Genomic DNA, 285,032 nt, shown 5'->3' on the forward strand with positions numbered 1-285,032 from the left:
CACAAACACGACACAGAAACTACTCATGCAGCCAAACCCTACACTCACAAAAGTCATGGAGGGAACAGCTTGTTTAATGCTCCAATTTCCTCTCATCCTGCACAGGATCTGTAAACAGCAGGACGCTGGGTATGAAAAGACACGAGGAACACCAGCTATTTTTGGCGCCTCTGCATCTATCTTCCATTTCAATCTTTAGAAAGACATATAGATGAAATCCCAAACCAGGCTGCAGGCCGAGCATACAGAACCAAACACCTACTGTACCTCCATATCTGCCAAAGGGGGCCCGGTTATTTTCACCATTCCTTATGGCGTCACATGGGTGGTGGTGGTGGTCTCCATGAATCATAACAGATGTGGCTCAGTGTAGTTCTCATGCCTGGAGGCTGCGTTTGTTCTCATTCATGAGTGAACTACAAACCAAACGGTGCAGAAGGTGACGGTGTTGCCTGGACTGCTGCAGCTTTGGTATCAACTGATCAGGATCTTTATGTGAGTGATGCAACGCACACAGTTTAAAAAAAATATAAACATGTCTGAAATAAGTAAACTACAGGAGGGATGGGGAGAGGAGGGGAGGGGAGGGGAGAGGAGAGCGGGCTCTCTCCTCCTCCCCGCCCGGCTGCTTCCTCCACCCGGAGGCAGACAATTAGAGCAGCCGGTCTCCAAGAAGAAGGTCCTGCGCTCTTTTTTTTTTTTTTTATTTCTATTATTTTAATTCTATTTGTTTTTTGCTGGGGAGATGAAGTAGTTGTCATTCACTGTCTGCAGGGAGGAGGAGATGGGGGGGGGGGGGGGGGGGGGGGGGGGGGGGGGGGGTGTATGTAGGTATATGGAGTCACGACGTATCCAACGACGCAACCCAGTTCGTCATGAGCTGAAGTGAATCACGACGGGATTTCTTCAGTGACGTGAAATTTAGGTTGGATGCAATTAGACATGGCCGAGCCTGAGTGCTGCATATTTACCAGCAGCTGCAGCTCATAGCTGCTTTCTTTAAATATATATATATATTTTTTTAAAAAAAAAAGGTCTCTTGTTTTCTCTGCGCTTCTCTTGTAGCTTTAATTTGAAATGTAGCGTGTTTTTTTTTTTTTTTTAAGCCAGATTTTTTTAATTTATTTATCTTTTTCTTTTTTTTTTTTATTGCATCCCGAACTTGCTCCGATTCACCTCCTTTTTCTTTATTTTCTTATTTTTGTTTTGGCTCCTATGAGGTGCGGACAGCGGCTGCTGCACTGAGTGCGCCGGCGAAGTGGAGCGTTTGGGGATTTTTTGTGCCAGAGACGTCGCTTCATGCTTTTGGTGCACCTGTGGACGTCTGCACGCGAAACACACACACACACACACACACACAAGGAGACGCTTGTTTTACCCCCCCCCCCCCCAAAAAAAAAATCTTCCTGCTTTTCTTTTTTGTTTTTTTTTTTATTCTTCACACGACAGCCGTTTTACTTTTAGGGGCTTTCCAGCTGCGTAACGTCGTTACGCGTGTTGTCGGATGCTCGGCTGGATTTTCAGCAGTCTGCTCCGAACAGCCGCCGCTCGACGCGTGTGGATGGGCTCCGTCGGTCTGCCTGTCTCCTGCAGCTCCTAACTACCGGCAACAATGGCATCACAGGGATTTTGGTCTCTCAGCGGAGATAATACCGGGGCCAACACCGGGAGTCAGAGCCCCAGTACGCGTGAGTGTTTTTTTTTTTTTAAATATGATTTTTTTTTTTTTTATTCCCGTCTCCAGCTGCTTTTTGTTTTTTTTTTTTTTTTATCTTTACTCTTTATTCTTTTGCTGTTGAAGCCCAAACCAAAGCGGGCCCGCTGTGCTCACAGTCTGCTGGTTCATCCAAGTTGCATGTTTTCCGCCTTTAAAGTTGGACCGTCCTCCTCTCATCCGTCCTCTCTGTCTTGCAGCCCGGGCTTGGTGCCAAGCGGCGGCCCAGAAATTATCCGGAGGAATTGGATCCAAATTATGTGGTATGTTGGTTGACAGAGGAGGAAGGGGGGGGGGGGGGGGTGAAACGGGGCTTGGAGGGATTTTCATTTGTATTAATTCATTGCAATCATTGTGTTTACTGCCCTGGCCTTATCGATAGACTCAATAATAATAATGATGATGATAACAATAATAATATTAATAACAATAATGATAATAATAATAATAACAATGCTGTGTTGTGGCTGTCGAAAGCGCTGCTCAGTGTCGGGGAGGGGGACAAACCGGCCGAATCGGCCGCCAAGCAGCCGCCGCAGACGACTGCCGGCGACTGCGGCTGCAACAAATCCTGCAACTGCACCAAAGCTGCCGCTGTCGCCTTCTCCGACCTCTATTCAACAGGTACACAAAGACAAAACACAGTCAGTCTGTGGCCTAGCATTGGCTTCATTTAATCAATGTCAAAAATAATAATAATAATGATAATAATAAAATGCGCACAAACAAGCCATTTCTTGCAGGATCTTTTTTTATGGAAGTGGGAAAACACCCAGTAGAAGCAGTGTGCATTTTTTTTTTCTGTCATTGATATTCATTTGAAATTAAATGGCCTCAGAGGAGAGGTTTGTTCGTTTTGGAAGCATTAAAATGCGTTTTAAATGGAAAAGGGTGTTTTTCTGTAGATTCACAACAGTCAGTGATGTTATGGTGAACATTTTTTATATGAGGTCACCTTCAGCTAAAAAAAAAAAAAAAAAAAAGGAGGCCTATCTGTTGAGCTGCACTGAAGAAAAATTCTATCATTATATCAACAGGGGTATCAAAATAAGAAATATAGTCTCCTTCTGGGGGAAATTATTCCATGCAGGCCTGTTTCACAAATCTGCTGTTTTTTATTCTCACTGATGCACAATATTTATATATGTATATATATGTGTGTGTGTGTGTTGTTTTTTTGTTTGTTTGTTTATTTTTTTTTTTTTCTTAGACCTGTTACCTGCCATGGACGGTGACACCAAAACAATGACCTTCCTGCAGGAGGTTGTGGATATTTTACTGGCCTACATCGTGGAGTCTTTCGACCGGGAAACCAAAGTGATTGATTTTCACTATCCAAACGAGCTGCTGCAGATGAACAACTGGGAGCTGCAGGACGAGCCTGCGACTCTGGATGATATCTTGATCAGCTGTCGAGCCACTCTGAAATACGCCATCAAGACAGGTAGGCCTGCTTTTTACTTTCAGCTGCAGGTTGCATAGCTTTGTCATTTTTCATTTTTATTTTGGTTCATTAGGGGAAACATCCTCATCTCCTCCATCCTCTTTATTTCAAATCTTTCTTTTTGGATCAGGCCCAGACTCTGGCCTGCTGTGTGAAATCTGTCTGAACTGTAAAAGCTAGAAGCTTCAAATCTTCCAAAGTAGAATTTAAAGAAAATATGACTGGTTGAAACATATTAATGGGATAAAATAATAATAATAAATCAAATGACATAAGCAGTAATAAAATCTATTAAAGTTGTGATAAGAGGAAAAAAAACTGCAAACTGTTTAAATACATTATTATTATTTTTTATGTTTGAGGTGACATTTTTATTGAGGCACATCCTCCAAAAACTGAAAGGCCGACATGCTGAGGACAGAATAAAACAGAGAAACTGAGAGGAAATAATCTTTTTTTTTTTTTTAGAAAGGATAGTAAAACAAAGATGATAAATGATGCCCATTGGGATAAAAAAAAAATCTGACTGGTAGTTGTCCTTGTTTTGCTCCTCCTGACCATCAGACCAATAAACGCGGTGACGCAGTAAATCTGGTTCACCAAGTGGGAGATAATAGCCTAATAACCTGCCTTCATGGGTCCATTATTCTCTTCTGACTGACACAGGCGGGAGGAGATTTACAGCTGCAGCACAAGAAAGATGTAAACCCACCCCCCCCCCCAAAAAAAAAAAACCCAAAACAACAAAAACAAATAAACAAATTAAACAAAGACACAGAAATGATTTGTCCTGTATAAGCAGTTGGATAAACGGTTTACTCACTACAGATTAGTCAGCAGACATTTGTAAGTTCTCAGATGAAAAATATTTTCTGTACCATTATGTTGTGTTTCACCGCATTGTCGTTGTGTGTTAACGCACCAGCAGAAGTTGTGCAGTCGTATTTGGAATGTTTTATCATTTTTGTATGTGTAGAGCAGATGGTGTGATAATGTTTACATGCAGTTGCACTGAAAAAATAGACAGCCATCATGAATCAGACTTCTCTTCTTTTTTTTAAGAAAATCTGTTTTCTTTTTTACTCATTTCAGGAGCTCCTCCGCTTCTGCTGTAAGACAAACGTGTGTTTAGCCTCCTCTGAATTCCTACATTACCCACGTCACACCAGCTCATTGCATCATTTCTCCAGATGATTTCAGACGTCACTGCAGCTGCATTTCTATCCTTCAATTAAAGTGTTTCCTTCATGAGTCCTTTTTTTTTTAAACACCAAAACCACTTTTTAATTTTTCCTTCCCAGATAAAAAATAAATAAATAAATAAAACAAGCAAAAAAAATGTTCATACCTTTCTGCTCCCCTCTTTTTCTCTTTGTCACTCAGCCCACCCCAGATACTTCAATCAGCTCTCCACAGGATTGGACATGGTTGGGCTGGCAGCCGATTGGCTAACGTCCACCGCCAACACCAATATGTAAGTACGCCGCCTGCTTCATCGTGATGTTAAATGATAATGACAATGAATTCCATTTCCGGTCCGTCCGCCTGCTCTCTGCTCTGCGTCTGCACCGGCTGATAGCGGCCTGCCATTTATTTATTTATTTTTTCCACTCAATCATGACAAATGAAAAGAGCGAAATGAAAGAGAGAGTGACCCCCCCCCCCCCACACACACACACACACACACACACACACCATTTCCCTTTGACTCCCCAACACTGCACCCCTCCCACCTCTGCCTTTTATCCCCCTCGCTCCCCCTTACCTCTGTTCTCCCATGGGGGGATTCAAGGGGGAGAAAATTAGCCCTGAAATTAAATTCAGACTAATCTGAGCTAATTTCAATGTGTGTGTGTGTTTTCAGTGTGATAAACTCAGAGTGTCTCAGCTTTGGCAACTGTCAGACATAAAGCTCTTTGTTGACACTTGGTTTTTTAAATGTGCTGCAGCTAATATTCTATATACCAGTATAAAGTGTGTGTGTGTGTGTGTGTGTGTGTGTGTGTGTGTGTATGTATATATATCAGGGCACACATACTGGAAAGTTTTAGTGCAGCAGGGATAATAAAAATATATAATACAAGGAGCAAGCAGGTTTAAATTAATATAAATCTTAAGAAAGCTCTTACTACCTTGTCTTAAATTTCTCTCTGCATGTTGGTGCATTTTCTGCAGAAGCTCTTTCGATCGGAAACCAACAATTCCACATTTTCATCACAGAAAAACAAACATCAACCTTCCAGGATTTGTGATACTTCATCTTTTTGTGCTTGTCTGTCATCAATGTCAACTCTGAATGTGTCCTGAGACTGGAATGGGTGGTGAGGGGGGGGCGGGCTGTTTTTCAGTGATGAGTCATGGTGCATTTTTGTGTAACCGCCCCCCGTCTGATGTCCCTTGTGTAACGCAGGTTCACATATGAGGTGGCTCCCGTCTTTGTGCTGCTGGAATACGTCACCCTGAAGAAGATGAGGGAGATCATTGGCTGGTCTGATGGCCGGGGAGATGGCATTTTCTCCCCTGGTATGTATGTTCGTATGTGAAGACACCCCCCCTCCATACACACACACACACACACACACACACACACACACACACTGAAAATGGAGCTGTGTGTATGTGTTGTAATGTGCCAATTTGCATTTTGATGATATAAATGGTGCTCATTTCAAAGTCAATTAGCATAAAATCATTTTCTTTCTCCCACTTATAAGCCCCCCTCCCCCACCCAACATCAACCACCACCAGCTTTCATTTTGCATTTCTGGCTGTCACATGACGGTGAGGAGGAGCAGTGATTGGAGAATTTATTGACTGACTGTGATTGGCTGTGACATTGCCAGATCATCTCTTTCTCTGATGTAAAACAAAAGATTTTACAGTCGTTGCTGTTTCTTCATTTAAAAAAAAAAAAACACTGAGACATTTGAAAAAATCTGTTCCACATTGTTCCCAGATCAAAAATCATCCATCACCCCCCATGAGATTTGACACTTTGATGTGGGTTTAACTCACTTGGGCCCATCTGTCCGCCAGGTGGTGCTATTTCTAACATGTACGCCATGCTGCTGGCCCGCTTCAAGATGTTCCCTGAAGTGAAGGAGAAAGGAATGTCATCCGTTCCCAGACTGGTGGCCTTCACATCTGAACACGTAGGCATCTGCACATCAGTATTTCCATCCTGCACCGCCTTTAACGCTTTAACACTGAATGAACACTGACCACCGTTTGACCAAAGCCGACGTCAAAGTTCTTCTTTTCAAGTGATATAATAAGAGAAAAATGTCAAACAGCTCCGGTAACTGCCGCTCTGCTTGATGTGGGACTGTCACAGCAGCAGCGCTGATATGAAGCAGACATTATGTGTGTCAGACCCAGAAGGACACGAGGTGACGGGTGTGTCACCCGCTGTGAAAACACACACAAACATGCCATCGTGATGATTACAATTACAAAAGATATTTCTAATATCAAGTCTTTCTCTTTCAAAAACATTTCAGAGTCATTTTTCAATCAAAAAAGGAGCAGCAGCTCTCGGCATCGGAACTGAAAGTGTCATCTGTATCAAAGCAGACGAAAGGTAAACTCGGAGTACTCAGTACTTCCATGTGTTGCTTATTCCACCTCTGAAGGAAATATTGTACTATTTATTCCATTACCTTAATACGACAGCTGTAGTTGCTCATGTGCAGATTTCACATTTGATAAACAACATGCACGATGAGCTCATGCATAATAGTTTCTGTTTCCAGCCTTTTTGGCTTGAGTATCTTTTTGGGCCCGTCAACTTTGAGATGTCTTTGCGAAACAGTGAAATGCTGCCGATGCACTGATGCCTCCATGTGAACGATCTTGCGCTCACTCAGTTTTGTCATTGCTTTGATTTTCACAAAATATTTCTGTTTTTCAGATTGCTGCTTTGGTATCTTTAACCATAAATAAATCCTCCTCATGTATTGATCTGTTTAATGCAGTGGTAAGCTGATCCCAGCCGACCTTGAGAGGAGGATACTGGAGGCCAAACAGAAGGTAATGTCATAACATCTGTAACATTGCTCCAGATAACCAGATATTCAGGCATTCAGGAGAGCGATCGGGGGATTGGGAAACATATTGGCATTGCTATACTTCTGTATGTGCACTCATGTTTTCATGAATTTATTCCCTGCAGGGATTCGTACCTTTCTTTGTGAGTGCAACCGCTGGAACGACAGTATACGGAGCCTTCGACCCGCTCATCGCCATTTCTGACATCTGCAGAAAGTACAACATCTGGATGCATGTGGATGTAAGTGAAGACCTCAGAAAATATTTTCCGTTTCATGCTTTAAAATGTCATCATCGCCTCACACGCAGTATCTCACCGCAGGAGGGATTTTTAGTGAAGAAATACAGAGCTCGCCAGTGAGTTTGACAAATCTATTATGTCTGTTTCGCCTTTAACTGCTTTCAGTTGACCCAGATAGGAGCCGGCCATTTTCTATCTAACACGGGAGATTAGAAAAACTGGAGCAGAGGCTCTAAATCATCTCCTCCCCTGACTTAGCCATCATGGCCCCTCTCAGTGAATGAGCTCTATCTTTTAATGAAGGTGATTTAGTCCTGACAGGAGGACACATCTATTAAGACGCATAGATGGCCTTGTCTGCCATTCCTCCACGAGCTGAGATGGAGGAAAAAACACGTCCCGCCTTTAGAGTATTTCTGGCACCTGCTGCTTTTGTTGGTTTATGTGAGTACGCAGCTTATTGTGAAACATTTCTGATTTGGCGCCCTTTTTTTTTTTTTTTTTATCTACAACTATGTTGCAACAGAACTGTTCATGCAAGCTGTTAATTTTTTTTTTTTTTTTTTTTTCAGACAATGGCATCTATGGTTAGAATGAAAACACTTCACATTAGCCGGTCTTTTTAATTCATTCCAACATTTTAATGTTTGAGGAGCAAGCAAGAGACAGTCATAAGAATCATCCTTGAACAATCTGTAGTTATTGGATCATCATCAATAATGTTACCAAAGAATGACTGATTATTTCTCCACAGCCTCAATATGGAAAAGTAAAATGTTTCTGGCGTCAAAAAAAGTTTTATTGCAGGTTATAAAGAGAGCATCCATCACTTTTGAGATAGACAAATGGCAGGATGTGTAATCTCTAAGGATTAATAAATATTAATTATTTCAGCTGGTATCATTATGTAGTTTGTCCACTAGAGAGTGCTGTCAATTTTATTTTTCTCCGAAAAAAAGAAGGGACTGAATTGTAAATTTTACTTAAAAATGATCAAAAGCTAACGGCTTCAATAAAAACTGATGCAGTCGGTGCACAAGGCTAAACATGAGCACACTGACACGCATGCAGGGCCTTTCAACCGTATTTACAGTGTCCGTCTGTCTGTCCTGTCAGGGTGCATGGGGAGGAAGTCTCCTCATGTCCAGGAGACACAGGTGGAAGCTGGACGGAGTTGAAAGGCAAGTTGCTTTTTCGGAAGCTGTGTAGGCAGCTAAAGAGGGTTTGAACCAGTGACCCAACGACGCATTACTGTTTTTCTGTTTGTTTTGTTTGGTTTAACTGCAGAGCTAATTCAGTAACATGGAACCCACACAAAATGATGTCCGTCCCTCTCCAGTGTTCTGCCCTGCTGGTCAGAGAGGAGGTAGGCCGTTAAACCAGGCTCATAATGGCAGACGGTGCACGCAGTGAATTTACAGAGCTAATTTACCGTCTGAATCTCGTCCTCCCTTCTCAGGACCTGATGCACAACTGCAACCAGATGCACGCCTGCTACCTGTTCCAGCAGGACAAACACTACGACCTCTCCTACGACACCGGAGACAAAGCGCTGCAGTGTGGCCGGCATGTGGACATCTTCAAGCTTTGGCTCATGTGGAGGGCCAAGGTGAGGAAAAGCTTCTCTGGCATTAGTCACACTTTTACGAGCGAGTGATTTTTTTTTTTTTTTTTTTTTTTTCCCTCTTTCCTCTTTTATCATTTTGCAATTTAAAACATGATTCTTTGAAGTTTAATAATTTAGCGCCTCCCCAAATACGGATATGAAGTTGAATGAATATGATATTTATTTGGCTGACCACACGGTTTTTTCTAACAGGGCACCATTGGCTTCGAGGCACAGATCGATAAGTGTCTGGAGCTGTCAGAGTACCTCTACAACAAGATCAAGGACAGAGAAGGATACGAGATGGTCTTTGATGGGAAAGTACGTTCATATTCAACTTTTGCTCCCCCCCCCCCACCAGGGTAATTCATCTACGGCCACATAATCGTAGAAAAGTGGCTGGCATTAGTCCGTGTTTCTCCTTTCACTTCATTGTACTCGGTGTCATTATGGCTGACTTGATTGGCACGCATGGTGCTCTTGCTTTGTGTTGGATGAATGCCATTTTTACTTCTAGCTGCCAGTATAATGTGCTGCTATTATGATTAATGAATAGCATAACGGCCTGTAATTGCTTATCTGCATATGAATAGCATGACATCTGAAATATCCTCCACCAAGCAGAACCACAACAACAAAAACATGTGCAGGCATGATTGGGTTATTAAGCTAAAAACTCTCTTATAAAAAGGAGTGCTTGGACACCCAGAGATATTTATTGTGAGTCCCCTTCAATGATTCAAGGCCTCTTGTTTTCCTGCTGAGCTACAAAAGGCTAAGAATATCATAACCCAGTGGGTGATGGGGAAGAAGTCCTTTGGGCCTCAGTCCAGGTGTTCCCTTGTCTGTGCCGCCCATTAAGCTTTTTTCATCAATGCGGTGTTGAATATACTGCGACCGAACCGGCCCGGCTGTATAAAAGAGGCTGATGTGCAGCTAGGGAGCTGTTGGTCATGAATGCTCCTCCAGTTCGGCAGTTCGGCTGCAGCTTGGCTTCACATGCCTGAAAATAAATAACTGAATAAAAAGTGCTTTGCGTGAGGATTGAGCAGGCTACCTGTCTGATTCTGGATTTTTCTTTTTGGAGAAGTGAATTGCCATTTTCGATCAAAAGCTGCTCTTGCTTGGCGAAATGGATGGGCTACTGTCACGAATAGTACTTTGTGTTTTGGAGGAATCTGTAGGATTTCAGGCAAGGATGGATATAAATCTCTGAGTACAGGTATGTGTTTTTGTAATTAATGTGTGAGTGACAGGCTGGCTGGGATGCTTTGATGGTCTCTATCAAAATATACAGCGAAAAAGACATTTAAGGTGTGTTCAAAATGATCCAAGTGAATTCAATTGATGTTAAAATCAGGTAGCTTGCTCTTCTTTCATGGATTACATAGAAAATAAATACATGATTTAAAGAAATATTTACAACCTTCTCCTGTTTAATGTTTTTAAGTGGACTGTATAAGGTTAATAAGTATATCCTAAATTAGTCAGCTGAACGTGACCCCTGTGACCTTTTTTTACGTTGCACCTCATCATTGGATGCTTCGGTAGTAAATGCATATTGATGAAAGCAGTTTTCAACATACAATTAGTTTTTTTTGTTTTTTTTTGGGGGGGGGGTTTATTACAGAGTGCTTGAAATGAGGTTCTCTCAACTTTTCGTGTGATTGCTGAAATGATTCTTCCATTTCGTTTATGTAGTTAAAAAATGTTAATGAGTAATTCTGGACTACCACTGGGAGGCACCAGGCTCCACACTGAGCAGCTTTCATGTTTAAATGTGTTTCTAATTAAAAATCGGATCGACGACAATGTGAACTTTCTAGCCTCACTTGTGCATGTTTTTTTGTTTATATTTTGGCTTTTGCCAGTTCATTCCCGTCGTCTGTTGTCGCCTGTGTGTCTCCGCAGCCTCAGCACACTAACGTCTGCTTCTGGTACCTCCCTCCTGGGATCCGCTACATGGAGGACAAAGAGGAGAGAAAGAAACACTTGCACAAGGTGGGCAAGTGCAGATAAGAAGCTCGGCTGCGGTATCTACCAAAAACACCTTTCATTCCTATTCAGCTTGACCGTTACACGTCCTCCTCATTAGGGACAACACGCGTCCACTTACACTCAGGATTTAGGAAAAACTTACAACAGGATCGACTGAGAGAGGACGGATACCATGTGCCAGACTTTGGTGGGGAGGGCTACTTAGTCAGCTTAAGTGACGGCCATTCAGAGGAGCCCACAGCAGCAGGGGCCTACTAATTGACAATTAGGACAAACAGATGGTGTGTGTGCCTGCCACACAAAGTACTCTGTCCTCTCATGCCCCGCCCCCTCCCCCGTATAAAACCATCAACCTGTAAATCGGTACCATCGTTGTCATGTTTATCAGTTTTCCTTTTGTTTTTCCGAGGCTGATGGAGAGAGCCCGCTCTTTTCCGCAGGCCCCTTACATGGAGCGTGAGGAGTGATGTAATGCTGCCGCAGATTAGCACTTTGATGGAGAAGTCCAAATTTAAGGAGCTTTCCGCAGTTTCCTCGCAGTTTCCGAAAGAGACGAGAAGAACCGGAAAAGACAGATTTGATGAGGGGAAAAAAATCTGCAGATGCTGACTGATTGTTTCGCAGAACCTGCAGAGCTTTCAGCTGCAGGCGGACACCTGCAAGAGATTTAGAAGAAATGACTGATGATGTGATGAGAACTATAGAGCGCCACAGCCAGGGCGCTGCCACATTTATATAAGCCTCTATACGTGACTAACTACTTCAGCAGACTGTAATTGTACAACTGATATGGGAGCCAGCTTCTGTGCCTCAAGGAGTTTTCAAAGTTCCTTCTGTTTTTCAGTTTAATATACTCACATTTATTAAAATTCCTTCTAGATTATGCTGGACCTCGAGATTATAAATTAAGCCTTTAAGCCAAAACTGCAGTCAAGTGTCGTCTTAAATGACAGAATCTTCTGCATAAAGTTGATTATGGGCCGCAACAAGAACGACTTCTAACTGGCTCCTCACACGTCCTACAAGATTCACCAAAATAATAGCCACAAGAGACATTTATTTTGAAAGGACTTATCTTCACAAAATGTCTTCATAGGTCGGCTTTGGTCCAGACAGGGAGTGTGCGAGTCTGTGACAGCTCATCACAGCACAGATTCCACAGCCGAGCACAAAATAAATGACTGTCACCGCTTCGCTCGTAGACGATAACCTCTCAGCTCAATCAGGACGGTGTGTGTCCGAAGTACAGCTTCACAGTAACAATCTGAAGTTGAGGATGGGTCAGAAGGAGGAAACCAACTTTTGGACTGAGTTACGATGCGTCACCAGGAGTTGGTGTTTTACCAGCCAGTCATTTAGAATCAAGCAGAAGCTTTTTCCACATCTTTCTATTCCGTTTATTCAGGTTCACATCGCTGACCTCCACGTTATTTTGTGTTTGCAGCATCACGTCACATGAACCGTTATGAAAGGAGCTTAAAAACAAATGAAACTATGTGGTGTCATGTTAATAGATATGAGAGTGATGTTCATAATGAGGCGAAGGCATCAGCAGCATTGGCTCTTCAGGTCTCAGTCAGTCCACGTGCACTCAAACTTCTCCCAGTTTTGAAGGTTGCAACACAAAGCAAAGACTTTTTCTCATTAAAATCTGGCGTCATTATAACTGACGTATCGGATCTTTTCAGGTGGCCCCAGTGATTAAAGCCAGGATGATGGAGTACGGGACGACCATGGTCAGCTACCAACCGCAGGGGGACAAGGTCAACTTTTTCCGCATGGTGATCTCAAACCCGGCCGCTACCTTCGAGGACATCGACTTTCTTATTGAGGAGATCGAACGACTCGGCCAAGATCTATAAGACTCGTCGCAGCAGGCCCTCCCGTACTTTTCCCCCCCTTGACGGATGAATTGTTTGTGGTGAATGTACTGGTAAACTCTTTCTTTTCTCTCTCTTTCCTCCAAAATCACATATTTGAGAAAAAAAAAAGATCTACAGATATATCCATATATTATGTATTGTAGCTTTGCCGTGGACTGACTTGGTCCAAAGCTAATGTAAAAGCGCTTCTGTCTGCTTTTCCTATAGTGCAGTAGATCCCAGAGTAGTGTAAGTGATGTAACTTTATCTGTACTTTTTGTGATATGAAATGCTCGTGCAATAGGTCGATTAAGGACGAGGAGGAGTTTATTTTTCAATCATTTCTCATCATTTGCTGGGGATGTTGTTAAGTGCCAAACGTGGTTGTGTTTTATTGTAACTTAAAATTTTAAAAACTTCTGATTTAAATCAAAACAAAACAAAAAACAAAACAAAAAAAAAGAGAAGCACTTCACCTTACCTCAGCTTAATCAACTGCCTCTACATCTGCACATCGTCCATCTAGCAGTGATTTCAGGCAAATGCTCATTCAGAATACCAGCACACGGATTTGGAAATGTTTAAGAGAAAGATAAGGCAGGAAAAAGATTTCCATCAAGAAACAACAGCAGAATTAAGTCAAAGACTTCATGAAGGCGTGTTGGTCCATCGTGCGTCCCTTTGACAGGCTTATCCAATGAATTTGGTTTGTTGTCACTGTATCAAAATGGGCTCCATTTCTGACCAGACTGTGTAATTGTCTGTGCTGAATGTGCTTTATGTGTGATAATCAGAATAATTAGCTCTTCAAAGGTAATGCAAAGTTACAATCCTTAAGATTTTCTTTATTTCAACCCCCGTTTTTATAACACCAAGCCACCAAAGTATTTGGAGGGTGTCACTTTTAAGTTCCCACACTCAAAGACAAAGGGGGGTAAAAAAAAAAGCACTTTGAATGCTGATTACAGTTTGACCTTGAGGGCAACATAATTTCAAGCGACTTGAATGACCACCTTCTTCATTGCTGTCCCCGGTGGTCTAAAACCTGGAAATAAACTTAGTTTTTTCTTTACTAAAGAAAAATCTTAGAGGTTATTTGTGCAGATTGTCTTATTTTCTGCAAAGATCTGAAAAAAGAAATTTGCTTTTTTTTTTTTTTGTAAAGGAAACCAGGGTGATGCTAACTTTCTAGGTCAAACATGTCCTGCAGCACAAGAACAGTGCTGAAGACTGTGCTCCGAAATGGCCTCATGTCCATATTATTTTTGCTGATATGCCTTCTCATTTTGGACCAATTTGGTCAAATTCACTTGTTGGTGGCCTTCAGGAAAGGCAGAATAGCAGACATCACAAAGCCTGCAGTACTGACTGTGGCCACAGGCGCTGCTGAAACCATCCAGGAGTGATATCTTAAGGATTTTAACTTAAAATCACAAACCTTTCATTTGTAGTGCACCCTTAGAGACGTCGTGTTTTTGGATGAGCACTTACTGAAAGATCGAGGATCTCGAGGAACTGGGAGCGGGGCAATATTGTTTTGTTTGGATAGAAGAAGTTCACCAGATTTGCAGCTATTGTATACCTGACATCATTTGCACTAAATCATCCAGGAGAGAGAGGAGGAGGAGCATCTCTTAGCATTACAACTGAGATATCTTCTTTAATTCATTCACAAGCAATATGCCACCATGGGTCCAATCTGTATACCCAGAAAAATATCAAAAGGAACGATGAATTCAAGTGCACAATAATTAACGGTAATCAAGTCTCCAGAACCCAATGCACACCAAAAAAAACAAAAAAAAACACGCTTTCTGCAGGCAGTCAATAGAACATGAACTGTAGCATTTTCATTAGAACAAGTTAGAAAAGCACAATTTGCTCCACGTGGTCGGTCAGTGTACAATCACTTTTGATCATAGACTGTAAATAGTATTTCAAGATGTCCTAAGTACATATCTTTGTGTATACATACGTGTATATAAGACATATAACCAGAGACTATTTGTGAGGTAAAAGTATTCATATTTTCTCTATCTCTGATATAGATTACTTGTATTTTCATCCTGTTAGTCTAAAAGGCTTTTTTCTTTGTGTGTATGGTTGTATGGGTGTGTGTGTGTGCGTGCGCACGTGTGTGTGTGTGTGTCACACTCTGGTGGTGACTCTTCTAGCTATTTCAAAGAAAATTGTGTTTCAGGGACTGGCTTTAAAGAAACTGACAGATTTCACCTTGAAGCACCTCAGAGTCTTACCCGCAGAGACAAACAGTGAGACTCGGGTGTTCGAGATTTTAAACGAATATGCAAAGCCATTTCGACTCTGAAGCCCTGTGTGTGTTTTTTGTGCACAAGTGATACTTGACAGTATGTGCCAACGTGTACCTTAGTGTGTTTGTAACTGTGTTGCCTTAGTATAAATTTGCCAGTATTGTCTAGTTTTCCTCCAAAGGGGAGGTCATGCACTTTAGAGTATTAACACATGACCTAACAATGTGCAATGTCTGATGGTCGTTCATAAGTTGATGTTTAAGAAAATTTTAGTCTAAAAACAAAACAAAAAAAAATGGAAATTTAAGCGCTCTTGGCCTGAATGTGAACTGGAGCTCTGTTGGAAGATGAACGTGTTCGATTTATTCATTTAGCAGTTTGGTAAGATGAAGCTTCCTCTTTAACCGTCTAACATCCCAACGGAGAGTAACTGAAATCTTTTTTACCTTTTTCTGTTCCCCTAAATGAAACTGGCGAGCCCACTGTGACACAGACAACATCAGATTAATAACAGCGACAAATGAATCCCACTGCGGTAGTCTTGGAAAGCCAGATTTTTTTCTATCTCTTGCTGCTGCTGCTAGACTTGCTTCCTTTGCACGTGCATGCGATGCCTTGCCTGTCCTGCTTGTTTGACATACGGTGTCCTCTATATCTATTTATATATACATATATACAGTCCGTGTAGCACCTGTAATTAGCTTTAGTGTCCAATGTATAGCTTAGCCTGTAGAATAGTGCACTGTCGCTCTGGCCTTTACGTGTGATCTCTGTCTCTTGGGCTTCCTGTAAAGTTTCTCCGTGCTGCCAGCATGCTGACCTCGCCTAGCACTGTATACCTCTCCGCGCTTGATCTGACTATCTCTATCCTCTGTCTTTCTCTTCTGCTTGAAGACTGTCGCTGCTCAGAACGTAGACTATTATATCTATATGTGTGTAGTCCCTCAGCATGTCTATCTCAAAGCTCTTCTCCGCTTCTGCACCTGTGCGACCTTTTTCTCTCTTTCTCTTCCGCTTTTTTCGCCCTCTGGTAGCAGTGACAATGTTTTCCTCGAGCGCTTTCCTCAAAATGTTTCTCGGGCTACCCGCTGTTGTTCTGTTTGTGTGTCTGAGCCCGTATGTTGGCTTGTGTCATGGTGTCATGGCGCCATGGCGGCGACGTTGTTTGGATTTAGTTTGACCACGGCCCCTGGACTCTGTGGGATGTAGGAGAGCAAAGAAAGTTTGGGAAGGTTTGCCTTTTGATTGTGCAGGTGTTGTTAGCCTTTTAACCCAGATATTAAGAAGAAATGTGCCCTGGTTTCTTGCTTACAGCAAATATTGTTTGTTTATGAGAACGGTTAAAATCCCTAGTACTGAAAGAGCAGCTCATTCTCACTAAATATGGTACGATTTTGAAGAATATATTCTGCAGACTGCTGTGCTAGCTTCTCTCAAACATTCATTTGTCCTGGACTATATGTTATCTTGGGAAAATAGAAATAAATATTGTCAAAACAAAGATTAATGGAATGTGTTTATGTCTTTTTCTTCTTCTTGCTTTATACTGCAGCTCGTATTTCGTGGGATGAAGCGTGGTGATATGTGAACAGAAATAAAGTTCAACTGGTTACATAAAATAGTGATGAAGTCCTTAAAGAGAAAAAGTGGGACATGAAAGTGGCCCTCTGAGAGCGCACTGCAGGGTGAAGGACGTATGAGTGCCGCCAGCAGTGCAATGTTCATATTTATGTAATATTCACTTCAGCATTGTTTTCAAACAAATGCAGCGGATCCAAACTGCAAACTACGCAGAATTCAGGTCCAAACATATTTCTGTCTATCTTATAATCTCTTCACATTTGGTTTGCTCTAGAGAAAGAATTTACTTCCTTTGAAAGTAGCACATTATTTCTACAGAAATGATAGAAGTTGGTCACCGTAAAGATTGACAAATAATCACATGACAAATGTAAAAGATGCAGTTTTTGCCACTCCAGTGAAACTTTTGATGCGTTTATTTCCACAGCCTCATTGTTGGGTTGCTACCTTCTCTCTAGGTGGCGCTGCTACCTCAGTTTTGTTTTTAAGGCACAACATGGAGTCTTATTTTTCTACCCTCCTTGACAGCAAATGTGGATGGAATTTTTGGCAAATAAAAATAATTTTCCATTATTGTCCCACTGAGTTTGTTTTTTTTGTTGTTTTTTTTTTTTTTTTTTCTTTGCACATTTTCCTCTTAATCATCTCTGATTGCAGCTTCCTTTTAAGTCCGAATGAAATACAGGAAGATGAAAAAAGATCCTCAGAAAACACGAAAGGCTCCCAGATGGTTCATCTCATCTTTCCCCACAGTAGATAAAGAGTGAACCATCACGCGGGAGTAACAGCTATCTCTCTGGCCAAAGACTTGACCCACGACCAGTCGGGGGTTTATTTGTTTACTTAAGTGACACGAAGGCTCCAATAAGAAAATAAAATGCATGTTTGAAACGAAACATCTGGGCCGCACACCATTAGCTGGTTCTGAATGAAGGCCCTCAGAGGAAACGGCTGGTTTTGGCAATGCAAATATGACATGTAATCACTGTTGGTTAAATGTTTCCACACGGCTGTTAGACTGTTTGCATGATGAGCTCCGATGCAGCCACTGATCAGTTTCCAACACCTGATCAATCCACGACATATTGTGCACATTGAGAGGAAAAGCAGCTCTGCTTGTTTAGAGCTTCAGACGTCAGAGCTGTCTCACTGTTGAGCCTGGTGGAGCTATTACTCCAGCATGTCTGTACCTAATGTCCTCCCCGTGTAGATATACTGGTTTTGGGTTCTGGCTTCCATGGTACAACTGCTAAATGGATATTTGCACATCTGGGACATGTTTTATACTGTTTTTTACATTAAAATATAAATTTATAATCTAAGTTCCCTCTCACCTGTTTACCTGATAAATGGATGAGGTGTCTCTATATATAATTTTATCATCGGCTCTAGTAGGCTGCAGTGTTCATCAACTTTAACGCAGCACGTCTCCCCGAACTATACCGACTATTGGGACCACCTGTTTTTTTTTTTTTTGTTGTTTTTTTTTTTATTCACTGTCCTTGCTGCAGAGCTACACAGAGGGAAAATGGCTTGTCAGCTCAGCCTCCATTAATTATCATCAAGGAATTACCTCTGTGCACTCTTGACATCACTTTTTAGATTCTTCTGTCATGAGATTTCCAAATTAATTTGAATCAACCTTGACACTCGGCCTCTGCGGGCTCTCTGCTGCCATTATCTTCCTGACAAGCCAATCGGTCTTCTGCACAGTCTAAATATTTTCATCACTGCCCTTACAGATTAAGAGTGAACTCAGAGATGACTACGCATAATGATTAAACGGCCGGATCTGGCATTTCTCTGAGGTTTGCCAGGCGAGGTTTCGTCCTCTTAGCGATTTGGAGATGTTCCCCGTGTGAGCAGTTTATCAGCGGCGTCACCTGGATGATCTGCTCTGTGTCTGCGGCGAACACAGGCCATGTGGAGCGCATCACAGGCCTTGTAAAGCCCCGGCACTTTAATCCTACACGTGATTACACAAGGAAGAGAAAAGCTGCTCTATCCAAACACGTAGGAGAAATGTAGCAAACACGCCGTAAAGTTTAGGACGGCGAGGTGACTCCTCTCTCCGGCTTGGTGATGATTTATGAGCGAGCCAGCAGATGGTAAAATCAGAGCGGCTGGCTTGAGAGAAGTTCACCAAAGCAGTTTGACAGAAAGGCCAAAAGGATTCTCATGCTCCTTTCGTGAAAACAGACCTTTGTGTGAGTCAGTGTGTGTGTGGCGAATAAGCCAAGCCAGATGTGTGGTGTCTGTAGGAACTGGTGGCTTTCACCTCGTAGTCCTCTGAGTCATCCTCCATCTGAACCCTGCCTCGGCCCCCGGTGCCAAACCAGGAGCCGGCGGGTCATCCGTTAGCGTTGGGTTTCACTCTGACACCCCCCAGCTGGAGGATGAAAGCCCGCTCACCTTTTGGGGAGAGCCTGCATGCTTGGTTGACAGCACAAGTTGCACTGACCCAGTTTTTTTTTTGTGATTCATCAGCTGTGGAAACTAACTTTGGATTTGTTGGTCCAGTGGTCCGAAGGCTTCTTCGTTTAAAGGCTCCTGGTGTCATATGACAATCATTTGTAATTCCAAAACAAACAACGTACAAAAACATGTTATTTGCTAAAAGCAAATCTTTTAGTTGTTGTTGTTGTTGTTGTTGGGTTTTTTTTGTTTTTTTTTTAAACCGCGCAAAAAGCAAGAATAACTCAAATTGGAAAACCAGCAAATTTTTTTTTTTGCAAATTCACTTTTTCATTTTTGCAGAGACAGAAAATTTATAGACAGACAGGAAAAAAGAAGTAAAGCGTAGATAGTGTTTTTTCATTTGAAACAAATAACAGATGTGTTGTTTTGTCATTTCTAAATCGCAAATGAACTCGGAGTATCCGGAGTATCGGATGACTCCCCGCTGCTTATTTAACAACAACCAAATAAATACAACAAACAAAAAAACTGAGAATAATCACTGGTCACAGCTCTGTGAAGCATTTTAGTTTGTGTCAGTTCATCATTCTGGCTTTACGGCTCATAACTCCCTGGTTTTTCATTCGCTCTGACTCACGCTGCTGTTATTGTGTTATCATCTGTAGACACAGCAGGCTGCTCGTTCTAATAAAAAGGCTCTGACATGGAAACGACATGTAAGTTTAAACCAATGACACCATGAGATTATCGTGACAGCGACTTTTACCAATTTTTGTTATTCTGTAGTCAGTTTGAAGCACATTCAGCCTTGAGATTCAGTTCCTGCCTTGTTTTTGCACTTTCTTCGTCAAAGTTAGTCTCATATTAGGTCTTCTGACTTTGACTTTGTCTCCCTGCCTGCTGAACATACACCACGTTCAGTTTCAAACACACACACACACACACACACACACAGGACTCTGCTAAACTTTGTATTTGTATGGATGCATTCAGTGAGATAGTTAATCTGTAAGCGCCTGCTGGAGAAAGCAATTAACCTCATGGACCACCAGGGAGTTGATATGAGTGAGAGAGCATCTCTCCGCCGTTTAAATATACACCAGAGGGACCTGCTCTCTCTCCGTCAGCCAACCTATTATTCATCAGCAGCACTTTAAATGGCCTCTGCATGAAAACAGCAAGACAGGTCTCACTCCCTGTTACATATGCATGTGTGTATAGTACACAGAAACACACACACACACACATGCAGGTATTTATTTCCACACCCAGACTGACTGATCCCATGGCTCGGGAGTTTCAGGCTGCCCTTGACGCAGAAATGATTAAAGTCAGCTAAAGAACAAGAAAATTAAATGCTGCATTCCGGGTGATCAGGGAATTTACCAGACACTGGAGGGAACTATGCAGAGCTGGTGCCAAATCTGGAAGAAGGGACATAGAGCATGTCCGGCATGATTATTTTCATTGCCAGTGCATGTTTCACTTAGCCAACATGTCCCACAGGAAGCAAGTTTGGCTTAAGAGTCGCTTTGCTTTTTACAGTTTTTCTCTTTTCCTGTCCAATGATATAGAAAATCTGAGCATTTGGCGTTTCGACTCATTTCAGTTTGTCGGACGGAGAAACTTTTCACATGCGGTTCGATATGAATCGCACTTGTGTTTGTGGCTGCTGACCTGCCAGCTCATTCCCTCATGCATCAGTAACCTCTCTAATGAGGAGAGAAACACCAAAGAGGGGAGGAGGCTGCGACAGATGAGGGGATGATGGAGATAGTTACAGACTGTGGTGGTCAGATCCTGTTAGAGATGTGACGGACTGGACAACTGCAGCAGAGATCATCTCTCTGAGTCAAACCATATCAGCTCCGAAGGTGGAAAAGTTCCGGATCAGTTCAGGTGGATGGGTTGCCGTTCAATTTTGTTAAAACCTTGATGGTCCACAGACAATAAACCCTCCTGACTTTCAGTTTTATTCTCGCCTGACTGTGAGTTTGTGGCGTTGAGTCAAACCCATTGATGGATTTTTATGAAATCCAGAACAAAAAAATTAGTTTTCCCTTCAGACTTTACTGTTGCTTATTGAATTATCATGCCAAACTTTTAAAGTCTCCTTTGCTTTAATTTGAAACACTGTCATGCTAAACTAAGAATCCCAGACATCCTTACTTAACCGTCAAACTGAAGCTTTCACAATGGGACCTCAGCATGCTGATGTTGCCATTTAGCCAAAAACATAAATCCTCACAGAGCCAGTAAAATAACTGTAATTAATATCTGAGGAAGAATACTGCACTGATAAATGAATTACTTACTTGGTCCAGTAAGTAATCCACTCGTGGTCGTATCCTTCGTGATCATGGGAAACGCTTCACTTACCGGCAATTAGACTTGAAATGAAAAGTTGGAAAGTGTCACAGCTAAGTGGGGAAATAGACACAGTGCATATAAACTGCCGATTCCCCCAACATTAAGACTTTAATTCGAAGACATCTCCGAGGAAAAATCACCTGGAATCTGACCAAGTCGGTGATTGCTTTCCTGTCTGCAGTCATTCAATGAGTTAATGTTCATGATGTACAAGTGTTTGGACTCACAACGATGAGAGAAAAAAACAAAAAAACAAAGATGAAAACTTTTATTAAATTGTAGCTTGACCTAGTGATGAGTCAGGGTCTGTTCATCATTTAGTAAGGACAGTCAGATTTGTACCAGACTTCAACAGAAGTAGTTTCCAATTATTCGACTGAGTTCAGTGAAGACCATGCGTTTAATTTCCCTGCGTACAATGTGACGTGTGATTTATTCTCTGAAGAAACCATCAATCTGGATTTAAGAAATCACCAGAATCGTAACCAGTGTTCTTCGCACTCCTTACAGTACCACTGTAACACACAGTGTGGAGATTTACAGCATCAAATCTGACTACATGGCCTAAACATTTCCCCGTACACAGGAGGCCTTGGCTCTCACTGGAACATCCGCTTCTGATTAAAGCCAGCCCGTCTCCAGCTTTGTCCTGTTTAAGTCAACACTGGCAGAGGAAGGTGTTCACCTCATCCACAAGTCAGCGCAACAAATGTGTCTTCTAACATGACACCGTGTTGCTTTTTTTTTTTTTTAAATGAATGCCAAAAAGAGGAGACAGACAATCATTCAGACAAAGATGAAAAAGTTGTAATATCATACGTGTTGAATAAATTACATCGTGCTTTTGGATTTCTGTTCTGCTCAAAGAGCTTCCTCGCATGCCATCGACTGTTTGAGTGAACTCAACACAAAAAGCCCTCGGAAAGCAAATAAATTCACAACAGATGACTTGCGGTGATGAGTGACGTCTCTCTGTTTAGCCACACATGCACTGGCAAACAAATCTGCAGCCCATCAAACTCCACGGCACCTTTTTGTGTTGTGACATCACAACATTTCTGAGTTGAATTTCTCTAATCTCAGAGTGTTTGGTCGATGTGAGAGATGAAAGCTGCACGATAACATGTCCAATAAGTCTGCTCCTATTTCGATGCTGCTTTAATCAATATCTTCATGGATTACACGAGGAGGTTTTTTATAATGAGCACATAAGACTCTATGAAATGACCAACAGCGGCTTGAGTCCAAAAACAGATCTTTGGAGAGAGTGGAAAATTGGTTTTACATTCACCAGGTGCCCAGAAACACAAACACAAAAGGAAAGAGTGACTATTAGCCAACGAGTTTTCCCGATGACAAAATCACTTCAAAGGTGTTGTGTTTACAGCTGGTTTCCGCTGCTCCTGAGGGTCCAAAGAAAAGAGAAAAACCTTTTGGTGTGTGCTACATTAAAAGACTTTTTGGATAGTAGATAGTAACAGAGCCCTACAAAAACACACCACTGCCTCATGAAGTTATTTCAGCTAATGTGCTTTGTCGCTTGTTTGGATTGAATGAGAGTGAATGGGGTCAGTCTGTTTTGTGTGTTCCTTTCTGTTTTATTTTGAAAGTCCATGTCCTGTGTGGTGCCTTCCCCACTTCCTGTCAAGTTTCCCACCTGTGTGATTACTGTTCCCTGGCCTAATGTCTTCTACCTGTGTCCTGATGTCCCCCCTCCTGTCCCGGGTCGTCTTCACCCCGCTGTGAGCGCTCCAGCCTTCGTCCTTGTCCTGTCCTTTGGTCCGGTGAGTTTAATCCAGTGATTTTTGCAACTGTTGCTTGAATGTTTGTCCTCCTGTCAAGCTCAAGTCAAGTCAAACTTTATTTATACAGCAGATTTAAAACAACAGGAGTTGGCCAAAGTGCTTCACAAAGTCAAAGGTACGAGCAGACAGCAATACACAAAACATCACGAGAACAATAAGGAAAGGAATAACAAAACAACAAAGCATTAGCATGATCTGGAGTCAGAAGGCAGGCGGGCCTGCAGACTGAATTCAGGGACACTGGGTTGTCGTGTTTGTGAGTCCATTCTGTTTGTGTGCCTGACAGATGGCTGCAATGTAACCTACCCAAGTGAGAGTAGTATCTGTTTTTCATTGTTTCTTGTGTTGATCGATGTGTGCTGCTTCCTCCAGCACACGAAAGTCACTGAGGAAGGCCTGCCGGACTGTTAGTGCTTTTAATCAGTGTTTTTAAAAAGTGTGCCATCTTCCAGAGTCCAGATATGTTTCTTGTCAACTAATGAATGTGGTTCTGGCTTCCAGCAGCAAATCTGTCTTTGTAGCTGCTGTTTGACTTTACAGTTTCATCAGCATATTGCCAACTTGGTTTGTTATTTAGGGCGAGGCAGGTAGCGTAAATTCATTGTATTTTTCTTTCTGCTGGAACCAGCTGGCGGCCGCTGAAAGGCGAAGTTGACTAAGATGGAATTTGTCAGAAGTACAACCAAAACCAAAAGAAGCCAGCGAAGCCAAAGGGGGGATGATGGAGTGTGCTGGTAAGTCTCTGTGGCTTCATCACTACAAGTGAACATTTCCACATTACATAAAGTTATTTTTTTCAGTGAAGTGTTGTTAATATATATTTTTTTTGTTTTTAATACTACACAACCCCCCTCCTGTACTTTTTTTTTTTTTGGTTTCTGTTCTGTTCGTCTGTCCCCGTTTCTCTCTCTGATGTCTGAACTTCTTCATGTGCTGTGGGTCTCATTTGATCTACAGCGTCAGACATCTGGAGCGCTGCTCCGCTGAAACACCTGTTTTTAATTCAGCCAACCGACAGAAACATTTGATTGTTTCTCACAAGCCAACCTTTTTTTTTTTATTTTTTCCTCCTCCTCCCTCTCTCTTTGCTGTCTCCCTCTCATTGACTCGCAGGCTATTTGTTATGTTTAAGCCGAAGAAGGACCCTCCTATTGGTAATAGATGGAAGAATAATTTGAACTTGATTAAGACCAATTGAGAGGAAAATACGGTATATGATTTTTCCAGGTATTATGTCTGCAATTTTGGCACCTTCGCCGCTGTACAGGGTTGCTGTTAAATAGGTTCAGTGTGTTTGAGATTAAATGGAATGAGTAACGTCTGAAGGTTAAACTTTTGCCCTTTAACTTAATGGAAAATAACGGACATTCAGCATGAAATGTTGATTGTCATGATGCATTAGTCCAATGTAGAATATAAAATGGCCAATGTGTTTGGATGGAATGCACAAGAAGGATCGGGTGATTTGGCTTCATAGGAATGCTTCACATGAAATACATACTGTAACTCACATTAACATTTAACAACGTTGTATATCTCCGATTGTTGCATGCTTTTTTTTTTAATGTGGGACGTTTTTTTTGGAGTAAAACCAACAAGTTAGTGTGACATTTGTTTTCTGGCAAATAATATGTACATTTTATTTGGTGTTGAACGAGCGTACATGCAATGACGACCCACAGGACACGTGCAGGAAACCCACCCAACCACACACACACACACAGAAAATCATTAAACATAATGAAGTGAGAGTAAAGCTAAAGAGTTTCACTGCCAACTTCCTGAAACACTTAATTATAATTGTTTAGAGGACAGAACCCACACAGAGGCAATTAGTAATGATACGCATGGGCAGCTCTTCACAGGAAAGTAGTATTCAGGTGAAAGAATAACAAATGTTTGCACATTCCACAATACTATGTTATACATGTGCAAAAAAATGGCTATCGCTGCATGGGTTGGAATATCAACGCTTCCTACGTAGCGTTTTAGCATTGACTTTACATTTTGTTCCCGAATCGGCCCATGTCTGACAAATATACGCATTCCATGGCATAAATACAAAAAATCCTGTTGTGTAAAAAGGCAAATAAATATCATAAAAAAACAAACAAACATCAAGTACAAAACTCCTCATTGAAAGTTTACTACATTGCATTAGTTTATTGGTCTTCGAAATGAAAGGAATAGTTGGACATTTTTGGAAACTTTGCTTATTTTAGCCGAAAGTGTGTCAAGAAGATTCCTGTGTGGTTCATCTGAAGCTGTCACAAGCAGTATTTTTGCTTTGGACGAAGAGGGAGGGTGGAAATAAACAGCTATCCTGACTGTCAGGAAGCAGCTCATCGTGGGCACCTGTTTAAAAAAAGAAAAGTACAAAAACAACTCTGCCACTTTTGGAGGGTTTGTTTCTTGACTCTGAACATTTTCCAGGGGGGAACGTCATAGACTCCCAGTCTCTGCCAAGAAACCCCCAGCTAAAATCAGCTCCCTGCAGGCATGCAGCTGCTCGTGTTGGTTCAATGTTGGCTTTTGTTGTCAACCCGATTTTTCATTTTCAACTTAAATTTTAAAGTCTGCCTAGTTTTGTTTGAGTTTTACGTCTTTCCTGATGGCCTGCTGCCAGGCTAGCGGTTTCCCTTTGTTTCTAATCTTCATGCTAACCTCATCTAACAGAGAGTGGCGTCTCCTCATCCAACTCTCTGCAAGGAAAAATAAGCTCAATTCCTGAAATGTGAAACTACTGCTCCCAAGGCCTAATGGTGAAAAACAAAAAGGTGTGTTACATACAGGATGCACGTTAAATATATGAAGGGATGGAGGGATATACACATATATAAAAAAAAAAAAAATAGGCATGCCAATATGATGTGTGTATACACGCACACACATACATACATGTATTAGCACCAATGGACACATAAGTACACACAGACATACAGTACACACGCACACACTTAGACATTCAATGTAGAATTGGTCACTGCTCAACCAGCCGAAGTACTTTAAGCGAACGCAGTACTTATAATCTTCGTCTTACTCAAAAGAGATTTCACAATAAAAGTCTAGACAGGTGATGAAATATACATTTAAAACAATAATGAAAAAATATGTTGATTAGATGAATAAGTTTCTCATCAACCAGTACTCTTCCATGATTTGGTAAATTGTTGAATCTGCTCTGCAATTCAATGTTGTGCAAAACTGTCCTTTTTATTATTATTATTATTATTATTATTTTACTTATTAACGGCATTCAGGTTCCATCCTTTCTTGGATCACACTGCAACCCAGAGGATAGAAATATTCGTGCCTCCCTCATGTGTTATCTGGTTAACTCGTCCACGGATACAGTCCAGAGTCACATACACAGCTGTGCCGTTCTGGACCTGAAAGGAGGCCCTCAGCCCGATACTGGCCCACTCGCTCCCTTCAGGCATGTATCCAGTCACCTGCTGGGCCACAGGACCTCCCTGCGTGCTCTGGCCTGGACCCCCCGCTCTCTGCAAAGTGAGTTTCACTATATTACAGGAGTGGATCAGCTTCAGATTAAGGGCTATGTTTGCTGTCCCTTTCTCGTGGAATATAAAGTTCTTCCGGCTGTTTGGTTCGCCCGAACGGGCCAAATGAACCTGCGTGGCGTCTGAGCTGATCTGCTGGAACAACAGCGGTTTATTCCTGACCGCTCCAAAAGGAAGGCCGGTCCTGGAAATGGTCGCAGTCAAGGCCGACGACACAGCCGAAGGGATCCAGATGAGGCTGAGCATGCTGATCCCAGTGCTGTCGCCGAAATAACGGATGTTGCACTGTGACGGAGACGTGACCTCGAAGCTGAGCGTGTCCCCACTGTCCACGCTCACTGCGCCGGACAGCGTGATGGAGGTGTCCCTGTAGTTGACGCCCGCTTTGAAGGCCTGCATCGCCTCATGGCCAGTTCCGTTGTGGTTGGTGTACGCAATCAGGGAGAAGCCCTCTCGGATGCAGGAGTGGCCCATGGAGTACAGTGCCTGCTGGAGGACGAACTTCACCACGCCGGTCTCTGTGAAGCGGACGCCGCGGTTGTCATGGGTCAGGCCGATCATATACGGGTCAGACACTGAGGTCAGACGGAAGGTTGGGCGGTAGCTGGTCTGGTAGTGCACCAAGAGAGACATCTGAGCGGTCATGGCAACAGCGCCAGTGTCATGAGACAACCAGAACAAACTTAAGGAGGGAGCGGTGACGTCGTACACCTGGAGGTCCTTGCTCTGGTTGCAGTGCTGATTGGGGCTCTTTAGCAGCAAAGTGATGGTGTGATTGGGTTCGATCTCCACCCCACTGCTGACGCTGACTCCCTGAAAGTACTTCCCATCCGGCTGCTCAATACGAACGCCGCTGAGGTCGTAACCCTCCTCTTCCTGGCTCCCGTTGAGCCTCATCCCCACCTGGAGGAAGTTCCTGCAGCTGTGCTTTATTGCAAAGTTATGATCCAACCACACCAGGCCATGCTGCAGGAAGGTCACCTTCCCCGCCTCGTTGGACAGAAGATCGCTGGCCTCCTTCCCGCGGACGTTTAGCTGAAGCCCGGGGAAGATGTGGGCGCCGGGCGTCCGAGCGGAGGGAACTGCCACGTTTGCTGCCCAGGACTGGGAGAGTCTGCTCTCTGAGATCTGCCCACAGACGGCGTCACCGAGGGCCGTGCAGGGAACGCTGACGGGCTCCCCGTCACAGTCTGAACAGGCCTGACACTCCTGCAGCTCCTGGTTGTAGAAGTAGTCGTGACCACACAAACCCATCCCTGCGTCTTTCTCCGAGACTCCCAGACACCTGAACCCTCCTGTGTAGTTCAAGAACAGAGACACTGAGGTGGAAAAACAGCTCTGAAGAAATATGATACGTTATTGGGACAAAAATGCTTTCATTCTTTCTGTTTTAGATTACCAGCTGGCAAGGAGTTCCTGAAATTACAATAACTTCGACATAATGTGTCATCTGTCCGTAATTACAGAGTTTCTGTTTGCTTACACACACCTGGAGTGTTGAGGCACTTCACTCGCTCTCCACAAATGTTTGGGACCTCGAGGCATTCGTCTCTGTCCTGTAATTCAGAGAGATTAATATTATCGACGTGGATATGTTTCGAATATTAATGTCTGAGTTCAATTGACTATGACTGTATTTTGGAAAGCTGATACTTACAACACTGACAGGAATATTAATATATTACTATAACATTTTCTTCTGGAGTTCATTACTTCAAGGATAAGCTTTGTAATAAAAAAGGAATCTAGGGGGGAGTTATTCCAATCAGAGATGAGTTTATTCACCGTTTAAACCACAAACCAGCCGTTGGTATCTTTTTGGGCTTTGCTGGAATGGACTCAAAAACCACTGACTGATATCACCGATTGGCACGACAACTACCAGATGAAACCTGTTCACACTTTTGTTTGCAAACTGTTGTTAGTTTTCGCACAAAGAGTAAGTCATTAGCTCCACATCTGTGAAAACAGCACAAAGCTGTGAACGTTTCAATCAAAAAGACAGAATCTGCTCCAGTACCTGGCACATTCGGTCTGCAGTTGGAGAGCACTGTGAGATCAGGAAGAAGCCTGGTGGACACATGGTGCACTTTTCACACTGAGGAGGGCTCCTCTGAAAATCACAGAACTCCTCTGAGCCACAGGGCGAAGGACATCCCAGCAGAGGCTGAGGGAAGTTGGCCTCCCCAACGACGTCCATCACCTTGGAGTCCATGTCCATCTTGTGGACGGCGTAGGACTTCTGCAGGTGGCTGCGGGCTTGGCTCTGCAGACCGGCCAAGTGGCTCTCAAAGTAGCTCTGCAGCTCACCCTGCAGGCCCTGGAAGGAAACCTGTTTGACGGTGTCGGACAGGAGGCCGTACTGGGCCTTCACCACGTCCATCTGCTCGTACATACGCCGCTGCTGCTCCAGGATTTCGTGCTGCTGGGAAAGCAGGGCCTCCTGTTGGTCAGCGAGCTTCTGCTGCAGCTCGCGGATGACCAGCTGCTGGGCTCGCAGGGCCTCCACCAGCTTCTCCTGCCCCTTGGCCAGCTGGAGGTGCAGGATGAGGGCGTCTTCTGAGGGAACTTCATTCTCACCTAAGATCAAGATAATGCAAAGTGACGGATGGTATCAGACTTACCGTTAAACACCGCAGTGGAGGAAGTGATTAAACGAGATTAAGTCAGATTCAGAGGTCAGATTTCAGCAGACTGCCGGCGCAGAGTGTGAACACGCAGCTGTGCCCTGAAAGTTTCCTTTATGGATCAACATCAAAGCTCTCTGCATTTTCTGAACAATTGAGTCTGAGACATTCTTCCAGCTCAGCTACTCTAACTGCCCTGCAGATCATATTTTTGGTCTGAAGGTCAACAAAGCCCCCCCACACCCTCCCTGCTTTTCGACCATAATCCCATTTTTCTGGTCTCAGGTGGGAATAAAATCCTGATGTGCATGTGGCGCGCAATTGTGCACAAAGTGCTTCCTTTCCTTGCACGCTACATGTGGCATTTATGAGAAGCTGTAAATACAATTGTTCTCTTCTTTTTATGATTTTATTTTATTTTATTTTATTTTTTTGATGACACTGATGAAGACAGCAGACCTGGCTTGATGTCACATGTGAGCTGCACACCCAGAGGCGCGCCGCCAAGTTCCGGTGAAGGATATCCAAACTCCGGAAAATCTCCCAGAAACTGCGCGGCTCTGTCGGACAGATGGACCGGAGGAAGCTGGCTCTCCTCTGGACCGGCCAGACAGCCCTCACCCACACAGGACTTCGCTCGGGCTTTTGGCCGTACCCTCGGGGGCAGTCTGCACTCGATCCCCCGGCAGTCTCGGGTGTCGTTTGTGGGCTGAAACTGTTTCACAAGAGCCGCGCAGTCCGCGTCGGTGCAGCCTGCGGGGAAAACTTCAGGTGCCCTGATCCGGGAGCCCCCCCCGCCGCCGCCCCCGCCGCCGCCGCCGCCGCCGTCGCTGCCGTGCCGGCCGCGGAGCTGCTGGACGGCCGGGAAGGCTTCCGACGCGGCTCTTGGAGAGCTCGGGTACGCGTAGTGCTGGCTGCCGGCCGCCTGCGCCGCTCTGCCCTGCGCGCTGGGGCTGAACTGCCGCGGCGGTCTGGAGGATCTGCCCCCCGGACAGTGCGCTCCGGTGCACGGCCTGGGATCGCCGGTTTCCCCGCCGTAGCAGTGCGTCCCCCGGCAGATCTCTGCTGCAGCCTGCGCGGCGTTGCGCAGCGAGACGGAGGAGAGAAGCAGCAACAGCACGGATGACGGCAAAACCATCCTGGCATCAGTTTTTTATCCCTCTCGACCTGCAAAAGAGCAGAATGCGAGTTCAGCTTGAGATTCCCACAAATGGGAAAATCTGGGAGGGGGGAAAAAAAAAAAATCTTTGAAGATTCCCCCTCCAGGAAAAAAAATAAAAAATAAAAATTCAAGTTGGAAAAAACATACTGAGAACAAAGTTTATTCCAGTGACAGAGCAGTGAGGAATAAAAACATCAGACACACGCTCTGCTGCTGACTCTCTCCATGCCTGACCCGCTCTGAGGGCTCCAGCTCTACAATGTCAGTCTGTGGCATTCCTCAGACTTAATTAGCATCAGGTTTCCCTGGCCACAAATTAACCCTTCACCCTCCCTGTCCTCAACACAGGAATTCCCCAGTGAAGGACAGACAAGAAAGCATTCAGCGGATAAATCACAGAAATAAAAAGGAGAAATTTTGACACTGCGTTACTAAATGATGTGCTGCACACTTTTCCATCACACTCACTGCTGACTTTCCTTCGACCCAAGTTGCAGAAAGTTGTTGTTGTTGTTGTTGTTTGGTGCAGTCTGAATGCTGAGACAGCTGCCTGTTCTCAGCCCCGGCCCTCCTCGTGTTATAGTGGTCTTGTCGACACTAAGCGGCCGTTTTTTATAGACAAAGCCTGCAGAGGTCAAAGTGTTGTTGAAGAGAGCCATGGTGGAAGTGAGGAATGCGAAACCCACAGCTGGTTTCTGGGCCCTTTCATATACTCTCATTTTAGTGCTCCTGCATAAGCACACTTCCAGTGGGAGGTCATCTGAGGCTGATGCACGGCGGGCTGTTTTGTAGTTTCTCAGATTCTGGTGTAATTTTCCTCTTTGATTATTTCAAGGTCAGGCAGGTATGGAAGTCAAATACTGCCAAGTCAAAAAAGAAAAAAGGAACAGATGGGAAATTTAAAATGGTGAAAATATAAAAACAACAATTTTGTAACTTGTAAGACATCATTTTCATTTATCATCTTATTTTTTTGTATATTAAAGTATACATACATCTCACAGCTTTTAGTCGTACATTTAGGTCGAAATTCATCATTATTTATGTGTTTGACTTTGAATCTTGTTTGTTCATCATTTGTTATTTCCATTTGGGACCAGTCCTTCTTTTTCTTATCAGTTTTCATCCAAATATTTTTCTTTTCCTGGCACAAATGATCTTCTGCATATAGAGCCAAGTTTGACTCGTATTAATAAAAACACAAACTTCGGTCTCCTTGTTTGTCAGATCGGGGGAAGAGCAGGGAGACTCACAGGAACCCAAATCAGTCACATGCGTGCAAAAACATCCAGCTAATTGCTAGTTATCCTACTGGCATAAACTTGCAGCGTGGTTTACGGCACCACAGAGAAATAAGCAACGCAGGCTGGTAGCATAAACTGCTCCACACCACCCACAAAGTTCAGTCACATGGCATGTTACAGTACAGCAGAGCACAAACAGAGGGCACTGCAACACCCTCCACTTCATCACAGTGGCAGCTTGTCCTCCCAGTTTCACGTTTAGCTAATGTGCTATATCATTTTGCAAGGTGTCCACTGGTTTTATCATTATCACCCCATTTTCTTTTCGAGCCAAAACCCAAGAAAGGCATTTAGAGGTGCGCTGGAGCGCTCCGACTCAACACGGTAGAGAGTAATGGTTTTAAAATATGCCCTTTGTTATGGCTTACACCTTACCATCTGGGGTTTTGTACAGACTTCTCTTTGTCACTTTGTCTCTGTTTCGCTCACTAGTTTTCCCTTGATTTGTCATGTGCAAAATTTGATGAGCTTACTAAAAATAGCAGCGTCATTGCTCCGTCGCTTGACTCGACTTGTGTTCCGTATTGTATGAGCTGTGACATAAAATGGCAGAAAACCAAAAAAAAAAAACCCAAAACATTATCAACATCCCCTCCACCAGACCACCCTCAGTGGCTGAAGAATGACTACAGAGACACAACAAAGAGAAAAATCATCCCGCTCTCCGCTGCCGAGCTCCAAAATTGTTAATCGGTGTATTTATTTGAGAAATGTTCTTCGAGGCACCAGATCCCCCGCATGTAGGAGATACTTGGAGCTAATGGGAGGCTGCGTTTGGTGTCCATCTGTTTGTCAACCCTTGAGAGAGGGAGGAAATGAGGGTTGGTTGGGACACATGCCTGTAGCCCTGAATGTTTGCTTAATACATCACCAGTCATGAAAGGCTCCTAAGTGTGCTCAAGGTTATTTGGTTTCCTCCCATGGTGCTCGGCTTCAGTCTCTGATGACAGGATTTTGCCACAGAGATGGTGGTCTGCTGTTCCCATCGGAGCCGAGGCAAGTCTGGAGGGAAAATAGGACACAGACGTACTAAGAACAGTAAAATGATGCTGCTAAAATGAGAAATTCTTCTTTTAAGGAGAATTTTGCTTTATGGTTTTCATCCTTTGCTACTTTCTGATCCTAGTTTACTAACATCTTGATACATTTTGACAGGAGCTAAAGAGATTACTGAAAGATGGGAAATCTTGTCTTTTGGCCTCCCAGGTTGACTGAAGGAGAAATGAAAATAAATAGCTATCTGTGTCTGCGCGGACAGATTGAGCTGCTGGCTATTCATACCTAAACAGCTTCATTCTTCTCAGCTTCCCCTAAAGATAAATGACCTCACACCAGCGTCTTAACATTTTTCATCCTGATTTTAAGGGTTTAAAATTTAAAAGAGGAAGGTTGAACATACATGAGAGTAATTTCTGAATGCTCGACTTGCTTAGACAGTGTGTACTTAAACTTTTACTCTGGTCTGGGATTCTCAGCCACTGTGACGAGCCACATTACCACTCCCGTCTAAAGACCTGCTTTAAATCAGCTTCACTGATGTGAATTATTAACCGAGACACCTCACATTCCTTGCGCAGATTCAGCCGTTCTTCCAATCCCACCAAAGCTTTTATTGTTTTTCTGTTGTTGGGTTTGTTTTTGTTTTTTTTTTTCCATCTCCATGAGCTTCATCATCCACTCAAGTGGTTTTAAGTCACCACCATGACTGAAAGTCATTGCATGACTTTGACTGTGCTCGAGTTTTCCCCTGGTGTGTCACTGTTTGAGGCTCTGAAACAGATAAGGAGCACTGTCAGACCGTCGGGGGGGCGGCTGGCCCAGCGCTGCCTTAACAAGACTGTTGTGAAAGTGTTGAGCTCAGAGTAGGAATGCTGTGACAGGTCTAGACCTGAACTTCCGCATTAAGCAGGAAGAAGTGAACAGTCAGGAGGGCCAGATGCAGTCCACACCAGCAAGTGACTGATTATTGGTGCTTAACTTCAGCAGAGAATAATTTTTACCGGGGGGGGGGAAACTGATGTCTATGTGACGTTTATCTTGAAACTAACTGCGGCAACGAGGATTAAAACATTTAGAAAGGTGAGTCTCAGCTCTGTTACATTGGATGTTGTACCTCAAGTTAACGGTCAACACCCATAGCTGTTTTTTTTTTCTGCGTACACACGACTTTGACTGTCTTATGCTGCCTTTAGCTGATGGATGATGATGTTTTTCCTGATTCAGTTGAACCTGAACCTGACGGATCTGATAGAGAATATTCACGATGCAGAGGGAGCATTTTAGACATCCTGTCAGATTTTGTGATATAAAAACCTTTTTTCATGATACAGTCATTTAAAAAAGTGTCGCTGCCCCTGAAGATCTTTGTGCTCTCATGCGATAAAGTTCAATCAGGTTGGTGTGTGGGAATAAGAAGGGGAGTGAATCTTTTTTTATATGAATCAATATGAATGTTAGTGTGTGTTATGAGTGTTCGCTGTCTGCTTTCCAACTGGGTGGACCTGGCTTTAGTGTCAGACACCGTATGACTCAATCCCCACACAGATAAGAGGGTTGGCCTCTCATTTCTAAAGGTAATGGTGCTGTCAGTTTGTCACTGATTATCAGAACACTTTTCGCACTTGGCTTTGGAGGTGAAGTTAAAACACATTAACAGACTTGATTACGTTTGTGAAACATTATCGAACATTAGCGTTTGAAACCATGGAGACAATTTTGGTGTCGTCAAGGCAGAAAACACTAGAATATATCTTTCTTCTTTTTTTTTGTCAACAATGTACGCTGCCTATACACAAAACCTCCTTAAAACTGTGGTTTTGATATCACTTCAGTCTTGATTCCTAGTCTGGTCCTTAATCTGCCTATCTCACAGTTGAGCATATTGGCATCAAACCAAAGAACGGATATCTAATTGGAATAAGAAAGAGAACATTTTCTTCAAAATGAGAACTCAGAGTTTGGTCTGGTTTCCATTTTCCTGCCTGAAGCTTGAGTTACACATGTGCAGACTTATAAAAAAGGCTGAGACGTATATTTGAGATCATTTAAAGGGGGTAGGGAGAGTTTCTAGAGGAATGCAAAAGTCACTTGCATGCTGTATTTTTAGTGTTTTATTTCAATGAATACCAGTGAAGCTGTATTGGTATAGAGAAGCACAGCTATGTGTTTTTCTTTTTATCGGAGTTTGGAGGGCTGCCGTGTTTCATGCCCAAGTGTTCTCAATAATATATATGAGTGCTGACGGCTACATATTCTCAGAGTGGTTTCTGAAGAAGAAACAGAGACGGCGTCAGAAGGCAGTGGCATTCCTTTATGATAGTAATCCCCCATCCAAAGTAACGGGACTGTGACTCTTCGGTTTACGAAGTAGTTGTGCAAAAAATGCACTTATAGACGGAAACATGAGTGTTGAAAATGGAAAGCTGACCTTACGAGATACTGAACTTAAGAAACAGTCTTTCAAACAGCATTAGTCATGTTGCCTTTTTCACTTTCTAATGCAAAGGTCCTCCAAAGTTGTTGCTAAAAACATCTTTGGCAAGGTTTCAGAATGGTCCGCGTCCGCTCCATTATCCAGTGTTGTACTATCTTCATAGATTTGGTTGTGCATTTTCCGGAGAGATGATATTGATTTCTCTGTCATGTTAACAGGCAAAATCAAAAGCTACGGCGAACCAGCTTGTTAAAAAACACAACAAAACTATGTGACTTGCTGGCACGGAGCTACATTAGCTGAAGCTAAACCAGCCGCCTCCTCCTTTATATCTCCGAAGGTTTTCACAAAATGTCAAACTAGTCTAAACTTTAAGTACTCGGCAGTCTGTGCTGTTGGATTGTGGGTACAGAAGATGACACCATCTTCATGCCATCTGCTCTTCTGGGTTTTTCTGCTCCACTTTCTTATGTCACGCTACAAAGAAATAATCAGGGGCTGGTGATGCTCTATTAATTTTGCCTCCATTAGCAGATTCCTGTTTGTTTTTAAGCTCTGACCAAACGTAAGACCTTTTTTTAAATATAGTTTTGTTGTCAATGGCCGTTGCATCATATGTAGAAAACACAAATCAATCCAAATTTGATCAAAATGATGGTTTTGAGGCAGTTCTGTGTCAGTAATAGTAAATCGTCACATCTGGGTTGTGGGTGGATCGTGTCACAATTTCCTTCACAATTTCAACACAGCATTTGGCAGGAAGTTTGCTCGTTACCACTTCCTTAAACCAAATGAAGGGGTGCACTTAGAACAGTTAGAAAGTATCACACGTGTATGTCACTTGGAAATTACGGCTGGAGAAACAAAAATCGGTCAGGATGCGGACTGATTGTGTAATATCATCAATCCCACAGATATTTTGCAAGTTTTCATCTCGTAATTGATCTGTGGGATCAGAGGGTTGCCTGTACAGTTTCTCATTAACTTCCAACCATCTGTCAGAGGTTGGAACAATATTGATCCATCTCAGAGTCAAATGAGAAACATCATGTCACAGGACTGTATGAACTCTCGCCTGGAACCTAATCAGTCACACTTGTCTCTTCAACAGTGTGATTTAAAGTGTGCCTCGGGTTTCTTTTGATTAAATTCGTGCAAGCGTTTTTTACTTTCCTAAAGTTTCTAAACCGTACGTTACACTTTGTTGAGGATAATATTTTTCATATGTACCATGGCGGAAAGGAAAGGTGGAGACTGGAGGCTGGGTCGTGCAAACATTTTAATTAGCCTGAGAAAATTGTAAATGGTTGAGTTGAATCGATGAGACTGAGAGCTGGGTGGAGCTAAATGACAAATATAGACCAGCGGTTGGTGGCTAACAGTTGACTGTAATCAGTGTGTAGCCATTGTGAAATGGTCACAGTCTTAACCTGTCCACACCAAACCATTGCTTAACCAGAGCAATGTCAGATGGTAACTTCAACACAGCTGCGTTCAACATGAGTTTGCTCTATCAGTGCCTTCCAGTTTTACATTCAGAGCTGCTGGTGTTTTTACATATCGCCTCTGAGCTGTTAGAGCCCAAAGAAAGATGACCTTTCACTGAAAGGCAGAGCTTTGACTGGACTCATGAAATCTTCGCTGTTCATCACACACAAATGCAAAGTCAATGACGCCGTCAATGTTGATAAATTAATAATACAAGCAACAACCAGTCGTTTTCAGTGGGGCGTTTCGAAATGATAAAAACCATCGAGATTAAACAAACCTTTCTCATGAATAAAAAGCTGTGAAAAGACTCAGTATTTAAACATGCATTTAATGAATGGATGGCCTTATGATGATTGTATATCTGTCAAACAAAATATCAATGGCTTTACAAGATGTCTAAGATCTAGATATGATAACTCATTCAATCACTCATCTGCTGGAAAACCAGAGAAGTCATTGAAGATGTTAACATGTAGGAGAAAGGAAAGTTTTAGTGGAGCAACTCAAATTGCTGCTCAACATCAAGTAAAACTTAATGGAAAATCTCCACCTGCCTGCTCTGGTTACAAAACCTCAGAGCTATCCATCCACTTCCAAATCTAACTGTAGACATGGTGCTTCAGCAGGAAAAGCGGGGCCTTCTTCAGCATCGTCAATCATCAAACATGAAACATAAAACTGTAAAAGCTAAAAGTCACCAAAGTTCATTAACAGCCATAAAACGTGGTACAGAAGTTGCAGCTTCCCCTTGGCGAGTGTTTGGTTAGAAAACGGCTTTACTTTGTGTTCAGAATATTTCGAACTAACCTGCAGCGGAGCACAGTCTATAAACCGGCTGGAAGAGACTACTTTATCATATATGTCTGCCATTATTGATGTTAATAACTCATGCATGCGCTGCTGTGGCTGAATGAACTCTCACACACACACACAATCACTGAAATGCTGTTTCTGACTGCTGGTTATGTTCCACAGAAAGAAAACAGGGACTCTGTTTTGACTGCACATTTGAGCTCACAATAACATTTGCTTTGAGAAATGAGGCTTCAAATGATACATGAGAGAGAGCTTACTGTATATAATTACAGATGGAAATCTCAAGTGAATCTTCTGGAGTTGTTTTCACAGTTAGCGCTGTCGTCCCTCAGGCTGTTGTGCTACTGAACTGAAACAGTGAACCTTGATGACTCTGACATTTTGCTCCATATGTCAGGGTTAAACTACTGAACATAAAACTGTAAGAGGTGATAATTAATGAGATTGGAAACTCTGTATGCAAGCGCACGTATTTTAAACAATCGGTGCGCGATTCAGGTCACTTATAGCAGTTTAGTTTTGGTATTGTTGTATATTATGAGCGGAATAAATGCTGTGTGCTGCAGCTGCGTGCTATGAATGTGCGCTTTCAACACATTGCGATCTTAAAGACATTGTAGTGAATACCTGAAATTAAAATGAGGTACAACCTGTGTGAGCGTCTTCGAGAGATAGTTTAGAAGATGCTAAAATTAGAATAATCCAATGTGATTAACGTAACCTGTGCCTGATGTCCATCCATAATAAATTTAATATTATGTCTGAAGCTGACAGAAAATGTGAAAATACTGCACCTTCCAGTTCAAGATGTGAAACATGATACAACAAGTTTGGGCCAAAAAGAAAAAAAGAATACTTGGAAGTTAAACGTACATAGTTTTCTTTCTTCAGTCTGGGTTGGAGATGTTTTGCAAGATAGCATGGCCTCAGGCTACGACCACAGAGATTTCAAAATAGCAGCACTGAGTCTCACCGCGGCCTGTGGAACATCTATATGTATGTAACATTTGTGTCTCCATGCAAATGGATTTACCTTTTCATTCCACACATTCCTCGGCTCTCATCGTCAGGACGAGCCGTATCCAAATGCTGTAAAACTCCTCACCAATCACTACAGCAGGTTACTCTGATTTCCGGAAATCATTTCATTTTTTTTGAGTGTTTACTGCATCTGACGTCTCTGTTTGCTTCAACCAGATGGAAGACATCGATGCCATGTTCAGCGACCTGCTGGGGGAGATGGACCTCCTCACTCAGGTAAGCTCATCCAGTTGTCTTTTTCTGCCCGAAAGGACACACGCATCATGACGCACATACCCAACTGTCATTCTTTTCCAGACTTTCAAGGGTTAATTTTCCCTCTACTTAAATAGACATCTCTCCCTGAAAGACAGATGACAAACTCACTAAAACCCTCCATCGATCACAGAGACACTCTAGACTGGCAAGCACAACAGACACAGCAGGGGGGAAACACTCCTTGTGGTCATCCAGCAACCATAAATTACACGTTTTTTTTTTGAGGGGAGGTCAAATGGCAAACTCATGAGCTAGCCAGAGATTAGACTTTTTTTTTTTTTTTTTTCTTGAAGTGAAAAGTCCCGCTGATCACTTTGATGTTGTTTTCCAGCCCACCAGTCATTTTAAATCACTTCCATTCCCTCGGGGTCAAAGGGGTGGGGGGGGGCTTAATACGACACATAGAAGTCCTGTTAGGTGTGCTGCCTGAAAACAGATGTAACGTTAAATGTGTAAACACTATACTTTCTTGCATAATGTTTGGGGACAGTTTATGTTTCAGTGCACTCAGGGTATGTTGTGGATTAACTCGGTGTGCCTCCGGGCCTTCTGCGGCTGTACAGATATTGTATTCACAATCCTATAAACACACCGCCTTGTTTATTCTTTTTCTTGCAGAGCCTCGGACAGGAAACGGTACCACCTGAAGCTCTCCCCCCGACCAACCAGGAAGTCAATTACTCCATCGGCTTCACCGACCTGAATGGTGACTTAACTTTTTGACATGCTGCAAAGAGCAGGGTGTTGAACTTCTGCTCTGATGCTGTATATCACATTTTCAATCGGTTATTTAGAAAATTATCCAATCCAGCATTCAGTTGCTCTGCAATATCTGTGGCTTCAGTGGAAGACGTGACTTCAGATGAAGACTGAGGTCACTGTATGTGCTAATCACTCGGTGTTTGCCTGCAGCACTTTCAGGCTGTAAAACAAGCAGTAATAATGTTAAAGCAAGGTCACAGCATCTGTTATTAACACTCCACTGTAAGTCCTCCTTTCCTTGTTTTCTTTTAAATAGTGTGTCATTAACTACGTCTGTCTCGCTGAACCAGATTTATTTACACTGTGTCACAAAGGACTTGGACACAAACCCACCATGACAGCTAAATCATGAAATATGGTTCCATTTAATAACAAAAGTAAAACTCTCCACCCATGCAAGACGTTGTGTCAGACTATATTCAGGCACTGAGGTGCTTCCAGTCAAAAGCTAATGTCAGCATGCAAACACAATAAATCACATAATAACTATGCTAACATGCTGACGTCCGTGTCGGGGGAGAGTAGCTGTCTTAATCAATAAGAAAAACAAATTTCCACATTTCTTTACATTTCTTTTTTTTTTTTTTTTTTTTTTGCTACTTTTATGGTTGGTGTTACTGTAAAAATTATTTGTATGGTTGCTAATTCTGCAGAATTGGACATCAGTGTTAAAAATGCCATGTTTAGGATTAGAGTTAGCATATAGCATTATGGCTCTAAAGTGTTTAATTACACTGACTGACATTTAAATTGGAAAAACTTTAACATTAGTATGAATGCTGTTAATTGATCATATGGTGAACTTTTAGCACAGCACAAAGGGGTGAATGATGTGAAAAAGTTGCATTGTTTAATAAAAATACAAATAAGGAACTTGAAAAGTTTAGACAAACGTTTGAGGAGGAAATTAGATTTTTTTAAAAAAAGGACTTTTAAATTTAACGACCATTTTTACTGACTGAGCCGCTTTTTTCACAGCAGAGTAGACTCTTACTGCAACTGTAAAAATGCCCTTGGTATGTAAATACAAAGACTTGAATGATTGTGATTCAACCACCAGAGTCCCTGCACGAACTGGAAGACAATGACTTGGATGCGCTGATGGCTGATTTGGTGGCTGACCTCAATGCGACTGAAGAGAAGCTTGCAGCAGAGATCAAAGGCCTGAAGACGCCATCACCGACTACGTCAGACCTGCCGCCTCCGCCTAAAGGCCTCAGCCTCCACCCTCCGTCTCCCCACCCTTTACCAGCATCCCCAGCCAGCAGTACGAGCAGCAGCGTTAGCACCCCGGCCTCTTCTGCTGCCTCCTCTTTACCACCACCGCCTCCTCAGAATGCAAAGCCTACAAAGGTGTGTCGCCTCTGCACAGTTTGTAGGCCTGACAAGAGAGCAGTGGTCTGAAATATAAGAAGTGAGACTTTGAGGCTTTTCAGGCAAGAGTGTTTAAGTGCGTTGTCAGGGATGGCAGTTGTTCTGGTGGGTGTGTCCTGGTCTACCATGAATAACAAAACAATACTGCCAGCACCAAGATCACCAGTTTCCAAGGTGTATAAATATATATTACCGGTCAGTCTTTGCGGAGCTGCTCTTATAACAGCTGGACTGTGAGATCATGGTGAAGTCTCTCTTGGATTGAGGCATCTGTTACAGTTACAGAGACCTGTGTGAGTCTGTCTGGAATAGATCAAACACGTACAGCCATGAGGCAGGAAAGAGTAACAGGATCAATACCAAAGGTTGGAGCAGGAGAGGTGAGGGGGGGGGGGGGGGGCAGACAGGAGCTTATTGCTTTAGCAGAGCTTGTTACCTCATCCCTCTGAGGTAGAAAGTCCAGCTGTGCTGAGGCAGAGAATTTGTGATTGTTAGACAGAGGTGCACAACCTCATTAAAACTGCACTGTCGGCAGGAATTTTATGTATCGCATCCCTGCTAATTGAGATCCAGTAGATTAGATTTAATTTCACAAATTAAATTCTTTAAAAACACTACCCCCACCCACGGGAAGTTATGCAATTAAAACTAAATCAAAACAAAGTACTGCACCCCCTGAACAGAAATTAGATGCCACAGACAGAAATGGAGGGGGAATTGGATTTTCCCCCTGATTTACCTCTAACACAGTTTTCATCTGAGCGGTGGCTCAGGATTTGGAGGAGTTGGACGAGCTGATTTAGATCGGCATCTGTCAAAATATTAAGCTACTGGAAGCAGTCAATTAGCTTTGCTTAGCAAAAAGTGTGGAAACAGCCAGCCAAAGGTAACACCGTAGGGGAATATGTGAAATCTAACAACTACTGTACTATTTAATGACGTCAAAGACGATTTCTCACCACAGCGTATTTTCCAGGTTTAGTTTTAATGCAATTTTATTATAATGATTGTGTATATCTCACTTGTGCTGTTTTAGAACTAACGGCAGATGCAGATCTGTATTTTGTTTAAATTCAGCCTCATTTCATTCTATCGTGTTTCTTATTCAGGAAGAAATTGAGGCACAGATGAAAGCTGACAAAATCAAGCTTGCGCTTGAAAAGCTGAAGGAGGCCAAAGTGAAAAAGGTAAGACGGACAAACTCCTCTGATTCCTACGTCCACTGGAAACAGTAAACATAAAAGGCATGGTGAATTATGGCTACACGGGTTTCATTGGAAAACACGTCACCTCTTTTCCATCCATCACAGTAAAGAATGGCTACTTGGTCATGCAGGATAGCACGGCTTCTGCTTTGGGTGATATGTGGTGACTTTCTCAGTTTCAAAGCAGCTCACTGACGTGCAGACAAGCCTTGCCTACAAGATTTGTTTCCCTGCTCAGATAACTGTGCATTCGTAGAAGGCTTAAGGAAATCAGACTGAGTGTTGAGGAAAACAGTCACTTTCACAGGAACATCTGTCTCTGAGTTAAGCAGAGAAGAGCAAGGTGCACTCAGCGGTTTCAGCAGAATGTGGTGTGAGGTTTCAGATAAACCATCTAGTTTTGACACGTCATACTTTGAGGGTTTCCCCCCTCCCCCCTCCCCCCTCCTTCCTCCTACTTCCAGGAGGAAGTACTGTCAGAGGAAAAATAATTTCATTCATCCATGCGCCAAAACAATATTGTTGTCCGGGGAAGGTCGAGACTGAGGAACATGTGATCTATCACTCTAAAGTCTCTTGTGATAACATCTCTGAAACCCACATTTCTATGACACCAGGCGAGCGACTGGCTGACCTTGGTTTTGCAAAACTCCAAACTCCAATTTCCAAAGCTGGATTTGTTTCCAGATGAGAGGAAGCGTGAAGCCATATGAGCCCAGGAAGAAAGTGCTGCTCTGCTCCGGAGCAAAATTAGTCTCGGCCAACTTGGTCAGAGCCACTGAGAGGACAAAAAGAGATAACAACCATTTATACATTAAATGCCTGTAATTAAACTGACAAACAAATCTGCATGAGCTTCAAGGCTGGATTTGATATCACCCTCCAAAAACTCCTGCAGCTGTCCACGCACTATACCTTTTATATATATAGCTATTTTTTTTCTTTTCTATGAAAAACACAGTAATGCAAAGTAAAATAAAGTCAAATCTTTCCTGACAGCTGGTGGTGAAGGTGTTAATGAACGACGGCAGCTCCAAGACCCTGATGGTCGACGAGAGGCAGAACGTCAGGGAGGTTTTGGACAACCTGTTTGAGAAGACTCACTGCGACTGCAATGTGGACTGGAGCTTGTGTGAGACCAACCCAGAACTGCAGCTTGGTGAGTTGCAACGTTAAATTTTAATTTAACATGCCGGAGCGTGTGGTGGATTCATTCATTCATTCATTCATTCATGCATGGAGGTAACAGCAGCGCACGCTGTGGGGCCAGAGGTTCAGTCTGTGCACAGAGAGTCTTTAACATTTCCAGCACGAGCTTGGAATAAATCAGCACCAACATTTCCACGGCAGACAATACAAATATAAAGATGTCATGTTACTGCTGAAGCTGCTCTGTTGGCAAGTGATTCTGGGTAATGTAGTGCAAGAACACCACAGAGATAAGCATACAAACTGAGCAGCAACTATATCAGCAAAACCAGAAAAACACAGCAGCAGGAGAATATCACTTCAGCATCGTAAACCTTCAGAGTGTTTTTACATCAACTGTCAACTATAAGCACACACAAACACAAACACACACATTGTACAGTGTGGGCTATTTCACCCTGGGCGAGATGATGGACTGTGTTTTTATTGGCACAGTGGCGGCCACACTGCAGCAAGCCCACAATGAAACATTGATCTTACTCCCATTCATTCTTTCATCGTCGTCCTCCTCTTTTCTATCATCCCTCCATCCCTCTCGCTCTCTTAGACAAACACACCACAGACAGGTGTGTTTAATTTGTTGTATTGGACACTGTCAGTCATCCTCCCTGTCATGCGGAAATCGGAGCCTTATGATCTCAATCCCCCGTCTGAGCAGTGTGTGTTATATTTACTTCAGCTGCCGGACTGTGTCGCCATCAGTTTCTCCAGCCGTCCATTACCATCTGTTTTCTCTGTTTTCTTACAACTTCATCAGATCGTTCCAGAGATCACTTATATTTCTAAAGAGCCAATGTTATATATACTACGAACGGCGAGCTGCTGTACTCCATCCTGAGCACTTAAGGAAATACTGGTGGTAAAATCATTAAGCTTTGCAAGCAATAAAATCTAAATCAATAGTGTTTTGCTTGAATTATATTATATTCCAGTAATTTTATATCCAGCTAGTTAAGCTGGGACGCCCTAAATGAAAGGAGTGTCTGCAGCATTCACTCCCAAGGCCATTCATTGTTTTTGAAGACTGAAATCTCAATTTTCCTGCCACACGTTTAAAAAAGCTCTTCACCTACACTGTGTAGTTTTTGTCAAACTTCACTAAAATAGGAGGAAATTGTGCGTTTAGTTGGGGATGATCAGAAACGTATTTGATTGTTTACACTTGAATTAGCAGAACACAGTATGTGGAACATGGTGGCCTAGTTCCTCATTCACGTTTTGTCTATCCAGATTTTGGATTACAATAGATGTCCACAGAATTAGATACATAAAGTTTTCCCGACAGAATCTTAAAAATAAATGGATTAATTCGTTACATTCTTTCTTTCACGCTGTATGTAGAATATGATCTGCTGGTAAGGGTGAATTACCTCTGCTGGAAAAAAAAAAAAAGAGGAATTATGTATTTCCTTTTGGTCACTGTGGGTTATTTTTGACCAAATGTTTAAATTAGCTGTCTGAGATACACACAGCGACTCAAAAATTCTTTTGTGACAGAGACTTGACTCATGAGGCACGGGAGTCTTGTCATTGCCAACCAATTGGACAGCATGCGATGTCGACAATAGAAACTATTTGACTTAATTCATTTTTTTAAATGTGCATTAACTCCAAAGTGTGCTATAATAATAATAATAATAATGATAATGACATTTATTTATAGCGCACTTTTCAAAAGAAACGTTACAAACATTACACCCAATCACTATAACATGCCAACCTACATTTAATCTTTATCAATAAAAATGGAGAGCTGTTATGGGCTCAAAAGCAGCAACGTTTTATTCACCCAAGTGCAGCCGCAGTCGTGAAACACATCATGTAGTTTATGTACTTCAACTGGATTTTTTACTTGTGATAATTCACTCCAGCAGCACAGTCACACCATCCATTTGATGATTGTGAGAGTCAAACTGTAGATTGGAACCTTGGCAGCAGTTTATTTAATGTCTACCTCTGCCTCGGTGGGTAACCTGTAATTGGGGGAATATGGCTAAACTCCAGTCAGATGCCCCGGCGCATGATGGAGATCTGTGGCAGCGACTGTGTGGGTGGGCGGAAAACAGGAGGAGGGAGATGGTGGAAAATGCTCCTAATGCGTTTTCGAGCATTAGCGCCCATTTAAAGTTCTTTCAGCAAATGGGCAGGGTTGTATTTTGTCAAGGCCTTTCTTAATTCAGCCCATTTGAAATAGACAATTGCACAGCTGTGAAGCCAACTTTTAAGCAAAGATGTCGTGAGAGAGTGGACTACTGTTCATATGGTAAATGGTTTGCTTTGGCAGGTTTTATAGTACAAAAGTAAAACACTGGTGACATGGGAAACATCAACTGGGATTAAAGAGTAGTAGGCTTTGGTTTTAAATAGTAATGTACTGTAGAGAGTAAACTGGAGGCATTTTACAACTTTTGGCAGGAGTGTTTCATTGTGCCGAGAAATAATTTTCATGGCTAATATAAGAAGGACAGTAAGCAAGCTTCAATTTAAAATATTTTTACTGCTACTGTACAATTTCTGGATTGCTTCTTGCCCAAAAAACAAAACTTTAATCGTTTTTCTGTTTTTGTTTCAACATGGCCTTTTTGATTTTCATTGTTATTCCGCTTACATTTATGCAAATAAAAAATTGTTACCCTTTTTGAGGCTAAACGAAAGCAGAACTTTGATTGCAGAGATGACATTTCCCCAATCCGACCCAAACCAGACAGCTTTAGAAATAAACAATTCAAATCAAGCTCAATAATCTTTGTACTACCCCAGTTGTTTATCCGCACTGCTTACTTCAGTCATTTTTGATATGCACATATCGTCAATATTGACATTAGCTTCAATATTAAAATGAAACTTACACTTTGACGCATTAACAAACAATTTAATACAAATTCTATTCCAGTACTTTTATTCTGAAACTTAAAAAATAGCCTGCTGCCAACGATTAAGTGTTTTTATGCCAATAAAACTTTCAATGTAGGAGTTTTATGGGGGTATTCAAGCCAATGGACCTCTTGGCTCGTAGTCATAAAAGGCCTCATCCTCTGCCTGCCAGCAGCATTATGAATGGAAAAAATGAACAAAACTGGAGTAAAAATAAATATCAGATTGAACACATTTTGCCCAGTAAGGCCTCATTTCTCTACAAACCAAAACGTATACAATGGTAACTTGAAAAATGCTACAATCACAAGAAACTAACACACAATGTGGTTCCAAGTTAATGATCTAACAGGAGTTTGCTGACATTTAAGTTTGATTTTGTTTTGCAGATCGGACATTCGAAGACCATGAGAACCTTGTGGAGCCTCTCTCAGCGTGGATGAGGGACAGCGAGAACCAAGTTCTGTTTCAAGAGCGGGGAGAAAAATACGAGGTTTTCAAAAACCCACAGGTTAGTTCCCCTCCCTGTGCCCAGAACACACACATTAGCTTTACTTTCTAAATATAGTAGCTTTTACACTGAGCAATTAGAGGCGATGTGCATGTGATATCTCAAAAATCTAAATCTGGCTAGTTCATTATTCTTGGCCTTGGATTGTGCAAATCTATCTCCACAATGTTTCAGCTCAGCGCCGTCTGGATATTTTCACTGCCGAATTGTTTTCTGAGTTATGGGATGTCTTTGCTCTGTGCAGGACAACCTCTTACATTAATGTCTTCGCTGTAATATATCAGACAAAACAGCTTCAGGCAAAAGACAGCGAGATCTTGGCCTGTTTGTTGATATAATGGAACCCTTTATAATCTCAGACTATTTAATGGATTCAGTCTGTTGGCGGAGACAAATAGACCAGTCAGAAAACTAACGAGATATTCTTATTTTTAAAGTACTCCATCATGTCTTCCATGTCCCACAACAAAAGACAGATCTTATTTGTCCAGTGTGTCTGTATCAATTTCCAATTTGAAGTTTTGAAAGCAGCTACCAGAATAGAAATCCCCTTTGGGCGTTCCTGTACCACAATGCAAACATTCAGGCCCAGACAATGATAAGGAACTAGCCTGGTCACGTGGGGACGCAGAGTTTGATTTGGTGTTTGTGTTGATAATCACTGTGTCTAAATCTCTATAGAAATCCTAAAATTCAAATATTCAGTGTTTTATTCTTGACATGATAAAACTACTTCAGGGGCTGATCCCTAACTCTATCCTGATGGGAATATGAATCAGGTTTTAATTGTAAATATTTTGGGAAATATCTGGACAAGTTGAACTTGTCATCATGAATGCACTTTGTTTTATTCTGGCAGAACTTTTATCTGTGGAAAAAGGATAAGAGGGCTCTCAAAGACATTAAAGACAAAGACAAAGAGATATTAATACAGGTAAACAAACTTTGACACACACACACACACACAAAAACAACAACAACAACAACAACAAAGCCCTGCAGGTGAAGTGGCAGTTTTCCCAGTTGGAGCTCTTCTTAGGGACCCCATTCATCCCTTTTTCACCTCTGCAGGAGAACTTCTGCGGGACTTCCATCATCGTGCCAGACCTCGAGGGGGTGCTTCACCTCAAAGAAGATGGCAAGAAGTCGTGGAAGCAGCGGCTCTTCCAGCTGAGGGCCTCAGGAATTTATTATGTGCCCAAAGGGAAGACCAAGGTCAGGGTTCAAAAGAAGGGATGTTGTTTGTAATCTGGGTTACACTCAGTTGTGCTCGAGCACATCGGACAGCGGCGGCGAGGATGTGAAATCCTGCAGATTTACAGATATTTTTGTAATGTCAACCGGCCCCCTAATGAAATGTAAGGTCTATTATTTCATTTTTCATTGGGACTACAAAGTTCAGGTTTGTTGCATTTTTGCGTTATCACCTCTACTCTTGTTTCATGGATTGTTGGATATAACGCGAGCTCTTGCTCCCTGCTGGATGGCTACAGTATATTCACTTACGGTATATCTTAGATCTCTTGGCAGCTCCTGCTCCCAAACATACTTTTTATACAGCACATTAGCAGCTGCTACTGCATTTTTAGGGAAGATCTTCAATTCGACCCCAAAGAAACTAAACTTGTAATGTAGGAAAATAATCCCCTTTTATTTCTTTTCAGTCGTCCCGTGACCTTGTGTGCTTCCTCCAGTTCGACAATGTAAATGTCTACTATGGCAAAGACTTTAAGACCAAATACAAAGCACCCACTGACTTCTGCTTCGTTCTGAAGGTAAGCTTAAAATACATTTATTACCTAAGACAGTTTTATCAGTAGAGTGCTAAAAACTACGCCCATTTGCGGAATTAAATTAAAAAGTTGTTGCAACTTTAATGTGTAACATCTAGCACATAGAGGGACAGAGTTTTAGTCAGGCCTTTTTCCGTTTATGGTGCAAAAGATGTTTATGCATAGCATTGTGGTTTGTTTGGGGTTTTTTTTTTTTTTGGTTGTGTTTTGTTTCAGCTCTTTTACAGTGGTCAGCCAGACAGCTGCTTGCTTTCCTGGAAAAGTGAAATGCAATAAATAGTTGAGTTTGAAGAAGTGAAAGGACAGTTTTAGCCAATTTGGTGAAAAAGTAAGTTAACAAAAAGAACGTTTTGAACGCATTTCCAAGCATTTTATTTTTCTAGAAGGAATTACTGTAACAGCACTTTGCATTTAATTAAGAGTGCTTTAAAAGTAGCGTAGATTAAAAGTGCCCACAGTACTCATTTAACAGTGAGAAATGCTGATGTGGAAATAGAGAATTAGATGGGTTGATGGTCAAGTCTTAAAGGGATGTGAAAGCCTGCGCTTTCTTTTCCCCTATCTTCTGTGTGAAACACTGGAATCAGCAGATACCATTAGAATAGATGGGGAGGATCAAAGTGAAAAAGGCTTAGAGAGGCAAAGAAACTGAATTGCCAACCAGTGAAAGACAGTGTCCTCAAGGTTTGAGTTGAATGGGGGAAAATAAGGTGTTTGTTCAAGGGCAAAGGAAAATGGCCTGTCAGACTGGACGAGGTCTAGCCTGTTTCACATGGGGAATCACAGAAAAACTTGTGTTAAACTGCTCCTACTTTTATAGATGACATAAAAATAGCACCATGATACGTAGCTGAGAAGTGTTAAATTAGGGTGCGGGTTTGAGACATTTGCCAAGGGGGTGTGTAAATGTTGCAACAAAGTGCAGCACTTAAAGGAAGATTAAGCGTTGTGCTGTGGCCGGAGGTGATCTCTAATGCCATCCTCATTATGTACAACTGATATGACATTATCTGCAAATTTGACTTTTCCTCTTCAGGGAAAACAATTGAGTCTATAGTGGAAAACAAAGCCAATATTAGTGTCATTAGAGAGATTGGACAAGATCAGATCTCAACAAAGATGTATCGGAGCAAAAATTTTAAACATCTTGTTTGTCCCCATTTAAGATAAGAATGAAGTTGAAATCCAGATATCTGCTCTCTGTGAATGTTAACAAATGGCTAATCTAAAATTTAGTTAATACTCCTGACTCACTCTGCCCCCTTGTGGCACTCAGAGATATCCTCGAGATGACCTTTCCTCGAGTTGGTTACTGTCCATAAGCAGAGGGGGTTAAAAACTGTCACTATATTATTTTTAATATTCTACAATACAATTAAATTTAGACAACTGGAAAGGAGGTGGTCGTAGTGACAGAATATGCCCCCTTCAGATGCTACTTTTATGATAAAAATCCATGTTAGAAAGTCTTAATCAGCTGATCCTATGTGAGGGCAGGTCTAACCATAGCTCTAATGTGGATTTGTCTCCATAGCACCCTCAGATCCAGAAGGAGTCTCAGTACATCAAGTACCTGTGCTGTGATGATGCCAGGACCATGAATCTTTGGGTGACAGGAATACGCATTGCAAAGGTCAATTTGAACAACCATGTTTTTATTGAAAAAAAAAAAACCACACGCACATATAATCTCCCTTAGGTCAGACACTGTGAAGTCACCCTCTGTGGTTTGTTTCTTACACTTCCAGTACGGTGTGTCGCTGTATGAAAACTATAAAACTGCAGAGAAGAAGGCAGCTGTCAACTCTGTGTGGATGAACCGCAGCACTCCGTCAAGCTCCAACCCTTCAACGCCCTCGCCCACCATCAAAGGTAGCACGACACACAATTGGTCTTTTACTGAGTGCTCCGTTGACGTGAAACAACCCAGACGAAGTTGTATTAGTACGGCTCTTTTCCTCATACTGTACGTTCAGTACTGTTGTTTCTGTTCTTCCAGCCAAAACACCAAACCAGGCGAATGGCCACGCTCCAAAGCCCCAACCCACCGCCCCTGACTCTATGGTAAAGACTCCTTATTATCGCTGAATCTCAATGTTAAATGTCAAATCACACACTGCTACCTTTGAAATTTAATTTACAAATAAATAACGTGGAAAATTGCAACAAATTCCGTTAGACTTCAAGTGAAGGATCCACCTTGATTCAATAATTTTGTAGAAGGGAACTAGATCCACAGGACTGTCCCTGGAAATTATGAAATTCTTTAATAATTATAGGAAAAAAACAGAAACTGCCAATTTGGTTCACTTCCATGTAATAAATCAGTGTTTTGATCATTTCATATTCTCCTTTTTCCTCCCAGGACTTTGGAAACTTCCCACCTCCACCATCAGCTGATATTCTCCCCCCACCGCCTCCAGATCCAGCGTTCCCCCCTCCACCCCCTTCTTTGCCTGCCAAGAGTTCCTCAAGACCTGTCGCCCCACAGCACAAGCTGCCAGCCAACTTTCCTCCACCTCCAATGGCAATGGACAACCTACCTCCTCCACCCCTGCCTCCACCCATCGATGACTCCCCAGAGGCCCCCCCGGATTTCCTTCCACCTCCTCCTCCAGCTGCTGGCTTTGGTTCACTGCCACCACCTCCCCTGTCTATGAACTCTTTACCACCACCGCCTCATTTTGGAGGTATGGACCAGTCTCTGCCCCCTCCACCTCCAGATCCAGAGTTTTTACCACCTCCTCCACCTGAGCCAGTGTTCACAGGGGCTGGAGCACCACCGCCTCCTCCTCCTCCTCCTCCTCCACCGCCTGCCCAAGCTGCTGCTGTCCCAAGAGCACCAGTTCGACCCTCTGGATCAGTGAGGAAAGTACCCCCTGCTCCGCCAAAGAGGACTACACCATCGCTGCAAGTAGGAGGAGGTGGAGGAGGTGGAGACTTCATGTCAGAACTGATGGTAGCCATGCAGAAGAAACGTGGTGATCATTAGTCTGAATTGTAGAGTAAAAGTTTAGCGTGAACTTGCTGGTGGTGGGCGATGTGACTTTCATTCAATCCCTTTTATCCAGATGGCCCGAGCAAAGAGTTGGGCCTGTGTGGAAGGGAATGAGAAGCACACGTGCCCACTAGCATCCTTAGCATATTTAGGCATCTTGCTTGATTGAGGAGGAAGGTTGATTTGAGACAATCTACAAAATGTGTCTTTAGAACAAAGGTCACAGTTCACAGACACTGGTGTGTATTTCTTTAGTATGACATTAAATATTAATGTTGTCATATTTCAAGATTTTTTTTTATTCTATTTTAGTCCTATTGTACATATTGTCATGATTGCATGTAGGGGTGTAAATACTGTCAAGCAGTTAACAGTTACCAAAATAAAACCTCCTTGAGAGTTCTTTAAAATCCAGCTGAACATTATTTCTTACTGTATTGACTGATTGGATGTTCCTCCCTTCGCTGCTGCCATTGGCTGTACAAAAACACGATATAACATACAGTGTCTCCCTAAAAGAAACAACCTCCATGGATTAAATTTTATAATAAATCAATTTAATAAGCCAAACATGATATGAAATTAGAAATTATATGATATGAAATTAGTATGTATTAGTATGTAGCTGCCAAAAAAGGCATGAAACATTTTTATGAGCAAACATTACTGGTGATCCTAATAGAAATGAACATTTAAGAGTCATGACCTTGACATCAAGAGAAAATATATTCCACTAACATGGCAGCACCAAAATGTACAACAAAATACCACCTGATCTGTTATTCTAACTTATTTTGTTGATCAACCCGTAACGCGTCACTCACGAGGAACAGCTGACCTTTAACCTCTGAGCCCACAGTGGAGGTCTTGCTGCATAGCCCGCCTCCTCTGCAGTCTCTTGTGTAACAAAAGGAAAGGACAGGATGCGGTGCAGCATCTCCACCTAGTGGGAGGAAAATGTCAAAGCTTGTCATGAAGAAGAAAATGGGTCATGGAGGAAACGCTCAAAAACTTTCCAACACATTTCAACAGATACGCACCTCAGTAAAATCATTCATCTCAGCTTTTCTGATCGCTGACTCTGCCATCCAGTTCCTCAGCACATATCTTGGATTTACCTCTGTAAAATATTTTATACAATTAGACAAAGATATCCCTGCTTTTCTGAAGTTTCACCATCACATAACCAAAACTTGTGAATTCCTTACTTCTAGTTTTGGTTGTTATTAATACTTCACTGAAAATATCTAGATTTTGTGGCTTACGTTTCATTCGGGCTTGACGATCCAAGTCAGTATAATTTTTTTGTCTATACAGAAAGAGAAAAACCTTTCAGAGGAACTTCAGTTACCAAACTCCCTCATGGTCTGACATCACATATTTTTGCTTACCTGCTGAGCCGGAGGAGGTACATATTGAGCCAATCAGAGAAGTGGGAGTGCAATGATAAGTCATCAAGAGCCCACATCTAACAGAGACAAAAAAATATTTAAAAACATGCCTTCAAATAAACAGGCCTCTAAATACATTGGCTTTGGGTGGTTTATGCATTTCCAATTACCCTGTAATTTACAGTTTGTCATTTGAACCCTACCTCTGTGAAGTTCCTGTTGTGAAGCTGTAGGTCTGAAACTTCACTGAGCTGTCTGAAGGTCATGGTGAAGTCTGGCTGTGTGTCCTCCATCATCTGGGCAGATAACCACACATTACACAAAACCAACAATATACACAATGTCAGGAAATGGGCAGTGAGGTTAAACTGATGTAGAAGAAGCATGCAACTCAATCAAAGATGATTTGCCTTAAAAAAGATGGCAATAAGAGAGCTGTCTCCTTCCTCTTCACCAAGAAGACCCAGTTTTGCTTTAAATATTTGGTGAATTCTGAAATAAGACCAGAAAATAAAACTGTATTTTCTTCATGGTTTAGGGATAGCATGAGGCAGCTCAGAGGAAAAGACAGATTCAGATGTGCTCACCTCGTCTGGTAAACAGTACCATATCCTTTTAAGATAGTTTTAGCCCTGTAAAAGTGAAATAAATTAATGATTCCACTTTATTAGTGTCTTAAATTCAAAGGGTCAAAAAACTGTGGTGCATCAGCTTTGGTTTGAAAAGGTCCATGACCAGTGTTACTTCACCAGAAATTATTTTCTTCAACAAGGAGGTCATGTTTTTATACATGCTCATTGTTGATTTGTTTGTCAGCCTTAAACAAACAAAAATTATTTATCACTTCATATGGTGCAGAGAGGTTTGATAAAAGTTAACTTTTATTTCTCTAAATACTAAGATATTACTTTAAGCCTCCCCAATACAAATATATATAGGTTTTCTTACTCTTTCTGCTGTTTTTGTGTTAGCACTGGACTGAGAGCCCCCAGAAGCTTCTCCAGGTTGAACAGCCCAACATTGGCCTGAGCTCCTATGCTGTATCTGCCCTCATCATCAGATGTGTTTGGAATGAAGTCTACAACATTATAGGTCTGTTTGAGTTTCCTGACAGAAACAGGGCAGTGAGACACTGAAGAGATACAGACATACATTATAGTTACATACTGGGGTTATAGGACTCCATGAACCCAAATGGTCCATAGTCGATGGTGATAGACAGGAGGCTGAAATTGTCCGTGTTGCACACTCCTGCCACAATTACACACAATAAATACAAGAATATGTTGGTACAAACTGTGCAATATCAACTGGAACAGGTTCTTACCATGTGCAAACCCAACAGACATCCACTGAGCGATCAGATGAGCCGTTTCATTTACAAGTGTGGAAAAGAATACCTAAAATACAAAGAATTCAACAACAATGCACAACATACAAAAACCTTTGGGTGTGTGCAACAAAAAGCACGAGGTCTTTTTGGTTGACTCACCAAATATTTTTCTGAGTCACCTGAATGGATTGAAGGAAAATGTTCATTGGTCACAAAGTCCAACAGTTTTCTAAAATCAGCAGGGCAGTAAAGTTACGTTGAGTTACAGGATGCTCTATTGAAAAGGAAATTATAAAATGAAAAGTGTTGCTAATGTGACCAGCCTCACCTCAGGAGGTCTATCTCACCACTTTGAGCCAAGATTTCTAACGATCCAATTCGAAACCATGACTTTGCTAAGCGCAAAACAACAGCTCCTGTAGTCAAAAACAAAATGTTAAAGTTGAGTAAACTATGGTAACTATGGTTCAAATTACATCAAGAGAAACACCGAAGTCTTCTGTACCTCTCTCTTTTTTCACATTCCCATTGTAGAATTGATCCCTCAATACCGGCTCCTCACTCACAATTAAACTAAAACAAAGTTTAAAATACATCAAATCCATAACAGAGCATCAAAAGTGTCAAAATGATAAATATCTACTCAGTTTCTTAAAGTAGGTCGGTTGATAACACCTCATGGCTGTAGAACAAAGATGCAGACGTAGACTCTTTAAAGTCTGTTGCCTGTGGTTTCCCATTTCTTGTTTTCATACAACAGTGTTGCTCTTACCTGGCTGCCCTGCTGGTGGGAACACCCAGGAAATGCATCGCCTCACTGCACAGGAACTCCCTGACTGAAGAGCGAATCACAGCTCGCCCATCTCCAGACCTGTGATACGGTGCACATTCAGATCGTTTCTCAGGATAGTTTATCAATAGAGCCTTGACTTTTTTTGCTCATGTTTATATATTGCATGTAAAGTTCAAATAAAACACAGTAGTATGACAAGAAACCCACCTGGAATATGGTGTTTTTCCAGAGCCTTTCAGCTGCAGATCCCATATTTCTCCTTTCCTATGAAATTGAACAAAAAAAGAAAAAAAGTTAAGGCTTTAAATGGCAGTGCACCTTGATTGTCAGTAATAAAAATAAAAAAATTACATGAATTCTGATCACAAAATGCCCTCACCTGTTGGAATATTGACCAAGGAAATGTGCTCGACCATCCCCCAGCTGACCTGCCCAGTAACCAAACTATAGGAGAGGGCAACAGAAAAACCAAACTGTGGTTAGACATACCTATCTGTTTTAAAACAGCACATTTGTAATGTAAGAACCTGTACATTAAAAGTCAAGAACTTTGTGGGGATACATCACCAACAATGCTCTGCTGTGGAGTGAACATATGACTGACTCATTGTGTATGCAGAACCTACTTTTATATGTAAAAAGGAAAAAAACTTTACCTGATGACCTCCATATCTGTGAGCAAGAGGGACTGATCCCAATAGCATTCTGCTGCCGCTGGCATAATGCAGAAAATCCTCTGACTGTGTTACCGTTAGATCTAAATCCAAGATCCCCTCGATGACATCCTGTTCAGATGATTTTGGATATAAATAAAGGTGTCACATATAATGGTGACATGATGTAGCATGATGATATTACATCATCACCTTGGAAACTGCTGCCAGTCTTAATGGTCCTCTCAGTGGGGTTGGAAAAGATTTGGAGAAAACGCAGTTTTTGACAGTGCGAACAAAGTTGCCATCAACCTGATCAATTGGGAATGCTTCTACAGAAAGGAAAAGGCATAAAAAGCAACATTATTTCTGTATTGAACTTTCTTTCCATTTAAGTGTGAAGACAAGAATCCACATTACCGGTTAGTTTTTTGCAGGACACTCTGAACTGGTCCAGGTCCTGTATGAGGTTAGAGACATTCATGTTCCACCTGGATTTGACCATGTGTGAGGAAGGCCGGCTGTTTGATGCCGCGTCATCATGACTGCGACAGTGTGAATCAGTGCTCTGGCAAAAATCCTCAGCATAAACAGGTGTGAAGCTCCATGCTGCTGATAAAGCAAAGACTAGATCTATGTAGATAATCCACATAACCAGAGTGGATCTGAGTCTGTTAGCACGGATGGAACTGTGTATTTTCATGGTTCAGCTGGTCCATATCACAAACATTGGAAATTACAAGTAGCTGAAGTGTATAATTTACCTTAACATCTGCACAATTTTGTGAATTTAAAATTTGTACGTATTAATGCGTTTTTGAATTATACATTTTTATATAATTTACTCTAATGAAATGCCTGATTCACTACTGATGAATTGGAAGCTAAACAAAAATTTGTATTTGCAAAGTAAAGCAAAGTGCAAACGTGATCAAATTCAGTGGTAGTTTAGCCAGATGGGATTAAAACTAGTTTTCAGCCACCAATCAACTCAGTAACTCAAACTGTTAAACATGAAGTTGGCGTCTTCGGGTCAAATAAACCCCGACCAAATATAACCAAAAACAACTTTTATCTAAAGTAGTCCGTGGAATTTAAGAAGATGCTAAATTGTTAGCTCCCTAGCTAATTGTTAGCTAACCAACGAGTAGCCTTTTCTCTCCCCATAAAAAAACTAACGCTTAAATATTTCCTGACAAAAGCAACAATACTTTACTCCTGTCACCGAATTCATGATCAAATGAATGTCACTTTTGGAGAAAAAATATAATATAATATAATATTGTTTTCTTTTCTTTTCTCTGCTCTGCGCTGCCTTCCGTTGCTAACGCTAACAGTTTTTACGAAACGTCATCAGCCGCCGCCGATGACGCACTTCCGGTTCGTCCAGCTATGTAATCCGAAGGTGAGGCGTGTGGCTGCTGAACATGGCGGGCCCCTGGTGGAGGCAGTGCCGGAGGTGGACTACAAACTCCTCTGCTGCTAGTTTATTCGAAACCCTGTGTCGTTTCAGCTCCAGGTCCGCCTCTCTCTCGTCGTCCACTCCAGGCCGGCCTTCGTGGAGCTCAGTTGCGGGGAAGGCGGTGAGTTTTTTTTTGTTGTTTCTACGCTTTTCCGGACACCGGGAAGGGAGTGCTGTCAAACCTAGCTAGAAAGGTCACACACGTCACGGAGCAGTGAACACTGGTCTCGTCCTGCCTTACTCTAGACTGTGTTGTGTTTCTTATGTTTTTTTTTTTGTTTTTTTTTTTTTTGGTCCCAACAGTTCTCAAATGAATGGTGACTTGTTGCAGGGGTGTCGGCTTGTGCCGCTTAAAGGTCAAGACCTGCTCCTGATAGTACAGAGCAGCCACACCAAGCTATGTCCTTTATTTAGCCTGCTGTCCTACACACTGTCATCCGTGTCCAGTTCTTTTAGTTATCTGTAAAAACCCTTGCTTTGATTCATTCATTCATTCATTTGACATTGACTCTCAGGTGCTGTGCCAGACTTGCTTGAGAAAACTCTTGATTTCAGAAAATGAAATTAAGACTAAACTCAGCAAAATCTCCACAATCTTGTCCAAGCAGCCGGGATATTAGGGAAGTTATTTGTGGTAATCATATAGTATCAGAGCAGGGTACTGTCTACTTTCATATAGTAAACTGTTCTGTTTAGTATGTGTAGTTTAATATCCCCCAAATCCATAATAATTACTAAATAAACACAGGACATCAGCTCAGTCAGGTTATGTGTTCATTTTTAAGTGGTAAGTGTGGTCTGATATGCAGCATGTGCCTCAATTAATCCTCTGTCTTTACTTTTGTATTTGACTTTAAGGTACAGACATCATCATGTGCACAGTTTAATCCCAAAAATGTAATTTTTACATCACTTCTAATGCGGTAAGATGTGACGTGATTTATTTATTTTTTCGTCTCTTACACTATATTAAGTAGAAGTTAAGTATAAATTTTCACAGTTAATGTTTTTGCCTCATTCTCTGCAGATACAAGTCACAGTTCCTGTATCCCACACTACAGTCTTGCTGTTGCAGAACGATACACAGCGATGCAAAACCTAAGGACCCCTTCACGTTAGCTCAGAAAGACCTGACAAGTTTATATGACGACATCAAAAAGGTAATTGTCCATAAAATATTTTGCTAGTCTTGTTAACCAAATGAGTTTTTTGACAGTACAAATTCGATTTGTTTCGCTTCACAGGAGCTGTTTGTTTCTAAAGAAGAACTGAAGTCTCTATGTGACTATTACTTTGATGGCAAAGGCAAAGCAATCCGACCGATGATTGTTGTCCTGATGGCCCGAGCCCTCAACATCCACAGCAACAGAGCAGGGTAAGACTTATCCCACTAGACACCTCTTCTACAAGTGACCTATAACACACTGGTGAACACACCCGTGCTATCATGACTGTTTAATTGTTGAGTCATAAGTCAGCATTTTTATTTCATCTCACTTCCCGATATTCTTCATTGTCCTTTTCAGAGATTTGATCCCGGGGCAGAGGTCCATAGCTATGATCTCAGAAATGATCCACACTGCCAGCCTGGTTCATGATGATGTCATAGATGGATCAGATAAGCGTAGAGGGAAGAAAACCATCAATGATGTGTGGGGGGAAAGAAAGGTAACTAAAATGAATTTTCATTATCTTACTTGATAATGTTTTAACTAAGGATGTGTATAATCTCTTTTCTCCTCTTGGTCAGGCCATCTTGGCGGGAGATTTCATTCTCTCGGCCGCCTCCATGGCCTTGGCTCGTATTGGAAACAACACAGTGGTTAAAGTGTTATCCCAGGTGATAGAAGACCTAGTCCGAGGTACACCACAGTAGACTTTCTTTTTCTAGCAGTAAATTACTTAATTTCTGCATTAAGCATCTGTGTGTATGTATGTATATGGTAGTTTAATCAAAACCAACTGTGCTTCCAGGCGAATTCATGCAGCTGGGTTCCAAAGAGAATGAGAATGAGCGATTCAAGCACTACCTCGAGAAAACCTTCAAGAAGACAGCAAGTCTTATTGCAAACAGTTGTAAAGCAGTATGTACGTTCTGTCTCCACACAAATGGCCCAAAGATGGAGAGAAGCATCGGTTTCTACACTAAATATTTTTTTGTTGACTGCCTGTCTTCTTTTATTGAAGGTATCCATTCTGGTAAATTCTGATCCTGAAGTTCATGAAATAGCCTATCAGTATGGGAGGAATGTTGGCATTGCATTCCAGGCAAGTTCTGATCTTGCAGCAATTTTTGTTTCTCTTTCTATCAGATGAGCTCTTATTTAGAACTATGTTTGTCTCGGTCCTGTAGCTAGTGGATGATGTCTTGGACTTTACATCAGGAGCCAATCATCTTGGGAAGCCCTCGGCCGCTGATCTCAAACTGGGATTAGCCACTGGACCAGTCCTATTTGCTTGTCAACAGGTGAGATCAGTGATAAGTTAAAATGGAAACGTAGAAATGGAACATAAGAATCATGTGATGACCTCCTGCAGATGTACAGCATCTGTCACTATGTACAAAATGCTCTTTATCTTTCTTTGCTTTATAGTTTCCTGAACTTCATGCAATGATTATGAGGCGTTTCAGCTCTGATGGGGATGTGGATCGAGCCTGGCAATACGTCCTTCAGGTATGACCAATAACACTGTTCAGAAACATTTGATTAGATTTACATGTAAAGTTATTGAAACAAGATGATGGACTAGGGGTAAGATGTTTCTACCTTAGTTTTTCAGTGACAGACACAATAGCTGTTTGTAACTAACCCCTTCTTGTCTTCTTTTAGAGTGATGGTGTGCAACAGACCAACTACCTGGCCCAACGCTACTGTGAAGAAGCCATCAGACAGGTCAGCATGCTCAGGCCGTCCCCAGAGAGAGACGCTCTCATCAAGCTCACTGAATTGGTGCTTACCAGAGACAAGTGAACGCCCTCCTGCTGGGGCTTCACTTCAGGCAGCTACCTGCTAAAAGGCAACTCACCCAACCCCGCCGTGTGTCTGTACTGGGCAGCACGGAAACAAAGACTAAGAAGAGACAGACGTTTGGCTCTGAGGTACCTCAGGGGCTGGTTTTAGTGCCAACTCTGAACAAGAATAGCAAGAGGCTGTGCTCGAACACTTGATCAAGCAGCACTCAAGGGTCTCTCTCAAGCGATACCTGTTTCATGTCTAAAATATACACGTGGGTGAGTCACATAATGATTTAACATACATAAATTGGTTTTTACTACGTTGTGGTGATTTGGACATCACTTGTATCAGATTATCAAACGCCTCTGAAAACTACAACCCAAACCTTCACTATGTTCAGTACTGTATTTGCAACTGCCTCCCACGCATAAAACTAGCCGACACAGTGAATACTTTACCTGCTAGTCCTGAGCTGTGGCATTGTTGCACAATCTGTAATTCCAAATGATGCATAAAAAAAATGCATAATCGTCATGAGAATGCTTGTCTGGATCTGTGTTACTGTCTTTGAAGATCTGTCCACACCTCAAAGGCCAAACAGTCATGTCTTTTTGACTTGTGAAATGTTATGAGGTTACTTCTTTAATGCAAACTGCCCTGTAACAATGAAAGCCTTAACATCCACAATGACTCTGTGCTCAATAAATCATCAGGTTTTTTTTTTTTATTTAAACTTGTCCGGCACTCAGTCTTTATTTCCTCCAAGTGACCACACATCCATGTTGTACATAGAATTGTTTATTATAAAAGACTGTACATTAATTTTTCAATCAACATTTTATATATACAAATACAGGGCAGAGAGAGAGCTTTCAATACTTCTACCCATGAAATTGAGCCAGAACGCTGTTTTAAAAATTGGAAACACTAAAGCAAATGGGCAAAATGTCAAGGCATTAGCTGCAGTATCCTTAAATGGTACACAGTGACCGCTGCGTGTTAACCTTGCATTAGAGAGCTAAGAACATGTTTGAATATTCAAGGGCTAACAGGAGGGGAAAAAAACAATACATGTTAATAAGATGATGCTAAAGACCTGAGAGTGAAACCTAATATTGATTGGCTGATTTAGATTTTAATGTGGAATATGTACACCTGTGCAGGCCAGAGGATTTCATGTTCGGAGCAGGTCAATGGTGCTTTGAGAAGACTGAGGAGGTATTAGTTGTTTGTCGGTCTACGTTACATCTGAATTGTCGCATGACAGCGTTAGGCACGACCGTTCCGATGTAACCGTCAGTGCGCACCACATGCTGTCTACCGTTATTGCCAGTAACCAATGGATCTTAGTTTGATAGTGTGGATTAGTATATAAGTAATAACAGTGATGTGACATTATCTTGCTAATAAGCATAACAAAATGTGTGTTCTTCTGCATGGAGAACAAACAACTCCATTTAATTCTTAAGGATTTTTAAATTCAAATGCAAATCGGCGTTAAAAAGGTGAGCTCATGGGAAAACCTGAAATTTAAAAAGTCATTACAACAGTGGAATACAAATTCAAACAAACCAAAAAAAGGTGAATATACTTACAACATAATGGAAGCATAATGGCATTAAACTTAAGATTACATTATCTCTTTAAATTTTGCATGCTTTAACGCAAAGACGGACTTTCATAAGTACTTGTCTCTTTGAAATACCATTTTTGAATTTGTGAATTATTGACAGGCCATCCGTTTATTTTCCCTACAAACAGGCCTCACGGTGTTGAGGAGGGCACCTCTAATGAAAACTATCATATAATCGACATTCACTGAATTTACATTACAGAAACCTCAGTGGCTGCAGCTCACATTATGTACAACTGACAGTACAAACACCTCAACCGAAGGTGTGTACATGACATTAACATTTTATTTGTTCCATAAATCCTAATACTCTTGTTCACAAAGGAGCTCAAATATTTATCTAGGCAAGGTGTACATCCTTCAGCTGTGTGACCGTTGTTTTTGAGTTCAACCCATGAGAACACGTGCAGCCCCAATTTTTTTGATTTTTTTTTATTATCATTTTATATATTCCATAAAAGTCCCTCACCTGCCCATTTAACACCAAAATAAACTAAATAGATATTACTTCTCATTTTATTTGCAATCAGTTAGGGGAAGAACTTTCTGTCCTACCAAAAGGGGATCATACAGTTACGCCTACGCGGAGTCAAGATTTCTGCTGTTGGTGTCTTCAGTGGATTATGATATGACTGAATAAATAGACTGTACTGTTACTGCGAGGTCCCTTCAGTCGGCGTAGTGCATGATGGACTCCACGTAGTTGCCGGGGAACAGGCCGGTGACGCCGTTGCACACGCCCTCAAACCAGCCGTCATCATTCTTCTTGATGACGTAGATGATTGCCCCCTCCATGAAACTCAACTCATCATCCTTGTCCTTGCTGTAGTCGTAGATGGCCACCACTGAGAAGGAAAAGGGGGAAGACACAAAGTGAGCATCCAAAGTAAAAGTAAAAGATGATTACAGATTATTTTTTTTTTTTTATATGGTTGGAAAACCTTTCTCAATGTAGCTCTTGGGAGCCCACTGCGGGTCTCCATCTGCGTAGGGGTCGTTGTAGTGCACGACAGCAGCATCCTCCTCCTCGTAATCCACCGGAGGAGGCGGCGGGGGGGGAGGAGAGTCGTCAAACATGGGCAGGTCATCCGGAGGGGGAGGGGGAGGTGGAGTTGGGGTGTCTGCAACTGTTGAATGGAGGCAGAGAAGACAGACAGTTGGGCTCAAAAGGTGGAAGAATCTGCAGTCCATACGAGCCTGACATAGAGTGGACGGCGGCCAAGACGTGCAGAATTAAATGATAGGACATGCAGAACTGTGTGTTGAAGAAAAAATTCATCAAGGAGGCCGCATCGCTGTTAGGACGTCCTGTTGATCGCTTAATAAGATAAACTGTGTTTAAGCCTCTTAAGTGGTTTGTGTTCTTCATGTTGGGGCTCTGAGACTCACTTCAGACATGCACATCCAGAAAAAAGGGAAATTACTAATGATTTATCACTGAACTGATCTGACATGCAGAGTCATGCTATTTTAGTATATTAGAGGTTTCTATGGGGGGGGGCTATAATTAGTTATTATACACGACTTGACAATTGTGTTGATAAACAATTTATCCAATTATGTAATTTTCATGAACTTCATTCATTAATTAAAGTCCATCACTGGCATTTCAGTGGCTTTCAGTCAAGAAATAAAGTACAGAATATTTCAGCTGGAGATACTTGAACATCATGCATGCTCTGGACCAACAGGGGGCAGCAAAGGGTCCTGTTGTCCTGCAGAACATTTTTGGGATTTTTTTACCTAAACAAGATTATTTAGCTCAACTTAACCTGGTGCTTTGAATAAAATATATTTAGTCCTTGAAAAAAAAAACTTCAAACAGGATCTACATCACCTGAATAACTAAATAAAAATCTGTGATGTCTCAATAATTAAAACATGGAGGCAAACATAATTAATTTGCTCTTGTACTTGTCACTTCTGCTGCCAAGGGAAATGATTCCACTGTCTATTTATCAATTTTTGATTTTTTTTAATGAGTTTGTCTCCAACAGTCTTTTCAGGCACATTCTTTGGTGGCACATTGGCACTAGAGGTTGAGAGGACGGAGGATGAACAAGCACAATGCATGCTGGGCGACGTGAAAATGGGAATAGTTAGCAACAGATAAGGAGGAAAGTGTTTTCTTAGCCTCTTCACTTACTGCTCTCCTGCATCCTGGCCACAAAGCCAGTCAGAGGTATCTGTGGAGTCAGCTGGGGCATGGGGGGAGGAGGCGGAGCGATAGACACTGAAAGCCAGCAAAGGAAAGACAGCAAGAAAGAAGAAATAAACAAACAAACAGAGAAAGCCCATCAGTCACCAAGAACTTACAGAGGAGTTAAAGAGTGCACCCCAATCCAAAGCAAACACAACACTGACAGAAACACACTGCAGGGATTGTGAGCTTGTGCACATCTAATAGAAAATCAGAGTGATGCGCAGCAGAAACACTGAAATCCACAGATGGATTGACTGACAGATTTTGCTTCACTTTGGACAATTTGTGGGAATAATTCCCAATAAATGATTGAAATTCATAGACATTTTAAGTAAATTAAATCAAAGTGTAGCAGTGTCGCCACAGACCAGACACAAATGTTCAGCCTGAAAAGTTCAATTACGCCTGTGATGGGATGTCAACTGGGTATCCAGGGATCTGAGGCCCGAAGGAAAAACTGGATTATGTTTGAGTTCTGTCGATCGGACAACAGCCAGAAGGGGGCACTGTTTACCTTGGAGATCTATTAACCTGAATTCAAAGCAAGGCTGCTTAGCTCCCTTTGGACCTGGTGTAGTTATGCACCCTGAATTCTTATTCATATTATCTCAGTCCCTCCCCACAGTGGCAGAGCACATTAGGACCAGCGCTGTGGTGAATGCACCTCCCGGTTGATGATCGTTTTATGGTTATGAGGCACTAAAACCACATTTACACTAACCATTATCATGTGATCTGTATCTGAATACACAACCTGAAAGAATGTGGGGTGTAAATACAAGCTAAACTCCTGATCTGAACGAATTCGCCCACATCTGGAGGTGGTCAGAGTCTCACGGCGACTTGATCTCAGCCAGGTGTAAATATAATTTGTACAGCGTGACCACATTCTTAAGGAAGAGGATCCTCCTGCAAATTGACGGGTCTCTAAACTCTAAATCTTTCTACCACAAATTGAAAGTGTTTCCAGTAGCTAGCACTCTTTGTTTGACTTAACGTCCAAGCACTGAAGCAAATTGCTTTTCTCAGACATGACATGCTCGTTGACGAGTCTCCTGTTCCTGCCTAATATACATAATGAGACATAATGAGACATAATGAGATTTGATCTCAATGCAAGCAAAATTTAGATAATGCTTATTAATGGGAGTGTAAATGTGCCGAACAGAGCCATGAATGTGATGTCACCAGCAGATCAATGTCTCCAGATACTGATCGCAGTTTAATCACAGCTATAAATGAGAGTTTAGCCTGTAGCGTCTCGAGCTTTAAGAAAACAAAGTCAAAAGGTCAGCGTCTATCTCTCTTGGCAGTCATCGCTCATCTGCACTGCATCTTCTGTAGAATTCAAGGACGAGACATTCTGCATCAATATTTAAGACATCCTACTGTCAAAAAAAAATAAATAAAAAAAAGCTTTAACCTGCACTTTAAGAGTTGAAAGATAAGTCAATAATTCTGACAAGAATGCAGGTTTGACCTTCAGAGAGCAGTGACTCCCTCTCAGATATGAAGGACTGGTCTGTAGCTACAAAGGTTAGCTTGTTTTAGTTTCTGACTGTGCAATTAGGAAAAATGTGAGAGTGTTGCGCTTCAGCGACAGTTTTGGATCTATGATGGAGGCTAAGATTGGAGACAGAAGGGCCTTACTTGAGTTCTGGCTGTAGCCAGGGGTGCCTCCATTAATATGAGGCTGCTGCTGCTGCTGTTGCTGCTGCTGCTGTTGCTGCTGTTGCTGCTGCTGCTGTTGTAGTTGTTGCTGCTGCTGCAAGGAGAACTGGGAAGTGACCGAAGGCGCCCGCCGGTAGGTGCCCGTGGCCGACACCATAGAGATAGAGGAGTTGGAGGGGTTGTGGCGCGATATCTGCCGCGAGATGGTTCCAAACTGGGACATTGGAGCGGGGCCCAGACCAGGCCCAGGGGCCACCACTAGAAACACCCAAAGATGGGGGGAAGGAAGAGGAAAGACAGGCAGGATCAACGAGGGAAGGGGGTTAGACAGAAGAGATGGAAAGGGGGAAGGGGGACCACCCACAACATTAATCAACTGCTTAAAAATTAACGTGAGCTTTTAAATACTGACATTAGATTAGAGCCCGACACCTTCTGCAAGAATCAATCAATAACCAATCAGAGGGAGCAGATGAGCTGAACATCCAACATAGATTGTTAATTGATATCACTGTTACACAGACATTTCATGAAGAGAAAATGAAACATGAAAATCTCAGAGGGTCGTCCAAATACATCCATCATTTGAAGGTTCTTTTGAAATAAAACAAAGGGAAACTGGGGCGGGTGGGGGAGTGTCAGCGAGAAAACAGAGGAGCAACTGAGCAGACTAATCCTTCATGGTTTAACTGAACTGGCTGTGAAAATAAACTCTTCAAACCCTTTTCATGGACGTGATTTTAAATAACTACTTGAAGGACGGCAGGAGGAGTTCCTGATTGAGTGCATCCAAGTGTCATTGCCTTGGCCGTCTGAGAAGAACCACATTACCTCCTCGAACTGCTACATCAAAAACTCCAGTATTAAAATATTGTGGAAGCATTGTGAGCGTGTGTGTGGAAAACAAAAACAGAGACGGACAGAATGGAGTGAAATGCCGCTTTGCTTGAGTATTTCCTGTTCATATTTCCAGATAACGTGCTGTCTCTCAGGAGATGCCATTGAGATAGGGACGGGTGGAACCGGAGGAAGCAGAGATTCAGAGGAGCAACAACAACAAACAAACTCGACTCCAGAATGTCACAGGCAGAAGCAATTACGTCTGGATGTGCACGTTGACGTTGTGAGAATAAATCCCCCGTGTTTCTTGTCATGTCATTGAAGAATTTCCATCTGGATGGAGCCGATCAGATATGAGCAGCCACCGTCAAACACACACAGACACACACTAATCATAACAGCTGGATGCTTCTCAATCCTGCAGAGCTCTCAGAGTAAACCAAAAATCACTCAGTGACTCAGAGTCAACACGTGTAAATTAAAGCTGCATTCGACAAAGTTTGCAGCACACCAAAGGCTGTTTGAAGGTTTTAGAGCATCATTAGCCAGAAATCATATTATGCAACATCAGCTGCGGGTCAAACAGTCGCACAATTGAGCATTGACTCACTGTTTTATATTTCAGGCTTCAATGCATCATTTAAAACCCCCCCCCCTCGACCCACACAGATGCTATTTGTATCATTAAACTTAATTGACTGCTCTTACTTACTATTTGCTAGTTTGAAAGTAGTTAATCAACACACCCTGATAATTCATCTAGCGGCTAAACTACTTTAGGCCTTTTCTTTTTTCTTTTTTTTTTTAAACATATGCATCTGGAGAGAAATAAACCTGCTTTAGAGTCATTCTGCAAGCTACTCTCAGACTATTGGCCTGATGTTTCTTATATTTTTTGTTTGTGTGAAATATAATTTGGAACTACTTATGTACTAACTTTGTGTTGTACAACCTGTTTTGATTTAGTCATACATACATTTCCACTTTGTTAAAAAGAGGCCAGTTTTGAATTTAGCCTGTAACAGCAGGTACAGCCCTGAAGCAGCTTTAACCTCAGTCAGCTTGCTGGGAGAAAGCAAAGAAAATCAAATCATACAGTGACATACTCTACCTGCGCCAAAGAAGTCTCATAGCCCTGAAGGTAAATTAATTTGATCTTTGTTTGGAAATACGGCACACATTCTGCTGGTGCAGCATCTCACTTGGAAGGTCTTAAGATTTTATTCTTGAATTTATAGCTTTTTAAAGTTGCCAGTGGGCTTGGAAATTTTTTTTAACAGCTTGAGATCAAATGGAAATGAGCAGGTTTCAAGATCCTGCAGGCACTAATTAACTTTAGCCATGTCTTAGATGATATGAGACTTCTTCATTAGCCAATATCAGAGACCTGAGAAGAATTAGAATTAGTAGTGTACCACCACCACCACCAGGAAAGAAGAAAAAGAAAAATTGTTCCATAAAAAAGCAATGCCATCTTTCCATGAACTGCACGGTCAAAACCGAACTGTGCCTGTTTCTCCAAACAGAAGCACATGTTCACACTGCAAGCAACCACAGAGCTGAACAACCAGGACATTTTGGCTGACTGTGTTTAGGTCAACAAGTTCATTGGCAGAGAAAAATTGGCCAAGCCGGTTTCCCATCCATCCTCATCTACTGAATAATGCGATTGCATTTGATTGATAATGCTTTTCTCCAGGAAGCACAATTTTGGGGGATTTTTCCCCCCCATTCATGAATTAATGAATTTTAGCAAGGTGTGTCTGCTTCACAATTTAAATCGTTCAAAAACATCTTTTCACAGCCTCATTTAATTAAATATATATATGTCTATGAAATATGTTAATAAGCGCCTCGTTACTTGCAGTGTGTACAGAACGGCACCCATCCACACCCACAACAGTCTTGTTTGTGCACGTTAGAAGAAACGAGAAGATCGTGATTGACGAGCCGATCGTCCACCTTCCAGATTGCAGGCAGAACAGTGGCGGCCTCAGGTTTGGAGGAGTCTCACCTATGGGTGGTGGTGGCGGCGGTGGTGGTGGTGTTGGGGGTGCAGGCCCGGCCATGGGGGAAGCAGGTGGAGGTAGAGGAGGAGGAAGGGGTGGGGGAGGCGGAGGAGCTCCCGGGGGAGCAGACATGGGTGGGACTGAAAGGAGCATTTTCATTAGTTCGACACTGAAGCGCCCTCTGCCGCCTCCAGCACCTTTACAGTTACATAACATTGCATCGCTTTACTGGAGAACCCTTTGGGGCCGAGGGAGCATTTCGACTCCGGCAAGGCACACACTTCTTTGTGGTACGATTTGAGTGTTTCCATGGCGACTGCTGCTGGCCTTTTCCCGGTGTCGAGAACGGCTACTGCATAAACCTAAAATACTCCTTTCCTCGGCTCCGACCGCGGGCAGAAGTTCAACAAAGCGCAGTCCCTGGCCTGTTTATGATAACATAATGCATGTGTAGATTGTGCGTGGTGTTATGTGGGTCTGCTGATGTGCTGTAAAGCAGAGCAGGCCTAACGCAGCTTGGCCTATTTACACAGTAGGATAGAGAATCATCTGTGCTTAGAACACAATGGGCCTGTATAATCCCTGTCTGGTAAACAGTCTCCTATCTGCACTGATACTGTTAAATTTACACCTTGTTGAGTGGAGTCCGTTATATAATAGATTGTATCCAGCCATATAAATATTTAAAAAATAAAATTACAAATATTTTTTTGTGCTCCAAATTTAAAACCTTTTTTCGAATATTTGGAATGATGCTTTTAAACTTGATCTAGACATAAATATGTAGTTTGGACTAAAAGCGTACGACAGGCATTTAGTGACTTTGTCTGTGGTCTCATTTTGGCACCAAAGTAAACTCTGCCTGAAGCTGACACAGGTATGTGTGTTGTGCAAACAGGGACCCTGTATTCTCATCACTGCCTGTCAATGTTGACAGAGAGACGTGTCATTTCACTCAGGTCGAACACGCCAGATTTCAACTGGCATGAGTTTCTGAGGGCAAAGACAGATGTTTGGGGACTATAAACTGCAGATATTTGTTCAACTGTACACTCAAAGGAGTTCTTATAAAGCTTGAAAATCCCTTTAGCTGGTGCTTGGAACATGGGAGAGGGGAACTATGGGCTCCAAAAGCAAATTTAATGACATTCTCAGGTGGGCTATCTGCTCAGTCCTGTCGGGAGGGGCGGGTTTTATTGCAGGCTTTTCAAAATGCCTGAAGCCGGATGCCTACAATCCTTCCCCTGCCTTATATCAGCTGGAGAGAAAATGACTGGCCTGCAGGAAATGTTTACTGAAAGCCGCCGTGGCAGCTTGCTGTGCAGTAACAAACACTCACCTGAGCCAGACATGGGGATGGAGGGCGTAGGCACTGCGATGGGAATGCCAATTCCACTGCTGCCACTGTTCTCCCTGCTGCCGCTCCCTCCGCTGCTTCCACTGAAGGAGACGGAAGAGAAAGAGGACAGCGTTATATTCAGGGCGACCTGCTCAGACGGCGCACCAAGTAAAAAAAAAAAAAAAAAAAGCTGCGTCTCAGCTTTCCTCCCATTTAGAAGCACAAAACTTCACTCACATCATGAGACTGAGCTGCAGTGCAACACGTGCCGGAGAGAAAGATATCAGAGTCTCTAATGAAAATCAGAACAGAATAAACAGAAATATGGCCCAGACTTAAAATAGATAATCAAGCGTTTTGCACACCAGCGACACAAAAATACCTCACTGTAGATTCTCTAATTGCGCTGCAATGCTTGAACTAATTCACAGAGATTATCAAACGCACCCGCCCTACTCATGAGGGCTGCTTTCATTTTGAAATAGAATGGGGTTAAAGCTAAATTTACAACACTTTGTTGTGCATGATATAAACCTTTGCCAAACAATTCAAACACTGCTCATTTTAGATGATTCCCTGATGCTACAAGGTGTAAAAATATATACAGCAGGCTCGATAGCTTTATGAGAACATTGTTCAAATGGGTTGTGGAAAAGCCAGACTAAGTCAATATCATTAACACAAGATGATGAACAGGACATTTTAGAAAAATAAGACAACTGTAACGGATGTTACACAAGCGGAAGATTGTGTAGATTTCAACTGTTTCTACTTACAATTAGTTGATTAATAAAAGTCACATATTCATAATCAAGTTCTAAACATTATCAACTACCTATCCTAATTTGATAGACAGGATTGGTTTGGTCCCTGCTGCCTGTATAAGCGCTGTTTCAGCCTGCGTTTGACCCCCGGGTCCTTAGATCAACGGCCTGGCTGACTAAATCCACCCCCACCCCTCCTCCCTCTCACACTCTCTCTGGTGTTGATCCCCAGTTCTGCCCGGCCCCTCTCCTTTTCTTTTTTCCCTGCCTCTTTCATCCCAGCCTTTTGACTGATCCCGCTCCCTTCTTCTCACCCCTAACCTTCCTTCGACCTCTTCATCTTATCTCCTCATCGCTTGGAAAGCGATTCCCCTTTCGTCTCCCACAACCCCCTCACCCCCGTCTCTGCTGATTCCTTCCATCCCACTGAACCCTTGCTCGCGCCTGTCTACCCCCACATCTCTTTATCCCCCTTCCCATCATCTCCCTCTCCTCTCTTATCCATCTCAATCAGGCCCTGGGGCTCTTCAGGCAACCACAACAGGGGTAACCCTCTGAAGTGTGTTGGTGGCAGGAGGAGTGTAGTGGGGACAAAAGCGAAACACTGTTGTATTATGAACATTGTAATTCAGCCCCCCTCCCGTCGGCCTGTTTCAGATTTATCCATTCTCATCCCTCTTTAACTAACTTCTTCCTTCCTTTAATATCTTTACCAGCTTTTGCCTCTTCTTTATTTCAAAACGCAGATAACTAAAAGCACCTCCAGCTCAGTTTCCCCTGCCCAGCTCCCCCCCCCCCCGCACCCTGCCCGATCTGCACAACACAGGGAGTTGTTTATAAATCAGCCGATTCTGTAACACGCAGCCAAGCCTGAAAAAGTTCCGGCTCACTTGCTACCAGCAAACAAAATTCCCTGGAGTCAAAAATACAAAGACATAATGGAAATAAAATGAACAGAAGTTAAAAACAAAATGTGTTAGAAAATAAAAAAGCATGTGTTCAGGCGTTGTGACATGATATGATTTGACATGAAAAACAAGGTTACAAACTGTGTGCAAACCACAATCAGCACACTGGAGCCTTAAATGCATATTTCTGGAAAATTAAGGCAGTTCGCTTCTATTTGCACTTAAAGATTTGCAAAGGTGATCTGCACAGAAAACGCAACTCAAATGCAAAAACAAATATATAACCACACTGATACAGAGCGTGTTAGAGCGAAATGTGGACATTTCAGTCATATTGAACCTCAGTTCAATGTGGATCAGTTCCTCTGTTGCAGATTTAAGAAGCCTCATCAAATTCTTTAAAGTCTAAAAAAAAAAAAAAAATGAACTAGTAAATGTAAATTAATAAAGAGCTACTCAGAAGAAAGCCTAATGGGTCCTGCTTTTGCTTTGGGTATTTCTCAAACAGCTAACAAATCCAATCTCAATACTTTGACTCTCTGTCTGAGACTGCAGCAGAAGAGATGGCAGAGAAGGGACAGAGATGGATCATGACATGCACTAAAGGCCCAGAGACGAAGACGAAGCAGGGGATGCTGTGGTTCATGATCAGTGCCTTAACCCTCCGGCCACCAGGGAACTTCTAATTACTTTCAATTAGATTTAAAATTGAAGGAGAATATAGCAGCAGAAGAGGGCAGGCTTTCTGAGGCTGTACATAATTAAACATTCATACCGTCTTAAGAGTCTTTAGTTTAGTTTGGAAGGTTGAGGCGGGAATCCGACTTCATACCAACAGCGTTAGAACGAATTTCATTAGCACGGCTGAGCATGTTTTCTAAAAATAATGATATGCCTGCATGTGACAGCGTAATCCTCACATGTTGGATAATAACCGGCACTGAATGGTGGGAACACACATATGCCCGATATTGAATTTAGTCCTCAGATGAAGATGGCAGAGACAGATGAGCTGAATAAGCGTGGCCAACTTCCAGCCCGTATAATCAAATAATGATGCCACAGCAATATTTGCTGAAGCCATCGAGGGGTGGGTGGGGAGGAGAGCATCGCTTTGTTAAAGGGACATTAGATGAGTAATAGTGATGCTGAATGTCCAAAAAGATCTGCCTGCTCCACCAGCTGGGAGTTTGGCTTTGAGGGGTAAAGGCTGAGCTTTGTGCAAACATACATGAACAGGAAAGACAAGTTTGGCGACGGAAGGGAAAATAATAATAATTAAAAAAAAAAAAAAAAACTTATGTCATAATTTATGAGCTCCGAAGTCAGCATAATAAGCTTTTTAGCTAATGAGCCAACCTCACTCTCTCGTAACTCAAATTTGATGAAAGCGCTGCCCGCTGCCTTGGCGTGGAGAATTCTGGGGAACAGACCTTGAGAGCTGCATGCGAAGGGGGGTTTTGAGCACCGATGTTGACTTAGGGGTTTTTAAAACATGCATTTTATATATCGGAGGCTTTTACGGATATTAATGACAGGAACCCAGGCTGTGATAAGAAACCCCCCCCTTGGTGTCAGGCAACTGCTGGAGAGGTGCCGAACACACTTACCGAGGAGATGGAATAATAATGCCACCTCTATTTATCCTAAAATAGGGCGAAATGTGGAAACCTCATTAATTTCTGCATTGCAGATTTTAGACACTTTCATCGACGATATTAGTTCTGGAGGAGTTGTCTCTGTATCAGCAGGGGGCAAGAGTGTTTGACTTTCATCAGTCTGATATTATGAGACTCCATACTATCTTTTTTTGCATCACAACACTGCCGTTGCTTTGGCTGAAATGTTTCAACATTTAAAGTTTCCAGAACACGCTACAGTTGCTATTTAACTTTTTTTTTTTTTCCCTCCAAGTTGACTTTCTGCCACTGCTTCCTCGTACTCAGATGCTCTTCCAACAAATGTTTAGGGGTTAAATGCTGCAGATAAACTTGGATTTGCTTGAAGCAGTGTGGTGTTGGTCGAAGCTGAAAAGTGCAATGAAATATGAGCAGAAGATGTCCCAGTGACTCAAAGCCATTTCAACTGTGTAAATGCACGATCATTTAAGTACTACAAGTGTGCTCGGAAGGATTTAATTGGCCAGCGCAGTTCATAACTGGTTGTCGATGTGTCATCCAATTTAAACAAACAGCTGAACCAGGTACAGCTATTTTGCCCAGTGAACTCATGAGATTTTTTTTTTTTTTTTTTGGCAGCGCTGAGCTCATTAAAATGAATGAGGTGTGTGTTTTTCTTCAGTGCTGTTGTCTATTTCTATACAGAGTAAAACTTCAGAAGCTTTTGTGTGTGTGTGTGAATGAAATCTGCATCCACCTGTGTGTGCGTTGCCTCTGGTTGAGCGACGCCGTGCGCCCGGGGCTGTGCTGCTGGCCGTGCTGGCTGCCCAGTCGGGCGGGACTGGTCATGTAGTCATTGGGCACCGTGGGCGGCTTTACTGGCTCCAAGGTCTTGTAGGACGTGTTGCGTCTGCAGCGGTGTGAGGATAGAAAAACAAAACACTAATAATGAGGAAGCGAAAACAAATGTTACCAGAATTCAGCTCAAATCCTGCCAGAGCTATGAAGCCGTGTTCACTTGGGCGAAGAAAATCTTATCAACTGGATGACGCGAGCCACCGGCAGGATGTCAGGACCTCAGTCTACCCCGAGAAGAGCGTCGCCAACTGTTGCTGTGCGTCAGAAGATGACTAGCTTCATCAGGGCAGGACACCTGTCTAACATTATGAGATATGAGTTCCCAGTCTTCTGTTTTTCCTGGATCCCTTTTGTCTTGCATCGATTTTGTCCTGTGCATGTGTGTGTAGGAGCCAAATGCAGACTGATCCATCATGACTGCAGCCGAGTTAAAATATAATGCCCTGCAACAGCTTCATGCTCAGTGGGTTGTGTTTGCTCCCTTAGCTATTTCCTGCTACTTTCCCCCCAAAAAAAAAAAAAAAAAAGAGAGAGAAATGCCCAAGAAATATGTAATAATAATTCAATGTGCTTTAACGGCAGGCTCTTTAATGACCCTCACAGGAGCCTCATGTTTTTGTCATTTGGTGTTTGATAATTAGAGGATTCCTTTTTCCTTTGATGGTGACCAAAATGGAAATCTTACCCGAGCGTACCGCGCCCTGACATGGGAGGGCTCGGAGGCTTCTGCGTCGGCGGATTTGTCCTTGATAGTGTCCCTCCTCTGATGGACTGATTGTTTCCATGTTGCTATGGTGAGCAGAAAAGATCCTTGTTTAACTGAAGGACATTACTTCAAATGCAGTGGTGAGATTATACTTGTTTGACAAAAGTCAAAATGTTACAGGCTGCACAGACAACTCAAGAGCTGAGATGTATGTTTCAGTAGGTAATGTAATCAAACTCCTGCTTGGGCAAAAAAGCAAGCGTGTACCGAGAAAATAAAGTAAATTTGGCGTTAACAGGAGTCTGGATTAGCAGAATTGCAAATTCCAGTGTATTAGCACAATGTGAGTCGTCTGGGAAGCCTATAAAGGTTTTCAATAAACTAGAGAAAAGTTACAGATGGTGTAAATGAGACGACATGTACACGGTTGGCTGACAGAGAGCGTGTTACAGATCCTTCACTAAAAAGGACTACAAGTCGGTTAATGGGGAATAACAGAGGGAATGTCAACAATAATCACATGTAGAGGGGTTTGCTGTGAAAGGGAGTTTGATATATTCTAACAAAATGGGTCATGTGACAAAACTGGACTTACCTTGGCTTTTAACCACTTAGTGTGGGCAAAGGGAGGAAACAAAAAAGAGAGACACAAAGAGGGCATGTCAAAATGACCATGTCTGAACGGATCAGCAGAAGACAAAGCACGAGTGAGCAAGAGAAAAACGATTCCTTATTGTATTTACACTGCGTAAACATTTAGAAAAGCACTTACACCACCACAGGAGAAAACAGTGTTTCTCCTCCTGACTGTTGATCTCTTTTCTCAGACCTACAGCACCACACCCAATGACACAGTCACACTGGAAGGAAATCTATGAGATCTGATGAGTAAGACTGATTGGATATACGTGAAACCAGTTTTATCTAACCGGAGAATATTACAGACTGCCTGTCAGTGGCAATTTTACCTTCTCATATTAATATGCAAGTTTAGAATCTACTGAGCACAATCCTGTTTGTTTGACTTAATTTGATCTACATATACATGGTTTGGATAATTTCAAATAAATTAATTTCTGGCAGCGATGAGAAGCAGCCTGGTACTTGTGTGGGCCAATGTCAAAGAGAATACGGTGCCAATGTAGCAGCGGGGTTAATCTGCAGTTTGACTACTGCAGAGTCAAGTGGCTCATCCATAATGCAACGTCCCCAATGGCCTTTGCAGAAAACGTTGTAGCATCGCAAGGCCACGAGAGAAGGAGACAGAATGAAAAATCAAGCGCAAGATTCACGACTCAGATCGGTGTGTAGCGACCTCTGCCCCTTTAAAAAGCAGAAAACACCTTCAGTGCGACTGAGAAGGGTAAATTTTACTCCCCCGGGTTATCAGAGCTAGACGAGATTCAATTTTCAATCTAGGTCATACTGGAAATGCCAAGTTCGACTACAGCCCTCCCTTATCTTCTTGGCAAATGCTGTATCTTTGTTTTGCTCCACAAACCAAACCGCCAGCGTGGAAATGCTTTAGCAGGGCGAGTCTGATGGGTTAATGCTTTGTAAAGAGGAGACTTTTTCTGAGGTCTGGTTAGTCATCCGAAAAATATGCCTTAAAACATATGACACATAGTGACAAGCTTCAATGATGCAGCATATTTTTATAGTTATTCCTTTCATTTTTATGTCATTGATAAACTGTGAACATCTGAACCTTTCTTAATTCTTTATTACTAAAGCACTCTTCTAAGAATAACCAGTGTACCCAAATTAACCAAGACTGAGTAACACAAGAAACAGTTATTACTTCGTCAAATCAGTAATCATGATTAAAAAATATATCACAATTCTCCCCAAACCCCCAAACTGTTACTTCAAGTTAATCTTAAAGAAAACTTCATAACTCAAAATCCAAGAACTGCTATCTAACTTCAAAGACCTGACTTCACCGTCCGTGGCTTCCTGAAAGCCCCGCTGACTAGATTAAGCATCAGCTGACTGGAAGAATAAATCTCATCTTTCGTATTAATGTTAAAAAGCATCACGTCGCTGTCAGCGCGCCTTGAAAGGACGGAACACCCTGATCCGTCAGCTGTGAGATTCCAGATGTGGCCCAGCTGATTTATTGATATAACGCTGCGGTGTTCAATTCCACAGAATGAATGTCACCTTCTCTTTTCTCTCAGTTCCTCCTCCTTTTTTTTCCCCAAAGAGATCTGAGAAAGCTTCTATTTAATAATGTACATAAAGGTTTCATGTTTTCTCTTCTCTATATTACAGCAGTTTGGTGTATAGAAATACAAACAGTGTGAAAGCCATACAAAACCTATCCAACATTCAGGCCAATGCAGACAGGCAGCGACGTGCACAGTTAACCGAAACCAATATCATTTAAACTCACACTAATATATTGATTTAGGTCAGTAGGTAAAACTTACTGACTTGAATTCTTTCCCAGCCAGGCTTCTGACAGCAGCCATAACAGGATATTGTATGATTACCATCAGGTATTGACGTTTAATATTGATCGGCCGTGTGGCATGCATAGGAGTGTGTAATTCCCATCAAATTCACATGCTAAATGCAGTGCGACTGAAGAAATGCAAAACAGGAAAATTCCCTGAGTGACACCTAATGTTCTTAAAATAGATGCATCAAATAGTCTCAAAGCAGCCATGAATGAAGCGTGACGTTTTCAATAATTTGACTCTTTCGAGCAACCAAAGTCTGGACTATGGGTGATTTACAATGTCTTCTTTTTGCCCTGTGATTCTACCAAGTCTATGTAATACAGGAAAAATGTATTTGGTCTTAATCTTGGAAGGAACATTGACAAAACAAAGTTTTTGGCCATAGCAGGAACATGCTGTCATCGTATACTGATTTAAAACTTCTTTTCAGCTCTTTAAATACCAAGAACCCCCCCCCATCTACCACTACCCCCCAAAAAAATACCCCTGTGTTTACTCCATATGCAGATGAAGATACAGTGATGTAATCAAAAGCTTTAGAAAAGCTTCTAAAACCAAATCACGGTGAGGTAGTTTTGCTGAGCAGAAGAGCAAAGAGCAACGTTACACATATGACTGTGAATATATGTGAATAAATGTGAATAAAATCTTTTTTTTTTTATAATAATTTTTATTGCATGTGATAACATAAGCCTGGTCCCTTTTACTGGGAAACACACCCAATTAAAATGCTTCCCTCGGCATTAGTGATCGGACCCTTTCACCGTGACAGAAGGACCTAATATAATTCCCTACACAATAAAGTGAGAGTGGCACAATGGTCTGTATCACCATGGGCTTGTAATGGCGGGCCTCTAATTCAATCTGCTTGACAGCTGTGATTGATTGGCTGATTGATGGGACAGAGAAAGCTTGAGGGAGAGGATGGAGATCACAAAAATGCCTGCAGCCATCAGGAAATGATGTCATTACCGCCACTGACGGGCCGACCCAGTGACCCTAAATCGAGCCCTAATGGCAGGAGGAAGGGGAAAAAAAATGTCACCCTGGGATCAGCAGAGTACATCACATCACTATCAGCTCCTTTACCGCCTCTCAGATAATACTGATGTGAAAATACATCACAAGCCTAATTGGCGTAACATCATTCCTCTGTAGGAAACTCAAGGAGGAGATTACGAGAGCAGTCAGGGCCTTGGTGCCTTTAAAGACATCTCGGGAATTTCTCTCCACTTGCCATTTTCTCAACCTTCTAAGAATAGAGACGTTTTCTGAAAAACTAAGGTGATGTAATCGCTTTTTTAGCTCATCTCAGCCCCCAATCCGTTCCCACCAACCCACACTTTAACATTTTGCCGGAGGGTCAGAAGAGGGGGCTTTCTAAAGATGAAAGGGAAAGCATGAGAGAAAGAGACAGTATGAGCAAGAAAATGAGTCAAAGTGGGAGAGAACAGGGAAGGAGATAGTTAGGAAGACCTCTGGCAAGAGAGGAAGGAAGGAGAGAAGGAAAAGGGAGGGGAGTAAATTAGATATAGTACAACAAGAGTGATGAAGAGATGTGTTGAGCGAAGAACTGAAAACAAAAACAAGGACAGATCTGGAGCGATCTACTCACCTTTACGCCGTGGCCGACATCGTCCAGCACAGTGTAGTCAATAGGCTTCCTGATGTACCTTACCGGCCGCTCCACATTAGCCGGTGCGATGATCTTATGGGTCCTCGATGTGTTCTTGTTGGTGGTCAGGATCCCGATCTCACGCCTGGCTACCTTCTCTTTGTGGATGTCCACCGTCTGTAAGCGACAGCGAGGACAGAAAGGGGGGAGTCATTGATGCCACAGTGTAAACAGAGACATGGCGTACCACAAGGACCCCTGGGGCTGAATCGACTCATCATACAGCAGCTTAAGACGGTTTAATTAAATCACCAGCTTGTGCTTTTCATCGCCGGGGTCTTAATCTTTTTACAACCTCCAGTGCACACTAATAAAATCGACTGCGGCACAAAGCATGGCCGGGGTGGAATGGTGACCGTGCCGTGTTTATCTGGACATTTCTGGCAGGAGTTAGTTTACTGGCCTCAATATCCAAAAGCAACAAGTCAGTTCAGCAATAAATAATGTAGAATATGCAAGACCAAAAAAGCGTACAGTAAGACAGTGATGAATTGGAATTAAAGTTATGCTGCAAAACCCATTTCCAAAGGATAAATAGAGTGTCTATTATCAGAAAATGTCTCTTTCATCTTCCTTTTGCAAACTCACAGGGACAAATTCTGATGCATTATTTATGCTTCTGCAGACCTAGAGTGATTTCCTACTGAAAGTGCACCAGTCTTACAGTAAAACTAATTACTTTATAACCATTTCAGAAACACGGCTGGCACCAAATGCTGAACGTAGCTCATCCAGTGCATCTCTGATCAGATAGATCAGATGGATAATCTTTGATGAAAAGAATACTGTATCCTGGCTAGAGTTCATAGATAATTTGGACGTTTCAGATTTCTTAAAAAAAAAAAAAAAAAAAAAAAAAAAAAAAAGAGCTGTCTGATTCAGAAAAAGCAGAGAGCATTTTGTGTGCATGTTGATGACCATTTACTTTATTTACAGATTATTTAGTGCTGCAGTTAATTATAACAACTAATAATTTGACCTATATTAGAGTTTTGAGGAAAGTTTAAAAATTGTAACCTATATATTTTGGTACTGATATTTCTTCTTACTTTCTGGCTTCACACTATCCTACTGTAAGGATCAATATCAAAAACAGCTGGCAGTTAATTTTCTGCCAATCGACTGGTTAATGGACTGTTTCTCTCAGTTTCTTTCACCATCACGCACAAACTGTCCGCAGACTGCTGCATTTACATCCCCCTGCTTCGCTTCCTCAGTCCCACCCCACTGGGGTAAGAGGAGCCCAGGAGCAGCTGCCCTTCCTCTGAGAGATGAAAGGCCACAATGTCTGCCGAGGGCAGGGCAGTAAAACGATGGTCTCTCACAGGAGGTGGGGGGAGAGGCGAGGCAGAGACAAGAGCCAACAGAGGATTCCTTTCATACCACAGGGATCTGGAAACTAGACTGAGCTCTGTCTCTTTACGCTGCAGTGTTTCACTGTACGGCCGACTTCGCCTTCAAGTATCACTCATCCCGGAGTCGGGGAAATGAACAACACTCCGGTTGGCTGACATGCAGTCGAGTACCGAGCAGTCGAGCTGACATCTCTCGATAATATCTAGTCTAATTTTAAACTGCGGCTTTAATGAGATACAGATACAGGCCTGGGAGCTGACAACTCCGGCGTCTATTAGGAACCAGGCAAAGCAGCTTCTTACAAGCGTGGACTGTTCAAAGTTAAAGAAAAAAAGAGGAGAAATCAATATTTCATAACAAGCAATGTTGCACATGTATAATTGCTCTCGCAGAGACACCCCCATGAAAGGGAAGCAACCGTTCTGTTCCGGTGCCCCGTTGTGTCTTCTTGAATTAAGAGGGATGGCAGAGCATCGACTACAGTCATCTTTTCTAACCTGAGTCGGGCTGCGTGAAAATGAGAGACTCTTAATATAAAAAGCAGAGTCACGGTGACAAAGTCCTCCCAGTTAGCCGGGCAAAACGACGGCATTTAGCAGCACTTCAACCTCCAGTGAGTAAACGTCTCCACCGGGGTCGGTTGTGAGCTAAAAGAGCTCCACTCCACCGCTCCGAGATAATGCTCACATTTCAAACTGTCATAAATCATGATCATCTGGAAACAGCTGGGCCAAAATCGAATCACTCGATTTGGCTTCCATTTGCGAGGCAGTGATGGGATTCACTAGATGGCTGTGAGAGACCTTAATGGAAGAAGAACTACAAATTGTTTCTAGGTCTCTTTTTTTTTTTTTTTTTTTATATTCCTTCTGAAAAACAGCTTTAACCTTATTTTACCTCACTGAGACTTCTCTGGCTGTAATGAATATAATTGTTGAGTCATGAGCATTGAGCGTCATGTTATGATGAGGAAGTCGGGGTCTACGGCCCAAAAAGAGGTAAACTTTCACAACTAACCACTTGCAGAAATGTTTCCTCAACAAGAAAGCTGCTGTTGAAAGGCGGTAGCTAAACTGAGAAAGCATCTGGCTGTGCTGAAAATACACGTCCTTATCTGAAAGCAGCATGTGGACAAACATCACTGCAGCTGGCAAAGGGTGGAAGTGAGACGGCGATGCGATGTGTGAGCTCATCTCCTTCCTCTATACCAAGAAGACGGTCCCGTTGTGAAGGTGCGGGCTCGTGTTAGGAGAGTTGAGGCGGTGGTGCATTCAAAACTATCTTCTGCAAACTTCCGTTCAACGAGTGGCTGCATCGAGGATGTGCTTAGATATTCTGCCGACCAAAGGAAAATTAAATGGGTCTGACAAAGATAGAAGGGTCTGACTCACCCCATAAGCAATTCCACTTAGTGATGGCCATGACTGAATACGCCGGCTTTTTAAACTGTGCTAAAGGTGTTTAATTTGATCCCAACTGTCCATCTGTTGGGTGGAAAGAGAACAGACTCTGAGCACACTGATGGTTCTAAAGCAGCGTCACCCGTATGCTTGAGCTCTGCAGCAGTTTTCTTTGGGGTTTGGCTTCTCCATCAGCTGCAGGGTTTAAGAGTTTACAGGCTTCTCTTCTTTTGCATCTTTTCTGTTTTTCCCTGCACACCCACACAAGAGTCACCCACCTATATGACTGCACTGAGGATCTAGGTCACACATCGGAGCTGCTGCCAACACTATCATCATCATCCACATGTTCAGCCAGACAGAAAAGTCCAGTGAGAGAGATCGTTTTGGACTTCCCATTTTGGTTTACGGGTGAGTCAGCTCAGTGGTTGCCACGATGAGAGATTCTTGTTGTGTTGTTAGTAGCAACAAGTTCCTAAATATTTGTGATTTATTTATTTCCTTTTAAATCCAGATTTATGTCATTTTGGTTAAGGGCGCACTTTAAAATGTTTGGACCTCAACAGCCAGGAATGCGAAGTAGTGAGCTCAAGTCGAGAGAGAAAACACTGACGTGTTGGACTGGGGTGAAACAGATGGCACGAGATGTAGCACTGTAAAAGTCCTCTTCCTTTCATAGAGAGCGAATCCTGATTCAGAGACAATGTGTGGATGCATTTGGACTCTGCTATTTGCCTCATTCTGTTATGGATGGTGCATGCAGCTGCTTAAGACTTCACCAGGTGGAGGTAGAAATGTATCTCAGTAGAAGAGACATTTCAGTAAAGGACATCTGGATGTGATTAAAGTGAACATTTCAAAACACTTGGACTCTAACCTAATGCTAATTAGGTTGGCTCTTTTTCCCCAAAATAACCATTTACATCAATGTGTTTTGACACAGTGATATAAACCACTAATTTAATCACCACTCACGAAAGACTTGTGCATGTTACGCACTTCTATATTTATATTTCATATATTGTGTTTAGTCAAACAACTAACATCTGAGAGGGAGACACGCCAAAATAAAATGCTAAGCACGCAAGAAAAGCCTTAGTGTATTGCATCATGTCAGATGTGATAATCAATGATGACTCTTCCTCCTCTGTGTATTGTTGAGAGTATCTTTTGTATGCATCGTGCTCCGACAAAGTCTGCTTGACTCAAAGCTGATTAGGTGCAAGTGCTTTGATTTCTTTAGCTGTTTGTTTTGTTTCTTTTGCATCTAGCATAATTTTTGGGAGTTGGGACTGGGAGTCCTTTTTTCCGCAGTGATCCTCTTTGAGCAAGACTTTCTCTCGCATACTGATTCACGCCGCTCAGGCAAGGCGGGGGCGGTTTAGGGAGTCAAGCGGGGCGGGAGCGTTTTTGTGGAAACGGGTCACACATTGACAGAATGCGTCCACACATCATCAGCAAAGGGGGCAGAAAATCTCTCAGTCCAGTGGCGAAGCCAACCAAAGGGCCCGAAATGGAATTTTGAAGTCTTGCGCAAACTTACTGTAGCTCAACAACTTCCCACCAGCAAAAACAAAAACCAACACACACACAAAGTTTTGGAGCGTGAAGTAAACCATGACTGAAAAGAAGTAAGACTTTGATATGGACTTGAGACAGCCGGGTTTCACTTCAGCTGCATGCGGGATGGAGAGAAAAAACAGCCTTGTCAGCACTCAGGCAGGCTGGCTCAGGGATGACATCCTCAAGAAAATGCCAACTACACACAAACTACACACAAAAGCTGCACAGCCTATAGAGCAGGCGGAGTAGGACTGAACTTGCTGCTGAAACGCAACATGGGGAGGAAAAAAAACCAAAACAAAACAAACAAAAAACAATAACTAGACAAACACACCCTGAAATTCCGATGTGACTATGTGCATGTGGGGCAATCCAGGCCAGACAAATGAGCCAATGCTTAATGACAGAGCTCTACTGTAGATGATTACAAGACTGAAACAAAAATGTTTCAGCAAACTGGCGTCGTCATCATACTCCTCTAAGATACCACGCCAGCCAGAAACATAAAGACACAATCTATAACGTAGAACAGAAGTATACATGATCTTGAAACATGACATGGCAGACGGTCTTATTAAAGGATCTTTCTGGCTCGGAGCAAAGATAACTTCCCCCCCCCCCAAGAATTGGACGTCTTTGTTCTGTGGGATTACAAGGAGATAACCATGAAGCACATTTCTGTTAAAATTTCAACCTCAGTTTCAGTATTACTATGCAAAAGGATTAACCACAATACTCCTGAGCAGATAACAGGTGAGGAAGGTCTGATGAGGACATGAACGTCTCATGTTTCAACCGGTTCTCTCTCATTTCCGTTTGAAAAGTCTTGCATTGTGCTCACACTGTAACCCACCATCACACCTGTGAATCTCAACTATTTGCAATGCTCGCTGTGTTCCAGCAGTTGTAATTCTGATGAAGTCCTGGAAGTACTAAAGTGCACTTTTTCTGATGCACCCACTTTCTGTCAACCTTCCCGGTCTGCTTCTACTACAGTTACTGCCTGAAATAACTTCTGCTCCTAAAACATGATGCGTTTGTGGGATCTGGAAACACGGGCCAATAAAATGCATGACATGTGAAGACCAGGCTGTATCATTAAGACATCTTGTGGCTTTTTAGCACCACTGTGGATTGAGGCCTCTCCTTGTTGGGGCAGTTGGCATGTTACTGGCAAATTACACAAACTGAGAGCAAAAGAACACAAAGTAATGCACGACAATTAGATTTTCTGCTGCTAAAGAAAGTTGGGGTGAACTGGGGTTAGTTTTTAAATTTGTGGTCGTTGACATTTTCGACTGGTGACCCTTAAAGATGAAGCAGTGTGTCGGCTGCCTGTGTTTCCCCGTTCGACATACATGTGTTGTCTTAGAATGGGACATGACATTGCACTTTGGTCCCAACTAAAAATTCATGTTTACTTATTTTCTAATCAAATCAAACTGCTATTTTTACACGTTTTACACAGGAATCTGCACTGATTTGGTATCCGATTGGTTTAAGAGAAACTGGGAGGTGGATTTAGTTTGACAGTCTAGCTGTTTGCTTCTATTCTCAGTATTTAACACTAATCTACGCCAACTAGTTGCTGTACTCTGATATCTGAAGGACTTTACTATCTGCAGTTGTATCTACATTCTTAGACATTCTTAGATATTTTCCCAAGACCAAACGATTTTATTTGCTTAAGAGATGTTTTCTCCTTCTTGGCGGTCAAACTCATCCTGTCACATGGATTCCTCAGCTTCTCAACTGCTTTAGCTGCCTGTTGTGACCGTGTCCGGCCTCATGTGTGGGAGCAGTGCAACCGAGCAGTGCAACCCAGCACTGCCGACGCTGCGCTGAACCAAAACGGCTGTTAAAGCGGAGCAAATGCCTCTCTGTCTGGCCTCCCTCTCTTTCTCAGCACGATGAAAGCCAACACATCTGAAGGCCGTCATCTGTGGAGTCAAACAGTTGTCCAAAGGCCCTTCGATGCTGTTGTCAGCGCAACATGGAGCACGTCGGAGCCAAAATGGGAGGTCAGATGCTCCGTGGGGAGTTGTCAGTTTGGCAGCTTGTTGTTAAACATCCCTCAAGAACAGGATTTCTCTGGTAAATCTAACAACCCACGTGTAAAGCTGTGGCGAAATAAGCCAGAAGCGGAGGTTGTGGGGAATCGGGTAAAAGTGGAAACCCTGGAAAGATCGTCTCTCCCACTCTTAGCAGCAGAGAAAAAAACAAAAGCATGCCAAGGTCGACACTTTGTTTGCTAACACAACACATATGGTAACACCTCCGCTGACTTTCACTAATCTAACTTTTGGCTCCGGCATTCTGTCTCAGCCTGAAGTTTACATTTAGAGCAGATTAGCAACAGTGGAGAGAACAAACACCGAAACACTGAATCTCTGCTGCACAATCTGTGCATCCCCTCATCAGCCAGGTTTCAGGGAGCTGTCAGGAGGATCTGCAGAATAGAGGGGTATTGATTATATGAGGGCTGCTAAGTGGGAAATATGGCAATAATGATGATGATGATGATGCTCTGCAGTGGGAAGGGGGGGAAGGAAAGGAAGTAGCTGCATGATGATGATGATTCACTGAATTACCCCCGCCATTTCACATCATTGCTCATTCAAATTAAAATCCATTCATGCACGGACTGAATCACATGAAACACCGCGAGGGAACAAATGCAACAGTCTAATAGGGCAATCGATAAAGTGAAAATCGGCAGACATCAGAAGTGAGAATAATAATCCCACCATCATTTCCAGCTTTGTAGCTGTTTTGTTCTTCTTTTTTTTTTCAAGTCTTGATCGTGATCACAACAGACAGATTAATCAGTAGTGAAAATAATAACCTTGCTGCCATTCCAAAGGAAAGTAGTACACAAGATATTTCACTGCCCTGTGCCAAAAACAGGGCTGTAACGCATTAGCATGGAGCTGAGAGTGTTGTTGATCTACAACTGTTCTCATTTTTCAGGTACTGAGTGTTCTGGTTTGACAAGTGGAAGAATAAAAAAAAAAAAAAAAAAGAAAGAAGCTTCCTTCTCTTTCTGAATTTTTGTATCATCAATCTCCCCCCTACTGACTCTCATTATCTGCTCAGTGATGAGGACAAGATGTTTGAGCTGCAGAAACAAAGAAAGAAAGACAAAAAAGAAAAAACTATACGAAACACACAAGGCACAAAGACACAGGGCTGCAACTAATAAATATTTCCAGTTATCCAATAAAATGTCACGTTATTTCAGTGGATCAATGAATCATTCATCTCCAAATAAGAAATTCTAGACTAAGATAAAAAGAAAAATATACATTATAACAGCAGTATTTCACAGGCATTTGGCATTTTAGTCAATAACTGCTAATTTCTCTCCAAAGACCATCATTTCTCAATAGGATTTTAATTTCTGTTATTAAAATGCTGTTTATTATTTCACATTGTTTAACAAATAGACACATTAATCAACCCTAAAATGGCACAGAGTTTTGGATATTCGAAAACAATGGCTGAGACTGTTAATCAGTCTACAAATAAGTAGAATTCCATTATTTGCAATAATTGTATAAATCCCTGAATCTCTGTATGTAGTCTGTAGTCTGAGTCAGTACATTACTGGATTTCCTACTTTCCCAAACACCTGCCTTTAACCTTTAAACAACCACTGTCTGGAGGTGGTGGAACACACAAAGATGTGGCCACACAAACACACAAACACAAAAATATGTAAATATCCAACAGTGAGAGAGAAAAATCCAGAAATCTGCATTTCACAGCCAGGGAAGTAGGACAGACCCCTAAAACACAGGCAAGCTGTGGGAGCAGCAGGAAACACAAGCTGACACACACACACAAGCATAAGGCTTCATTTCCTGTTTGGATGAGTGCCATTCTTACTCGACAGGAGGTCAAAGAGCCCCCACTGCACCACACAGACACAACCCAAGACAGGCATGTGTGTGCTTTCATCAGACCAAAACACACACACACACACACACACACACACACAGTATTAAGGCATGCATCTGTAGATCCTCGGAATGAGGACTGGAATTTAAAAAAAAAAAACAGGAGAGATCACAATGACAAACGGACTCTTACTTTGAATGTGAGGTGTGGGTTGATTGTTGTGATCTGATAAGAATATTGTGTAATTGCAGTAACCGCTCTTGAGTGAAGCACACAGCTGTGGGAACAAACTGGTCAATGTGTGTGTGTGTGTGCGTCAGCTGCTTTGTGCATGCAGCTTCACCGCGTGCGGTCATTGGCAAAACAATAATTTTTAATCATCCATTCGTGTCCATCACTTGTATCACCTCGTCAACTGTTCCTCTATTTCTAACACGGTCAATATTCCAACTGATTGATTGCCGCTTTAATGAACAATTTGTGGAATAAAACTCGGCCAGTTTACAGTTTCATTTACTTCATCTTGCTAAGACTCCCACTGCTGTTTCCTGCAGTTGTTGCATTCAAGTGAGTCAGCATTTCCTCAGCCACTGACACACTTTCATGGAAAAATTGAACCGTAGTTCCTGCAGATGCTGTAATAAAGAAAAATTTTGTCACAATCAGACAAAAAAAAAAGTGAGGTGGTGTTTTTTTCCAAAAATAGTGGCACTGAAAAGGTCACAGGTCTTCATGTTCATCCAAAAAGAAACTGCTTATATCAGAATTAGAAATACTCGTGCAAAATTGTGATATTACAGGCCTCCTTCACATAGCCCCAGAAAATAACTAATAGTAATATAATGATAATAATAATAATAATAATAATAATGTAACCCTCCACCTTTAAAATACACCACTATTAATAATGTACGACAACATATATTTAATATTTAAATGACATTTTTGCACAAGTGGAAAACTGTCCAGGGATCAATGAGCTGACAGACTGATTCTCAGAGGGAGGCGTTGAACAGACAGGAATGATTTCCTGTGGTGTCCTGAGGTGGAACACGAGTCTCCGGCTGAATGTGCCATCATCAATAAATGTGCATCCTGTAGGTGTATTCATGTATTCTGTAAGTATGAACAGTAGATCAGAATATCAGCTACAGTTTTCTGTTTGTTTTTCTGTCGATGATACAAAAAACCCACATGAAGAGTCATTGAAAATAATCTGCAGATTATTCAGTGTTATCTGGAGCCATCATTTAATTCCCCCAAGACTTAAAAAAAAAAAAAAAAAAAAGTGTTTCATAGTTTTTTCCATCCAAACTTGAAGTGAAGTAGTGACTTTGGTGGTTCATATGTTAGGGAGCTGTGAGCTGAGTGTGTTGTTGTTGAGCTGTGCCTGCTCTTACTTCAGTAATACGACGTGCCTCAGGTTTCTTCCATTTCACTTTTATTCAATTGTCTCCTGCTCCACACTCCCTCGACAAAGCAGCTCCAAAAACTGTGACTTTCTCTGGTAATTCTCACCAAGTTGACTTACAGTTTCTGATTTGAGCCTTTGAGCCTCTGGGTTCAGTTTAAAAACCAAGTTGTACGAGGTGCAGATTAGATATGAATAAGATGAGACTCAGAGATGCGTCGGAGGGGGGAAAATTAAATCTTAATCAGGACACAGGAGCTGCAGAATTAACATCAGCCACACACACAGTATTTTCCCTTTCCTCCCTCTCTATTCGGGGTATCACATAGAGGTCCTCAATGAGAGGCATTTTCTTCCGCCAGACGGACAAAGCGCTCCCTGTTCGCAGACGCTTAGCAGCCACTTCACACGCAGCACAAGGTGGAAGCCCCGCGAGCTGCTCTGTCCTCCCATCAGCCCTCCATCTAGCACACTGCAGAGAGACTCTGGGGCTTTGAACGGCAACACACACGTGCATAACTACACACCGCAAGCATGCACATGGTGTTTTGGCAACTGACTCTGCAGAAAGACTCAGACATCCTCTGAATATCAATCAGCAGCTCAGGTGAAGAAGCTGCAAGCTCCAAACACAGATTGATTATTTTACAGCATCTTGCTTTGAGTCGAAAGAATTCAAGTGTCCCCAACCTGAGGGCTTGGGGCCCCCCATGGGGCCTCAAGATGAATCTAACAGGTCATGAATTATTAACAGGGTAAGAAAGACACAACTGTGGAACGAAATGTGTCCTCTTGATCCTCTTGGTTTGAAATAGTAATTTGATTTGCAAATGTAATCAACAATAGTTAATAAGCTTACTAATTAATAAATTTATAGATGATAATCATTTCCAATTTACAGGTCAATACTTTGAATAGCAACCGTTTGACATTTAAAAATGCCACGTTGGGCTCTTAAGACTGTATGGACTAAAAAAAAAATAAATAAAAAAAAAATAATAACATCAAGCACATAATTGAATAAGAAAAAAATTGCTCCACTGAAACTGTTGTTTTAAATGCTCTTCAACTCTTCAACAAAGAATTGCTCCTCTGCCAGTAAGTTAACCAAAGTCTGCATCATATTTGCTACTAAACGATACCCACAACCCAGTGTCATACCGGCCTCCCAGAATAACACAACAGTCGACATGTTCTATTATTGTACAGCACAATTCAATACACTTGGCATCCAGCTCAAAAGGATTCATCATTTCCAGTGGGAGAAATGTAACCACCCAGCAGACACACCCTGAGCAGAGCGCGCCCACCAAAGGACGGCCCTGACGCCAGGTGGCGTCTTGCCACACTGATTGACACATTAATGTTGCATCCTTAGGCAGGGAGTAAAGAAAGGGACAACAGTCCAAAGACATAAAAGCTAAAAAAAAAACAAACAAACAAACAGAAAAAGTGACTTCTTAAGTGTGTTTACTCATATCAGGACGAGGATTTATCATATTTGAATAGGCACCTGAGAAACCTTCTTTTCTTTCCTTCCGTCTGGAGAAACAACAAAAACCTTACAAGGCCCAGGTTTCCTCTCCATTACATGTTCAGCAGAATGCGACACCGGCCTCAAAGGCCAACGCTAATCTCAAATCCACGAGCAATGAGGGCAGCATGGTAATGATCCACCTCTGAACAGGACAGTGGAGCACAATAAAACACACCCACAGCCTGAAACACTGACAAGTCTGCTTCATTATTAAAACAGAGATACTCTTCTTTACGGCAAATCCATTAGAACATAATCCACACAAAAAAAAAAAAGACAGATATAAGGAAACTGTGAATGAAGGGCACATTTGTAATTCTGTGTTTTCTTCCTCTTGAAGTTATCAAGACCAAGCTTCACATTTCTCAGATAAAAGTAATGCAAATTCAAAAAGATAAGACCGATCCAAAGAGCAGCGTCTCATTCTTAAAACTATGATGATTCTCAGATGGAGGCGACGACGTGTCAGTGTCGCTTTTCCTGCATTTCTTCAAGCCAAATGAAGAGGGAAAACATGTCTCTGTTGACCCACCAGTTGACCTGACGTGACACGGCCTAGTTCACCTTCACCATGGTTACACAAAGCACAAAAGCGTGGGCGTAAAAATAGCGTAGGAAGTATGGGACTTCCCAGATGCGGGACAAGAGGCAACCGTGAGGGTATCGACACAAGTCAAACAATCTGGAGGAGTTCTCTGTATATAAACGGCTCTTCTCACTGATCTAAACCATGTCTAACAGCATTTGGTGGCCATCGCGGTTGTCATGGTGACTGAAGCAGGTGGTGCTGTCACAGTGACCTTGGTATCGCCCGAATGCTATTTGTCAGGATATTGACTCGAAACGTCAGGGAGTGTAAATATGCCTCTTTGGGTCTCTTTGTCTCTCTTTTGTTTGCTCGTAATGATCCATCTTCCATTTCTTTTCTTCTCTGTTTCTGATTTGCTGGATCTCTCCCTCTCCCTCTGTCTTTCAAGCCCTCAAGTCTCACAAGTCCTCTTTCCCTCCATTAGACTGAAAATCTGACCTTCAGTGCAGCCCGAAAGAATTTCTGGCACTCAGACCGTCAAAGGGGAAAAAGAGATAGAGGACATGGGAAAGACAAAACTAAAAGGAAGTACTCTTTCCAGTCCACAGCCAATACCACAAAGACACCACATAGTACAAGTACAATGAAATAAAAAAATGTAAACATTCTGATGATGATTTCACGTTTGCAGCGTCTCATTTGTGATCGAGCTTCGGTGAATGCTTCTGAGCTCTAATCTATGAGATGCCACATCGCCAGAGCTCTTGGTTTGATTTGTCTGAGCTCTTAATGCCTTCATTGGATGAGTGTGTGGATTTACCTGCACATGGCTGAAGCCTCATGCTATAGAGAGGAAAAGGTTAGGACCAGAGAAAGTCCGCAGAATAGTAAAGTTTTTGGTACAGTTTTAGGTCATAGCAAGATTTAAGAAAGTTTCCGCTGCCCTCCATAAACCGATATCTTGAATTGAAATAGAGGCATTTCGGATATATTTGACAAATTCTTTTTATTGCTGAATTTGGTGGATCTGATGTGTGGGGCCATTTCCCTCTAAAATAAAAAAGAATAAATGCAATATGCTTTTTGCATGTCTGAAATGTTTCCATGAATCTTGTAAAACTTTCAGTGGCTGAAAACATAGATATCGTGGTTCATAAGGCTGCTCAGTGATGGCTTGGGCAGAGCTTAACGTGCTCACTCATAGCAGCAAATATAGATGCTCTATAATGCGTTTGTGCGACTCGGAAGAAAAGAGCATAATAGAGAGAACATAAGGAACAACGGCCATTGAGCCAAACACACAGCCAGCCACAGACATTTGGACAAACGCTGATCAACCAATAAAAGGAACCATGAATACGACAGAAGGCCTCGTACTGTTTGAAAATAACCAAGTCAGTGTGAAAGTGAGAGGAGAAGTGGGACATGTGGGGTACCATTCATCACAGCTGTATGGTCTGTGTGTGTGTGTGTGTGTGTTTCTGACCTGGGAGATGTGGTTGATGGAGGACTCCATGCGCCGCAGCTGCGAAGCCTGGATGTCCAGCAGCTGCAGCACATTGTTGGCTAAGGCATTGATCTGGTAGGCTACGCTGGCCAGGGACTGGGTGGTGTAGGCTTTGGTCTCCTCCAGAGCTTTCCTCTTGTCCTGGGCCTGTGCATAAAACAGGAAATGGAAATAATAATAATCATTTTAATATTGTATTTGCATTCATCTTCAGACTCCGTATCCAGGTCAGGCTTGTGGCAGATTCGGGCCAGCAGAGCAGCCGAGGCATCCTTTCCCCACACAAACTCTCACTCCCCTGATACCACGCTGTCTCTGGGGGGATTTTAAATGATGTAACACATCCTGCAGCAGCCATATTGGAGGCTCTGGGAACAGCGTGTGAACAGCTGACTCCATTTAAGACTTCGATCAGTAGAATTTCACAGACTTAAGATCGTCGTCTCTATTTCTCTGTCCTTTTTTAAATGAGACAGTTTAATTTTGTACCATGAAGCAACCGTGAAGAATTGTTTATCCGTTTAGTCCTATTTAGACAAACGGACTGAGTATTTAGACCACACTCATGGACCAATATTGAAAAATTGAATTACTCCTAAAATGTGGTTTGAAAAGTAATTTTAGTTTTTTTAGAAGAATCTTGGGTTAAAAACACATTTTTTTTTTTTTTTTTTTTGGCTGAAGGGCAGAAAAATTAAATATAGGTCACATTATTATAATACTGCTCTACTGTACTCAGTAATATATTGTTCCACCATGTTGTCTTTAAATGACAACACACCGGCAGTGATGCAGATGCTGCGATAATGACATGTTGTTGAGAGCCCCCTCACATCAAACAGCTCAAGACTGGCAGCTGAGGTCCAAAATGAGCCGCCATGTTTGATCTCTGTGGGCTCTTCCCAACACTGCTCACTCATAAAGCTGAGTCCAAAGAGCGCTGCCTCGAGGGGGCCACACCGGTTTTGATAACAGGTTGCTGTTGCGGGTGGGGTGGGGGGGGGGTCAGGGTGAAGAAGATGATTACTGATAATAGTCGTTAGGTGGAGTAAAACGGGAAGTCTAGAGAACATTTGGTCACTTGAAAACTGGAGGAACCACATAACTGCCCGTCTCATCACTGATTTCCCCGTGGAAGCGCATATTTAATCCAGAAGCAATCAATACAGCCGAAAGCTTCTGAGCTGGTTAGCTTCGGTCGGGCCGAGGAGTCAGAGTCAGAGCGGCAGATGTGTTGTGTGATAACAGAGATTCCCCCAGAGGATACAGAGGACACACAATCATTGGTGAGCATTGTCAGACACCTTCTTATGACACAGCAATATGCTCAGTGTGTGAGATGGAGGAGCAGCTGCAGCAAAATCTATGGCACAACAACAAACAAACAAAAATCCCTGACAACCATGATGGCAAGTTCTAAATTGCGAGAGTATGCAATTTCTGCTGTACAGGGACATGAGACCTCAAACAGATTACTGAGCAACATATGCTTGCCCGTGCAGAACTGCTGGCCTACATAAAGTAACAAGCTGCAAGCCGGAGTCGATGGTTATTTTACCCAAAGTACAAGAATTTTTCAGCACTGGAGTTTCACTTTCAAGGGCGAATCTATCGAAGATCCTAAAAATTGGATTTTGTAGAACCCTGGACAAAAATATATTCCTACTCCCCGTGCTTCGTTTCAATTTGCAATTTTTATTTTGATAAACTATGGAATAAAAAAAGGCGTTTTCCACCTATTTCAGTATGATTTTATCAGCTGCATGATTTCTTATGCTGCCCCGTAGCCGTTCTCTCTAGTTTTGCATTAAAATTTCAAGAAGCCTGTGCTTGTGGCGTGTGGATTTTTTTGAAAGATGTGGGTAGTTGTTATCAGGCAGAGAGGCTCACTGAAAAGAAACCATCTGCTGCATTCTGGGACGAGTAGGAGCTGTAGTTTTTGTGTGTGTGTGTGTGTGTGTGTGTGTGTGGGACATACAAAAAGGTTAAGCCTTTTTTAAATTTGGATCTTAGAAGCATCCAAAGTTGCGTGTTCGGTTGCTGCTGTAGGGGCATAATACATTTTGTCATTATGGTGCTGTAGCCACCCAACAACCATGATGTCTTAAAAAAAAATATATATTGCTTATATCCAGAAACTAAACTGTTGCAAGCTGTTTTTGCCAAACTGTTGCAGCATTAAAAGTCACAGATCAACAACATCATTCATGCTCCAGCATTCAAATGCTAAACTGTCAAGAGCAAAACACAAATTTTCATCTTACAAAAACATTAATTCAAGGTAGATAATCCTACTACCCAAAGTACAGCAAATATTTTTGTTAAAATGGCTGCAATTCGTAAGCTTCTGAAATACGTCCAGTCTATTTCTCACAACAGATCCTGTTTTATTTATTCTTGCATAAGAACAGACTTTGTCAGTTACAGATTTAAAGCTGTAAAACCAGACGTTAATATAAGCACACAAGACTGTTGAGTCACCCCTTATACCACAGTGAGATTAATCCGTCAACTGATACATCGAATAGAGAGAGCTGAGGCTGATCTGCCCTGTTCCTTCATTTTCTGCTTTAGAGAGGTTACATCTTTAGCCTCCAGTTAATCACACAATGTAATTCTCCTTCAAATCCTGAACTCATGTCTGCACAATGAGTTGTGCGACATATTTGTGCGACATTTTCCTACACAGGGGAAAAAAATATTCAGATTTTATATTAGCTGATTCTGGTTCATTTTATTATTGTTGCACTTTTGAATAAACTGATGCAAGCAGCTTTAGCTGCTAGAGCTGTAAAGTGAGATCAGCAAATAGGAGCTGGGAGGACAGATGTGACACTTGATTAGATTTCTACTGCAGCATCCGAGACCCTACAATACCCCCCTTCGCTTGTTCACACATCAAATTCTCCTCAAATTAACCAGATTTGTTGTCTGCTCTCTCCTCGGCATCCATCTTCACAGAGAAGATGAGAGCAAACAGTGCCCGAGACATTTGCCCGGGAAAGAAACAAAGTGTTTGCTGGCTCAGTGCAAAAGGTAAATTACGGCACCAGAGAGCTGAGTGTTTCTTTAGTGCAGCTGGAGATGCAGTAAGAATGAGGTGAGCTGCCTTTAGCACTCCTGGGGCAGTTTTATCTCATATTTCTGAGCTGAGTAATGACTTGAGTGAAAAGAGACTACAGAAAATCCAGGCGGTAGCAGACACGCTGTCAGCACCTCAACTGGGATTAGAAAGGGAGTAGAGGAATGCACAGTTGATGTATTCACAATAAACTTGGAGAAGGAAGCCGAGGCGAGCTGCATAATGAACCAAATACACCAATATAAGAATAAACGAAGAGCAAAGAGTATAAATGTTCATCTTCTCAAGAGGAGTGACTGCAGACGTCGTGTGTAAGCAGAAGCTCTGATGGCTTTGGGAGCCATGAGGGTGTGGTGGTCACAAGAATGGATTTGTTTCCAGGGGGAAGTTTTTGAACCTCTGAGGCGCTCAACTGGATAAATACTTCACCCTCGCTCTGCCACCTATCCAGTCCAACAAGATAACAGCCAGCACCCAACGGCAATCATGCTTTTTTTTTTTTTTTTTTTTTTAAGTTAAAAAAAAAAAGAAAAAAAAAAAAAGGTGGTGCACTGCTTTACCAGCAGACACCATGCTGCTTTGGTTAGACAGCGGGAAGGAAATGTCCACGCTTCCTCCCTGTAGACAGACACTGTTCAGGGGTCAGAGTAGGTGAAGCTGGCTCACCACCCCAAAGCCTGAGCAGGAGTAGGAAATGGATAAAATGACTATTTCTCCTGACTTGGATGACTAACAGAAGATGTCGGGAACTGAGAGAAAATATTTAAAAACTCCGGATGACTTCTCTGAGGCATCCAGGCAAAGTTTGGAACATGGCAAAAGTTCCTCACTCGTCTTAAAATACAGAGTTCGACAATAAGTCCAACACAGCACAGTGTTTGTACAGATCGGCCCCTGGATTTGTACAGCTGACGAACACATTTGAGTCTATGTGCTCCCACTTGTCCGCAGGGGGAAATGTACTCAGAACAAAAACTTTCAGGAATGCTCGGCATTCTTCAACATGTCATACTTGTCGATTTTAAACTTTCAAGTGCTGTCGAGGAGCTCTGCCATTGGACAACAAGTATGAGGGGCGAGCTCTGAGGAACAAGAAAACAAACACTCTAATGAAACTGCCATGGGTTTATTTTTCTTCCCTGTAAACTGGTTTGAAAAGTTCACAAAAGCACATCAGCCGGAGTGAATCTTCCAGCAGAAGAGGTGTGATCTGGAGCAGAGATAAATGTGTTGTAAATCCAAAGGGGAAGGTCGTGTAGAGCTCGCGCGGCACTTTGCTGCGTGTGATGTCTATCGACCGCTGATTTACTGAAGACTGACAGGGTGAGATAAGTGCAACGGGAGACGGCAGAGCGCCGGTGTTGTGTGAGGTTGTTGTATCGATGCGGCTGTTCAGCATTCAGTGGCTGATTGAAAGAAAGGCGTGAGATTACAGCATGTAGGAGCTGACTAAGTGATACTCGAGTTATTCCCTGATCATTCAGTTTCTTCTGCAGAAACCTAATGGAAGGTAGAACCCTTTGAAGGCGGGACCCAGACCACCCTTCAAGATGCAGGTCATGGAAAATGCACCTCATTAAATATTAGAGGTCGTGATGTAATTTATAATTCAGTATTTCAGTCTGGACACAACGTGATGCCTTCCTTGTTGCACATTAGTCCTGGATGATACCAAGTAATGCAGCTAAAAAGGCGAAGCTGATTAGTCTGGGAAGAATCTGTCTGCTGATCGTGTCAACCTTAAAATTATGCCAAGGACCTCAAACTGTTGATTCTCTACCACTTGAAAATATGAAACTGTGAGAAAGTGAACATCAACTTGAGGAAGACAAGGCAAGATAGTGAAAGTGACGCTGGGATGTGCGAGGAATAAGGAAAACAACTTCAGTCTTTCCTTGAGCTAGATCTTTAAAAAAAAAAAAAAAAAAAAAAAAAAAACCTCAGCAGCACAATGCTTGAATTCATAATTACTTTTCTTCCATCGGGGCAGATGGAGGCTGACTGAAAGGCCATAAGGTCTACCTGACCTTGAAGAAGTGCCAGCACATGATTGGAAATTCCTCCAGTGTGTCAGGAGGCGATGCAAAAGGGAAGTTTGCTCATGTAGGGAAATTCATTAACCTTCCTTGAGCGTCTCGGTAATTGGTTCACCCTTGGAGGATTCACTGTTTAGTGGCCGACACTACGCACTTCACTAAGAGACCTTAGAGTTGTTTTGTTTTTTTGACTGACAGTTGGTGGCACAGAAAACACATGAGCAGATTATTTTGACTTTTCTGCGTTAGAGAATGAACAGTGTAGATGAGCCTAAACTCCCACGTTCTAACCAGCTTGAAGCAGATCAGGATCAAACCAACTCCAGTCAGCTGAGGGGGGAGGAGTGACAGGTGGTCAAAAGGATGAATGGATGGGCCTGGCTGGTAAGCCGAGAGCCGGCAGGCCTCTCCATGCTGAGAGAGAGAAACCAGGCCACTTCACAGAGCGGGAGAGAGTTGGAAAAAGAGGGACAGGAAACCAGGACTCTGGAGTAACCCAGAGAGATAAAGCTGTGGTTAAAAAAGAAATCTGTATTTGTCACTTCCAGGTAAGTCTGGTTCGCTTCCAGGGGAAAAGCTCACATCAAGGCACCAAGGCACTCCTCCCAAGACGCCACCTTCCCGAGACACAACAGCCCGCATTTCAAAACTGCTGGTTTAAGTACAAGTTGGCATCATGCTGGCTCAGCAGGCAAAGGTCACATGGTCTGCGCTTGCAACACTGCATCTGATCTGATCTTATGACCTCTTGCTTTGCCACGTCTCACTTCCATTTCCCCATTACTGACCAGCAAGCAAAGATGCCACATTGTACAGGGGATTTTACTCAAATTTTTACGATGTCAGTGCAAAAAAAAAAAAAAAAAAAAGTTTCGGTCAACCTTCCTCCTACGATTCCCCATAATGACAGCTCCTCCGATTTCCAAGAAGTCTATTTTGATCAAACTTTGACCACTGGATCTCAATATTACAGAGTAATGTTATTAATAACTGCACAATTAAATCTAAATATAATGGAAATTGCAATGTCCAAATGGCAAATGGAAAAAAAAAAGAAAAAAAAAAAAGAATTGCAGTCTTTTCAACCACAATCTTCTCAAAGAATAAATATGAAAATAAAACTATTAGAGAGATCGATTCTTTTTACGCCTGTTTGTGTTGCAGAAAGAAATTGGAAAAAACATTTAATTAATTTAACAATTTAGATAATTTTTCTCCTAATAGATAAGATATTGAGCTTTTTAAAAAGAATATCTACACAAGCTTTTAATGTTGAATAATTGTTTTTCTGTGATTTTTTTTAAAGAGTTAAATTCCCAGAGCTCTGCAGAGACGTGTGTTATCTTGCTCCTTCACTTATGTTGCACTGTGTTACTGCAACACTGCTGGACTTCACACAGACTTCACAGACTTGTAGTCAGATCCAATCAAATCTAGATTAAACACAGCTATCACATATCAGTCTTTACTCTTCAAGACCTGTAATTGGACTGCAATGTGTATAAAAAAAAAAAATCTTGGATTAATGATAAAGAACAAATCCTCCCATCTGAAAGAGAGAGACCTCAACCAGCTCTCCGATGAAACCTGAATCTATCCAGCAAAGTGATAAACAGCCCTTTCTAGAGCTTTTATCAGAGTGTGCTGCGAACAAGGCCAGGTGGCCCACTTTGCATACAGTATATGTGTCCTTGTCACACAGGTTAAACAAACAGGCTGCAGATCTGCATCAATGAAATAACAAAACGAGAGTGCCTAAATTCCACGGTAGCATCAAGCAACACCTAAAATAACGCTATCGAAAACATCACTGTGGTAAAGATAAAAATAAAACCACAGCCGTTGACTCAGAACTGTCCTCATGTTAAAGGTTGAGTTGTTTGGTGGGTCTATTATAAACGGACTTCCTGCTAAACTGAAAAGGACGCATTTGCAGGGAACCAATGTAGACTCAGCAGGGGCGAACAGGAAACAACTCTGACACACACACAGTTCAAAACACTACCTTGGACACACAAAAGTCACTACCCAGTTAAGAAAGTGATGTGTCCTTGGTTGGACAGAGCTTTCACCATCTGTGCTGTGTTACAGTCCACAATGAACACACACACACACACACACAAAACACCAAAGCCTTCATGACTTTGAGAGACAGAGAGAAACCGAGAGAGAGGAGGGAATGGAAATCTGAGGGAGGAGTGCTGAAAGGACAGGCTGATTCGAGCTGAGGCATGTTGATAAGTGCGCGTTTCAGCCGGGAGTGCACAGATTTTGTGTTTTGTGTGTGTGTGTGTGTGCGTCTATCAGCGGCGCACAGAGAGTGAGTATCTGCAGCAGACAGGGAGTGCTTATGAAAAGTGCAGTTAGTCTGACACTCGCTTCACACAGAGCTCGCAACGTGTGCCCAAAAGCTTAAAATCTGGCTCTTCTCGTCAGCGCTTTAAACGAGGTGCTCAGCTGAAACACAACTACAGACTCACAAATCTGTCAGACGTATGTAACACAACTTATCACCGGCTTGTCAACCACCTCTACTGTACACTCATCCACAGCTACATGAAAACAACATGTGACACCAAAGTGGGTTTTTTTGTGCGTTTCCTTCTTGTTACTAAGAGATGATGATCCCATGATGTAACTTTAACAAGAGCAAAGTTCTGCTGCCAAACACAAAGTTCTTCTTATGTTGGTTGTAAAGATTTACCTTCTCTGGTTGACATCTTGATACAACTCACGCTGCATTTCTTCTGAAAGGTTTTAGACCATTTCTCCAGCACTCTGAATGGACTTTCAGCTATTTGACAGGATCCATTTCCAGTCTGATGAAATCTGTGTTGCTCTTGAATGCAATTTTTGTAATTAATTTTGGACAAAAGTATCTATATTAATAATAATAATAATGATAATCATTTAATAGGTTTAAAAACACCACTCATACTGTGTCTTGCAATTCGAAAGAAAAAAAAAATCATCAATAGTGAAGGCCAAAGGAGGGAATGTAATATTAATTTCAGCACAACATATATAAATAGCCAAGCTTGTGCTATGAGGAATGAAATGATCTCAGTCTCTGCTTGGAGAAATAGATGTCTGACGTTTTGATCTTACAGCTAAAAAAAACTTTTTGTTATCAATTAGTTGTAGTTTCTCAAAAGCCATTTCATCCAAAAGCATGCAAAACAGCTTTCACTGAATAGTAAAATGTCTGAAACCAAATGAGGAACTGAGTAAAGAATAATTATCATTGACACATGGCCATCTGTCCAGTGAAAGCTTTCAGTGCTGATACTCTGTCTGATACAAGGTCCTATAAAATAACTAATTCTCAGATTGAAACAAACCAACCAAATGTGACTAAGAATAAACAACTAGTAGACAAATAAGGCCATAATTTAAAAGTGAACAAAAGCCCCTGCATTGCTTCTGCGATCATGTATAGGTCTTTATATTTGTGGGATCATTGCGGGAAATCACTTCTCATGTTACAGCTGGTTGTACTAAACACACTCGGTATCGAGGAAATCCTCCCATTCAGGTTTCTAGTACTATTGCTATCATAGTGAGATGGCAGATCTCCTGTAGTTCATGTGTGGGCTGTAGCTGCAGAGCCCTGCCTCACTGTGCCAAACCGTCCGAGGACAAGGAAGAGGACTAAATTACAGGGAGTCCTTTAGGAGTACAGCTGGAATGGACACACCCTCTGTAGCTGATACGGTGGGTTGACTTCCTGCTTTTAAAAAAAAAGAAAGACGTTTTCTCACTACCACTGTTTGTCTGTCAATTAGTTCTGTCTCAAAAAAAAAAAAAGAAAAAGAAAAGAAAAACGGTTATGAGTTTTGTTTTAAGGTGCGGCCAGCCATGAATGTTATTGAACTAATATCGCAAAAGCAAAACCATCTGTGGTCTAAAGACTCTGCAGCGAAGTCGTGTTGTGATAATCTTTTCTTTATGCAGCAACACTTAACGTCTGAAATCAAACTTTGAACTGCAAAAAAAAACCATTTCACTACTATGAATTCACGCCCACTGAGATGATTCTTCAAGAGAAAGACGGCCGGGGTGAAGGACACATGTGTACTCTTTTATTGGACAGCAGAGACTAAAGCAGGCTCTGTTCCCATGAAGAAGTTGAGGACTGGAGGAAAAAAAAAAAAAAAAAATCAATACCGCCAACCTTTATTGACTAACTACCAATGGCTTTACATTTCTGCTCGTGTCTCTTACAGCCTGCAAACCCAGCTGAATAATTCTCAATGAGCCTGCCTCTCCATTAAGCAGTAACCTACTGATCTTTGTGTATATATTACATTTTAATGTGGCACTATATTGTTTAAAGGGTTGGGTTTTTGTTTTTTTTTAATCTGTGCAACAATAAAAGTCATGTACTGACATTATTGCATTTGCTGAGTGCTTACAAGTCCATAACAGCCACTATACCTCACTGTAATATTCCTGCAGTATCCCAAAGGACACTGAAACTGTTTTGAGGTATTAAATGGGGAGTCTAACGACCATAGGGAATGTAATGGACTGCTATCTCAGTGTGATATTCATGCAGGCTTACAGTTGTGCTTTATTTTATTGTTAGTCAGCAGCAAAGAAACAGCAACTTTCTTGTTAATATTTCTAAATTTAAAAAAAAAAAAAAAAAAAAATCAAGTTTTTGGATTTTTTTTTTTTTGGGGGGGGGTGGGGGGGGCTTTTCACACAGGCCTCCCTATCAGCAGTGAGAGTAGCAGCAGTTTTGAAGCAGCCCAGTATAATAATTTAACACACACACACACACAAAAGTAGACACACCCTCTGTGTAAACAGAATAAATGTGATCAATGGTGTGAACATGCAGGATGTCCCAAGGCAGCAAACTGCTATTTATTTCAGCTCGGAGCGGTCTGGGCGGAGGGGAGAGAGATCATTTCCTAACCCAGGAGTCCAGTTTCTCTATCCACATTTCCTGTCCCAAACAGCCATTCATTCCCGAGCTTTTTTGTTTGTTTGTTTGTTTGTTTGTTTAGTTTTTTTTTTTTTTTTTTTGTTTTTTGGCGACAAAAGGCTGTGTCCCAAACAGATAAACCCCCCTCTTCTTTCACTTACCTGGACATAATTGTTCTCGCAGTAGTCCGCTACTCTGGTCAGGTTTTGGTAACTCTCTACGAGCGCTCTTTTGCCGGCCGGAATCTCTTCCTCTAACAACATTTGCAGCTCTGCCATCTTACATCTCTCGGCAGAGCAGAGAGCCTCCCTTTCCCTCTGCCTTCCCTTTGATTGAAACAAGCCACCAGCCCCAGATCTGCCTACAAGAAAAAAATCAAAAAAATAAAAATCCTCTGCCTGCTATTGTGGGATTCCTGCCCCTCACTTTGGCGTAGCCTCAAACCGAAGATCGTCTGAGGATGACAGAGTCACTCCTGAGGAAATAACCTGGCCCAAATCCATTTACGTTTTCATTTGTTTTCATCAATGTTCATTTTTTTTTTATCTATTTCAATTACCTTTTTAATTCTCTTTCCCAGACTTTCTGGTTGCATTGAGTTCAATTTACTTTGTAATTCATATTTTTTGACGCTTTGTCTGATATTTTAAATACAATAATATCTTATAAATTAATATTTTATTTAATAGTGAAGAAAAAAAATATCTCTCGCTCAAAGTTTTTAATAGACACCCAAATTAAGATATTCACTTTTACTCCTTAATCTCACAGAACATATACACACAATAAAGAAAAGCAACTTATGTTTTTGTTTGTTATTTTGTTGTTGTTGGTGTTGTTGTTATTGTTGTTATTTTTAAAATAACTGATTGAATTTCTACTGATTTAGCTATTCGATTTGAAGACTACAATTGACTCTCCGAAATTGAGGCAGAGTGGGATTTCTTTATTTACTTTTCCGAAGACATATCACTCTTTCGACTGGAAAAAAACACATGGATCAGGCGAGGGGCATCCTGGGATATGTAGTTTTACCATTAACTGTTGCTGTAAAGGATGTAAGCCTCGAATCCGCGATGAGAGCGAAATGTTACAACGCAACACTTCATACTTTTCCGCTTCTCCATCAGTTATTAGTTAATTTTGTTTGCTCGCTTTTTCGCTTTCACCAAACTTGAAACAACATCTCCTTAATGCGCCGTAGTCAACTAGGAGCATTGTGGCGCTTGTAGGAGACAGAAAACTACAACTCCCAGCTTGCACTTCGCAGTTCATGGTGGCTGGCGGAGGGCTGAAGTCGGGTCTTCCTCTGACAGGCCGGAATATTTCGGTGTGTTTTCCAGCTTTTTTCCCCTCACAGTCTGTAAGTCCGGGCTGTGTTTGACTAAAATGTCGACGCTACTCGATCTTCCGTCGCATTTCGGTGTCATGTGTCCTATTTTTATTTTTAGTAACCGAAGCCCCTCCATACGCTACAGGCTAATGTAAATACAAGTTTAGCTAGTCGCGTAGGCTGCTGCTAAACTGGTGATTTGTGTTACTATAGACGGCTTTGGGGGTCTCGTTTGTTGTATTTCTTTGTCTTGCCCCCACAGCAGTCACTAATTATCTGTCTCCAGGTTTTGTTTCGGCCGTCACCGTGCGACACAATGGAGGTAGAAAGTGTCAAAGCGGAGGACGACAGGCGTCTGACCCAGCTGAGGTTCGAAGCCGCCGTGAAGGTGATCAAGAGTTTACCTCCGGATGGTGAGTGAAGGCTGACCACATCAGACTGGGTTCGTTACCTTCTCAGGTGCAGGGCCACAGCTTGGGTTAAAGAGGTTAATCCACTTTAGTTGCAGTGGACAGTGCAGACACTCTCCTTTCAGCTGTGTGCAACTTCATGTGTTATTAATGTGCTGCAGAAAATAATTGTGTTTGTTTTCCTGTCTACAACTCGATTATCTGTCTTTCAGGTCCCTTTCAGCCATCCAATGACATGATGCTCAAGTTCTACAGCTACTATAAACAAGCAACTGTGGGGGCCTGCAATATTCCCCGACCCAGCTTCTGGGATGCGGTTGGCAAAGCTAAATGGTATTAATAAAAGGAAATGCACAGTCAATCAATACATTATTTTTTTTTAAATACCAAATATTACAGGAAACGTTCTGTCAGGGGCCGGATCAAATGTAGAAGTCGCATCAAACTGCCTATTCATTGTGGATATCGATAACTGTGTTTGACTTCTGCACATTGCATAACATTTTGCTTTTTGCCTACTTTGATATCACAGTGAAAAAAGGTAAAAGACATAAGCAAGACTAAACAAAATAAACTGCCTTTAGCTCCACCTCCATGCGAGCATGACAGTATGTGGGTAGTGACTGATGGTCACATTGTTTGATAAATCTATTTTCATGTGCAAAAGGGAGCATAAAGAGTCTTGAAGTGATCTATCTTAAGACAGGATTGCTGAAGTTGGCCTTGGAATGTGACCTCTCACCCAGTGGGCTGGACAGTTTTTCCTCATGCCTTGGTGTGGCGATTATTTTGTGCTTTAATCATTAAATTGTAAAAGCACTTTGTTTAGGAGGACTTCAACCCCTTTTTTTTTTTTCTTTTTTTTAAACTAAAGAACAGGGAAGGTTCAGCCTGTTTTTAGAACAGGAGCTGACAGATAACACACTGACCTTATTGGCAATTCAAAACAAGACTGTTCAGATCCAGAGTTTTGATTTTCACTGTGAAAAAATAAATACTAATGTATTTTATTACTTTTTATTTACCAGGGATGCATGGGATTCTCTTGGAAACATGTCCAAAGAAGAAGCAATGGCAGCCTATGTTGATGAAATGAAACTGGTGTGTTTTTTTTCCTTAAGGTGTCTTGTTTTTGTAGTTGATATTAATTTTACTTAACATGCTAAAATTTTCCTTTGGGTACATAGATCCTGGAAGGTATGCCCATGACTGATGAGGTCGAAGAGCTCTTGCATGTTCTTGGCCCGTTCTACGAGCTGGTTGATGAGAAGAAGAAGATCACGCAGATATCGGACCTCAGCACAGGTAGGATTCTCTGACCGGCTGGAGCTGCTCCATCTTTCACTGTTGCCTGTTTGTGATGTCAGAAAATAGCACGTTGAGCTTAACCTTTTTATAATTTGCTTCTTGTCATATGCTCAGCCCGTTTGACACAGTTTGCTAGGCAGCTGGAAGGCAAGTACATCACTGTGAATATGTTGAAGCTTAGTTTATTGTTCATGTTGTGTTGTTGCTGAGATGCTTTTTGTGCTTATTAGTAGTCTTTGCGCATGCTTAGCTAGTTGTACAGAACAAGTGGATCAGCACATTTAAAGATTCTTTTGCTGTCAGAAATTTATACTTTTAGAGATTTTTTTTTCAAATCTTTTTCAAACATTTTAAACACAAAGGTTTAAAACTACAAGGAGCTCCTTATGTAAACCCTGACAGGGTTTTGGGGATTTCATCGTTATGAGAGCTAGATAAAGCGCTGATATCCTTAAAGTAAGTTTTCATTTTGATGAACAGGGTTCGGTACAATGCTGAATTCAGTGCCATCGAAGAGTTTCACAAAAAGCATTGTCAGAACCATGGAAATGAATGGGACTCTGGAGACTCAGCCTGCCAGGCTCAAACCAAAGGCAGTGAAGGAAAGGCTGGGGGAAGAAACAGAAGAAGAGGATGAGGATGACGAAGAGGAGGACGAGGAAGAGAAAGAAGTAGCAATGATGGAGGCCAAAAAAGGTAATACAGCTCCGAACAATAAACAGCCTAATTTTGAAGTGTATATGAGAGCCAAGAGTGAAATTTAGACCCCCCCTCTCTTTTCCTCTTTTGGGTGGGCTTGCTGATGAATTCAGACAAAAATTCGTCAGCTTCACAGCCAAAGAAGAAGAGTGCAGCCAGGAGACACAAAGTGCCCCAGATAAATGGAAAAATGGCCAATGGGGTCATCCATATGGCATCCAATGGCAGTCATTCCAGGGATGCTCTGAACAGTGATGACTCCCTGGAAGATTCAGCCAACGAGCCTGTGCTCAATGGTCACCACACAGGTGAATTAAATGTTGTGTTCCTTTCTGTTTGGATTCATGTCCATTAAACATTTCAACGTGGTTACTGAGATCTCTCCTCGCCCACTTCTTGTTACTGCCTGTGGTTGTGTATCAGCATACCATGTGATCAGATAATCTGCTAAGCTTCATTGCCAGAGCTGTAAGAACTCAGCAGACGGCAAATCTTTTGTACATTTTACACATCAGCTGCTCCTAGGACAGTTTTAATGGAGTAAATTAATGTCTCTGCTGAAATGGAGCACAAAGCCCCATTAAGTGAACGCCGTCTTTCTGTCTCTCACTCAGTCAATTACAGTGCAGCTTGTTTTCTTTTACAATGCTGGGAGAATCTGAGTTGTTTTGTCCTCTTTCTGTGCCTCTTGTGCTGCTCTCAGATCCCAGTGCCAATGTGTCTGGTCCCAACCACCTGGCCAGTGACTCTGACAGTGAAGTCTATTGTGACTCTGTGGACCAGTTTGGCCAGGAAGAGGCAAGTAACAACTAGAGAAAAACACACAAATGGGCTTCAGGCTCCATCAGTCACTGCTAATTCTTTTTAATATGCATCTTCTCCAGAGCGCAGAGCATAATCATTCTCTGGATGATATAAATGAAGAAGAGAACCACGTGCCCTTTAAGGCTGCACAGGATATCCAGGACGGTGTTCAAGGTCTGCCAAATGTCATTAGATGTGGAGGAGAAGATGGAGAGACAGGTGGGGCCAGTGGGTCAGTGTCACAGAGACATCCAAATCCAGACATGCTGGACAGCTCCTTGGTCAGAAGAGGTCAGGGTAAGCTTACTCTAAAGGGGAATTAATAGTATTGATCTAGGTAACGCGTGTAAGTTACTTGATTACGAACATATTTGGATCACAAATCCTTTGGCAGGTTCCAGGTCTATAGGCCATGGCTCTGGAGCTCTGGTGCCAATGCACGGTGGTGGAGACGGAGGTGGGGGCCACTGGGGAGAAGCAGAAACCACCGGAGGGAGCCTAAATGAGCATATTGTGGTGGCATTGGCCAGGCTGCAGGAGGACATGCAGAGCGTCCTTCAGAGGCTGCACACCCTGGAGGCTTTGACTGCTTGTCAGGTAAGAGAGACAATATGTTCACGCTGTTGTTTGTCAGATGCAACATTTCAGTGTTAACACTTGAAGAAACAAAACAAAAACCCTAACCAAACTTCCATTGCCAAGTGAATTACTTAAGGAAATTGATGTCTAAAAGTAAATATTTACATCTTCAATATTTTAATATTCCATGGCAACAAAGTCACAATTTAATTTTTAAGTCAATGCCACATGATTAAAAACTTGACTCCTTGCAAAGGTCATGTTCAAGAATAAATGTTAAACTAATTTAACATTGCAGACAGTAACCACTGCAAAAAAAATAAACACTGATCCTGCAAAGTCAGGATTGTAGTGTGTAGATGAGGCTTTTAAGTAGAGTAGATAAGGGGATTGTACTTTGGCTTCGTAAACAACACCATGGCTACAGGTTATCACTGAGGCATTTATATCTTACAGGTGTTAAATTTTATCTTTGGCATATGATCATGAATGTTTTCTTTCTGCAGGCAAGATCAGTGGCGCTGTCTCCCACTTACGCATCAGAGAAGAGGAGGATTGGGGTAAATTCTCAGGGTTTTAAACAGATCTTGCTCTTTGTAGAAGGTCCATGTTTTGCACTGTTTTCATTTGAAGTATTGGATCTATTTTGTCATCATAAATAGAAAATGCAACGATTTAAACACAATTCAAATTTCAAAATTTTAAAATAATGTTGTCACTATTCATGTTTTTCCCAGAAGCCATCCTGGTGGCCTTTTGACATTTCTCCAACCAGTTTGGCCTTCGCTGTGATATGGCCATTTGTGGCACAGTGGCTTATCCACCTATTCCTGCAGAGGAGGAGAAGGTATTCTTGAACAGCAACTTCAAAATGCAACAATGAAATGTACCATTTTTCAGGCTATACACAATTTAAGTCCTTGATTTTCTTCACCTTTCTTAGACGAATCAACTGAACCAGCCTCCATCGAAATACCCCCTGGGCATAGATTTTGGGGGGGGGGGGGGGGCTGCTGCTCTAAATATCTGTGGTTGGGTTGCTAATGGCTGTAACTCCCCCCTGCTTAAACCCACAGCCCAGTAATTTGCTTTTGCACTATGAAGAAAGCATCTAGAGTAATGATTGAAAGCAAGATAAGAGTCTTGTGCTGCGGATGTGGATTCAAAAGGAAACATGAATGTATGGATGGACTCCACTGTACTGGAATCTTCTTCTATGTATAGAAATGGTTTGAGTTGAGAGGAAAAAAAACTTAGGTGAGATATTAGCATTGTGTTTCTAGACCAACCACAGAAGCTTCTCAATTATTTCTACAAGTAAGGCTTTATTGCACAAAAAAATGGGCCTGATTCTTTTGATTTTGAGCATAACGTGATTATAAATTGTCACAATTCTTTTTCATTAGTCGCCCAGGCAATGCTGCTATCATAAAATGTTGTACTAACTGTAGATTAGAAAGAACGATTGAATGTAGTAATATATTGGTTTGTGAGATTCTCTTTAATTGTGAGAATAAGTTCATATTTATTGCTCCATAGGCGGCATTGCTGGCCAGAATTCTGCTGTTTTAAGTGAGGTTTATGTTTAAAGTGAATGAAAAATGTTGTTTGTAGGTTTAAGGCACGTTGTCATCACCTGTCTTTGGCATATCAGTGTGTACGTTACATCAACGTGATCTGATCCGACTGATCCTTCAGTTGATCATTTCCAAATAGAAAAAGTGCCTCGACATCTATAGGTACATTCATAGGTGGCATTATAATTTAATACATTCACATGTAGCATTGATGTTATAGTACTGGACCAAATTAACATTAATCACACGATGTGCTAAAAATCTCCATCTAACGCGTTTCTCACTTGGCTATCTGATTATTACTGTGTAACATGTCACCGTCTGTGTAGTTTACGCCATCATGTTTTCTGTTGTATAATTTAAAATGTGTTGATGTTATACATTTGTTTTGAATATTGTGGCAAAAAAAAAATCTGAGTGTAATCATGAGTAGTTTGTAAAGCAGTGAGAGCTTTACCAATTGTATACAATAGCTATACAGTTCAGAGATTGAAATGCAATATTTTAATTGCATTCCCATTTATTGTTAATACAGATGACTATATCATATTTACAAAGGTTTGCATCTGCGATAGCACCAATCTTTTCAGAGTCATTATGTTTTAATAAAGAAGTAATAGTCTACCTTTCTACTGAAATGTTCTAAGGCTTTCTCACCCTCTCTGCCTGTGGATAGAGCGGTGTTTGCATGTATTCCAAACACCAAGCCGAAAATAAAATTTTCATAAAGCATTTGACTTTTAATTTCTGGCATGGTGAATATGGTTATCTAATTCCTTTCTGCATCAGATAAAAAGATGAGCACACTACCATGTTTGTTTGGGTATTATCCCCCACAAGAAGTCAACACAAAGAGCTAGAAACAAGGAGAAACAGCACGCTCAGTCCAAAACACATTCCCTTCCCCGATCCAAAGACAGGCCAGCTGTTTGCAGCAAAATGCTGAAATTTCAATTTTGGCTTTCTCACTGTGCTGCTTATCAGGAGACGGCACAAAGTACATCATGTCACAAACAGATTTTATTTGTAGTTTCCTTTTTTCCTCAAATGAACGACATAAAAATTTCACAATGAAGTAGTGAGGAGCTAAGTGAACATGTTAAAAAAGCAGTAGAGTGGGAAATGGACAGTAAACAATGATATCACATCAAAATTACAAGTGCCATAAAAGCAGCAAAAACATTTACAAAAAACCAAAATGTCTTAAAATGACACTAAATGTTATTAACATGATTTACAAATAAAATATATTATTATTCGCTGTTTTTCTTTAACACTGTTGTACCCCTTGAGGAAACTCAGGCGGCCCATCCACCCAGTCTACTGTCAGCAGGGGAATACAGATGCACAGAGCAGCAAAAATGAAGGGTGGGCCATGAAATCATGAATCAATATAACAGCAACATGAGAATCAAAGCCCTTTATAAGGTGAACAGCAGCAAACAAAAACCCAATTCAAGAGCCATAACTGTATTTATCATGTGTAACTGACTGTAATAGCAGTCAACAGATTCAGCTTTTATCTGGTGACCAGTGATTGCACAAATATAAAATCTCTTTTTTCTTTTTAAATATTACAGCCTTGAACAAACCAGAATTCACATCATTATTGTGAATTCATTTGTATAATAGGTCTGATTTTTAGAGTTTTTCGTCAACACACACACACAGTTTGTTGACAATTAATTTTTTTAAAAGCCCCGTTTTATAATATTAGCAACTCTACAAGCTGAAGCCAGACACGGCAATGTGCTGAGCATTGTTTCTTGCCTCAAAATATGAGGTGTCGGTTTCATTTTCTGGCTGGGGGATGAAAGGCATCGGCTGGTTCTGCAGGTTGTCCCAGTCCAGGCCCTCAAACAGGGGGTGGCACTTGAGTTCTGGCAGGCGAGAAAAAGGTTTTCCCAGAAGTCAGATCCTACTTCATTTTCTTTGTGTCTCTTAGTCAGATTCTCACACACGTCTTGACACAACTGACAATAGAAGCACTTTATAAAATATCACCCATTAGCTTATCATAAATATATGATAAGCTATTTATCACTTGATAAATATATTTGGCTTTATCAAAAGCCAAATATATATATATATATATATTTTTTTTTTACTATTAATATAACAGTTTGTTGATGCACACAAACCTTTAAGAGAAAAGAAAGATATTATATATATATATATATATATATATATATATATATATATATAAGCCTAAGCCTATCTAAGCCTACTTTCTAGCTAGGTGACATTGAATTTCATTTTGAAAACCAGGCTGTTTTTCTCCTACATTTGAAGGACCTTCACAAACTGAAGTAAATCTGGGTACAGTTTGAATAATGAAATAAGAATAATATATAGACTGAAGTGGCCCTCACCTTTGAGGCCGGCCCGTTTAGCCATGTCCATTGTCAGGAGTATTTCAATGGCATTTCTGGAATACTCTGACAGTTCCTCTTCTCCCTCTGGCCACGGGATATCTAGCATTTTCATGAAGTGGTTGAAAGAAGCAACAAAAGTCTGTTATTGTGATTCATCAGACACTGTTCAGGAGTATGTGATGGCAGAAAACCAAACCCACCTCTGTTGAGAATATTCTGGAAGACCAGCTGAGGCGTCTCGTCATTGAAAGGCGGTATGCCTGTGAGGAACTCGAAGAGACAAACGCCAAGTGCCCACCAATCCACCATGCACTCTGGAGGACGGGGGCAAAGAAAAAGCCACATTGTCATACAGCTGATTGATTCAACATCTCTGTCATTCCTGTTAGGGTGCGCACTAATTGTACTGCAGTGGCAGAAGCAGGGAAGTTAGTTCATGGTTGGATTTTTGGACATAAACTTTACACTTCATTCACACGCTGAGCACTGATTATACAACAAAACTCTGATTTGATGGGGCACATTTACAACAGCAAGCAAAACTTCATTTACGATACAATCAGCAGAGAGCCTGTCATTGTCAGTCATACTGTCATTTTGCAAATCCAATGAAAAGTCATTAAACGCAGCTTTGTGTTTCTGTCCAGTATTGTTGTTTTGAAGAGACAATTTTTTCTTCTCTGTAGGAATTGAGTCAAGTAAAAAAATAAAAAATAAAATAATAATAATAATAATACTTGATGACTAATAAATAAACAGCGCCACACATCATCATTCATGTCACAGGCGGATTGTTCATCAGTACAAATGGCACCAATCATGCTTCCAAGCTGACAGGCAATACTGTCCTCAGCAAGACTGTTTGAATGAATAACAACATGCTAAATCAATGTCTTATTATTGGATGCCATTTGTCTGAATGTCAAAAACAAATCTACTGTCATAGCCAGTTCTGACTCTGTGCCACAATCAGCCCAAACCTTCTTTAAAGGAAACTTTAAGAGCAGAAAACCCCATCCAGTTGAAAGCATGTAAACCTGATCAAATTTCATCCCCCAACTGTTAACGATGGCGTTAGCTGAATGTTAGAAAAAGATCTTATTCTATCAGACTTTGTTATCCCAAATTTAAAATGCAGGTCCCCTTCTCTCTGATCAGGCCCACAGTGTGTTCACCAACACAAAGTGTAGAAACAGAAACAGCGGGATAGGGACACTGGGGAAATCAGCTCATTAGCAGGCTGGGTAAACATGCAAGCTCACTTGCAGAAACAGCAATATCGTTATAAACTTACCACATTGAATACTTCCTGAAACTAAAAGAGAATGCTTGTCACCAGGGCTACACCGTCAAGCAATCATTGAGATATGCAGGACTATCTGTTTGACTAAAACTTTTATTTATTTGTGTTATAAACAACCTTCAGTCATTTCCATTTCTTACCATGTGGCTTTCCTAAAAGAAGCTCTGGAGCTAAATAGTCAGGAGTTCCTAAAATAGGTGCACCTTCAACCGGCAGCGCACCCCTCCGGACACTCTTTGGAGTCCTGAAAGGGGTCTGGGAGGTTGACATGGGCTGAGGAGTCTGATACGAGGAAACACAAAGCAAATGTGGGAAAATAAATCACTGATCAATCTGATGATTTGTTTAGTTTGTGAAATGGCAGAAAAATGTGCAAAACCCTGATCACAAGTGCGAAAAGCCCAAATTCCTATAGCCAGTTTTTGTCCATTCTATATTAGAAAAACGTTCAATTTACTGTCATTGAGAAGCAAAATGAAAAAACTCGACTTTACTCTAGATTTAAAAACAATGAGAAATGTTATTGTGTTAAATTAATTTATGTAGCTTGAGCAGCTACAGTTGTCAATTAAGAGATATAACTGAGTGAGCAAATTTTAAACTATGCCTGTTTCCCTACCTGACACAGAGAAGTGGCAGACCTGGGTCTCTTCTGCACTGGTGTTGCAGCACCAGACTCAGAGGGGTAAAGGGCCGATGCAGAAATGTCCATAGCCTCCACGGACCCCATGCTAAGGCGTGAAACCCCTGACATGTTGGAGCGGTTAATGGAGCTACAATAGCTACGGAAAGCCACAACGTTCCGCGGCTTGAGGAACGAAGCAGACTGTGGCAAGCTGCAGCCCAGATCAGAAAGTCGGTTGACAGAGGTGTCAGCCCTCCAGCTAAAATGACTAAGGTTGGGTGTCTCAGCAAGAACAACAGAGGGAGTTTGTGGTAGTGAACCATTCATGGATGTGTCTTTATTTTCCTCTTGCTCTTCAGTAGACGCTGGACTCGTGTTTTTGGGATACTTGTTCCGTTCATGATATGAGCGGCTCTCCATAGTGAGAGATGTTTCATGCATAGACCCGTCAGAGTCCAGACTCAAACTTCTGCAAATGCCACTGTTGCCAGCAAATGGTGATGTGAAACTTGATTGCGACAGGTCTTTCACTCCATCCTCAAACACATCCTCTGTTGGCTCCTCCAGTTCACAAAAGAGGGTTTTGGCCACAGCTATAGGACTGGAGCGCTTTGGAACCCGCTCTTCAGCTGAGCCAATCCCCTCAGTGGAGGCCATGAAGTTTCCAATTTGAATAGTAGAAAACGTTCCTGTTATGCCAGTATGAAACCTTGTTGTCTCTTCTGGAATCTCATAGCATCTTCTGTATTCTGTGTTCCTCTTCTTGGCTTGCTTTTCTAATGGTTCTGGACTCCTCTCTACTTCTGAAAATGTTCTCTTTACAGATGGGGGTGCAACAATTTGTCTGTGCTCTGTCACTGACATGCAATCTTCCTCCTGAGCGGCAGTAACAGGCTCACGTTTGTTGGTATCTGACTTTTTCTCTGCAAGTGGCTCAAGATTTGACATGTTGGCCCGATGGGTGCTGGCGTTAGCAGAGAGCCTTAAGGGGTCCAATTTTGTGGCCGCAAGGTCCTGTTTGGATTCAGAAAGCCTTGTGATGGTTTCTTCATTGGTGTGTTCATTCTCTTTCTAAAACAAAAAACAAAACAAAACTTAAGTTGTTTTTTCCAACAACTACTGCTACTAATCAGAAAATAACATTTAATTGGCCATGAGAGGTAATTTTACAACATTACAAGATGTTGTTACAAGATTAAAAGTTCACAATCACTGACCTCCTCACACTCCCACAATGGACTGATGTTACCCTCCGTGTCTGTTGTGCTGCCTGCGCTCATTGTCTCAAATCTCTTTCTGGTCTCCAGCAGTGTGGAGGTCAGATTTTTAGCCAGGTTGTGAGGACTGAACACACGGTTGTTGGGTCCTATGTAGACAAAAAAAAAAAAAAAAAAAAAAAAAAAGAGATAAGACATATGGCTTTAAGGCATTGTTATAAATACTGCCCAGTCCAAAGGATTAAGCAATGAGGGGGGAAAAAAACTACTACCAAATACCTAATTTCCAAGGGTAGCGAGCCGGAGAACAGAGCTGATCTTTTTTCTTCACCACTGGAGAACCAAGAGAGTTATTCTTCGGTTTTATTTTGCCACAGGACATGGGACTGGACACAGCAGATGCACTGTAATGACGCTTGCCTTCCCCTGCGGGTGTATTCTGTGTGTGAATAAGTAAATGAAAGTCTTGTGAGATGCATTCGAATTGGAAAGCGCCTCATTGAAAAAGAGAAATGTACTTACAAATCCTAAGGAGCTGATTAAAGAGAGGACTTGACCTGGTGTGCGGAAATAATCTTTCTTTGGTTTAGCCAAGGATGGGGTGTTTAGGATATCCATAAGACTCAGCTCTGACATTAAAAGCACACAGACAAAATTAATATTGTAGTTGTGATCACAGATTAATCAAATGTGTAGGTGGTGGGACTCCATACCTCTGTCAAGTTTGACTTTAGAGAGCCCAAAGTCTGTCAGCTTGATGTGACCTTCATTGGATATAAGCATGTTGTCTGGCTTCAAGTCCCTAAACAACGTATATATGAATTAAGTCTTGAATCACTTTGTGTTATACACATTTAACAAGGCTTAGACATATTGTGTATAATATCAAAGTACCTGTGGATTATGCCATGACGGTGAAGGTAGTCCAAAGCCAGAGCAACCTCTGATATATATTTAACAGCCATATCTTGGTCAAAATATCCATAAATGTGGAGCAGAGATTTGACATCCCCACCAATGAGGTATTCCATTACCTGAAAGCAGAAGAGTTAATGTCAGCTGTACCAATAATAACTTTACTGCAAATGCGTTTGGTGTGCAATATATATATATATTTTAGGCTGTTGGCTCTTACCAGATAGATCTTGGTGGCTGTCTGAAGGGAATAAAACAGGTGAACCACGAAGGGACTTTTGCTCAGAGCGAGTGCATCTCTCTCCGCCTTCATTTGCCCCGTCATGTTTTTATCAACCATGTCTGCTTTCTTCATCATCTGAAAAAAAACGGGCGTTAGAGTTAATCTGATAATAATTAAGCTTTTTAATGAAGCTTCAGAGTTGCCAAGGACGGACCTTAATGGCGTATAACCGAGCATTGCTCTTCTTCCGTGCAAGGTAGACCTTGCCGAAGGCGCCGCGGCTGATGGGCTTCAAAACCACGAAATCCTCGATCGGAGGCGGCTTGGGAACATCGATGGTTTTCTCATTTCTGTCGGAGTCGTGCTTTTCATCGACGTCCATCATTAAACTCGTCTTAAATGAGGATCAAGGGCGGTGTCTATTGAGGCTAGCCAGCTCAGAGTAAACACTTACATGACAGAACAACAATCTCTGGTTTGTTTTGAAAATTTGAATTCCGCTCCTCTTTCCTGCGGGGTCCTCTAGTGTTCAACTAACTGCCTGTGCTAAAACTGCGACGTGCTTTTATTGTCTACTGTGATTACAAACATTTTGATGATTTTTTTCCCCATAAATACAAAAATAAAATTAGATATTTCAAAAAATACAACAATATTTCCAAAAAGTGTTAATTTTATTTATTTTATTTTTAGTCAGGCAATACGGCTCACGCATGGGACGTAAATAATTAAATTGTGTAATAACAGAAATGTGTTCGCAGTAAATACACTTTATGGGAGCATATAAGTTATAATTTTATCGTTACCTGTCAAATCCAGTGCAATAATTTTAACAGCAATGTTTTTTCATGCGATTTCACTTCCATGGGTGATGTAATGACACAGACTGGAACCCTTCCTACGTCATTTTGTAGTCCATTTGACCTCGGACGCCGGAGAATCCATTTGCTGTTGTTAGCTAAGCAGCTGAAAGTTGTGTAACTGGGAGAATAAAAGGACACATCAGCCGGGAGGACTCGGTCACCAACATTATAAAGAGGGTCTGTCCTCAAACGTCCACCCTCCAGAGCTTAATTTTTAGTTTATCATTCGGTAAAGATGTTTTCGCTTTCGACATCGTTTCAGCCGCAGCAGGTAAGCCGTCCGGAAAGCACTTTTGGACTTAGCTAGCTAAAGCTAAAGCTACGTCTTTTGACAACTTATTTATATCTTGCTTTTACCGGCATCATCACTTGGCTGTTATAACAATCACAATGACAGTAAGAGAGTCTGTATGTCGTCGCTTTTTTGTCATCTATTTATATCGGTCAATGACAATGTAGCTCGGCTAATGCTAGCGTTAACAGGTCTACACTGAGCATACAACATGAATGTTTGGTCAAGGTGGAGGTCGGTGTGGTTTTAACATAATATAATCCTAAACTGTACCACATCAGAGGTGGATATAACCTAACACGATGGGGTAAAATGAATCTTACAAGTTAAGGTTACATAAGTCGCACTCGTTTGACGTGTGTGGGCCAAACTGTAACAGAGAGCAGTGCAATGTCAGCCTAAATAACACTGACATAACAGTCCCGTCACTTGACCCTGTTTTATCAGGGGTGAACTTCATGTTATATCCCACCATGTGTGATCAATGTGTGCTTTCCCATATTTCCCTGTTATGTGCCCCCCCACCCCAACCCTCCTCCAGATGATAGTGCCCGTCAGCCAGCTCATCAATGCCCTCCACTCTCTGAAGAACTCAGCCACAGCTTCAGTCCAGACCCTGCACAAAGACTTCACTGTAGAGCACAGTTCATATCTCAAAGAGGTGAGATTCACACAGCACGCTGGATTGATCCCGTGTTGGCAGTTATGATCATAACATCATTTATCCAGAAAATAAATATTGTGAGTAGAAGGAATTCTGATCACAGCAATAAACACGTAAATGCTGTGCTTTAATTGTTTAATTTTACAGTCACCGATAAATTATTTTTCAGCCATAGCAGTAATTGTTGTTATTGTCAACCTGTATATCAGTATGATGTTAAAACAAGCAGCTCAACATAGTGTTAGTGTTATTAGTGTTATTATGTGTCCGAAAACAGACGTGAGAATATGGTATGAATTCCAAATTTTTTGTCTTTCAAAGCCCACCGTGAGCCTGAGGGACCTTGGCCTGTCTGACATCAGGGCAAGTCAGCTGGATGAGCTGGTCAGCAGGTTACTGCCTATACCAGGACCAGAGGAACCTCCTGCTGTTCCTTCAATATGGAAGATGAGCCACATTTCCTCAGACAGCTTCTTTCATAACAAGCATGGTGAGCAGCTCAGGATATCCATGTTTTAATGTTCCATTTAAAAAAAAAAAAAAAAAAAAATTGCTTATCCATTTAACAGCTGCTTGTTCTGTTATTTCAGAAAACAAATGTTGCCCAGTGCAGAAGTGTACAGTGCTATGTTATGTAAAGCATGAAACATTTTGTTCTTCAGGGTTTTCACACAGACGGTTGGGTGTTTTTGGTTCTCTGATACACCACAGACAATACCACAGCCCTCTAAAAGATGTCTGCTCACAGCTGCAATTCTCACCTGGTAAGACATTTATTTTGACTCATAATCAGCTGCATCAGCATTACAAAGGGCTTGTTATTTAATGTAGTATTTAATGTTTTGCATTTTCCATGTATATCCCTATTTAGTATGGGTCCAAAGCCGGGGTTTCAAGACACTTAGATCAAGGACTAGACGAAAGGAGTCTGGTTATGATGGTCCAGTGGAGTCTGAAACCTACACACCAGCCTTTATGAAGGTCAGGACATGACTGGAGAGTATTCTGTGTAATTTTTGACATCTTGCTAATCTTTTGGCTGAGTGAAACTTCTCTCTCCATTTCTCTCACAGGGATTGCTCATGAAGGAGAAGGGACCAGAGGTGCAGTCACTGGACCAAGTAATAAAACAAAAGAACCTTCCAGAAAACCAGCAGGAGGCCTTCAAGACAGGTTTCACTGAGGGGTTCATGAGGTCCCAGGCCTTTACACAGAGAACACAAGGTATGTGGCTCACTCACCAGGTGCTACATCTATCACTGAGACAGAAAAGAAACCTGATGTGGGTGGGGCGGGAAACTGCTTGATATTCAGTGTAACAGTTCCACCAGATTTTCTTCAGGTGGCAGTGCTGAGCTGAACCTGAGGGATAGGATTCACAAACCTTTCTCTCTCCCCTGTTTTGACAGATTCGCTGAGGAGAACCAGGTTGATCCTTTTGGTCCTCCTACTTATTGGTATTTATGGTCTGTCAAGAACCCCATTTCTCTCGGGTAAAGGCTCCTTTTCTGATGCTGGTTTGTTTCAGTTTTAATTCTTTCCTGTGCTTGCAAACAACTCAAAACCCCGCATGCACACCAAAACAGAGGCTTGTTAGTGTCTCCAAGCTTTTCCAACAAAGTTAGTGTTTTAATCTTAGCTTAGATATTTGATCCAGTATGCTTATGATATAGATGCCGTAAGGTCAATAATCCAGGATACTTCTCCAGTGGCATGCATGTACTGGATATGCCGGGGAACTAATAATGAAATATCTGAATCATCTATGTATCTTCTCCTGTCAGTTTACTGGAAGTATTCAAATAGCTCGAATTAATAAATAAATGTGGAAATTCACCTTATATATGGATGATCATATTTACTCATGCACCGCAGTGAGCATAAGCATTGTTTTTCGTAGTTAGACAACTGCAAAGAAGTGTTTCTGGTCCCACTGTGCTGACCCAGCTGTTTGTGGATTTCACAGTGAGATTCCGGACCACATCTGGCCTCGACTCTGCAGTCGACCCCATCCAGATGAAGAATGTGACATTTGAGCATGTCAAAGGAGTGGAGGAGGCAAAGAATGAATTGCAAGACGTTGTTGAGTTTCTCAAGAACCCACAGAAGTTTACTGTTTTGGGTGGAAAGTTGCCTAAAGGTAGTGTTGAGCTTTTGCCACATGTTCCACTTTCCTCTGATTTTAGTACCCAGGATATTAGCCTTCTGTACTAATTTGGCAAACAACATTTTCCTTTACGTTTAATTTAATTGTAATTTGCTTCCTCTGTCACCCTGCCAGGGATCCTCCTTGTTGGACCTCCAGGCACAGGAAAGACTTTGTTAGCACGAGCCGTAGCCGGAGAGGCTGATGTTCCTTTCTACTACGCCTCTGGATCAGAGTTTGATGAGATGTTTGTGGGTGTCGGCGCAGGTCGCATAAGGAACCTTTTCAGTAAGTTTGCTCGGTGTCAGAGTCTGAGGGACCAGTTAGCGATGTAGTCACACAATTACAATCTCTCCTATTGTTGGTTATAGAGGAGGCAAAAGCCAACGCTCCTTGTGTCATCTTCATCGATGAACTGGACAGTGTTGGAGGGAAAAGGATTGAGTCTCCTATGCATCCTTACTCTAGACAAACCATTAACCAGCTGCTGGCTGAAATGGACGGGTCAGTTTTATTCCACTCACATTTTTAAATTGCACAAGCTGGAAAAAAAGTAATGCAGTTGAGAACTTTGATTTTCTCATTCTCAGTGTTTTGGTATTTTTCCAGGTTTAAACCAAATGAAGGAGTCATTGTCATTGGTGCTACAAACTTTGCTGAGGCTCTGGATAAGTAAGTTTCACTTCAAATTAAGAAATGTAATTTTATTCATGTTTTCATTTGCCCATTTAAATAGAACTAACTGTTGAATAACATTTATGCTGCCGATAATTTGCGTCAAGTCAAATGGAATAAGGTCAACCTGTACAGAGTGTGCATACAGTGAATAGCTACAAAACTATGCTGGTTTCACACTTTAACCCATTTTCTAGTTTCAGTGTATCACTTCCTCACTCAAATATTTTCATTCACACAAAACACAAACAGAAGAAAATGAATTTACTGCAGACCTGTTCAGCTGTAGTCATTTTGCACAGTCATTATCAAAGGAAACTGTTTGACTACATCCAAACTTTGCTCACAGTTTTACTAGTTTTGGACTGACAGTGAATAGAAGGCATTTCATTTTCAAAGATGTCTTATGACTACAATAATTAAATCAAAGTTGCTCCTTTTATAATATCAGAATATGAGTTAGAGTTACAAATAATATAAATGTCATCACAGTACTTTCACTAACCTTTGTGTTGGACATTTAACACAATGACAGCACTTATTCCTTTTCCTCTGGGTCTTCACCATTACAACGTCGGTATCCCTTTTCAGTGCTCTGGTGAGGCCTGGCAGGTTTGACATGCAGGTGACAGTGCCTCGCCCAGATGTGAAAGGACGCACTGAAATCCTTGACTGGTACCTCTCCAAGATTAAAGTGGACCCTGGTAGGTCTCAGCATTAGAAAATAGATATTTGTAACAAGTGTTAAAAAAGGAGATTTTTCAGGCTGTGATTCCTGCTGCTCTGATTTTCACTCTTATATTTTTATTAACATTTCACTTAGTTTCTAATCACCAATTTGTGAGAAACAGGTCTTCTCCCCTTATTTAAGTATTCAAAGACATAAAGCTGAGATAATACTCTTCTTGTACTGCCGCTTCTATAAAGGACGTCTTTGTCTTTTGAGCTGTGAAAGAAGGTATTCTCACTTGTGTGTGTTTACAGCCGTGGAGGCGGAGATCATTGCCCGGGGCACAGTGGGATTTTCTGGTGCAGAGCTCGAGAACCTGGTCAACCAGGCAGCTCTGAAGGCAGCTGTGGATGGGAAGGAGATGGTCACAATGAAAGACCTGGAGTTTGCTAAAGACAAGATCCTCATGGGTGAGTGCACACCGTGTACGGATCTGCTTCCCAGCCCGTGCACGACGTCACCTGATACAGAGTACCTGAATAAACTCTGAGAGCTGACTGTTTTAAAGCATCTATCTCAGTCATTCAGTCAGTTACTATCCTCTTATTGTGTCTTTTTCATACCAGGTCCTGAGAGGAGGAGCGTTGAAATCGACAAAAAGAACAAGACAATCACTGCTTACCATGAGTCCGGCCACGCCATCGTTGCCTATTACACCAAAGACGCGATGCCCATCAATAAGGCCACCATCATGCCTCGGGGACCAACTCTTGGCCACGTGAGCATTTTGTTCTGTCACTTCTCAACATTTACATTCATCCTGGTCCAGTACTTTTTAAAACAAGCGCTCACTGTTTCTCTGTCCTCCAGGTTTCCATGCTTCCAGAAAATGACCGCTGGAGTGAAACTAGAGCCCAACTCCTGGCTCAGATGGACGTCAGCATGGGCGGTCGAGTAGCAGAGGAGCTAATCTTTGGCGACGACTACATCACCACTGGTGGGACATTAAGAGGATTTGATTTAGTTGATGTATCTTGTTGTGGTACTGGTGCATAACCAGTTCTTCCTCTCAGTCAATAGACAGCAAAGATTCAAATTTAATAGCGCATATTGAATAATGTCTGTCTCTCTTGTTTAAAACAATTGTTATTTCAACCTTCTGTTTATTTTAGGAGCATCCAGCGACTTTGATGGGGCAACCAAAATCGCAAAAATGATGGTGACCAGGTTTGGCATGAGTGACAAGGTAAAGTTTGAATTTTTGTGACTGATTACTGTTTTGGTCCTTTCCATTTATAGAGAAGACAGATCATGTATTAATGTATCTTTAACTTTACCTTTATTTGAAGTTCTCATGATGTTCAATGCTCAAAGATGTAATTTTGTGTTTTTACTGCAGCTTGGCGTCATGACCTATGGCGACGTAACCAAGCAGAGCCCTGAAACACAAGCAGCCATTGAACAGGAAGTCAGAGTTTTACTGAAGGTGGATTCCCTCTCAGTGCTCTCACATTTGCAGATATCTAAGTACTGATATTTTTGTATGACTATCTGTCTCACCAATCTTTCTCCTCCATCCAGGATTCATATGATCGTGCTAAAAACATCCTCAAGACCTACAGTAAGGAGCACAAGAAGCTCGCTGATGCCCTGCTACGATATGAAACTCTGGATGCCAAAGAGATCCAGATGGTGCTGGAGGGAAAATCACTGGACCACTAGATACCTCAACAGACATTTTAGACATTTGTAACCTGTATATATATGAATCTGTGCAATTCTGCGCAGGCCTTTTGGAGGCCTTGTATTTCCTTTGTTGTGTATCCCTCATATTATCAATGTGAAGATGATCTAGAAATTATTGTTTCACCCCATTAATTTTTATCTCATTAAGTGTCATTTTACTTTTCTTTCAAAAAGAGACTTTCAGTTCCACATCAATTTGAAACTATGTCACAGTTAAATTGGATAAAAATAAATAGGTGCTCTCCACAAGCTTGTTGGCTACAATTCACAACCATATCTGAGGTTTTGTTAAGGTTTGGGCATGTTGTCGTACTTTCTAGACAAATGGCTTCTGAAGTAGTTTTATGCATCAGAGTCATATTTGATATCAAAACCAGTTTTGAACTCAAATCGACTGGGTGCAATATTTAACATTGTTAATCTGGATTAAAGATTACATTGATGTCTCTATGCTTGACTTTAAATGTGTACAAAACAATGAACACCATAGGACCTTAAAGTACCTCAATTTAGAATGTACCTTCTGGCTGTAGCAAGATGCAGGTGAAAATGCTTTTAATTGTGAAACATTTCATATTAGAGGGTTTTTTTTTTCCCTCTCTAAATGATGAACTTCGGTTACATTTACATTATGCTATCTATGTTCTTATTTATTTAAGTGCCCAAAGATGCTTCCTCTCTCTGAAATTAGTGTCCTAGTTTAAGCTCACCTGGAAAGGATGACTGGGGAGATTTGTATATGCTGTAAAAGGATTGGCTTTGTGCTTTTGTTTCTTTAGACAAAGGCCTTCCTGAAGCTCAAATAAAGGTTACTTCCTTCCTCATCAATATGTGCTGTGCATTAGTTCAATAATGCTTGATTTGAAAATACAGTTAGTGTACATTCATTGACAGATCAGAGATAAACAAAAGAATTTTAAGGGTCAATAATACACAAGCATTATATTTGTTTTTGTGATGAAGTGAATACCTGGCTCTTCAGCAGCTGCTCCAGAATAAATCAATGAATCTGATGAGAGCAGGCAGAGTAAAACCTCTGCAATGGTCACTAAAGCAATACAATGTGCTGCAAGACATGTTCAGTGTGTTTGGGTGATAGTTTTCTGATATTGGTGCAAAATTATTTGTTGATATAAATATAAAATCATACATTTGACTGCCTTTACCAAATCTACGTGCTGTTCTGTTGTAGGAACAACGTACATGCAACGGTGCAGGTTTGAGTAAAAGGGAGGATTTATAAGTGCAGTTTCAGCATAAAGAGTGTCCTTTTGTCAATCTGCAAGAGAACAAAAGCTTATTTACTGCTGCCTTTGAACAATCTTAACCTACAATTAGTGTGTTTACTTCCACATGAAGTCAACTGAGATGCAACAAGCCATTGTTGTGTCCTCTTGACTCTTTTCATTGTCACCTCGCAACACATTTATAAAGGACACAGCAGCACAAGCCTCACTATGGAGAGGCGATACTTTGGCCTCAAGAATAAACTGAGGAAATCCTCATGACTGTCACTGTGACAATGGAGGACGCCGAGGATGGCATCGCTGTCGTTGGGATTGGATGTAACTTCCCTGGAGGTATGATTTATTAAATTACACTGTTTAGTGTTTTAGTTCAAGGTAGATTAAATTTTATTTATTTTTTTTTTCAGGTGAAGGGTTGGACAATTTTTGGAAGGTTCTACTGGAAGGAAAGAATTGTACAGTAGATATTCCTGCTGATAGGTTTGACACCACGTATTGGTATGATGCTGATGATAGCAAACCGGGGAAGACACAAACAACCAAAGCGGCTCTGATAGAGGGGTAAGGTCTCTACTTCTGCAGGCAGACAAAGTTTTAATGCTTCTCTTCAGACTCCTCTTTAATTCTGATAGGTATATTATTTCTATCTAAATTTAGGTTCAATGAGTTTGATCATAAGTTCTTTGGCATCACTGAAGCGGAGGCTGATTTCATGGACCCGCAGCAGAAACTCCTCCTCCACTGTGCATACAGAGCGTTGGAGGATGCAGGAATAGCTATGGAAAGAATCAGCGGAAGCAAAACCGGAGTTTACATAGGTGACGCCTATGATGCATTTCAAATTTCTTGCACAATTCAATGATACAAAATTTGAATCCATTCTGCTTTGATGGTGGTGTTGCAGGTCTTATGAACAGGGACTATGAGATGCTCCGAAGTAACAGTCCCTCTACAATAACCCACTACAACGGCACTGGGACGGCTATGAGCGTGGCTGCCAATAGAATATCCTTCACTTTTAATCTCACTGGCCCTTCGTTTGCGATTGACAGTGCCTGTTCCTCATCTTTGGTGGCAGTGCATTTAGCCTGCCAGGCTATAAAACAAGGTACTTGGTGGCCATTTTTGCACAAACGCACTGCCTAAAAATACGAAGATCATGTAAATGTATATATGTGTTATCTAAATGTACCTGATTTACTTCCCTCGTCTTTTTCACCCAGGAGATTGTGAGATGGCTTTGTGTGGTGGTGTCAACTGCATCATAGAGCCCAGAGTGTTTGTTGCTCTCAGCAAGGCAAAGATGATCTCACCTGAAGGGACCAGCAAACCTTTTTCCAGCAGAACAGATGGCTACGGCCGAGGGGAGGGCTGCGGGGTCGTTCTCCTGAAGACTCTGAAAAATGTAAGAACATTATTGTGTAGGGTTTTTTTTTTTTTGTCAGTATATACATGAGTTGTAATTTGCATTTTTTGTCTTTGTATATAAAGGCTGTAAAAGACCGCAACAAAATATGGGGTATCATCAGTAAAACAGCTGTCAACCAAGATGGTCACTCAGTCACTCCGATCACTAAGCCCTCAGTGGTTCAACAAGAGGAGCTGCTGAGAAGAATCTACTCAGAGTCTGACCTCGCAAATGTTCAGTACATAGAGGCACATGGGACTGGGACCCCAGTTGGAGACCCGACAGAGGCGGGATGCATCTCAAACGTCATTGCTAAAGCCAGACCTCCTGGTTCAGAGGCACTGCGGATCGGCTCTGTGAAGGGAAACATCGGACATACAGAATCTGCAGCTGGAGTGGCTGGACTCATTAAGGTTCTTCTGATGATGAAGCATGAGACCATTGTTCCCTCTGTTTTCTACTCTGAAGACACTGCAAGTATAGACATAAAAGCTCTTAATCTAAGTATTCCATCCAAAGTGGAAAGATGGGAGACAGCCAAGTCAAATCAGAGGGTCGCCGGGATCAACAGCTTTGGATTTGGTGGCACAAATGCACATGGAATTTTAAAAGAGTATAGAAAGACATCTATTCTCACACAAATCCCAAGAAGCTGTCCAAAACTCTTTGTTGTATCTGCAGCCTCTGAAAAATCGTTGGTCCGATGCATCACCGACATCTGTCAAAAGCTTTGCGGAGCTCAAGAAGTTGACTTACAGGCACTGTCATACACCTCAGCATGCGGAAGGAGTCACAACAGACACAAATATAGGAAGGCCTTCCTCACATCCTCCCTCTCAGATTTACAACACCAGCTGACATCTGCACTGAAAACAAAGGTTGAGTTAGCAAAGTCAGATGTAAAGGTGGTATTTGTGTTTTGTGGGAATGGAGTTGCCTACAAGGGCATGTGCAGGGAGCTCCTGAGAGAGGTTCCGTTTTTTAGAGATAAAGTCAGAGAGGTTGAACATCTCCTCCAGAGTTATAAAAGCACCAGCATCAGTCAATGGCTTGCCGGTGATGACAATGATGATGATTTAAAGAAGCCAGATGTTGTGCAGCCTCTTGTTTTTGCAATCCAGTTTGGCATCGCCGCTCTCCTGAAGCACTGGGGAATCAAACCTGATGCCGTGCTTGGACATTCTGCCGGCGAGGTTGCAGCAGCTCACTGTTCTGGCCTCCTCTCTCTTGAAGATGCTGTTAAAGTGTTGTACCGCCGCAGCACCCTTCAGAGCACGGTCAAGGGTGGGAAGATGCTTGTGGTCAGTAACGTGGCTGTAGAAAAGGTATTAGAAATCCTACAAGTCTGTGATGGCAAAATTTGTGTTGCAGCTTTCAACAGTGCCCAGTCTTGCACATTGTCAGGAGAGTCAGATGCCGTAGACTTCCTCCATGAACAGTTGGAGACTCTGTTTTCAGATAAAAACATATTCCTACATGTCTTGGATGTTCCTGCAGCGTACCACAGTCCCATGATGGATCCCATATTAGATAGCATCGAGAGAACCATCGATCATTTAGATGTCAATGGCATGGAATGCAAACTTTACTCAACAGTGACTGCAAACAAGTATTCAAATGGGGACTTCTGCACTGGCAGGTACTGGGCGAAGAACACCAGAGAGCCTGTTTTATTTGAACAAACGTTACGCACCACCACTGAAGACCTGCAGTCTGGGAGAAACATTGTCTTTGTGGAAATTGGACCTCGTAAGGCTCTCCAAAGGAACATCCATGAGACTCTGGGACATGACACCTTAGTTCTTTCCTCTGTCCAGCCATTGAAGGATTGCGATACAATCTTGTCTACCTTGGCAAAAACATTTGAACTGGGCATAAATGTGGACTGGCACCAACTCTACAAAGGTCATGAAACATTGCCCACAGCTCTTCCAACTTATCACTTTGACTACTCAAAGAAAGAGCTGAATTTTGAGGATGTGAGAAAGGGTGATGAAGTATCTACTTTCTCTCCCCACACACTCATATCACACACAAAATCAGATAACAAAGAGCACACATGCAAACTCTCATTAGAGACCACACCATATCTTTGGGAGCACAGAAACAATGGTGTTTCCATTGTACCAGGGGCGTTTTACGTAGAACTAGCTTACGCTTCAGTGATGGCAAGCTTGAAACCAAAGAAACCTGTTTCTATGCTCCAGCTCAGCATTGTATTCGAGAGTCTCTTCACACTCAGTTCAAACTGTCATCAGTTGAAAGTAGTTCTTGGGCATGCAGACAATGAGACCTCATTCAAAATACAGTCCGCTACTGCAACGCATGCCTCCGGCACGTGCAAATGTACAGGTGGTCAACCACTGATAGAGGAACCAAACATTTTTCTAAACATGATCCATCAAAGATGCAAACTGGTCATGAAGAGAAAGGAGATTTATTCAATCCTTTCTCAAGCAGGGTTTGAATACGGCTCTGTCTTCAAACAGCTTGATGATGTGCATTTTGGGGATGGATTCAAGGAAGCTGTTGCAAAAATCCAAGTTCCTGGAGAACTTCTCCAACACCTTCATGACTATTTCATCCACCCAGTGTTATTGGACTATTTCCTGCAATTGACTGCAGTGGTGGCTAGCGGCCAGTTAACAACCAAACAGGGATTCCCCTCAGCTATCGGTTGCGTGGCCATTTTGGGACCATTACAAGAAACGATGGTGATGTATTTACGGGCAACTCAAGAGAACCCAGACTTCCTTGAAGTGTGTGGTTGCTTTTCTACCACTGAGGGGAAAGTACTAGTTGAGCTTAAACAGGTGAGAATCACATTTTTGGGCAGTTGCTCTAATCTTCTTGCATCACTTTTCTTTCACAATGAAACAATTAGAATTTGCGAGAAGAGAGACGTACAAAATTGTAAACTAAGAGCAATCGTTTTTGAAGACAAATTCGGCATTACTAAAAGACTTCGGCCACATTTACACCCACAGTCAGTCGTTGTGGAGAACAGTGATCATTGGAGATCTGGCCAACTTCGAGATTTTGTGTTTTGCTCACTTGAGACTAATGAGGAATTGGAAAATGTTCTCCTCATATGGGGAGTGGAGAATCTCGGTTACCTGTCAACTGAGCAGACACTGGATAGCTTGGTTACTTACTGTGTCCGATATCAGCAGATTGTTTTAGCCTTGAAAGAGAGAAAGCCATCTTGCACCGTCCGTGTCATAACCTATAGATCGGCGGAAAAGACTGTGGACCACGTCAGTCCAGGCTTTGTGTTGTCTGGTTTGACGAGGGCCTGTGCAGCAGAGATGGCAGGTCCCTCATTTCAGCTGATTGATCTTGCTTCTGTGACCAGTGAGGACATTGAAATGTTGGTTCATGTTATTTACAGCTGCAAAGAACAAGAGGTCACGATCAGCAAAGGGCAGGCATCAACGACAAGAATAGTGCGGACCCCGATGAATGACAACAACCAGGCGTTACGGGAAAGTGATATTCAGCCAGCGTGTGTGAGCAACTTTGTCCTGCAGACAGCTGATCCATGCAGAATGGCTCAATTGTCCGTTTTGCCACACATCACAAATGTAAACTCGATCCAAGAGAAGTCTGTAGAGATTCAGCTAACCAATATATGCATCCACTCATCTGATTACTTTCCCGTCACCACCTCGCAGCTAGACTTCAGTGAGAAAATGTACTGGAACCAGCACACATCTCAGAATCAGAAACTTCTGGCTTTAGATTTCAGTGGCGTTGTCACAGCTGTTGGGAAAGAGGTTCGAAATGTCAGGGTGGGAGATCGTATTGCTTCCTGTTATCCAGTTGACGCCACAGAGAAAGTTAGACTTCCCGAAGCTGTCTGCTATAATACAAAGAGACTTCCGTTTCTGAAAGAGACTCCGTGTGTCTCTTACTTCATCCTGGCATGGGAGATCCTGCAGAGAACGATGCCTCAGGTAAAACAAAAGCACAGAAGGCTGACGATTGTCTCCTCGAACTCAGCGTCAGCTCTGAATAAAGTTTTAGCTCTGACTGCAAACAGGTCAGGTTGGAACGTTTCTTCATGGCAACATTTCAGGGAAGCACCTTTACCTTCACTAGGGAGTCATGCATTTGTTTTTCTTCCACCATTTGATCACTCTTGGAAGGAGATACAAGACAGTGGTGGCCTTGAGAGACACGTTATTTATGTTTATAGCAGCCACACGCCAACCTCACACTCAGCAGGCATGTTGGCATCAAACAGTGAATATGTGCACGTACATAAGCTTGATGTAGCTCATGTTCTTCAGAAAGCCCACCTGCTGGTACATGGCAGGAATATCTCTGAGTGGCTACAGTCATTAGGCTTTGATGCAGTATCTCTACCTTTGAAAAAAGAACTTTTTCAACTATCAAGTGAAAATGAACGTCAGATCGATGAACGTTTGGAGTCCTATTTCGCTGCCACAGCAGTGGGGCAGGTTGTTTTAGGTGGAAGAGAGTCCCATCGCCCATGCTCTGATATCCCTTTGTTGACCAGGCCAGGACAACTTTTCAATCAAAGCTCTACTTATATTGTAACTGGAGGTCTTTCTGGTTTGGGACTTGAGACTGTGAAGTTCATCTGCCATAATGGTGGAGGTTGTGTTGCGACACTGTCCAGGCGTGTTCCGACAGACGAAATGCTGTCTGAGATGGATCTTCTTCGGAAAAGATACGGGACTGCCATCGCAAATATCCAGTGTGATGTTTCAGTGACGACGCAGGCAGTGGATGCTATCTTAGAGATTGAACAAAGATTTCCCTCCTGTCCAGTCAAAGGAGTGTTTCACAGTGCTGCAGTCTTACACGACGCGCTGATTGAAACTCTCGATGAGTCTCTCTTTCGAAAAGTACTTCGACCCAAAGTTAGCGGGGCTCTAAATCTTCACTCTGCCACACTTCACCACAAACTTGACTACTTTGTGTGCTACTCATCCATCTCTTCGTTTATCGGCAACGCTTCACAGTGCAACTACGCCGCTGCCAATTCTTTCCTCGACTCCTTCTGTCATTATCGGAGAAACCTCGGCCTCGCTGGTCAGTCCATCAACTGGGGTCCCTTAAACCTCGGCCTCCTGCTGAACAAAGACCATTTCCAAAAGTTCCTAGAGGCAAAAGGGATGATGACGATGGATGTCTGTGAAGTTCACGAGGCCCTTGAAAAGTGTCTTTTGATTAACAGGCCGCAACAAGTCGTATGCAAATTCAACTTCAGAAATCTCAGCGTTCATGTTCTTTCGCAGAATGCATCTCTAAGAGAACGACTGTCCTCTTTAATCGAGGTGGCGCTCACAGATGATGTAACTAATGAACCAAACGTTCAGCTTTTGCCTTGCACACATGAAATCGTGAAAATGATTGTCAGTGACATAAGCGATGTGAACGTAGATGAGCTGAATGACGACTCTGCCTTGTGTGCGCTGGGCATCGACTCCATGATGGCCATGACAGTTCAGAACAAGATCTTCCAGGAGACAGGCGTGAACGTACCTTTGGTGAGAATCCTGGACCCCAACAGCACAGTGGCCTCTCTGGTGAATATTGTAATGAATGATGTGATGTGAATGCATGACTTATTTATACAACTCTACATCTAATAGAAGCTGTTTGAATACAGTGAGGTGCCATTTTTGATTCTTAGTATATGTTTATATATGTAACAGTTTGCCTGATGGATCATGAGTGTGCTGGGGTCAAATCTTTGTGCATGTGAAGAACCAGGTGTTGATAAAAAGAATCAATCACACCTTAAAACATTAAGATGTAAAATTAGATGGGCTGTTTTGTGTTTTTATATTATTATTAAGTATTATTTTTGTTCATGTCTCTTTGCCATTGCTCTAGTGTTGGGGTTAGTGTTAGTCTGTGTCTGTATGGTGATTCACACTGTTAATGCCTTTGTTAATATATTTTATATTTAATATATTTTGCTCTTTTGTTGAAATATTTCTAAAGTTGAAGCGCCTTTTAACAAAATGCAAATTTGTGTTTCCTGCATGAAATAATATTTATAAATAAACCAAACTTATCATGTAAACAGAGAAATCTGCTCTGATTTATTCTGTTATGATGAAAAAAAAAAAGGTACACATACAATGATTAATTAGGAGTCATGATGATAAACATTCAACTGTAAAAATGTTACAAACGCTTCAAAAAAGTCAAACTATTTCTTAATTGTCATTTTTCTTAAGTTTTGGTGAAAACATTTAAAGATTATGATTTTATTAGATCCAACAGAACAACGTCTTCTCCCACGTCATGTGATAAATTAGTGGTTCAAACAGCAAAAGGGTCAGAAATCAGACATGCTGCCGACGTTTATGGGACATGCCAGAATAGCGCATCGCATGTTTTTTTTCCCATCAACATCATAGAGCTGGCAATCATCCAGAATCCTTGAGCTATCAGTGGAAAGAACTAACCTTGACCTTCAATGATTAATGAATGTAAAAATGGCTGATAAAACCAAGTTCATGTTGCTATTATGTGAACTTTACAGATGCACTTGAAAGGTTACTAAAGGTTACTGTACTGAACATTAATTAAACATTATAAAAGAATGTATATATTCTGTGTAAATCATTCCGTTGGTATTGAATGTAGTCTATGTTATGGATTTTGTATTATTTGTAATGTTGACATTTTTAGCATGAAGATATCAATAAACAGTGTGATAAGAATACTCATTCAGAATTGGAGATGTCTTAAAACACATAAAATACATAAAATAACACAGTGTATGCTCATGACAATGTAAAACTTCAAGAATGAAATAAAACAAAAATGAGCCATTTACAAAAAAAGAATAAAATCAATAACACAATGAAGTTGTTTCTTAAATTGTGATGTTCATTTCTGCCTTTTTCATTTTTACAGTCTGGTTGAAAGATTCTCCATGTCTTCAGAGCGGTTACTCTCCTCCAGGTTATCACTGGCCTTTTCCCCTTCAGGAACTTTACTCAGTATATCCACCAGTGTTGATATGGTGGCGTTGGGATCCAGCAGATGCACCAAAGGCACATTCACACCTCTCCCCTGAAAGATCAGATTCTGCAGCGTCATGGCCTGCATGGAGTCGATGCCTAAGGATGAGAGGGGCAATTCTTCCTTCAGCTCGCTCTGATCCATGTCGATGGTCTCACTGAGGAGCGAGACCACATACTCTCTTGGCGAGACACATTTGGCTTGTTTGGTTTCAGATTCTTTGTCTTTTGACTTTTGGAAAGCCTCCTCGACCAACGCGGACAGGCGCATTGTCAGGGCTGCGTTTTGGGAGAGGATGTTGTACCTGATGTTTCTGAAGTGAAACCTGCAAACGGCTTGTTGGGGTCTGTTGAGCACGAGGCATTGCTCCAAGCTTTTGTGAATTTCAGCCACGTTCAACACCATCATCCCTTTTGCCTCCAGAAATCTGTGGAAATGCTCCTTGTTTAAGAGAAGGCCGAGGTTCAGAGCTCCCCAGCTGATAGACTGCCCAGGCAGACCCAGTTTGCGTCTGTACTGACAGAACATGTCGAGGAAAGTGTTGGCTGCTGCGTAGTTGGTTTGTGATGCATTTCCAAGGAAAGCTGAGATGGAGGAGTAACAAACAAAGTAGTCCAACGGACAGTGGCGTGTTGCATGGTGCAAATTTAGTGCGCCGTTTACTTTCGGTTTGAGAACTTTCTCATACAGAGATCTGTTAAGGGTCTCAATCAGCCCGTCATGCAGCACAACTGCACTGTGAAACACCCCTCTCACCGGACAACCAGGGAACTTCTGGCCAATGGCACTGATGACACTGTGCACCTGTTCAGAGGCAGATATGTCGCACTCCATGCTAATGATGCTGTTTCCACACTGTTTCTCTATATTGTGTATCTCCTGCTGCACATCTGGTGTAGGCTTGCTCCTGGAAAGTATGACAATATGCCTGCCCCCTCTCTGTGAGATGAACTTGACGGTTTCAAAGCCCAGACCGGAGAGCCCGCCTGCCACTACATACACTGCTCTCATTTGGAAAAGCCGCTTTTTTGTCGGCAGCAGAGGAATCTCAGACACTGCACTGCTGGCATCTTTTTCCAGAGCTACTACAGCCACTTTCTTTGAGTTGAAGTAAGATTCTGGTTCCTCAAAATGAAGGGGCTTGATGCTGTCAGATTTGTCACTTTGAAATGTATAACTTTTAAGCGCGAATTTCCTGCCCAATTTCAAGGACTTGAGCCAGTGACGAATGTGTGGACTTTGTGCGCTTAGTGATCCCTTTTGCAGAATGACTGGGATCCGAATGATCTGCATGTGAACACTTTCCTTTATGCCGTGGAAGATCTCCTGGGGAAGTAAACCCTCTGTCTGAGATTCACAGACAGCAACAACGTGTTGGACGCCTGGAAAATTGCAAATTTTCTCAATCAGGGATTCATCAAATGGAGGCAGGAGGACAAATGCTTCAATTTGATTGACTTCTACGAAAGACCCATTGCACTGTGACCCAACAACCACATTCCAGCCTGATTTGTAAGATGTAAGTGCCAAGACTTTCACCAGAGCAGAGTCAAGCAGTGAGGATATGATTCCTAGATGTTGTTTGGCTTTGGGTAAGGCTCGATGCAGGATCTCCCAAGCTAACACAAAGTAGGACACACAGGGTGTTTCTTGAAGGAATGGGAATGGTTTGGTGTTATAGCATGCATCCTCTGGTACTCTGACCTTATTGGCTGCCACCACAGGATAACAAGAAGCAACGTGATCTCCCACTTTCAGTTTCTTGACATCTTTTCCAACTGATGTGACAATACCACCGAAGTCTAGAGCCAGAAGCTTGTGACTCTGCGATGTGTGTTTGTTCCAGTATAGCGTCTGGCCAAATTTCAGATGTGAAGCACTGACAGGAAAGTAATCAGACGAATGAACACATATTTTACTGGGTCGAATTTCAACGTATGTGTCACTGATTGGCTGGGGCCCTTCGTCAAAGTGAATGGCACTCACTTGAGTAATCTTATGTGCATCAGCTGTCTGAAGGACGCAGGGCTCAGACGTTGTCGAGGTAAAACTGCCTCCTGAACTGCTGTTGCTTTCCGGTGGAGAACGGACAATGGAGGGTTTGAAAATCAGCCCATCTTTCACCACCAACTCTGGGTACTTGTTACAAGGACATGAGTGGAGGATCTCAGACAGAGCTGCAATGTCCTCAGCAGAAACTGTTTCTATATCTATCAACTGGAAGGAAAGATCTGGTATCTCTGCCGCAAATGATCTTGTCATACCAGCAAGGGCAAAACCGGGACTTATGTGGTCTACTGTGATGTCAGATGAACAGTAGGTTACTGCTCTAATGGAGCGGCGGAAGCATCTTTGCTTCAGCTCAAGGACTATCTGTCGGAAGACCTCACAGCAGCTGACCAAATTCTGCAGGACAACGTCAGCTGCTAGGGAAGTCAGGTTTTCTTTGCCCCACAAAAACAAAACCTCATCAAAGTTGTTCTCAATGTCCGTGATTTTGAGTTTTACCAAGAGAGAGGGGAAGCCATGGCTCAAGATATCTTTTGCATGCACGTATGAAATGTAGGAAGATCTTGAGTCCAAGTGTTGTTGCAGGCCTTTAGAGATCCCGATACTATCGCAAAAGACCAAGGCCTTGGGAGGCAGAACCGACGTGACACTATGAGGAATGACACTGAATGCATTATGGTAGAAGTACTCCTCAACCACGTAGGAGGGACTGCCAAGATACTTGATTGTCACATGCTTAACTTCAACCAACACTCTGCCATCCTTATCTGCAAAGCAGCCACAAACCTCAAAGTCATCAATGCCCACATCAGTTGCTCTCAGATAGACAATCATCTCGTCTTGCAGAGGTTCAAACACTGTCAAACTTCCTATTTTGGCAGGAAAGCCCGGCCTACCAGCAAAAATGTTCTCCACTGTAGCTGGGAGAAGCTGCATCAGAAAATCCAACACAACAGGATGAATGCAGTATTCATGCAACTGAGACTGGACCTCTTTTGGAACTGAGACAACTGTGAAAGCCTCTTTGAGATCTTCTCCATAGTGCACATTCGCCTTATTCTTGAAGATGTCGCCATACTGGAAGCCTCCCTGAGACAGATACCAATAAAACTCCTGAGAGCTCACAACAGATTTGCATCTTCTATAGATGGAGGGGAGCGAAATGCGCTGCTCCTCAATCTGCCTCTCTCTTTTGGAAACAACTCTTCCAGATGCGTACACTGCAAATGGGGAGAATACTCTGAAACTGGCTTCTTCCTCTTTCTGTTCAAGGTGCACCTTCATTTCAGGTGATTTCGGGGTTAGAACACATGGACTGTGAAAACTGACACTCAGCTGTAGTGAGTTGAGTGGGACTTTTGGTTTGGTAGCGGCCATGACAGCAGCGAAACCCAATTCAGCATAGAAGGCACCCGGGATGATGGGTACATTGTTGTGTTTGTGCTCTTTCAGGTAGAAAGAAGAGTCCGACATGAGATCGCAGCTGAAAATGTTGCTTCCCGTCTGCCGGAGCACGGGGTGATTGCTTGCTGTGTTTTTCTGTGCTGCTCTGATGATGACGTCTCTGTCTGAGCAATCAAACTTGTATTTTGGGAAAGGCAGCGGCGTTGTCTCATATCCTTTATAGAAAGCGTTCCAATCTACCTGAAAACCCAGTTCAAACAACTTAGAAACAACAGAGGTGATTGTTTCATGATCTTTCTCTGGCTGCACTGAGGCCAGAACAGCAGTGTCGCTATCCAGAGATTCCATGATGTTTCTCTGTAGAGCCCTTCTCGGCCCAATCTCTACAAAGATGATATTCTTCATCCCCCTGGATGCCGACTTCACTGCTTGTTCAAAAGCTACTGGCTCACGAATATTTCTGGCCCAGTATTCACCTGTGCAGAAGTCTCCCTGCTGGATTTCCTTGCCTGTCACTGTTGAGAACAACTCTACGTCCAGATCATTCACCTGCAAGGATCCGATTGTGTCCATGATATCAGGGAGTATTGGATCCATCATATGGCTGTGGTAAGCGACGGGAACGTCCAGAACACGGAGGAACAGATTCTGGCCGTTGGCTGAGGTGCTTAACTCCTCGTGAAGGCTCTTGATTGCATCTGCATCGCCCGAGAGAGTGCAGGACTGTGGGCTGTTGAAAGCTGCAAGGCACACTCTGTCGGAGTAACGAGGGAGTAGAGCGGCTACCTCTGATACGGCCACGTTGCTGACCACAAGCATCTTCCCCCCAGTTACTTTGCTCTGGAGAGTGCTCCGGACGTAGATGACTTTCACTGCATCTTCAAGAGAAATGAGGCCGGAGCAATGAGCAGCTGCCACCTCGCCCACAGAGTGTCCAAGAATGGCATCTGGCTTGACCCCCCATCGCCTGAGTAGACTGGTAATGCCAACCTGGATGGCGAAAAGTAACGGTTGGACAACCTCTGCGTTTTGGAAGTCACTGCTCTCAAACTCGCTCTCAAGGGTATCCAGGATGCTCAGCGCACTCAGCCTCTCAAAAAGTCGAGTAATCTCTCTGATCTTATCTCTGAACACAGGTTCGTGTTTTAGTAGCTGCTTGCACATGCCGTGGTAAGTGAGGCCATTTCCACAGAAGACAAACACCAACCTGGGATCTGAGAGGGATAGGCTGATGTTTTTGTTTAGAGCAGCACTTAACTTCTCTGTAAGATCGACTGTGGATGACACCGGGATGGCCTTTCTGTATTTATGTTTTAAATGGCTTCTTCTACAAGCTGATGTATACAGCAGACACTCAAGATCGACTGAACGCTCCGTCTGCAGCTGTTTAATGGTGTCTTCCATCATCAGTGAGAGAGATTTTTTTGAATTTGCTGACATGACAAAGTGTTTTGGTTGTGTCTCTTTGTTCCTCGTCCTAAGGGATGACTGTTTGTACTGCCTGACAATAGCATGTGCATTTGTACCCCCAAAGCCAAAGTTGTTCACTCCTGCAATTCTTGCACCAGAGCCTTCCCACTTTTCCGGCTTCCGAGGAACTTTAATGTTCAGCGCTTTGGCATCTATGCCTGCGGTGTCTTCAGAGTAGAAAACAGAGGGAACAATGGTCTCATGCTTCATCATCAGAAGAACCTTAATGAGTCCAGCCACTCCAGCTGCAGATTCTGTATGTCCGATGTTTCCCTTCACAGAGCCGATCCGCAGTGCCTCTGAACCAGGAGGTCTGGCTTTTGCAATGACGTTTGAGATGCATCCCGCCTCTGTCGGGTCTCCAACTGGGGTCCCAGTCCCATGTGCCTCTATGTACTGAACATTTGCGAGGTCAGACTCTGAGTAGATTCTTCGCAGCAGCTCCTCTTGCTGTGTCATGGACGGTTTGGTGATTGGAGTGACTGAGCGTCCATCTTGGTTAACAGAGGTTTTGCTGATGACCCCCCAGATGTGATCATGGTCTTCTACTGCCTATGATGCAACAAGCAGGCAAGAAATATACAGTGAGAGTGTACAAAATTTTCAGTCCTAGTTAAAAATGTATAAAAATATAACTTGGGCCTCTAACATGAGAGAAACAAGTTTAACAGGAACAAAGATAAGGACCAATAAAATTTATATGGTTATTAAAAAAAAAACAAACCACAATGCTTATTATCAGTCAGTTATTAATTGATTGGCTCAATATCTTGTTTGGTCTGATTGATCTTGTTTGATAAAAAGTGAATCCTTCTCTGCCTTTTCTGACCTTTTGCAGCGGCTTCAGGAGAACGACCCCGCAGCCCTCCCCTCTACCGTAGCCATTTGCTCTGTTGGAGAAAGGTTTGCTGGTCCCTTCAGGTGAGATCATCTTTGCCTTGCTGAGAGCAACAAACACTCTGGGCTCTATGATGCAGTTGACTCCTCCACAAACAGCCATATCACAATCGCCTGATAACATAAATAACTTTTACAATTGCGCACATTGTAATAAAAATCTCATCGCTGTGATATCCTGTCAAATCCACTTCTATTATTTAGACACATTCTACATACAGACCTTGTTTGATGGCTTGACAGGCAAGATGAAGAGCGACCAGGGAGGAGGAGCAGGCACAGTCTATGGACAGCGAAGGCCCAGTAAAGTTGAAGATGTACGAGACTCTGTTCGCCGCTATGCTCATGGCAAGTCCCGTGCCAGTCCAATGGTTGATGACGCTCGGGTGCACATGTGCAGCATTTGTTTCATAATCTCTGTTCATTAGGCCTAAAAAAAAAAGAAAAAAGAAAAAGAAATTTCAAATTCATAAAAAAATTACGGGTCACTTTGAAGTTTTCAGAATTTTGTGAAAAGGTGATTTAGTGTTAAAATTGAAGTTTAAGTTAAATTGAATCTTTCTCTAACTATCCAGCAGCTGTTTTAACTGCCTCACCAAAAAACACTCCAGTCCTGGTTCCACTGGCCTTCTCCATGGGAATCCCAGCGTTTTCTAAAGCTCTGTAAACACACTGAAGGACCTGTTTTTGTTGAGGGTCCATTTGTTCCACCTCACTGTCGCTGATGCCGAAGAACTTGTGGTCAAATTCATTAAACCTGAAAGCAATTCATTAAAAACCATTGAATAAATTTTATTTAAAAAACAAATGCAATTATTTAATGAACTCTATACATATTTTTTTCTAATTTAATTAAGTTGATTTCATATAAAAATGAAATACTGAAAGTGAAGTAATGTCCTAAATTTTCCAATATAATATATATATTTTTTTTTACATAATATTTACATAATGATGAAGACAATTCATCAGATTTAACAGTCATAAATACTTCTTTTTCATTTTTATCATACAACCAACATCTCAGCCACGGAAACTACAATTAGAGAACAGATTTCTCTCCATCTGTGTTTTTTGACACCAATAAAATATTTTTTGGACTATGTGTCCAACTGTCAATATTATATATATTCAGACGTGGCAATAATCTAGTGTAAAAAACAGTTTTTAAAAGTTAGAGCTAAACAAAAACCTAAATAAAAATTGAAATACCATACCCATCAATGAGTGCTGCCTTGGCTGTGCGGGATTTACCCGCTTTGTTGTCGTCAGGGTCATACCAGCTGGAGAGGTCAAACCTTTCTCTGGGAATGGGCACAGCACAGTTTTTTCCATCCACAAGAACCTTCCAGAAATTGTCAAGCCCTTCTCCTGTGTGGAAACAAGCATGCTTAGAATTTCTAAAATTTTCTGAACATGATGCACTTAGTTCCCAGAGGTTGGGCCGGTTTACCTCCGGGAAAGTTGCATCCAATGCCCACAACCGCGATGCCGTCTTCAGCTTCCTCCATCCTGACTCTACATCACTGAGAGAGAAAATCAAAAATCTTTACTGCACCATCACGTCAATATCACTCTTTCGCCGTCACACAGAAGTGAATGTGGCTTGTTTTCTTGTATAATTGTGTCCAATTCAGTCAAGCACCAGATCATCCTTACATCCATAGAGTTCACCCCTTCTAGTGATGCTATCACTGCCGGACCTGCAGCTGATTCTTATAGCCAGCCTCTTTTCTTTATTAAACATTAATGATCGATTGTTTACGTGGCCATGGAGATGAAGGAGCTCAGTGCACACATTTATGGTGGCTTGCAAATGATTAGACTGAGTTTAATGAGTTAATCAGTATGTTATTCAACTGTGAGGTCACTCTGGGTCTTTCTACTCTGACTCTAATCATAGTTTTGTCTTATCGTAGTCAATAAAATATTAAAAATATATTCTTGTGGTTTCAAATTAAACTTATCTTCTTCTTCTGAAAATGCCATTGTTAAGAAATAAGACCTGCAGTCAACAAAGTTATTGATGCTCTAACATAATATACAATATATGCAATGCATGTTGAGTAACAGCGTGTCCTCAATCTAGACTCTTAACTTTAGGTTTTGATTAGATAAGTCAGGTAAATGACACAAATGTAACAAAGAAGCAAACAGATCATTTATCACAAACTTAAGCTGTCTTAAACTCTCGGCTTTTTATCACAATTGAGGGAATGATATCAATAAATAACGATGAGGACGTTTGTAAACTTGTCTTTGGACACGTTGTGCGACTCTAAACATCAGAACAAACATGTAGAAATGACAATTTCCACTTCAGCATTTCAGATTAAATGGAATCACATTTGAAGACAATATAAACTTTTTATTTTGACAAATGGATCAATATATCAGAGTTTAAATGAAAGCAGCAGCTTCAGCTTTTCAGATGGTCATTTGGGCTGCAGTCTTCTTTGTAAACTCTCAGTGCTGAGATGCATTTAGCTGTAATCTTTGTTTTAGTGCCTTTTATCGACCCACTGCAGTCGCACACACAGATCATAGTGTTTTTGAAGTTGTTAAATATGGGTGTCTTTATTACTCAAAGTAATGAGCGAGCTAACAGCCTGTTAGCAGTAAAAGATATGACCTGATTGACCCGAAGAAACTCAAATTCTTGTGAAGAACAGCAGAGAGAAAGGACACGTCTCCTTCTCCAAAACCTTTGTCTCATGAACTGAAACATGAAGCACGACAAATCAGAGACGGACACAAAAATATTGAGTGTGTGAGTTTATTGTGAGAAAATATCAGTATAGAAAAAACATTTGAGCCTTGTAAAAAAAATTATAATCTTCCTCACTGACTACAAAACTTTTCAAAGTGGGTAGAAAAGTATTTATTTGAGATTAGTAATTTTTGTAAGGAATGACAGAAATATACACCTCATGTGGATACACTTAGTATTTTTCTTAAATAATGCTATCTTGTGCAAGAATAATAAAAAAAAATGCCACAAAAGAATTCAGGAAATAAGATGAAGTGCACTGATTTGTGAATGCACACGTCAGGTTGGCGGCCTTATTCCCAAGTGATGGAGAGCATTTGGCAGCTCAGCTCCCACAGCTTCTGCGCCAGCTCGTCGTTTTGTCCGTGCTGTGAGCACTTTGCAGGAGCACAGTCACTGTCAGCAAAGACAGAAAGGGGCAACTTCAGATTTGATTAATTCAACTTCATACATCTAATGACTGATTTTTACTCTCCATCTACATTATAATTTACTTTCTCTACTTTTGTTCTGTATATTGCAGAGGAACGGTCACTTTTGTGTGCTACAGCTCAAAGTTAGTCCTTATCTGATTCGAAAGTGTGAGAAAAGGAGGAGTTGACAGATTGTAAACTGCTCTCAGATAAAATCAATGTCCTCCAGCATACTTTGACATCAGATCTGTTCAACATAAGATGGACTGCAACATCCTGGCTGTATGTTTAGAGGTATGGAAAAACAAAGGACCTGTAGTATCCACCGCTCTCTTTCTCCAACGACGGCTCCACCGCACAGTAGATGGTTGTCTGAGCTCCCTGGGTAGAGTTCTTGGTGAAAGGAGTGGCCAGTTTCCACAAGAACTGTTGGGGACCGTTCAGATGACGCCACAGCTCTGTCTGGATGACTCCCGGGTGGAGGGAATACGTCGTCACGCCCGTGCCTGAGAAGGCAAAATGAAACATTACTATGAATCATGTACGACACAGTGAAATAAACAGTTTTTTGGTCAAATTGAGAAAATAATAGAATAAAAAGTACTTTTGGACCTTGTTGTGCTACATAAATCTGAGATAAACAGAGATAAGTGTACGTGATCACCTTCTAGTCGTTTCGCCAGTGAGCGGGTGAAGAGGACATTGGCCAGCTTGCTCTGAGAGTAAGCTTTATTCTTGTTGTAACCCTTCTCGCTGTTAATGTCATCCAGATCGATGGAGCTCCAGGAGTGTGCTAACGAGGACACGTTGATAATCCTGGCTGGTGCCGACTTTTTGATCAGGTCAAGCAACAAATACGTCAAGAGGAAGTGACCTGGAGATAAAGCCAAAGAAAACAAAAAGGGACATTGCATCTCACAAAATTTCTCACCTAAAATTGTTTTCGTGACAAATAAATGTTGTTCCATAGTGGAAATGGTTGTCGTAACATAAAAAAGATGAAGATATTTTTCTCACACCATAACAGATCTCTTATGTCACACCTAGTTTTAGAAAAAAAAAAAAAAAGAATTCCCTTCGCACTCAAGACATTAATATCTAGGCTGTTGAACATACATATATATTTTTAAATCATAAATGCACACTCAGGTACTATGATGGTCGGAAAATGTAAACTCTGGGCAGAAAAGAGAAGTTCTAGCCGCTCTGATGAAAACATTTCAGTAGCTGAGTGTGTCTCGGCACCATGTAAAAAACTATAAAAGGTCAGAAACAAACTGTAACGAGCTAATGAATCTGATAAGGAAGTAACTTTGCTAAAAAGGGCTGATGGGTTATCTCCCCGAGGGTCAGCTTGTCTTATCTGACATAACAAGTTAATAAATATTGACTGGTGTTGATATTATTAACAGCTGAAGCAGAGTGCCACCAAATAATGCAGCACAGCAGAGGCTTCACTACGGCGACGTATGGAAGAATTTAAAGTGAAATTATCCTTTGAAACGAGTTCAGCAGTAAATTAAAATGGAACAGATTAATGTTTGTTTTGCATTTTCTGGTTTGTTTTTGATGTTAATAATTTGTGGTTTGAATTAAAATTTCCCACCAAACTAATTAAAACATCGAAGAGAGTATCATTACATTTGAATGACACCGGATCCGTAAAGAACGTAAAGCGACCAGTGGGAGGTAAAAATTAAAATAAATAACAGGTGAACTGTTTGAAGGGGCAGATTCCTCCCAGTTGGAGGCATCGCTGTTAACGAAAGCAGCAATCAGAGCTACTGTAATCTGCAGATGGAAGGAGGCCCACATCCAAAGAACCCAAAAAAATCATTTACAAAAGCTGTTCAATCCTCGTGTTATCAGTATTCTACAATCCAGGTAGTCAAGTCTGAATAACGTCTTAGATAGAGAGAGTCCATCTGAATTGTGTGACTCGAGGATAGTGTGATTGTTTTTGTCCCACCACACAGATGACATTATTTTATTTACCCATGTGGTTGACGCCGATCTGCATCTCAAAGCCGTCCGCTGTTTTCCCATAAGGACAAACCATCACGCCGGCGTTGTTGATGAGGATGTTGAGCTTCGGCTCTCCTGCCGGAAAGAACATCATCATATGGATTTATTTTTATTTTCTCACTCTTCGTGTGTGAAAGTTGTCTGAGGGCCGAACAGGTTTACCTTTGTTGACGGCTTCAGCAAATTCTCTTATCGACTTGCTGTCTGCCAGGTCGAGCTTCATGCACAGGACATTTTCGTTGCCTGACACTTCGATGATGTCTTTCACAGCAGCCTGTGCTTTCTCCATGTCCCTGCACGCAATGATGACCTTTGCCCCTGAACGGGAAAATAAGAAGCGGTGAAATACAGCAGTAGAAGCAATGTGACTGTAAATACGCTGGTTCTTTGGAGGCCGGCATGTCAACACATGGACGTGAGGGTGGATGTGCGAAGAGCACCCTCTGCTGAGAGAATATCTACATTACTGAAAGTTTATTGGCAAAAAGCTTCAGCATGGTCATTCAGAGATAAGGCAAACACTCACTTAACAGGATTTTAATTTATGTATTTTATTCTGCAGGATTTAACATGCTTTTTATCTAAATCTGCAGGATTTCAAATATTGCTTTGTGCTGTTTTTGGCAGCTCCTTAGAAAATGAATAATTTTTAGGAAATAATATAATATGATATGTCTGTCTAGCTTCAAGAGGACGGACGGAGGATAACAGAGTCACTACAGTCCAGCAGTTTCGCTTTCATCTTAAAAAAGGATCACAGTAAGTTGAAATACAAAATGTTTTCAGCTCTTCAGTCAAAATTGTTTGAAATCATTGAGATTATGCACGGACGTTTTAAAATGCCGAAACTTAAACTAACTGAAAAATACAGAAAATAACATTAAACGTTGCTTTGAACTTGCCCTTCCATGCATACAGTCATTAAACGGAGGGTATTTAAATCTTTGTAACGGCTGCGTGAGCGGTTCTTCAGGTTTTGCATGTGATGACTCAATACAGAGTCAATACAGAGTCGTCATGTGTGACCTTATCTTCTTTGACTCAGGTCCAGGTGTGTTTGTAGAGGAGGTGTGTTTCTGGATTTACCTTTCTCAGATCAAACCCCATCCACTAGAGCAGTCTGCCAGCGTGACAAAGGCAGACAACAGTTGCTTTGTTAAAATCTCTGCAGCTTTCACGAACATAAAATTCCCCAAAGCTCTTTAAAGCACTTTTTCCAGCTCTTCTACTGCAGTCTCTTCTTTCTGAAATCATCTCCAGTAAATTTTGCTCCTTTGATGATGTTTTCAAACTTCTTTTTTTTTTTTTTTACATTAGAATAGCCATGACATTTAGCCTGCGGATGTCGGGGGCTCATGGGACGTTGGGTTCATTAAGTCTTGCTAAAATAAGAAGACGTACAAACAAGCTGTTTATCAAAAACTGCTTTTCCAAAAACTTTTCCAGATACATGTGACATGATTCTCTGGTCCAAGAAGGAACACTGTCACTGACAGAGGACGTGTTTGGATGTATTTATTTATAACAGTGACTGACTACAGCTGTTACTGCAGGACGCTGTACAAACATGTAATTGTGTTGCAACTCATTAGTGTTGTTTAGTTTGTGTTGTCCTTTACTGTAAACATTAACTTGACCTTTTTCTGAGAGATGTATGGAAACTACATACCTATATTACATAAAGTACATAAAATTACTACAGTGCTGCTGAAAAGGTGCAGAATCTGGTGAAACCTCATATTCAATGCTTAAATCATCTTGAATCATAAAGTAGGTGTAACCTTTAAATACTTTTTGGGAAACTTTTTACTAACTTATAATATGACTTTGGAAATTTAGGAAGTGCGAATAGAAACTTCTTTAAACAGAAGTCTTCAAATCTGAATTCCACACTGATGCAAAAGAAATTCATATTACTTTGTAGTTTTTATTTTATTTTATTTTATTTTTTTTTTTCATTTATAAATGTGCCCTGTTGTGTTGTGTTGTGTTGTGTTCAGAGCAGCTGAAGAAACTGTGAACATCCTGAAAATCTGGCTAAGTGTAAGATGTAAACCTGATTTTCCAGGTTGGTCCATTGATATCATCTGATTTTACCCTCAGATCTTCAGATAAGGAAACCTCCAGATATCTCCTCTCTCTCTCTTTTGGTCTTTGTAAGCATGACAAAGCAAAAAAATCAGTGGCCCCATGAGATGACCAGCCTGTGGTGCAGATATTCCAGATATGTCAGTCGGACTAACCTCTTTTGGCCAGGTCGATGGCTGTTTCTTTACCGATGCCGGTGTTTCCGCCGGTGATCACCACAGTTTTACCATCTAGTGTTTCAGCACAAGACCAAGCAGGCCGGAAGAAATTTCTGAGATATTGAGAAATCCCTTGTCAACTGTCAGAGTACATTTACAGGAAAAGAAGCAAAGCAAAAACAAACAAAACAAAACAAAAAAAAAGTTCCTCCTCACAGCAAAAATAAAAACCGAATACTCAAACAAATAAAAATCTTCATTAGAAATAAGACTGAATTATTTCTTTAAACGTCTGTAGAATAATCTGCAGTAAATAAGAAGTCCTCACCTGATGGCCTCCATCTCTCTTTATTCCAAATGCCAGTCACTAATAAATCCGGGGAAACTGAAAAAAACAAACAAACAAACTCCCAGAACTAATGTTGATCGCAGATTGAAGACGCTCGGACTTCCTCAGGAGCGTCAGTGGAATGTAAATTGGAGATGCGGAAATAAAATCAGATGCAAACTGTCACCGGTGGATTGAACCACATTTTAGCCAATCAGCGATGAACATTTACTCGTCAACAACGCTGATTGGTTCCTTTTTGGGGCGTTGGACACGCCCTCTGTGATGTATGCCTGTATTATTATTCCAGGTTGTCCCGGACGGGAGGGGTTTCCGTTTCCTGTCTAAACAACTAAAATCATGATTCAATATTTAAAATGTTTACTGTTCAACATCATCAAGGAGCAAAAGTTAGTGATACATTTATTAATGAGGCTGTTTTGATATAAATTAAAGACAAGTGGAGTCATTAAACAGCCAATGAAAAGGAAAAATGAGTGTGTAGAGGTGATCTTCCCATGATTCAGTGCTCACTGCTCTTTGTTCTCCAGAAGGTGGCAGCCATTGACCATCTACCTCCTGAACCAGCTGTGGAAACCTGAGCGAGCTGTTGAGTAGAAAAACGAGCAGGTTGGTGTTTGGCTAAATCCTGTCCAAATGGTAAATCATTTAAAGGACGAGAATACCTAATCACCCATCACGCCTCTCCAACGCTCAACAACGGGCCGTGAATGGCTCATTGATATTTTGCAGACATCATTGCCACATAGAGTGGGATTACATTGTGGGCTGGAGGGGTCATCGGATCAGGAAACATGGTGGCAGTCATCAGCTGATTGAGCATAAGCAGATATTTCCTTCCCTTTTCTCTGGCAGATTAGTCAGCGAAGGCGCGTGTGTGTGTGTGTGTGTGTGTCCATAAACCATAGTTGCATTTTTGAAAAAGACAGATAGAAGTGTGTGTGTGTGTGTGTGTGTGTTAATGTGAATGGCATCCACCCTGATTAAAAAGCAGCCAGTGGGAATCTATATCAGGTTTTGTGGGCACTTTTCGTGATTGCTCGCCCCCCCCTCTCTCTTTAACTTCCCTTTTCATCCCTTTTCATGTTTTTAAGCAGAAATTTGACACGTCTTTATCTGTACTGTCACGTTTTACCACATAGGCTCACTTCACAGTAAAGAGTGCGGCTCTTCAAGTGAGATTTAAATATCACACAGACTACATTCTGCTTATTTTTATTTTAGAATGATTTACATTAACAGCAAACGGGCTTATTTATTTATTGTTTTTGCGTCATTGTTATCTCTTGTGTTTGCCTTTGTTGATGAACTACTGTTTCGTCATTAGTGCTTAAAAAATATCAGCCATAATAGTTTACCTAAGCTTTTACAGGCGCCGCATTAGCAGCTTCCCAGAATCCAAAGACAATGGAGAGGCAAGAGGATGCACTGCGTAAACCATGAGAACAATCCATTAGCTATAATGGGACTCTTAACTTTACTTTGGCAGATGGTGAACAAGAGGATGCAGGTTTTTATTTTTATACAGAGGCGGAAAAAACTGAGTGTAAACATGATTCAAACCAGACGCTCATATCTGTAGTGAAATGTGAAAGACACACACACAAAAAAAATGGTTTTCACCTGTTGCACATTGACAAATTCAAGCAATTGAATGACTTCATTCATTATAAAAAAACAAACAAACAAACAAAAACAACACAAGTTATTTACATTTCAGATTTAATCACATCCGTAATCATACTCATCTGTTGGCTACTTGTCTTGGCTCGAATGAGACCACTGAGATTTTCCCTTCAGCATATTAATGTGTGCTTCTAGTGTCAAACTAAATATCATTACAACTGAATGTAGTGATGATTTCAGTGACATCTTGAGACAGAGCTTTTTCCAAACCCAGACTTTGTAAGACTCAGAGTGGGAGATCCAGAATAAACATCCACATGCACAATTCCCTGAACCTGAACATAGTGATTTGGGGAATAACTATATTTGAGAAAGGAGAAACCTATTTTCATGCCCTCTGCAGCAGGTCAGTTGCAACGCTGGCAGACTAAGCAGCTGTAATGTTTACATTATAACAATATCTTTCCAAGGTCATGTCCCACAATCCCTCCCCTGACACACACACACAGGCGACCAGCAGTCTGGTTTAACCATCTCTCATCCTCTCATCTGCAAAAACCCTCAAACGATCTGAAACTGCGGGGCGTGATAAACATCTCCAAGTGTCTTCATCTCCTGCCATCACCTTTGCTGTGCAGACAAACCCTCGCTGGTCCACATTCTGTTTAGTCCGCCTGGCTTTTGTCTCTGCCTCTGTATTTGGTTTCTCACCAACTCCTTTGAGCTGTTGCATAACACATAAATGGTGCCATTCATTTGCCCCGGCCGTTTCTCTTTACTGATCCAATCTCTAACGAGTAATGGCTTTTTCAAACAAGCAGTTCAACATTTCCCTGAGATACAAATCTATACCTTCATAATTACAGTCTATTTCTTTCTTTTTTTTTTACAGTGATGCCCTTATACACCAGATGACAGACCCCTTCATCTGACCACTGCTCATTCAAACACACTGCACCATTTACCTCCCTTGATAATTGCACCAAAGCTTTTTTCTCATAGTTTACATTTTCTCTGGAGAAATCAAACCCCCAGGTCAGTGAAAGGTTGTTGTAATTAGTCTATGAGGAATGAAAAGTATTTCCTGCCTTGTAGATGTAAAGTGTTGAACATGATGAGAAGGAGAAGAGAACAAAAGGGCTCATATTGTGCAACAAATCCAGTCCCACCACGTGGGCTAAAATCATAGGTTTCAATATTCTGTATGGATGATTATTCAGATACCAAGGTTTGGACAAAAAAAAAAAACAAAACAAAACAAAACATTGTGAGGTGTTATTTAATATTAGTTTAATGTTGGGAAAAGCAGGTCATTTGTAAAGACAGTGTGATTGTATTTGAATACCAGTGATGGCGACATAAGCAAACTATCAACTACTGAAATCTGACTGATATGCAAGAATATGCCATCTTTTTCCAACTTGGTCTCACCCTTCAAAACAACAAGAACTGAGACAAAATAAAAAAAATCTTTTGCATAAAATAAACAAACTATATGGAAGCTAATTGAGACAGCTCCCTTTGGTCAAAACAAGCATCATATATCTGACAAAAAAAGACAAATACATCAAATAAAAGTTGGGCTGTCATTAAACCAATTTGGAAGCACGTTGTGTGACCCCGTTACTTGGTAGGAATCTAATTGTGAAAATATTTTCTAATGACCTTTAATTTTCCCACAATGTGACTTTGACTCTGCACAAGAAAGCATTCATCAACTGTCAACTCTTCCTTCACATTTGTCTCTTGATCTTCACCAGCAGCACCACACACGGCTGCAGCCAATCCTTCATGTCACTTTGTCTCAGGTACCTGGGGAGCAAAGACAAGCAGAGTGAGGGGCTGTGCTTCATAACCACCTCAGAGCCTCACAGCAGATCACTACGTTCTGCTCTGTCCATCAAAGGGATAGTCCAAGATAGATGCAAGACGGCAACAACGTGAATTTAGGTCACGATGCTCTTTGAAAGTGAGCAGATAGTCATTAGGAGCCAGCTATGAGCGCCAGGAAACAGTCATGAAGTGCTATTTATAGAGCGGTCTCATGGAGCCAGTACTGTTTCTCAGTGTCCTCTGTTGGGACTAAAGGACGACCTGTTTTAATGGCGAACAGCACGAGACACAGTATTATAGTGGCACATATTTCAATGAGAATGTGTGGAGTCAGGAGTCAGAACGGAGCGGTTTTTTAGCTATTAAGAGGACAGTGTCAAAGTAATAAGCTGCCACAACTTTACTAGCGTTGTTAAGAAACTTGATCACTGTCCCATCTACTTAAAGCTGAACTGTCAGTTGCCACATTGCTGACTGGTCTTTGATACAGCTCATGACGGCATGAAAGTAAACTACTACAACTGTTCTCATTTGCTTTAACTTTGTAACTACATTGCTCGCTCCGGTCACTGTCCTCCACCTTTGGGCTGCTCAAACTGCATGTAGGGAAAAGACAAACACTTGTGTTTAACACCAAAAACTGCAGGAAATCCCAGAACTCCAGCAAACAAACTGACTGTTTTTCTAGCCTATTGAGATCATATTGTGCCAAATAACCTTAGAGATATTAGTTTATGTTACCTTAAATTAACTTTTGGCAAAATATGTAGTTGTTTCTTCTACACTTTCCCATGTGTGCTTGGTAACTGATCCAGTAGCTGCACATGTTCTCGCCTCATGACGGATTTATTCACCTTGACATCCCAGATCTCACCTTTGCGAAACACTGAACGTGGGAGCAGCGCTATCATATATAACCCTAACCACAACATGGAGGCCCACCTTATCAATATGATTGACTTTTATTGCCCTCAGAATGCCCATATTTAAAGTGTAACACCCATTTCTGTATTTTTCTGGCTTAGGTCCAAAATCTGCTTCCTCTTCCTGAAAACATACAAGGTGAACTTTATCCCATGCTAAGAACTGATAGATCAACAATAAACCTACACACTCCTACTCCAGAGAAACAGACCAGGATCTCTGAAAATGTAAGCAGAATTTATAACAAAACATTTTGCATTGAATTTTATATTTGATTATTAGAAGTAAATTATTATCAGTAGTTGGGTAGTAGTAAAACCCCCAATGGTGCTTTCCTCAATCTGTTGATGAATTCCTGCAATGAGCTATTGATTTAATTAGTCCCCCCTAAAAAAACTCTTCAAAAAATAGAAAGACCAGCAGGGAGAGAAACAGCAGTGTGAGGGGAAACCTATAAAATACAGAGCGAGAAGTAGAAAACCTTCTGGGTTTGACTGAAGATCATCAGGTATGTATCTCTCATTTTGTGGCTCTGACCTGTAAGACATTATGGAGGCAGAGAGTAGAAATGCTGAATTCAAAAAAAGAGCAAAGGAAGTAAAGGATGAAGGCTGAAGATTAGAAATGGGATATAGATGGAACAGTCCTGGAGGATGACCAACAACCTTGGCCAGAATTTTGAGTTCCATCTCTGTTTGAAATATCTCTCTTCACATTCTTTCAGTTTGGTTTGTGGCTCCATGTATGATATCCGGAAGAAAAGATGGATCATGATGTTGTTTAAAAAGAAAAAATAAATACATTTATACTTATTTTAATTGTGCAGGGAGCTTCTGGCTCCCTGGTCAATATGCAGATCCTATATCCGGTGGGAATTGCAAATGAAGTATGAAAAGCTAAATGTTATGGAAATTAATTCTCTTTCAAATTGCAAATAAGGTATTAACTTTGAAGTCTAAAATAAACTTCACAGTTCTGATCTCTCTTCACAACATCTTGTGAAACAGTCATATGTGATGTTGCTAAAGCTGATAATTTGGCTTTTGTTTGTTCAGTTTGTCAGTTTGTCAACTTATATTGCTCAAATCACAATGAAGATGGTGTGATGACTTCTCTCCTTACAGTCGTCACACACATCACAATAGAGTTCACAGTGCTGATGGAAGGGAGACTGATTTACACGTTTGCTGTTTGTCGTATAAATGAGTTGCATGAGTACAGATTTATAACTAGCAATTCATCAGCAGAAAATGGTAACAGCGTATTCACTGTCAGAATCTCTTCAGTAGCTGCCATTTTCTTTTCACATCTCCTTCAAATGAACGGCCAGTCGTTAAGCTTTGTTCGTGTTGCTTCAGACAGAGCCACAGTGTAATGAGAGCTGCAAACTCACTGCTAAATGACCATGAAGGTGATCTTGATAAAACACAGCATTGTGGCTAATCAAAAGGCATTTAAATGCTGAGCAAAATATTTGAATATCTAAATTATTATCTGTTGGTTTGAATGAGTTTGCATGGCCTGGATGTGCTGAGGTTGTAGGTAATGCTAATGAATAAAACCAAGGTGAACCCTTCATCTGTTCTTACACGTGTCATCAATCTATCTATTATAGATGCTTCCAACTCAGCAATGCAATTTACCATTTTACAGACTTATTTACTTTAATTATCTTTAAAAATGTGACATCATTAATTCTCCCTTCCAAACTTACTAAGTTGTCGTTTCCTTTATTTCCTCCTCAGGGAACTGTATTATGAAAACAGAGCTAATCAGTATTTTCACATAAACAACAGATCAAAAAACTTGTTTGTGAAAAGGGGTCATAGGCGATGATTTTCAGTCACGTGACTCGGGTTCAAGATGGCGGCCAACACCGGAAACGCAGGAGAACAACAACCCGGACCTGTCAATTTCCAAATGGTTTCAAGCCAAACAAGAAAACACACAGCACACAAACGTATGGACGGCTGTCAGGATTTTTAATCTGGATGAGTCAGTAATGCCGCCGTTTGGGAGGTGAAGGACAAGAAGTTCTTCATTGTCAAAGCGAAGGTGAGTGGTAGCGCTAGCTAACGTTGCTAAGGGTCGTTAGCGTCAGTTTACTTCTTCAGTCAGCATTTTAAGGCGTCAGTGACAACGCATGAACATTTTGTTTAGGTTGACTATTACTACTACTACTACCACCAACTATCCGACAGTTTGGTAAAAGTTGAGCCAAAACTATAAAAAAAAAAAAAAAAGAAAAAAAAAAGTAGCTGGCAGGCAGCGGAAGTAGCGTGGGGGCGTTCCCACGTGACATGACGTCATGTGAACACTGAATAGAAGTCAGATTGGTAAAAATGGCCCACAAAAAAAAGTCTGGATACAAAAAGTGAGCCTTATAGAGCGATGTGAGGAGTGGCTGTGAGAGGTGGAGAGCTAGGTGAGGTGAAGCTAAGATTTTTCTTTACTCCTATTGCTGCAATTGTTTGAACAATTGCAGAGAATTGACTTCATGAACTGAACAGTTTACCAATCTGTTTAGCAGCAGTGTTTTCTGCAAAATGCTTAATTAATGCAGATTATGACAATTGCAGTACAGTTCAGCAGGAATGGAAAGCACATCCTGTACTTAGTGGAAAAGGTCATTTTTCGGTCGCGTATGTATACACACACACTTACAGAAGCCTGCTAGCCCCAAAAGCAGACAACATACAGAGCACATTTGGTCTGAAGGAAGACATCGTGATGGATGAGTGGCATGGAAAAACATTGGAGCAGGGAATGGTAACAGCTTGGTTTCCTCTTATAAGAGCAAAATACTGTGACCTCTTCTGTCCTCTTCCTGTGCCCAACAGGCTTCTCCGACAGACAACATCCAAAAAAACACACAAACTGAGTCCAGATGATTCATTCGGAGTAACTGGATTGGGGACGCCTTACATAATCTGAGAGGTTTATCTTACAGACACAAATGATGATGAAGTGCAAATCAGTCCAGTCCTTAATTACTCTATTCATTCAGGACCTAATGCAGGACACACAATCTGTGTGTGAGATATTACCCCTGATAATTCAGACAGCCTGCAGTGAAACTTTGGACTGCACCAGGCGCATATGGAATCTCAAGAGATGTTGAGGAATAATAAGAAGGATTTCACAAATGGTTCATTTGAGAGTTTAGTTTTCTTTTAGGTCCTCTTGTGTTTGTTTTAGGAAAAAGAGTGTATGGAGGAAATACTTGGAGGTAATTTGAGTTACACATCTGGTCAGTGTGTGCATTGTTGGCAAGTTAACTGATGATGTAAATGATGATAGTGGTGTGTGTGTGGGTGCTTTAAACGCTGTAGGCTGTCCAACCCTTCATCCCACTGGGGTTTAAATGAAATTCCAATGAAGGACACAACTTTGATTTCATCTGATTTCCTTTAGGGATTACATTATGTAAGATTTCACATAATCTCAATTCGTATTTAAACTAGATTTTAATGCAGATCAAATGGAGTTCTGACTGGCAGCTGCAGAACATAGAAGTGGGAGTCTGAGCTGCAGGTTCTCTGCTGTAAAACAGTAGATTCAATTTACTGAATCCTACTTTTTAAAATGATGCATCTGTTATTTTAAATTCTACTGGTTGAACACATAGAGTGCATCACTGTTCTTGTTCATCTGCAGCCCCATTCCTCAAAAAGCTAGAAATTTGCCCCCGTGTCTCCACTGCAGTGATTCCACCAACTTCTTCGGTATGTGTAGTCATCTAAATGCCTGACGTAAACACTCTAGATGGAGAAGAGGGAGAATGACTGCTATAAATAGACTCAAATACAGTTTAGTATTCCTTCAATGTTGTAATGCGACGCACGTCTCCTCTGTGCAGGTTTATCACTGTTAAAAGGGAAAAGTATTCTGGTGCAAAAAGAGCATGAGGAGCTCTTTGCTATTCACCAGACACACTCAGAGAAAATGAGCTGCAGAGCCGGAGGGACGGACAACTGGACCTTCAAAAGGAGATTCAGCCAGACTGAAAGGGAAACTGGCAGGCTTCATATGCATCTGAATGAGGGTGAAACAAAATGGATTCAAACGTGATCCTTGGGACTCTCTCCAGCTGAAGATTATTGATATTCAAGCCCTCAAGTGTGTGTCTCTGGGGAAATTTGGGAGAGAAACAGAGCATCACCAAGGAAACCCCTGTATAAACAGTAGACTCACCATTGACAGTGAGCAGCCCAGGAGCTGAATGAGTGTGTGTCTTTTTTGCTGATTCCCATTTCAACCAATTTCCTTCACCCATTTTTGGAGTAATAATATCTCAAGCTAAAGCTCCTCTGAGACATACAAAACAAAATTAATGGGTACTTTGGATGAAAGCCTGCTTTGTTTCCTCCAAGTGTTGTGGTTTGCACTAAATCCAAATTTTTGTCTGTTTGTTATGATGCAGAACCCATCTGCTTAGAATCCATAAGTAAAAGTAGCTGAATTTATCTTGGAGAGCATAATGGCTTTTCTTAATACATAAGAGGCTAAACATTGAGGATAATATGAGCTCTGATTACCAAAGAAAGAAAAGAAAAAACTTAATTCTACTTAAAACAGTCCTAAACACAATACTCATTTTAGGCATATTCACAACACAACACCAAGAACCAAAGACAGAAATGCACAAATTACAATGGAAGTTTTTTCCAGGAGACACACAAATCAGCAACAAACCCAGCCAGCAGGAAAAGCAGTTTGTGGCAACCAATAGTGACAGACTAACAGGAACATCCCATCATGCATTGCACTAAAAGATGGAAAAATGGTGCCGAGAAAATGACAAGAGTAAAACCTGAGGGGGGAGAGTTGTGACTCGAGGGCGTCCCAGACGGGTTTGTCTCTTTTTTGTGTCCCATGTGACCAAATTTCTTTTTGTATTTGTGGCATGTTTGTGTACTTGGTTGTATTGTATGAATGAGTGGCGTATGTGCGGTTTATATATTATATATATATGTATATATATATTTTTTTAAATGAACTAATGTTTTGTCTATTTGTGGGTGTTCCCCGACATTGCGGCGCATTGATTTTTATCCAGACCACCACACACATGAGATGAGTCAACATTATCATTATTATTACAGGAAGAAACAAACCCCAAAAAAAAGAAAAATCAACAAACTTTAAAATGTTAAAATCGATAGCAGTGGATTCCACTAAACCCTGTTGATATTTCACTGTGAGGTGAATGGGTTTTTGGGTTTGTTGAGGATGTGGGCAGAATGTTAAAATCCTTTGTGCTCTTTGTTTTCTGGTGCAGTCAGCTCACACCCAGCGGGTGACGAGCGGGTGGCAGGTGGTGATGAAAAGCTAGAAAGACAGGGGGATGAAATGATTTGGCCATCTACAGTAGACTGCTACTCACCACGTTCACATCTTTTTTATCATACATCGCTCACTGAGGGACGTGTGGAGCTTTGTGCCGCGCTCTCAGTCGTGAGTTGGCCTTGTTTCAGTGCCTCCCAGTGACAGGACTTTCAGCAGTGTTACTTAAAGGAAGACTTGGCACATGCAGCATGGAGACTGAATCCCCCACACCCGCTATTTCTGGCCTCCCAGTTACCCATCTTCCACTTGTTTACTGGCATGAAGGACTTTAAGAGCCAAAAGCCAAATAAGAGTGTGTCTGTTCACTTGTTAAGGATTTCTTTGGAGCCTGAATACTGGACAAATTGTACCAAAGTGCTTCATTATTCACTATTAGTCCATTTTCTATTTTGTTTGGTCACAGTTGGCGGTGTTTTTGACACATTGGCTTCCTCAGGTGAGGAGGAAGGACCATTTGGTGAAAATATTGAAACAACACAAGGCCGTTGTGCTGAAGATAAATTTCACAAAATTTTTCCTTGTAATCTGCATTTTTTTTTTTAGTTAAAATTAAAAGATTTTGAGTGTAAAGAAGCCGGCGTTGCCTCATGGTAGCCATCAGGCCCATGCATTTTTGAAGGAGCTCTGATAAATGATGGCAGAGAAATGGGTTGAAGGGAGAACACTGATGACTGCAGGCCATCAGACTCCTGGAAACCCTGTTCTAATGTTCAGCCCATGAAGTGACAGATTACCCCTTTGTTCGATCCAATCCCTATATTAAAATGGGCACCATTTACATAATCAGTTTTCTCATCATATTTCTACAATGAACTTCAGTCTGCAGGATAGATGGAGAAATTGAAATACAATCCATTTATTTTATTAACTGAGGAGTGGCATTTTATAACAGCGGTAATGTTCATGTATCCATCTGCAGTTTTCATAACCTTCCATTCACCAGTTTGTAATTCCAGCATCTTTTCATCTTTTTACTGCCACATCAGCAGTGAAGCTTTAACCTCATTCTCTGATGTAGCTTGATAACATATCTCAGCAGGGCTTGGTACCTAACCTACTGAAATCACTCTTTTGGGTGTAGTAGCAGCAGCAGTGTAATAAAGGGTAAGACCTGCAATAATTTAATCATGCAGTAAAACTTTCATCATAAAGCTACGACCATGAAATCAGGTGATAAGTGTTTTCATTCTCGTTCATACAATAAATTGATATGGATATCTCCTTAATCACTTGGGAGAATACTTATTGCTGTTACATTACATTATGAGACTCAAAACAAGAAATCTTGTTGAATCTTGTTGCCTACATTGTCCATAATGCAAACAGCTGTTCCATCAGAGATTTATTTGTAAAGCAGCTAATTTGGCCTTGAGATGTCTCACTTCTAATGAACTCCAAACCTTAAAATTCAAATTTTCCCATTGAATTCAGCAACCTCCAATGTCTTCAGTGTATTGTGCAAGGCAGTTGACAAACAAAAACCTTTAACGTTCACATTTCTTAAAGCAGCAATAATTACACCATCCGAAGCCAACAGCTCGACCTGCAGACTCAGTTTTAAAGTCTGAAGGGAAAATTGAAATAAACTCATTAAACCCGTCTGCTTCAGGTATTTAATGCTCAGTGAACTCACAGTCTGTGAGTCTGTGACTGTGACTGTGCTGGCAGTGAGGCTTTGGATTAAAGCTGTTGTGCGCTATATTGAGATAACAAGATCTACTTTCTAAGGACGGATCTTAGGAAGGACCTTGGGAGAGACAAACCAGCTCAGCATGCTAAAACAATGTTTTTCCCCCACAAACTTTGAACGGTGATGGGGTGTTGTATTGGATCGGGTTAATTTCCCAAGAGCCATAACTAAGCCTCAGGTGCAAACCACCACTGAGTTAACACAGCTAAAGCTGCCTTAATTATTGATAAATGCAGACCTTTGTTCATTTCTAATCACCTTAAAGAAAAGGCTGCTAGTTTAAGCAGCAGAGGGAAGCAGGTTACTGTAATCCCTGTAAAACCTGAAAACAGACCTGTGTTGTGACTCAAAATATTAGACTCTAAAACACCCATTTACTTGTTAGAGGTTAGAACAAGCTTTCCCTTATTTATTGAATGTTTGTGATGTTTACATACCTTTATTGACGTGCTGCTGCAACATAAGCCTGACTGCACTTTGTCTCATTTTTAAAAAAATACACCTTGACAATGTAAAGGTGAGAAATAAATGCTGAACCTGGGATGAAGGTTTTTCAGTGTTTTTAGATATTTTGATATCAACATGAATGTGACTCTTCATCCCATGATTCCATAGATTATGTGATGTACAATTAGAAATTGTGTGATCATCATGGTCCCTGAACGCCTCAGAGTTTTTCCAGTCTGCTCCCTCATCTCACAGCAGCATGTGTGTGTGTTGATTTGTGCATCCTAGACAGATTATTTCTGGTTGCATAAGGCGACTGTCCCCTCACTCTTAGGCTGCACCTCACTGGGGAGGAAGTGCGACGGCAATCAGCTGGCTCAGTCTGTTTTTACTTTAAATGCCCAAGGCGCTTTTGTTTGCTTTGCCAACACTGAGGCACGTTCAGTATCTGGTTTTGGAGCCGGGCAGATAAGGTGGCGATTGTGGGGACTTGAGAAGCGTAGGTCAGGGAAATGTCATGCATAATAAATCTGTTTTCTATCAACCAAAGCTCAAGTGTTCATTTTGGTCCTGATAAGAAGCATCCAAGCCCCCATCCCATGCAGTGTCAAAGAAGTTGCAATAAAGGAGCATCCAGACGCTGAGTTCAGGTCAGCTGGCGTACGCAGCAGGAACAGAAACAGTATCCCACGGGAGGCACAGCGATAGAAAACAGCACCCAGCCCAACCAGCTTCCTGATGTCTCTGTGTATTACGACGCCACAATTAACTGCAATCATCATTATCTGCAAAGAGATCAGAGCAGCTCCTCAAAGTGACACGCTTTCATGTCACGTCATGTTTTTTAGCATCCCTTCTCCCATTTTACATTCACGTAACATTCAACATGTTGAATTCTCCTCATTATAAAAAACATTAGCAAGTGTAAAACTGCTGTTCATGCTAATGTTATCTGTGTGGCTGTAGCAAAACTTAGAACAGCCACTTTTAAATGTAGCAGACATGAACGTGTTATCGCCTTCATCGCTTGAGTTTAACACATACTTGGGTCACTGCTTTGAGGAAAAATTAGCATTACATTTAGTGAACCGCTGAACGCAAAACTAATGGAGTCAATGCAGAAGAGATTCTTCATCTTAGAGTCTGAAAAATCAAATGATGAAACTAATTGATGGAGAAACGGGACTGCAGCGTTTAAGTCTGTGGATCAGGTGCATCTCTGTGAAGCATCTTAGGAAATAAACTTAATGTCTGTGTCATAGATCTCAACATCTTTAAATCTATTGCTGCCAAATAATTTAAAGAGAGGACTGACAGAACATTTAGTTCACACTAAAAGTCTGACAGCTGGCACAAGTTAATAGAAAAGCAAACCAAACATTAAATCTTTCCAGCATAATCTAAAAACAAACACACACACACCTTTAAATACTTATGGCGGTCATGGTCCAACCTGTCAGATTTAGTTACTCAGAAGAAATAAAAAAAGTCAAACATTACTCAACTCTTATAAAGCAAAGAGAGAATCATTTTATTTTTTACAGAATAAAATCACTCATGTTGACACTTTTTTATTTCTGTTTCAGCTGAATGCTGAAAGATGCCACATCACCTCTTTGCCACCATTTCCTACGTTCATAAGCACCAGCGAACAGGTGGTAACGTGAGAGACGTGACCTCCAGCAGCTCTACAGGAAATCCTACTCCCATGGGTAATGCTAGCCAGCATACCGCCGACTGTGAGTGTGGTTTGGATGAATGAAAGTGGGAAATCAGGAGGATCGCAGCACTGACACTAAGAAGTCTATTTTTATTTTTTATTTTTGGCCCTTTGGAACATTTGCTCTTTCTCTCATTCAGACATACGCAAAGGCACTTGCTTCAGAAAGAGGGAGAAACAAACTGACCCCAGAGGTCCTCCTTGTGTCGTGCTATTTGCCAGATTTACAACGAAGCTGTCATCTCGTATTCTCTCGAACAGCCACTGGGCCTGCAGGCGAGGAGCTGCTCGGGATGACACTTCAGTTGTGTTCAGTTTTCGCTACACTGCGCAGACATGCTGCAGAATCCGTGTGAGCATAAACTCTAGACACCGTTTTACAAGCAAGGCAAATTTTAGAACCAAGTAGAACATAAACACTGGCTTTTATTCTGCAAAAAATGAATAGTGATTTTATCAAAACAGAATTAAATAAGACAGTAAGATAAAAAAAAAAATCAAATATGTTAAATGCAGTTGAAATAATACAAGTAATATACAACACATTATCTAATATTCATATGAATATATTTAGAATAAAATTCCCTCTCCTGATAATGTAAACAGAAATTAACAATAATTCATTCACCACATCATGTTCAATTTACAAATTAATATAAACTTTTTCAATAGCAGTTGAAAAGTCTGACATTTGTCACAAGCAAAAATAAGTATGTTAATGTAATCAGTCAATCAAATGAAGCAGAGGTTGGAGTGTTGTTTTTTTACAGGTTTATAGTTACTGTAGTTTGTCCTCGAAAAGAACATGCAGTACGTTATCAGAGAGCCAGCATATGGAGCCAGATGTCTGGAAATCAGAAAACAACCACAACCACACCCTGTGAAGCATCAGATAGTGTGCGTTTTTTAGTTTGTACACAGTTGGGGGGAAAAAAATTAATCAGAGGTTGATGATTATATTTCAAGCACATTTTGCTGAAGTTCATCAAACGTAGCTGTTTTAGTACCAGAATGTGTCATTAACATAAAAATATTTTCATTATGAATAGAAATCTTTATAAATTGTATTTGCTCTTCCTAAAATATCTTTTCCCACCAACTAATGCAGTTGCACAGTTTATGGAACGATTGCAGTCTGGGTGAGAAACTGAAAGTCAGTGTTTACTGGAAGTACAAGTAATTATTATTTCAACACCAGGAACCACAACCCCCCCGACCTTAACCGAGTATTTTATTAGACCCACAACAGGAACCAGTGCAGGTTTTCTAAACCTATGTCCTCTTCTTTCTCAAGATGGAAAAATAAACTTAAAGCCAGAGAATAGCTGCACTGTAATGCACTTATCAAAGCCAGTTATGAAGTGAATGGGTGGGAAGAGATCATAGTTGGTTTGTGTAGGTTAGCTGGAAACTGAATCAGTCCATCCATCAAATATTGCAGCGCCAACAACCAGTAACAGTCTCACTTACAAAAATTTCAGATCATCATTTCACAGAACGACCCAGAGGATCAAATCCAGAGACTTCCTGCTGGTTTGTAATAAAAATGTTTTGCCCCTCTACCACTGAGCCACAGACTATAATCTAAGTTTTCTGAAAAATAGTTTTTCCTCATGTAAGTATGGTCATGGTCGATATGATTCCCAGAATTTCTGCTAGGTGACAAGTCATCACACCAGAGACTGTAATAGCTAACCAGCTGTGTCATCGCCTTAATGACGAGTGAATTTAGGAACATATTTGTGGCGTAGCTAATGTTACATGTGCTTTCTGTGTGATGTGTATCGCCTGTCATGGGACCTCCTGAATCTTTTCCATCTCCAGCCTGCTGAAAGCCGACAAAGGTCACTGCTGTTGCACTATATCACCTCATCACCCCCATTTTGCTGCAGCAGACATTTCCTTTCCTTTGGAGGGTCTCATTGAAGCTATTTGGGCTATGTTGCAGTATCTATGTTGTGTGATCTCCGTCTATACATCGATGTTTACGCTGGAATTTCCTTCCCTATGTACATGGCGCCAGACAAGTGCTGCTTTGAAATGATAGGAACTCTTTAGAAATATCGACAGTAGCGGTTTGACGACAGATGTTTCAGTTTTCTGATAAGTGCTGAACCTTTTCTTTCTTTCTCTCTTTTGTTTGTTTCCTTTACACGCTGTTATCTTTGTGTATTCCCAATGAGAACAATGTGCAGCTTTTTTTTTTATTACTCCACAATAGGTTTGATGTTTCTGCAGAGATATAACTTCAATATGTATTGGTAGCTGATGGACCATCAGGAGTTGGGAGATTACTAATGAAATCATAGTTGAATACTGCAAAAAATTATTTGCAAAACAATGGACTTAGTGAGATTTTCCTGTTTGCTGCCTCTTATGTAACGTGTTATGTAAGCACCGTGTAACCTTGATTTAGACTCACTGCGATGTTTCTTTCTGGAGTTTTAATTCAAGCTGATTTTTCCGAACTTTACTAGCGAACCCAGAATGAGAGTGTATACATCTATCCCTTATATTGCATACATGAAATTAACACAAGTGTCTATCAGATCCTTAATATACCTGTTTATACTAGTGAGGATTAAGCTGACCTCTGCCAAGGAGCTTTTCTTCTTCTGCAAATACGAAAACGTGCTGAATTGATTTACTCTGGACTTGGAAGGGGATCATAAAAGTGTTTAATTTTGGGAAGGATCCAGAAAAATTACCAGGAAAATTTCATCTTTTTTAAATTTTTTTATTTTTATTCAACATATTTGATTGCAGTGGCTAACATTGCATCTAATAACGTCTAATAGCTGGTGCAAATGAATAGAAAAGCAAAACGCAAACGTTAGATCTTTACAGGATAATCCAAAAACAAACACATACACACCTTTAAATACTCATGGCGGTCATGGTCCAACCTGTCAAATTTAATTACTCAGAAGAAAAAGCAGCAGCAACTCTGACATCATAAAGAAAGGAGAGAATAATTTTTTTACTTTGCAAAATAAAATCATTTTCAGCCGAATGCTAAAAGATGACACGTCACCTCTTTGCCACCATTTCCTACGTTCATAGGTGATACGTTCAAACAGGTGATAATGTGAGAGACACGACCTCCTGCAGCTCTACAGGAAATCCTACTCCCATGGGTAATGCTACCCAGCATACCGCTGAATCCGGCCCATGACCGGATTAATTTGACTGTGGTCTGGAGAAATGAAAGGGAGAAATCAGGAGGATCACAGCAGCACGGACATTAAGAGGAAGAAGTCTATCCTTCTTTTTTCTTTTTTTTTTTTTTTTTGGTTGACTGACTGGGAAAAAGGGAAGAAAGGATGGAAGGAATGAGAAACTGAATGACTCTGACTGTTGTTGTCTATTCAGGCGAAACATCTCTCCACCTCAAGAAGTTTGTCTCCTTGTGTGTGTGAGAAAAAGCCAGGGACAAAGAGTGAAAGAAAGTCAGTCAAAAAAATGAACAATGAAATGGACGTAGAAATGAATGGCTGGGAATGGCACAGGTTTGGCCGACTGTCACTAAGCCTGATACTGAATAGACTCATTCTTATCTGAGTGGCCAGCAGAGCGGGAGGTGGAGGAGGAGGAGGTGACTGTGAAGTTTTGTGTAGGTGACCTAGATAAGGATATTCCCCTGCTGTACAAGGCAAGTGGGGCAGCCCCCAAAGGTGGCACACCCCTCAGCTATCAACCCCCATTTTCTGTCTGTTATCAGTAGCAAATGCCTGCATGTTAGTTTGCAGATGTCTCTCACCAAACAGCTAAAGACAGCAAAAAAAAAAAAAAAAAAAAAAACAACTTCATGTTACGTCAGGATGTTGTTTGCTCAGCCACGAGACTCTCTGATTAGAGGCTTTGAATGGCCACAATGACTCTTAACCTTCCGGGAAAAAAAAAACACAGTTCATGACAAGGAAAGTGTTTTGTGCCAACATTTCCACTCAGCCGCCATTTATTTAAACATGAAACCTTTCAATAGGAACCACTGCAATGTGAGAGACAGCATAGACCGAGCCAACCTGGACAATGACAACACTAATGAGTTTGTTGAGTGCACCAACGTAAAGTGCAATATTCATGCTAATTTCTCCAAGCGCCCAGGTGATTCCCACAACTTAGTAGTATGAAAGCCAAACACACTGCTTGGGTTTGTCTTCGCATACGGAGGGAAATAACATTCGACTACATGTGGCAGGGACTCGTCAACTTAAAGTGCAACAATAAATGGTTACTATTTGGTTAGTAGGTTTATAGATTTATATTTGCTCAGTGATTTCTCTGACAGACCTGGTTTTGCCATTTCACCACAAAATGCCTTTTGCAGAAGGCCTTCAGACTTTCCTCTCTGAGTGGTGTCATTTAATAAATACGAAATACATACAAAGGCTTTTTCTTTGAATAAAAAAAAAAAGAAGAAGTGGGCAGACCTGAAAAGAGCATCCAAAGAAAAAAAAAAAAAGGAGAAAGAAAAGCAGATTCAAAACTCAGAGAGCAGGAATATGTTCTTACAGGGGAAAGTGGCCGGTTCGAGCCAACAGACTTAACATCTGAGAAACTGTTGGATGGGTTAGGATTATGAATTACAGTGGAAAAAACCATCATTGCTACTTCATCCAATGATCTCATCAACATGAATAAGCATCTTGAGGATTATGGCTCGTAACACAGAAACTAGTTCAGGGAGGGCAAACACAAAATGCACAGTCATCATTTATTTTCCAGTCTGACCACAACAGGGCCAGTGATTCAATGAATACAAACAGATGTTGAGCGCAGCATGTCCGTGGATGGTCCATATGTCAACCACTTGTAATGACCCGCGCTGTAATCGCTGGAGATAGTTTGGTTCAGCAGTAACTAACAAGGATTATCCCATGATCTCATCAGCTTTAGAGCGACAGCATGTACAGAGATGCAGAGATGTTTTTTTGTATCATTGAAAGGTGATGCGTGGCCAAACTCTTCCCTTCTCATGTCTTTACTGCTCGATTTGCAGGAAGCCTTCATCTTTCTATATTACCAATATGAGTAACTTAAAGCTGCTGCATGTCACAACACGAGACCTTTAAGGACCTTTAAGGACCTTTAAAGACCTTTAAGGACCAGCGTGTCTGGTTTTTGTTTTCTAGTTGGTTGCCACTTCCTGTTTTATTTTGGTAGCCACGGTTCATGTGGATTTTGTCTGTTTGTTTTGTTTATAATTAAGCCTGCCGTATTTTGACCCAGGGTCATCCTCACCTTCACATGTTCATGCTCTCCAGCTTTTGTTTTCTCCTGTTCACCTGCTGAGTTTTTGACTGCCTGGACTTATGCACTTTTGTTTTTTTTTTGCATTTCCCTTGAATGGCTTTGTTTGCTTTCGCTGCCTGCCCTCCCGTGTATGACCCTTGAACCAACAAGTACACATTTTGTCTTTACAGACTGCCTTCTGTGAGCTGGGCTTTCTTCTGTTTTGGACTTATCTGTAGACAAAAAAGCAAAATGTATTATTCATATTTACTTCTTCAATTCTATTTATCGCTTGAAACTTCCGATTTTTTGTTTGTGTTATCTTAACCATCATTCTGTGTCTCTACAGTAGCCCTGAATGGACAAACCAAGCACAGAATTTTATGACACTCTTGGTAAGGGCAGGATGAATAGAGGCGTATTCATCACTGCTCCTTCAACACAATGGGATTAAAGTTAAAAAGGATAATTAATAATTAGCTTTCGGATAATTAAAAAGAATTTAAATAAATATTTCTATTAATTTGCTTTTGCTCATGGGAAACCAAAGAGAGCTTATTCCACTTCATGAGAATTTGTACTTCAAATTTGTTTATTGACAGAGCTTGTGTTTTCTGGCCATCAGCATCATCCCCCTGGATTAACATGTGAAAACAGTGTTGTTGATGTTTGAGGCAAATATCCTGTTGTCCCGAGCTGTCTCGGCTGAAACTGCAGCAAGGTTTTTGTTTAGTCTGTCCATTTTTAATAAAACTGGACAAAATTTTGAAATGTCTGCACTCTAAACAATCTTGCATTCATATTCCCAAAGGTTTTCCTTCAGAGGAAGTAAGATTTGACACTTGATTGGCCTGTAGAGGCTTCGGAGTCGCACACACGGTAAAGATAAAGTACACACCATGCGCTTCATACAGGAGCTTAGGCTGTTGGACGTAACAGATTTGTTTGTTTTGTCATTTAAATTTAATCTATCTCCTGCATTGTCTTGCCAAGTTAAATGCTGGAGTGTGTTGAAGCATTTTACTTTCTGATTAAACATCAAGAAAGAATAAAATTAATCACACTTTATTCACTGTGGACTCGCAGATCTTTCCGATAAGTCAGTCTTCAGTAGTGGATGTTTACACCAAAGAGCAATGAAGACTGAGGGCAGGAAATTACAGGGGAAATGTGCTGGTGAAATGTTTATATGGAACCATTCTTGCTCACAGTTTTAAAAATCCTCAGTGCTAAGTGGAGAATTTCCTGAACACTATCTCTGAACTGATGACTTCTAGATTCTGCGTGTGAACGTGAGGAGCTTTGTTGAAGACGCAGGTATGAAATGAATGTGCCATTCATGCTTTATCTGTAAAACTGTGTTTTCAACAGCAGCAGCAGCAAAAAGCAGGAAACAACAATCCACATGACACTTGAAGCCGAAGCTGGGCCCGACAAAGATCACACAGTATGTGTATTTTTTTCATTTTTAAGTAGTCCTTTTGGACTGAAGATATATTTATAAAAAAGTCAATCAGGTGTTCGGCCAAACTGACCACATTTTATCTTTTTGTTTGAAACTCATTTTAAGTCTTTTAGCATCAGCCTGTATGACATTACTGACTGCGGTCCCTTCTCTAAAGGCATCAATTTCCTGAAAAATTCACAAATCAATCAGTCATTCTGATGAAGTTAACTTGTGACCCTGGAAATGGGAATTAAGGTAACAAAATCAGTGGCTTATATGATGGATGTTTCCTTTAAGTCGCTGAAGGAGCTGCTTTTAAGCTTCCCCTGTCCCTCTGCATGCCTTCTCGCTGCGAGCAGGTTGTGGTGATTGTTGTTTGACAAGAGCCATGGTTGCATTTACAAGACAGCGTACTATGTCCTCAGGGCAGACTGGATTCTGCAGCGAGTCTCTGATGGAAACTGTTAGCGTGGTCATTTCTGTGGAAGAGAACATGTGATTGAGCGTAGGGGAACCTCTGGCTCTGGAAACAGCTCTGGAGGAGTAAAGGAATGAGGTCTGATGCTGACCTCACTGCGTTTCTTCTAGACTGGTAAGAAGCTGTTAATTCTAACGCTGGCTATGTGGCAATAGAAGAAAATTATAAAGAGCTTTTTTAAAATGCTCAGAAAACAAACTGATTTGATAGACTTATTTATTTGTGTATTTTTTAATAACAATACTCGATTTCTACTCCACATTTATTTTCTGTTCTCTTCTGCTGTGTTAAAATGGGAGATTGATGCAGCTTTTCCTCGCAGGAAGTGAACGTCCTTCCTAGAGCTCGCCCTGGCTGTTTGTCACACAGAAGTGCAACGTCAGATCTATCGACTGCACACTGCTGCGGCGTGTACTCAGACAGCCTGCTCCTTATGGATGATATATGTCACCCGCCAGACACACTTGATTACACAACAATCTGTAGTACTGCTCAGAAGTCTGGGGGAGGGAGTGTGTGACAATCTGACCGTGCCGTGTGTCGAATCTCTGCTAACAGTAAGGAATTAACCCTTATTCATTTTCCCCCACCTTCAATAATATCCATTTACGCAACAGTCATCATCACATGTATTTCATCCCTAAAACAAATCAGTTATTCCGTTGGAGTTTCTGTCCTTGACACACCACTAATAACCGTGACTGCGTGTGACATTCTCATCAGTTTGTGAAGGCATGTGCTGAAAGAGACAAAACATGCAAATGAGAGTGGCCACATCTGTGTTGCACGATGGCACCCAGCAGGATTTTTCCTCTCACCCAGCTGTCACAACACCAAGTGAGACGAAAAGATGCAACACAAAGGGAATACTGGTGGAATAACAGGACTGTGGAAACAGGAAGCTGCACTGAAATGTCAACAGCAGATGAAGGTGACCGGTGGCAATTAGAAAAGTAATAATCTTTACAAGGATGATACAAGATGTCTTTGGTTTTATTTTAATGCTCAGGGATCTGTAAAGTAATAAAAAAAATTATAAAACAACTCTCTGCTACTTAGCACCCTTCTAGAAGGTCACTTTCACTTTAGGAGCCATGAGTTGGCTTGGCCTTCTGGCCTTTTTTTTTTTTTTTTTTTTTAAAGTATCAAGGTTGGATTGAACAGTGGATTTACTGAAAGCCCCAGTTGTTAATATGTTTCACTAGCTGCTTATTTCCAAGGTCAATGAGTACGTTACTGACAATGTTAAGATGATTATTAAAAAAAAAATCACCACACACACACACACACACACACACACGTGAAATATTCCACCACTGTCTGCTCCTGTAAGCTCTGTCCTGATTTTATTGGATTTGGCCAAGTTTACACCCCAACTATCCCAGACAATGTCACATCACCACCAAGTTATGGCCTACTTGCAAAGCGGATCGGTTAGTGCTCATCCTGAAAGCCCTTTCTCTTGTGATAAGAGCAAAAACAGGCTCTAAGCTGTAACATTGTAATGATTCATTGTTGTTCTGCATGGATCATCGTCTATTCAGGATGGTGACGCTTTGCCTACATTCAGCTTTAACTTCATTCTTTTTGCACAATAATTTGTATGTAGCCATCAAGTGCATAATTAAAACTCCTTTTTTGAGTTTTTGCGTTTTAAAAAGTGGTAGTTAAAAACCTTTAATCAGGCAGAGACAGGTCCTCTGGGGCAATTTCAGGAAACAGCTAAGGTGGAACTTACAGTACATGTAAGCTCTATACTTCAGAAGTCTTGCATTGTTTGCTTGTGTGTTTATTACCGATTTCATAACATGAGAAGAAAAGTGAAAGAATACAGGCTTCATTCGTTTGGGCCATTTGCCTCTATTTGTTCCCTGCTGCTACCAAAATAGCTGACCTTGTGGCATGACTGGTTATAAAGTTTCCCAGGGCAGCTGCTACTGATCACAAATGACCTTAAACAAACCTTTTCACTCTGGTTTGTATCAAAGAGCTTTTTTTGTATGTTATAGAATTTATTATTGATTCTGACTGGGTTGGTTAGCCAGACATGCAAGCAGTCGATAGCTCTTATTTTTATTGATATTTTGCAGGACATTGGGGTGACTGAGGACACAGGACTCGGGACTGAGGATATTCTAAGGACAAGTCCAGCTTTATTCAGAGCTCTGTGTGGTGAAGCCAGCTTTTCCTGTTCATAAAAGACACACACACTTCTCTGTGGACGCCCAGCACCAGTCGTGGGGAAAAAAGTCGAATCTGGTAACACCTTCTCTCAACCAGAAGATGTCGAAAAATTCTGTTGATTTAAAATTTGTCTCATCTTCCCATGGAGGGTTTATAAGGGAGGTGAGAAGCCAAGTGTTACTCACACTCGCAGGTTGAAATGCCAGCTGGTTATAATCTCCAGTACACTTTGGTGTCAGCGACTGGTTGGATGTTCGCAGGATTTTCTTGTCCACACATAATAAAAGCAGATTTCAGGCCATCTGACTGGTGCAGTCACAACTTTATGTGCAGAAAAACACTTTCACCAGTTCTGGAGCTTTAATAGCTTTCTTTGTCCTTCAGGAAATCCAAATAACTGGAAACCAAACCAAATAGTGAGCTCATGTTTATTCACTGTTGAAGTGGTCTGGAGATGCCAGGCTAAACAACTCGACCTACTGTCTCTAAATATCCCAGGACTTCACATGATGCCAGAGGTGGAAGAAGTTCTCATTGCTGGCAATGCAAAAGTGTAGAAATAGCATTAGATCAAAACGTTACTTCACCAAAAGTATGGCATTCAAGTATTTTATCTTTTTAGTAGGACTGCAAATATTTTATTACGTTAAACAAATGTGCAGCTTTTCCTTGAAGTACCCGCTGTTACATATGACACACTTGTAAATTGCTGTCAGCATGAACAGGAAGTTTGATAACATTTAATTTCTTTATAACTACTTAAGTTGCATTCTGTGTTCACAAACTTCCCCTCTATCTTTAAATGCATTTCTCAACCTTCGAGATAAAGTAGGCTAATCTCTCGAGCCAACCCGGACAGTTTAGCCAACACCTCCTCATTGAGACGTACTCTCTGGTGGACTGAACGTGTTGAACAAGCTCTTAATTTAAAATGTGTAAATGTGTCGTGCTGAAACCAGTTATGTTTCAGGTGGTAACAGGTGAAAATAAAGCCACAAAAGAGAATTCCTAATAAAAACTCAGTGCGTGATGAATTTACATAAACTCAAAATGGTAACGACAGTCTTTTTAAGAGAAAGAAGCAAAGCAGAGTAAAAACAGAAAACACACAGCATGTCTTTGTCATAAAATATATTTATTTAACTAGTAAAACATCCACTTCCAAAAGAGAATGACAACACATACTCCTGGGATGGCCCCAACTGTGACAGGTATAAGGCTTTTTTCTTTTTTAACGCTCATTACAATCTTTCTGGAAGTGCATCATTTGTATCTTTACTATTCCTGAAGCAAAATCTCAAAGCAGAAAGGGAGCTCACGTGGTGTTTGGTTAATTATTGTCCTATACATGTCCTGACACCAGGCTGAAACTATAATCTTATCTGTTGGCAGCTCCTTTAGTTCCTTGGCTGCCTTGGCAGGTTGATTTCTTCTTCCTTGGCTTTGTGCATTAGCCACTATGGCGTTGCCCAGAAGGCGACTGTGCGTTTTGAAGCATTAGCACTTGACACACTGAGGTTTCAAAACCGGACAAGACGGGATTTCCATTACGTTACACATTACATTTAATTTTTGGAAAGGGAGGAATCCCTCCTCTCTATTGCTATATTACCAGGGCATCAAAAATGCAAAAAGCTTTTGGTAAGAAAAGGAATCATTTTAGACTTATTTAGCATAAGCTGTCGGGCAATAAAAGGACAATCTGTAATAATAATAAAAACACAACATGGGCTGATTGAAAGAATAGACTGTAAAATCAGAGAATAAGCCATTGTCATGATGTTCAGTAGCTTGCAGCAGCAGCAGTCTGTCCTTGTGTCCTTTGCTGCTGTATGTTGAATTCAAATCAATAAGCAGGCCAGTGCCTATAGGCATCATGTCTGCATGGGACTGTGCGTGCCATGTTGTGTGTGCCAGAGGGGGATTTTCTGAGCCAGTCGGTTGTGATGGAGGCGGCTGCAGTCTTTTGTTAAGCTGCTGTGATGCACAGGCTGGCAGTGAGTCAGAGATTACAGACAGACTGGCAACGTGAGTGTGTGTGTGTCATTTTATCTGCACCTCACCATCCTCCTCACAGATGGTGGAATAGTTTCATCCTCCCCCTGGCTACTGCAACGAGCCTGGGCTCTCTGCTACTCGCTGGCTCAAAAGCACCATTTTGAAAGTAATTTGTCTTTATTTCTCATTTGTGTGCCAGAAAAAAAAACATGCACACACCCAAACTGCTGTAATGCCACTGAAAATGTTGGCACCAGATGCAAAATCCTAGTAAACGTGTTGCCTCCACCATGAAGTGCTTGCTTTATAAAATAAATTATAACAGGGTATGTTTGCTGGCTTTTTACACACAAAAACACAGATACAAGTGCTCCATCTCGCAGACTTGCCACACAAATTTCATTTCTATTAAAATTGGACGGAGAGAGATATGTGTGCTTTGTAGCTCACTGCAAGAGAGGTAACTCTGGGTGTCTCACTAAGGGGAGGGGGAAGGGAGAGAGAGGGCAACGGGGCAGAAAGGGCAACTGAGGGGGAAGGGGCACTACTGGAAGGAAGCACGGACAGCACGACCTTTGAGTGGCTGGGGAGGACGGTAGTTGTCCACCATGCAGCACTCGGCCTCCCCCTCAGCAGAGAAGAGTAGGCTGCGGAATTTGGCCATCTGTGAAAAGAGAGAAGACGCTTAGAGGGTTTGTCATTCCTGCTGACCGCCTGTGACCGTCACTCAATTCAGTTCAGTCTCACTGATGCCTGAAGAAATATTTTGATATCCTGAAATATAAATGTATTCCCTTTCTTCCCTCGACTTAGATTTTGATGATGATATTCTAAACTTGCTATTTTAGCATATATAAATCTCACTGATTAACATGGTTGCATTACTGTTTGTACAATCTGCACAACATTTGAGGGAAAAACTAGTTTTAGCTTATTAAGCTCAAAGTTGACTTTGCCTATGATATGTTTTTCTCGTTATTATTCCATCATTTTCATTATCTATTTATTTTTGTTGTATTCTACAAAGAATCCACTCACCCCAAAGTATGTAGTAGGTACAGGAGTAGTTGGGTGTGTAGTGCAAGAATAAAGTAAACTGAGCAAATAACGTGACGTCGACACGCTGAACCTTACTGGGAACAGAAGCGTTAGATGACCTATTTAAGAGATTTGTCACTAACTCTGGTTAATGAATTGGCCCAGTTAAAAATTAAGTACACAGTGAGTACCAGGTCACAAGTTCGACAAAATGATTAAGGTTGTTGGCGTATCTTCTCACCATTAGCTGAATGAAATGAATAACTGTGTGTGAATCAACACTTTATCTGCCTTTCTTCACACTGAGTCTAAAGGTTATTTCCCTCTCAGTTATCCTTGAGACACCTTTTTGCTGACATGACAAAAAACATTTGACCAGGCACTGACATTTTTCACATGGCCTAAAGACTTCAGCCACAAGGACAAACACTGGAGAGGCTGTGAGTTTAGATGAACGGGTGGGCTCAAGTCAAATAGCCTTTTCGCTGGTGTGATTTGTTGTACTTTTAAAGGGAGTGGGTACGGTGCTCCCTTAGCATACGTCTGAACTGTGTCATTTACAGAACGTGATTCATATATGAGACATACACTTCCTGTTGACTCCCCACAAAACCAATAACAGCAGTAATGCAACATTTCCAGCGTCGTACTTTCCTAGCTGTGTTTTAATGCATTCAGAGAGTGAATGAAGCTGCTGTATTGCCTCTCCTCCCATTACAGAGCTTTCCTCTTCTTGTTTCAGCCGTGCAGCTAATCTGAACAATTAAGCCCTTGATTTAGATCGCAGTAAAAGAGAGGATTTGCAGTGAGGGCTATTCTAGACTGTGGGCACACAGCCAAATCCTCTCTTACTGCTAAATGGCCTCTCTCTGAGAAGGCATACCTGGCCAGAGCTGACGCTGATTGGCTCTTTGCAGACAATCCAGGTAACGCTCTCCAGCAGAGGGGGTGTGGTCAGGGAGCCATCATACGTCCAGTAGTCGAGGCAGCTGGGGAGGAGAGTAGCAGGGTTGAAGTTTTCAAAAGAAGCCTGCTTGCCCTGAGGATAAAACAGAAAGTGAAGAACAGTCAGCCACCTATCAAGAATCAAACACAGCAAAATCTGTTTATTTTATTAGATTCATACTTTGGTTCTGATGGTATCAAAGGCATCCAGAACCTTCTGGAGACTCGCATTTTCATTACCAATCTGAAAAACAGATGATTAGAGCGATTATTAGCAAACGGTAATGTGATGGGGTGTGGTACAAAAACTATCGTTATCAATAACAGCAAATAAAAGTAAGTGAATGAGTTCGGCTAACTGCTTTTATGCTGAACAATATGATTGAATCACTCCTACAGACCTGCAGGAAAACGCCAACGACAGCGAGGCCATCGGGCTGGCTAGCTGCCTCCCCGAAGCTCGGGTATTTGGTATTCCAGTGCACCAAATGGAGCTGGGGAGAAGTGAAAAGGATGAACATTGTAAAGCAGAAATAGTTGGATGCTGAACTTTAGACATTTCTCCCAGAATGGCATTGATAATTAATGGCTATCTATCAATAGCAAAACTTACAAATGGCTCCTTTAAAAATGCTAACAGGCCAAAAATAATGGTTCAACCAAACCAATGAGCTTCTCGCTTTTTACAATGCCCTGTTACATCAGCCGCAGCCTGTCACAGAGCACGACTTTGTCAGTGATGATGATGACGTGAATACCTCAGCAGGGTACTTGGTCCCAGCCACAGTGTGCTCAGAGCCTTTGTCATCAGAAGCTCCCCAGTGGAAATGAAATTGCTTGAGCCTGTATATTCCTGAGATTGGTCCGTCTGTCAGAGCTGTAGAAAAAAGAAAATCCCACACATCTCCCATCAGTTCGTCCCAAAGTGAACGTGGGCAGTGCTGCAGTCAGCCAGTGAAGCGCTGACTGTGCAACACTCTCATACTGTAAAGAACCCAAAGAGCTACATGAGGCACAGACACACACAGACACACACAGACACTTGCGTCTCGATGGCGGACTTCCTATTTAATGGAAGCAGTCTCTTTTCCTGTCTGGTCAGACTAACGGCTGCATGTCCAGGTATTGTTCACTTCAAACCTCCTTCAGTGTTACACAATGAAGCTATTTGTAGAATACAACGTAATTGAAGCAGTAGTAGGTAATTCTGTATATTGTTCTATTTCTGGTGCTGTGATACCAAATGCAGACACACACACACACACACAGCTGTCTCCACACAGGATATTTGTCAGCGTTCAAACAGAATGATAAGAAGATACTATTCTGATCTTGAAGCGCATTAATGTGATGACTCTCTGCTACAGTCATCTTCCCCACGGTGCATGACATGATTTATGACAAGAAGGAGCCCGTGACTGTGACAAAGAGACTACTCCTTTATTTAGGAGTGCAGGGTGGAAAATACGTTCAGTGAGAGGCCGCAACTCATCTAGTTGGGATTCTGAGGGGAGGTGTTTGTTTGTTGACACCCCCCCGCTTCATTTTCACTCGTCTCCACTGCTGATAACACTTGTTCTTTCTAGGTTATGTAACTATATTCTTCATCATCCATCAGATCGGCTTAGGACAGCCAATCCAAAATCCTAACCTTGAAAAAAAAAAAAAAAAACTCAAACAATTGTTTCTTGTCTTTCTTCGAGTTAAAATAGAATCTAATTAAAAAGAAACAAAATGAAACTAATAATAATAAATAAATGCAGCCTGCATGTTGTGTTTTGAGGGCAGGCAAAGAATAAAGCGTCTTGTATCTGGGTGCAACACATTCCCACGCACTTTGACGAATTAATGGTTAACCAGGAGCAGGCTTGTTTGGAAATAAACCTTCATTTTGCGCATTTGACCTCACTGCTATAAGAAAAAAGGAACTGGCGTGGGAAAGGTTTACCAGAGGTTACATTACCAATTCAATTAGTATCTGCAAGCTTTGGCTTTGGCTCTTCAATGGGGCTCCTGCAGCCTTTTCACTTCTTTGATTAACAACAATAACAAAAAAAAAAAAAGGTTATAACGCACACACAATCATCAGTGAAACTGGGGCGCATGATTCCTCCATCCACAATAATATTAACATAATATAACATGCTTAAGTTTTGATGTCTGCAAGCTGGAGACCGAGAGAGCTGCAGTTAACAGAATCGACCCTGAATGCCGCATTGCACGGATGGCTGCATGACTGAACTCATCATCAGAACCTGCTGCCTTTGTTTGCAAACATGAGCCCAGTAGCAGCTCCTCTATTCTGATATATCAGGAAATATTACAATAATAATAATAAAAAAAAAATTAAAAAATGAAGGAAAATCTTGTGTTTCCCCGAAACACAAAGGTAAAATTTCTCAGACTTGACAGATGAAGCCGCTTTAGGCCGGAGTCATGCAACATTAAGATAACACTAACTTGAGTTGTCGTTGTCATCTATGAAGGTCACTTGGAAGGAATGTCCGTTGTTGAGGATATCAAGGCAGGTGGAGGGGTCGTACTTCAGGTTGAGCTTCTTCAGCCCCGCGTCGTATGATGAATCACCAGGTACGATGTCAATGGGAGACTGGCGGGGTCCATTGGCAATGGGGAAGTTATCAGCCCATCTCTCAGGTCCTAAAATGATATGATGATAACACTGTGGTTATTGCATGTTAGTCTGGAAACATAGATTTTTTTTATTCATAATAATGATATTATTATTATTAAACTGCGCACATGAGGGCGGTAATGTGCGTTAGACGCGCGTAAAAATCCACCAAATGCGCAGAACGAAAAATGCCTGCAGTGACCCGTACATGCACCGTCCTCCCATTCATCCCCTCAGCTGCCTGCCTCCCCGCTGAGCTGACTGGTGCTCACAGTCCCCCGCTATGTTAAAGCGTGCAGCAGTCAGTCTGCGCCTCACCGTTGTCCTCTGCGTATCCCCAGGCGTGAGACATGGTCAGAGTTTGAATGTGTGCGTATCTGGAGCTGTAATCCCTCTAAAGCGAGTCGGTCCCCCAGCGCAGAGCAGCCAGTGTCCTCCACCTGACAGCTGCACGGCTTTTATAGGGTCCCCTGTGCGCGCTGTCTCAGTCAGGCTGGTATTGGCCACACGATGTCCGCGCCGTCACCGGGAGGAGTTTAGATGCGCCGTGATTCTCCAGCGCCGTGGATCAATGAACCCCCCCCCCCCCCTCTCTCTCTCTCTGCAGCGGTAAAACCTCCAACGACGAGCTGCATCTTCCTCCGCCGACGTCCTGAGCTCATTTGCACTGCTCAGTTAACGCAATCGACTCGCTCTTGGTGTCAGAAAATAACGCAATCACACAACAGAATGCTGCAGAGTGTCATTCTGAAAGCGCAGCATTATTTATATCAACACAGCTGAAAGCAGGACTGACAGAAATAAAAGAGGCACACAATATGTCACCAACGTTACACGTGTTGGGGTTAAAGTCACTATTTGGATTCACTGTACGGACTTTGAACCAAAAACCGAATAATTTATTCATTATGCAAATAAATAAACTCAGACTCTCTGATGACACTTCACGAAACTAAAAAGTCTCAGACTAACTCATCCGATGATGTCATTGCAGTGATAGTAAAGTTTGGTGTGTGTTTACCAGAAAATCTTTTATTATTATTATTATTATTATTATTATTTAAAATTTTGCCAGTGTTTTCGTTTACAGACACCTCTTGTAAGCTTGACAGGACACATTAGTTATCTGTTACTGCAGCAGGTAGGCAGTTTAAAGTGGATTCAAACAAACTAACCCTGCGAAAAAGAAAAGGGCCCGATGGGGCCCTGATGTGGGTTCATGCACATCCACATCCATCCACACACACGAAATTAAGGCACCAGAGATTCAGAGCAACCTCTGAGCAAGACACAAACAGAATGAGCATCTCGTTTGTTTCAGGTGAGTTTGTTACAGCTGGTATAAATAGACTCATTTTGGTCTTTGGAAACTGTATTTGCACCTTCTAAAATGTACAACAACAATTACTGTCTTTCAGATTCAGATATAAGTAACTCATTATCTTGTTGAGGGATTAAAACATAATTTGTTTGACCACAATGGCAACACATCACGTCTGTTTCTAAACACTCCAGAGCAGTTTGATGGCATCTCTGTCTACAGTCCAGCTGCAGGCTGGGCTGAGCTCAGGTTTACAGAAACACCTGAACTCAGCTGGGATGGTGTGAGGACGCCATCTGCTGCTGGTCGATGAAACCACAAGGCCTGCAGTCTGACAGTCAGACCACAGCGTTTTAAAGAGATTGGTTTTTATTTCTGTTTGTCCTTCTGCTGCTCTGAGAAGTAAAAAAAAAGTGACATTACGGAAATAATATGATATTAGTCAATATAGAAAAATACAAGAGGTATGAAAGATTATGTTGATGGAGTGAAAATGTTAACGCAATTTTTGTTGGTGCAAACATGCTGCCTAACTTAACAGCTTGCTGTATTATCAAATCTCTCAATAAAGAAAAGCCACCCACGAAAATAGTTGGATTATAGAGCATTTATTTTGAAGGTCATACAACTACTACTATCCGGAAGTGTAGTTTAAAACAAGTTCCGGTTTCCTAAAAAATAAAAAAATAAAAATTGAAACAATCAAGTTATATTTTGATTTCGCGGCAACAAGTTGATAAATTGAAATCATAAATTTTAAAATCCCAATATTATTACATGATAACAGTTCAAGCAACAACAAACAACAATTTTAATTTTATTCTTACGTTTAATTGTTTTTATGTATCATAAGTTAAGATTTAAACATACTAATACTACCAATACTGATGCTGCTGCTACTAATGATAATAATGATAATACTTAAAAGTAAAACTTTTAAAGATTAACATAAATGTTTACGAACATTACGCTACCTGTCGCAGCAAAGTGACGTAACGTACACGTCACTTTCCTGCTTCACGTTTGCAGAACACGCTGATCAACTCCTTCACATGTGAGGTTAGTCTCTCTGTCTCAGCTCAAAGGTTTTGGTTTTAGACAAACGGGTTTAGTTCTCAGGTTGTAAATTTGCTGCCATCGAGTCAGATTTTATCCAACACGAAGAAAAAAAATAACAATCTGTAAACAACAAACAGTCAGCTGTCAGCAGGCGGAGGCCTGATGTGTGCTTTACTTTTTCATAGAGAACCTCAAAGCTGAGATTGAACTTTCTAATTTTGTTTCTGAAATGCTAAATATTAAATTCCGAAGTCTAAAGCGACCACTTCAAATGTCCTGTTTTTTCTGGCCAAATATTCAGCTTGGCTGCAGCTTTAATTAATGACACTATCTGTTTATCTATTGTTGTCTAGTTGCACATTTAAGAGCAGAACATTATAAATATTTTATAATATCTTTCAGTTTCGTTGGGTTGCTTTTTATCCAAATTTACACGTATGAAATGTTCAATAATGCTAATTAATATTAGCGTTATTAAATTACTACTATTATTACTGCGGCTCATCCTGTTAGTACAGCCCATAAATTGGCAGCTGCTCACTAGCTGAGTTATAATTACTATTAACACAATGATAAAAGTAACAACTGGAAAAGCAGGAATGTATTATATATGAAGAAAAGTCTTCATAGAGGACGGCTTGCAGTGCATGCACCAGACAGGAGGCATCTGTGGATTTATCTTGTTTTATACTGGACTCTGCCATCAGCTTCTCAAAACGCAAAGCAGGGTGTGTTATTCGCCATCGCTGAGTGTTTTTCTTCTCCAGTTGTGATTCTCATATTCCCAGTGTAGCTTCACCTCATTGTTGTGAGCTGACAGAATTGGTAGCCAGGATAGTCTGCTCCGCTGTGAGCTTCATGTTTTAAAGAGCTGTATTTTTTTTAATTATTATAATTTTTATTCTATTTCTTTATTTTCCTCCTCTATGACACCCTTGAAGAATATCCTTTTTTTTACCCTCAGGGCTGTAAAGGATTTGTTTTTGTTTATGGTGTAACTCCAGCTAAAAGTCTAGACAGTATGGAAATGTGGACAGGGTCAACCACTGAATTGTAAAAATTTTACAAACTGGTTTGTTTTGGCTGAATCAGTTTAGTTATATCACCTAAACCTGTTCATTGTTTCGGTGAGTCAGCATCTGGTATAAAAAGAAGCAGCCTATCGAAGGCATAGGAATCATGTGGAGAACCTGGAATCATCTCAGCCTGTATCTTGTTCAGATGAGTAGTGAGCTTGTGCGATATAGTCCAGGATAAAAGGCGGGACACTAGCAGAGGAAAAACTCTCCCATGAAAATAACGGACCATGCGTGCTCTCTCCCCAGGTAACATGGGGAAGAATAAACAGAAAGGGAAGAAACAGAAGAATGTCTTTCAAGTTGCAAATAAGCACTCGAAGAACAAGAACAAAGCCAGACCTGTCACAACAACACTCAAACACGTAAGATTTCTCTCCTGTCCCCTTTTCCTACCATATTTCCACACATTTTTTTTACTCACCCTTATATGTAAGTGTTTGCTGCAGCTGCTCCAGCGTAATTTGTGGCTTCACAGATCAATGCAGTGAAAAATGAGAAGGTGGAGAGCCTCAATCAAATCTTCACAGAGGTCCAGCGGGATTGTAAGAGCATTTCAAAGACTGTTACTCCCGAGCCAAAGAAAAAACAACCACAGGTAGAGGTAGAAACTGTGGACTTCATTGACCAACATTCAAAGTATATCATTGAGATTAATAATGATTTTTTTTTCTTTACTTTTTTTTTTTTTTTTTTAGGTTGTCAAGGAGCCACCAAGAGAATCTGTGAATGTCGACAGTGCTGCTCAACTCTTCTCTCAGCTATGATTTACCAGGATAGACTCATAAAAGGCAGGAAACCATTTCTTTTTTAAAGAAAGTCTCAGAGGAGCCGTAGACTGCAGACCAGCTCAGAAAAAAGGAGGTTGCAGTTGCTGCATGATAATGAACTCGTGTAAAATATAAACGTCACGTATATTCAATTGTAATGTCTTTACTTGATATTCGTGATCAGGAGGTTAAAATGCTTATTTAGTTTTTATCCAAAAATATCCGCCTTCTGGAACAGCAACTAAGAATTATTTTTACAGAGATTCAGTTAATCTCTCATTTTCTTTAACTGAAAGATTTGTTTGTTGCTAAAATATTAGAAATATTGAAATATGTTTGATTTTCTTTTTTGAGCCAGCACTCAAAAATACTAGTCTGTTTTTGAGATGGTGATTTGAATCAGGAACAGTCTGTAAAGGTTATTTTAACCCTGGAAAAGTTTTCTTAAAATTGTATAAGCACGAGCACTTTATTGTAACATCTATGAGTGTAATTTTGCTGCGCTTTTTCAGGTTTTCACACCCTTTTTCATGCTGTCGCTGACTCATGAAGCCGATGTTTGCTATGATGAGTGCGATGAGGTGTTGAAAGAATGTTGTTGTCTATGATTCCAGTTGAAATCGTTCAGTTTCTTTGTGCTTTGTGCTGTAGCTGTATTGGACTCGATCATATGGTCAGGTGTTTATTGTATTTCGGCCAACTTTTGGATTGAAACACTGTTCAGGGCTTCATGCAGTCGTTTCTTATCAGGAGAGAAACTTGAAGATGAGGTATAGTTTGGGTTTTTGGGCACCGCCTGTGAGCAGTATGCTGTTATCAGTATGCTGCCGCCGCTGTAGCAGCTTTACTTTGAAGGTCGTGGGTTGTACCAGTGCCCGGCTAATTGCTTGTCTCCGCGGTGACCTCTGACTGAGGTAGTTGGTCAATAAATCTGGACCACAGGCAAGATTGGTAAACAAGCTCGTGCTCAAGTGTGTCAACATAAATAAGCAAATGGCTTTTTCCAAGGTGAAGATACAATCATGACAGAAATGTTTGGCTGAGTGGTGGCTTTAATTCCACCTGCGTGAAGACAGCTTGCAGGTTGCGGTGGAGGATGTTAGAAGAGCCCAAACCTGCGGTGAACACACGTTTGGCATCTTGGCAGGTGACACTGACACTTTAATGTTGATCTGTGTTAGTGTCTAATTTACACATCCAGCACATGGAGCAACATGATGTAAACCATCGGAAAAAGCTATGTGTTATCACTGCTTTAGGGAGATTGTGTAGCCAGAGGTGGAGGTTTTTCTGGAGTAGTGAACAGACACATTTTATTATCTTGACAAGTTAATAAGTTTATTATTGTAACTCCTGATTATAGTTTGTAGTTTTCCCTGAATAAATAGGCTCACACACAAACACGTTTGTCAGATCTGATCTGTTCCTGCAGAATCAATTGTGAGGCGTCGATAAGAACAATGAGTCCCGTGTGTACGTTTCTTCTCAGCCATTTGCTGGTTTTAGTCTGTTGTAGGAGCTACAGCAGCTGGAGTCTGTTAATTGTTACAGATCCAGACTTATTTCAGTTGTGCTTTTCTGGCACAGCTATCAAGTCTTTTTTTGAGTTCATAACTGTGAGCAACGTGTTTCACACTTCCAAGTTTTAATTTTGATCTGGCTGCAGAAAACAAGCGCGGAACCCATTTTATTATCAACCACAGTTTTCAAAAATTACAGGAGAATCACAGGAAAGTTGTGATTCTCTAATGTGTAATGTGTGTTTGCTCTCAAATCCATTCGGTTGATGCCCTTTGGGGGGAACAAAAAAAACCAAAACATTTATTTATAATACAGAGGAAAAGGCTTTTTCACTGAAATGAGTGCGCAGCAGATGCACCGTTAAAGCGTCAGCCTTCAAGCAGGTGCTTTCTGCTGTGATCCAGATGACAGCACTGCAGCACAGGCAGTTGGTTTGCACCAAAACACACCTCAGGGAGACAGATATCATGACAGCACACACACAGATGTTAGATTCTGGATATAATCTACGTGAGCTGGTAGAGATGGTTGCATATGTGTATGGTGAGGTGGTAAAGTTGTGATGTGCGTTTTTCCACATTAAACAGAGCTGTTCGCCTTTTTTGTCACCGTTAGTCATGAAAGATTTCTGCTTCAAAACTTCTCCCTCTGTTCCAACTTCAAATTTCTGAAAAATACATAAATAATGTAAGAGCTTGGCTTGATAAGTGACACCGAGCCAAACAGAAAGGAGCGCTAAAGACAGATGAAACTAAGGATACAATATTTTCTAATTAAAAAGCAAGAGGACTTGATTGTCGTTAATATCATTAAATATGTTAAACAAAGAAAACACAGTTTCCCAGACGCTTTTGACAGAAGCTGATTAGTCAACAGCTTAATTGAAGGTAATGAGAAGTGACGTTGGAGACGACCATCATGGCTGGAAATGTCCACAAGATGGTGCCCTGGATGGGCTTATCAATATGCATGGTGACAAGTTGGGAAGTGGATCGTTCTGCGAGTGTGTGTGAGCTGAGGATACAGAGGGAAAGAGAAAGAGAGGCCTGGCGAGCTCTCTGAATGCCAATAAGACGCTGAAGACCTATTTGCAGTATGTCAGTCCTGCTGCACAGCTGGGTTTCCCGCTCTGACGGCAAAAGGTTACATGACCTGCACTTCTTCCTGTGACAGAAATAAGAATCACTGTGATTGACTGTGCACCAAGACAGACGGACGCAGTGAGTGTGTGTCGGTGTGTGAGTCTGAGTGTTGCCTTGCTTGTGTTGGCCTATGCAGATTTGCCTTTCACAGCCATTTTCGTTGAACCTCTTCATACACTTGTCTGGAGAACGCTTGACATTTGAATTAAAAAATGGGTGAAATTAAATTATGGCTGGAGTAAAATGCATTCAACTTCATTATTAGTTGTGATATCTATTTTAAAAAATATATGTTTTGAGACAGCTGAGTCTCGCTCTACAACATACACTGACATCTATTTTTTCTGCCTGAAATGGAAATAAAAAAATTTAATATTTCTATTTTAAATTTATAATTTGCTTCTTATATTCTGTAGGTGACATCCTTTTCAAAAATGGAGCCCACCCTTTTTCCAAGTTGTCCGAATTTCCTTTTAATGCCTTTATAGGCAGTTTGCCAACATGTTGGACAGCCAAGTATCCAATTAAGGTTAAAGTTTTGCTCTTCAGACCTGACTCCAGTTGGGCAATGACTTACAGGGTCCTCTCAGTGCTCCAAAATTCTCCTCACGCTCTCATGCCTGCAGATGTATCTCATGTGAAACTGTATATTTGCTTCAATCTCTGTGTGAAAGTCTGTGATTTTTTTTTGGCTGCCTCTGTGCCCTCAGCGTGATTTACTATTTCATCAAAAGTCCTTCCCTTCCAAAAGGTAAGATTAAACCCAACCCTCTGTACTTTTCCTCCCCCAATAACATCACCAACCGACATGAGGAGCAACCAGCATGGAGCTAATATGGCTGCCCTCTTTTCCCTATTCATGTTGGCAATGAACTTGTTGAGCAGGAAGCGTCTGAAAAGATTGTTCAGTTTCCTGCTGAAAAACAGTCCTGTCCCATGATTATATCATTGGAGCTGTTGAAAAGTCTTGTGGAAATGGAAATAAAACAATTACCTTAATTGATTAATTGATTTAAGTTTGTATGGAGAGAACAAATTTCAACTGGAGACCTCGAAGAAACCAAACAAGATAACATCTGTCCTAAGTTCACTTATTTAATTTTGTTTCTATCTCTCCATCTCCTATAACAGAGTTCATCCAGTAATTCAGTATTTCCTTAATGGGCAAAACTACAGACATCTACTGAGGAACGCCTCAAAATAAATCATCTAATCTGCAGGGTGAAAGTGAGTCTGATAGTGAACCAGTCTGTCAAAGGCTGTCATTATTCCACATCAGTGGAATCAATGGAATCAACATTAACCTAAAAAGTTGATGAAATTAAATGAAAAAAAAACTTAGTTTTACAATTTCTACTTTAAGCACAGCAGAGCAAGAGCTTTCAAGACTTTGCCTGGTCGCCAAGTCTTTGCATCAAGGTCTGAGAAGAAAGAGAATTTTAAAGGCTATACAGACCGAACTCGTGTGTCTGGCAGGCCTTTGCCTGAAAAGAAAGAATCAAAATCAAACAAATTAAACAGAATTTGAGATTTACTGCTCAGTTTGTTGATGTTTAAGGGGACTTGCTTTGCAGATGAAAACGCTGTACATCTTGCTGTCCAACCAAAGAGCTCGGCTACAGTACGTTTGACTTAAAAGTGAATTCCTAGATGTTTAGGTTGCATAAGCGTAGTTTTGTTTTTTTTTTTCCCAACCATAAACTTTATCAGCTCCATGTGTAAATGTTAAGAAAACTGATATGTAACCTAAACTTCACATTTCAAACTGTTTTGAATACGTGGGTTTACAATTTACAATTTCAATCTCCACTGTGGTTGAAAATGTATCATTAAAACAAAATGCATAAAATTAACAAATAAATCATGACAACTCCAGGAGCCTCTGTTCCACGGAAGAGACAAACGTGACTCTGTGGAGCTGGAAGCTTCATGTTTATGCAGCATTTCTCAGGAGAATTAAAAAAAAAAAAAATGTTGTTACCAATTTGCTTAAAAATCCCAACTTAGAAATCAGGGCCGTCCAGAGCTCAGGCCTGATCACCATCAGCTTGTAAATACAAGCCTCACTCCTCTGCCAAGATGAGACTCCATCAACTTCGCACCACGAACTGTATCTGGATCACAACCAAATGCCAAAACAAACAAACTCAAGCCTCCGCAGCTCTATTTTCCATCTGCAACAAACCACCAGAGCGTCAAGCGACCGCAAGCTGTTTGGCTCCGAGGGAATGAAATAGGCTTTACACTTGAGGGAGCACACCGCACAGAGTTGCTTTTTTTTTTTTAATAGGATCCGGGGCACGTTGCTGAAGTCGCCGGTGAGGTCCCACCTGCCGGAGCTGTAGGCCGGTTTGGGGGTGAGGGACATGAGAGGGAGGAGAAAGGTGTACGGCTCAGAGGAACTGTCAGCACCTGTCAGACACATGAACAAAGTACATCTGTTCATTCTCCACCTTCATCACATGTCACTGTCGAGAAACGGGGCTTTTTAAAAACACAACACTTACTTCTGCCTGCCTCTCCCGCTGTCTCTTTGTTTGTCATATTCCTATGTGCGCAAAAACAAACATACACATGCAGACAAAGTGAAGCAGAATATGCTCAAGGTGGCAAACATAACAATGCAAACACAGTCTGTAAAGTATGATTGCTGGACTGAAGCGTTCCTCCTCTGAAGCTCTCCTGCTTTTATGTTTACTCAAAAACAGTCACAGTTTAGTGAATATAGTTTTAAGGCCAGCACTGATAATTCAAATGAAAAAAAAAAAAGTTCCTATACTAATATATATTTTATTGTTTGATTTCAGAGTCAGCCCATTTCTTTTGTTGTCTGATATTTATTACCTTTCTCTAACGCAATTGTACAAATGAAATACAATTTTTATCATAAGCCGTCCTCCAAAATAACAACAAAAAGTTTTGTTGCTGGTTCATTTACGTCTCTGAGCTGAGTGCTAAATTCTCAATAAAATAAATAAAAGCTTTAATTTTAATACTAATTTTACATATGGGAACAATTTGTTTATTTAAAAGGAGGAATGCATTTGTAACAATGAAGCATGACTCAGACAGTTTATATGTATATTTACAAATATACTGTATATTATCAGCAGTAAATATGTTTCAGAGGAGCCAACCTTGCTTGTTTGTGCCTGTCTGAGTTCAGTTTTTTAACCTCTGATGTCTAATATAAACTATGATCTGATATTGGTGGGGCTGGAAAAGGTCATCTCACAAACCAAAATGTGCCAACGCTGTTACTCAAACCGAATCAAACCACAAATGATGAAGATGAATAGTCTTGATATGTTAATCAATAAAAAACTTCGAATGTTTCCCCCATCAAAGTTTAATTTTGTTGCTATATAGTTTTTGGGAGCTTTTTGAAGCAAAGGCTTTTTTTTTTTTAAACAAATTTCTGTTGACATTTGAAACTGCAAACATGGAAACATTTCAGTAGATTGTGTTCTATGTGAAAAACAAAATCTTAAGCGTAAATACATGTGAGACCGTCTTCGTCAGACATGGTCTTTTTGGTGTTTGGTTTGTTTTCTCACACAACCTCTGTGATACACCCGAGAAAGTTGTTTCATCATTTGAGTTTCAAGGTTAGTTGCAGCGTTTCGGCACAAATATCTGATTCACCAGACAACTTTTTTTTAACTGCAAATCCCATCATTTCTGCAGCATGTCTTGCATCACCGCTGTTTACTGTTCAGTCTGAGTTAAATGGTTTAAAAGAGACACTGCTCAGTGCTGCTGCTGCTGCGGCACAAAACCTGTGGTCAATGTGCTGTATTCCCAAAAGAGCCACAAAAAGACTGCAGAACAGAAAGTGATGCTCTTTTTACTCTGAACAGATGCCACGGATGTTCCCTTGAGCACACTCAGTCCCAGTTGTTGGATCTTTTTGTTGGCAGGAGGTAGATACCTATTGTAGCGGAGACAATGTGCAAATGTGAATAACTGCATGGGACTGCTGAATCAAAGTTTGCACGTCAGCAAAACCTAAGAGATAAAAAAAATATGCTCCTTATCTCCCAACACCAATTTATTATAACAATGTAAAAGCCATGACTCTGCTCCAAGTTTTCAGTTTGTTTGCATCCACATTTAGGCATAAAAACAAATTTAGAATTTCGTACGGGTCTCAAACAAAGTAAAGATTTATTTTCCCATCGCATTTAATTCAGATGTGGTCTGACTTACTGACTGCATAGCACTAAGTGACAAACGAGCAAAAGTTTTGGGGAAGTTCAGTGGAGGACAAGATGAGGGAAAATTGTTATTCAGACATTTTCGTAACTCAGCAGGACCAGGAGTGCTAGCAGAAGAGGGCAATAAGGGAGCAAAGCCTGTGATTCAGGGGAGAAAGGGACGGACGTGAGGCGCCTATTCATGAGACCAGCTCGCAGCAGCAGGAAGAGGAGACTCTGCCGTCCCAACCTGGCTGAGCGGGTCAGTGGACCATCGGGGAGGGCACAGGTGGACGAGCTGAGGCTCCTCAGAAGCAGCGAACAGAAGGAAGGAGATGAAAACGGCAAGGCAATTCAGAAGTTCTTTTACAGACGCATGCAAATACATTAAAAATAAGAACTCGCCTGGAGGTGAGTCCCCTCAGCAGCCAGTCCTGGTAACACTTGGCTGGTCAATGCACGAATTTACAGCAGTTATTGTGAATATCACAGTGTGTTTTTCTCTGCCACATGCAATCTGAATATCCCCAAACAATCTCCACCGACATATTTATGGCTGCAACGATAGATGAGACAAAACTAATAAAAATAACAATCTGTCAAAAAGGCAAATAGCACAAATAACTTCTACTCATTATTCATGTGATGGCGAGCCAAGGTGCCACTGTGACGCCTCAACCAACAGAAAGCCACACAGAGGCGGATAAAAGATCCAAAGTAGTTCCTTAATAAATCAGGCTAGTATCTCTCTGCTGAATCTTTTAGCCTCTGGGAGCTTTTACATTCTCTGCTGGGTAAATTGTTTCGGACAAAAGATCCATCGGCACACAGGAAATGTTTATTTTTATGTTTGCAGAAGTCGCAGCATTTATTTTGCGTGAAACAGATAGAAGAGAGGAACGTCAGCAGCTATAGCCGCCTACATAAAACCTCAGCTTTCATCAAGAGAAGCACTGAAGGATGGTTACTCAGTATTATACGCAGTATTTTGTTGGCAGAAGCTAAAAAGGGACTGCTTGGCTGCTTTGCAACAAAGACGTCACCAAAATAAAACTTTGAAATCACAATCATCAATCTTTTGAAGTGTTTATAACCGGGCGATTTTTAGCAGATATGTTGCTATCAGGGTCTCGCAGCACCGCCTCATAAAGTCGGTCACTTGAACGTCGAGTGGAAAATCCATGTTGGATGATGTTTTCCTCGACCGAGTGAGATTTGAAATCCTGTTTTTCGTCCTGGTGTTTAGGCCTCTTCAAACACCCGCAGATAAGAGAGAGACGTTTTCAAACCGCAAACAGGCAGGGAGGAGATGGTGACAGCAGGGCTCACCTCACCCTCGGGGAGACAGATAGCGGGGGGGTGAAGCGAGGAAATGGATTTGAGGAGCGCGGCCGTAGAAGAATAAAAATGGAGGACACTGAAATTGCACACAGGTAAACATCAAGGACAAAATGGGGGATGTACAGCTGAGGGTGGACGGTAAGAAGAGGAAGTTTCAGATCAATACTCGCTGTCAGGAAGAGGAATAAAGAAAGGAAGGAACCAACTGCAGCAACACTGCACAACCTATATGTTAACATGTCAGCAAGCAGAGGCCTGTTCTCACTTTAGCATTCTCTTTTTAGCTTTGTTTCGCTCTCCGGTAATTACCGGGGGAACTGAACTGATTTATTTGCTGATAAAAGCTCCATTGTATTCATCACAAGTCATTAACTGTTTGGTTCCGGTCGGGTTTTTGTGCTTTTGCTGCGAACAAAAGCATTAAAGTTGCCCTAAAACCGAAACGATGAGCGGAAAGTTTAAAAAGCTCAAAGAAGAGCTGGAGAGTCGGGTCATAACTGAATGAAGGTTGATCTCTGATTGTCATTTTATCTTTGTTGACACAAAGATAGTGATAAGTGCAGCTTTAAGTAAAGGGAGTCATCTACGGCTTAAAGTTAAAGGAATGTTCCAAGTATATATCAAAAAATATCAGCACTCATCTGAAACAGCAAACACCAAACAATGATAGCATCAGGGAGCTCGGTCAACGAGCCCCGCGTATGAGGTGAAGGTCTTAGTGGCAGGAGAAGCTCGTTTATCAGGACGTTTGCTAGAGAGAGAGCCAGAGATATGCCTCGGTTCAGAGGTGGCACTTCTAAAAGTGACTCACCAAATCTAGCAGGACAACAGCTTCACACGCAGCCCACACTTTCCCGAGGAGACGACTAATGAACCAAACAACACCTGTGTCAGACAGAGCGACTGACTGCCACATGGCAAGTATATAACTTGGAGCTTGTACGCTTTCATGCGGACTTGCAGCATTAGAAGCTTGAGTTTAAAATGTGCACGCAGTGTTTGAAGAGAGGGAAAACATTCGTCCTATTATTCACAGCTTCTCCAACAAAGCGATCTGAACACATTTAAAACCGCAAATATCAAAGTCTGAATTATATGGAAGTCTGAGAAAGATGTTCCAAAGGCATCCTGAGGAACATCCATCCATCCATCTTCATCCTCTTATCCGAGCCCCGAGGAACAGGGAGGAATAAAACAAAACAAAAAAAAAAAAACAAAGCCAAAGACAAAAACTAATTTTCTTTGCTAAGGCAAACACAGTCTTGATTAAAAAGGGCATTTAATTACTGGAGAACACAACATGTTTTCATTTTGATAAATTATGCACGCTCTACATTGGCAAGGTTTGCGATTTCTTAAGGTCACGGTGGAAAATGAAATATAAACAGCAGTCTGTAGCTATTGATCAGCGCTCCGGTTAAAATGCAAGGATCAAGAGGACACTTAATGCTGCAGCTATCGATTCCACCGTGCCGATGGTTTATTATTTAACTGTGTAAATTCTTTAGTGCGACACGGCTGCCTCAGCAGTCTATCTGCGGTCTTCAGAGCCACAGCAGACAGTAGCTGCTGCCCATACAGTACATGACTCATCAATGCAAAGACACAGTATTTCCACAGTTCTCTTCTCAGGAGGCAATCTAAGTAATGAACCGTGCGAAAACCCATCTGTGTTCCATTTTCAATTTGCCACATCTTCGCAATGCTGTTTATGACCTCGCAGACACACGTTTGTATGCAACGTGTGGCGCGGCGTAGCATCTTCTTACAGCACACAGCATAATGATTTGCAGAATCACGAGGATGGAGTTGTGATGGAGTTGAACGTGGTGTAATATCCTCACGAGCGGGACATTTAGAAGCCATTTTCGACAGAATGAAACATTCGGAGAAACATTTAGTATCGTTAGTCCTGAAACGGAAAATGTATTCTAAATAGCTACATTCATTAACGGAGATAAAGCGCCTGAAGTGATGAAGGCAGTATAATCAAAATATGAAGAAGTCAGTATGTAAAAGTGTTCTCTTTTAATAGCATTAACTCAGATGAAAAATACTATTTTACTATTGGAGCCAATGCGACGCAATATTTTAACTGTTTCATCAGTAAAATACTACGATGTAATATCATATAATAATAATATTAGCAATAATAAGAGTACATTTCACTTAAAGGTACCTTTAAAAGAATGCCTCAGTCATTCAGTAGATAAGAACTAAGAAATTATTTAAATAAAATAACTTTTCAAAGTGAGATTAAGAAGTGCTCCATTGTATCAAATACAGGAAAAAGCAAATAGAGCAATAAATGAAAGCTAGCAAGCATCATTGCTAAGAAATAGGAACAAATTGGGACAAAAACAACAATAAAATGACACAAATAGGTTCTGAGAAGAAATTTAAATCATTCAATAGAGTTTGATGATCGGACCTTCAGGGGAAATTGCTCCATAATAGAAGAGACAGAAGATACTTGGCCACTATGAGTCTTTTAGTTGCTGACAACCAGAAGTCCTTGTTCCTGATACCTGAGGGGGCTCTCAGGATCTGTAAGGGAATTTTGGACATGCTATGGCAACAAGAAGGAAAAAAGTTACAAGAAATGAAAAGATGACGCAGTGGACATTTTGTTGGACCCGTTCAGGGTAAGAGGACATTTAGACTGATCTTTCGTCACCTGAAATAATGTTCTTTTCCCAAATAACATGAGTCACTGGTGACGCCAAGATTTCTGGATGCTCACATTGAGTTTGAAGCCAAAGAAGACTAGTGCTGTTAAAAACTGTCAAAGTGCCGATTTGATGTGAAGACCAGTACACCAATTTTGTTGTGATTTAACTGCAAGAAAGTGTGAGACATCTGAGCACTAATCCTGTAAAATGGCACATTTGAAAGTACGCCAGGTTTCATAAATAGCTGGACATCATCGGCATACCAATGATAGAGGGAGCATGTATGGAAAGAGACTAAGAAGTCCCAGAATAGATCCTTGAGGGGCTCCAAAGGGGGGCAGAGGAGGAGAATCAACCATGTGGCCTGTGATAGATATAGAGCGTTGGACGGGAGGAAAACATCAAACAGCTGTGCTAAACATCCAAACATGCTTCCTCAGACAATGGAGTAAAATGTGAAGAATTATAGTTTCAAGCTGTTGAAGAAGGATGAACAAAAGAGGAGTTCACAGGAAGGTTGTTCATGACTCAAAGGAGAACTGTCTCTGTGTTGTCTTTACACGGTAATGATCCATTTAGGCTTTTGAAAAACACACCCAACACACCCGGACAAGGAGTGTGAAAAGAAAAAGAAAGAGCAATTCTGCATTTTCAGGTAAAATAATTAAATAACTACACCAGCACCTAATACAGTTGCTGAGATGAGCGTGTTCCCTACTGATCATAGTAAGTCTAATTATTGTTTTGAGTTTTTTTTTTTTTTCCTCTGCTGCCAACGAAAAGGGTTCACAGGCATTACTGGCTGGGCTTCGATGTTTCCGTTGGTGCCATAACACCAGCAGATTGCTGCAGAAAATCCATCAGAAATAAACCATCCTTGCGTTTTCTGTTCATCAAACTGATCATATCTCCTTCCAAAATCAAATTCGCCCGCTGATTTTCCTACAAAGTTGTTCTGCAAGCACGCCAGCACAGTTTTGCTGTCTGAAAACAAACCTCATTATCAGCCGTGACACCGCAAAGTGAGTGCAGGTGTGTTTTGAAATTGGAAAAGGGAAATGTGAATATTTGATTTGCGGTAGTGCGTAATTACAACTAAAGAGGTTTAATCCCACCTCATATATTCCTTTGTCAAAACAACAGCAGCTACCGCGCACGTCTTTGAACTCGTCAGACACATATCCCTTAATTAAATAAAGTCATTAAATCAGCTCGTCGCGCTGTAGGCCGTCTCGTGGATCCCACCTCCCTCGTTGGATTCTTTAAGACTCACTCCATCACCTCCCCAAAAAGTCCTCTGCATTACCCCGAGCAGCTGTTTGGGAAAATCAAATTATACATGGAGATAGAATGTAAATTCAGCAGCCTCATTCAGGGCAACTCCTGATTTATTGATACTGCCGAGCAGACATTAATATTGTCATTAAGATTAAGCCTCGTCTCTCATCGTGATGTCTCTATTATCTTTCCATCAGTTTGCAGGGAGGTTAATCTTGTTTTGGGGCTGCGCTGATTATCGGTCATCGGGGTTTGTACAGTAGGACTTCCCTTGTTATGCCTAACCTTTCAAAAGGTTGCACTGTTTCATTTGACATTTCAGAAACGGGCCATTTGCTTCACCAGGCACTCGATCAATGGCTGACACAACTTCTTTGTTCGAATTGCTGCAAAGCAAAAGCAAGAAAAACATTTTGTGTTCTTAAAAACACTACAGACCTTTGAGGATATTTGGTAATTAATGCCCCCCCCCACAATTAAATGCCTTAGTTGAAGAATTTCCTCATAGCTGGTCTTTCAGTATCAGGAAGTACACACACCAGATGTCCGTTTACCATCCCCACCAGTCCATTATCTAGCTTATATGTATACATATATTGTCTCTGTGCCGTGTGCCTCAACTTTCCATTGTTCTGTTCTCAGCCTGTCTGTTTTCATCCTCATCCCGTTTGTTTGTTTCTTCAATTTAACCAAAGTCTGATCCTTTGTGCTGTGACAATTAATCTCAACGTGACAAAACTAATTCTTAAATAGCTGCTCCCCCCACCGCTCCCACTTCTCCATTCACACTTTCTCTCGAGGGGACGAGTGGGCACTTTGCACTGCTTCCCAATGCCGGCTTTTTACCACCACTTTAAAATTTATCTTGTTTGAACTGTGTCGCTTCTGCTCATATTAGAAAAATGAAGAGAAATCCGCTGCTTCATAAGAACATTCCTATTCCATCATAACAGGAAATTTAGAATTATGGGTAAACACCCTCTGTGCCTTCTTAAAAGACATGCCATAATAGCCAGGTTTTAAAGCTCCACCATTTAATGTCCTTGTATCAAAAATAGAGAAAATCGAAATGAGTCATTCAGAGTGATAAAGCCACATATGTGTGTTGTTTCCAGCATGAGAGGGGAAAATAGTGTGTAATCAACTTTGTTAAATCCGGAGTAGATGTAAATAGCTCGCTGGCGTATTTTGTGAGTGAAAACCCTAATTTCTCTCCAGGGCCGGTTTGAAATGACTACAGCTCCCATTTCATATGTAGTGTGTTTAAAATCCAGAGCACGAGATCTGACTACTCTAGAAGTAATGAAAACCTGTTTCTCTCAAATAACATTACACGCTGTAACGTGGAAATATTTCTACATGTAAAGTAGCACCTAATGGACTAAGTAAGGTCTAAGTACCTCATTCTCACTCTCGCTGTGTTTGAGCTAATGTTCTCGCTTACCTTCCTCACAGGACCATTTAATTAAATCAGAGAGAAAAAAAAAAAATTTTAATAGCAAGATGAAATTGAGGGCTGATGTTATTATCCAATATCAAACAAACACAAGTTAATTCCATTTCATGGTTCTGTATCTGGGAAATGAATAAAATACCAATCATAGGTCTGTTTGAGATTAGATTTTTGCTCGTTATCCTTAATAATTTTTTTATTTTTTTTTGGACAGGAAAAAAGTCAGCTAAGAGCGTTCGCCTTGCTTTAAAATCACACATGTGGAAAACTTTACTGGGAAATCTTACCCAATAGTTGGATTTGAACAGTCAAAATAAAGAAGAGAGTTCCGGGGATTTTTTTTTTTTTTTTTAGAAATCAATGGACTCTGAATCGAACCCACGAAAGCCACGAGGCGCAGCTGAAAACCCTCACAGAGAAAAGAGCAATCATAGCGAGTGTTGTTCTCTCACTGGGCCACAGTGGGGGATTTGCCTTTTATTCTGCTTCCTTATACAATACCACATCCTCACTAAGCCTTCGCGCCGCCTTCGCCACTGCTTCGTCATTCTACTCTGTCAGTATTGATTGCATCAAGTCCCTCCAAATGGGTGAATGGAATAACCTTCATCTCTGTATCCGTTTCCCTTTTCGGCTGACGGCAGAAACGCGGCGCGGGGAACGCTGGGCCAAAAGGAACAAGGCAAAAAGGGATCAAGTCTATGCGGATTCCTGCTCTACTGATCATGTGCATCGACTGCCGGGCCGACAGCAACCTCCAGACAATCATCCTCATCACCTCTCCCATCAACCTTGGTTTAGGCTGGCTGACCACAGCCTGCACACAATCAATCAGCACTGAGATATGGGCAGCTGTCACGGTGGTGACCGATTTTGGCATGCAACGCTCTCCCTTAATAGACAAAGAGACAGAGATCAATAGTCAATTTGGCCTTGGAAAGAGCCGAGAATGGATCAAGGAAAATTCATTTTATTTTCCTCCTCTTGGAAGAGAGAAGCCAGGAAAAGTATGATGAACATTTATGAGTAGTACATTAAAGAAGGGAATCGTTCATTGGTCTTTACATGGCTGACCTTGGCAGAGCAGATTTCATTGAAAGATTACTTACTTTTGAAGTGCATGATATGATGAAATGAGACAATACAATAACCTTTACACATGATACACAGTCCGTTCACAGAGTGATCAGATTGTTTGATTAATTAATTTTTTAGTTTCTATGTTGCAGTATATGGTTGCAGTATAAAATGCCCCCTACTTACATTTATTTTTCTGAAGCCAATTTTTGAAGGAAAAACTGAAACATCACAATGCTATGAGCATACATAATGACATATGGCACTTGGCCTGCAGTAAATTGGATTGATTAGGTGTCATTTGGAGAAACAGACAGTGCAAACTGGTCTTGGGAAGCGGAGCAGTAACAAAGCTGCCTGCACAGCTCAGAAAAAGGATTATGTCACAGCACAGGTTTATGAAAGGTTACAAAATCAAGAACTCTTCCTGGAGGTGTCAGCTCAACCAAACTGAGTATTCGGGGGGGAAAAGGACCCTTGGTGAGAATCCAAAAGCCACGCTAGCTGAGCTCCAGAGAGCCTGTGTTAAAGAGGACAAACCATCACTGCAGCCAACCAAGTGTTGCCTTTATGGTGGAGTGCCCAAGAAGCCAATCCTCAAGGAAAGTTTGGAAAGAAAGGACTCTCTGAACTGATCGCACAAGATCTCAGTGATCGTTGGTTCTTTCAGGTTCTTTCAGGTTCTTTCAGGTCATGAGCAGCCTTGAAAAAGATAAAAACATTATTACCACCTTTTTTAAAGAAAAACTAAAACAAAGCTTCCCAAGGTAAAAACATCCTAATATTACTTCCACCAAGGAAAAATCTCCACATTCTGTCTACAAGCACACTGTAATTAAGAACAGAATACTCCCTCATCCCTGTCTTTAGAGATATCATGCTACCCTGCTCAACTTATTTTAATGTTTTGTCTCAACATAAATAATAATTATGACAGCTGGGACTAAAATGACAATAATTTGTGGCTGTGCATGAATGGACAGCAGCCTCTTGAGAACATAATTGGAGCGGGAACGGATTCAGTCACGAAAACCTGAAGGGTTCCTTTTCTACCCATTGGCTGTCCGTAATTATAATGTGACAATTCTCTGTACTATATTATCATTTCCCCGTTGAGATGCAGAATGATTTGTCTCGATGAGCAGCCTGTCACCATGGAAGGTTATCACGTGGCGATGGTGTTACCAGGCGGACAGACTGCGGCCCGAGGGCCCCTTAAAGCTTTCACGCTGTCGTCCCCGGGGTCGTCCTCGAGTCCTCCTTGGCCTCACCGCAGAACAAAGGAAGGGATTCAACTGCGCAGTGACACCTTGAGGCGTGCAGCAAAACCAAGCTGCTTCAAAAGAGTCCAAATGTATCCTCTTCCTTTATCTGCCTCTGTGTGTCCGCCTTCCTCGCTCTCTGAAGTCAAGTTATTCCTTGTGTGTTCGTCTCGAGACCACAAAACAAAGATAAATGTGACTTGGCTCCGTCGGGGGGGGCTCGCAAGGTCGTGATGCCCTGAATGTGACTGAGAACTTTTCCTTTGGATTAAACCGTTTTATTGATTCAGAGCAATTAGTGCAGAACTGAAGGGATAACTCAGCCCACAGCTGAATAGGCAATGAGGATTACTCCTGTCTCTAGCAGTCAGATCTTCCACTCCATGGGGTGATACATTTCCTCCTCCTCCCACCAACTGATTTGCCATTTTTCCAATTTGAGTCTCATGTTCAGTTTAGTGAATCTATACTTTTATCTTCTGCATTGAATTTTAAAGGGCTACGTGTACGTTCTCGCGTCAGGAACGGTGAAGGTCACTTTCCAAAAGCTTCTGCGTTTGTTTTGTTTGTGGTATGAAAGGTTATAATCTGCCCTCTGAATGTTTCCACTATCAAAAAGTCACAATACGGCCCAACCGGCTCAGGAGCTAGCTGGTTAGCGTGCTAACATGCTAACTTTGCCTGCATTCGCTACACAATTTAAAACATCTCGTTGTTAAGCGTGAGCAACGCAGACAGTGACGAAAGAGTCGAATTAAACAAATGGCAGAGGCTGCAGAGCTTCAGAAGTAAGTTATTTTAAGATGAATACCAATTAGCAGTTTGTGTCAGCAGTAATAGAGGGATGATCACTTTGAGCTTTCAAACGTTCTCAAAACTAATGATAGAGGTTGAAAGAGGCCCGATAATGTTTGCCTTAATTGCATGATGCACGGCGCAGAGGTCAGCAATGTCGTCAAATTATATAAAGGAGAAAAGTGTAAAACATTAAAACAGCATCAACAAAGTGTTGGATTTCCACAATTACTAATAAAAACGCCTTAAAAGAAGACGGCTAGCAAGTAAACATGTATATAAACAAAGCACAATTAAATGCATAAAAATGGTTTATTCGACAAAAAACATGATTTTTTTAAGATTTAACCAACAGTTGTAACTAGAAGCTATAAAAGTTTTTTATGTTGTCCGACCCCTGAAGATAACGCTGACGTTTTTATGTCATTTTCTTAAAATTTACAGGCCGTATGCTTCCCTCTTCCTTTTCCTGGGGACAATAAACTTTCACTGTTTTAACTTGCCTTTTTTTATTTTATTTCTGCTGAAACTGCAAATCCAAGCCACACACACTGTTCAGCTGCCTGTTTCTGACTTTGATTTAACATTAACCTTTTACGATTCAACCCGCTCTCTATTCTACCTCTCTAATCCATCACTGTGATGCGTTTTCAATCGTAAATTACCCATTGATGGATGTCACTTGACTTTTGCGGCACTGGCTTGGGGAAGCGATTTTTCTTCACTGCTCCTGAACCAACGTAGTGTCGTCCAATCAGCATATAAAATTTGCACCGGCAATAACACAATTTGTTAAGATGTACCATCGAATGCTTCCACTCCTTCCCAAGATGCTAAATGTTGGCTTCATGCTGTAGAAATTCATTCGGGTCCTGCATTAGTGCAACCATTAATCACCAAAAAATATTAATCTGACACCTCGAAAGAGAAGCTCAACTGTGTATTCTAGCACACAAACAGAGAGTTTAAGGGCTGATGCTAGTCCTCCCCCCTCCAGCCGAACTTAATGACATCGCAACACCTCATCTTTCACTGCTGTCATGAAATCTACTGATTTCATTAAAGCCTCCTCGTCCTGCTTTTTTGCAGCTCGACACTCAGGTTACCGGCAACACATGCAAATTCATTTAAATATTTTTCAAATCAAACCTTGAGAATATGCTCATCAGGCACCCCTGAGCTAATATAATATAAATGTTAATTAAGATTTGTGCAGTGAGCTGGGGAAATGAATATTTGAAATAAAGCAACTGTGCCTCTCTCTCTCCCTCTCTTTGTGAAATCGAGTAGAGTACTCGTGGTTTTTGTACTGTACATATATCTTCAGTACATTTCATACTTGTAGCGTAATTTAGTGCTCAAATGCTGTTTTGAAATATGTTGCAAATTCTGCCTGGCTCTGAGCGATGTTTATTTTCTTTGCCGGTAATCCATGCGGTTGCCATTGCTGAGATAATTTAAAGATGCAAATCTTTACGCATGCTCTAACAATGAGCTTCAAAGTGAACTGATCACATAATTCATTCCCCAAATGCAAAGAGACAAGTTTAAAATAAATGAATTGAATATGTCAGCTGCTGTGAACACACGCAGGCTGAAGGGCTGAGCAATAAATTTGTTTAAATGAAAAATAAATGCACTTTCGTAAGTTCCCTGCCATTCCACATCAAAGTAAAGACCAGCTGGCCAGCAGCAGCAGCAGCAACACCACCAATAGTTTTAATCCATTTCTTATTTCCACAGCTGTGACAGAAAACAAAATCTATGCTGCAGAAGCTCTAACAGCTCCGGTGGAATTAAAACTGTCGTCAGTTTCATCCTACGGCTGACTATCACGGCTAAATCTTTCTCTCCCCTCCATCGGATGCTTCGGCCATTTCTGTATAAATAAATAAACTCCAGTGCCGTTTACTCATATATAGGTTAAACATGAACAGCTGTGTGCAATCATGCCAGCCACTGTTGGGATGGACTTGCTACGGCGGGTTAATTGTGTGTGGCAGTATTGTTGCCCTTCATTAACCTCAGTGCATTACCATTATACAGTGTGTAAATTTAGACGGGCGGGGGGGTGAGGGGGGGCTTAAATGCATCTGTTGCTGCCCATCTACCTTTTTGCAGAGTTGGCGCCGCAGTGGATGTGTCACGCCGAAACCTTTCAAGGACGTAAATGTGGCTGTAACAAGGAGAGAATCTCTAATAAGGTGCGCAAGAAATTGGGATGGTTGAAGCATCACTCCAGTAATTTATGAAAGAATTAGCATAATTTTACAAGTTTTTGCTTTTAGTCTCTTGCTTTTATCCCGGCAGCTGTTGCTTTAAGTATTTAGAGTCTCTCCAAAGCATCTTATGAATTGCAAGTGTTTTTTTTAAGCACTCGTGCTCTCGAGATGAGCTGCTGGTGCGATTTCACACAGTCTGAGTTGTTGTTGCTCATGTGGGACAAGAATCCTGTCCAAGTTTGAAAAGGCTGTGGCTCACACATCATTCAGATTGCAGTGGACATTGCTTTTTTTTTTTTTTTTTTTTTGCAGCTCAGGAAAAAAATTGTTCATCCCAGCTGTGACATTTCACAGTTCTGAGAGTCATATGGGGAAAAGGGAGGGAGAGGATAATGCCAACCAATTGTGCATGCTGAGTTATGCAGTCTAGTGCAGCCTCTCCACAATGTTAAAAAGGGTCACCATCGGCCTTTAAAATCACGTTGTGCATTCCCAAGCCAATCAGAGGAACCGGGCTGTTTGTTAATCTGACGGAGGACGAGTGTAGTGAGTTTGGAGAACACTGATCAACCAGAGGACTCTAAAAGTCCTGAGCGCTCTCCTGAAGTGATCTCAAGCATGACAGTCATTCTCCGGCATCTGCAGTGGCACTTAGCCGTCGGCACTGACTGTGAACGCTGACCTTTTTTTTTTTTCCTTTTCAAAAGAGCAACCACAAAGGATTTCTGCGCCACGACTGATTCCTCCTTTGAGAAGGATAGGTTTTTAAAGGGTGCGTGCCGAGGAACACAAAGTTGGTTATTTCATATTGTAGCCAGAAATCAGTCCTTGAGTCAAAGCAGGCTTTTTTGTGATCAATATCTGCTGGATATTTGTAGGAAGGGACATCACTTTTCATTCAACTCAACAAGATGACCGCGACATAAAAATGGAAACATGGAAATCCCAGCGATTCAAAAAGCTGCAAACTTTATGACGACTGAGCAAATTCAAAGTAGTCACAAAGTATCGGACATAAAGTTTACATTTAAATGCATTATGCTTTGGCACGGACGTTTTACAGAAACATGAGTTTCCCTTTCTACCTTTGATACTCATCATATTCTTCATTCATCTATATATGTTTTGTTTCATAACACGTAACCAGAGTGTACAGTGTCAGTCAAACAAATGAAAACTCTCAGAAGTTCAATTATTTAACCACCGGTGGGGAAAAACAACTGCTACTAAATTGTCATTTTGTATTTTAGAATTGAGGGCAGACAGCGATATTTACCAGCAGCTGTCTTGGCTGGCGCCATTAATGAAACACGAGATGACAAGTTGTTGTATGAGGTCCAGTTTTCGGCTGATGGACGCTAATTTGACGTGTATTCAGACGCTTGGTTGAGCTTTAATTTTACTGACAGCACCGTGGCACATGTGCTGCATAATCAACCAGATAGATCATTATTAAGTGGGCGGTTTGCACAGAAGGAAGATGCATGATAATGAATGAGGAGAATGGATTTTTACGTTGCACGTCTTAATGATGCACCAAATATTTACATAGCATCTGTCAGCAATTATCATGTCAGCCTTTATGAACAGCACTTTAATGACGAACTCAAAAAGGCTTCTTTGTCCTTCAGTTCATGTTTATTTGTAAAATAAAGTGATCATTGAAACATCTGAGTAGTTAAATATGACACAAACATTTTATTATTGACTGATAAGAACACAAATAGTTCGACAATGAGTTTTCTAGCCTTACAACAGTTATATACTTTTTTTTTTAACATGAACTGAAAATACAAAGTTACAGTAAACATGCCTTTTGATAAAAATATCTTTACAAAAAATGTACATTTCTATACAACAGTTGTCAGTTACACATCTCTACAAGCCCCACGATTCTGGTTAAAACCCACAACGATTCCAACAAACTGTCAGTATATTATTATTTTAAACTCAATAAAATTTCTCTTTTCAGTCTATTGTTCTCGAAATAAACAGAACGAGGACTATTTACACGGTGAGCTGAACGTGAACCAGAAATGTTCTAAAGTGACGAGATAAATTACAACAGTTAAAAGCAATGAAGTTGTTGTTTTTGTTTTTTCTTTGTATTTTTGCAAAATATTAGACACGTCACTTTACTGTTCATTTAATAACAGGCTACCAGCAAAACAACGTATAAATTAAAAATCAAACATGTAGCAGAGCCATTTCCCTTAAACATGTTTTTTTTTTTTTGGATACAAAAATAGTGCTAAATATTACACATTATCATCATTCACCAGACACTTATTTTGAATGAGCTGCAGGACAGTCGTTATTTTAATTGTACTGTGTGTATTTTTTCACCCTAACCCTGCCGGGGTTGACTGGTGGTGTCATGAAACCGCATGAGCTTGACTTTTCCTTCACATTTAGATAAATTCACAAGAAAGGATTTAGCACGTTTACTCACTCACCCCTGGTGATATGTTTTTATTTGCGCAGCTATTGTGCGAAAATCACAACACAAACAGGAGAGAAGGGGATTTTGTTTGCGGTGCTGAAAGCGTTAAAAGATTACACAACTCATCGTTTGTGTTATTAATCCAATTTTCATGGGAAACATTTTCTACTACTCAAGGTCAAATAATATCATCAAATATGTCTGCAAAGCCATGTGTGGGTTATCCAGCCTAATTAGCACAATTTATGAAAAGAAACAAAGCTGTAAAACATTTCAGATGCTATTTTTAATCCTACCAGAAACACAGATGGAATTTCTTTTACCTTGATCGAAGTGGAGTGGCTACGAGTCTCAGGAGCAGATAGTGAAACCTGTGGAGGTAAAAGCACAACTATCTGCTTGAGTAGATGCCGCCACGGGCCAAGACGGAAATATTTATCTATATATATATATATTTAATTAACTGTTTGGGTGGAACAACACAGATTCAACATTCAGGGATATTCAGGACATTATTAATCCAAATAAAAGACAGTGAGGGTTCATTACTCCACATCCAGAGGAGGAGGAGGAAGGAGTAGAGACCATACATACCATTGCTCAGTAGCATCAATCAGACTGATTGTGTCACAGACCCAGAAATTAGGTAGTGAGTGAAAATCTCAAAATATAACTAAAATAAAGTGCAACGTTAGCATGAAGCATGTGACCTAAATGTCCACAGATGAGTCTGAAAACATCCAATCTGTGCAGAGAATGTTACGTTCGTTCTGTCGTGTTTTGCACTTTCTCCTTTTCCCCCCGTTTGTAGTTTGACAGTCACTCTTTTTGTTGACAAAGTGGACAAAGCAGCGCCACCGGCTTCTGGAAATTCACAGCACATTTTCTTTTACTGTATTTCCCAAAATTTGGCTCAAAGTTGCACCTTTCTCTGACTAACTGCAGGATAAAATGTTGACTCCAGCTAAACCTTAGCTCGCAGTTGTACGCAAAGTGGGGCTTGATTTGTAGGTATGATGACGTTAACGTAAATGGCCCAACTCACACGGGTGGTGGAGTGAAATACATAGCTTTCATTGACAAAATACTAAGAAAGAAAATGAGCCTTCACATCAATTGCTAAGGATAGAAAGATGGAATACATTTGGGCGGATACTGAGTGATTGGTTTATCATTTATAGTCTTAATCTTTAGAGGTGTTCCATTTTGCTATATTAATAACAACATCAATATCATAGATTGAAAGTGCAAATCAAGAGCACAAGTTTAATCTCCTGTAATCTCACATCAGTGCAAATAAATAAAACATTCTCTCTATTTGGTGTCTTGTGATGTAACAAAGAAACTGCAAAGGGCTTCATAACGGCAGCAGCCCTGGTCACCGACTTAGTGCCTCTAAAAGCTGATTAATTAAAGATGCTGTTAGCGTTAGCGTTGTGTCACATGCATCATCAACCAAACTGATGCTGCTGAGCAATTAGCTGATGCGCCTGAGTAACAGCGGCTGTAGTTCTTTAGAAAGAGAGAAAAAAAAGAAAAGAAAAGAAAAGAAAATTAATAATTAACTGCAGGACACGCTGATACACAATCACTGGTGACATCATTCGCTTTGGGGCAATTTATTTATAATCAGGTTAATTATCCTTCTTCAGTCGAAGCTTGAGCCACATTTTTTTTTTTCGTCAGGGCTCCAACATAACTGACAAGTCTGAGCTGGCAGCACTTCACATACAAAGAGCTGTAATGTTCCCCAGGAGAGCGGACAGAAGCAGACCAGTTCAGCTCCGTCTGATTGTACCAATGATTCTATTTTTACTGACTAATCTAAGCCAGTCGTGCACTTGGATGAAATCAAAGCTGAATGTATAATTTAAAATACGATTCCACCGTTTTTTGAAAAACTTTCTGCTGGCTCACCTACATGAGACCAGAATCAGTGCGGGGGGTGGGGGTGGGGGTGGGGGGGGGTTGAAGGAGGAGGAAAACAGGCGTTGGCTCCTGAACAGCAGCCATCCATGTTGGGATGCACAGGCTGAGCAGGGAGGAGCGCACTGAGACGCTAGGGCAATGCTCCCTGGCAGGAGGTCTGTGCCAGCGTTGGCTCCCTACCACAGGAAGCCCTTTCTGCTTCTGAAACTTGGCAGGAGTTGGAATATATGATGGAACAGCCCCGCAGGGCGTTTGTGTGATAAATGGATAAAGCAGGATAAAGTCATGCTCACAGCTATTGGCTTATGTATGAGTCGAATCCAAACCAGACGGCACCGTTTGTTTCAATCGTTTTCTGAATATTATACTGCACTCGCAGATTGTTCTGACTGTCATTTATTCATTTACATTTTTGAGCAACAACAACAAAAAAAACAAAACAAACAAACCAAAAAAAAAAAAAAATTGTGAAATTACAGCGCAAAAACACATTTCATTAAAGCAGCAACAACTGACCAACAATGCCACGTTCCCTTCTTGCAACACAACTCCATTAATCCAAATAACTCCCTTTATTTCCTTCAATTGTGTTATGTATTTATTTTTTCTTTTCTTTTTTTCCAGGAATAGGATTATCGCAGAATACTGTCAGCCTCTTGCAGCGGAAAACGAAATTGCACAGAATAACCATGAGGTCAACTCAGGCCAATGCATTAAAATGGTTCTTGAATACATTTTTCTTTAGAAAGCAAATCACATTCGGTTTTGTGCTGCACACTTGAGGATATAAATGTGACTCATCATCGCTTTAATACAACTTACAGTCCAGAATGGTTGTCTTGATCCTTCAGAGAACTTTTTCTGTCTCTTGAAGGTGATGATGAATTCTAATACCACCGAGGGCAGAGGTGTCTGCTTCCTCACCCTGAAGTGATAAAGGAGAAAAACCTGATTAAACAAATTATAGGACCGTGTCTACGCCTCAAACACGGTGGCTGTTTATAAAGCTGTGAATCTGATGAGGATTAAGTTGAGTTTTAAAGCTTGTCCGTTTTGAATGGCCCCAGAAATATCTTGGGAAGTGCAGAAACATTTGCTGGTGTAGAGAGCTGCCCCTCTAATCCTTCTGGTCATGACTTATTGAGGTTCTTCTTGATGTGATTTTCTATCCTTGTTAGGCCTGCAAGCAAAAATTCGTACATTCTCAACGACCTCGAGAGGGATTTTCAGGTTTTTAAATGTATGTGCTTAAGAGATTTTTTTGTGAATCTTCTGATGGAATTTTAAAAAGGCAGACATATGGAAATGGAAAACTCAAATGTAGCATGTGGTTTAATAAAACTGGGACACCAGACGACCACAGTGCCGGATTAGCTGTGAGCGTTTTTTTTTTTTTTTTTTTTCCAGAACACGCGGCGTTTGTCGAGAGAATGCATTTCAAACAACATCTGTCGAGAGTAAAAATCTGAGTAAAAACGAATCAAATACACAATAAGAACTTAAAAAAAAAAAAAAAAAAAAAAAAAAGTTAAAAAGCGCGATAATTCAGATAAAGCATGAAAACATCAAGTCCGGGATATTCTCCAGAGATCTGGACGTAAAAGACGTTGACCAGAATCGGTCGATCAGGGAAACCGCTTGTCTGTAAAACCAGCGTCTCAAAGCTCACACCATAAAATGTTAAGTCTTGTTTGATTTATCCACATAAACACAAAAGATTACACACTGAGTGCTGACACACTTCTTTTTTTTCCTGCTAACCTTGTGACAGATTCCAACTACCTCAGGTGATTTCGCAGAAAAATTGAAAATGAGTGAATGAGACTGTGTCTGACAGCACTCACTATTTATTGTATACTTTCCACAATTTCTTTTTTTTTTTTGTGTGTAGCAATGTTTATGGCAAGAACACTGTCTTCTGTTAACAATCCCCACAATGCCTTGCCCTGCATTTTATAGATAGCACAAGTCGCAGTTAGGAAAGACTTCGCCAACTTGTGTCAGATGTACAGACACACACACACAAAAAAAAAAAAATATTATTTACAGTCTCTAATGAACAGAGATTCTTCAGACTAATCCAGCAGTTTAGGAAAACTGAAATCAAGCGCCCCCTGCAACGCTGGCCGGCGCTGGGCCAACTGATGATGTGGCTGCATCATTACCCACACCCTGAGAAGAGGGAGGCAGTAAACTCTTTACCTTAGGCCTCTACACAATTTAATTAGATGAATGTTGTTTATGGACAGTTCTGGCCCATTGGAATATCATTATTGCTGCCTCTGTCGAATTCGGCATTAGCTGCCCTTCAGTGGAGCTGGTCTTCCAAATGTCATGGAGCTTATGTCTTAGGAGATGAATAACGAATGTTTAGAAACGCTCAAGACACAGCTCAGTGGTTATGGCTTTTAATGAGGACCGGATGTAAGGCTTTTTAATGAGGACTGGATCTCAGAGCCTCCAGGACCTTTAGCAGTATTGTAGAACAAAATCACAGATGCCGTAATGGAAGCTCGGGTTTAAGCTCATACCTGATCTCAGTTGTCAATATCCGATACATGGTTCTCTATCTGAAAAGGAGAGCAGAGAGAGGAAGTTGAAGAACAGCATTTTTAAATGAGAGCGCCGGTTGTATTTAATCTTTTCTAAAGGTCAATGCACTCGACGAAGGCGGCCATGGCAACCTGTGGTACAGTCTTTGTGGTACATTATCACAGTCGGTGATCAATGTGACCTTCAGGAAACAAATAAATCTCTCCCACCACGTCTCTGAAAAATAATGTCTTCGATTAGCGAGGACAGAAAGCTTTCATCAAGGATGGCATGTCCATCCTCACCTGTTCAATGGCTAATAAATATAGTGTAATAGAGAAAGCAATGGTAAAGTCATGGCCACGGTGCACGGCTCGCGTCAGATGAAACCCAGAGTGATTACCTGGACGGCTCCGCTTGAACTCGAGGAGCTGTGAGAATGTAAAACAAAACTGGGCAGCTCTATAGTTTAATTAATACTGTTGAAAAATATGGTTAGCAAGTTTTTCACTCCTGTATAATTTGGCTCTGTGGGTGTTTTAAAAGCCCCCTGCATGCAAATAACAGTGTAAAGAAGACAGCAATTTGATTTTATTTTATTTTTTTCCCTTTGGTCGTTGCTATTTTGCAGTCATATTTTACAACACTCACAACACAAAGTAGAGAGAGAGCAGAAAAAAAAAAAAATCACTCTTCAAAGAAAAACATGCAAACTTGATATTTCAGCTCCTGTTCCATCTTCTCAGCCGTTTTATTAATAAAAGGTGCAATATTTCACCCTGCCCGGAGCAGAGGCTGGCTTCGTCGACACAATACGTTGTTGAGAAGTGATTAATGAAATGTGTGTGCGTGAGCCAAAGCTGAATGAGATCAGCTATCGTGTGAAATTAACACGATGAAATTAGACCAGAAATAATTCGTTGATTAGCTCATTAGTTATGTCAAAGAACGAATTATGCTCACAAATATCTGGCAAACTGACTATTTTTATGTTAGAGGCCAAACACAAAGGAAGCAAAGTTGGTTACTTTGGATGCAAAGAGATAATTATTTCCAGGTGTTTTAAGGTTACAGCTGTTAAATGCTTAACCGGAGCTTTGGCCATTTGTGTGTTAACGTGACAATGTGACCTCTGGGTGGGATTGTGTCTTCGGGGCAGTTGTTCATGCTAATGCAGCATCGGAAATATTTGCAAGTGGCTTCCCAAAAGTCCGAGCTGAAGTTAAAGTTAAAGAAAATTGGGAAAAAATAGAAGAAACATTCAAGTCAACAACTCTGAGCTTGATGTGACGAAAATTTCACCTACAATTCAAAACAGTTATTTCTGTTAGTTATTTCTTCATGTGGCAAAAAATAAATAAAAAAATGAGGCATCCAGTGAGAAGATTTCATCTTTCAAAATTTACCCTTGAGTTTGAAATGGTCACTCTGCCTAAATAGTTTTTACTTTATCTTTGTGTCCTTGTGAAATAAAACTCCTCTCCTGTTTCTGTGCCATACGCCCTTTGTTTCACTGTCAGAGCCACACCAGCCCATCCAGGTTTACAGGTTCTCCTCTTCTTTAATTGACAGATAGCCTTTGAGTGTGTTTCAGTGCGGGAGCCTTGCTTCCATCGTTTGAGCCGGGGTCGACAGGGAGAAACTGTCGGTTCGGGCGCCCTCGCCATTCGCTCGTGAAGCCTGGCTCCCTCAGATTCGGGGCCATGAATAATTCTGGAAAATTAACTTTCACAAAGCAAAGACCGTCTGCCCACTTGAGAGCTCCCAGAATGCCCTGCTCTCTCCCTCCCCGTCAGCCCCGTCAACCGTTTCTCTTACCAGATGGTGGCTGCCCTCCTCGTCGTAGTCGTCCTCACCTCCATCGGTCATCTCTCCTGCCTCCACATCCAGCGCCCCCTCGCCGGCCTCCTCCCCGGAGTTTTCTGCCGTTTCGGAAACAGACTCCTCGTGGAGGGAGTCGCAGTTGTCGTCATACTTTCTCTGGGCCTCTGAGCGATACAGGACAACACAGACTGAAGTCAGAGTCTAACCCGGTGCTGGTTTGCAGCTCAACAACTGACCAGTGACTAGCCTTGCTCGTCTGCACACTCAGCACCACAACAACACCAGCAAATGTTGTTGCTACTGCATCACTGCAGACAAGGCGTTACAACTGTACGCTAAGCGTGGCAAAATATTTCTGGAATTCCACTCAATGGTTAATTAAGGGGATAAACCTGGTACTTAGAAGAAATCACTGATGTGTGTTCAGACAGAAAATGGAGAAAATTTTCTCACAGCGCGATTCGGGCACATTTGACCACTGGACCGAGGCGGGAAAGGCACCAGTTGAATACTGGCTAAAAGCTACTGGGCCAGCCTGTGTGTTTTGTGTTTAGCTCATCAGAAATCCTCAGAAATCCTTCTCTTCTTGCCTCTGTCATTTATAAAGTAGATTCATAAAGAGCCAAGATCCATGAGATGATGAATCATCAAATCCAATTTGCATCCAATTCGGTCCTTCCGCCGAGTCTGAAAGCAATCAGACCACCCCTAAAATTCAATGTCACGACTCTGTTTTAAATACAGGCTGATATCTGTCTCAGTCATCAATATGGCTCATTACTTTAGTTTTTTCTTTTTTTTTTGAATTAGCAGCTCGTTTTGATTATAATCTGACAAAATACATGGAAGAAGAATGGCAATTTGCTGCTTCCGGCTTACTGTGAGATGAAATGGGCAAATCTGACAAAACTGCACTAAAATTTGTCATCAGTAGTTTCCACTTATCAGGCATTCACTCACATTTTCCTGAAGAATAAACGAGATGTGATCGCTGTGTCACATTTGACTGCAGGCTTGCTTAGATAGACATTAACTCTACGGTTGAATTTTGCTTTTCTGACAAAATGTTATTTTCTTCTGTTGTTTTCTTTCCAAAAGAATGAGGCACACACTTTGCATCACAAAGTCTTCATGACCTTCACAGCGAGCCACACTCTTATAAAAACCTCTCATATAAACTGAGTCAGCACGGCGTTGACATCTGTTTGCTGTTATGACAGAGAGCTCTGCCGTTCTTATCTCCCACAATGTCACGAAGACTGATGGCCGGTGTGTGCTCTTCATTTCCCTCCCTCAGTGCCCAGTGTCCCTTTTCCCTTTTCCCCCCTCCCCCGCTAGTTCTGATGCTGCTTTCTCGCTCCTCACCAGATTCGGCTCTCTGCTGCTTCTCAATCTTCTCCAGGCGTCCCAGCAAAGAGTCAATCTTCATCTTGATCTGAGTCAGCTCCCGTTTGATAGTCTGAAGCTGGTCCGTCTTCACTGCTGAGCCACGGAAAACACAGAAGCAGATATTTTCATTGAAGTCAGGTTTGGTTTGTCCTAAATTCATTTGCACGCTCACTCTGATGACGTTCATCAGCAGCTGCATGCTGTTGTCTCTTATTGCTCTTTTGAGTTTTTAGTTTGGGATATCAAATCATCTTTCTGCCTTTCCTCAGGCAAAAACATCTCAATCTGGCCAACTTTAAAGTTACCCAGCTGAAACTGTGGACCTGCTGCTTTCAATTTGAGGATTAGTACACAGCTTTATGCCCACCACTGCGTGCAGTGCTGCTCCAGCTTTGCTCAGCAGTGCCAAAATCTTTTAACCCGCATGAGATGTTTGTATAAAGCAAAATTATATTATTAATAAAAAAAATAATTTGACTGTTCTCTGCAAACTGCGACGGTGATCAGTTGGTACATATCCTGAAGCAAATCTAACAAACTGGAAACATGTCATAAAATATAATATTCATACGGCGAATCAACTGTGCAAACAAAAATGAAAGTAAATATGCAAGCATAAAGACAAAAAAAGGGGAAGACATAAATGAACATTTGCATAATGATATATTAAGTAGCCGTTTAAGATTAATGCTGCTCTTCCTAGGAAAGTATTTGAACTTGACACAAATGTTTGTGAAGGGAAACGAGATGAAAAGATTGAAGTGCAGATGAATAGAACGTCTCACCATCTGAAATAGCAAAGTACTTTTTTTTTTTCCTTTTACTTCCTTTCTGCACAAACTGTGCTGAGGATCATTCTGCAGTTGAAAAAGTAAGCAACCAGTGGCGTGTGTAATATCTATTTACACTATTATTTTCTGTCTGAAAAGCCTGCCTAGTTAAAACAACAACAAAACAAAGTCATATCAATATGTTTTCAAACCCACTTTTATATTTAAAGAGCAACCTTGGCCGCTCATCGCTTCACCAACAGTACTGCATGAGAAACACGGGGCACAATTTGCCCTCCCACAGCTTCTGTTTACTGCTTCATGAATAATTGCTCCTTCCTTTCCTGCTTTGCTCTCGGTGTGCACTCCACAATACGTATCTGAGGTTTGGGTAAATGAAGCATAACCGTATCATGTCAAAGTTTGATTCCTAACCACGACATGTCACATGCAAATAAAGTCTGCAGAATATAGAATATATATAAGTTCATCTCAAGGACGTCACTATTAATTTAGTCTCGCCAGTCTCCTTAGAGGTTGAACTGAGCAGATTAAAGAATTTAGACCATCGAGTAATAAGATAATCTCATTCCTTAACCCTCGACAGCTGAAATGTGTCATTTCTTTTCTTTTTTTTTAAGAGAAAGGGGTAAAAAAAAGAAAAGAGACAGCAGAAGTTGAGAAGAGAACATAAAATTCTCTTTGACACCTATCAGATTCTGTCAGGGCTGGAAAGGAGGATGGATGAGCGCTCGGTAAACAAACCCACGACTTCCTGTAAGGCTTCACGTAGAAGGAAAAAAAAAAAAAAACGGAGGCAGGAGACGCATGCGGAATCAAAACATCACTTGTCTGGTCTCGTGCCGGCGTTGAGGCTCTTCAACTTAAGTTTCTTTGAATGTATATGCACACCCACACTGCATCACAATGCGGAGCCCCTCCTTTGTCTGTACGCTGCTATGTATGAGCTAAACTAATGCATAAAACATAGACACCTCCAACCGGAGGAGATGTCACTGTCTGATAGAAGCGGATGACATATTAGGCTGCTCCAAAGGACGTTTTAATCTTTCACTAGGAGCCATGCTGCAAAACAACAGGCAATATCCAAATGCACGCTGTATGCTATTTGTCGATGCAATGCCTTTTCAAATCAGAGCAGGATGATCAATGTGTACAGGAGAAAATGGGGGGAACAGGGGAATACAACGCCGTGCTGGAGGAATAATATATGTAATACGTGTGTGGCAATCCCAAGAACTGGCCCATGTTGTTTTTGTAAAAGCAGCCATCAGCCCTTGAGCTACACACAAGCAGAAAATCGACCTTACTGGAAGGAGAAAACAGTGGATATACAATATTATCTCCACAGTGGGACACGGTGAAGTGTCTCCATCTCCTTCTCTCCATCACCCCCCCCAAAATGTGTACAAACCAACACGGGTGAATAAGCAGCCCGTATTACACTCACGTCCTAATTTGAAACATTATCTGGCTGTGCTGCGGGCAGCTCACTAGTCGTCCTTTTGATGATAAGAAAGTGTGGAACGGTTTCTAATTTATCGCCGCCTCCAGGTGTTTTTTACGTTTGTGCTATCAGCCACATAAGCTGCGGAAAGAAAAACATACACATCCTAATCCAACATCGCTTCATCAACACACCATCCTGTAGACAGATGTAGATTAAAGGACACAGGGAAGAATGGGGGGGGGTGCCATTGTTATTTAATAAGCATTGGGAAAGATTTAGGAGATGAGAAATGGATCTAATTTTAGGACTTCGCCTTGAACTGCAGAACTTTTATCTTGGGGACAGCGAAGATCTCTTGAATCAGTGGGCTGCAAAGATTAAACCGGACAAAGAGTCTTGGAGCTGGAGATGCTGATGTAATTCAGATCATGAATAGATGTTGAAGTTACCAGCTTGGAGATTTTCAGGATTTTTAGGAGGATGTTTTTAGGGTTTTTAAAACATATTCAAAGTGAAGATATTTTTGTACAGTTTTTCCCCAATTACTGAACTTGTATTTGTGTCAATGTCATAATACTCTTGATGCTTTATGTTACCTCTGGAACATTGGCTCATCACAAACATCTCTTTAGATACTAACAACTGGAAAAAGCTGAGTTTGGCTCCAACATCATGAGACGCATTAAACCAAGTGCATCTTTATTTGTTTAATACAGCTAACGTGTGTCTTCCTCCTGGCAGCTGCTCTCCTCCCCCTCTTTTCCTCTCTCTTTTGTCTCTGTCTGATGTCTGAGTAATTGCAGCAGTGGAGACAGGTGTGTAGGAGGTCGGACCACCAGCTGATCTTCATCATCATCATCATCATGCGCCGCTTCTATGTACGCATCCTCTCAGCTTCGACTCACTCTCAGATTGTAGACGCTGTTTTGCAGGCAGTTGTGGCCACGTTCCTGACTCCTGTTGCTGTGTTCCTCTGAAATTCTCCCTGGACTTCCCTGCCTGCCCGCCCGCCCGCCTGCCCCCCTCCTCGCCGCCTGTCTCTGCATGGCCCCAACCCTTTGTTCAGCTGCCAGCACCACACCAGAGCCCTGCCCTACCAGTCCCTGTCCCAGCTTGTGTCCCATTTCACCTGGCCAGTCAGTGTTCTCAGTTTGTTTCCAGCCATCAGAGCCAAGCTGTTGACAAATTCTCTTTGTTAGAGCCGCCATAGGAAGGCTAAAGTTGAACTCAGACAGACTCAGACCATTTTAAGATGCCAATTTCTCCATAGCACCATAAACAAATGTATGCGCTGGCTAATATAAACCTGGTGTTACAAAGTCTGACCTTTTAGAGTGAGAACATTTTTCTTCAGGAAAGTTCCTGAAAGTATCTCAGTGGCAGCCATGAGAAGAGCTGGCTGAATGCTCTCAATGATAAGGAAAGGGAGAAAATGTTTTCTCTCAATGCAATGTAGCAGCGAGTTAAAAAGACAACAACACAACATGAATATTTGTGACGTGATCCAGAACTTTGGCTGAACTTCAAATCCTTTTAGATCTTCATCTAGACCTTTCATCTTTGATTTCAAGGAGACGCCTGCTGAATTTCTAGTTAATGAGCATCAAACCAAAAAACGTATATATATTAATGTCACTATTCCCGCAGTTTGAAATAAGTTAAAAGGCACCGCTTTCAGGATCTTAATATAATTTATTTAGGCTCCTGCTAAGTCCCTTTTTTGTTTTTCAATAATATTTTAGTGGCTCTACTCAAAATCCATCTTGTCTTGTCTTTTTTTTTTTTTTTTTTGCATTTAAGAAATTTGGTACATCTTTTCCGAAATCGTCAACAAAATTCAACTTCACTTACTTCATTGACTTTGCACCGTTTTTTTTTCCATCAAGGTCGAGGAAACCTGGTTATGAGATTTTTTTTTTTTTTTTTCCTTTTTCTAGTTTTCAGTCAAAGCCGAGCAGGTTCACGGGTACATTCAAAGGTCTCAGAAGTAGGAAGTCTAAATGTTCCGAGTTTATTTTTAACCTTGCATCAGTTGAGAAAATGCTCTCAACCCAGGGCTTGTTCTGTAGTTTTCTGTTGTGAACCTCTGCTCTAAAGCCAACGTGGACGAGATTGAGCTCTTCAACAGTGCTCGGAAAATAAACGAAAATTTCAACATCCACGTTTCCATGACAACCAGGCAAACTGGGCAAATCACATCATGTGGTAAACAACTCCGAGAAAAGCTGCTACTAAATGGCCCATGTGGTGAAAGTGTTTTGTGCCTTTTCCCTTCTTCTGTGCCTTTAACGGATCTATAAAAAGTAGACGTGTTCTCATTGCAGACGGCGACTTGTCCACCTTCACTGTCTGTCTCAGTCACAGGCCAAAAAAAAAAATCTAAGAAAAATCTTGACATATCATAGCGAGCTAAATAGGGGGCAGCCACATCTATTCATCCACACGATCCGTGCATCTGATGTGTGTTTTATCCCTCCGCTGAGATGAATTATTACTCATATGCAACCCAAGTGGCTCAAACTGCCCACACTAACCCACCCTGCTGTTTGGACAAGCTCACCCTATTTTGCGATCCAATCTATCTCCGACAAAGTTGATACAAACAGTGATTTTTCATGGTCCAGGCGGGGGCAAATCAGTCTCCTCAAACCTACAACAGCACTGTTTAGACAGAGGGGAGAGAATTCATCGACCCCCCCCCCCCCCCCACCATTCCTCCCCTCTGCTCCACAATACCAACTGCAACTGCGTCCTCATGACAGACCTTACCAAGCTGCTCGCACTGATAACACTGGCCTAGACAGACAACAATGAACAAATGCTGTAGACAATTACACAGGCTACGGATAGAAAACTAACATTTAGGAAACCACAGCTGACCACAGCTCCACAGAGATGCCCCCCAGTCTCACATTAATTACATTCAGTATGTTTATAATTCACAACCAGTTAATCAGAAGACCAAGTGAGATCCAGATGGATCCTGAAACAACGACGTTTGCTTGAAGGGGTGCTGCCCAGATTATGTTTGTGTTTGCGATTTAGTGCTCCACATTGCAGTGTGACTTGTTCTGTGCAGCTGGTGTCATTTTAAATGACTTTTTGTAGTAGCACCGCGTAAGTAGCACAACCGAATCGCACTGCCACTTTTTCAGTTTTGAGATTTGCATTAAGCCTTCCTTCTTTATTTATTTATTTATTTTTGTTGTTTTGAAAAGGAAAGAACACCATTAGAATAATTAGGCAGTGCTCTTTAGAAAAATAATAATTTTGAATAGAAAAGCCTGAAGCCTTATAAACAAGACAAGCATAAAAGCACCTTATTGTACGTACGTTTGAGCCCGGAGGAGGATGATGTGGGAGGTCTGGAGGATGAAGAGGAGGAGGAGGAGGATGTTTTGATGGGGAAGGACGTCTTCCCACGGCGGGAGGAGGGAGCGAGCACCCTGGAGCGTTTGAGGGGGATCACGGCTCTTGGTGGGGGGGCCACTCTGCCATGGTAGTCAAAAAGCCTCAAGAAAAGAAAAACCTATAATATTACACTTCCACTCTTATGCTCTTTCTATAAATCACTGGCTTCAATGAAAAGGCCATATAGCATTCTGAAAATGTCCATTTATTAGACAGAAAAGTTTTTTTGTTTTTTTTTTTGACCTCTTTCTAAAGCCTTTCATCTGCTCCCAGTATTGTAGTCCAAGATAGATTTTCTATCACTTTCTCTCCGGTTCCTTCTCCCAAACAGCATACATAAAACAAAAGGTTGACACTGCAGTTCAACTCTCCCAATATGCCTCTTTTAATACAACTATCCAGGCCATCGCATGCATGGAAATAATCCCCCACACAACCTTCCTAAAAGTGAAGCAGATAAAAAGAGGAGGGTGCTAAATGTCAAACGAAGGTGTCGAGCTTTGACTGTGACGGCAGACATCTTGTCACGGCTCTCAACGAGGTTTGACATTTAGAAAATGTCTCTGCAGATAATCACTCTGATCACTGGCAGATGAATGAGAAACAACAAGTGCTGGAGTAACATGCTCAGCGTGTGCAGCCATTTTGACAAGTTGACTATTTGAAGGCGCTTCTGTGAGAAGGCTACTAAATCATATCTGACAGGGAGGATATTTAATGAGGGAGAATCCGTCAGCATCTTCAGTGAAAAATCTAATGGCTGCATCTCGAACCCCTCCATCCACCAAGCTATTGTCCAGCCACAGCTGGGGAACCAAAATCAGGAATGACAGCCCTTTCAAGCTTTGATTCCTCCATGTTGATGTGGCGCACACATCAGATTTATTACTTTCCCTTTATCCTTTCCAAACTGAAAGCACAATAGTAGTCAGACTTAATCTTTTTATCTCGTTGACATACAATAAATACATTCCTCCTAAACTGGTCCTGAATGTTATCGAAGCTTAGTTTACCCAAAAAAAGGCTCTTTCCTCCTGTTGTATTAATAGTAAAAACACTTTTTTTTTTAGAAAATAGGGAGAAGACATAACAATAACAACACAACACATGGCACAGCAGAACGAAACATGGCCTCTGTCTCACTTATACGACCGTGTAAATTAAATATCCACCCAACAAGAATATAATTTTTTCCCTTATATCTAACAATCTGTGTCGCCGCTGTAATAAGGTGTTTTTTAAATGCACAAGAGGTTTTGCCTAAGAGATGCAGCTTTAGCATTTTTTAAAAATAAATATACAAAAGACAGTGTGTGGTTTTTAACCAATTCACAGATGATAGCTGAGTTAATCAGCGAGCTGCATCTAATCTGCCAGTGACTTGAAGTTAAGTGCTAAACCTCCCACTACTATTATAAACTGGATTTAATGCGAGTTCAGCTAAACTGAGGGTCAGTTGTTTCCTTATTAAATCTCAAATTTAAGAATATGAATGGTACATACCTGCTGTAGAAATCATCCCTGTAGTACTCGTAATCAAATTCATAACCACTGTGAGAGAGAAGGACAGACAGACAGACAGGAGGAGGGAGGATGACAGAGTGACAGGCAGATAAAGAAAGGTTGTTTCAAGAGAAGCCATTTTAGATCTGTCAAAAGCAAGCAGATCAAGTCAAGCTGCTCTGACTTGAATGGACACGCTCTGGTTTTATTTATAAGTCTTTGCTGGCATGCAAAGACCACAGATCAAGAAAGAAAGAGAGAAAGTTTCAGGGAGGAAACACAGTCAGAGAATGAAAGGAAAAAAACAAAACTAAACTAAAATCTCTCTCCTTAGCCCCCGGAGAGGAAAATCAATTTTAAGTACACACTCAGGATGGCAAGTAATTTAGGATTCAGAGAGTGAAATAAAATAAAGAGACGAAGAGAAAAGAAGGAGCTGTTTTGAAATGTTGCTCTTCTCACAGGAATTTTAATTAGGATTAATGTATTACTATTTCAGTTTAGAGTGTAGCCTAGTGTTGGTTTTTGCCTCTCCTGTTCCTGTTCCATAATTACCACATTACATCCTGACTGTTTTCAGCTGCAGCAATAAAATGCAAATGAGGGTTGATAATAACACAATGCGCAAACTAATAAATTAGTAAAATAAGACGTGCAATACAACAAACTAACAATCCCGAAAGGAGCAAATTGTTGGTAATAGAAACTTTACTGATGGACAAACTATCAGATTACACAGAAAAGTGTCCCAGTGAAGGGCAAAGCACATCTGGCCCTCTGTCGCATTAGACTTCAGTAAACAAGCGCTGCTTTAATGTGTTTGTGACCAGGAACGGGCCCGGGAATCAGGGTCATGCTTAATGATGCTTATAACAACACCAGCTCCTTTGAGCTTTACAGGCCTGCGCGGTGCGAACTCCAGTCAAGGCTGGGAAATGTGGAGTGCATTAAAAAAATCTAATTAGAAATTTCAAGGTTCAAAAAGAAGTAGAGGGGAAAAAAAAAAAAACTTAATGAGAATCATTGTATTTGAAATATTAGTCCGCATCTAGATTTTGAAAGATAGTAATATTTATGACAGGGGCTGCAGCTTGGTTCACTGTAAGGAGGACGAATCTTACCTGTAAACGGCCGAGAGCGGCCGTTTGGAGCCGGCTTTGGGCCTGTATGGTTTGGGCTCGCCTGCCATGTTAATGTCTGCAAAGAAAAACAAAACAAAACACATACATAAAGAGATAAATCAGCCGTCAGTCAGGAAACATGCAAATAAAGAGTTATTAGTTAGACCTCATTTGACCGCTCCACCAAAAGCCAGAGAGGGTGGCTCAATTTGAATTTCAAAAGCAACTGAATGCCAATTTGTGACTTCACCACTACTCGAAATCTACTATTGAAACTGAAATATGGACTTAATGTTTTAAAAACAATCAGGATTTTAGAGTCCCCTCTATGAAATTTGCATGAGGTAATTTAAATGTTCAACCTGCGTGGATCTCGCTTGAGTCGCTCAGAAAATTGCTTTGCTGTTCGCGCTTTTTCAAAATGCTGATTTGCAAACACAGCTGTTTGTCAAATGTACACATTTAATAAAAAGGACCCTCGAACTGAACGTGCCCCATGAGTTTTGAAATAATCAGCTTTTAGTTAATAATTGCAATTAATAATCTACAATTTCAGCAGGTTTTATTGTTATTGCCGATCAATACTAAATAAGAGGTTGAAGTAAATGTTTATATTGATCCGTGAATATTCTCTTTTGAACATTATGAGGGGCATTGCAGGATTTCTTTATATAAATATCAGCACCAACTGTATCACTACTGTGTAGAAGTGCTCAGGTAGTGACGGTGCATACAGCTTACGGTACGGCCTGACCCCCGGCAGGATAAAAGTACCGCTTTACAGTTAAAATATTGATATTATATATAACTTCTGTGCTATTTCCATAGACACTATGACATTATTCATGCACCATTTATATGTATAACACATAAAGCCACAGCGCTGTAGAACACCATCTCTCTTGTTGAGGTGTACTGCGAGAGCCAATTTGCTGGCTGAGGCAAGACCAGAAACCTTGTTATTGTGCACAGGAAAGATTGCAGAATGAATTTCTTGTTGCAGAGCAGGAGAGAATCCTTGAAAATGTTAAAACAATGAAAAGGAATCAGCATTTAAAGAAACTCCAACCAAAACGAGATGTTTGGGGAACCCTGATTTATAGCAGGCTGTTCAGTCTTTGAGTAAAAAAAAAAAAAAAGTAATCTTCAGGTGGAGGTTTTTTTTATTTTTCTATTTTTTTGATTGAGCCAGCGATGCAGAATTTTTCAAATCGCTATCTGTGCATTTGCCAAGGGTGTTGCAAGGTCCTTGTATTTTGTACACAGTCTAAGTGGCTACTGGGAGAACAGCCAGAGGGTCAAAATAAGCAACCCGTCCAACATAAAACACTCTAACAGCGAGGAATGCGGTCCAGGGACCATTATGGATGCAGGCATTAAGGACATTTTTGCATATTCTGACCAAAAGCCGTAAAATCCCATCATCTCCCTTTTTATGCTATCTTTTAATCACAAAACTCTTTTCAACACTTCTAAGCATCTCCGCGATTACAAGAGGTGAAACACTCAGAAAGGCAACGTCCTAGATAGGAGGAAAAAAGTTTAAGGTTGAGAAGTAGCGCTCTCTATAATACACCTAAAACTCCTCAGTGCCTCAAAGGTCCACCGATCACTTTAAAGGCACTCTGACAAATTGTTGTTGTTTTTTTTTTTGCATGCAGCCATGTAGTCACTCTCATTTTGCCCCTTTCAGCACTTCACATTTGCTTAAATAATTCATTCCCCCCCTGAAAAAAAAAAAAAAAAAACACCAAACAAGTGGAAACGCCTGATTCCCTGCAAGTAAAATTGCACTGGGGTGAAAAATAAGCTGCTGGCAAACTCTTGCCTCCTTCTCTCAGTGGCTGGTCTCATGAGAAATAGGATTATACCCTGGTCTGTTTGTATACTGCCTACTTAGACATGCTAAAACAGAGACTTTTTAGGCAAAGCAGCATGACCAAATGAGTGTGTGTGTGTGTGTGTGTGTGTATGCTTGACAGATCATTCTGGGATTGGCTATGACACTGAATGATAAGAGATTTATTATTTGCTCATTAACCTGCTGGTTTACTATAAGGAGGACCAACGCTTTAATTTGCCTGCAACCCCACAGAGCAATAAAAGGCAAATCCTCCCTCCGAACCACAGTTTTACTGCGGTTGATGTGCCGGCAAATCTTTCCTGATTTGTCTTGATGTTCAAACTGAATGAAGGCTATTTTGACTCTACAGGAGAGCTTCAGTCTACTTTCACTGAGGCTGTCAGGACACTACACACACACACACACACACACATATATATGTGACAGCCGTGGACCTTTGCAGCTGCAGTTCAGGGTTTTCTCCCGAGAGTTTGTTCAGTCAAGTTGTTAAAAACCACATAAATCCTGATATGTTTGTTCCGTTGCTATAGATAAGGACGGCCTAAACAACAGGCAACAAACAACAAACTGTGTTTGCAGATTGAAAAGCTCGACTTTAGATGACATGCTGTGTGTGTAGCATATTATTTTGAAAAAAACAACAACAAACGTTTAACTAATAATTACGTTTAATCTCCGATACAGTTTTTAACGCTGTGCATCTGAGCTAGACTGGATTAAGTTTGATATGTGTGTCAGGGACTGAAATGATTGTCTTTATTCAATGTTTTAAAGAAGCCGGAGGTCTCCGTGGTGCTGAACAAGTTCCATAGCTTGTAGCTTCACGAACATTCATTTGATGCCATTTTGAATTTTGTAGTTTGAAATTATTTACAGATGTGTTTGTTCTTTTTGAACTTGTATTTTCTCACCTGCTGAAATGGAGGGTTGCCTGTCTGGCCTGTCTACAGATAGTGAAACAAACACCAGCCAGCTAGGACAAATATTTAAGGTAACGGCGTTATCGGCTGAGGAACTGGGAGGGGAAAATAAATTGTTCTGGAGGTAAATTGCGGCAAAAAGTCATGGGCATGGAGGAATAAGTAATCACTGAAGACAAACCTGTGCTTCCTCTGTCAAAAAAACAAGGATCTGTGACTCCCTCAAGGAACCCGCCCATGTGTTTTATTGGCCTCATTTGTTGCCTTACATCTCTGTCTCCTGCAGACTGCTCTTGCTCATGCTTCCTGTTCTGCCCCCGGCCTCACCCAATCCCTCAATGTCTGTTTCTCTATCTTCAGCCCTGCACTCCCCCTCCCTCTATCACCTGCGTTACCCTCACACAAGACGATATCTAACCCCACCTCGCCATCCGTCACTCTCCTGCACATCTCATTTTTCTTCCCGTGTCTCATTGCATGCCGAGGAAGCTCATTATGAGACATTTCGCTGCTGAGCATCACTTGTGGGGCCTTTTCTATTTGACACCTGTGCCGCCCACGAAAGCTTTGCAACTCTTACTTATCCCCTCCTTTCTTTCGTAAAGGATGAATAACAACAGAGAAATGGAAGTCAAGGCTTTGAATAAATCAAGACCATAAACTGAACCATATGGCAACACACTGATGGGGAATCACTGAGATGAGAATGTACTCCTAAAACATAAGGAGAGGGAACAGGAAGATCCTCCTATTCCTGGAAGGAACATGAATATAATACTGAAGAGGGAACAAAACCTGCTAACGTCGAAGTAGATCTCTAATCTCTCCATCTCTCCATTTCGTCCTGAAAGAGATGGCCTAACTTCTTTCTTCCGCTTTTAGACAGAGGAGGGAAAACCAACTAATAGCCCCAATCCCTCAGAGGAGTGCTATCAAACATGGGTAGCAGGGGTCACCACAAGGTCTGGAAGAGGGAGAGAAAGATAGATTGTGTCTGTGTGAGCCAAAAAAACTCTTTGTATTAGTGTAGGCAGAAGGTTGGAAGATGGACAGAAGGGAAGAGTCCTGAAAAAAAAACAAAAAACAAAAAACAACAAGATTTCTTCCGCAAGCTGGTGTTCTCATCAGCCATAACTCCTTCCAGCTTTTAATGGATAATTCTGCCACAGACTTTAGTCTCACAACGCAGCAATCTACATCCATCAATCCTGTCAGTCATGATGATGATGAGAAACAAACTTTCAAACTGTCGCACTCGGTGAAAACCGGGCAAAGTTACGTTTACAGTTAGAGCAGAAATCAAAACCCACAAGTGATTCATTCCCTCATTTCGGATTATTGCGGCTATATGGCTGCAAACACAGCAAACCTTTCTTCTACGTCAACTCTCCTCAGTACCGGAAAACACAGCCACCAACCCGAAGTCGGCTTTGCAGGTTTTCAACCGCTGCAAATGATCTGTTTGGATGCCTGCGGTGCATCACGAAAACTACAATCGACAGAACAATTGTTGGGCGCGAGTTAGCCCCTTTAATATGTCTGGGCCGTCAGATAAAGACATAAAATAGACTTTTTCTTTGGGGACGCATGGCTTCCAGAATATGTACCAATTACTAGCTGTTGTTGTACATCTTTTTTGATACGCTATCCCTGTGAGACGCTGATAATGAGACAGTGCAGTACTTTAGGAATAACAACTGCTTATTTTGGAATATTCTGAGGTGCTATGAAACTTGTGTGGTAAGCTGAAAAACATAAATCCTGTTCATTTATTTATCAACAGCGTACGGTGACCAGTTCCAGGGCTTTGATACAGCAGAACAGGGTGAAAGCCGGTGTGTTGATGTTATGTTTATAATGATTACCACCTTAGTTAATCATGTCAGCTGCTATCATTTCCAAATTACTTCTTTAAAAAAAAAAAAAAAAAAAAAGGTAGGCCAACGAATGAGGCTGACCTGGGACATCATTGGTTGCATTTTTGCCAAATTTTATGGCATTTCAAACAATAAGTGCTGAGATGAGTCTGAGCCAAGGGGTGGACCAAAATACCAACATTACCATCCCGAGAGCAATTGTGCTTCCATGTCTAAAAATTCTAACACAATGTGCAGCTTTAAAAATTTACTGAACAATTCTGGTTGAGTTTTGGAAGAATTCACCAACAATGGGACAATGGCTGCTTTGGTCCCAGCTCCTGCATCAAAGCTTTATTCACAACAGCTCAAACTGGCGCCTCTGATTCACTTCTTCTGTAAAGCAACAAAGCTTGGGGATATTTGTTGTGTTTGGAACCACTCGGCCGAACGAAACAAAAAAAAAAAAAAAAAATCTTCATTTTCATGCTGTTTTTCTTTGAAACCTAGCTGATGTTATTACTGCAAATCAAACAGATGGCCATGAGGTCATTATCTGGCCCACGTGTTTCTGTGTTGACGATGTTAAAAGATTTCACACAAAGCTTTGTGGTCCAGGCATGTCAAAGGGATAAAGCCTGTGATATTTAAAGGGCACCATTCCCAACCTAGCATTTCCTGCTACTATCAAAGTACAAACAGTCCTTTCTCCTCCTGATTACATAAAAAGCTGTGGTGTGTCCTTTTGAGTCACATCGCAGACAAACAGCACAGCATCCAGGTGACTGCAATAAACCCCCTTTCAGTTGTATCAGCAAGCATCTTCAAGGAATGAGAAATGTGCTCTTTGCTTTTCCAAAACCAGGGAGAATTCTCCGCAGACCGGAGCTGATGGCTCGACAACACATTTGTCACTTTTTCCCTTTTGTGGTCTTTCATTTTGTTCCTTCAGTCTCCTTCTAAACTGCCTATTTGACGAGATAAACATTAAAGACGGGAAAAAGGAGAAGGAGGGAATGTGACGCAGAGCGAGCTGCCGATCATCTCCTCACAGGCTGAGAAATTCCAACTGCCGCCAATCTCCCCAGTGTCGTAATTAATTGAAGAAAGTAACTAATCATGCAAATTGTTCCTCAGAAGGAGAGACATAAGCAAAGAGACAGGAAGAAGACGAAGGTGCTGAATCATGCAGGTGATGGACGTGCAGAAGGGACAGATAGGGATGTGGGGAAACTCATCTCCGCTCTCGCTTCATCTTGGTTGTCTTTGACGTGAACTCCTCGCTGAATTGCGAATCAGGACAGGTTTGTGAGGAAGGCAGAAGTTCTGAGATGAAGGAATTGCCGCATCTAATACCAACCACCGTACATCATGTCCTCCAGGCGAGGCCCTGGCTGGTCCGGGCATCATAAAACGTCAAATACGCCTCTCATCTCTCCTCAGCCGATATATTTCCTCTGACTGATAAAGGCCATATTGCAGGTGCAGGCTGACAACTTAATTGACAGATTTCTGCTAAATCTCAGACTGAATTACAATCAAATACACCATCACAGAGGACTCTTACTGTGCCCTGGCAGGTGTTCATTTCCACAAAGGCGTTTTTGCTCCTTGCTGAATCAGACCTCACATTTCATTCACTTCACTCGCTGACATTAGCCCTGTTCTTACTTTTTAGTAGCCGAGGAGCCCCAAATCGAGGCCTGAAAGCAGAGCCAAGGCTTCAAACTGCAATGAGCATTTAACTTTTCCTGTATTGATGCAGCAGCAGAAGAGCAGCTTGTTTACGGACACCTTGGGAGTCACAACAGACTAACTCATTGGACGGCTGTTGTCTAATTACATGGAAAAAGTGGAGTGGTGGAGAGGCGATGGGGGGAATATCTGCATATCAAAGGTGTTGTTCTAGGAACCTTTGAAGATCAAAAATCAAACTGGGCAATTCAGAAGAATCAAAGTTCAAGGTGGATCTCTATATTTTTCTGTTTCAATCCTGAATGTTTTCGCGAACGCACTTGTTTCTCATCAATTTCACACAAAATCTTGTAAATTCTTTGGAAACGGACAACGAACTTATGGCTGAGCGATACAACGTCACTTTATACCGCGAACTGGGCAACGTTTTTTTCTCCTAGAACTGCAAGCAATAACAAAAAAACAAAACACTGAGCCGAACAGCTTTGTAAAGATTTTAATCTGACTCTTGAAACAGCGTGAAGAAGTACTTTGATTTGTCAGACTACGAATTTGCTTGGATTCACAGAAACGTACATTTTCATCATCTTATTTTAATGCTTAACAATTTCTCAGTCCATTTTCCAAGAAACTATTTTATATTCAGTGTAAGATTTAAGACAAAGGATGATAAAGATGATAAAGATTAGACAGTTGGTTTCAGTTATGGAAATATAACAATTGATGCTTTAAGTTTTGGATTGTTAGTTGGTAAAAGAAAACATTTTGGGTTTAGGGAGATTATAATTTAAAGATCTTACTCCTCATTCATTTAAGTAAAAAAAAAAAAACATTTACCAGAAACCTCACAGCTTTCATGTTAACATAAGCCTCAACAGACAAGTGCATTTGTGTTGATCTGTGGATTTCTTCACACTGACCAGGCACAGCTACAAACTCCACACTGCAGAAAAGCAAAATAAAATATGCTGATCACAAACTAGCGGAGCTGAGGTGATGTCCTCAAAATAGCTGTCTGAGTTGAACCAGTTGTTCAAAGCTCACTGAAATAAAGCACACATCTAAATTCGTGAAGCTGGTTGGAAATGTTTGACGTCTCACTTCAGAAACTGAATGACTGATGAAATATCAAAAATTGCTCTTGGCAAAGTTTCTTTAAACAACTGACTGATTTACCGATTCATCCATTTAAAACTAAAAGGAGAAAAAGAATGGCAGAATAAATCTTTGTAGCTTTAATTTAACTTCTGTGTAGGAGTAATTCTTAACTATATTCTAACATTTATTGAATGAATTCATTGGGTCCATTAAAACGAGAATAATTTTGAATTTCCCAACAGACAATCTAGCATATTCAAATTGCTTGTTCTGTACAAGCAGCAGACTGAAAGACATTTCGTGTTAATCCAATAAAATACCAGCCAATGTTTTCATTTAAGAAGCTCGAGCTGCTTTATATTAAAAATAATTGCTGATTTGTCTCTTCTCACTTGAATGTTGTGGTCATTTTCCAAAATCATCCTCAATGACCAGAACCTCAAAAACTCAGACTTTCCATTGTTCCACGCTTTAATAGACAACACGGCACGTAACAGCCTTTTCATTACGTACGACTACAGCAGACCACCACACAACTCGAGCACGTCTCCTCCTCTCTCACTCTGTAAACACTTAAGTGCTGGCCTGCCTCCGTGCCTTTCTCTGCAACTACATGAACCAAACTCCAGGGGGGGGATCAGCTCATAATCCCCAGCCCCTTTGGGCACCCGCAGCAGAGATAAAGGCATGGCATCGGTTTGAGATCACGTCCCTCTGTGTGACCTGTTAAACCCAGTGAGCTGTCTCATGCAAGTCAACAATGATACACTTCAAAAAGTCTGATTAGGGCGGCTGGACGGATGAACATGCTGCGGTGAGGGAGCTTAGAGCCGGGGAGTCGGGCATGAAAACAAACACCAAATGGTTAGTTGCAAAAAAAAAAAACATTTAAAACAAGTGCCTCCTCTGAGAAACAGTCATGACAGCCATTGATAATGAGATTATCACCATCGAATTTTCTCCTGGATATAAATAGGCCTCTTTTTGAAGCTGCAAAAAAAAATAAAAAAATAAATAAATCCTTGACATCACGTTGCTTCAAAATTCCCACTTACACATTTATAATTAATTTAAACCAGGAAATAAAGAGAATGATTGAGATAAAAGTAACAGCCTGCTGGAATTTATGCATGAGCATATGAACCCAGGTCACTCTTCCCTGCATGGACGAGCCAGTGCACATGTGAGAGGAAGGAAAAGGCAGAAAACAAGATGTTACAAGTTCCCTAATTATTTCAACGTGGCTGCCATGACACTTGACAGATGTTAATTTCACCGTTCCTCAGACTGGGAGAGCCGCTGCAGTCGACCGTGCGCATTAGATCCAATGTTGCTACACACCTTTCACCAAAGCCTGTTGCTCCAAATATTCTGCTTCCTCACGATAAGAACAAACACATCTGCCATTTTGCAACAACCCCCGCCTTCCCTCCTCCTCCTGGTGAAGCTTACTGCACACAGGCATCCGGATAATAAGGTGTCATTTACTTGTGACTGTTTGTGTTTTCGCTGCGCGTCAGCGTTTGTATATGTGCAGATGTCACTCTGTGTGCGAGTGTGTGTTTACCAGTGAACGCTTGTCTTTACATCACAATGAGCGGCGCTCTTCCTGGCAAACGGACCCAAACTGCCTATGCTCTACTTAACTACGCAAGTGGAGCTGCTGATGGGAGAGACAGGGACTGGCGGGGGGGGGGGCACACAACACCCAGTGACAATTCTGTCACATTATTTCATCACCGACACAGCAGCCTCATTACTTCCTTTTCTGACAGGTGAAATCACTTCCCTTGGACAGACTCAAGTGTGATGTGGTCGATTGTCCGAGTCAGAAACAAGAAAATGAATAAATAACCAAAGAGCGGAGGCCTGGCTTGGTGATTTTATTTTATATGTGCAGCCACTGCATCTAAGGTGGTAATGGAAGTGTCTGGAACAGATTATGTTCTGTAATTCAGAGTCATTCGAGAGAAACACAGCAGTGAACTCCAGCGGCTCCACCAAGGATTGTGTTGCAGAGATTTGTGTTCCTTCCCGTGCAAATGAAAAAATTTTAGGGCAAAATGGAGCTGAGCAGAAAAAGGGAGTCGAGCCGAGGAGGGCAGACACTCCTCACGCTCACACAAACACAGCTGCCCCTGACACATGGCTTTAGATACATCTTCTGTCAGATGTCCTATATGTAACAGCCACACACACACACACACACTCCCTCCCTCCCTCCCTAAACCATCAGCAGCACAGCACCCACACAAACACACAAACCACCACAAAGCAACATCTGCAGCACAGGAACACACATACATCTGTCATGCGCTGCAGCCCTCAATCACAGCACAAATTATAACTGAAGCAAAATCCACCGAGGCCAAAACCTGCTGGGGAAAAAAAAACAACAACAAAAAAAAAAAAACAGACAACTCTAAGAGAAGTTTCTTTTGTGTGATCAGTTTTCATTAGCAGCCTTCAAAGTCTTCCTGTGTGTGAAGATGAAACTGGACATGGACAAACACACACACACGCATGAACAGTAAATCTCGGTGGTGCAGAGGGTTGGAACCCCATTTGATCTCCGAAGATTCCTGAGCTGCTAAATCAAATATTTATGGACTTGAACGTGCTCAGCTCAGGCTCATGAGAAACAGTTTTTTTTTTTTTTTTTTCTTATAATGAAATTAGTCATGGTAGACAACACCGTGGCTGCGCTGCCGGTTGCAGATTTCACCTTTCTCATAGAGAGCAAAGCGGAAAGCACAAAGACGATTTTCCACACTGCTCTTTACGACAAAAGAGACATCTTAACTTATCAATTCCAGCTTAATTATTACGCAGCAACAATCAATAGAAGCTTTTTCCATTTCCGTCACATCTGTGCAGCACCGCCGGAGAGCACATCTCAAAATAAGAAGCTGCTGAAGCTGGGAAATAAATTATAAATTGCTATAGTCTCAGCCCAAAAAGTTCCACCTACACTGCACTGTGTTACTTCAGAAAAAAGAAAAAGGAGAAACCTCAGACGAACTGAGCAAAGTCCCTTTGTAAGAGTCAAATTACGTGTCAATCAAAGCGTTGGCCCTGCAGGTCTTCATCACCTCTTTGACAGTGCCGCTCCTCAAACCAACCATGGCTGCAGGTCTGGGGGGTTGATGTCCCTTTACTGTACAAAGGTCTGACAATTCAAGACGTTATGAGACACACAAGTGGAGGCAACCGTTCAGTTTAGGGCATTTATATCAAAGGAGACATGGTTACAATTGCTCCTGTTGGCAGATCAGGCCTCATAACAGACTGATGTCTCCTTCGAAAAAAAAAAAACAAAAAAAAAAACCAACCCCTCAGCACCAACTCTGGGCACTGGGAGTCTCTTTTTGTCGCTGTGGACTGGAAGCTGGCAGAAAATCTACAGAACTGTCTTTTTAACAAGCTCAACATCTTCACCAATTACAGCTTGTTGGCTTTGTTACTACCTCCCTCACACTTTGGCAAGGGACTTCCTGGATTTCTCCTTGTGCTGTCTCTTGACACTGACCCCCTCTGTGTGCTCGGTATCCAAAAGGCAGGTTTCTCTCTCGTCTATGTGCAAGCTGTCAGCTTTATTCTGAAAGCCATGCAGCTTGATATATTTCTAGCTTGTGCATCTGTGCGATACAGGAGGCAGGAAGGGAAAACACACATGCAGAATAAAGGTGCCAACAAGTCTAGCAACCCAATCTTTTAATATAACCTGTTAAGAGATGTCTTAATTATCTAAGAAATCATTTAGGAAAATGATATAAAAACACTCCAGCAGATCTGCTCGGGGGGGGGGGGTTTATATATCTAAAGAGTTTAATACCCATAAGATTCAAACACTGGAGCCATGCAGGTCTAACAGACTGGCATTACAGTGAGCTGAATTCATAAATCACCCATTGTTCAGTTAATCCATCATTTTCTGGATTAACTGAACAATCTTATCATTATTTTTTTGGGGGGGGGGGGTGAATTTATCAGTCGCGACCACCTCGAGTCCAAGAAGGCATCTTTAATTCTTTTGTTTTCATTCCACAATGGAAAGATATTCCTGATTTTGCATTGTCTGTCATGGCAGATGTTAAATTAAAATAAAAAAAAAGGGGGCAAACATGTCTTTTAATTAATTAAAAGCTTGCTGTATGTTATGATTAACGTTTCTTGGGGAACAAGAAGGGCTCAGGAAGGAATCAGGCACTTATTTGACGTTGCTTCTCTGTATTGTTAATGCTCAGTTTGGGACAAATTGTTGTGAGAGTTACAGCCAACTGTTGTCAATCAGCCCATGGATGAAATCATCACAGCAGATTGTGCTGCATGATTCACCACCGAAGTCAAACGCTGGTGTTTGTGTAGAGCACTTTGGAAAACAAGTGTTCGGGGGGGCTTATGATTCCTGTGACCACAAATCACAACCCAGTGTGAACTGGACCAAAAATGACGGTTTACATTATTAATAGCCAGCTCCACAGCTTTTAGAAATCACCAGCTTTCATGGAAATGTAGGCTACAGAGGAGAGAATATACAGACAACAGAGCAGGTGCAAGCTTGGTTTCTCTTTCTAACAGCTAGATGCAAAAAAAAAAAAAAAAAGAAAGAAAGAAAGAAAGAATATGGGCTGATAAATAATAATAATAATTATTATTATTATTAATATTAATCAGTCTGTGCGCAGCAGGTGATCTGGCACCCTGTGAGTTTAATATCAGAAAAACATACAGCATGACTGACAAGATTAACTTTGACAGCCTTAAAATCGTGAATTCATATCTCACAGAGCACTTCTAAGGACCCGCAGCCGGTTTTTAAGGCGATCCAGGTTCACATCTTGGCACAGCATGAATACGCAGCTCACTGTCTGCAACTTGGATCTTCTGCAAAGCGCGATGAAGGGAAAAAAAAATAAAACAAATAAATCAATCAAACAAACAAAAAAAAAACAAACAAACAAACATCCTCGGCCCCGGATGATGGTGCATGTTTGCCAACTTACATCGGTGGTTGCGACGCTTCCCCTTGTACATGGTCATTATGTACGGGTCCAGCTTTGCGCTTCTTTCAGATCCTGTTCCAGGTGTCAGAGAGAGAGAGAGAGAGAGGCGGAGAGCTTCGGGACTTCAGCGGGCAGCGACACTTTCCGACTGAGAAATAAAATTAGCTCCACAGACGGAGAATTGGAGGCGAGGCTCATACCAAGCTGTAAAGTTGGAGGGGGTGTACAGTTTATCCGCTCCATTCAGAGATCACAGAGGCGCTTCATCCCAAAATGAGCGGCGGTCTGTATGAGCCGCAGAGGAGGAGACACAAACGTGTGTTCACAAACACACAAACACACAAACAAAGTGTGGGGCAGCTCCTCGGTCTGGTCCGGTCGACCCTCAGCTTCCACGACTTTTGGATTCGCCCTGCACTTCTTTTTTTTTTTTTTTTTTTTCCAGTTTAATTTAAGCAAATTCAGATATTCAGCGATTACACACCTATAGCCTGTTTGTGGTCCTGCCAATCAATAATAATAATCATAATAAACAATAATTATCTCAGAATAAAAGATAAAAATAAGATAAAGGCTATGATTAGAAAGATATGGTGTATATTAATAAAACGTCACTGTTTGGGTTCATACTTGGATGATGTGCTACAGCCAGTAATAATAAGATCCATACCAGATTATGAATATTGATTATTTTTCAGAAAAGATTAAAGAGTAAGTGTCAACCTGCAGTCATGCTGCTGCTCAGGAGGTTTCATGTTTATTTTAGCTTTACATTTTAGCATGAAAACAACAATGTTGTCATAGCCATCTTGGTAGGGTCACCTGATCCAGGTGAATCATTTTCTGTCTGTATTTGGCGGGATAACATCGTGTTGAGATTAGCTAAAGTAATTAGTTATTTAGTTGTTTAGAGTCAAGCTGCTGTTTTCAGAGGTTCATAAGAAACGCTTCTTATTTAATTAAACAGCCTTGAACTAATTAGACTGATGGTTGGCAGTTGTTTAGGGAACTTTTCTCCCACTTTGAAGTTTTCTCACAGATAATGAGCTGAGAAGCTCACACTGACTGACTGACAGGGCTGACACTGATTAGTAATCGGTCCATCCATTTTCATTTTACCAAAGGAAAAATCAACATCTCGGTCAGTGAAGGCAAGCCTGGATGCCGCTAAGGCGGCACGGCGACATAGCGGTTAGCGTTGTTGCACCTCAATGAGAAGGTTGCGGGTTCGGTTCCCTGGGGAGTTTCATGGGTTTCCTCCCACCATCCAAAGACATCATGTTTGGGTTATTTGGTGACTCTACATTGTGTGGTTGTTGGTGTGTCCTCACCCAATGTGAGTTGGGATTCGCTCCAGCAACCCCCGTGACCCAGAAATGGATAAGTGGTACAAGATGGATGAATGTCTGTGGCTGTTTACAATAATAACAATGTGCTTAACTTCACACTTATGAGCTACATCCAGCTGGGAATTGAACTCTGCTCTTAGGTGTCATAGTCCATCCATTCTATCGTGGACTTTGTGACTTTGTATACATAAAAACGTAATTGCTTTGCCCACTAGATGTACCTAACAACCGGAAATAAATGTGAGTAAAAATAACCAGCTGCACAAATAACCTTTGCCTCAGTTTTACTCTCAAATTTTGACCTCATGATGGCACTAAATGAAAAGTTAAGGGGTAAATAAAGTTATTACAATTCATCTGAGGGGAAGGTGACTGTCTGCACCAAGCTTCGCAGCAATCCATCAAAAGTTTTTGAGACATCTCACTAAGAGTCACAAATGTCAACCAAATGGGGGTGCTGGAGGAAAAGCTAGGGAATAAAAGTCATTAGGATCCATCCTCGGTCACCATTAATGTCAAAATGCAGAAAATGTGATGGAAATCTATGCCACAGTTGTTGAGCCATTTTTGTCTGGACTAAAATGGAGGACTGACTGACTGACTGCATAAAATGGCAAGAAATTCACAATAAATTGTAAGTTTGTCCTCCAAGTGTTTGTAGCTACTTGCTATTCTTCAAAAATGCTTCAAATGTATTCCTTCCTTCCACTGGGAATAAGATAATTCAGATTCTGTCACACTACACAGCATTGTCTTGAGATTTTCTTTCAGTTCAACCTTTTGAAAGAGGACGAAACCTTAAAACTGAGTGCTGTCTGTGACCTTCAGGGTGTCACTGGTCCTGCTTATAGTTCACACTATCCAGCAGTCCCTTTCTATAACAGATTAAGACTCGTGATTATTTTCTTACTCCACATGATATTGGCATTAAATAATATTCCACTCCTTCCACAACCTCAGGGCGCACTTCACTAAAAGTGCATCTCATCTTACTTGCAAAAGGGATTGTGTTGCTAAGGAGACACGGATAAGTAAGCATCCCGGATGCTGATTTTGTGCGATTCATTCCACTACGTTATTATTGTGTGGGTTGAATAACAACATTTCTTTTGGGTGGGTTTGAGGAGCATCAAGATGAATAGTGCAGTCGAAACAAACAACTAAGAACCAACTGCATGGAAACAGCCGGAATACTTCTGTGCTCCTAAACTGCTGCTCTCACATGCTCAAGAATAACAAAAGACCCTTTTTCATGGTTTTACTCAGAAACTCTCAAAGTGGATTTGAAAAGAAAGAAGGTCAAGATCAAATAAATCAGTACAGCAAATAAATTCAGGTGCTGCACTGTAGGTCTAAATTAGTTATCCCCAGAAATACCTGTTTAGCATTATGAATGTCTTTTTTTTTTTTTTTTTGTTGTTTTTTCTTTGGATTGGAATTTTTCAATTAAAAAGGTTTAAAGTTCTTTCAACAACCGGAGATGAGAGGAATATTTATTCAGCAGTATAGCAGGGACATCTACTGTCCATGACGGATTAATACAATGATTCAATAGGAGGCATGTTGTCAATATGGTCTGAAATCATGAATCCATGATAAGTGGTGCTTTTCTACTTATGTGCTTCATAACGTCATCTTTTCCAAATTAAAAACTTAAAGAATGACCTCAGACAAGGCCAACTCTATCGAAACTCCAACATCTTTTGATTAGCATCCACAAATAAATCTCCAAATGCGATTGTACTCATTTGACATGTTTAACATTTTTCTTTTAAGAGGAGAATTTTTTAATCAAATGCTCCTTTGTGAAACTGCCATTAGCAACCTTGCGGTAATTGGACTGTGAAAAACACTCCACCCTCTAAATAATGATATTTTCTTTTAGTCGCCAACTTTTATAGAATTAAGTTCATTTTTTTGTGGAAAAAAAAAGAAAAAAGAAACTCTAAACCAGCTCTTTCTGGATGGTGCATTAGTATTCAATGTCTTGATGAAGAACGCTTCAGCAGGGCAGCTAGGTATACTCAATATCACGTTATCTCTTTATTATCAATGAACGAAACACCTGTATGGAATATGAAATGGGCCGATCAAAGAGATGATTCTGAAACAATCACAACCAACCAGCTGAGCTTTTTGTTTATTTTTTTTTTTGGGCATCTTTCAGTTCAACTTTAATTCCTTAGTTTGCTCTTATGAACCATTGTTATCTTTTTTTTTTTATGGAAAAACAAAACAAAACAGGAGTCTGTCTGTGCTGTACCAAACTGGAGAGACACACAGTTCAATAATAAACTGTAGATATTTCCCTCAGGACTAGCTGGAGGCCATAAACAGCACCAAAAGGACAGTGAATATTACACTTACATTCACCGCGTGGCAGAAACATGATTACAAGTGAATGTGGAAATGAGCTCCTGGTTATGAGCAAGTTTACCTTCATAGCCAAAAAGGTGATAACATTGTGCTATTGTGTGCGTTCACAGCTTGTTTCCGCTGCCCTCAGGTGGCCTGAAGAATCTTTCTACTTTCATTGTTGAACTTTTGTCTGGTTTCATGTGTTATATTGCTTAAATCCCCGAAGTTCCTGTGTGACAAACATCACACATCTTCTCAAAGGACCAAAGTGCGGTCAAATTTCCGCAGGGATATCCGTCATAGCCGGAGTTAGATTACAGCCTCCTACAAGTGCCAACTGTTATTTCCCTTGCCCCCCCCACCCCACCCCCGCAAAGCTTGTGCCAGTTAAATCCAAGATAAACAAATTTCACCCAACAATCAGAGCACTGAATGTGCGCTGCGGTTCTAGGAAGTATTGAAGACACTGAGCACGTCATTAGCCATTTTAAGAGATACGAGGAGATGAACGTGCGTCTGCCTCGGCTGTAGTGCTCGACATTCTCAGACTGTGTCTGCTGGCATTTGAAACACACTCCCTGTGAAGAAATGATCCTCATTTAGGGCTGAGATAGAAGGATAAAGCAGCTGCCCAGGGGGAAGATTTTCTACATGATGGATATAAATCTGCTCAAGCCATCACATCTCATTGGCCTTTGACTTAAGCTTCTCTTAGCTCATTAGGCAGGCATTGCTTTTAGCACTGAGTAATTGCAAACGTATCCAGCGTGTCAACTGCTGCAAACTGCTTAGCAGTCTGTGACAGCAAATCGTCTCTCTTTGCTAATAGCACGCCTACAAAGCCTGCACGTCTCTGTTTTGTCTGGGTTTGGTCCCATTTGACAGACAAGAGTCGAAAAATTAAATAAATAAAAATGTATGAGATGTTTCACGACACTCCTGTGCTTCTTTTTCCAAGTTTCAATATGTAAATTAGCCGTGGATACTGAAAGGAGCCCTGTTCTGAAAGAAGACATTATTCTGAATGGGAAAAAAAAAAAAAAAAAAAAAAAACTGTGGTGAAAAGATTCTTCAAGACTGACATGAAGAGTTTCACCAGGAGAAAACACATCCTATCCCACACATGTTCCAGGGAGACCAAGAGTGTCTCTTCCATGAGCGAAAACCTCAGGAAACATTTCAACAAGAGCATCCCTCTGGTTCGAATGCTGCTTCCATCCCAAAACTGGGAAAAGGAAATGGCACACTCTAGTGGAGAGCAGACATCCTGACAGCTGCTTCCGGAGAGACACTTTTTCAAGATTTTGTTTCTGTGTTGCTGGTTTAGTTTATGGATTTTCCTCATGTGCTGAAAGTCAGAGTCATAATCTCATATTGGTGATTAGTACAGCTGTTCCACGTACTGCAAACATGAAGCAAATCATATGAAAGCAGCTCTGGTGATATTATACACATAAAAGCATTTATCCATTCAGCTAACTAAGACTTGCATTTAAATAGACCTCCTTTAGTTTCTGGATCTAGCATAAAGCTTCTCAAAACAAGTAGTCATTTAACATCATGGGTTTTGCTTTATATTCCATTTTTATGTAGCAATTAGTCTCCTGATGTTCCGCATATTCTCAAAATGAAGTGATATTTGTGCACATTTTTACACAATGACATAACTAAAATCACTGGGGAAAGGGGATTTAGCTCTATTTTGAAATTGTGAAATTGGTTTTCTTTACTGAAATGAATTGGCTGGAATCTAGCCCAGCATCTATTGTGCAAAGAGGTAGGGACAAGCCTGGCGTTGGAAATAAACCTAGTCTATTTCCACCAAGGACCCTGGAAAACCTGCAAAAGAAATGACCTTGATGTCTCCTTTAAAGTTTTTTTTTTTTTTAATACAATCTTACAACAATAAATGGAAATCTAAATCTATGCATGGATTTAGTAGAGTAATGCTGTTTTGAAGTCAGAACCGCACTGCTAATCTGAATGTTTGTTTTCTTTTTTGCTACCTGAACCAGCAAAGTGAGATTCCCTCCAGGTAGACTTTTGGCCCTCTTCACAGCTGACTAAGCAGTTGTTATAGTTTGGGATGCTGGTGGTCCAGCCTGCCATCTAGTGGCAGTGATTTATAGCTCCTTTAAAGTCATAATGTTTGAATTTTCCACATTAAAATGTCTACAAATGACTTGACCTTTGTTAAATATTCATGTGTTCTGCAGCACTTTTCTGTCAGTTTCATTCTGTTGCTTGTCAAATAACCAGTGTGCATGGGTGAAGAAATCCAGACAAACTGCCTAATAAAGCGTTTCTACTTGTTTTACTGTGCCGGTTCATTTATCATGGAGATGAGGAGATCTCTGCTGCTAATCTGTCTGCCATTAAAACCCTCCTAAAGTTCTGGATCATAAGTCAGCTGCGGTCTCAGCCTCCCAGCCCTCTTTGACAGCCTTGTTTGCCCTACAGCATCACTGAAACGCTGACTTTTAATGTGAGACTGCCTTAATCAGTGTCCGCACCGATTATAAGAGCAGAGGCTGTTTGATTTGGAGAAGAGAAGACCTTTGTTGATTATTCCGCTCCTGGTAAAAACATCTTGAATCAATGACCCTGAAGAAATCCAATACCGCCAGTGAGGGTACTACTGGTGCTACTTCACTTCAAAAAGAAAAAAAAATTATGATTGCTGGTTTTGTTGTAGTTGTAGAATCATGTCTGAAAAAAAAAAATTCTGCTATCTGAAGTAAAAGCTGACATTAAGTAAAAAAAAATAAATAAATGCTGAAGTAGCTCAGAAATCCTTAACAAACACATGATATTAAATCGAAGGATTATCCTCACCCTCCCCTAAAATGTGCCCTGTTTAATCATACAGATGAATCTATTCAAATACTTTACATTCACCCAGACCTCCACTCAAGTAAGACCTGATTTGGGTTTTTATTTCAGCTTTAGTCTGCATCATCCCTCTGTCCCTATCCCCTTCTTCTCTCATCCTCAGTTTCTTTGTATTTTTGGTCTCTCTTGCTGTTTCTCACTCTCTCTCTTTCTCTCTCCATCTGTCAGGGTCAGCAGAGTGCAAAGAATCACATTAAGAAGTATTCAAATGTTGAACTAGTCGCAATTGCTATTCATACAGGCATTACAGGCTGCCAAATCTAATTCAGCTCAGACGCTATCAGTGCTACGGCCGTTCACCCAGTCAGCAGAGATAATACAAACCACACAGGGTGCCTGGGGTCAGAAAAACCCTATACAAAGACAGTAATTTCTCCTGGGTGTAATGGAGCTTCAATGACTGAGCCAATGCCCACTGAATGACTTTAACCAAAGAGGGCGAAAAAAAGAAATGGAAGCAGGGTCGATTTTATTTCATGTTTGAGTCCACTTCCTGTATCTGAGATGGATAAAGCTGTGTTTTGGAGAGTTAGCACTTGTTGAGAGGGATTAATGCACCAAGAATGAAAAATGGGAGATTATCAGATGTACTTAAGTAAAAGCCTTTCCAAGAAAAAGTCCAGGTAAGAAATAATGTTAGTTAAAAAGGATGTGGAGCTTCTTTTTTACTTATTATAAGGTTTCTGCCTTTAGCATTGACCATCACTCAAAATAAAAAGATTTAGACAGCACCAGCCGAGACAGATTTTTGGCCTGTTGCCGAGTTTTTCCCACCTTTTGTTGCACATTTTACTGATAATACATTTTATAATAATAATAATAATATTAATACAGTTATTTTTCTGAAACAGAAGTGTCTCTCTGGTTTTTAATTTAAAAATACCCACACCCACTGTCTCATGACCAACATTGACACATCACGTCTTATCACCCTTAAGCATACCTTAAAATCATTAAACTCATAAAATCATTTAATCAATCATCAAATCAACTAATTTTCCAACCTATCCTGCTGCGGTAACAGAGCCAACATCAATGATGGATTAAATAAAGAACACGAGTGACAATATATTATTTCCATGTCCAATTAACTTAACTGAAGCTAACAATGTCATCAGAGAATTACAGTTGATACAGTAATGGATGTGCAACAGTGAATTAATCTTTTAGTATTTTTGACTGACAAAACTTTAGAAGTGGGAAAGAACCTTATCTGTCATCTTGGCAGGTTTGTGTCAAGGGGCTTAGTTTGATTTGTCTCAAATCCAGCAGCACCTACGTGCTAACAATTCACTGAATAGTGTCTGTGCTCCCCTGACAGCCGACAAAAATAAGAGTGTAAGAAACCGAAGCCCGTTAGAAATGAATTCATTTTTACCAAGAATTTGTGATGCGACCGTCTCGTCATGGACATTGCTGTTGTGTCCCCCCAGTGGTAATAACTGCTGTTTACCACAGCGTGGTGCTCAGTGACCACAGAGTGAAAGACTGAGCCTGCGCCTGAGCGCCACAAACTGGGAGAGGAAGCTGACACCGTCTTGACCCGTTGTTTCCAACCAAATTAAAACCTGATGAATTTCCCTTTTTGTTATAACAAGCTGCCGTCTTGGCCGACGCTCCAATTTCATTTGACAGGATGATTCCCACAACTCAAAGTAATGAAGGCGGCCCATCTTCCTGGTTAGATGAGGTGCATAAATACAGACACAGCTCATTAATAATGCTGTCACACAGGTAGGCTACAGAAAAGACTCTGACATACTTTACAATAAGAGCACTCCAAGTCTCTGAGCGCAACAGCTGCAAATGCCCACTTTACATATGTTCACATACTGCACCATAAAAACTAAGGTGCTTTAATGCATAACAAACCATCGATTAACTACTGCATTCAAATTCCAGTCATCTCGTGTTTATATTATGTCAAAAATTGACAAACTGCTCCTGCTTTTATATGATCATTAGTTGCGCAACTTGTTTACCGCTTCATTTTTCATTCGTCAAGGCTTTGAACTAACAAGGGTGTTCGAACAAGCCAAAGGAGTTGTCAAGGTCAGCAATGCACAACCAGCTGTTATCCTTCGAAGACCCCCCGCCTGTATACAACTGGCATTTGACGATTTTTTTTGTGGAGACACATTTTTTTTTTTTTTTTTTTTTTTTTAAATTTGAGCATCGCTTTAACTTTTAACAAATGAACGCTTACCCAAACCGAGTTTCCGTCAAGTGAGCAGGCAGGTTCAGCGTCTTCATCAAATCTTACACTTATGCAATATGCAAAATTATTCGGGACACTCACTGTGAAGGGGTCAATTCAGGTAGAGGTCCTTATCACTCACTGATTTTTCCAATTAAATCTAGAGCCGTCACAAAGGATGAGAAACAGATAATGGAGAAGAAGCCGAGTTTGAGAAAAGACATTTTAAGCTTTGCGATAAGTGAGAGCAGTAAAAGGTAGTAAAAATATTAGTTGAATAGAGCAGATGATTTGCCCTCGATTGCAGAATTACGCCTCTAGCTGCTCTTCCAATTCCCAGAAATAGATATAAGTTGGAGGTCTAAGAAGGCCACGGTTGGTCGTGTTCACCGGCTACCCTGAGGTGCTTGTGGCCTGGCCGTAAACTGCGTCCAGATGATGTCAGAGAAGTTACTTCTGGCTCTAACACAAAGGCAAAGTGTTGACTGCGGTAAACTTGAGGTACTTAACCACCATCATACTCGCCGTGACCTTTACAGGACCGTGCAGCTTGAGGCTGCGGCGCCGTCCTCCCAGCTGTGAGTCAGATTTACATGCTGACTACTGGATGCAGTGACTCACAAGCCCACAGCTTTTTGCGACGTAATTGGCGAGGACGCCTTGTGAGTAAGAAGGTGGAGGAAACGAGGCAGGGATGGAGGCGTACTGAGACGGCAGAGCGGCGAAGAGTGAATGTAGTCAAATAAGGAAATGTGTGAGGAGAAGTGCACACATGAGGGAGCAACTCATTGCTCCGGGCGACGTTATGGGCTGTTTTTAGAGCTACTGTATTTTGTTTATACTGTCCATCTTCATTTGTGGGGGGCAAACTCCCGAGTGGGCCAGTCACAGTGAGTCCTAATTTGCGCACTAAGGATGGGGAAGTCAGAGGGGATACAGTGCAGAGCCCGCTGAGCACGGGTCTGCAGAAACCCTCCGGGGTCGCAGTAATTATCACTGCATGTGTAATCACAAGTCATGAACCATTACTCGCACGATACGTCACCTTTTATCGCCTGGATTTCTCTTTTGTCATTCAGCCTGAGGTGCACGATGACAATTACAGCCGGAATTAAGAGACAGACATGACTGACTGGATCAATTATTATGGAGCGTTAAAGGGCAGGTTTTCCATTCTGGAGGTTGGGCTGGCTGGGTGGGGGGGGGGGGGGCTCTGTCAGGCCTGTTATGGAGCACTGTCTGTCTGAGGAGCTGGTTCTCTGCGTAAAGGTCGCACTGCAGCGGGCCTCTGTCGTGGTGAGGCTGTGCACCTGGCACAATCACACAGTTGTCTTCTTGAAGTATTATCTCCCAGCATGCACAAGTAGAACGCCTGTAAGAACACTAATCCTACACAAAAGGCTTATTACTCCTGATACACATCAGCAAGGCTCTTACAGAGTGGAGACAAGCCACTTCAGTGAAATAGTTTATTCCAAATATGTTGTCTAATCACAACAAGCAGCCTACCAGCATGCATATCCAGTGCATGCTGTTACTTTTAGCACCAAATGAAAGTCCAGCTCTAATTCAAACACATCCTCTCTGCATCGGTAAAAACCCTGAGAGTGAACCTAAAGTCTCAGGAGTAAACAAGCATCTTTGATTATGCACCAAGAACAATTATCTGTTCTCCTTCAGTGGTCCAGAGTTGCCTGCCCTGACTGCATGTGTGCCCCTTCCCCACTGGGATGTCAATATTAATGAATGAACACATCGTAGCCAGGATGCTTGTTAAGCTCGGAGCTAATCCTGTTTCTCACAATCTCCTCCGTTTGCCTTCGAGCGGACTCCTGTCGGGTTATTTTCTAACTGCCATCACCTCGAAGACAAGCAGGTGAGCTTCAAGGATCCTCTCCTGTCAGGGACGGGGGAAGAATTGCAGCCTCACACTCGGAGGTGGCTGGTTGGTCAGCTGGAAGATATGAAGATGGATTTTGCTACTGACTCATGTCAGCACCGCCGTTCTGCTTCAGCTCCATAACCTCAGGTGGAGAGAGTTACTTCTGAAAGGAGTTAATCATTTAACCACATTAAGGAGTCGTTCATTTCTGATCTAAATGAAATCTAATATTCATTCATTCATTCATCTTCTACCGGTTATCTGTTTCTGAGTCGTGGGGGATGGTGGAGCCAATCCCAGCTCACATTGGGCGAGGGGGCGGGGTCACCCTGGACAGGTCAAAGTCCATCGCAGGGCCGACACACACAGAGACCAACAACCACTCACACTCAGACCTACAGACAATTTAGAGTCACCAGTCAACCCAAACATGATGTGTTTGGACGGTGGGAGGAAACCCACACAGGCAGAACATGGAGACTCCACACAGAAAGGCCCCAGGCTGGGAACTGAACCCACAACCTTCTTATTGTGGTCTGCAACAGCACTCACCTCTACGCCACCATGCTGCCTTGAAACCAAACAGGCCTATGTGGGGAAAAAAAACTGAAAGAGTGAAGTCTTTTCTTTCATAAAGCCGCTGCCTTTGATAAGATGACAAAAATACTGCCTTGACCAGAGTCGATGACCAACTCATCACTGTGGACTGTGGTTCAAAATGCCACCTACCACCCCCGCAAATGTGCGCAACAGCTGCTGCAATTATTATCAGTGTTATTATATCACCACTGTTGTTGGGCCATAATAAAAGGAACAGCTGGATCACTGAAGTGCTGAAGGACGTTCACCTGTTTTTCATGCCTTTACAGCACTTCCTGTTTTAAGTCACATGTCATTCATCTGACCAATCAGAAGCTCGAAAGAGTTCGTATGGGGGGAAACCTACAGTTTGGAGGGAGTGTTTTTAAAGGTGCAGGTGCAAATACTTGAAATTTTGAATATGTAAATAATAAGCCGTAGATGAAAATATATTAATTGTTAACTGGGCAAACATAAATGTGTAAATAATGAACTGTATAAATATGCTTTAAATTAATTCAGATTTATAGTGTGAGTTTACATTTTGCAACTCACATTGCTATTATTGCAGCTGTTACTGTCACCATCATTTTTAATTACCCAGAGTCCTGCTCTTCTTTGAGTTATTTTCTGTTTTCTTTGGTGCTTTATAAATAAAATCTGCCTCTTTAAAGGGAAATTTTTCCTTCCCCCAGTGAGCAGTTTCCAATGATTTGGTCTCTCACCATTACAATAGGAATTTAAAAGTACAGACATATTCAATCCATTATTCAATGAAACAGTCTAACGTTCCATGTTACATGAATAAAATAATATGAATGAATATGAGTATGGCTATATAATTTGTGAATAAAAAACATTTTTCTTTCTGCCCATTGTTTTGGCACTCTACCTTTTAGTTACTGAAATGTGATGCAAGACTGCAGCTCTGCTTTCAAAAGGCAGGAAAAAAAACAAAAAAACTAAAACAAAACAGTACCAGTTGTGTTTGTATCAAGCAGACTTTGATTGTGTTTCTAATTAGGAGCCCTTCATCTGTTTGAGATTAGGCAAGAGTTTTGTTTTTTGCTACTAGTTTTTACTTAATAAGATGTACTGTGAATAAACTTTTAAAGCAGCATCATCTTTAATTGCTAAATGGTTGTTACCTCATGAGTTACCACGAAATCCTAGAAAAGTAATAAATACAAAGTCATAATGAAGTGTTGAAGGTCTTATCCAGATATCTCATCCTTTTCTGTTCAACACGTTTAACTCTTTACGTAAAAAATTGGTTGAGCTATACATAAATGGAAAAAGAATTGCGCCACCATAATTAACGCCAAACATTACAGATGAAAGTAAAACGTTAATCATTTTGGAAGCAAAAACACAACAGTTGTTAATCACTGAATCCAGTTGATGTATGCGTGAGAACGCCTGGTTTTTACGGGGCGTATAACCATTTCTACTTTTTCTTTCTTTTTCTGCTCGTACTGAGGAAGCAGGTTTCTTTGTTCTGCTTTGGGGAATTTTGGCAAATTGGCTGTTGCATGAGGAACAAATATGCAACCTGCCAGACTGTCAGTGTGCCGTCCTGTGAGTGTGACTTTTTCTTTTTTTTTTTTTTAAATGATAATATATAGTATTTTTGGTATTTTGCTCTGTGGTTGAAGATGAAGGAAATCAAAACCTCAAATTTCAGTAAAGTTATTCTTTTCCTCGCATGTCAGAAACATGCAGGGCCATAAAAAAAAAAACAAAAAGCAAACAAACAACAACAAAAAAAAAACAACACTTGTTTTCTGACTTCATATGAGTCAATGCCGCAACCCACACAAACGCACACACAAAATTATGCCCACGTTGCACGCTGAGCTTTCTGGAGCCCGCTGAGCTCTGTGCTCTGACTCTGATTCACAGCTCAGTGTTTCTCTGCCTTCTGAACCCAGGTTTCTAATCAGAGAATTAGCTGCAGTTTCCCCTGCCAAAATCCACACAGTAATCCATCTCACTTTGTCCACACTGTGGCTCATGCCCCACTAAAGCATTTGTCAGTATGTATGAAAGAGAGAAGAAGAGGGACAGAGGGATGGACAGAGAGAGAGACCCTGGCAGCAGGGGAAATATGTTTTCCTGGTTTAATGGCGGCTTTATTAAAGCCCATTAAGTGCACAATGAAAATATTTAAAATTTCTTCTTTATTGTTTCCGCAAAAGAGACATGATCTTATTTTCTGAATACATCCCCGGCTTGGCTGCATTCTTGTTGTTATTATACGACTGAGAGCGGACACGCTGCTCTGTACCTGATGTTATGGATGCTTTTGTCAAGCGCCAGGTCAGGCCAACTGTGCATTCAACGTCCAGCCCAGTCTCTCGGACTGTGACTAATGAGGGAGGAGACGGACAACCGGGATGCATTCTGATCATCCACAAGGACGACAAGATTTACGCAGCGCAAGACAGAGACTGACTAAAACAAGGAGAAGGAAAAAGAGAGAAATAGATAACATACTTATCAGAATTCTCTTCAGCTTTAAAATCTTTTTTTTTTTTTTTTGAACAAACCACACATGCTCAGATATGCTGAATACTCTCACAGACTCAGAAGCAAACACAGGGACATGAAAGACACAGAGGGAGCCTTATGGGGTTAGCTGGCGAAGCTCAAGCCAGTGAATCAGGGTGAATTGGCCCATCTAGTTGCATACTGCAATACCCATAAGGCCTCTCACTCATGACTGTTCGTGCCTCTGAACCTGGCTCTCAAAATAAAGTTACTGAGCTGTGCAGTTATTGTAGACGTAGTTGGAATTATCTATGCAAATTTCCAAGTGAGAGCGAGCCTGTGAATACTAATGGTGAATGATAGAGAGAATAGCAGCAGCCAGGTGGAGCAGATGCAAGCGGATTGGTTTGGATAGATATGAAAGGGAAAAAAAATCCCCCTTGGGTTTTCGTTTTGTTAAGCCTGTGATATTCAATGCATTCAAGGAGTTACCTGGGTTCTTTGGGGGGGGGGTTGTTGCAATGTACTACTACTTTTTGATTGACAGACTATCCTTTACCCATGTGAGTGACAAATTTTATGAGAATCCATTCGATTCCTCAATTTAAACTTTTCAGTTTGGGACCTGACACCAAAGGCTGAGTAATAGCACCTGATGTTCAGGAAAAAACACACATCATGCTGTGCAAACGAGGCCCAATAAATGCTAACAGGCTAACAGTTGCTACGGCTCTTAGCATTGCGAAATGCAGTGTTGAAATCTTTCCTTAGCATGTTATCCTGTTTTCATTTTAGGTTCGCCACAAACAGAAAAGGCGATGGGAGTTGTATTAATTTGGTTGCCAGATGCCGCCTAACAATAAAACACATGTGGATCACAAAATCAAGTTTGGCAAGATTAGATTTAATTAAATCACAACTGTGAACTTTTACCTGATAGCCAAGATTTTAGGGGGGCGATAAACAAAACAGCAAAGCTTTTACGCACCATAAAAGTGTTTTCCAAATACTCAAATGTAGCAATGAATTAAGTGCATTAGACCAGCTGTCCAAAAGAACAAAAGCATGTTCAGATCCAGAAATCCAAAAGTACAACACCTCAGGGCTGTTGCTGCCACACTAACTGCAGAAGCCTATACATATTCTCCTCCTACCTGTCCCTCCTCAGTCTTCTCCCTCTTCCCACTATAGTTTAGTTTCTGTGTCCTGTGCTGTTTGCTATGCATCATGTTGGCCCAAAATGACGATTGATTGCAGTGCCACTGCCTTTGTAATCCGCTTAGGATGGATTTTGCATCTAAATCACTTTATTATTTATGTGCCTAACTCTTGCCAATGCCATTTGGAGCCAGTATGATTGGTGATCCATCACACATTATCCTTCAGTGTGGTCATTAATATTGTAATGGGATGGACCTTCACCATGAAACTTCCAGGTGGAAAGGAATGCAGATCTCCTCCGGGAGGGTCAGGCTACTCAAAACAGGAGTGAACACAAGGAAGATTATCAAGTGTGTTGCTACCAGACGGATTCTCAAGAGATGTTGTTAGTTCGCCCTCTCGATGCTATTAACCTCTCTCTCTCTCTCTCGCTCTCTCGCTGCCCATCTCCGTCTCTTCTCTCTCTGCTCCAAGGTTGCACAGCAACTTGTATCTTCATAAATGGTCTCTCATAAAAAAAAATAAATAAATAAAATAAAAAAAAAAAATATCAGGATGTTATTGTCCCTTTTCGATGAGGGCTTCAATCATCACCTGCCAATCACACACATCTGCCGCCTCCAGGCAGACACAGAAGCACACAGTAGCACATCAGGCTGTTGCTGCAAAATCCTTCTGTACAGATCAGAAAAACAAGAAAAGACAGCTACTCATCTTATGACATAAACAGCAATGAGGATATGTATTGCAATTTGTTTGATCCACATCAATCAGGAGACTCGTACAATCAACCTCTAACTAAAAGCCCTCGACTCTTAAACATGTGGGTTTCTCAGCACTGACATGAAGCCCGGGGCATTGTATGGCAGCTCAGGGCGAAAAATCTCTTTCTCTCAGTGGCAGACCCACTGAGTCTGCTAAAGAGCAAGGCCAAAGAGATGTAGCACATAAAGCTCAGCGGGTGAAGAAGGAAAATGCTTGGATGGATTTGAGGTGCATGGATGCCAGCAATCATCATGTCCGGTGTCACAGGGAATTCCCCCATGTCAGCTTTTAGCCGGAGGGAAGGGAACACACAGCAACACAAGCGAGGCTTAGAAAATCTCGCATTTAACGTGACTTATGCAACAGCAGAGCAGCTGTAACACTGGTGTGATTTTCAGAGGAATTAAAGCTAGTTCGGGTTAGGGTATGAAATGAGGAGAGTGCTGCTAAGCCCTACCTTCAGTGCACACTGTACGTTTGTTTTAAGCAAGATCAGAGCAAATTATCCATTCACACCGAAATTAATTATAATCCAAGATAACAAGCATGCACAATAAATGTGCTTATCACACGTGTGATTTTTACTATTTTGGCTAATAGACCTTTCCTTGAGAATATGTTTTAAGAGTGCAGACTGTGCTTAATTGGGTGTGCTGCACTGCACTGGAACACTGAGCTGGACTAGTGATGACCGAATCCATATTGAAATGACACGGTAGTGTGTCTGCCAACACAGGCTGTTAGAATGAAGAACTAGTCCATTTCCTGCTGGTTGATTATCATGGAAGAGAGATTTAACATCATACGGCTGCCTGACTTCCATTTAAGGCTGGGCCAGCATACACCTCTATTACTATTATTATTATCATTGTTATGATTCTTATCATTAGTACACCGAGTCCAGCGACTTCATTTGGAAATCACCCACCTAAGCAGACATCTAATCAGCCAAAATGACCACAAACACTTATGTGAGTCTGGACGTGTGTGACTCTGAATTTTGATTTGATTTCACTGAAATTGGCGACATTGCTGGGAGAGTTTAATAATTGTTTTGTCTCTCCATTGCCGCAATTACATCTAATGATGTCAGTGTGAAAGTTTGAACACTGCGGAGAGACAACTCAGTATCAGAATGAAAATGAAGTCAGTATTCACTAATTACATATTTATTTTTGGACCTTAATTCAAATATCAAGTTTTATTTTATTTAATAACTTAACAGTAAACTGTGACTGAGACGTCAGCGTTTCAGCATCACGGAGAGAGACGTATCAACAGCAGCATTAAGCCCGTTTTCTGAACATTTTCTCAAATTTTAGGGCCAACTGGAATCTGCGCATTTTTATTGTCTGCTCCTTATAACACAATATCCAACATAAACATATTCATGTCGTACTTTAAAAAAAAAAATGTCTTCACTGCTATTGAGCAATGATTGCTGTGATCACAATCTCATGCGTTCTCGTGAACAGTATTCATATTTGATGGGCTAATGGAGAATCCATTTTTTACTCAGCATTGAAAGGAAGAAACTGCTGCCAGCTGTGCTATTATCAAATTTTTTTGCATTTGGATTATTAGTTATTTTTCATGCGTATGTACACACCCTGTGATAGTCTCATCTTCTGCGTCGGCTCTGACCTTTGACCCCTGCTCATCACTGAATGCACAGATTAATCAGCAGCAGTGTGTCTGAGCAGCTGAAGTGGATCTGTGCAGTGGCAGTATGATGTGATTATTCCACTGACCTCTTTTCCAGCCACCACTGCCAGCAGAGAAGCATGCTTTTGAAACATACCTCTGCCTCCACAGCAACTAGCTCCGCTTTTGTTGTTTCTCTGATTTGTAAAATGTGAGCAGTGGATGAGCTCAATGAACAGAGGCACTGATTGTTGAGACAACATATTTGAATGCAGTTCCTCCAGTAACAAAGCAACATTATTTTAACCTATAGATGTGATCTGCGTGCAATCAGCGTGCAGGTGATAACACCATAATGAAACGTTTTGGAGCAGAGAGACTGATCCTTCGTGGAGGTCATTCCTCACCTCTAAATCACTTTGCGTCTCAATCATTTCCCTGCCATGTTAATATAAAAAAACATCCACTCAGGAGGATGAGATGTGGGTTCCTTGATTGTGAATTAAGGATTTACTGAAATGAGCCGTAGAGGAATTCTAATTTTTTAGATTGTATTTGCTTTCTCAAACTAAATGAAGCTATCATGTATGAAGGGAGTCAATTGATTTGCACAACTAGATCGCTAATACTATTGTTACACATACCGTCGAGTGCTTAGGCATGGTTTTAGCTTTGGACTTGGCTGTGACTGCGTTTTAATAACAATGTCTTTTGATTTGCAGATTACCACACCCATGATGGCAAATATCTCACTGATGAAAATTTTAAAGAACATTAAGCCATTAGCATTCATTAATCAGGTGAAGAGAGATCACATCATCACTTGCACTTGTTTTTCATTTTGATTGAGAACGGATCTCCATCAATAAACCTTTCAATCTTTGGTTGTAGTGCACAGAGTTAAAATCATATTTAAAAAGACAGGCCTTTGTAAACAGTCAACATCATATGAGCAATGAAAAAAGAAATAAAATAACCACTTAGCCCTCGTCTGAGTTTAACTAGTGACTGAAATGGCAAGAGTCCAATCGCACAATGCAGTTACATTTTTATTTTATAGGTTGTCAGTGTAAACCTGTCAGCTGACCGTATGATGGCATGCCTAAACCAGCTCTGTATTTATATTTTTTCTCATTATACATAAATTATGTAAGTCACATCTAATGCTCATTAATATAGTTGCTGAAAGTCTGGAAAATATCATTTTTATTGGGGTTGCGTCCTTGAACTGAAACTGCTTTCCTCACTCGTGTTAATTATCTTGAATAAAACTTTTTCTCTTTCACTCCCAAACCTCACCCCAAAAACTGCCCAGAGGAAACTGTGTAATGGCGTGGCAGAGTGCTCGGACAGTTGGAGAGTTCATTTTCAAACCAGAGGGCCCGACTTGATAAAAACGTGTCGGGCTGAAAGGACAGTGGAAACGCTGTTTTCATACCAAAACCACGGCAAAGCTGTGAATGAAGCAGTCTCGTTCTGGCTGTCAGCTAAAGCCTGCACCTCCACCTATAGACTCCAAGTCCCTCAGGGTGACAGGGATTATTATCTCTCCTGAAAGCTAAACTTGGTTTACCCCTCTGGAGGGCGACAAGGTCAAAACTTGGTTGCCAAATGTTACACGCTGCGACTCCATCATGGCTTATTCTGTTTTAACTATGTAGGAAACTACAACACTGTGATATCTGCTTTACTTCCTGGCCAATATTCCGACCTTAAGCACTAACCTCATTGCTTTTTCCACCTTGACCCCATGTATCTGTCAGCAAGGTCTAAGTTTATGTTCCAGGGCTGGGAATCATTAATTCCCAGCCCTGCTGTGCTGGGTTTGATTTATCCATGTAAACAGTGATGAGGTCAGAGTCTAGATGGCAAATATCAGGTCTGTAAATACTCTACATTTACATCATGATCCATTACAGTTCATTGCTGAGCTTCGTGGCTGAGCCTTCATCCTAACGTCTATCTTTCGGATCCAAGTCTAAGTTTCCATATTCAAGAAGCTGTCATTGTCAGACGCAATACCTACTCAGAAAACTGGTCCTTATGAGGAGATTTCCAAATGAAATCAATATGTACTTTGATATTATACTCTTTTCCGTGTCACTCAAATGAACATCGTAACTCTCCAGACACCACAATCTTCTAATCCATTCTCGCTCCTGATCGAATTACATATTTTACTTATGGAGGTAGTTATAACTGTCACACCTGAATTCATGCAGTGTAGAACTCATTCACGGCACCTCCACCTTTGTGTGAGTGTCCAGGGTCTATGTTTGCATGTGGAGGAAGGTATTGTAGTCACTCCTTTATCCCTGTTCTGCAGAATCTAAGTGGAGAGAAGGCACATTGGATTCCACTTCCTCACTGCTCTTTGATTCTGCACACACTAAAACTGGGAAATACTTTCAACCCCACACCAAACATGCCTGCATGATGTATTATCCAGTCATGATCATTTTAAAATTAAGTTTTATAGCAGTAGTCTTTAGAGATAAACTTTTCTGGCACCTGCTGGCAATTAATCCTAATGGTTCACAAGAGGTTTTTAACAAGATAGGGCCCAAGACAATTCTCTTTGCTGCCAAAACGGATTCTACATTTAAACCTAAAAAAGTGGCCTTGTATGATTGTGGACACAAAGATACAAGATCTTTGTAAGAAGCATTTTTCTCACATTGTTTCCACAGATGGTTAAGAAAGGTACTTAATGAATCTCACCTTCCGATCTTACAAATATTTTGTGTCTCAGCCATGAACAAACTAGATTTTTACAGTCATCATCCAGAAAAACAACCTATTACAAAGAGCATGCACTCAAGAAAATCAATGCTTGCACAGCAAATTGTTGCATCTCTGGTCACTTAACACATTCTGCTCTGTTCTAAGTAGTATGTCACAAGAACTTTGACATACTTTTTGCAAGTTGCTGCCTGGTAAATGTTAACATCAAACTGTGCTTACATTCACTAGTGGATCAGTTAATGGATTCTGCAGGGATTTTCTCCGAAACAGCGTGACAACAAACACAGACACTTCAGCATTTAGGAGCCAAGGGAGGTTCTAAACTAAAAGTCTGAGAGATGCCCCAGGCATTTTATGTTCCCAAGAGAGGCAATCCTTTCCTCTAGCAAAGAACAGGCTTTAACGAAATATTCTGTATTTCAAGGGGAAAGTTTTTGGGAAGTCGAGTAAAGACTGTATCTTACTGGCTCCTTATTGGTTTCTAATGGAATCTGCAATGCAAACAATGCACAAATGTCTTACAAAAAGATAAGAGAGAAGTTTAGACTCACCAAGAGGCTGTCCGGCGATGATGCGGGCATTTTCTCCTGCCACAGCCGCTCGAGCGTTCCTCTCGTTCATGTACTGTACGAAGGCGTAACCCTTGTGCACAGAACAACCCACTATCTTTCCGTACTTGGCGAAGATGACCTCTATATCGGTCTTCTTGACAATGGCTGTGTTGAGGTTGCCAATAAAGACTCTGGAGTTGAGGGAGCGTGGGTCATTCTTGTTGGTCACGTTGCTTGTCTGGGTTTTACCAGTCATTCTCTTCCAGTTACCCTCCTGGGACATAGACAGAGGGGAGGATAGGACTTTAGAGTTTTTGGATAGGCCAGCTCCAGCTAATGAAAAACTTTGGAACCCCAAAGTGTTATTAAATCAGTAAAATAAATGAACATGGAGTGAAATATATGAAGAAACCACAAAAAGAAAGGTATTTTATCATTTTCTTTCGGATACAGATGCTCCAAACAACTGCTCTCTAACTTATGAGCCCTACTTGGTCTTTATTCAGCTCTTTAGACTTTTGTGTCAACATTTTAAAAATAGCAAGTCTGCCATTGTTAACTTTGAATTAACCAGTTAATGTCCGACATTCACTTTAACCTATAAACGAGGGTTGTTCACCATGAAGGTCGGTGGCATACTGGACACAGAGTTGCATGCAGCTTACTAGCTGACCTATCTACCTACCTACTTACCTTACTAGCTAAGTGCTTAAGGTGATTTGCGTGCTGTTTAATGTGATTTTAAAGTTTTGGTTTTTTTTTTTCTTTTAATCCAGGTCTACAGTCTTTGTATTTCTCAAGGCAAATTGAGGTGGTGAATTACGCAGCCTGGAGTTCCTGAACTCCGAAGCTGGAGGTAAATGATAGCTTAAAAAGCCAGAGGGGTGGAAAATGGAGACAACACTTTGTCCTGAAAACTGCTATGGAATAAAATGTGACAGGAAATAAAGTGGTCCTGGAAAAAGTTCTGCTGTTAAATAAAAATGGACACTTGAATGGGACAGTTTGAAAACAAATGTTGATATGAAAACAAAGGTGACAAAATAACATTTCACATATTCTAAAATGACATCAACATGTATTTTGTGTTATTACTGTGCTTGATGTAAATCTATAATTCCTAATGCCTTCTTTGTTTATCTAATACAGAACACAGATCAAAATACACACTTTGAGTTGATGAAGTTTCTCTTTAACTTATCAGTCAGCTGTTTTCCTAACACACAGTTTTCATGGCAGCTTTTGGCTGAGTGGAAGAATTAGGAACAACAATATGTGAATGTTGCTGTTTTGTGAGAAACCACATACAGTGGCCATCAGTGAGAAAGCTTTGCTATCTCAATGCCCATATTGTTGCATCCCTAATGCTTTGTGTGCCGTTTCACGGATCACAGAATGTGTAAACTGTAATTCATGTTGCAGTTTTCATTCAGTGTTTTTTTTTTTTGTGCTTGTGAACTTATCAGTGCACATTAGCCTCCACAATTGTCGGGCTTCCCTCAAATGATTTCGAAGTGACCTATTCAACACCGGGATGTTATTCTTTTTCCTGAAAGGTGAATCAATGACATTATACTGACTCATGAAAAGGATGCACTACTGAACAATTCAAGGCCCATATTTAAGTACATATCATAAAGCAGATGGACGTATACATAAACACGTCTATAAAATCCGACATATCTCTTATTGCTTTTCCAATTGATTTTCTTTTAATAAACACACATTATTATTATTTTTTACAGCTATAGAAATCCAGGTTTTCATTGCAATTTCTATTCCAAAAGGGATTACACTTAGTGCATTAAATACTGTGAAATATTGCAAAGAAAACACTGAATATTCATTATTTGCCTGCTCTCAGTCTCTGTCCCTGACAGACGGTGATAACAACTATTCAGCTTTGAGTCAAAGAACCTGAATAATGGATCCAATCCTCAATAAACAGGATTAGTAACCAAGGTAACACTAATGTTGTTGAAATATGTGCACACACACACACACACACACACTGAAAGTCCTTTTTTCCCTTTTATCCAAATGAATTTTGCATTGTGAGAGGCTACTGACACTGAGTGGCCTCTGTATCTTCACAATTACATGATGCAGTTTTCCCGTCAAGTGCTAAACTACTACGGTCCGCTTCAGCTAATTATAGCATGGCAGGAGATTATGGCGAAAATAAAGCGAGAGCATGTAAATCAGAAACTGAGTGATGGCTACATTTCATTGTAAGATTGCTTGTCCTGCACCTACAGTAGCTGAAGGAAGAGACTGAGCAGTCATCCAGAAATACCAGAGCAGCTGTTTGATTTACAGGGCAAGAATCGTCTGTCAGGAAACCATTACACCTGAGACTGCCATCATCATGCAACATGTTACGCTGCTCATTCATGGATAAATACAAATTATTTCACTTGGCAGCACATGTTTTTAGCATTACATCAGCTAAAAGTCTCATGCTATTTACTTTCCCGTAATTATTCAACGCCCACATTGTGTGCATGATGATTCAGGACACTTATGGGCTTGCTGTTTACAGTGCTGCATCAGTGTGTATTGTCTCTGAACGCGAGCGTAGGAATAAACTCCAGCTCGCCATCTCTCCAGTGACATTTATCAGAACCAGACATGGAAAAAAATAATCATTGGCCAGGCATACACACACACGTGTTTATTAAAATGGGTCCCACAATGACCACCTGATGGTAGTTTAAACCCACAATCTGACACCCATCCCGTACTTATGTGTGCGTGGACCGGTCGCAGAGAACATGACAAATCAGAGGAGAAGGCTAAGATTGCCCCTCTTGTCAGATAAATCAGGAGTGTGTAATGGTCATGGAGCCTGTCTGCTGCTCTCCAAAGTTATATTTCATGTTGTCTTGTCCGTTGTTGTTTTTTTTTAAGAGCAGGAAGCTAATTTATTCCATCAGTGCCTTTCCTGCTGACCTTGCATTATACTTTATTTACAACCTCTATTAAGTTTGGCATGCCATGAAGTGAAAGCGTCACAATGTGAAACACATGAAAACAACACAGGAAGCGATAAGCACTGGTGGTGTAATTGGCAAAATTATTTTTCAGCTGACATAAAAAATGCTCTTTAAAAATGTTTACACTTCCTCTGGTGCTGCTTTTTTCCTCGTCACAGAGCAGAAGACAGTTAAGGCTTCGTTCTGCCATTTCTGTCTTTAATGCGATACAAAAAGCATCCTAATCTCACACCAATAAAAGAAGAAATATGGATGAGGTCACCACAAAAAGCACCAAGGTAATGTGTTTGACAGCAGTGCTGTGTTGTGTGCTGCAGAGTGAAAAGATGAGGGATTTACTGTGCAGCAGAAGTAGCCATATCACTGAGTTCTCCTTTGCTCTGCAATGCATTGTGCCTTTGTCGACAGGCTCTTAAATGGTGGTTGTGTGCGTCTGGCCACCTGCCTGATTTATAGACATTTTTTTTTTTTCATGAAGGAAGGGAACTCATTGAATTGATTCCTTTTGTAATTTCCTACCACTCCACCACTGTACATTAGTCTTTGCCATGCCTCAGCCACTCTGCTCTGATTGTTGCCAAGGCAGCTTGACGTGCTGAGGAAAGGCTGGAGAAGCTGCTCACTGAAACACAACAGAAAGTAGCCCGATACACCTTTTTCCACTGCTGTTGCTGCCATGTACTGCAGAGGCAGAATAACATCATGGATTCCTTTCATTTATATCTCGTCTTAAAATGTGCTTCTCTGTGAAAGCAATGGCAACGACGACAGAGGAACTATTTCCTCTATTTAGAAATCAAACGCCTCTATTCGTATCGTAGGCTACGGAGCATACCCAGATTAATTTGTGCACCTTTGACAGCGGCCTGAGCTGTTTTGCCCCACAATGACAAATTGCAGCCGCATTTTGTTTGATTTTAAAGTAAAGGAACATGAATGTAATTTAATATCAGAATGCAGCAGTGTGGCCTTCAGGCACCAGCTTGCCGTACGGTACATTCTACTGCTCTTACCTTGAAAAATTTGTTTAGTCTTCAAGACAGACAGACAGAAACCTAATTTTACCCCCACATTTTCAATCAGTTGCTGCCCTTTGGCTTCGTGAGCCAAGGCACATAGTGTTGGGCTGAAATTCAACTCAGTAAGTAAACAGCTACAGCACGGATGCTTTGTAAAAGGAAAAGGAACAACTGTAATTTTGCCAGCCAAGGGTTCTTGAAGCCCTGTAAAAGCGTAAATGGATTACAGTGAATGGGACATTTACACAACATTACTATTTATGACTACTACATGACAGGGGGATTATTCATTTTGAACAGTGCACGCACTGAAAAAGGCAAAATCTCTCAAGGCCGGCGCCTTTTATTTGCAGCGGTGTGAGGACACATCATGGGCTGTGCTCTTCAACCAATGCAGCATGTTTGACAATGTGCAGAAGGATAGTGGATGTCATAGGAGGAAGCCGGCAGGTGTGGAGAGAGGACACCATTAACCCTGAACCCCACAGGGTGCAGCTCCGAGACGTCGTGGTTTAGTCTGCAGAGCTGTTTGGTCATTTTTCATTGATTTCATTACCGTGCTTTGTAAGATTAGCTCTTTAGCACAACCCAGCCTCCTTCAGTGGCTCCAGGCTTTTTTCTGCTATTATTTAAAATACTAACTGTTTAATTTTATTTTATTTTCTTTTTATAGTGTATTCTCTCCATATGGACCTCTTCCAAATTAATCTCTTAGCCCATGGAGTTAAATTAGATTTGATTGTTAAGTGAAAACATAACATAAAAGTGGCAGCTATGCTATTAGTTAGTTCCAAACTTCTTTTTTTTTTTTTTTTCAGCAAAAAATCTCTAAAAAAAATACTGTACACTGGCTGCTGAGTATTCAATATGCATACTGACAAAACTAGCCAACTAACACAGCAGTTAAACAAGCTAAGAGGAAAAGAGTCATCTTATGAGTCGGTGGAGATGATATCAGAGCTAACTGCAGAGTTTAAAGTTGCACATCAACCAGGGAGGATATTGCCTGAAGAGTGAATCGTGGTCAATTCCAGAGAACTTGAAACAGATAAAATATTCAAAAACTATCAAAGTGCAAACCTGATGTACAGTATCCGAAAGGAAAAAACAACGGTAGCAGTAATTACAGTTCAGTCTTGTGACCTATAATAATTTGTAAATTGATATTCTGAAAGGTGAGAACGGACAGGTTCATGTTCACAGCAAACCTGAGCTTGGTCCACTCACTTTTCCTTCTTGCTTGCATTTAGTGGTGCTAGACAGCGTTAATCGAGCGTTCCTTTGAGTGAATGAGAACTGAGGGTCTCCTTAATCCGTCTTGACTTCTCATGAAACTGTACTCCTTCAGCAACTTTAGAACACGGCATTTAAAAATCGGAATGTATACTCACTAAACGCTCAGTATAAATTTTTTTATTCCTGTGAATGCTTAACATGGTTGGTTACTATATTTAATGTCGTGAGAAAAAAGACTTCACACTGAGTACCCCATACATCTTATCTCACTTCAATACCACAGCCTTTCTCAGCAGGGCCTTTTCCTTTTACCTGCAGAAAACCTCATTTCAGAAGAGAGAGTGGCTTTGCTCTGCAGCTCCGACAGTACTTTTTTTTATTTCTTCCGACCTCTGTTCTCAGAAAATTCATTGACTATTAAGAAGCCCGGAGCAATGATACAATTAGCTAAGATGCAAATGGAGCCATTTCTCAGTTGGCCCTCATTCACCTGAAGCGGCGGGGGAATGGGAAATATGAGGTGGGAGAAATTCCTGTGTGCCGGGGCATGGCAGACAGGGGATGATATATGAGCGGAATTTGTTATTGTCCAGGGGGAGTCGGCTGTTTGTGATGGACAGGGGAACACTTCAACTGCAATGACAAGATTTCATTTCTTTCTGTGGTAGCATACATCTGCACAGAGTTGAAACAAATCTGGTCAAACACAGTGAGCTGTCAAGCGGAGAATAGATTATTATCTGTCTGCTCTTAATCCAATTTGATTGCTAAGGATAGCACCAGGGCGTTTTATGATATAAAACCCACTCCGTGTGATTGTTTTGAAAGCTTCCTCTCCACTACGTAACGCGGCTCCACAGGATATTTAAAAGCTTTCTCTTTACCATACAGTGAGACATTTCCATCGTTGCAAAGTGAAAAAGCAGACAATCAAATACAATCAGGGAGTTTATGAGCACATCAGGTGCATTTTTTCCAGCATACAGACATTTAGGCAGAGGAGAAAAAGTGTTGGAATCCTTCACGTCAGTAGAGTGAGCAGGAAGAGAATGGAAACAGTCAAGGTCAGGAGGCACTGGCTCTAACTACTTCATACGCTGTTGGTTACTATAGCAATGTGCCATGTTTTATGCACTGAGCAGATGGTTTAAATGCAAATGATTTTCTCAGGAGGAGGCCAAGTTAAGTCTTGCAAAATGAATGTGTACTAGCGCACAGTATACTCAACCACAACCTCCTGGGAATAAACCGGAAATAAACTTCAAATTGTGTCTCTGCACTGACACGTTCACATGCTAAATGCGTTCTCCCAATGCATTTTTAAACTCTCGAGCCCAATGCGCTTACCTTCTCACTGAAATTAAGATACTTTCTATACTCCCGTTAATACTCACTGAAGGGTTGCATCCCTGACTGCTCCCTTAAGCATGATACAGTATTACGCTAATCTGAATCACCCAAACACAGCACACGTTATACATCTTTAAAGGGTTCGGATGTATTTTTTCCTCTGCTGCTAAAAGAGATTACGGTTACGGGTGTGGGTGATTGTGCCTGACGAGAGTTTCAGCCATTGTTGTGTTGACGCGACACAAAGATCTGATGCTCAGTCGAAGCAGCGCTCAGGGCAGGCTGGACGCTGCAGTGAGTTGCTTTTGCAAAGTGACAAGACAAACAGAGGCTAGCGTGTTAGGATGTGAACGTCAGTGAGAGAAAAGATACAAAAGAGACAGTTAACACTGGCACTGCTTTCCGCCACTGGAAAGAGTTTCAGTCTTGGATTCAGTTTTTTTTTATGGAAATTGATTTGGCGGCTCGGAGTGAACCAAAACACGTCTCAGTGGCATAAAAGCAAAACAATGGCCTGCAAAGTTCCTTAGAGCAGACGAAAGTTGAAGAGTTCAGCGATATTCATAATGGTTATCCTTGCATGGAAGTCTTTTCACATCCCAGTTGTCATGTGATTTGTTATAACAATACAGACTATCATCACATTAAACCACAATGCACGAAAAGGGTTGGATGCACAAACTTCTCCTCACTGTTCAAATCCTTTTCTGAGTAATTAAAATGAACCACCAGGAATCAGAAAACTACAGAAAAATCCAAAAGGAGAAGATAAAAATGATGAATAATTCTGTTTTTGAAACCCAAATGTTCAAGCATGCCAATGCATTGTAAAGGTATGCTGTGATATGGTGGGTGTAATGAACATGGCCGTTGACCGTTCTGCTCTCCTCATTAAATCTGGATGTGTCATCATTAGTGTGCCAAGTTGCAGCTGCAGCTGGGACAAATTTTTAATGGGGGCAAATTAGCATTTGTTAACATCTACTCTGCAGCAGAGGTAAAGCAAAGTCTTGACTGTTCGTTACGAGCACTGGTGTGCACTTTAAAAGACGTTTGAATGTAAAAAAAAAACAAAAACCCAGCCATGTATTCAAACAACAGTATTTTTTGTCAGAGCAGTGGACATTTCATTTAATCTTGTTCTCAGCGCCCTACAATTAACAGTTTGCAGAGGAATATTTATTATTTATGGACACCCCTGTGAGCCATGCGGTGCTCAATAGCCTGTATTGTATAAGGATGACAGGCAATTTTTTGGCATCAAAGGCTTGGCAGCAGCACAGTGGAATTTAAATTACCTTAAAATTCACCGGTTTTGTTTGTGGAATTATTATGCAGAAAATCAGGAATAATATCTTTACAGTGTCACGGCAATATAACCTAATTTCTTCCAATTTTATGCGCTTTGGCTTTATGCGATGCGTACAAATGCTGTGTGTTCAGATTTTGAGCCAAATTCTAAGAGGTTAAAGCAAGTTATGCTTGGCATCGCCTCTTCTGTGGTGGCGCTCCACAGAGGGGCTGGTGGGCCATCTGCAGCCTTGAAATGACCTGTGTGTCAGCGGCGGCCTCGTCCGGCAGCGGTTGCCCTTGCCTGTAGCACCGGAGCTGAAACACGTTTTGTGAGTGGACGCTTGTCCGTCACCATCTTTGGGTTTGTGTGTATATATATGCTGGTGGCAGTGTAGCAGGGCACTGTGACTTACACAGAAAGAGAGAGAGAGAGTGAGAGCAGAGTCTGGCCCACCGCTGCTGTGAAGTGCAGCTGCCCCAACCATACGTCCACACCGCGAGCAACACAATCAATCAACTCGGTGGAATTTCATTAATTTCATATCGAGGTGAGCTGCCAGGGAAACTCAGCCTGCACGTGCAGAGTTGGCTGTAAAAAATTTGGCCATTGCTCCACTCTATGTGGCCATTAGGCCAGTTTGGACAGCTTTTCCTGCTTTACTGTTTCCAGTGTCAATTTCATTTTTATTCATCATCACTCTGCCTGCCAAGTGCAAAATGGACGAGAAGTTTATTCCTGTCATTTATTCCAATCATTCATTGCTCCTCACATGACGGGAATAAACTTCTCAGAACTGCTGGAGTTTAAGTCATCAAACCACTTGTTGGCCAAATTGGGCCAAAAGAGGTGAACATGTGTAAATATAATGCAGCAGCGCAGCAACACATCACTGATGCTGATCAGTGACAACAACACTGGCAGGTCTTTGTGAAGCGACCTGTGGAATGTGTGTGCCGAGCACATCAGTTTGAAACACCTGTCTGACAGACTTTGATGATACAAATCTCCATCATGTAATGTTCATGCCTGTGACGACTCCCTCCTCTTATTGCCACGCTAAATGTTCAAAGGGAGCAGAAACTTTGTCTCACGCGTAGACAAGAAAAAAAAAAAGAAAAAGAAAAAGAAACCCACATCGCAAACTTCAAAGAGTCCCCAACATTTCAAAAGCTTCTTCATGGTTCGGTGACTAATCTTCAAAGTCATGCCAAGGATTGTACTGATAGTGCCGCTGTGTGTATAGCAGGTACAAACATCCTTGTCAGCATCACTGAGGTGTGAGGTGTGGAGAAAGGGAGCGGAGATAAAACCAAAAGCTAATTGAGACAAAGTCTGTCCCCTGCCTGTGTGAAATACAAAGCCACTGGCTGAAGACATTTAGTAATTACAACTGCTGGAGAACCAATCAGTCAAATGGATACGCCATTAGAGGTTGGAGGCAGACATTAAAGTAAATTGGAAAATTATTGGAGATCCCAGAGTTTCATCCCAGTCATTGTGGGGCTTACAGTAGATCTATCGCACCTCTTTGCTGTCTTGTGCATCACTGCAATCTCAAGACAGCATCACAGGAGAAAATACAGTTGCTTAACTGATGGAATCTGTGCAGTTTCTCTCTTCTTTATCTGCACCTGTCCAGTCATTATCCCCTTACTAATTGACATTGAATGCATCCTTTGGCCAGCAGAGACTAAAATAATTACTTATTGAGTTATTCGTGTTGTTATTAGGACTGTCTCTAATCCTGAGCCGAAGCGGTACAACTGCTGGCATTTTCGGATTTGTTTGTCATGATGAGTTGCCGGTCGATGTTTTACTTTAAAAGTAATAAAAGTAGTAAATGAGCAATTGCATTTTAACAATAGAGATCTCTCACTACCGCCTGGAACACCACATTTTAAGAAGCAGCAAAATATTCTTTTGCTATGTCCTGATTCAGGGGCCGCATCCTTCACAGGCTGCATTTGGAGGTGGTGTGACTGTGCTGTCCCATTTCAAAGGCTCCTTCGAATGCGGCTGACAAATGTCTTCTCCTTTTCCTAGAAAACAAAAGTTCCAACCTTCTGGGCCCAACCTGTCCACAGACAAAAAAAATAATACAGCTATGGAAAATGAAGACAGAGAGACAGAGAATTGTACTGCTAAATGTAAAGTATTGGGCTTAAAAAAAAAAAGTGCTATGCAAATAAAGTTATGTGATTAGTAGACAAGAGCAGGCAGGGTCTGTGACTCCACAGTACGCTGAAGGAGGGAACAACTGGTGACACAAACCAGAAGACTTCACGGTCTACAGCAACCACAGATGAGAGATGATTACACCTTTGTAGACTGAATTCTTGGCAAGAATGCATAACCTGAATTTTAAAATGAGGAAGAGAAAGAAAGAGGAAAATGTCCAATTCTATTAAATCTGCCAAAAACAGTAATGTTGTATTTGTAACCTTGTGTAGCTTTACTGCATCTTTTTTTTTTTTCCCCGAGGTCTGTTTGTCTGGAAGTTTCAAGCTGAATTCAACAAACTCTTAGCTCCTCAAACATATTCATTCCTTCATTCATTCATTCATTCATTCATTCACCTTGTACCGCTTCATTTGTACAGTGTCCATTTCCAGGTTGCAGTGGGTGCTGCAGCCAATCCCAGCTCACACTGGGTGGGGGGGGGGCGGGGTCACCTGGACAGGTCACCAGTCCATCACAGAGCCAACACACAGAGACAGACAGAGACAGAGACAGAGACTCACACTCACACTCAGACCTACGGACAGTTTAGAGTCACCAGTTAACCCAAACATGATGTCTTTGGACGGTGGGAGGAAACCCAAACAGGCACGGGGAGAACATGGAGACGCCACAGACAGAGGCCACAGGCCGGAAACCAAACCAGCCTTCTTATTGTGGGGCAACAGCTCTAACCACTATGCCACCATGCTGCCTTTGAAACACATTCATTAAGCAAAAATACTTTACTTGTTAGCATGCAGTAACGTAAGTCCTAAATTGCTCTGCTCTAACTGTGGTAAAATTCTCTTGACAACAATGTTAACCAACATTAAAAAGTTTGCACAATGACCTCATGTCAGAAAACTGAAGACAAAAACACTGATCAGTGTCAAGACGCTGCCAAGTGAGAGGTAGTGCATGAAATGCTTGATTTCATTTTTTATCTTTAGTTTATTTTAGTCATTTACCCATGTCCATGACCATATTTTACGAAAAAGCCTTTTGTCTTTTGTCTGACACTGCACACAGCACATCTGGAATCAATGCAAGAACATCTCACTTCATGAATCATAATTGAAGCCACTGTTTAGAAAGTGAAGGCAAACACATTTGAGAGCACTGACAACATACTTCCCAAAGACAGCAGTTAGAATTTATACAGAGAAAATCTATGAGGTCACTGCACAGTGACCTCTGCTGAAATTGCTCTATATCACAGCAATATGTACCAGGAAGTAACACCTAGAGATTGACCTGACTAGTTTATATGGCTTTCATTATAGTTATCATCCTACCCCTCCATTCACACTCCCAAACACAAGAAAACAGAGATAACAAGTATCTGCCACTTTGTGGAACCATATAGAATCCAGAGATAAGAAGTTCAGAAGGTCAAACGCAGTACAAGAGCGGAACCTTGTTATATTTAGAGGCAGCTTTCCATAACTCAAGAAAAATCAATGCACCTGTTTATGTATATATTGACATGAATAGATTCAAGACAAAGGCAGAGCTCTCTGGGTGTTCAAGTCAATTGATTTAGCTTGATTTAAAATGTGCATATAAAACCAGCCTCATGAAGTGAAGGGCATCATTTGCCAAAAAAAAAAATGAAGGATCAAGGCCTTACATTTACTGGTTGGATCTCAAAATCCCTGCAGTCCCCAAAGAGCCACAACACTGTTGCTACAGCTCATTTTCTCACAAAGAGAGGTCATGAATTCAAGTACAAAACCTGGTGTTTGTGCATGTAGAAGGAGATAAAAGCAGGGGAGAAGCAAAGCAACAACAACAAACAAATGGTAGGCCTTACACGGGAGAAATTGAATGTTGAACAGCTTTATTTAATTGGCTGCCTGCATGTGGTGTCTCCATTAAAAATGGCGCCCACCCTCTCCGTCTGTAAACAGACGTTCGATCACACCCACCTCATTTCATTTGCCTTTAATTGCACTGCATTTGTAGTATAGCAGTAAAGTACAATTAAAATAGTCTCAACATTCGCTGACAGCCATACCATTTAGAAGAGTTCATTTGGTGCCTAAATAATTCAGGATTAAGAGGAATCGCAGAGACAATACGATAAGCCTGATTAAAGGGCTGCTACCCCTCTTAACACTCTTCTTTTGTGTGTCTTACAAATAAGGGCTGCAAACAACTGCAGTAGTAGTAATTGTCACTAATTCCACCTATTGCCAACTAGACAAACTATAGATCTTTCTCCAGCCAGTAATTGCAAAGCAATGTTGCAGATTTTTAAAGCTGGTTGGAGCTGAAGGGAACCCTCAGGGGCCTCCCTGGGCAATGAAGCTCTCAGTGTACTTCATGAAGTGTAGCACCTCTTTTTTTTAAATTATCATTTCTTACCCTGGCATATTTCCATATATCAGGTGTGCAGTATAAAAGGCGCAGCAGCAGTAATATAGATCAGAGTGTGAGGTATGTCAGCAAGAGGCATGTTGTCAATGCACGCACAAACATACATAAACGCTCAAAGCCGGATACACTCATAAAATACACAAACATAAGACTGGGTGTCTCGCTGGATGTCGCTCACAGACACGTAGTTGTGCACGAGCACAGCAGACTTGAAAGCAAAGGACCTTACATGGCGGACGGATCACAATACTTGAAGTATAAGTTTTGACAGTTTGACAGCGCATGTTTTCTTTTGTGTAGCAGCGGAGGCTTATGGAGTCTGTCGGGTGCCCTCAACACTTCTTCTTCTCTTAGAGTCATGAAACACGTGCACCATATGGCTTTATGCATAACACCACACAAGCCCAAGAAAAGTCACCCGCATAAGGCAAAACAAATAACGAACCAGTATAGACATGGGTGAAACAACAACAACAACAAAAAACATCCCAGTTGCACAGTTCAGACAGCAGTATTATCATATTCTTAGGCCTTTTTTTTTTTTTAATAAGACATCAGGCATGGTGAAAAAAATGACACCCGCGGTCTTAGAATGAACGCTGACACAAAAATGAGACTCAGATGATAATAAAAAAAAGTTTATATATCAAATCTGAGAATGTATTTATATCTAAGAAAAGATATATAAATATAACTAAATATATAAAAGGATTTAAGGCCCTTGAAAGCGCTGCACAATTCATTTCCTTTCGGAGCCACAGTGTGTGACAGGTATGCCTTAAAGCACTGTGCACAATGCAGACACACATAATGACACACTAGCTGTGGTTGAATGCTCACGTCCTCGTACGAGCAATATGAACCCAGATGAACTCAAAACTCTCAAAAGGCTTAGGCTCTTCTGCGGGGGACGACGCTTTGGGGTGTAATGGGGCAACTTTATATGGAAACACCATCGGGGGCTGCTTTTTCGGCCGCGCTGAGACAACGGCGCTGTCATTTCGTGGTGTGACAACTATTTCTCATTCCACCCAAAATGAAATCCATTGTTGTGGCTCACACTCTGAATAAAGATGACATGAAAAGTCTCATCCCAAAAATATCTGTAAATAATGGGGGGGGAAAAAAAAAGAAAAAAAAAAAAAGTTTCATGGGCTGGTGAAAAACGGTGACACATGAAAATCTTATCCACGAGGATTAGAGTGTCTATATCTGTCAAATACAAAAATAACTTCAGGTGAAGTGAACTGCTAAACCTTTGATCCTCATCCTTCTGTCTCTATCTCCCTCTCAGCCCTTATCACATCATCCATTTCCTCACTTGTTTGTTGCTATGAGTGACACCTCGTATTCAGCCTTATACAATATCTGTCAGATTGCATTATTAATGCTGATAGAGTGCCGGATGAATCTTCATGTGATGGCGCAGGAGGGCGGAGGCGGAGTGCAGAGAGGTCACAAAATGATGAAAGAATAGTGGGGTGAAACGGATGACAGACGTTTTTTTTTTTTTTTAAATAATTGCCTCACCATACCAACCCCAGGGAGTTTAAAACACACAGATAAACAGCTTTTTCATGGAAGAGTGAATCCTGTTAATTTGTCGTGCTGCTGGAGTAATAACAAGTATTACACAATATTAAGCTTCCCTTGTGGATTCTGCTTTTTGCCCTTTACAATCTCGTAAACACCGCAAAACGAATCACCTAAAAAAAAAAATAAAAAAAAATAATATATATATATATCACAATGCTGCCTGATCATGTGATCACCCTGTTTAGCTGCTAACAAAGTTGCAGATCTGCTTTAATAAAACTCTAAACAATGTCATATGATAACCAATGTGTGCTGAGTTGAAGAGGATTAAGGCCGGGTTCCCTTCATAGCTAACCCAATAATATGTGTGACAGAGCTGCAGGCGGCTTAGTGTTTACTGCCTCACATCTCTCCGAGGAGACTCAGAAGTACAGACAGGCCTGATGTTTTCCCCTCCATCACCTTTGCTCCATCGTCTCTGTTAAATCACTACTGATACCTACTGCACTGCACCCGTCCACAGGCCTCTGCATTATACACCAACAGCTCCATCTGACTGCAGTGCTCCAAGGTTGTCTCACACACCGTTCAGCTGTGTGTAATCAACACAGAGTGCTTAGCTTAGTGCGAGGAGCGCCTTTTCCAGGGCTGGGCAGCTCACTGAGGAGAATGCTGTATCAGTCTACTTAATGAAACTGAAGATAAGAATAGAAAATGTGCAAAACGCTTTTGAAAGGACATTTTGATGCAATCTCTGTCGTGAAATATTTATAATCCAGTACTGTTTAGTGAATTTTCTAAAGTTAAAGGCCCCCTTATTGGGACTTTTGGACCACCAGTCCAAACTCACTTTTTTATTGAAAGCAGAAACATATTAAAATGTTCAATAGAGCTAATTACTTTTCACATTAAACCTAATAAATGAATCCATTGCTAAAACAAAAAAGTTATTATTACCGAAGCAGCTCTAAATATTGAGGCTACACTTGAGTCGTGCCAGCTTTAAAATGTTATCTCATCAGCTGCAACGTTGGTTACAAATTAGCCAGAAGTACAGGCGGAGTATGGAGTTATTTATGCTCACCGTAGATATAAACTGCAGCACATTTTTTCACCGCTCCCTGGCTCAGGTTGCTGTCTGTCTTCCAAGGTAGTCATCAGAAGTCCTTGGCTACATGACATACATTTTCAAGTCTATCACTCATGACAACAGCACAGTGATTATTTCAAAAGGCAGTGACAGCATGCACAAACTGCGGCGGGGGGGATTTCTTTTCCCCTTCCCCTCTCCTGTGACAACAATATGATGCCTTCTAATGAGTAGTAAGAAAAAGTAGAAATGAATGTGGAGGTGCACTGTGTCAAATTCCGATGTATGTCACATGGAAACACTGCAACAAATGTGACTTTGGCAGCAGTGACTGGAAGTAACTCAGATTCCAGCTCACCAGAGATACTGACGGTACTTTTTCCAACAGGAACGAGGAGAGCATGGCTTAGTTCTTGGGGAAGAACTTCAGAGTTAGTTAAAACTTAATAGTTAATAATAGTCGCTGACAGAAACAAAAGTTGTTGAAATGTCTCTTTGGCATTGCTGTTGGTTCCGGTTACAACCTAGAAAATATCCACAATAAATCAAAAAAGTGAAAGAAAACAAAAATGATATGAGCAGCAGGTTTGCCATAATAATCTGCAGAATTTCAGTCGATTTCATTCGTCTTTGTTTTGCTTATGAAACGACGATAGAAATGACAGAAATGTTTTGACGGAGAAGCTGGAGGATCCTGCCGAACCCGCTCGGTAATGGTGCGCCTCGGATATGAACGTTTTAATGACAAAGCAGTGCCTCCATTATTCAGTATGCAGAAGACATGTAATGACTTTCTCCTCCTCCTAATGACTCGCCCGGGAGCTTATTGATGAAAGTGTATTTGGGTGTAATGGACAAGAGATGAAAGAGGATAGGATGAAAGATACTTTGACTGAAATTGAATGTCACTTTCACAACCCTGTGAATAAAATAAGAAAAAAAAAAAACAAAACGTGTTATTCTTCAGTTTGCCCACTTTAGGGTAAGACACATAAAACGTGGACATGGAGGACGCATCAGCCCGTCTACGGCACTAACAACATTAACATCGACTTAACAGTATCAGCAAGTGACAGCTTAAATGGCCACAATCATTAATCGTTACTCATTTTATACAAAAACAATCCCAGAGCTGCTAGCTGAAATTCAAACAAAGCAGAACAATCGTGAAACTCCCAGTCCCTGGCTGAAAACACGTATTTCACAAACCGCAAACTTCAGCATTTTTCTGTGTCTAATGCTACACAGTGACCCTGAGAGAAAAGTCCCAGCTGCCCCCTCCCAGGGAATCTAACCCTCTTGTGGACCTGTGATGTATACAGTGAAGGGGATTGCGGACCTTGAGGCAAGATTGGCTGCAGCCACTAAAGGCCCAGCCCGCCAATCAACCGATGCCACCCGTGACTGAGAGCACAAAAGCCCGGTCAGGCTGTCATTAAGGGGGAGGCTGACATCCCAGAGCTCACTAATGTGCCTCCCACGGTTGTTGAGCCATTGCTGAGTTTGTGTTAAATTTTGTGAATTTTTATCGAGGCAGTCAAACTATTTGGGGACTGGAGCCAAGCTCAGTGAAACACTCAAATCAGCTACACACACACACACACACACGTGGGAAAGCCTTTTTGTTTAGATCTGCTCAGACCTACAGAAGCCCTGAGAGGCAGGTGAATTTTTGCTCTTGTCATTTCAACAACTCTCAGCAATGTTGCTTCTGTGTTGCTTTCATCTGTGAAAAGAATCACTGTAAATATTTTTGGGGGAAGATTATTCAATCATTTTGTGAGAAAAAAATAATCCACTTGCCTCTGTGTTTTTTTTTTTTTTTTTGTTTGATGCTGAAAGGAATAAAAAAAAAAAACTCAGAAAAAAAAAATGATCCTGCAGAAAAAAAATTACTTGCCACCAACAAGGATATATATATATTTTTTTTTTTTTTGGACAAAGCAGCGGGAAGTTTCATTTTTATTAGTGTTTTTGAAGCAAGTTTCAAGCTCTCGACGGTTATATTTGTTTTTTACTGTACAGTGTCTGTCTTCCAACTGCAGTTACCGTTCATTGGCATCTCCACCATCTCTGTCGGAATAAATAACTTTTCTTAACACAACTGCATCTGGTTTCCTGCTGCTTCACTTTTCTGCAAGACACACAGACCTATTGATTTTGGCTGACATGTTCTAAAGCCAAAGGTTCTGTAAGTTAGATTTTCCCTGTGGGAGTAATAAAAAAGATTGCATACAAAAGCATTTGGGAAGGTGCTTATCATTTAGTCACAACCAGTCAATAAGCCTGTCACTTATCACCGCGGGACCGACTCTTCTGTGTTTATCTCTGCGGAAGCTGCGACCCACGACGCGGCCGGGGGACACCTGCTCACTTTTTCCATATGATGTCCCACATCCAGGCTGCATCCGGGCTGCTCAGACAAGGCCAGAGGGCTGGTTGGAAGAAGGCCAAGGTATTGATTTTATAGCAGCTGTTGGAGTTGTAACAGAGCTGTAAGAAGGAGATTATTGCTGCAGCGCCCATTCAGCCTCCTGCTTCACTCACAGTCGTAGACGGCCTGTATAGCATGAAAATTAGTACTGCCAGATGATAAGAATATTTAATCTGATTAATCACAGGATTAATCACCATTCTTAAATATCATGAAAAACTCACAGTTTGTAAGTTTTTCAAATCCAAATCACAAATCATTTTTGGGTCCGGTTAAAAACATGGACTCACCGATGAATCTGCATTCAGACTCAAAGAAAATGACTTTATGAACTTGACTTTTAAGATTTATTTAGAAGTGTTATAGGCCTGAGGGAGCACAATGTCTGCTTCAGAAATATGAAATAAATATTTTAATTCTGCTTTACTCAAGCTGCCGACGGCTGCGCTTCAAATTAAGGGTACAACGAGAGGAGAAAATACTGCAATTAAAAAAATTGAGTTAACCTCAACAGCCACAATTTAAATGTTTTCTTTTCTTCAGTCTTCATGTTTCTTTGTCTTTCAGCTGCTCCTCTGAATCTCATCTGATAGATTTCAGTATCACCTCCAGTGGAATAGTTATCGACACTGCTGGTCCTAATTTATCCGACCTTTACCGCCTTAGTTGTGGGATTTAAAATGAAAGAACTACCCTTGCCTTATTTACGATGACTAGAGAAGTTGATTATGGACAGGAGGGAGGTCTGATTTCAGTTTTGTGCCTTACTCAGATCAGCCTTGGATCGGTCTACTGACCTTGTTGTTTCCCGCTGCGTCTTCTCAGCTCCTGCTGTATGAGACTCTGTTTTCGCTTTTAGCTTGTGCTGATCATTTTGTCTTGTGATGGAAGCTTTGGATTACAGCCTGCGTATTTTTATGAAGAGGATCAATCAAAACTAGGCCACGACTGGACACGTAAACATGCTTATTATTCATTTCACTTAAAACATTTTTGTAGGCTCAAAAAGCTGAATTGCTTGATTTGCTTCAAAAACACGAAAACTTAAGCTGTATTTTGATTTTCAATAAGCACATTTTCATAAAGCCATATTATGATGGGTGAGTTAAAAGTATGATAGCAACAACCAGGCTGTACAATGAAAAGGGTTCTTATAATCATGGTATATTGACGGACCACTGAACTCTGATGACTCAAGGTTGTTAGTTTGGACTCACATATAAACTATTTAGATCCGAAAGGTCTGCGGCACATTTTTTTGCTTTGTGTGCATCGATGTAAACTGCTATTTGACTGCTTGGCTGAGTACAACTGCAAGTAGTTCTAAGTTTTTCTAAATTTGGCAGAAGTTACATTTCTTAGCAAGGGCTGGATTTGTATATAAATGAAATGGCTAAGTCATGGAAAAAAAAAATAAAAATACTTGTGCTTCAACATCAAACATATGGAAATCCAGGCCCTCAAGAGCCATCGTGCTCACTTGGCTCTGAACCAGATGAACTAGATGAACTGCCATTTTGTCGTTTTGTTGTTTCTAACCGTTTTAAATTCAAAATGTTATTGAACTGTTAAGGTAAGAAAACCCAAACATCTCGATTGAAATGGCAGAATGCAACAGACCAGGAAGATGATCTTAATGTTCAGCTGGATTTACCCGCAAGTATCCGAAGGTATTTTCATCAAACCCCAACTGTGTCTCCAGATGCTACATTCTTCATTCCACTGCTGGTAATCAATATGAGTGCTGAAGTCTGCTGGTTTGCGCTGCTGAGTTAGTTTTGCTATTCAGTGTACATAGCAGACAGACAGAAAAAAATTCTGTTTGAACAACGCAGAGGAGGCAGAAAGCATTGCAGCTGTCCCTCTACATTCAGACAGTGTAAGTACTGCAACTGTCCTGTGCAAGCAGACTTCACTCAACGTGATGTTTTCCAAATTAAAATTATGTTGCAATCACTCTCCATTCTTTTCAGTTATTGCAATGTGGATTTCAGTAAAGATCTGACATTCCAAAACAATAAAAATTGATTTATGCTCATATTTGGATTTGATTTGCGTCTGCTGTCGCTCAGATTCTGGCACATTAATAGGTCTGAGGATGCCACAGCTTGTAAAATCACAGTAGTAAATGTCTACTGCACTAACACGGCATATATAATGACTCCCCTTGGAACCACAGCTTCATCTTTTGCACTTGGTGTGAATTCAGAGGCCTCAGACTTGCTAATTAAAACTTGTCTTCAAGGGATTAGAGTCTTCTACCTTTTGTGTGGAAACAAATACATTGGCGACAACATTACAGTGATTTTTTTTTTTTTTTTATTGAAAATTTTAATTGAATAGTTCGGCTGTTTGGGAAAGCTGCTTATTTGCTCTTTTGTTGAGAGTTAGGTCAGAGGGTGAACATCACTCCCATTTCTGTGCATTGAGCTAAATCAGGAGTTAATTATCTTAGCTTAGTTTTGCTTGGCGTAAAAACTGGATCACGGACTAAAACATTGTGACACATTTGTTTGATTAATTCTTCAACTGAAGTATGAAAACAACACATTTTATTCATATCAGGGGTTATTTGCTTTAATTATTCCTTAGAAAGATGTTAAAACTGTGTGCTTTCTCTATTCTACTCTTTTCTTTTACTTCAGATATTATTGCATGTGTATATATTTAACAAGAATAATAGTTCCTTTTATAAAAATGGAAAGGAGTCAGGAAGAATTTTTCTTTCTGCCACGCTAGGCTAATCTTACCACACCACAGCTGATCCATTCCCTAACGCTCAACAAGAAAGTGAAATAATATCATGCCAAACTTTTACCACAAACATGGAGAAGTTAAAAAAAAAAAAGGCTGTTAAACACCCGTATCATATCGGACTTACAGCTACAAGCAGGAGTCAGGGCAAAAGGTCACAAACTAAAAAAAAATATTGGTATTCTGTCACATCTATCACAACAAACGCTCGCGGATGTATTACGGTAATTTTCCGCCATTGGCCAGCAAAAATCTCTTCGTATTTCTAAAACCTCAATAGAAGCTCATGAAATATTTATGCCACAAACAACAGGATGTGTAATTATCATCAAACACACAAGTACAGAATGGCTGCAATCAAGCCACTTCTGTCTCTCTGTCAGTCAACCCAGGGAAAGGTTAAGTTTTCCTCCTACTCCTCTAATTTTTGCTGACCTTTCTGAAGCGATCTCTCAAAGCCCAAAAACTTTCTCCAAATTTCTCAACACTTACTGAATCACTCAAAATACAATCACTTCTGCGGCCCGTCTAACAACAAAACAATTCTCTTGATGGTGCCTGAACAGTACGCTCATCGTATGCCGACACATCACCACGACACCCATCCCTAACCCAAGCACGAGACGACAACCGTCCTGAGAATTTACAAGAAGCGCTCCTGTCGACTTTAATGTGTCAATTTCCCACCCGAGACGACTTCCTTCGACGGCGCTTCACAGGGTGTGTTTGCAATTTTTGGCTTGCTTCAGAGACACTTTGTCGAGGAAATGAGCTACTGCGGAAGTTACAAATATGCTTTAGCATTGTCATTTCTGATCAGAACAGTAAAATATGCATCAGCACACAAACAACGACTCCTTACTTTGTCTGTTTTGAGAGGTTGGGCTATGCGGCATACGAGACTAGAGAATGGAAGGTCAAAAATGCAGAGTTATATAACAGAGTGGAGCTTTTTGTATTGAGTACAAACATGGTTTGCAGATATAAATTAAACACAGCATACAATCGGCATTGAGTGGGCAACTGTTTATATTTATTTTTCCAACCGTGGGCCAACTACAATAAAAGATGCTTCATAATTCACTGTGGTATGTTTTATAATGGAACTATCAAACGGTACATTCTGTATAAGACCTTCACCCCTCCTGTGACCCGGAACCATGAGAATGTACCTTTGGTCTCTTTCCCTTATTCTTATTATTGCAGTTTGGTTTATATAACCTTTATGAGCGTGGGGTCTGGGCTGTGACCTCCGTTGGTATGGCAACTGCCGATGGGGAGTGGGCCAGCTTGACTATCAGTCTCTTCACAGCTATCCCAGACAGAGACAGTGAACTGTTGTTTTTAGAGCCTGCTTATAACTCTTGCAGGTGAAATACTAACAAAAGACCTCGGGAAGGGAAAACATTTCTTCACACTCTCCGTGAGTGAAAGAATAATTTATTGGATTTTATTACCAAGGTGAGCAAGATGTGCCGCTGCAGTTGAGTCTGGATCAGTTTTGCGGACTGACTATCGTGAATCAGCACACATTGATGCAGTGTTGTGTCTCCGGTCTGCAACAAACGTACAAGCGGCTATTAAATCACACAACGCGGCGCACTTTGTCCACATCGTTCGTGCAGCAAGGTGACTCAAAGTCTGCTCAAATCTACGACTAACACAACTTTATGGTGTGCACCGTAGAAATGAAAGAACTAAAGCTTCAGTGCAATGGAAATCACACAATATAATTGATACAACTTGATAAAAGTCAAGCTTCTCAGAACTGCAGTGGATAATTTTAATAACCAGATGAAACCTAATTAAACTGAGCCTGTGATAAAGGAAGACTTGAAAGTTATTGATTTTTCCATTAGACACCAACAACAACAAAAACAAGTTAAAAATATGGAGACTGAAGTTATTAGCGTTCAACAGTTTGTACTGAAATAGATGCAAACACAGGTGAGGGCGACTGAGTACGTGGTGGTGCTGTCCTTGTGCAGAAGGAGAATACTTTGAAAGGCTGAGCAGAAGCAATACGAGCAGGTGGAGTTCGGCAGGGAAACGTAATTCACATCTGCTCATCATTTGAATTAAATTGTTTTTACATACACAGCTGAATGGGCTAAAAAAGGAAAGTCCAGCTCGGCTTCTGCATCAAGACAGAAATGTTCCAAAATACACCGAAACCTAGACGGCTAACCGTAAATATGTAGCATCTAAGATAAATTTATCTTTTTGTTTTCATATTTGGCTGACACACTTTCTCAAGCTCCCTTACCAAAAATAGAGTCAGTATAAATATTAGAATAAAAGAAATCAATGTCATGTTTGCGTCTGTCGAGTTCTTCTCCAGATATGAGGAAGACCAGGCCAACCCAAACATCCCCTGTGGCACATTTTGGGAACAGCTCTTGGCCATATCACACTGCCCCTGGGTAAAATAAGTACTGGTCAGTATCCACACACCACTCAGAATGCGATAACCCTCCAGCTCATCTGAATTATTCCTTTGCAGCTTTCTCCAGACTTGATTGTCATGATCAAATCTAACGAACAAGAAAAATCCGAGAAGTATTTTTGTTTTCAATCTTTTCCTCCTCCTGTCCCATTTATATTTACCACTCTCCTCCATCTCTGTCGTCTGGACTTGGTGTTTTCTTCCCGCTAACAATTTCCTGCACTTTAAAATGTACTCTAGAAAAAATACATTTGCTCTGAGAAAAAAAGAACGATTGAGCTGCAGCGTACACCAATTCATCTCATCCTCATGGTCAGTCTTTCTTTTCCTTATCTAAACTGCATGCAATGGTCTAACATCAGCCGCCAGCACGGAGACATCTTGTTATGCCTTTTATTTTAAATGAGCTAAAACAACTCTCTTGGTTTTCGCTGAGTTTGTGCCATTGCTCTTTTCCACTAAAAGGTTTTAGGTTGTACAGATATTATTAAGGTGACCTCATCTGTGTGCTCCCACACAAACACTTCATGCCAAGTGGCTGAATAGGGACTCTTGTGTGCCAAAACCTGTTGGGCGCCACCAACAGCGGCAGGCAGGAGCTATTAAAACTACGGCAGCACGAGCTTTCTTGCCCAACTTGTTTAATTTCTCCAAATATGCACGTGGAGTTTCCGTTTCCATACTTCTCCCACTCTGCTTCTCGTTATGACCACAGCAGTATGTAATGAGACAGGTTAATGCACTGGCTGTCTGATACAGTGCAGCTGTTTGGTAGTTATTGCTTGGACAGTTGGATGTTTAACGCTCGTGCCTACGTCAGAGTTGGAAGAGATCTGATCTGATTTGCGGTTCAGTAGCAGCATTACCTCCAACTTTTTCCCTCCCTGCTGCTAACTCTGACTACTCCACCTTGCTTTAATACAAATCTCTGGTCACTTTCAACCACTTCAGCAGCTCCTGTAGCAGCTCCTCTTCATGCCACCGGATGCTAACGGCCTCGCTTTGAGGGCTGATGTTGGCAAATCTGCGTGTCGGAATCAAAGAGAAGCAAGACTGGCTCCTCCACATTGGAGGGGTGGGGGTGGGGGTGGGGGGGATCAGCTTAGATGAGTCAGCTGAAGCCGGGGAGCGAGTGAGACAGGCAGAGACAGAGAGAGGCTGTTTTCTGTGTGTGTGTGTGCTTCTTTGCTCATCTGTTATAACAGCTGGTGATATTGCGCCGTAAACACCTAAGAAATTCAGGAAAAAAAAAGAGAAATAATGCCTTAAAGCACTTTCCTACTAGTGCTCTGTGAACTAACCTTTTGTTTGTATTGTGATTGTATAAAATTTGATTAATTGCTTCTGCTCACAAACAAGCATTCTCCATATGCTGCAGTCTTCCCATATCGTATGGCTCTGATAAATTCATCATATCCAATGCAGTTAAACACTTTGGCTTTATTTATCATTTCTGATGAAGAGATGATAGTTTCTTTTTCGCTCCATGAATGGGAGCTAAAGTAAAACCCAAAATCTGGCAGGTCAATCACTTTGAACCTAATTCATTGTTCGGCACAGTCAGGATGATGTTACTGGATGTGAGTCTTATCTGTGAATGCGCCCGCTGTCCTGAAGCAGAGCTAGCATAGAAGAAAGGAGCTTGTCAGTAGATAAAGGGAAAGAGACAGACAGCTAAATAATCAGCCTCCAAAAGACCTGGCAGCGGAGTGTAATTACTGAATGAATGGACAAAGCATCCGTCTCTCTGGAGGCTTCTGGTGAGATCTCTGAGGATGAGGAGACGGGCAGGTGGAAACTGGGGAAGCTGAGAATGAGGTGGAACTAGGTAAAGTAACGAAGGGCAAAGTAAGTGCAGGGGGAGCACTGAGGGGATCCTGCTGCCTCATCAGTGTGCTTTTGCAGTTTTGGAAACAGAGCAAAAAGATAGCCAACCAATATTTTTTGCACAAATGAACATGCAAAGAAAGTGAATTGTACCCGTCATGTGTTTATGTTGAGTACTTTAAGGACTCCCATTTCAGATTCAGCAGATGTAGATAAATATCTTTTGTTTGTAACACTGTATAATGTAGCTGAGAGTCTTCAGTAATATACATGTTAACAACTAGAACACTTAAGAAGGCTAAAATTAGACTATTGTAGGCTATTTATCTTCCTTTGCAGCATTAGATGTTTGTACTCACTTGAATTACAAAGAACTGGACGGTAACATTAATGTGTGACACAGTATCATGTCTTCAATCATATCTAATTGTTTTGTGTGTTCCTGGACAAAGTTTACGCACTTTCCAGCTGGTTATCTACTCTCCTTGACAGTTTGCTTTGTATGAAAAAAGCCAAAAGAATGTTTGGCTTTCATCTGACCCTGCACGCCTCTACAGCACCGAGTTCCTGAGATACATCCAAAATCCACACAGACTGTCCTCTCAGCAAACACACTCCGAACCATAAATCGTGAGAAATAATCACAGCTGAGCTTTGACTTTTATGGGGGGGATTTCTCCCAGTTTCGGCCTCAGTGTGCTGATGGCGGTCGTGTTGATTTTTCATCTCTCCTTATGGCTGCTTTGCACGTTTGCATCATATTAGTTTCATTCTCTTACTGAAGAATTAATTGGAAAGCGAAATTGCGTTTCAAATTGTTTCAACTTTGCATTGACCAGGCTAATTAGCTCAATGATTACCCTCCCTGAGAAATTATTCTCGTCGTGACTAATTTGAATGAATATTTCAAACCCATGTCTGAAATTAATGCCATTTACATATGTAATGCGTCTGCTTGATGACTTAATTATGTTTATATTCCTAGATGATGTCACTGACAGGTGTATGTATCTACAGTATAGTACAATAAAAAGAGACCCAGCTGTGCAAATGGTGCATTGCAAACACTATCTGCGGCTCTACCTGCAACAAAGAATCACCAAGTGGCTTGTACGGACTTTACATCTATCCCCAATAAATATATTCACTGTCATCCACTGACATGTCAAAGACTGACAGAAATGGATTTTCTTTGTAGTCAGTTCCCTATGGCAGCAGGAAATTAAATAATAAAAAAGGACAATAAACAAACAAATAAATAAAACATAAACCCATGTTCCCTCAGTTTGTGTTATCTGTTTTCAACAATATTGGACTGTTGTCATGAGAAAACTATAAATTCCTTTTTTAGTAGTTTGAGAGCAGCACCATTCAAATGTGAAAGTATTCTCTTCAGTTTCCCTTTGGTAATAATTTCACAGGATTTCATTCAAAAAATTTTGACCAGAGATGGTTTGTTGTTTGTTTGTTTTAATTATTCCAGAATGAGGTGAAGCGGATAGTCAAGACAAGTATTTGTTACAGCCTCCTCTGAAGGAAATAACTCAACTTTGTAGAGCGCTCATCGGCTTTCTTGCAAAGAGACGGAAGATTGATGTAATTTTTATGAGTGTCTGTTCATTATCAGGCTGCTGCACCCAGCGCTGGGTGAGCTGCTGTTTCTCCCCGAGGCTAAGCCAAGATAACCGCTGTGATTAACAGACAAATATGAGAGTGAATTTTTTTCGTCCAAGCTCTTGTCAAGAAGTTAAAAGTAAGCGTAGTTTCCAAAATGCCAAGCTGTTCCTTTAAGACACATTTCCACAGCACATGTCCGCGCTGCTCGGAGCTCCTCCGGGTTCTCCGGGCGCCCCAACACTCAACATGTAGCAATTACTTTGATTAGTTCATTAAGTTTCAGCAATGGAAACAATACTACACCTTAAATTATTTTGGTTGATTGCAGCATTTAATCAACCAAACTGATCGGAGGAGGGGGAGCTGGGCCGCATTAATGGGGTCACCTGGCCCGGCTAATTAAGGAAACTTTTTGTTGTTATTGTTTATGGCAGCAGTTCAGAATTTGGGTGTCTGCAAAATTAGTCCCAAACAAATCTCACAAGTCAGAGATAATTAACAGGATAAGAGCAAAGGAAGAAAATAATATTGCTCCAGAAATGACAGATCAGTTGTTCTTCTAATCTTTGCTTTTTCAAGCACTATTTAGTTTATGCGATCATTTTACTTCATGAGGCATCTAACGTTGACTGAAATGAAACCACCTCGTGTTTCATCTTTCCTCGTCTCAACAATTTCGGGAAGCTTCAGAGTAAAAACTGTAAACACCGACAACAGAATGTCACCAGAATGACTAATAAGCCAACTCCAGTGAAACACATTGACAGTCGGGGGAACTAAGAAAAATCAATATTATCATCGGATAATACAAGAGCAGGCTATTGGACTGCTACAGGTGTGTCCTAATAAACGGGGGATTTGTTTTCAGAGGTTCTTTAAATAAGGCAAATATCCAAAGGTAAATATCGGCCCAACGATGAGATGATATTTATTAGAGTATGTGAATGGAAACAGAAAAAAATTAAAGTTGTAATAGCCCTTCGGATCTGCAAGAACACACAGCGATGAGCTCTTTGATTTCCTCTGATGTCAAAACCTGGAGGAAAAATCAATATGAAGAATGAAGCCTTATTTACACACGCTGCCTGATAGACTGTGGCTCGCCGCACAATGTCAACAAGCTATTAATGTTTCAGGAGAAGATGCTTTTTATGGCTAAGTGGGGAATTAAACGATGGGAGTTCTATTCTTACCCAGAAGCACACTGGTGAGGACATCACATTTTAGCGAGACAGATGTTTTTGCCCTTTCCTTTTTTCCAAACTCTGATTTAGCTCAGAGGGTTAAGTGTAATCAGACAGACATTTGCCATTCTTAATCTCAATCCAGCAGGCATGCAACCCAGTTCATGGGATGTGCACACACACGCACACACACAAACGCAAAATCAGGATTATCCCATATGGTCTGTGCTCACTTTATGACATATGGATAAAGCAGGAATTTAGGTGGGACTAAAGCGCAATCAGAAAAGAAAATAGTGAACATCTGCATATTTCCTGCTTGTTAGTTGACATTCTGCAAAACAAAATACAAACCACAAAGGCCAAAAAAAAAAAAAAAAAAAAGATTTCAGTCGCTCCAAGTCTGCCCATATGCTGCAGTCAGCTAAGGATCCCCTGTCAGGCTCGATCAAAGTTTGAATGTGTTGTGGAATACTTTTTTGCCATCACCGACAGTCCCTCGCCACCCCTGAGTGAACCGTTTGTTGAGAGAAACATAAAAGGTTTGCTCAGCGGACATGTTTTTGCCCTCAGGGGTACAGAAACTCAATAACTAGCTAGCTAGCTAGCCGTCTACTTCAGTGCACCTGCGCTTTCCTCGTGGCAGACACCGAAAATTGAGGTCGTGAACCTCGTGAGAATGTGAGTCAAGATGCCTCTGTGTTGAAATCTCTTTTTTTTTCAGTTTCCAGTTACATCTTTCTGAATACCCGTGCAGGTTATTTCTATATATTATATATTTATACATGCACATATCTTATTACTGACCACAGAAATTATATCATAGATGATTCATGAGAGATGAAATTTCACATCTAAGTTAACGCTCTTTGTTCATGTCTGCTTCTCTGGATAGTAAAACATTGCTTTCTGTGCTGACATGATGTGTGTCTATTTATGTTTTGAAACTCTTGTCTCTTGCCTTGAAAAGCCTTGTGAACATGGACAGACAATGTGACAATGGGCCTCGAGGCAGAAAGAAATAAAAAGCCCCCCCACTGCTCCTACGTAGGATCAAGGCACCCAGACTAAAAGAGAAATGAAACCACAAATGATGAACACTGAAGGAAAAACAAAAGTCAGTTTCTTTGTAGTCATTCTGTCAGCTTTTGTGATCACTTTGTGTCTCTTTGTAGTCATTTGATTGACTTTCCAGTAACAAACTTGAACCCTCACTTCAAACAGGCACTTTGGCCCCACGGCCCTCTGACCTCTTGGGGCAGGCCTGTGAATTCCTCCTTCCAAAGTATGCAAATGCATTCAAAACAATAGTCGGGGTGCCAATAAACCAGCAAATATGTGCTGCTGCTGTACAGCAGGTACAGCACAGTATATCATGTCTGCTGAGACTCTGTCGGTGCATCCAAAACGGGTCGTGAGCAGGTGAGAGACAGCTGAGGACAGCAGGACGACAGCGAGAACAGCTGATCCCTGCAGAACCGGCTTGGAGCTGACCCAGATGAGGACGCTCCACTGTAATCGGGTTCCCTGAGGTAATCTAGGCAGGACATTATCTGCTTCGCTGCCTCTCTGCAGCATCTGGAGGGCTCCACCACCTGCTCTGGAAGGCCTTCCGTCAGTCCTTTTTTTTGTTTTGTTTTGTTTTTATTAATTCAGGGTTTTGTTCGTAACTTTAATCTCTTGGACTATGTGAGCATCACGCAGCCACTTTGACACGTTGCATACGTGCCGAAGAAGCACGGATCAGGTCGCAGTCTAGATAGGCAATAGTTTAAGCAGACCGAGAGTCCCGTGCACTAATTAATTGGCAGCAAACAAAAATGATCTCCCCAATTAAATATTTCCCATGCATGCTGTTCACACACTTATCTTCATGCCCTGGTCATTTCTAAATTGCCAGTAGTGCTATCTTAAATTAATTAAACAGGCCTTATAGGCTGCCTTTGGCAACTGAGGATGTTTTAAATCTATGTCTCTTATTCCAAATACAATCAAGATTTTAAATTCTACAAAGTGACCTGTATTACCTTTCATATTTGGCATTAATTATCTTTTAATGGTCCCTTTAGTTTTGCTCAATGCTGCTTTGCCTCTGCTATTTCCTTTTCAACATTTGTGCGTTCTTCATATATCAATGAAGCGAACACAATTTTTTACCCAGCTGGGAGTGAAAAAGTTCGGTACTTCACTGAGTAGTTGATCATTTTGCCTCCTCACTTGGTTTCATTCAGTAATGCTGAATGACTACCGCAGTGATGAAGAAGCAAGCTGCTGGAATTGAAAAGATATTGCGCGCTCCTTGCAACCTTTGGAATATCTTTATATGTAAATCTGAGCTCTCAGGTATCACTGCAGAGATGTTTTATCACCAGGATTTCTACAGACACACAAAGATCACTAATTAGAGGAAATATTTCGACTGAAGGTCAAACTAACTACATGCTCGATTGGTCCTTGTTGAGTTATATTTGATATATGTATTTGTGAGTCTGCGTATGTATTTGTATATATTCATAATGTTTTTTGGAACAAATACAACGCTGTTGTGTTCTTCTGAAACATTTCAGCCACATTTCCATAATTCTATATATATATGTATACCAGAGTGCAGACTTTCCATTATTTTCAGAGAAGACAGACATGAGCAGAAAACTAACGTCATCTGAAACACGGTCATCTTCCTGCCTGAGGGTTAAACTAATGACAGCGTTCTGCAGACAGATGGAAAAACACAGATTAACATGCCAAAAAGTTAAGCATGATGAAACAAGTTTGTGTTCCCGCAATGAGATGGAGCCTTTTCTAAAATTACAGTTTGATAACAGGAGGTTGCACAGGCTGGCAAAAAAAATTAAATTAAAATTAATAACAATATAAAAAAAAAATAAATAAATAAATAAAAAAACAACAACAAAAACCTCCATTGTGTGAATTTTGATTTATTCCTGTCTGGAAAAAAAAACACACCACATTTGTGTATCAGGAGCAGCAAAGGTAGATCTATAGATTTAACATAATATACAAAAAAACTAATTTTGAATGTTTTGATCCCACTCCGTGCAGCTGCTAGATGTAATTTGATGAACAGTGCGATTAGAAAATTGGACTGGATATGTCAACTGGAGCTGAAACAGATGTAGCCCGTAAGCTATCAGGTTGGCTGGATCGATATCGGCACACTGAGCTGACAAAAGTAGAGAAGCTGCATAAACTTCACTTTCTTCCTTTTTAGTAAACAGCTCAAGAGGATCACAAGTGAAGTGACATGTGGAGCATCTGAGACCCATCCCTCTCTATGTGGGCTTGGGTTACTCCTTATCAGACTGCAGAACCTTATTTCCTACCAAAAATAGAAAAAGTCATTCCTTTGCGAGGGTGTTTGCTCCTGATAAGGAAAAAAAAAAAAAAAACAAAACCCAAAAAAACCAACATTGCTACCTAATTGGCCATTTTCAGACTGCATTAACACTTCTGTGAGTTTCTCTTCTACACGAGCACATGAGCATGCATAACTCTCAGCCTTAGTCTCATTTTCTATCTTTAGTCAGATGTAAAAAAGTAATATTCATTTACTTCACAGTACGTTTGTTAGTGGATAGTCAAGTTACAAGAACTCAGACACAAAGTTGATTAAATTTAACTAAAGCAATGCTTAGTAAGAAACTTATTCAGTAAAAATACTTAAGAGGCCTCAGCAAGTCAGAGCTGAAGGCTCATTTAAGTGTTATAACTGTAACTCAAATAGTTCCCATAATGGACACTGGAAAGTCATTCAGCCTGACCCTATTCTTCAGATATGGGTTTAATTGCCCAGAATATGAAGTGTGAGATCCCTTCACTTGTCAAATTAACAGCTCAGTAAAGGATAGTGAAGTACTTAACACTTGTTTCCAAAGAGTGACTCATGCCAAAGGTAAGCTATTTATTGGTTGCACGGGAGCAGGTGGGAGGGAGGCCATTACTCCACTGAGGGGCTACAACACAGTCTGAATGTCACTTTGTTGGGTGCTACAGGTCGTCTCCATGTGCCCCGAGGGTGCCTGACTGAAAACATCCAGAATGAAAGAAGCTAAAAATGGCGACATGCTCATTTGAGTGGTGATTTCTGCACAGATTAAGCTCAGGCGTCCACGATGAGAAACACACACATACACCCACATGCACACAGGGAGCAGAGTACGAGCACTGAGTGAACCTGTGCTTTGCATTTAAAGATTTCGTGGAATATGCATGAAGCCTTTGCTTCAAGTCTGAAAGAGGCCAAATATGAGAGTAAACTTTGGAGTGGTTATTCCCCTGGTATTAGGTCATAAAGAAAGCATTTTATTCTGAAGCTTTAAGGCAAGCGTCTTCGTTTATGGAACAAATGGCCTATGAACCTAGTAGAGCTCCATTACTGCTCCTCATATAACTTCTTTCAGATTAGTTTCCAACAACTTGACCAAGGTCTGAAGCCATTCAAACACTGATTATCTAAGAAAAAATGTAATAAAGTAAAATAAAAAAGCTCATTTGGATTTAAGCGTATTGCGGCACATCTGCAATAAGAGTCAGACTTAATTAGCTTAAAGTGAAGAAATGCTTGTTAAAGTGCGACAGAAGATGCATCTGTCATTCTTGCATGTGTTTAAAAGACGCAGTACACAGCATATTAATTAAGCTTCCATCATACCGAAACCTGAACTGTTTCAGCGGAGCGGATAGAAATTCCTGGGGTGAACACAGAGCACATACATTCAGACAAGCAGATGCACACGTCTGACAATTAAGCCCATGCCTCGTGCACGTGGCGTGCTACCTCTGTGATGTTTTATTCATGGCCACACATGAGCTATCATATTTCTCCATAAGTGTCGTGTGCCGGTCTGGCTTGGCCCAGATAACAGAAAAATCTGCCTGAAGTGGAGACACAACACCGCAGGAAGTAATAGAAGCTATCATAACGCTCAGCAGGAAAGGCGTCCAGGAGCTCACACCGTGTTGGCGGCGGCAGAAACAACTCCACCTCACACAGGGGGCGTGAGGGGCCATGATGCCCTTTCAGCCACATGTTATTAAAGTCTATTTTAATGTTAATTGAAATGAGTTTGTGTTGCAATGCTACCAACAGATCGAGGCAGAAAACGTATTGCAAAAGCTTGATGGTGAGTGAAGGAAATGTTCGTCCCTTTTTCTGCAGAGGAGGAGCAGGTGCTGTGGTCTACAGATAAAAATAAAGGCAGTGAAAAGATAGCAACTTGGTGATGATTTAATAAAATGTTTAGGTGAAATAGTCACAGCTCTCCCATCCACATCTGACACCCTACTCCTCCAAACTGGGGACTGCTGACACAACTTCTTGATTGGATTTAACAGTTTGTTTCTAAATCATCTCCCCTATGTGTTTTTTTTTTTTTTTTTTTTTTTAAATCGACATCTGCTCTACGACCTGCATGCATTACAGAGAAGACAGTGAAATCAATATGTGATAACAGCTTTCCAATACATGGTAAAATGTTTTACTGCAATAACGCTAATCAGTTTGCCCTCTATTAAAAACGTAAGTTTGCCTATCTACGTCATACACTGAATATTTCTCAGTAGTCCGTCTCACCACATTGAACTGGACTGACTTTGATCTTCCATGGCAGCCTGTTTAATGACACATGGGTCTTAACCGTCTAAACTCAGACTTAATGGCCTGGTCTCGTCTATTTTATTACTCTAGCAAAAGCTGTGTTCTGTTCAACTGAACACATACGGATCAAAATGAGGCAAACTGATGAGATCTGACATGAAAGCCTCTGACAATGGAAAGCCAGTTTTAAAGCCAGAACTTAGAGGGAACAGAGAAATGCCTCAGATCAGTGAGGAGAGAAATCTGGAATAAGTCAGAGTAAGTTGGTGGACCTCTCTTTGAAGGATAAATTTTAGAGAGGACAACAAAAGTGGCTTGAAAAGTACTCAGAGGAAATACACACAGCAGCATTGTATCTTACGAAACACAGACAAAATAATGACTGGTTATAAGCAATGCCCTTTTCTACAACTGCATGTTATCTGTTTGTTTGCATATCCTGCAGAAAGCCACTAATCTGAAGATGAACCTGCCTCTTGACGGTTAATTCACCCTAAGCCCCTTTTTTGAGTCTTGTCATTAGCTCTATTCATTTCCTGCAAAATCAGATTTGACAAATCCAAAAGTATTTATGAATCCAGGCGTAGGAAATCGGATTTCAGCAATGAGGGCACTTAAGTTTGGCAAAGATGTTTTGCCCTGTGACACACACACGGCACTGTAACACAAACTGTGGTCAACCTAATTACACCCCCCCACCCCCCCTTCCCAAAGCCAATTTGTGCTTTCATAACCGCTAGCTGCAGCAAGGCAAATTGTTATTCCTGCCAATCCAAGCAGATGTACGGATGGAGTTTGGGTACTTTATCTACGGCAGCTCATGATAGTGCATCCTTCCCAAGGACCTGATCTAGCTACTTACATTTATTCCTCAGCTTTGATGGCGTGAAGATTGTTGAACTACACACAAAGGAAACACTGTGGTCAAAATAACCTGTTTGTGATTCCCAGCCCTTCTTCTTGAATTGTTCATCACGTTATTTGTTGTTTTTTATTTATTTATTTATTTTTAATTTTTATGAGGCATTAGGCACACATCAGGTAACCTTCAGATAACATTGATAAAGATTGCCTTCTCTAATGAGCACCTTACAAAATAAAACGTCAGCCACAGGTGCATATTTCTGTCACCTCAGTCTTTATTGCAAATACAGAAACTCATATTATGTTATGTACCTGCAAGATGGAAAATGTCTGTTCATCCTCGTTGATACAGAAAACAAAAACGCATTGAACTCCCCCAAGAATCAAAACTCCCCTCGTCCACCCAGCATCATCTAGTCAAAAAAAAATACGATAACATCCAAAAATACTTGACACTGCCACCAGCAAAAGTATAACGAAATCGAAAAAAGAGAGAAACACAAAAACAACAAACCTGTGAGCTCAGCTGCAAGAAAAGTATCACGTTAAAACGTCACCAGGCTTTTCTTTTTTTAAAAATGACTCCTTTTTCTCTCACAAAGAAAAGAGGAACAAAGTAAAATCAAGGGTTTGATCGGTGAGATCCACCGAGACATCAAAATCACAAAACTCGAAGGCAACAAACAACACTGCAAAAGGCAAACCAAAGCACAGCAACAGCAAAAGTCGACAGAAACAAAAAGAAAAAATTAAAAATGTTCCAAAACCACCAATAAATGTTCGAAAAATATCAACACCGACAAAATCTGCTTGGTTTCGACCCTCGAAACAAAACTGCAAGCAAGTACAAAGGCTTTCTCAAGACCGATAACGCACCGATCGCCCTCTTGGCACTCTCCATCAGAATAACTGCATGCTAAAAACTTGAAGCCTGGATGTGAAAAACGCTCAAAACCACCATGTCAATGCTCAATTCAAACACCAGCAAGAGGAGGAGAAAAAAAAGGGGGGGCAATTAAAAAGACAAAAAATGCTTACAAAAAAAAAGCCA

At 41.3% G+C, this 285,032-nt stretch overlaps 14 protein-coding genes and 1 long non-coding RNA gene across 39 annotated transcripts; 7 read left to right on the forward strand and 8 right to left on the reverse strand.

Moving 5' to 3' along the window:
- Window positions 1-1,612: 1,612 nt before the first annotated feature.
- gad2 (glutamate decarboxylase 2) lies at window positions 1,613-12,912 on the forward strand. The gene is made up of 16 exons (XM_029528934.1): window positions 1,613-1,688; window positions 1,915-1,977; window positions 2,192-2,338; window positions 2,925-3,158; window positions 4,542-4,632; window positions 5,569-5,681; window positions 6,195-6,310; window positions 6,659-6,738; window positions 7,133-7,187; window positions 7,330-7,446; window positions 8,563-8,627; window positions 8,734-8,812; window positions 8,906-9,055; window positions 9,266-9,373; window positions 10,964-11,053; window positions 12,739-12,912. The coding sequence occupies exons 1-16, from the start codon at window positions 1,613-1,615 to the stop codon at window positions 12,910-12,912; spliced, it is 1,758 nt and encodes a 585-aa protein (XP_029384794.1).
- An 11,957-nt stretch (window positions 12,913-24,869) lies between these two features.
- nell3 (NELL (neural EGFL like) family member 3) lies at window positions 24,870-30,895 on the reverse strand. 2 transcript variants are annotated; one of them, XM_029529663.1, is made up of 5 exons: window positions 30,814-30,895; window positions 29,964-30,671; window positions 28,898-29,457; window positions 28,367-28,433; window positions 24,870-28,172 (listed from the first exon to the last, which is right to left on the reverse strand). In XM_029529663.1, the coding sequence occupies exons 2-5, from the start codon at window positions 30,640-30,642 to the stop codon at window positions 26,635-26,637; spliced, it is 2,844 nt and encodes a 947-aa protein (XP_029385523.1). In that variant the 5' UTR covers window positions 30,643-30,671; window positions 30,814-30,895; the 3' UTR covers window positions 24,870-26,634. The 2 variants fall into 2 exon arrangements, with proteins under 2 accessions (XP_029385523.1, XP_029385522.1); XM_029529662.1 differs by having other exon boundaries at window positions 29,964-30,893.
- A 2,975-nt stretch (window positions 30,896-33,870) lies between these two features.
- On the forward strand, window positions 33,871-52,149 carry apbb1ip (amyloid beta (A4) precursor protein-binding, family B, member 1 interacting protein). Of its 2 annotated transcripts, XM_029528908.1 has the most exons (15): window positions 33,871-34,049; window positions 38,908-38,967; window positions 39,628-39,715; window positions 40,832-41,124; window positions 42,255-42,332; window positions 43,350-43,509; window positions 46,823-46,944; window positions 47,804-47,878; window positions 48,016-48,159; window positions 48,609-48,719; window positions 50,272-50,370; window positions 50,486-50,609; window positions 50,737-50,801; window positions 51,103-51,367; window positions 51,428-52,149. In XM_029528908.1, exons 2-15 carry the CDS (start codon window positions 38,908-38,910, stop codon window positions 51,727-51,729), a joined length of 1,986 nt encoding a protein of 661 aa, XP_029384768.1. In that variant the 5' UTR covers window positions 33,871-34,049; the 3' UTR covers window positions 51,730-52,149. The 2 variants fall into 2 exon arrangements, with proteins under 2 accessions (XP_029384768.1, XP_029384767.1); XM_029528907.1 differs by having other exon boundaries at window positions 33,873-34,049; window positions 51,103-52,149.
- LOC115060800 (protein adenylyltransferase SelO-like) lies at window positions 51,158-57,242 on the reverse strand. Its single transcript, XM_029528909.1, has 19 exons — window positions 56,326-57,242; window positions 56,119-56,237; window positions 55,909-56,037; window positions 55,632-55,696; window positions 55,460-55,516; window positions 55,232-55,330; window positions 54,965-55,032; window positions 54,788-54,875; window positions 54,619-54,688; window positions 54,454-54,526; window positions 54,294-54,377; window positions 54,075-54,204; window positions 53,714-53,758; window positions 53,537-53,618; window positions 53,330-53,422; window positions 53,127-53,203; window positions 53,001-53,044; window positions 52,776-52,855; window positions 51,158-52,678 (listed from the first exon to the last, which is right to left on the reverse strand). Exons 1-19 carry the CDS (start codon window positions 56,606-56,608, stop codon window positions 52,556-52,558), a joined length of 1,809 nt encoding a protein of 602 aa, XP_029384769.1. The 5' UTR covers window positions 56,609-57,242; the 3' UTR covers window positions 51,158-52,555.
- A 90-nt stretch (window positions 57,243-57,332) lies between these two features.
- On the forward strand, window positions 57,333-61,045 carry pdss1 (prenyl (decaprenyl) diphosphate synthase, subunit 1). Its single transcript, XM_029529357.1, has 11 exons — window positions 57,333-57,488; window positions 58,226-58,290; window positions 58,395-58,527; window positions 58,612-58,742; window positions 58,894-59,035; window positions 59,118-59,229; window positions 59,342-59,451; window positions 59,555-59,635; window positions 59,721-59,834; window positions 59,962-60,042; window positions 60,199-61,045. The coding sequence occupies exons 1-11, from the start codon at window positions 57,333-57,335 to the stop codon at window positions 60,337-60,339; spliced, it is 1,266 nt and encodes a 421-aa protein (XP_029385217.1). The 3' UTR covers window positions 60,340-61,045.
- A 61-nt stretch (window positions 61,046-61,106) lies between these two features.
- Window positions 61,107-102,648, reverse strand: abi1a (abl-interactor 1a). Of its 16 annotated transcripts, none has more exons than XM_029529340.1 (12): window positions 102,430-102,647; window positions 92,197-92,364; window positions 78,955-79,131; window positions 75,470-75,484; window positions 74,854-74,957; window positions 74,068-74,220; window positions 70,020-70,120; window positions 68,730-68,820; window positions 65,811-66,067; window positions 64,104-64,190; window positions 62,899-63,084; window positions 61,107-62,802 (listed from the first exon to the last, which is right to left on the reverse strand). In XM_029529340.1, exons 1-12 carry the CDS (start codon window positions 102,544-102,546, stop codon window positions 62,627-62,629), a joined length of 1,632 nt encoding a protein of 543 aa, XP_029385200.1. In that variant the 5' UTR covers window positions 102,547-102,647; the 3' UTR covers window positions 61,107-62,626. The 16 variants fall into 16 exon arrangements, with proteins under 16 accessions (XP_029385200.1, XP_029385198.1, XP_029385204.1 ...); XM_029529338.1 differs by having other exon boundaries at window positions 65,811-66,089; window positions 68,686-68,820; XM_029529344.1 differs by lacking the exon at window positions 68,730-68,820 and having other exon boundaries at window positions 65,811-66,083; window positions 70,032-70,120; window positions 102,430-102,648.
- Window positions 101,030-109,703, forward strand: acbd5a (acyl-CoA binding domain containing 5a). Of its 4 annotated transcripts, none has more exons than XM_029529355.1 (13): window positions 101,030-101,049; window positions 103,888-104,014; window positions 104,224-104,344; window positions 105,040-105,112; window positions 105,199-105,316; window positions 105,800-106,015; window positions 106,132-106,326; window positions 106,722-106,816; window positions 106,903-107,119; window positions 107,217-107,419; window positions 107,908-107,961; window positions 108,139-108,248; window positions 108,345-109,703. In XM_029529355.1, the coding sequence occupies exons 2-13, from the start codon at window positions 103,918-103,920 to the stop codon at window positions 108,355-108,357; spliced, it is 1,512 nt and encodes a 503-aa protein (XP_029385215.1). In that variant the 5' UTR covers window positions 101,030-101,049; window positions 103,888-103,917; the 3' UTR covers window positions 108,358-109,703. The 4 variants fall into 4 exon arrangements, with proteins under 4 accessions (XP_029385215.1, XP_029385213.1, XP_029385214.1 ...); XM_029529353.1 differs by lacking the exon at window positions 101,030-101,049 and adding an exon at window positions 103,542-103,598; XM_029529354.1 differs by lacking the exon at window positions 101,030-101,049 and adding an exon at window positions 103,542-103,598 and having other exon boundaries at window positions 106,903-107,113.
- A 288-nt stretch (window positions 109,704-109,991) lies between these two features.
- Window positions 109,992-116,080, reverse strand: mastl (microtubule associated serine/threonine kinase-like). Its single transcript, XM_029529300.1, has 12 exons — window positions 115,851-116,080; window positions 115,634-115,771; window positions 115,393-115,532; window positions 115,212-115,300; window positions 115,021-115,127; window positions 114,778-114,937; window positions 114,499-114,647; window positions 113,276-114,352; window positions 112,797-112,938; window positions 111,554-111,667; window positions 111,351-111,452; window positions 109,992-110,858 (listed from the first exon to the last, which is right to left on the reverse strand). The coding sequence occupies exons 1-12, from the start codon at window positions 116,019-116,021 to the stop codon at window positions 110,701-110,703; spliced, it is 2,547 nt and encodes an 848-aa protein (XP_029385160.1). The 5' UTR covers window positions 116,022-116,080; the 3' UTR covers window positions 109,992-110,700.
- Window positions 116,081-116,569: 489 nt separating this feature from the next.
- LOC115060936 (ATP-dependent zinc metalloprotease YME1L1) lies at window positions 116,570-123,533 on the forward strand. Of its 3 annotated transcripts, none has more exons than XM_029529095.1 (18): window positions 116,570-116,777; window positions 117,340-117,452; window positions 117,777-117,945; window positions 118,118-118,219; window positions 118,327-118,436; window positions 118,529-118,679; window positions 118,865-118,948; window positions 119,422-119,595; window positions 119,737-119,889; window positions 119,973-120,105; window positions 120,211-120,273; window positions 120,868-120,980; window positions 121,261-121,416; window positions 121,573-121,724; window positions 121,817-121,943; window positions 122,119-122,192; window positions 122,346-122,432; window positions 122,528-123,533. In XM_029529095.1, the coding sequence occupies exons 1-18, from the start codon at window positions 116,735-116,737 to the stop codon at window positions 122,666-122,668; spliced, it is 2,145 nt and encodes a 714-aa protein (XP_029384955.1). In that variant the 5' UTR covers window positions 116,570-116,734; the 3' UTR covers window positions 122,669-123,533. The 3 variants fall into 3 exon arrangements, with proteins under 3 accessions (XP_029384955.1, XP_029384953.1, XP_029384954.1); XM_029529093.1 differs by having other exon boundaries at window positions 116,570-116,770; window positions 117,333-117,452; window positions 118,865-118,972; XM_029529094.1 differs by having other exon boundaries at window positions 116,570-116,770; window positions 117,333-117,452.
- Window positions 123,534-124,214: 681 nt separating this feature from the next.
- Window positions 124,215-130,935, forward strand: pks1 (polyketide synthase 1). Its single transcript, XM_029529650.1, has 6 exons — window positions 124,215-124,272; window positions 124,347-124,500; window positions 124,597-124,757; window positions 124,844-125,047; window positions 125,163-125,344; window positions 125,431-130,935. Exons 1-6 carry the CDS (start codon window positions 124,215-124,217, stop codon window positions 130,933-130,935), a joined length of 6,264 nt encoding a protein of 2,087 aa, XP_029385510.1.
- Window positions 130,936-132,096: 1,161 nt separating this feature from the next.
- On the reverse strand, window positions 132,097-139,650 carry fasn2 (fatty acid synthase 2). Its single transcript, XM_029529510.1, has 6 exons — window positions 139,593-139,650; window positions 139,357-139,510; window positions 138,736-138,896; window positions 138,363-138,569; window positions 138,072-138,253; window positions 132,097-137,794 (listed from the first exon to the last, which is right to left on the reverse strand). The coding sequence occupies exons 1-6, from the start codon at window positions 139,648-139,650 to the stop codon at window positions 132,245-132,247; spliced, it is 6,312 nt and encodes a 2,103-aa protein (XP_029385370.1). The 3' UTR covers window positions 132,097-132,244.
- Window positions 139,651-140,899: 1,249 nt separating this feature from the next.
- rdh12l (retinol dehydrogenase 12, like) lies at window positions 140,900-146,063 on the reverse strand. The gene is made up of 7 exons (XM_029529311.1): window positions 145,922-146,063; window positions 145,591-145,706; window positions 143,510-143,665; window positions 143,318-143,422; window positions 141,987-142,196; window positions 141,636-141,828; window positions 140,900-141,305 (listed from the first exon to the last, which is right to left on the reverse strand). The coding sequence occupies exons 1-7, from the start codon at window positions 145,933-145,935 to the stop codon at window positions 141,203-141,205; spliced, it is 897 nt and encodes a 298-aa protein (XP_029385171.1). The 5' UTR covers window positions 145,936-146,063; the 3' UTR covers window positions 140,900-141,202.
- Window positions 146,064-166,656: 20,593 nt separating this feature from the next.
- Window positions 166,657-169,869, forward strand: LOC115060933 (uncharacterized). The gene is made up of 4 exons (XR_003842302.1): window positions 166,657-166,805; window positions 167,014-167,248; window positions 167,415-167,622; window positions 168,782-169,869. It is a non-coding gene; the product is annotated as an uncharacterized LOC115060933 (long non-coding RNA).
- Window positions 169,870-169,991: 122 nt separating this feature from the next.
- On the reverse strand, window positions 169,992-175,966 carry LOC115060931 (carbonic anhydrase 1-like). Its single transcript, XM_029529089.1, has 7 exons — window positions 175,807-175,966; window positions 175,317-175,514; window positions 173,615-173,733; window positions 173,258-173,350; window positions 173,038-173,100; window positions 172,795-172,950; window positions 169,992-171,537 (listed from the first exon to the last, which is right to left on the reverse strand). The coding sequence occupies exons 1-7, from the start codon at window positions 175,838-175,840 to the stop codon at window positions 171,418-171,420; spliced, it is 783 nt and encodes a 260-aa protein (XP_029384949.1). The 5' UTR covers window positions 175,841-175,966; the 3' UTR covers window positions 169,992-171,417.
- A 24,349-nt stretch (window positions 175,967-200,315) lies between these two features.
- On the reverse strand, window positions 200,316-256,466 carry ralyl (RALY RNA binding protein like). Of its 3 annotated transcripts, XM_029528969.1 has the most exons (8): window positions 250,119-250,374; window positions 217,067-217,142; window positions 215,946-215,993; window positions 214,365-214,543; window positions 208,767-208,880; window positions 207,396-207,565; window positions 205,577-205,615; window positions 200,316-203,970 (listed from the first exon to the last, which is right to left on the reverse strand). In XM_029528969.1, the coding sequence occupies exons 1-7, from the start codon at window positions 250,372-250,374 to the stop codon at window positions 205,583-205,585; spliced, it is 876 nt and encodes a 291-aa protein (XP_029384829.1). In that variant the 3' UTR covers window positions 200,316-203,970; window positions 205,577-205,582. The 3 variants fall into 3 exon arrangements, with proteins under 3 accessions (XP_029384829.1, XP_029384831.1, XP_029384830.1); XM_029528971.1 differs by lacking the exons at window positions 200,316-203,970; window positions 205,577-205,615 and adding an exon at window positions 256,444-256,466 and having other exon boundaries at window positions 206,638-207,565; window positions 250,119-250,375; XM_029528970.1 differs by lacking the exons at window positions 200,316-203,970; window positions 205,577-205,615; window positions 250,119-250,374 and adding an exon at window positions 229,506-229,644 and having other exon boundaries at window positions 206,638-207,565; window positions 208,767-208,883.
- Between the last annotated feature and the right edge of the window lie 28,566 nt (window positions 256,467-285,032).

The sequence above is a fragment of the Echeneis naucrates genome, chromosome 20, assembly GCF_900963305.1.
Source record: "Echeneis naucrates chromosome 20, fEcheNa1.1, whole genome shotgun sequence".
Lineage (NCBI taxonomy): Eukaryota > Metazoa > Chordata > Actinopteri > Carangiformes > Echeneidae > Echeneis > Echeneis naucrates.

What these genes read in the sequence shown, in the direction of transcription:
- gad2 (XM_029528934.1), top strand. Translation starts at nt 1,613, where the DNA reads ATGGCATCACAGGGATTTTGGTCTCTCAGCGGAGATAATACCGGGGCC. An exon ending in CTCCGACCTCTATTCAACAG is followed by an intron (nt 2,339 to 2,924) that starts GTACACAAAGAC and finishes TTTTTTTCTTAG; the next exon opens with ACCTGTTACCTGCCATGGAC. An exon ending in AGATGGCATTTTCTCCCCTG is followed by an intron (nt 5,682 to 6,194) that starts GTATGTATGTTC and finishes TCTGTCCGCCAG; the next exon opens with GTGGTGCTATTTCTAACATG.
- LOC115060931 (XM_029529089.1), bottom strand. Translation starts at nt 175,840, where the DNA reads ATGTCTCACGCCTGGGGATACGCAGAGGACAACG. An exon ending in TTGATACCATCAGAACCAAA is followed by an intron (nt 172,951 to 173,037) that starts GTATGAATCTAA and finishes TTTTATCCTCAG; the next exon opens with GGCAAGCAGGCTTCTTTTGA. An exon ending in TCAGCGTCAGCTCTGGCCAG is followed by an intron (nt 171,538 to 172,794) that starts GTATGCCTTCTC and finishes CTCTTTTCACAG; the next exon opens with ATGGCCAAATTCCGCAGCCT.
- pdss1 (XM_029529357.1), top strand. Translation starts at nt 57,333, where the DNA reads ATGGCGGGCCCCTGGTGGAGGCAGTGCCGGAGGTGGACTACAAACTCC. An exon ending in TATATGACGACATCAAAAAG is followed by an intron (nt 58,528 to 58,611) that starts GTAATTGTCCAT and finishes TTCGCTTCACAG; the next exon opens with GAGCTGTTTGTTTCTAAAGA. An exon ending in TTGCAAACAGTTGTAAAGCA is followed by an intron (nt 59,452 to 59,554) that starts GTATGTACGTTC and finishes CTTTTATTGAAG; the next exon opens with GTATCCATTCTGGTAAATTC.
- pks1 (XM_029529650.1), top strand. Translation starts at nt 124,215, where the DNA reads ATGGAGGACGCCGAGGATGGCATCGCTGTCGTTGGGATTGGATGTAAC. An exon ending in CTGCCAGGCTATAAAACAAG is followed by an intron (nt 125,048 to 125,162) that starts GTACTTGGTGGC and finishes TTTTTCACCCAG; the next exon opens with GAGATTGTGAGATGGCTTTG. An exon ending in TCCTGAAGACTCTGAAAAAT is followed by an intron (nt 125,345 to 125,430) that starts GTAAGAACATTA and finishes TTGTATATAAAG; the next exon opens with GCTGTAAAAGACCGCAACAA.
- apbb1ip (XM_029528907.1), top strand. Translation starts at nt 38,908, where the DNA reads ATGGAAGACATCGATGCCATGTTCAGCGACCTGCTGGGGGAGATGGAC. An exon ending in AGATGGACCTCCTCACTCAG is followed by an intron (nt 38,968 to 39,627) that starts GTAAGCTCATCC and finishes TTTTTCTTGCAG; the next exon opens with AGCCTCGGACAGGAAACGGT. An exon ending in ACTTCTGCTTCGTTCTGAAG is followed by an intron (nt 48,720 to 50,271) that starts GTAAGCTTAAAA and finishes TTGTCTCCATAG; the next exon opens with CACCCTCAGATCCAGAAGGA.
- mastl (XM_029529300.1), bottom strand. Translation starts at nt 116,021, where the DNA reads ATGATGGACGTCGATGAAAAGCACGACTCCGACAGAAATGAGAAAACC. An exon ending in TCGCTACCCTTGGAAATTAG is followed by an intron (nt 114,648 to 114,777) that starts GTATTTGGTAGT and finishes TTGTCTACATAG; the next exon opens with GACCCAACAACCGTGTGTTC. An exon ending in CCAGAATATTCTCAACAGAG is followed by an intron (nt 111,453 to 111,553) that starts GTGGGTTTGGTT and finishes TGAAAATGCTAG; the next exon opens with ATATCCCGTGGCCAGAGGGA.
- rdh12l (XM_029529311.1), bottom strand. An exon ending in TGCTGAAGCCGTCAACAAAG is followed by an intron (nt 143,423 to 143,509) that starts GTAAACCTGTTC and finishes TCTTTCCGGCAG; the next exon opens with GAGAGCCGAAGCTCAACATC. An exon ending in GATCGGCGTCAACCACATGG is followed by an intron (nt 142,197 to 143,317) that starts GTAAATAAAATA and finishes CTTTATCTCCAG; the next exon opens with GTCACTTCCTCTTGACGTAT.
- acbd5a (XM_029529353.1), top strand. Translation starts at nt 103,542, where the DNA reads ATGGTGGCTGGCGGAGGGCTGAAGTCGGGTCTTCCTCTGACAGGCCGG. An exon ending in CAAGAGTTTACCTCCGGATG is followed by an intron (nt 104,015 to 104,223) that starts GTGAGTGAAGGC and finishes TCTGTCTTTCAG; the next exon opens with GTCCCTTTCAGCCATCCAAT. An exon ending in AATGATGGAGGCCAAAAAAG is followed by an intron (nt 106,016 to 106,131) that starts GTAATACAGCTC and finishes TGATGAATTCAG; the next exon opens with ACAAAAATTCGTCAGCTTCA.
- fasn2 (XM_029529510.1), bottom strand. Translation starts at nt 139,650, where the DNA reads ATGGAGGAAGCTGAAGACGGCATCGCGGTTGTGGGCATTGGATGCAAC. An exon ending in AAGGCAGCACTCATTGATGG is followed by an intron (nt 138,897 to 139,356) that starts GTATGGTATTTC and finishes AATTGCTTTCAG; the next exon opens with GTTTAATGAATTTGACCACA. An exon ending in CAGGACTGGAGTGTTTTTTG is followed by an intron (nt 138,570 to 138,735) that starts GTGAGGCAGTTA and finishes TTTTTTTTTTAG; the next exon opens with GCCTAATGAACAGAGATTAT.
- ralyl (XM_029528971.1), bottom strand. Translation starts at nt 250,374, where the DNA reads ATGACTGGTAAAACCCAGACAAGCAACGTGACCAACAAGAATGACCCA. An exon ending in CATCGCCGGACAGCCTCTTG is followed by an intron (nt 217,143 to 250,118) that starts GTGAGTCTAAAC and finishes TTTTCTTTGCAG; the next exon opens with ACATTAACATGGCAGGCGAG. An exon ending in CCGCTCTCGGCCGTTTACAG is followed by an intron (nt 215,994 to 217,066) that starts GTAAGATTCGTC and finishes TCTCTCTCACAG; the next exon opens with TGGTTATGAATTTGATTACG.
- LOC115060800 (XM_029528909.1), bottom strand. Translation starts at nt 56,608, where the DNA reads ATGAAAATACACAGTTCCATCCGTGCTAACAGACTCAGATCCACTCTG. An exon ending in GTCTGTTGGGTTTGCACATG is followed by an intron (nt 54,378 to 54,453) that starts GTAAGAACCTGT and finishes TAATTGTGGCAG; the next exon opens with GAGTGTGCAACACGGACAAT. An exon ending in TCGTCAAGCCCGAATGAAAC is followed by an intron (nt 52,856 to 53,000) that starts GTAAGCCACAAA and finishes AATATTTTACAG; the next exon opens with AGGTAAATCCAAGATATGTG.
- LOC115060936 (XM_029529093.1), top strand. Translation starts at nt 116,735, where the DNA reads ATGTTTTCGCTTTCGACATCGTTTCAGCCGCAGCAG. An exon ending in CATCGTTTCAGCCGCAGCAG is followed by an intron (nt 116,771 to 117,332) that starts GTAAGCCGTCCG and finishes ACCCTCCTCCAG; the next exon opens with ATGATAGTGCCCGTCAGCCA. An exon ending in GGTTTGGCATGAGTGACAAG is followed by an intron (nt 122,193 to 122,345) that starts GTAAAGTTTGAA and finishes TTTTTACTGCAG; the next exon opens with CTTGGCGTCATGACCTATGG.
- abi1a (XM_029529338.1), bottom strand. Translation starts at nt 102,546, where the DNA reads ATGGCAGAGCTGCAAATGTTGTTAGAGGAAGAGATTCCGGCCGGCAAA. An exon ending in GCGAGAACAATTATGTCCAG is followed by an intron (nt 92,365 to 102,429) that starts GTAAGTGAAAGA and finishes TTTTATGCACAG; the next exon opens with GCCCAGGACAAGAGGAAAGC. An exon ending in CAAGAGCTACATTGAGAAAG is followed by an intron (nt 62,803 to 62,898) that starts GTTTTCCAACCA and finishes TTTCCTTCTCAG; the next exon opens with TGGTGGCCATCTACGACTAC.
- nell3 (XM_029529663.1), bottom strand. Translation starts at nt 30,642, where the DNA reads ATGGTTTTGCCGTCATCCGTGCTGTTGCTGCTTCTCTCCTCCGTCTCG. An exon ending in CACATGTGACATCAAGCCAG is followed by an intron (nt 29,458 to 29,963) that starts GTCTGCTGTCTT and finishes TCTTGATCTTAG; the next exon opens with GTGAGAATGAAGTTCCCTCA. An exon ending in GAAGTGCCTCAACACTCCAG is followed by an intron (nt 28,173 to 28,366) that starts GTGTGTGTAAGC and finishes TGAACTACACAG; the next exon opens with GAGGGTTCAGGTGTCTGGGA.